This window comes from Neovison vison, chromosome 9, assembly GCF_020171115.1.
Source record: "Neovison vison isolate M4711 chromosome 9, ASM_NN_V1, whole genome shotgun sequence".
Taxonomy (NCBI): Eukaryota; Metazoa; Chordata; class Mammalia; order Carnivora; family Mustelidae; genus Neogale; species Neogale vison.
The window spans coordinates 99,074,676-99,363,033 of NC_058099.1; the positions used below are offsets into that span (position 1 = coordinate 99,074,676).

Here is a 288,358-nt window from a genome sequence, read left to right on the forward strand (position 1 = left end):
GCATGGTATGCTTCCAGTCTCAAATTTATCAGGGCTTGTTTTGTGGCCTAACAAGTGGTCTCTTCTGGAGAATGTTCTTGTGCACTTGAACATGTATTGTATTGTGTTTTTTGGAGGAAATGTTCTATGTATATGTTTTATGTCCAATCTGGCCTTTTATGTCATTCAGAGACACTGTTTTCTTGTTTTTTCCACATGGATGATCTATCCATTAGTGTTAAGTGGGGTGTTAAGTCACCTAGTATTATTGTATTACCATCAGTTTCTCTCTTTAATATTTGCTTCATATATTTAAGTGTTGCAGTCTTGGGTGCATAGATATTTACAATTGATTTATTCTCTTGTTGGTGTCATCCCTTTATCATTATATGTAATCCCCTTCTTTGTCTCTTGTTAGAGTCTTTGTTTTATTGTCTGTTTTGTTGGGGTGCCTGGGTGGCTCAGTGGGTTGAATGACTGCCTTTGGCTCGGGTCATGATCCTGGAGTCCTGGGATCGAGTCCTGCATTGGGCTCCCTGCTTGGTGGGGAGTCTCCTTCTCTCTCTGACCCCACCCCTTCTCATTCTCTCTCTCTCTCTCAAATAAATAAGTAAAATCCTTTTTAAAAAAGTGCTTTTAAAAAATAAAGTCTGTTTCGTTTAATATAAGTACTGCTATCTAGCTTTTTTTCTTTTTCTTTGTTTTTGGCATGATAAATGTTTTGTTGTTTCTGCTGTTCCTGAGCTTTCAGTCTGTATGTGTCTTAAGGTCTGAATGAGTCTTTTATAGGCAAGCATAATGATGACTTTTTTTTCTTTTATAGGCAATCATAATGATGACTTTTTTTTTCTTTCCTTCCTGTTTTTAATTCATTCCATCCTCATTTGTCTCTTGATTGAGCATTTAGATAATTTCAGTTCAAAGTAATTATTGATAGGTATGTACTTAAACTTCCATTTTGTTAACTCTTTTCTGGTTGTTCTTGTAGCTCTTCTCTGCTCCTTCTTTTGCTCTTTCCTTGTAATTGATGACTTTCTTTAGTATTATGTTTGGCTTATTCTTTCTGGGTGTCTAGGTTTTTGGTTTGTGGTTACTTTGGGGTTCATATAGAACATCTTAAGAATACAACAATCTATATTAGGTTGATGGTCACTTATGTTTGAACATACACTAAAATAACTGCATTTTTATTTTCTCCTCATTTTATGTATATGATGTCCTATTTTATGTTTTTTAATTTGTGATTTTTAAAAAAGATTTTATTTATTTATTTGAGAAAGATACAAGTAAGCAGAGAGGCAGGCAGAGAGAGAGGAAGGGATGCAGGCTCCCCGCTGAGCAGAGAGCCCAATGTGGGGCTTGATCCCAGGACCCTGGGATCATGACCTGAGCCAAAGGCAGAGGCTTTAACCCACTGAGCCACCCAGGTGCCCCAGTTTGTGATTTAAGATGTAATTGATTTCACAATTTTTGTATTTAAACCTTCACACCAGCTTTATAAGTGATGTATAAGCTTTATAAGTGATCATAATCACTTATAAATCACACCAGCTTTATAAGTGATTGCCTATTTCCTTTAATGTGTGTTTTCTTTTACTAATGAAGTTTTTCTAGTCATGATAGTCTAATTATGGCATTTTCTTTCCTACTTCAAGTCCCTTTAAAATTTCTTGTAAGGCACGTTTAATGGCAACGAATTCCTTTTACTTTTGTTTGTCTTGGAAGATTTTGATCTCTTTAATTATGAATGATAACTTCGCCAACTAATTTTTTAATGGGAAAATCTAGCATCTAATTTTTTAAAAAAACTTTCATACACATATAATATATTATTAGCCCCAGGGATACAGGTCTGTGAATCACCAGGTTTACACACTTCACAGCACTCACCATAGCACATACCCTCCCTAATATCCATAACCGCACCACCCTCTCCCAGCCACCTTCCCCCCAGCAACCCTCAGTTTGTTGTGTGAGAGTCAGAATCTCTTATGGTTTGTCTCCCTCCCAATCTCATCTTGTTTCATTTATTCTTTTCCTACCCTCCAAACCCCCCATGTTGCATCTCCACTTCCTCATATCCGGGAGATCATATGATAGTTGTCTTTCTCCGATTGACTTATTTCGCTAATCATAATACTCTCTAGTTCCATCCATGTTGTCGCAAATGGCAAGATTGCATTTCTTTTGAGGGATGCATAGTATACCATGGTATATTTATACCACATCTTCTTTATCCATTCATCTGTTGATGGACATCTAGGTTCCTTCCATAGTTTGGCAATTGTGGACATGGCTGCTATAAACATTCGGATGCACGTGCCCCTTCGGATCACTACGTTTGTATCTTTAGGGTAAATACCCAGTAGTGCAATTGCTGGGTCATAGGGTAGCTCTATTTTCAACATTTTGAGGAACCTCCATGTTGTTTTCCAGAGTGGTGGCACCAGCTTGCATTCCCACCAACAGTGTGGGTTCCCCTTTCTCCACATTCTCGCCAGCATCTGTCATTTCCTGAGTTGTTAATTTTAGCCATTCTGACTGGTGTGATGTGGTATCTCATTGTGATTTTGATTTGTATTTCCCTGCTGCCGAGTGATGTGGAGCACTTTTTCATGTGTCTGTTTGCCATCTGGATGTCTTCTTGGCAGAAATGTCTGTTCATGACCTCTGCCCATTTCTTGATTGGATTATTTGTTCTTTGGGTGTTGAGTTTGCTAAGCTCTTTATAGATTTTGGATACTAGCCCTTTATCTAATATGTAATTTGCAAATATCTTCTCCCATTCTGTCAGTTGTCTCTTGGTTTTGTTAACTGTTGCCTTTGCTGTGCAAAAGCTTTTGATCTTTACAAGTCCCAATAGTTAATTTTTGCCCATGCTTCCCTTGCCTTTAGTGATGTTCCTAGGAAGAAGTTGCTGCAGCTGAGGTCAAAGAGGTTGCTGCCTGTGTTCTCCTCAAGGATTTTGATGGATTCCTTTCTCACATTGAGGTCCGTCATCCATTTTGAGTCTATTTTCGTGTGTGGTGTAAGGAAGTGGTCCAATTTCATTTTCTGCATGTAGCTGTCCAATTTTCCTAACACCATTTGTTGAAGAGGCTGTCATTTTTTCACTGGACACTCTTTCCTGCCTGTCGAAGATTAGTTGACCATAGAGTTGAGGGTCTATTTTGGGTCTCTCTACTCTGTTCCATTGATCTATGTGTCTGTTTCTGTGCCAGTACCGTACTGTCTTGATGATGACAGCTTTGTAATAGAGCTTGAAGTCCAGAATTGTGGTGCCACCAACTTTGGCTTTCTCTTTCAATACTCCTTTTGCTATTTGAGGTCTTTTCAGGTTCCATATAAATTTTAGAATTATTTGTTCCATTTTTTTGGAAAATAAATGGATGGGATTTTGACAGGGATTGCATTACATGTGTAGATTTCTTTAGGTAGCATAGACATTTTCACAATATTTGTTCTTCCAATCCAGGAGCATGGAACATTTTTTCCATTTCTTTGTGTCTTCCTCAATTTCTTTCATGAGTACTTTATAGTTTTCTGAGTATAGATTCTTTGTCTCTTTGGCTAGGTTTATTCCTAGGTATCTTATGATTTTGGGTGCAATTGTAAATGGGACTGACTCCTTAATTTCCCTTTCTTCTGTCTTGTTGTTGGTGTAAAGAGATGCCACTGATTTCTGTGCATTGATTTTATATCCTGACACTTTACTGAGTTCCTGTAGAAGTTCTAGCAGATTTGGAGTGGAGTCTTTTGGGTTTTCCACATTTAGTACCATATCATCTGCCAAGAGTGACAGTTTGACTTCTTCTTTGCTGATTTGGATGCCTTTCATTTCTTTTTGTTGTCTGATTTCTGAGGCTAGGACTTCCAGTATTATGTTGAATAGCAGCGGTGATAATGGACATCCCTGCCGTGTTCCTGACCTTAGAGGAAAAGCTCTCAGGTTTTCTCCATTGAGAATGATATTTGCCTTGGGTTTTTCATAGATGGCTCTGATAATATTGAGGTATGTGCCCTCTATCCCTACACTTCGAAGAGTTTTGATCAGGAAGAGATGCTGTACTTTGTCAAATGCTTTTTCAGCATCTATTGAGAGTATCACATGGTTCTTGTTCTTTCTTTTATTAATGTATTGTATCACATTGATTGACTTGCGGATGTTGAACCAACCTTGCATCCCTGGAATAAATCCCACTTGGTCGTGGTGAATAATCCTTTGAATGTACTGTTGGATCCTATTGGCTAGTATTTTGGTGAGAATTTTCACATCTGTGTTCATCAAGGATATTGGTCTGTAGTTCTCTTTTTTGATGGGATCCTTGTCTGGTTTGGGGATCAAGGTGATGCTGGCCTCATAAAATGAGTTTGGAAGTTTTCCTTCCATTTCTATTTTTTGGAACAGTTTCAGGAGTATAGGAATTAATTCTTCTTTAAATGTTTGGTAGAATTCCCCTGGGAAGCCGTCTGGCCCTGGGCTTTTGTTTGTTTGGAGATTTTTGATGACAGTTTGAATCTCCTTGCTGGTTATGGGTCTGTTCAGGTTTTCTATTTCTTCCTGGTTCCGTTGTGGTAGTTTCTATGTCTCTAGGAATGCATCCACTTCTTCCCGATTGTCAACTTTGTTGGAGTAGAATTGCTCATGATATGTTCTTATAATTGTTTGTATTTCTTTGGTGTTGGTTGTGATCTCTTCTCCTTCATTCGTGATTTTATTTATTTGGGTCCTTTATCTTTTCTTCCTGATAAGACTGGCCAGGGGTTTATCAATCTTATTAATTCTTTCAAAGAACTAGCTCCTAGTTTTGTTGATTTGTTCTATTGCTTTTTTTGGTTTCTATTTCTTTGATTTTTGCTCTGACCTTTATGGTTTCTCTTCTCCTGGTGGGTTTAGGCTTTCTTTGTTGTTCTTTGTCCAGCTCCTTTAGGTATAGGGGTATGTTCTGAATTTGAGATCTTTATTGTTTCTTGAGAAAGGCTTGTATCACTATATATTTTCCTCCCAGGACTGCCTTTGCTGTGTCCCACAGATTTTGAACTATTGTGTTTTCATTATCATTTGTTTCCAGGAATTTTTTCAATTCTTCTTTAATTTCCTGTTTGACCCATTCGTGCTTTAGAAGGGTGCTGTTTAGTCTCCCTGTATTTGGGTTCTTTGCAAATTTCCTCTTGTGATTGAGTTCTAGCTTCAGAGCACTGTGGTCTGAAAATATGCAGGGAATGATCCCAATCTTTTGATACTGATTGAGACCTGATTTATGACCCAGGATGTGGTCTATTCTGTAGAATGTGCCATGTGCACTAGAGAAGAGTTGTGTATTCTGTTGCTTTGGGATGGAATGTTCTGAATATATCTGTGATGTCCATCTGGTCCAGTGTGTCATTTAAGGCCTTCATTTCCTTGTTGATCTTTTGCTTGGATGATCTGTCCATTTCAGTGAGGGGAGGGTTAAAGTTCCCTATTATTATTGTATTATTGTCGATGTGTTTCTTTGATTTTGTTATTAATTGGTTTATATCGTTGGCTGCTCCCATGTTAGGGGTATAGATATTTAAAATTGTTAGATCTTCTTGCTGGACGGACCCTTTGAGTATGATATAGTAGTGTCCTTCCTCATCTCTTATCATAGACTTTGGCTTAAAATCTAACTGATCTGGTAAAAGGATTGCCACCCCAGCTTTCTTTTGATGTCCATTAGCAGGGTAAATTGTTTTCCACCCCCTCACTTTAAATCTGGAGGTGTCTTCAGGTCTAAAATGAGTTTCTTGTAGGCAGCATATTGATGGGTTTTCTTTTTTTTATCCATTCCGATACCCAGTTTCTTTTGTTTGGAGCATTTAGCCCAGTTACCTTCGGGGTAACTATTGAGAGATATGAACTTAGTGCCATTGTATTGCCTGTTAGGTGACTGTTACTGTATATTGTCTCTGTTCCTTTTTGATCTACTACTTTTAGGGTCTCTCTTTGCTTAGAGGACCCCTTTTAATACTTCCTGTAGAGCTGGTTTGGTGTTTGCAAATTCTTTCAGTTTTTTGTTTGTCCTGGAATATTTTTATCTCTCCTTCTATTTTCAGTGAATGCCTAGCTGGATATCGTATTCTTGGCTGCACGTTTTTCTTGTTTAGTGCTCTGAATATATCATGTCAGTTCTTTCTGGCCTGCCAGGTCTCTGTGAATAAGTCCGCTGCCAATCTAATTTTTTTTAAGGATTTTATTTATTTATTTGACAGAGACAGATCACAAGTAGGCAGAGAGAGAGAGGAGGAAGCAGGCTCCCTGCTGAGCAGAGAGCCCGATGTGGGACTCGATCCCAGGACCCTGAGATCATGACCTGAGCCGAAGGCAGCGGCTTAACCCACTGAGCCACCCAGGCGCACCAATCTAATATTTTTACCACTATATGTTACAGACTTCTTTTCCTGGGCTGCTTTCAGGATTTTCTTTGTCACTAAGACTTGTAAATCTTACTATTAGGTGATGGGGTGTGGACCTATTCTCACTGATTTTGAGGGCGATTCTCTGCACCTCCTGGATTTTGATGTTTGTTCCCTTTGCCATATTAGGGAAATTCTCTCCAATAATTCTCTCCCATATACCTTTGCTCCCTTCTCTCTTTCTTCTTCTTATGGAATTCCAATTATTCTAATGTTGTTTTGTCTTATGGTGTCACTCATCTCTCAAATTCTCCCCTTGTGGTCCAGTATTTGTCTGTCTCTCTTTTGCTCAGCTTCTTTATTCTCTGTCATTTGGTCTTCTATATCACCAATTCTTTCTTCTGCCTCATTTATCCTAGCAGTAAGAGCCTCCATTTTTTTATTGCACCTCATTAATAGCTTTTTAAATTTCAAATTGGTTAGATTTTAGTTCTTTTTTTCTCTAGAAAGGGTTTTCATTTCTCCGGAGAGCGTTTCTCTAATATCTTCCATGCCTTTTTCAAGCCTGGCTAGAACCTTGAGAATCGTCATTCTGAACGCTAGATCTGACATATTACCAATGTCCATATTGATTAGGTCCCTAGCCTTCGGTACGGCCTCTTATTCTTTTTTTTGTGGTGAGTTTTTCCACCTTGTCATTTTGTCCAGATAAGAATATATGAAGGAGCAAATAAAATACGAAAAAGGTGGCAAAGACCCCAGGAAAATGTGCTTTAACCAAATCAGAAAAGACCCCAAATCGTTGGGGCAGGGGGGAGAAAGAAGTTCAGGAAAAAAGAATTTAAAAAGGAAAACAAATAAAAAATATAAAAAAGAAAATTATATATCTATATATATAGATATATAATTTTATATATCTATCTATATATATATATATATATAATGTCACATATATATATATGAGACCTTAGACTGGTGAGTAGAACAGGGTCACCCACTTAATTTCGGGAGTATTTTGGTCTCTTAGAAGAAACTACCTTCCAAAATTGTAAAGAATGAAAAACATATATAAGAGTTAGCCCAATGAAGGGATGGAATATGCGTATAAAGCTGAAAAAAAATTTTTTTAATTTCTAAAAAAGGAGTTGATACAGTAAGGTGGTTGGGAGAATAAAGGAAAAGAAAGTGGAAAGAATTTGCTTGGGCTGGAGACTAGAACAAGCCAGGAGCTAGATTTAGAGTATATTTTGGTCTATTAGAAGAAGTTGTACACCAAATTTTTTAGAAGAACCCTATGTGTATACACAAAATAGAGTTAGATACAATGAAGGATAAAATATGACTATGATAATGAAGGTTCAAAAAAGTTTTTTTTTTAATGAAAGGTTATTGTTAAGATAAACTAGTTAAAAAAATGTTAAAAGAAGAAGGGTAAAAGTTAAAAAATATTGGAAGAAGAAAAAAAAAATAGGTGCAAGACTAAAGAATCATGGGGAGAAAGCCATGAATTCCATGCTTTGCTTTCTTCTCCTTTGGAATTCCGCTGTTCTCCTTGGTAAGTGAACTTGGTCTTGGCTGGATTTCTCGTTGATCTTCTGGGGGAGGGGCCTGTTGTAGTGATTCTCAAGTATCTTTGCCCAAGGTGGAATTGCTCCGCCCTTACCAGGGGCCATGCTAAGTAATCAGCTTGGGTTAGCTTTGGGGAGCTTTTGTTCCCTGAACGCTTTCCGTAGAGGTCTGGAGGACAGGATGAAAATGGCAGCCTCCCAACTTCTGGCATCATCAGAGAAATTGCTCAATTGCTCCCGTCTCCCTGGCCTCCAGCCGCGCTCCGAGCTCACCCAGCCTGTGACCAAGCGTCTCTGTCTCTGGTTCACAGCTCTGCGTGGAGTCTCTGAACCATGCAGATCCCTGAGCTCTTCCAGGGGGTGTCTCCCTGGATCTTGTGAGGACCCCACCCCCAGAACAGTGGCCTGTGTCATGGATTATGGTTCAAGGCAACACTGAGCTGAGAGCTCACTCCTCGGCTCTGTCTCTGTAGCTGGTTTCCCCACTCTAATACCTATGAGCTCTGTGACACTTAGACACCCCCAATCCTTCTGTGACCCCATGGGACCTGGGGCCATGCTGACCCCATGTGGGCTTCACCCTGGTTTAGCCTCTGGAGCGATGTCCCTCAGTGGAGCAGACTTTTTAAAGCCCTGATTTTGTGCTCCGTTGCTCTGCTGCTTGCTGGGAGCCGGCCCCTCTCCTTGCAGCCTATCTTCCTGTCGCTTTGGATTCAGTTCTCTGCCGGTCCTACCTTCCAGAAAGTGGTCGATTTTTTCTTTCTAGAATTGTTGCTCTTCTCTTTGATCTCCTGTTGGATTTGTAGGTGTTCACAATGGTTTGATAAGCTATCTAGCTGATCTCCTGCTACCCAGTGTCGTCTCAGCCTGCTACTTCTCTGCCATCTTCTGCCAAGTATTCTTGATTATAGGCTTTTCCCTCTCAGCACTTTGAGTGTACCATGGCAGTTCCTTATGTTTCTGCTAAATACTCAGCTTATAGCCTTATTGGGTTTCTTTTACATGTAACAACTTGCTTTTCTTTTGCTGTTTTTAAAATTCTCCTTTAATTTTGCCATATTAATTAGGTGTTGTGCCAGGTATATCGTTGGGTTCGTCTTATTTGGAATTGAACCCTGTGTATCTTTTATTTATTTTTTTTAAACATTTTATTTATTTATTTGACAGAGAGAGATTACAAGTAGGCAGAGAGGCAGGCAGAGAGAGAGGAGGAAGCAGGCTCCCTGCTGAGCAGAGAGCCTGATGTGGGGCTTGATCACAGGACCCTGACATCATGACCTGAGCCGAAGGCAGCGGCTTAACCCACTGAGCCACCCAGGCGCCCAAACCCTGTGTATATTAAACCTAGATGTCTGTCTTCTTCCCTAGGTTAGGGAAATTTTCAGCTATTCTTTCTTCTAATAATTTTCTGCTTTCTCTCTTTTCATCCCTATAATGTTAATGTTTTCTCATTCAATGTTGCCCAAGAGATCCCTTAACTTCATTTTTTAAAATTCTTTTTTTTTCACTGTTATGTTTTGGGGTTTCCCTTTCCCTGTCTTCCAGATGGCTTATCTGTACTTCTGCATCCTGTAATCTGTTGATTCCCTCTGTTGTATTTTTCATTTCAGTTATTGTGTTCTTCAACTCTGATTAGTTCTTTTTTTTTAATTTAAATTCAGTTAACCAACGTAGAGTTCACCATTAATTTCAGATGTAGAGTTCAGTAATTCATCAGTTGCATATATCACCCAGTTACTTTTTCTGTCTCCCTGTTGAAGTTCTCCCTGAATTCATCCACCGTTCTGTCTGGTCTGGTGAACATCTTCATGAACTTTACTTTGAACTTTTAAGTAATAGGTAGGTTACTTATTTCCATCATTTCACTTAGCTGCTTTTCTGAGGTTTTGTCTTTTCTTTCATTTGTAGCATATTCCTCTGTCTCCTCATTTTGCTTGGCTTTCTTTGTTTGTATAAATTAGAATAGCTACTTCTCCTGAAATTGTAGGAAGTTATTTGTATAGTATTCTCCTGTGTAGACTTTATGTGGCTGGCTGGCTGGAGCAGTGGCTGGCATGTGTGTGGAGGTCTGGGGGTGCCCTTGCAGGGCAACTGAAGCCAAAGTAGTCTGGGCCTGGAGTGTTCCAGGATGCCTCACGCCTGCGTCACCTTGGCAGGATGGCTTGAACTGTAATGAGCACTGACTAGGAAATACCATTGTGTGCTCTGCTGGGGCCACCTTGTTGGGATGGCTGAGGCTTGTGTAAGTTAAGGGCCCAGGGCTAGTTGAAGCAGTAGGTCAGCTAGAAGACCCAGACCTTGCTCCCGTCCATATATCAAGGTAGAAAGGAGAATCTAAATGGTGGTGCTTGGCAGCCCTCCCATCCTGGAGAAGGTTCCAGCAGCTCTCATACCATTTAATAGAGTTCTAGGGTTGGATATTTTTTATTATTCACAATTCACAATTATTATTTATGAATTATTATTCATAATTCACAATTATTCAATTTGTGGGGGTTTTCCCCCTGTACTTCAAGGAAGACCAGTCAGCTCATGGTCCCTCAGCACCGTCCTTCCCCACTGTAGTTTTCACTTTCACAGCTGCCATTCTCTGTATGGACTTTCTGTCTTGTGTTGTGAAGAGGCCGTTCAGTAAGGCCTCAGTTTTTCCAAAGTAATTACTTTGTAGATAGATGTAGATTTGGTGTGTCCATGGAGGAAGTGAATTCAGGGTCTTCCTACATCACTATCTTGGCCCCTATCTTGCTGAGATTCTTTGAAAAAATTAAGTATTTGCAGGTGGTTCATAGATAACCTACTTCTTTCAGATTACTTACTACAGATTTGTTCCTTTGGTAGGATCATATTTCCTTGGTTTTTTAAATGTTTCTTATAGCCTCGTGTTGATGTCTGTACATTTGTAGGAGCAGTCTCTTCTTCCAGGCTTTGTGGACTGACTTTGGGAAAGATTTTCACATACAGGTGGGTATGAGGGCTCTGACTGAGTTGGGTGTGGCAGCTCTAGCTTAAGGGTGGCACAACAGTGAGCCCCCCCCCGGCTCTCAGGGGGCACAGTGGTATTGAATATGGGCAGCTTTGTTAGTTCAGTCAGCATCATCAAAGATTGAAGGTTTCCATGGGAGTAGTGAGGGCTGCTGGGATTCTGCTCTCCCTTTCCCCTGCATAAGGGGGTTGCAGTTTAAGGGATCTCTTTTGGCATCAGGATCTGTGGCATGGACCCACATTAGATAGTGACACCAGGGTCTGGGGCATGGGAATGCATGGTAGTTGTAGGGGTGGAGGGGGGATTCACAGCATTGGGTTCTGCTCCTGAGGAGCACAGTGGCCTGAACCCTGGGCAGCTGTGTTGGTTAAGGTCCGCATCAGTGAAGTCTACACTAGTCCCTGGTGGTGAATGGCAAGGGATTCTGGTGTCCTCAGTGATGAAGGCTGTTGGGGTCCTCTTGCTGTCCTTTGGCCTGTAGAGGAGGGTTTCAGATCACACTGGTCACCAAACTGCTGGGCTAGGGGATGGAGTGACACAGGTAGAGTGCTTTCTTCACTTTGCTCTGCCTACATCCATGGATTTTGTGCTCCACTGGGGTGCTTCAGCTTCTTAATTTTATTCTGGCATTTTTCCAGATCTATTTTTATTTGTGGGTAGTTGTTATATTATTGTTTTGTATGAGGATGGGGTTGTGACTGCCTCATCTGCCATCTTGATGTCACTCCTTGTTTAGTTCCTGTTATGGTTGAAAGACATAGGACTGGATAAGTACTCAACATTTTGCTTATCCATTCAGCCACTGGTAGTTTGTAGTTTACAGTGTACGAGTCTGACATCTCCTTGGTTAAATTTATTCATAAGTATTTTATTCTTCTATTTTTTATTATGTCCAGTTAGCCAACAAATAGTAGTCCATCATTAGTTTTGATGTAGTGTTCAGTGATTCATTAGTTGCGTATTAACACCAAGTGATCATCACAACACGTGCCCTCCTTAATATCCATCACCCAGTTACCCCAACCCCTCACTCCCCTCCCTTCCATAACACTCAGTGTGTTTCCTGAAGTCCCAAGTCTCTCTTGGTTTGTCTCCCTTTCTTATTTCTTCCCATTCAGTATTCCCTCTCTTCCCCTGTGGTCCTTCATGCTATTCCTTATGTTCCACATATGAGCGAAATAATATGATAATTGTCTTTCTCTGCTTGTCTTATTTCACTTAGCAAAACCCCTCCAGTTCCATCCATGTCAATGCAAATGGTAGATATGCATCCTTTCTGATGGCTTGTATCCCATTGTATTCTTTTACATGCTGTTGTAAGTGGATTTGTTAACCTAAATTTTATTTTCTGATTGGGTCACTGCTAGATTATAGAAAACAACTGATTTTTGTGCTGATCTAATATCTTGCAACTTCGCTGAAATTGTTAATTTGCTCAGATAGTGTTTTGTGACTTCTTTAGGCTTTTCTGTATATAGGATCATGTCAGCTGCAAACAGGTAACTGTACTTCTTCATTTCCAATTTGGATGTATTTTATGTCTTTTTCATGCCTAATTACTTTGGCTAGAACTCCTAGTACAAGGCTGAATAGAAGAGGCAAAAGCAAGCATTCATCCTTTCACCATTGAGTATGATGTTAGCTGTGGGGTTTTTGTACTCTTCTGCTCATTTAGGACAGTACCTTCTGTTCCTAGTTAGATTATCTTCTTCATATATATATATATATGTGTGTGTGTGTGTGTGTGTGTGTGTAGATATACATTTTCCATATATAAAAGAATGATAGATTTCATTGAATTTTTTGCATTAACTGAGATAATTATGTCTTCTTCATTTTAACAGTTTTTATTTAAAGTCATGTATATGATTAGTTTATTCCCGCATCCTCTCAATTGTTTCTTCCTTCTATTTGCCCCTTTCCTTTTCTACATGGTGATATATGACTTTCTTTTTGTGGTCTTTGTCTAGTTTTAGTCTAGTGGTAACCACCTTGTGAGGGTGAATGCCCACATGGATGGTTGTGCTATTGGCCTTCTCTCACTGTACTGTTCAATGTATATGATGTATTTCTTCTTATAAACTTGGACTACTTTGCCAATTTGCTGGCCTCTGTAGTGTTTTCATACAACCTGTACTTCATCATCCTTTCAGATGGGCATGGATCAAATGTACTTCCTGTATGGTGACTAACTTAACATAATAAAAAATGTTGTACTTCTATCTCAGCTCTATGGAAAGAGGGGAAGGCATAGTCTTCCTGCAGATATGGGAGGGTGCATTGAAATGCCTATTACAGTTCTTCTCTGATCAGAAGTCACAAAAGGATTGAATTTCATTTTGGCTACTGACATTTCAGCAATGGCCACAAAAGGGAAAAGCCATGTTTGTTATTTCCTTCATTCTATTAATGTCATATGTTATACTGATTAATTTTCATATCTTGAAACATCTTTCCATTGCTGTGATAAATCACAATACATCATGATGGATAATCCACTTAAGATGCTGCTAGATTTGGTTAACAAGTATCTTTTTTTATTAAATTGATTTATTTATTTTCAGAAAAACAGTATTCATTATTTTTTCACCACACCCATAGCTCCATGCAAGCCGTGCCCTCTATTATACCCACCACCTGGTACCCCAGCCTCCCACTCCCCCCGCCACTTCAAACCCCTCAGATTGTTTTTCAGAGTCCGTAGTCTCTCATGTTTCACCTCCCCTTCCAATTTACCCCAACTCCCTTCTCCTCTCTAACACCCCTTGACCTCCATGCTATTTGTTATGCTCCACAAATAAGTGAAACCATATGATAATTGACTCTCTCTGCTTGACTTATTTCATTCAGCATAATCTCTTCCAGTCCCGTCCATGTTGCTACAGAAGTTGGGTATTCCTCCTTTCTGTTGGAGGCATAATACTCCATCGTGTATATGGACCACATCTTCCTTATCCATTCGTCCGTTGAAGGGCATCTTGGTTCTTTCCATAGTTTGGTGCCCGTGGCCATTGCTGCTATAAACATTGGGGTACACTTTTGTTTCCTTTGCCTTTGGAGACATATCTTGAAAGAAGTTGCTGTGGCTGATATCGAAGAGATTACTGCCTATGTTCTCCTCTAGGCGTCTGATGGATTCCTGTCTCACGTTGAGGTCTTTTATCCATTTTGAGTTTATCTTTGTGTACAGTGTAAGAGAATGGTCGAGTTTCATTCTTCTACATATAGCTGTCCAGTTTTCCCAGCACCATTTATTAAAGAGACTGTCTTTATATTTGTATCTGTTTATGAGGGATAGGGAAATAATATTTGTTTCTTGTGGTATCTTTATGTGGCTTTGATGCCAGTGTAATATTGATATTATGGAATGTTCCCTCTTGTATTTTTTGGAAGAGTTTGAGGATTGGTGATAATTCTTTAAATGTTTGGTAGAATTATTAGTAAAGCCGTTTAGTTCTGAGTTTTGCTTCATTGGGTTTTGGGGGGGGTTGTTTTTGTTTTGTTTTGTTTTTTACTACAGATTGAATCCCTTTACTTGATGTAGGTCTGTTCAGATTTTTATTTCTTTGAGTCAGTCTTAGTATTCTGTTTCTAGGAAGATGTTGATTTCATCTAGATTATACAGCTTATTGGCATAAAACTGTTCATAGGATTCTCCTATGATTCTTTTTCTTTATGGAAAGATAATGTCTCCACATTCATATCTGAATTTATTAATTTGAGCCCTGTCTCTTTTGCTTGGTCCATCTAGTTAAAGAATTGCCAATTCTGTTTATCTTTTATAACATTTCGTGTTGAGCAGACCTACTAGTGATGAACTTCTTTAGTTTTTCTTTATGTGTATATGTCTTTAAAAATTCTGGTAAAAATACACATAAAACTTACCATTTTAACTGTTTTTAAAAGCACAAGTCAGGGCACCTGGGTGGCTCAGTTGGTTGAGCAACTGCCTTCGGCTCAGGTCATGATGGCGGACTTCCAGGATCGGGTCCGGCTTTGGGCTCCCAGCTCCTTAGGGAGTCTGCTTCTCCCTCTGACCTTCTCCTCTCTCATGCTCTCTCTCACTCATTCTCCCTCAAATAAATAAATAAAATCTTAAAGAAAAAAGCCAAGTCAGTGGCATTAAGTACATTCACATTGTTATGCTACTATTACCACCATCATCCACAGAACTTTTTCTTGCAAAACTGAAAATCTGTAATTATTAAACAGTAATTCCACATTTTCCCCCTCCTCAATTTTGCCTGGTTTTTGTCTCTATGAATTTATCCTATTTTTTTTAAATTTAAGATTATTTATTTATTTATTTGTCAGAGAGAGTGAGTACAGGCAGACAGAGTGGCAGGCAGAGGCAGAGGGAGAAGCAGGCTCCTCATTGAGCAAGGAGCCCAATGTGGGACTCAATCCCAGGATGCTGGGATCCCTGAATTTATCCTATTTTTTGTTTCTATGACTTTAATTACTCTATGTACTTTATATTAAGTGGAATAATAATAGTATATGTCCTTTTGCAACAGGCTTACTTTACTTCATCTAATGCCTCAAGGTTAATACATGTAGTATTTTTATTTTTGAATATTAGAATTAAATATGACACTATTTTTAAAGAATATTAATTCATTCTATGTGCATACCATATTTTATTTATCAATTCATCTATCAATGGGCATTTGGGTTCTTCTGCTTTTTGGCTGTAGCAAGTAATTTCTGCTGTGAACATGAGTGAACAAGTGATTCTTCAAGTCTCTAATTTGAGTTATTTGGGGTATACAATGGGAAGTAGAATTAAGGGATAGTGTGGAAAATCTATTTTTAATTTTTTGAGGAACCACCAAACTATTTTCCATAGTATGTTTTTAAATTATTCTTTACTTTCCTAATTGACCCATTCATTTAGTAGGATACTTTTTAACCTCCATGTAGTTGTGGCCCTTCCACAGAGAATGTGGCCTTCTAGAGAATAGAATGTTCTAGAGAATAGAATGTTCTAGAGAATAAAATCCTAGACTTCTGCTGAGGTTATGATTAGTGCTTGCTTCAGGGTTAGCCATTAGGGGTTATTGGTTAGAAGTTAGGATTTAGGGTATGTGCCTGGTATCCTGAAGTTCAGAGACCTCTCCAGAATGTTAGGCTTAGTGTTTAAGTTAGGGTTTAGTGTTAGGGATTAGAGATTATTGTTTATGGGTTATGGGTAGGGTTAGGTTTAGCTTTTATGGATTAGGATTAGTGTCAAATTCAGGTTAGGGTTAGGATATGTGTCTTATATTTTGCCGTTCAGAGACCTCTCCAGGTGTTAGGGTTAGGGTTAATTTTGGAGTTAGGGTATGTGCCTGGTATCCTATAGTACAGAAACTTCTTCAGAGAATAAAACCCCAGACTTCTGCTGGGGTGAGAATAGACATGGCAGCCACCTAGGGTAATTATATTTTAATTTTTTGAGGAATCTCCAGTGGCTTCACCGGTTTGTATTTCTTCAAAAGTACACGAGGGTTCCTTTTTTTCCATATCACTGCCAACACTTGTTTTGTCTTGTTTTGATTTTAGCCATTCTGACAGGTATGAGGTGATGTGTCATGTGTTTTTGATCTGCATTTAATGATGAGTGACGTTGAGTGTCTTTTCATGTGTCTTTTGGCCATCTGTATGTCTTTGGAGAAATGTCTATTCATGTCTTCTTCCCATTTTTAAATTGTATTTTTTGTTTCTTTGGTGTTGACCTGTATAAGTCCTTTATGTATTTTGGATATTAAGCCCCTATCAGATATGTCATTTACAGATATCTTCTTCCATTCAGTAGGTTGTCATTTACTTTTGTTGATTCTTTCCTTTACTGCATATAAGATTTTTACTTTGATGTAGTCCCAGTATTTTATTTTTGCATTTATTTCCCTTGACTCAGAGATATATATATAGAAAAAATGTTATGGCCAGTATCAGAGTAATTACAGCCTGTGCTCTTCTCTATGACTTCGTGGTTTCAGATCTATTTATTTATTTATTTATTTAAGATTTTATTTATTTATTTGACAGAGATCACAAGTAGGCAGAGAGGCAAGCAGAGAGAGAGAGAGAGAAGGAGGTAGCAGCCTCCCTGCTGAGCAGAGAGCCCAATGCGGGACTCGATCCAAGGACCCTGAGATCATGACCTGAGCTGAAGGCAGAGGTTTAACCCACTGAGCCACTCAGGGGCCCCAGAGCTCATATTTAGCTCTTTCAGTCTATTTTGAGTTTATTTTTGTGTACGGTGTAAGAAAATAGTCCAGAGTCATCTTTTGCATGTAGCCATTCAATTTTCCCAACACCATTTGCTGAAGATCTTTCCATAGTTTAAATCCAGAAATCTATTCCTGTTAACTTCTCATTCTCTTCTTTCCCCTACAGTCGGCAACCATTTATTTTTTCTATCTTTGGGATTTTTGACTACTTTGGGTATATATCATTTAAGTGAAATTTCACAGTATTTTTCTATTTTTTATGATTGGCTTATTTCATATAGCATGTCCTTAAAGTTTATCCATATTGTACTACATTACATCCTTTTTAAGGCTAAATAATGTTTTATTTTCTCTGTATATAGCACATTTTGCCTATCTGTTCATTGGTTGGTGGACCCTTGGGTTGTTTTAAATAATGTGACCAATGCTGCTATGAACACGAGTGTACAACTGTTTCTTCAGGACCCTATTTTTGAGGGGTATGTTCTCAGAAATGTAAGTGCTGGGTCCCATAGTAATTTTATTTTTAATTGATTGAGGAGCATTCATACTGTTTTCCACAGTAGCCATAGCTTTTTACCATTTTACATTCCCACAGTGCACTAAGTCCTTGCCAACACTTTTTTTTCCTTATAGTAACCATCTTGATAGGTGTGAGGTAATATCTCATTGGGTTTTGCTTAGCCTATCCCTAATGGTAAGTGATGTTGAGCATCTTTTTATGTGCTTATTGACCATTTGTATATCTTTTTTTTATACAACAACTGCCCATTGTTGAATCAGTTTTTTGTTGTTGAGTTTTAGGAACTCTCTATTCTGGATAGGGATCCATTATCAGATACATGATTTACATATGTTTTCTCCCATTCTGTATGCTGCCTTTTTACTTTGTGTATAGTGTCTCTTGATGTCAAAATTTGATTTCACTCATATGTGGAGTTTTTTTTAAGATTGTATTTATTTATTTGACAGACAGAGATCACAAGCAGGCAGAGAGGTAGGCAGAGAGAGAGAGAAGCAGGCTCCCCACTGAGCGAAGAGCCCGACACGGGGCTCGATCTCAGGACCCTGAGATCATTACCCAAGCTGAAGGCAGTGGCTTAACCCACTGAGCCACCCAGGCGCCCCTCATATGTGGAGTTTAAGAAAAAAAAAACAGATGAATATAGGGTAAGGGAGGGAAAAATAAAATAAGAAAACAGGGAGGCAAACCATAAGAGACTCTTTACTATAGGAAATAAACCGAGAGAGTTGCTGGAGGGGAGGTGGGGGAATGGGGTAACTGAGTGATAAGCATTAAGAAAGTCACTTGATGGAATGAGTGCTGGGTGTTTTATGCAACTGATAAGTCACTAAATTATCTCTGAAACTAATAATACAGCATGTTAATTAAGTTGAATTTAAATTTTTAAAAATTTTTTGAAAATTTTCATAATGTCTAATTTTCTATTTTATATTGCCTGTGCCTTTGGTGTCATATTAAGGAGGGTACATGTTGTGATGAGCCCTGGGTGTTATATGCAAGTAATGAATTTTTGAACCACTACATCAAAAACTATTGATGTACTATAAGGTGGCTAACTGAACATAATTAAAAAAAAAAAAAGAAAGAAGGAAAAAATTGTTGCCAAATCCTGTGGCATGAGCCTTTGGTCCTCTGTTTTTTCTAAGAACTTTATGTTTTAGGTCTCACATTTAAATTTAAGTTCTTGATCCATTTTAAGTTAATTTTAGTTATGTGGTGTTAGGTAAGGGTCCAGCTTCATTATTTTGCACATGCATAACCCGTCTGTTGAAAAGGCTGACTTTTCTCCATTGAAAAGTGTGGGCACTCTTGTCAAAAATCATTTGACTGTATGCAGCGGTTTACTTGTGATCTCTCTGTTCTATTCCATTGGTCCATATGTGGTTTCTTTATGCCAGTACCACATTCTATGGATTACTGTAGCTTTGTAGTAGGTTTGAAGTCAGTAAGTGTAAATTTTGTTCTTTTTCAGTATTATTTGCCTATTCAGGGTCCCTTGAGATTCCATATAAATTTTAGAGTAGGTTTTTCTATTTCTATTTCGGCAAAAATTCCATCGAAACTTTGGTAGGTATTGCATTGAATCTTTGGGTAATATTGACATTTTAGCAATATTGTCTTATAATCCATGAGGATGGGATACGTTTCCATTCATTTTTTGTCTTCCTAATTTCTTTCAGCAGTGTCTTGGAGTTTTCATTGTGTCTTTCACCTCCTTGATTAATTCCTAAGTACTTTATTCTTTTTGATGCTATTGTAAATGGAATCGGTTTTTATGTTTCCTTTTCAAATTGTTCATTTTTGTGTATAGAAATGAAACTGATTTTTGTGTGCTGACTTTATATCCTATTGCATAGCTGAATTCATTCTAACATTTCTTTTGTGGAATCTTTAAAGTTTTCTACATATATCATCTGCAAACAAAGATAATTTTGTTTTTCTTGCTTATGCTCTGGCTAGGACCTCCTATTCTCTGTTGAACAGAAATTGTGAAAATGAGGATCCTTGCCTTGTTTCTTTTCTTTTTTTTTCTTTTTTCTTTGAGGAAACAAGAGCACATGTGCGAGCATGAGCCATGGAGGGGGGCTAACATGCTCAGTATGGAGCCCAGTTTGAGGCTTGATCTCAGGATCCTGAGATCATAACCTGAGCCAAAATCAAGAGTTGAACGCTTAACTGACTGAGCCACCCCAGGCACCGCAGCCTTGTTTCTGATCTTAGAGGGAAAGTTTTCAGTCTTTCACCTTTGAGGACTGTTTGCTGTGCTCCTACATGGCTTTTATTATGTAGTATTAATTTTCTTCTATTCGTGTCTTGTAAAGTGTTTTTATCTTGAAAGAATGTTGAATTTGGTCAAATGCATTTTCTGCATCAATTCAGATTATCATGTGGGGTTTTTTTTCCTTCATTCTGTTAATGTGGTATAGTGATTTGATTTTTCTTTGTTGAGCCTTCCTTACATTCTAGGAATCCCATTTGGTCATGCTATACAATCCTTTTAATATGCTGCTAAATTCTGTTTGCTTTTATGTTGAGGATTTTTACGTAAGTGTTTATGAAGGATATTAGTCTCTAGTTTTCTTCTGCTGTCTTCGCATGGCTTTGGTATCCGAGTTGTGTTGACCTCATAGAATGAATTAGGAACTGATCTCTTCAATTAATATGGAAAAGTATGAGAAGGGTTAATACTGCATTTTAAAATGTCTGGTAAGGGCGCCTGGGTGACTCAGTGGGTTAAGCCTCTGCCTTCAGCTCAGGTCATGATCTCAGGGTCCTGGGATCAAGGCTCTCTGCTTGGCAGGGAGTGCTTCTCCTTCTCTCTCTCTCTCTTCCTGCCTCTCTGCCCACTTGTGATCTTTCTCTCTGTCAAATAAATAAGTAAAACCTTTAAAAAAAATGTCTGGTAAAATTCACCATTGAAGCCATCAGGTCCGTAAGAAACATATTATCAATATGTTTCCTTACTTTGTTTTCTTTGTTGGGCAATTTTTAATAACTTATTCAATTTCCTTACTAATTATAGTTCTATTCATATTGTTTTCTTCATGGCTTTGATGTTGATAGGTTTTGTGTTTCTAGGAATTTGTCTCTTTCATGTAGGTTAAGCAGTGTTTTGGTGTACAGTTGTTTGTTATTCTCTTATAATCCTTTTTATTTCTTTAAGATCAGTAGTATTGTCCCCACATTCATTTCTGATATCAATTTGAGTCTTCCCTTTTCCTTAGTCCATCTAGCTAAAACTGTCAATTTTGTTGATCTTTTCAAAGAACTAATTTTTCATTGACTATCTCTATTTTTCTGTTCTCTATTTCACTTATCTGGTTCCTTTATTATTTCCTTCCTTCTGCTAGTTTGGGTTTGGTTTAGTTGTTTTTTCTGGTTCATTAAGTTGTAAATTCAGGTTGTTGATTCGAGATCTTTCTTGTTTTTTAATGTGTTTATAGTTACAGATTTACCCCTTAGCACTGTTTTCATTGTGTGACACAAATTGTTATATCATCGTTTAATTCTCAATTAAGTATTATCTAATGTCTCTTATGATTTCTTCTTTTATCCACTAGTTGTTTAAAACTGTTGTTTAATTTCCACAATGTTGTGAATTTTCCATTTTTTTTTTATGTTACTGATTTCTATCTTCATCCCACCATGGTTAGAGTAGATACTTTGTATGACGTCTATTTATTTAAATCTACAGACTTCGCTTCTTTCCTAACGTAGGGCCTATCCCAGAGGAAAAATGTGCACTTGAGGAAAAATGTGTATGAATTTGTTATTGGGTGGAGTGCTCTGTATATGACAGATACAGTTGGTTTATTATGTTGTCTGTATCCTTATGTTCTATTTAATGCTTTTATACATTACTATGAGAGGGGTGTTAAAATCTCCAACTATTATTTATTTATTTATTCCTTTGAAATTTTTTAAAAATTCAGTTAGGTAAGTTATAGTGTATCATTGATTTTTTGATATAATGTTCAATGATTCATTAGTTCAGTATGACACCTAGTGCTCACCATATCACATGCCCTCTTTTTTTTCCAATTTATTTATTTTCAGGAAAACATTATTCATTATTTTTTCACCACACCCAGTGCTCCATGCAAGCCATGCCCTCTATAATACCCACCACCTGGTACCCCAACCTCCCACCCCCCGCCACTTCAAACCCCTCAGATTGTTTTTCAGAATCCATAGTCTCTCATGGTTCACCTCCCCTTCCAATTTACCCAAATTCCCTTCTCCTCTCTAATGCCCCTTGTCCTCCATGCTTATTTGTGGAGCATCACATGCCCCCTTTAATTCCCATCATCAAGTTGCCCCTTCCCCCCCCAAGACTTCCCTTTCCACAACCTTCAGTTTGCTTCTCAGAGTCAAGAATCTCTCGTGGTTTGTCTCCCTCTCTGATTTCTTCCCATTCCATTCCACCACCACCACCACCCCCGACATTGTACTTTGTACTATTCTTTATATTCCAACTATGAGTGAAACCATATTGTGTGAGGCCATAATGCTGGCCTCATAGAATGCATTTGGAAGTTTGCTTCCATTTTTATTTTTTGAAACAGCTTCAGTAGAATAGGTGTTATTTCTTCCTTAAATATTTGATAGAATTGCCCTGGGAAGCCCTTTATCCCTGGAGTCTTGTATTTTGGGGAGGTTTTTGATTACTGCTTCAGTTTCCTTCCTGGTTTTGGGTCTGCTCAGGTTTTCTTTTTCTTCCTGTTTCAGTTTTTGGTAATTTATAAGTTTCCAGGAGTGTGTCCATTTCTTCCAAATGGCCTAATTTGTTGGCATATAGTTGCTCAGATGTTCTCATCATTGTTTGTATTTCTTTGGTGTTGGTTGATGTTTCCTCTTTCATTCATGATTTTACTTATTTGGGTCTTTTTTCTGTTAGCTAAGTATTTGTTGATCTTATTAATTCTTTCAAAGATCCAGCTCCTAGTTTCATTGGTCTGTTCTACTGTTCTTGTGGTTTCTTTTTCATTGATTTCTGCTCTAATCTTATTAATTCTCTTCCCCTACTGGGTTTAGGCTTTATTTGCTCTTCTTTCTCCTCCTTTAGGTGTAAGGTTAGCTTTTGGATTTGGGATTTTTCTAATTTATTGAGAGAGGCTTGGATGGCTATGTGCTTTCCTCTTAGAACTGCCTTTGCTGTTTCCCGTAAGTTTTGAACTGATTTGTTTTCATTCTCATTAGTTTCAGTGAATTGTTTAAGGTCTTCTTTAATTTCCTGGCTGACCCATTCACTCTTTTTTTAAAAAACATTTTATTTTTTTATTTTTTAAGATTTTATTTTTTTGACAGAGAGAGACACAGCGAGAGAGGGAACACAGCAGGGAGAGTGGGAGAGGGAGAAGCAGCCCCCCCCCACCAAGCAGGGAGCCCAATGCGGGGCTCAATCCCAGGATTCTGGGATCCTGACCCGAGCAAAGGCAGACACTTAACAGACTGAGCCACCCAGGTGCCCCTGACCCATTCATTCTTTAGCAGGATACTCTTTATCCTCCAGGTGTTTGAGTTCCTTCTAAATTTCTTCTTGTGATTGAGTTCCAGTTTCAAAGCATTGTGGTCTGAAAATATGCAGGGGATAATCTTGGTCTTTAAGTATCAGTTGAGACCTGATTTGTGACCCACTACATGACCTATTCTGGAGAAAGTTCCTTGTACACTTGAGAAGAATGAGTATTCTGTTGTTTTAGGAATAGAATGTTCTATATGTCTGTGAAGTCCATCTGGTCCAATGTGTCATTCAGAGTCCTTTGTTGATCTTCTGCTTAGTGTTGAAGTCTCCTACTATTAATGCATTATTATCAATATGTTTCTTTACTTTAGTTAATTGGTTTCTATAATTGGCTGCTCCCATGTTGAGGACATAGATGTTTATAATTGTTAGATCTTTTTGTTGAATAGACCTTTAAGTATGATATAATGTCATTCTGCATCTCTTACTGTGGTCCTTGGTTTAAAATCTAATTTGTTTGATATGAGGATAACTTCCTCAGCTTCCTTTTCAGATCTGTTGGTATGGTAAGTAGTCCCCACCTTCAATCTGGAGGTGTCTTAGCTTCAAAATGATTCTCTTGTAGACAGGATATGGATGGGTCCTGCTTTTTTATCCAGTCTGATATTCTGTGTCTTTTTATTGGAGCATTCAGCCCATTTACACTTAGAATAACTATTGAAAGATAAGAATTTAGTGCCATTGTGTTATTTGTTAAGTCCCTGTTTCTGTAGATTGTCTCTATTACTTTCTGGTCTGTGTTACCCTTGGGGTCTCGACTTACAGGATCCTCCTTAATATTTTTTGCAGTGCTGGCTTGGTGGTCATATATTCTTTAAGCTTCTGTCTGTCCTGGAACCTGTTTATCTCTCCTTCCATTATGAATGACAGCCTTGCTGGATAAAGTATTCTTGGCTGCATTTTCTTTTACCTAGTATATCTTGCCACTCCTTTCTGGCCTCCCAGGTTTCTCTTGATAGGTCTGATGTTATTCTGATGTTCCTCCCTCCATACACAAGAAATATCTTACCCCTAGCTACTCTCAGGATAGCTTCCTTGCCTTTAAGATTCACAAGCTTCACCTTTGTATGTCGGGTTGTTGATCTGTTTTTATTGATTTGGGGAGGGGTCCTTTCTGCCTCTTGGATGTGAATGTGTGCTTCCGTCCCCAGATTAGGGAAGTTCTCAGCCATGATTTGCTCAAATATACCTTCTAGCCCTCTCTTTCTCTCTCTCTCCACCTGTCTTTTATCCCACTGATTCTGATACTGGTTCTTTTCAGTGAATCATTTAAATTCTCTTCTCTCTCTTCATGTGCTATGAATTGTTCTCTCTTTCCTTCAATTTCCTTCCTTTGCATCAGCCAACCTTCTAAATCACTTATTCTCTTTTCTGCCTCATTTACCCTGGCTTTTAGAGCATCCAGTTTAGACTGCATCTCATTCATAGCATTTTTAAGTTCATCCTGATTAGATCTCATTTCTGCCCTTAGTGATTCTGTATTGTCAGTCCTGGCTATTAGCTTTATAATTGCTGTCTTGAATTCTATCTCTGACATCTTGTGTATATCCATATCCATTAGTTCTGTAGCAGAGGATATCGTCTCTGGTTCTTTTTTTGTTGTGAGTTCCTCCTCCTATTCTGCCAAAGGATGGTTGAGTGAACGGACAGAGTTTAAAATATCGACCACGACCCAAACAAAATGTACCCTAGAAAAAAATCCGTAGTGGTCGGGAGCTACTACAGATAGGCAAACAAAGCCACAATGATCCAAAACAATAAAAAGAAGGGGGAGACTATAATCTCTCAGGGTAGACAAAGCAGGGTAATCTATCTGTTCCTGATTGCTTTTTGGTCTCTGTGTTAGAAGATGCTATATCTCAAAATTGCAAAGAAATCAAAACTCCTATATGTATATCAAGATAATGTTGAACAGAGTGAAAAATGGACTAGTATGGGGCATAAATCTATAAAACATAGATGGGGGGGAAAAGTTAAAAAAGCAACTTAACATAAGTTGGGAAATCTATTTTAAATGGGAACAGGGTTTTAAAAAAATGTGAAGTTTTAGGGACGCCTGGGTGGCTCAGTTGGTTGGACAACTGCCTTCGGCTCAGGTCATGATCCCAGAGTCCCGGCATCGAGTCCTGCATCAGGCTCCCAGCTCCACGGGGAGTCCGCTTCTCCCTCTGACCTTCTCCTCGCTCGTGCTCTCTCTCACTGTCTCTCTCTCAAATAAATAAATAAAATCTTTAAAAAATGTGAAGTTTTAGCTTGAAATATAAATGAATCATGATGGAACACCTGGAGCTCAATATATTATTTTCCCCTGGTGCTGGAGCTTGTCGTTCACCTGTTCCTCTAGTCTGTCTTTTGGGGAGGGAACTGCTGCTTGGCTTCTCAGGTGTCTTTGCCTGGGTGGAGTTGCCTTGCCCCTTGTCAGGGGGATGGGCTTAATGTAAGTTGGTTGTCTATTTGGCTTTAGTTCCATGGAGGCTTTCCACATCTCTTTAGAGGATCAGAGCAAATAGGGCTGTACAGTAATCTCTGGCCCAGAGCCACAAAGTCGTGGTCCTCATTCTTCAATAAACCCTCCAGGTCAAACCATCTCTACTTCTGTGTGTACCAAACTCCACAGACTCACGCTATTTGCAACTCTCCCAGGGGAGTTCTGGGGATAACTTCCTTCACCCGCCAGCATCTCTGTGGTTTTTGCCTTTGCAATTGTGAACAGCCATGGGCTAATGTATGTGCCCTCTTCCAGGGCTCCCAGCTCATGGCTGGGTACCATCCCAGTGTCCTTTTGGCAGAGACACTGCCCTGAGAGTTGTTGTCCAGTCATGGATGCAGCCTCTGTGTGTGCCAAACCCCTGAATCTTGAGGTTTATGCCCACGGCCACTCTCCCAGGGGAGTTTTGGGGACCCTTGAGCATCTTTGTGTTTTGTGTCTTTGTGACTGCTCATGCACGCACCCAGTTCCACTCTTCCCAGGGTGCAGGGCGCTACTCTAGTGTCCTTCCCAGGGTTGCTGTCACCCTGAGAGCTGTTGCCCAGTTATTGCCACAGCCATTTGGTATCTCCCCTGGATGTTAATCAGCTCCCACCTTCTAGTCCTTTTCAGGGTGCGCAGGCAGAAAGCAGTCTCCCAACTGGTCTGGCTTGGGGTTTATAGTGACCAGAGCTGGGAGTCCCTTCTGGGCTCACTGACCATAAGCAGTCTCCCCACTCCACTGCTTGGGCACTCTATCGGTTCAGGCTTCTCTGTCATTTCTGAGTCTCTTGGGATCCTGGGACCACAGTTATCCACCTAGAACTCTGCCCTACTCATCCCCTGTCCCCTTTTCTGAAAGGGATGCCTCTCACTGGAGCAGATTTCTAAGTGTCCCGATTTTCCTTCTGGTGTTATATCACTTTCTGGTGGCTGGCTTATGGAGGCTCTCTCCCCACTCCATTTATCTTCTGATATTTCCCCCGAAGATTCAAGATTCCTCATCTACCTTGCAAAAAGTAGTCGTTTTTCTTCTTGTAGAGATCCAGATAAATTGTCTTACATCTCAGGTTGAATTTATGTATGTTCAGAATGCTTTGATAGATATCCAGCTAAATTCAAGGGACCAGATGAAACGGGGTCCCCTACTCTGCTGCTGTCTTGCCCCCAAAATATTTATATTTATTTATTTTTTAATAAAGTGTGAAGATTGGGCTCATGATCCTGAGATCAAGAGCTGAGCTGAGTGAGATCAAGAGTCAGATGCTTAACCAACCGAGCCACCCAGGCACTCCTAAGTCTCCAACTATTATTGAAGAAGTAGTTCTTCAACTCTGTCAGTTTCTGCTTTATATACTCTGATGATCTGTCATTGGGTGCATAAATGTTTATAATTGTTTTGGCTTGCTGTAGTGAACTTTTTATTAACATATAAGGTCCTTTGTTGTTTCTTGTAACTTTTTTCTATTTAAACTCTTGTTTTGTCTAAGAAATAATGAGTGTTGGTGAGGATGTGGAGAAAAGAGAACACTCATGCACTCTCAGTAGGATTGTAAATTGGTGTAGTCACTGTGGAGAATAATATGGAGCTGGCACACTCCAGCTCTCTCTACCACTCAGCTGCTGGCAGGTGGCATGAGGAGAACATGAACATGTCTGTCAATCACTTCCAGGGAAGGTGTGAGGTTCCTATCTGGGAAGTGATGTGATCATTGTTTGTAAACATTAAAGTGGCAAAAGGGAAATGTTGGAAAATAATACAACAGACCCAATTATAAAAGTGATAGGCCAGTACATTCATGAGACTCAAGAAAGGTTCATTAAATTTATTAGACTTTGTGAAGAGGAATGTGTATTTCTAACTGCAGTTCATTAATTATCACTTAAAATTTTACCATTTTGTGTTTTGGGCCTATATTTTTGTTTGGGTCCCAGATACCTGATAATATAAATTCTAAGACAATAAAAAATTAATTTTCTTGTTCTGTGTTCTATATAATAATTACAGACATTCCTGGAAAATTATACAAATTGAAAACAATTTTGGACAAAGAAACTAATCAGTTTTAGTTTTTCCACTTATCTGTTAACTGGGTAATTTTAGAGAATGGAGAATTGTTAACGTTCTGTGAATACTCTCAACACAAACTGAATGCCATCTTAAGGTGAAAATCCTGTTTTATAATTGATAAACTAGAGAATCTCTCAAATATGAAAGATCTGAGGACTTCTGACAGAGCTATGCCTTGGGTGCCTTAATTATCTCAGTCACTCCAAAGATTAACAGTGCAGTGACGTCCTGCCATATCATTCATCTCTTCAAGTCCAAACCCCAGAGTGACCCAGCTGAGCATAGCCTATAGCTGGTTTCTCCAACATTCCTGTTCTTTTTCTAAACAAAATCTTTTAGAATGGTCTATATAACTGTAGGTGTGCAGAATTTTTCTCTTTTCTTCTTGCCATTTTTACTTCTTCTCTGTCCCTTACTGCTCCTCTTTCTTCTTTCTTTGGGTGTTCACGTATTAACTCCAGGTGGTCCTGAGTGGCCCTTGCTGTGAGTGTTGACTGCCCTGTCCTGGGCATCCCAGTTAGCCTCAGATGGGCTGGGGTCAGCATCCTGCACGGGAGAGCAGCATCCTGAGTTTTCAGTGGTAGGTTTGAGGAAGGAACGCAGTATGCTAGTGGGCACTGGCATTTAGGAGTGCCCAAACACATTGACTGGGAGATTTGTGATATTAAGTGTGTTGAGACACCTCCTTGGGTATCTTGGGGGATGAGAATGAAGTGCCCCTTTCCCTTGACAAAGATTCTGTTCTGGGACGATTCTACTCAGGGTTCTCTGAATTTTCCAACTGGCATTCTTCTGAGTTCTCTGCATTGTCCAGAGTCCTGCTAAGTCATTTCAGCCAGATTCCCCACCCATGGTATCTGTTCAGGTTCCTTCTCATCTTCCACCACCTCCCAGGGGGTGTCTGATCACCCTGGCCTGTGCCAGCAAAAATCCTATGATGTCCATTTAGCCCTGGTCAAGGACAGGCTAGGATCATACACATGCTTCTGATGTCCATTTTTATCAGCCCTCATGATGACTCCTGGAGCTTTGTATGATCACCTCCCTCTTATCCAAATCTGGATTTTGACCTCCATCATAGTAGGTTTGCATGACATAGGGCTTGGTCGTCAGGCTGAGGACTGGCATGTGGGATGAGTAGGAGGGCAAGGGGAGCACAGGCAAACACAGAAAGGTTTAGTGATCAGCAGACATGCAGGACTGTGCGCAGGTCAGAGAGGCACTGTGGCGTGTTGGGATACAGCACTCTTTCACTGTTGGCAGCAGAAAAGCCTGTGGATTTTAGGTCCTGCTTAATGGGCATGCACTGCAAGGGAGATACTGGGTTTGAGGACCCTGTGAGTACTACAGAAAATTGCCAGCTTAGCACAAGTGACAGCCTATCAGTGCACAGTTGTTGGAAAGGACATCTCCCCTTAGTTTGCAAAGAACCACTTCTAAGCCAGACATTTGCCCTGCAAGTACTTTCACATCTCTCTTCTAGTCCAAGACAGCCCTGCAGGAATGCACGTCTGAGGGTGGGCATGCCTCCTCCACCCGCACTGACTTGCAGTGAAGGGGTGATGCTGCTATTTCTGCCCATGTTTGTATTGAGTGCACACATATGCCCCTGTGTGCACACCCAAGAGATTGAGGGGTGGAAGAGTACAGTATATCTGGCTGGTTGTAACTGTGCCTGAAGTCACAAGGGCTTCTTTCTGTGCCTGTCTTTAGCATGACATGGTTCTAAGGACATGCACATATGTCACCACCTGTAAGTTTGGACCTTTGTTGTCCAGTATGATAACCATAGCCACGTGTAGCTATTTGAGTTAAAAATTTTTTTTTCTAGGGATGCCTGGGTGGCTCAACCGGTTGAACAGCTGCCTTCAGCTTGGGTCATGATCCCAGGGTCCTAGGATCAAGTCCTACATCAGGCTCCATGCTTGGTGGGGAGCCTGCTTCTCCCTCTACCTGCTGCTCCTGCCACTTGTACTCTTGCGTGCTCTCTCTCTCTCTAGCAAATAAAATAAAATCTTTTGAAAAATAATTTTTTTTACTTTTTTTTTTTTTTGAGGGAGAGAGAGAGCACAAGTTGGGGGGAGAGGCAGAGGGAGAAGGAGAAGCAGACTCCCCACTAAGCAGGAAGTCTGATGTGGGATTCAATCTCGGGACACTGGGATTATGACCTGAGCTGAAGAGAGATGTTTAATCAGCTGAGCCACCCAGGCATCCCTTAATTTAAATTTAAGTAAAATTAAGTTGGTGGGAATGCAAGTTGGTGAAACCACTTTGGAGAACAGTGTGGAGATTCCTCAAGAAATTAAAAATAAAGCTTCCCAATGACCCTGCAATTGCACTCCTGGGTATTTACCCCAAAGATAGAGATGTAGTGAAAAGAAGGGCCATCTGTACCCCAATGTTTATAGCAGCAGTGGCCACAGTCGCCAAACTGTGGAAAGAACCAAGATGCCCTTGGATGAATGGATAAGGAAGATGTGATCCATATACACTGTGGAGTATGATGCCTCCATCAGAAAGGACGAATACCCAACTTTTGTAGCAACATGGACGGGACTGGAAGAGATCATGCTGAGTGAAATAAGTCAAGCAGAGAGAGTCAATTATCATATGGTTTCACTTATTTGTGGAGCATAACAAATAGCATGGAGGACATAGGGAGATGGAGAGGAGAAGGGAGTTGAGGGAAATTGGAGGGGAAGATGAACCATGAGAGACTATGGACTCTGAAAAACAACCTGAGTGTTTTGAAGGGGCAGGGGGTGGGAGGTTGGGGGAACCAGGTGGTGGGTATTATGGAGGTACGCATTGCATGGAGCACTGGGTGTGGTGAAAAAAAACAATGAATTCTGTTACGCTGAAAAGAAATAAAAATAAAATTTAAAAAATTAAGTAAAATTAAACAAAACTTAAAATTCAGCTCCTTGGTCACACCAGCTGCATTTCAGAGTGTTCAATCCATATATTGTAGTGACTGCTGTATTGGATAGCACAGATCTAGAACATTACAAAAACTTCATTATTACAAAAACTTCTACAGGACAGCCCTGCTCTAGAGTGGTGTTTGTGCACCTGTGTGTTTGTATGTGTCTTAGTTCTTGAATGTATCCTTGAGTAAATCTGCATTTGTGCATGAGGGTCGGGTTTGTCCATGTGCTACTTCGTGTATATATCCAGAAATGCTTCATGAGTTCACATGGTTGTGTGTGCTCCTGGCTTTGCAGGTAGAATAGTGGCTGCAAGGAGTCACATAAGGTTAGATGTCGGTTTGGGACAGAGTTCAACTTCACTGAGCTTCAGTTTCCTTACCTGTAAGACAGCAACAGTAATCCTTTCCTGCCACTGTGTTGTAAATGATGGGAGTGCTGATCATTATCATCCTTATTTCAGCTATAGCAGAGATCTTAGAGATATATTGCAAAATACAACATAAGTGGTTACTGTGCATGACACCCCTATTATGATTGTTCCTGAGTATCTTTAGTGAAAATATGTTGTTAGTGGGTGCCTCCAGACATTGGGAGATATGCTCATTACCCTGAGCTGTAATATGCCATCTCTACCAGCTAACACTAGTCCTTCTGTCAGGGTACACACAGTCTTTACCCAGTGATAGTCCTTGAGTTATTTGAAGGCAATATCTTGTCTTGTACAAATCTTCTCTACCAAAAGTTCACTTCCACACTTCTTGCCAAACTGATCATGTCTTCTAATATGTCATGTTTTTATTATTTTTTAAGATTTTATTTATTTATTTGACAGAGAGAGAGCTCACAGGCAGACAGCAAGCAGAAAGAGACGGGGAACCTGGCTCCCCACTGAGCAGAGAGCCCGATGTGGGGCTCGATCCTAGGACACTGAGATCATGACCTGAGCCGAAGGCAGAGGCTTAACCCACTGAGCCACCCAGGCGCCCCAATTATGTCATGTTTTTAAAGATCCCTTTGCTCCTTCCTCCCAAACATACAGACCCACCAGACTCCCTTAGAGTGTGGTCTGATTAGGCTATCAAGTATTTGTACTCATTAGTAGTTAGTTGATAATACAAACAAGTTTTGCTAAATCTTTTGATTGTTTCCGAAGGCCACAGTTCAAAGTTAAAAATCAGTAAAATTCTCTTGTTAGAAAAAAATGTGTTTTCCTGTTAATTAGAAACATTCCACGTTGTTCAGGTTTTCTGCTCCTGATTAAAGAGGACTGGAACAAACATACATGTGTCTGCTCCTAATGACGTTAAAAGGAATAAAGTAATGTTATCAAAGCTTATGGAAAGTCATAGCTAAAATCTGAAAACAGAACCATGAAATCTGTTGTCTTCCCTTCCCAGAGGAAATTTTGAGTTCAGGAACAGGTGGGCCTCAAACCATTTTGGGGAGAGTTCGGAGTCCTCTTTGGAGACCAAAATTTCTAATGGTCCACTCTTCACAAGAATTTGTACTGATTCATAGAACTATGAATTAATTACTGATTCATAGACCCACAGATCCTACCTAATTCATAGAACCATGTCCCACTGATATCTCCAACTCCAGTCCAGCACCACAGAGTACATTATAGCCTTCCTCCTTTACTTTTTCTGTAGTTTCTTTCTCCAACAGAGAGAACCTGGCTGTCATTATCCACAATATATTCACTTCTTTCTTAATCCTAGAATATTCAGGTGGTGTGGGGTACACAACCCCCAATCTTTTTTATTTTAATGATTTTTGAAGACATGAAAACCAAACATATTTATAAATGTAAGGACAATTAAAAGGTATAGCCTTGGGTATACCCAAGTGTTCCTCTTTGTTCCTTCAACTATGTTCCCATTTCCCCATCATCACTCCTTGTCCATTCCCATCTGTATCATCTCCTTAGTTTTTATTTCCTGTGGAGATTTTTTGCACATGTGATAGATACATGTATATTTGCCTATTTCCTCTCCTCTTTTGTGTGAAAAGTAGATACTTCATGAGCAAGTTCTTGCCTTTAAGTCCAATCCAATACCTAGACAGATGACATAATCTCAAATATTTAGCAGAAGGCCCTTCTGTATTCACAGAAGGAATTATGAAAGGCTTCTAAAACTAATCTGAATTATGGACTCTACTTTCTATTTTTCTCTGTCTATAAACATTTGTGTCCTGTGTATGAGTGTCCAAAGGTACTTAACCATTGAACAAATGTGTTACCACAAAACAGTGGCAGGTACCCATTTACCACTCTGGTAATGTGCTAAATGTGTTGAAATGTGACAGATGTATTGAAACACTCATCTGTTTCTAAACTAAAAGTATATGGAAGCTTAGAATCTTCTGATGGGGAAATATAAGAGTTCAGGCTAAATGGATGGATCTCGGATGCCACTCAGCCCCAAGATTCTGCAGGGCTCTGTTCCCATGGTGTCATGGTTCTAATATTCCAAACTACAGGAGAATCATTTTGCTGAGACATTTACAGGAAGCCTTACTCCTGTCTTGACCTTCCCGTGCCAAAGTTTGACCATGGGTGGAATGGCCTACACAATGAAGACACGCACCTTGACAGTAGGAGATCCCATATACCTGCGGAAGACCCTTGTGAACAACCTTGGAGAAGAGCAGAGGACTAGGCTCCACATTCAAAAACTCCAGAAGGCTTTAGCTATCCGGTTCAGGGAAATTGATAAAGAAAAAGTGGCCCTGATGAAGTTTCTGGAAAAGCTTCACAAGACAACCGGCTATTTCACTCAACTGCCCTTCTGCTGACCAGTGCCACTATAGGTGAGGAATTTGTGGAAAAGGCTCAATACAAAATACATCTGCATCCCCTGCTATCTCTGTATGACCCAAGAAAACAGTATAAGAAACCACTGAGAGAAGTTGAAAAAGGAAAAAGATGATACAGATGAAGATCCAAGTAGAATGTCTATAAGGGAGTCAACAGAGAACTAAACTCTCCTGCAAAAGAGAATAAGGCCTTGTGTTTCCAGATGACCCTATACTGTTACAACTTGAAGTGGTAACATGCAGTGCATACACTATTTGCTTTAAAAGTTCCTTAAGACAAAAATAAAGCTTAGCTATTATAGAGGTTGTTCTGATATTGGTCATGGTATACATCATATATTTGCTTAACTTCTCATTAATAACAATATTTTCCTGTACTTGAAGAGCATGAATAAAAGTTGAGGCAAAACTTCGGAAAAGCATAGAATTTGAGTTTATAAAAGAACTTGTTTTGCCATGTGTTACCTGTGTGATCCTGGACTTAGAAACCCCTTTCTCTCATTCAAGATGGAGATGATAACACCTCTATTAAAAGACTGCTTTAAGGGTTAAATAAGATACTGTATATACAGGGCATATTGCAGATACCCCAACATGGTAACAGTATTGTAACTGATTATTTTAACTACTGTATAATGGAGCTTTGGTTCTATTCCTAGCTCTTTACTAACATCCTAGGTCTCTAGGCAAGTCTGTTTCCATCCCTGGGCCTTAGCTTTTGCAAGGCTATAACGTGAGAACTGGACCTGGACCATTTCCAAAGCCCCTTCCAACTGTGAGCTTGTTAACACAGTACTACTTCAGAAGGTGAATGCAGCACAGAAAAAGGATCCAGAAATCAAAATGCATACCTAGGTGACTAGGGGCTTAGACATTTTCTATTTAGTCATGACTTACTTACCAATCATGTGTTTAAAGATAGATGTTATTCAAATAGGTATATTCTTAGCAGCCTCTTGTGATGCATTTTCTGGATGACAGCAGAGCAAGTACAGCCTATTTCTTGAAAGTCTTTGGGATTAAGTTGCAGGTCTTTATTACTTCTTTAGGCTCTGCCATCCAGCAGACATGGATTCTGCCAGATACTGCTGTATTATACTAGGCAAGTTAGCTAACACTTAAAATACCCTCTGTGTGCCATAAGTTGCTTAGATTTTTCAACTGTGCAATGGGAATAATAGTACTTCACTCAGAAGACTGTTGTGATGTCTTCCTGTGATACCATGTGTATGTCTTAGCACAACATCTAACATATTTTTGAAATTCGTTATTAGAATTGCTGTGGTCATTTCTAGGAATAGGCAACAACTGGAGCTTCTGGGCTAAGAAATGGCATTATGGATTCTGTCAACACTCATAGTGTGAGTCATCATTCTTGGATCTCAGATAAGACAACTTTCTTAGCTAGATCTCAGTCACCTAAAACAGAAACATGGATACATGTATTCAAAAAAAAAAAAAGGTGAGCTCTAGAGATAGAATGTAGTGAGTTTGAGGATTTCAAGGCTGATCAAGAAAAAGACATGACCACAGACAGCAGAAGTACACAGTAAGCTTTATTTGGGTGGTGTCTGGTGGGTTGCATGAGGGGCAAAGTCCTTTACAGGAGGAGACCTACTAGAGGCAGTGGTACAGGACTACTGCCCAAAAGGGGAACAGAGCATAGGCAGTCCTAGGAGAGAGGAGATTTCATGTAGGGAGCGTAGGTGTCTAGGCAGTGTTGCTTAGCAACAAGATGGAAGGTACATTGGTTTGCTCAGGCTGCTGTAGCAAGATACCACAAACTAAATTGCTTAAAACACATTGGTTCTTTCAGTTCTGGAGGCTAGAAATCTAGAGTCAAGGTGTCAGCAGGGCAGGTTTCTCTGGAGGTCTCCTCTTGGCTTGTAGGTGGCTGCCTTCTCCCTGTATCCTCGTAGAGTTGTTCATGTGCTTGTCTGTCTCCTGATCTCCTTGTAAGGCACAGTTACATCAGATTAGGGCTCACCCTAATGACCTCAATTTTACTTCAGCTCTCTAAAGACCCTATCTCCAAATAAAATCACATTCTGAGATACTGGGGGTTAGGATGACAACATAAATTTGGGCACGTTCATATGGTCTGAAAGGCAGCAGCAGTGTAGAGTCTTTTACAACACCAATGTTTGCCTTATCTGTGGCTAGTAAATGTTGGGTGCAGTTTCACAGGGTGTGCAGAGCAGTTGGGCTTTAAGTGGGCTTATTTGGATTGTACTTAAAACACATATGTAAAAATGTGTTTTAAAAAATTGAATTTGGTACCAGTATGCTTTGAACTAGAAGTCTCAGCCTGCTATGAAGAAATAAACAGCATTGGGGCCAATATATGGGGCATCTTTGGCTCATTTACACAACAGCCCATCTGCCAGCTTCGTGTTTGTTTTATAGTTGAAACTGTGTTACTTTGTATTGCCTGAATCTGGAGCCAGTAATAAATCATTCTAAAGATCCCATATCCTACAAAGGCACAAAGCAGTATTTCAAAGCCCATTTATAGCCAGCTGGGGGAGAAGTCCAGGAGGATAGGTCAGAAAAGGAGATTTTTACTTGTTTGATCTGTCTAGTCAGTGAAGTGGTATTAGGGCCCCGTTGATGTATGTCCCTGGCTATCTGTTAAAGCTTGATGAGTATTACCAGTGCAGAAGCAGCAAGATATGTTAGCAAGTGTACAGACCCTCCCCGCCCCCTTAACCGCACTTAAGAAATCTAAGGCTTGGGGCGCCTGGGTGGCTCAGTGGGTTAAAGCCTCTGCCTTCGGCTCAGGTCGTGATCTCAGGGTCCTGGGATGGGGCTCCACATCGGGCTCCCTGCTCAGCGGGGAGCCTGCTTCCCTTCCTCTCTCTCTCTGCCTGCCTCTCTACTTGTGATCTCTGTCAAATAAATAAATAAAATCTTTAAGAAAAAAAAAAAGAAATCGAAGACTTTGCAATTACCTATTATCATGGTCCTAAAGTACACTAACATTCAGCCAAGAGTTCTAGTCCCTGGGCGGTTTAGTTTCTGTGGATAATTCCATGGACACAGCTGTTTTCTTTTCATTGTTGTGAGGTGGACTGTATACCTGCTCAGAATTGGTGATGGTAGAGTGGTTAACACCAGGGGGACTGCTGGGAGAACTTGTTTGTGGCATTGAAGAGGTTGAGCTAGCATGGTTTGTGGACACAAGTACTTGGGAAAGTCCCTTGCTGAGTAAAAACTTACTGGGATTTTGAGCCAGATACCAGTCTATGTATATGCCAGGTTGGAGGAAAGCTTGTGACAGGGAGGCCATTTGATTCTCCTTCAGGTCCACCACACTCCCTCTGCTCCCAGCATGCTCTGTTCCTGAGAAAGGTAAGTTTATGTGGCTTAATGCAATTCCAAGTGGTGTCATTGTCTGAGGGGCATGGGCGTGAACTTCACACTCCGCACCTGGGTTGACAAAGTGGGTTTTAGCCCACCATTAGCCACACATTTCTGTGACTAGCCTCACACAGATTCATTGGATGTCCGTGCTGCTGTTGAGTGTTGTTGAAGGGGAGCAGGTGCATGTTGATGAGTGAGGTTTACTGGAGACTTTGGCAAGGGGAGAATTATGCATATGTGCACCAAAATCAAGTTGTCAGAATCAAAACCAGCATGGAGTGGTCTGATTAGGTATATATCACGATGGCTAAGGCCATGTGCAGGTTTGGTTTGGTGAGCAGTTGTGTGTTCCTTCTAGCTCAGATTATTGTGCATTAGTGATTGAGCTTCCCCCAGATTGCATTCAGTGTGCTTTCGTGGGTGTGAATGAGCCTCACAGGTGCTCTTGGTTTGAAAAGTTGTTCATTTAGCTGTGTACCAAATTAGATCCTTGGCCATGGGGCACTCACACAGGGAGTCCTCACAGGTGGGCCAAGTTATTTCAAAAATAGATGTCAGTTCTATTATACATTTAGCCCATTTCTGCCTGTTTATGAGAATGTTGCTGTGTTTCACTGTAGGACCACCTGCTCCATTGTCCCTGTCTAGGGCAGGTGGTTTACAGCTTTTGTAGCTTCAAGGGTGGTACCTTGAGAGGTAGTGGTGTGATTACACCAAAAAAGCTCCTCCTGGGTTGGCTTCATTGCCAGTTTTTTCATTGTTTCTATTTTCTGTAAGGTAGAATATGTAGGGTTTTTAAAACTGAGATGTAATTGACATATAGTATCCTGAACAATATAATGATTTGATAAATGTATTATTGTAAAATGATCATGATAATAAGTTTAACATCCATCATCTCACAGGTAGAATTTTTTTTCTCTTGAGACTTTTTAAGATCTACTCCCTTGGAAATATACAATATTGTTAACTGTAGCCCCCAAGCCATACATTACATCCCCAGAACTTTATAACTAGAAGTTTGTACCTTTGTAAAAGTTTTTAGTTTTTTCTAATATTGGACAAACTAGACTTTTTTAATATTGGACAAACTAGACTAGTTTTTTTTTATATTGGACAAACTAGACTTTGAAAAAATTTTATTTTTTCAGTGTTCCAAAATTCATTACTTATACACCACTCAGTGCTCCAGGCAATATGTGCCCTCCTTAATACCCATCACCAGGCTCACCCATCCGCCCCACCCTCTCCCCTCTAAAACCCTCAGTCTGTTTCCTGAATTCCATACTCTCTCTAATGTAGTTAACATACAGTGTTATATTAGTTTCAGGTATACAGTACAGTTATTCAGCAATTCCATGTATTTAAGGAGGGCACATGATGTGATGAGAATTGGGTGTTACATGCAACTGATGAATTACTGAACTCTACATCTGAAACTTATGTTGTCCTAAGTATATGTAGGTTAGCTGAATATAAACTAAAAAGAAAATTCCATGTATTACATAGTGCTTGTCAAGGTATGTGTACTTTTAATCTCTCACTTTTTCACCCATCTCCACCACCCAGCTCCCCTCTGCCATCCATCTATTTGTTCTCTATAGCTGAGTCTGTTCCATGTTGTCACAAATAGCTGAATTTTCTTATTTCTTGTGGGTGCATAATACTCGATTATATGTGTGTATGTGTATTATTTCTCACAACTTCTTCATCCATTTACCCAACAATGGGCTCTTAGGTTGCTTCTCTATTTTGACTATTATAAATAATGCTTTAGTGAACATGGTGGTGCAGATATCTGTTTGAGGTAGTGAGTTCATTTCCTTCAGATAACCAGAAATGGGATTGCTGGATTATATGGTGGTTATATTTCTAATTTTTTGAGGAACCTCCATACTGGAGGTTGGGCTACACCCAATTTCCATTCCCACCAGGAGGATGCAAGTGTTCACTTTTGTCCACCTCCTCACCAAACTTGTTTTGTCTTCCTGGTAATAGCCATTCTGACAGTTGTAAGGTGATATCATAGTTTCTGATTTGCATTTCCCTGATGATTAATGATGTAGGGTTTCTTTTTATGTATCTATTGGCTATCTATATGTCTTCTTTAGGCACATATCTATCCAGGTCCTCTACCCATTTTTTAAATGGATTTTTTTGTTTTTGCCATTGTAGGAGTTCATTTTTTTGTTTGTTGGTTAAATTTTTAAACATTGGAGTAATATATACATAAAATTCAATATTTTAACCATTTTTAAGTGTACAGTTCAGTGACATTAAGTACGTTCCCACTGTTGTGCAACAACCATCATCATCCATCCTCAGAGCTTTTTCATCTGCTCAAAATTGAAACTCTGTACCCATTAAATAATAACTCCCCATTCCTCTATTCTCTTGGCAACCACAATTCTACTTTGTTTCTATAATTTGACTACTCCAGATACCACTTATAGGTGGAGTCATACCATATTTGTCTTTCTGTGACTGGCTTACTTCCATTAGTGTAATGTCCTCAAGATTCAAACACTCTGAAGCATGTATCAGAATTTGTTTTCTTAATAATAATATAACATCGTGTGTGTGTGTATCACATTTTGTTTCTCCATTCATCTGTTGATGGACAGTTGAGCTGCTTTCATCTTTTACCTATTGTGAATAATGCTGCCGTTCACATATCTTTTGGGTATATACTCAGAAGTGAAATTAGTGGATCCTATATTAGCTATGTTCTGTTTTTTGAGGAACCAGTGTACTGTTTTCCACAGTGACTACACTATTTTGTATTCACTTTTCACTCTATTGATAATGTTCTTTTATGCACAGAAGTTTTAATTATATGAGTTCTTTATATACCTTGTATATTAATCTCGTATCAGATATATGAATTGCACACATTTTCTCTTCTGTAGGTTGCCTTTTCATTTTGTTGATGGTTCCCTTTGCATCCATAAGCTTTTACTTTTACGTAGTTCCACTTATTCTTGCTTTGTCTTTGCTTTTGGGTCATATAAAAAAAAATTCACCAAGATGAATGTCAAGGAGCTTAAATACACCCTATGTTTTCCTCTGGAAGTTCTATGATTTCAGGTCTTACATTCATATCTTTAATCCATTTTGAGTTCATTTTCTGTATGGTATAAGTTTTGTCTGGCTTTCCCAAAACGGTTTATTGAAAAGAGTGCCCTTTGCTTATTGCGTATTCTTGCATATCATTTATCATAAATTGATAATATGTGCATGAATTTTACTTCTGGGCTTTTTTTTTCTGTTCCACTGATCCATGTGTCTATTTTTACAAGCCAGTACTATACTGTTTTAATTACTGAAGCTTTGTAAGATCATTTGAAATCAAGAAGAATGATGGTCTGTTGTTCCTTCTCAAAATTGCTCTGGGTATTTGGATTCCGTGCAGATTTTAGGACTGTTTTATTTCTGTGAAAAAGCCATTGGAATTTTCATAGAGATACCATTTAATCTGTAGATCGCTTTGGGTAGTATGAACATTTTAACACAGTTGTTCTTATCTACGAGCATGGACTTGTCTTTCGATTTATGTCTTTAGTTTCTTTTATCATTTAATTTTAAATTCCAGTGTAATTAGCATAACGTATATTACTTTCAGATTTACAGTATAGTGATTCATCAATTCCATATATCACCCAAACTTCATCATGACCAGTGCACTCCTTAATTGCCATCACCTGTTTCTGCCATCCTTCTACCAACCTCCCCTCTGGTAACCGTAATTGTTCTCCATAGTTAAAGAGCCTCTTGGTGTGTGTGGTTTTTTTTTTCTATTTTTCTTTTAATTTTTGTTTTGTTTCTTAAATTCCACATAGAGAAATCATATGGTTTGTCTTTCTCTACTTATTTCACTTACAATTATACTGTCTAGCTCTATCCATATCCTTACAAATGGCAAAATTTTATTCTTTTTTCATGGCTGAATAATATTCGTGTGCACGTGTGTGTGTGTGTGTGTGTGTGTGTACACAGTATCTTCCTCATCTATCAATGGACACTTGAGCTGCATCCATGATTCAGCTATTGTAAATAATGCTGATTATAAACATCGGGGGAGTGGTGGTACACATATCCCTTTGAGTTAGTGTTTTTGTGTTATTTGGTATATAGCCACTGGCATTATTTCTGGAATGTAGGGTAGATCTATTTTAAGTTTCTGAGGAGCCTCTATACTGTTATTCTCAGTGGCTGCACCAGTTTGCATTCCCACTCCCAGTGTAAGAGTTTTTCTCCACATCCTCACTAACACTTGTTTCGTGGGTTGTTGATTTTTCCCATTCTCAGAGGTGTGAGGTGGTATCTCATTGTAGTTTTGATTTGCATTTTTCTGGTGATGACACATGTTGAGCATCTTTTCAGGTCTGTTCACCATCTGGATGCCCTTTGGGGAAACGTCTGTCCATGTTTCTGCCATTTTTCAATTGAATTGTTTTTTGGGGTATTGAGTTGTATCAGTTCTTTATATAGTTTGCATATAAACTCTTTATTGGGTATGTCATTTGCAAACATCTTCTATTCAGTAGGTTGCTATTTAGATTTGTTATCTCCTGCACTGTATATAATGTTTATTTAATTTAAATGAAATTAACCAACATATCTTAGTTTCACATGTAGTGTTCAGTGATTCATTAGCTGTGTAGAACATCCTGTACTCAAGACATCACATTCCCTATTAATGCCCATCACCCACTTACCCCATCCACCCCACCCACCTTTCTTTGTACAACCCTCCTTTCCTTCTCAGAGTCAAGAATCTCTCATGGTTTGTCTCCTTGATTTCTTCCCATTCAGTTTTCCCTCCCTTCCCCTATTGTCCTCTACACTATTCCTTATTTCCACATTTGAATGAAACCATGTAATTGTCTCTACTTGCCTTATTTCACTTAGCATGATCTCCTCTAGTTCCATCCACGTTGATGCAAATGGTAGCATCCTTTCTGACAGCTGAGTAATATTCCATTGTATATATGGACCTCAACTTTTTTATCCATTTGTCTGTTGAAGGACATCTCTGCTGCTGCCCCTCAGAACAATTTGTTACTTAAACTGTAACCTCTGGAGGATTTTACTAGTTACCAAGCACATTTAGATATGGCCTTAAGAAATATATATACTGGCAACAGGTCTTTGGGGAGAAGGGCGATGTACGACCGTGAAGCTGGGCAGCTGGGGATGCCCGGCTCGCTCAGGGTGGAACGCCGCCCCTTCACAGAAGCCGGGCAGCCGGGAACGCTCAGTAACGCTGCCTGCTTCAGGGAAGCCAAGCACCCGGGAATGCCCGGTCAGCTCAGGGTGGAACGAAAACCAAAAACCACTTGCTTCCCTTATCCGTTATAGCTCCTTTCTCTTCCAGAAGTGCCCGTTGTTAGTTAGATGAGTCCTTTGAATGTGCTTGTTTAACTATAAGCTTTATCCTCCTCCTTGCTTGCCTGCAAGACGTGACTAACGTCACTAACGTTTGACCTTCATCGATCCTTCTGTTGGCTATTGTTTTTATCCAATGAAAGTAAGATGGTGGAGTTGCTCGGGGCAGCAGTCCTTTTCGACTGTTGTCCCCTGCTCCCAATCTCTTGCAGCTGACTTGTTTGTGCCTAATTCTCTCATCACCGACTGGAAGCAGCACATCTCGGCTCCTTCCACGGTTTGACTCTTGTGGACATTCCTGATACTAACACTGGGGTGCATGTGGCCCTTCTTTTCACTACATCTGTATCTTTGGGGTAAATACCCAGTAGTGCAACTGCTGGGTCATAGGGTAGCTCTATTTTTAGTTTTTTGAGGAACTGCCACACTGTTTTCCAAAGTGGCTGTACCATCTTGCATTTCCACCAACAGGATAGGAGGGTTCCCCTTTTTCCACAGCCTCTCAACATTTGTTGTTTTTTGCCTTGTTAATTTTTGCCATTCTAACTAGTGTAAGGTGGTAACCACTCATTGTGGTTTTGATTTGAATTTCCCTGATGGCTAATGATGATGAACATTTTTTCATGTGTCTGTCAGCCATCGGTATGTCTTCATTGGAGAAGTGTCTGCTCATGTCTTTTGCCCGTTTTTTTGTTTTTGTTTTTACTTGATTATCAGTTTTTTGGGTGTTAAGTTTGAGGAGTTCTTTATAGATCTTGGGATATCAGCCCCTTGTCTGTAGTGTCATTTGCGAATATCTTCGCCATTTTGTGGGTTGCCTCTTTTTTGGTGACTGTTTGCTTTGCTGTACAGGTTTTTATCTTGGTGAAGTCCCAGAAATTCATTTTGTTTCCCTTGCCTTTGGAGCTGTCTCTTGAAAGAAGCTGCTGTGGCCGATGTGGAAGAGGCTACTGCCTATGTTCTCCTGTAGGATTTTGATGGATTCCTGTCTCATTGAGGTCTTTCATCCATTTAGAGTTTATCTTTGTGAATGGTATAAGAGAATAGTTGAGTTTCATTCTTCCGTATACAGGAGTCCAATTCTCTGAACACCATTTATTGAAGAAACTAACATCAAGGAAACAGAAATAATTATTAGAAATAATTATCAATAACTATATGCCAATAAATTAAGCAACCTGGGAGAAATGGATGCCTTCCTGGAAATCTATAAAACCATTTATGAGAAGCCCACAGTGAAAATCATTCTTAATGGGGAAAAGCTGAAAACCTTTCCCTTAAGATCAGGAACATGACAAGGGTGCCCATTCTCACCACTCTTGTTCAACATAGTACTAGAAGTCCTTGCAACAGCAGTCAGACAACAAAAGAAATAAAAGGTATTCAAATTGACAAATAAGTCAAACTCTTTCTTCGCAGATGACACGATACTTTATGTGGAAAAACCCAAAAGACTCCACCCCAAAATTACTAGAATTCACACAGCAATTCACTAATGTGGCAGGATACAAAAATCAATGCAGAGAAATTGCTGCTTTTCTAACAATTAACTATAGAAAGAGAAATTAAGCAATTGATTCCATTTACGATACTACCAAAAACCTTAAGATACCTTGGAATAAACCTAACCAAAGAGGAGAAGGACCTATTATTCCCTAGGAACTACAGATACTTATGAAGGAAAGTGAAGAAGACACAAAAAGATGGAAAAATAAACATTGTGAAAACATCTGAGCAGACCAGGGCAAGCTATACTTTCAATGCCCTCCTGATCAAAATTCCACTGGCATTTTTCAAAGTGCTGGAACAAACTATCCTAAAATTTATATGGAATTAGAAAAGACCCCAAATTGCCAAGAAAATATTGAAAAAGAAAAACAAAGCGGGGGCATCATGTTGCCTGATTTCAAGTTATATTACAAAGCAGTGATCACCAAGACAGCATGGTATTGGCACAAAAAAGAGACACACAGATCAAAGGAACAGAATCGAGAGCCCGGATATAGATCCTCAACTCTGGTCAAATAATCTTTGACAAAGCAGGAAAATGATCCAATGAATATAGTTTCGTAATACAGCTTGAAGTCTGGAATTGTGATGCCATCAGCTTTGGTTTTCTTTTTCAATATTTCTTTGGACATTCTTCCATTTCTTTGTGTATTCCAGTTACTTTCAAGAGGGTTCTATAGTTTTCTGAGTACAAACCCTTTGCCTCTTTGGTTAGGTTTAGTCCTAGATAACTCACAATTTTGGCACAGCTGTAAATAGGATCCACTCCATAAGTTCTCTCTCTTCATTCCCATTGCTAGTGTATAGAAATGCAACTGATTTCTGTGCATTGATTTCATATCCTGCCACGTTGCTGAATTGTAGGAGTTCTAGCAACTTGGGAGTGAAGTCTTTTGGATTTTCCACATAGAAAATCATGTCCTCTGCAAAGTAAGTTTGACTTCTTCTTCACCAATTCACATACCTTTTATTTCTTTTTGCCTGCTGAAGCTAAGACTTTTATACTATGTAGAACAGTTGTGAGAATGGACATCCCTGTCATGTTCCTGACCTTAGGGGAAAAGCTCTCAGTTCCTTTTTTTTTATTTTTTAAAAGATTTTATTTATTTGAGAGAAAAAGAGTGCACAAACAGGAGGAACAGCACGCAGAGGGAGAAAGAGGAGCAGGGAGCCCAAAGTGGGCTCCATCCCAGGACCCTAGAATCATGACCTGAGCTGAAGGCAGACACTTAACTGCCTGAGCCACCCAGGGGCCCCTCTGGAAGATTTTTTTAAATGTGCATATGCTAAAGCTCAATCTTTGGACTGCCAAATTCTATGCTTTTGTCAGTTGCTTGGCATTCTGTGTCTACCACTGCAGGATCTGCAGGATAATCCCATCACCTAAAATTCCCCCAGGCTTCCCCTCTGCAATTAACCATTTCCTCTTCCCCCAGACCCTGTCAACAACCCATCTGGTTTTTTTGCCCCTACAGTTTTGCTTTTCCCAAAATGTCATGTGAATACACTCACACAACATGTAGCTGTTTTGATCTGTGTTCACTCACCCAGCAAAATGTATTTCAGATTTCTTCATGTTGATGCATGAATCAGTAGCTCAGTCCCTTTATCGCCAAACAGTATTCCACTGGGTATTCCACAGTTTATCCATTCACCTACTGAAAGACAATGTGGTTGCATCCAGTTTTTCATGATGAACAAAGATGTGGTAAACATTGGTTTTCAGCAAATAGGTTTTTGTGTACCCTATGTTTTAATTCACTGAGGTAAATTACCTAGGAGTGTGATTAATTCAGAGTCCTATGGCAAGTCTATGTTTAACTTTAGGTAGAAACCGCTAACCTGACTTCCAAAGTGGTTGCATCAGAGCACTGGGGGTTATACACAAACAATGAATCATGGAAGACTACATCAAAAACTAATGATATACTGTATGAATAACATAATAGTAATAATCTCTTAATTCTTCCCTATTGAGCATATTTGCTGTGGGCTTTTCATAGATGGCTTTTGATATTGAGGTATATTCCCTCTATCCCTACACTGTAGAAAGTTTTAATCAAGAGAGGATGCTGTACTTTGTCAATGCTTTTTCTGCATCTGTTCAGAGGATCAGATGGTTATTTATGCAGTGTATCACACGGATTGATCTGCGATTGTTGAACCACCCTCACGGCTCAGGAGTGAATCCCACCTGGTCATGGTGAAGAATCCTTTTACTGTACTGTTGCATCCTCAGTAGGATACTAGCCAGGGCTAGTGTCTAGTTGAGAATATTTGCTTCCATGTTCGTCAGAGATACTGATCTACAATTCTCCTTTTTGGTGGGGTCTTTGGTTTTCAGATCAAGGTAATGGATCCTGTGTGCATTTTGGTCCATTTGTTAGAAAACTAGATCCCAAAATTGTAAAGAAAACAAACTATATATTGTCAAAAATAAATACAATGAAAGGATAGAATGTAACTGTAAAATGAAAATTAAAAGACAAAAAAAGAAAAAGGAATATAAACAGACAAGTGAGAACAGAGCCCTATCCTGAGTGCATTTTCATCTGTTGGAAGAAACTGCTCCCAAAATTGTAAAGAAAGAAAAACATATATATACAAAAATAAAATTAAATACAGTGAAAGGATAGAATGTAATTGTGGAGATGAAAACTAAAAAAGATTTTTTTTAAAAAGTTGATAAATGGGTTGAAAAAATTAAAATTGAATGACTCAAGAATCATGGGGGAAAAACCATAAATTCTATATACTATTTTCTCCTAGTGCTAGAGTTATGCAGTTCTTTGTGATTGGAAAATTCGGTCTTGGCTGGGTGTTTCTCCTGCTCTTCTGCGGAAGAGACCTGTTACGCTGATTCTCAGGTATCTTTGCCCTGGGCTGAACTGCACCGCCTTTGACAGAGGGCCAGGCTACGTAAATTGCTCCAGATTGTTCTCTGTGGCTTTTGTTCCCTGAAGGCTCATGCTGCTTATAGGTTGACAATGAAAATGGCAACCTCCTGGGTACCTGGGTGGCTTAATCAGTTAAGCATCTACCTTTGGCTCCGGTCATGATCCTGGGGTCCCAAGATGGAGCCCCACATCAGGCTCCATGCTAAGCAGGAAGTCTGCTTCTCCCTCTGCCCCTCACCCTGATTGTGCTCTCTCTCACTCTCTCAAACAGAGACAAATCTTTTTTAAAAAATGGCAGCTTCCCAGTCTCCAGCCCCAGAGCTGAAAGCGTGGAGCCCCACTCCTCACCGTACCCTCAGAGAAAAGCAATGAATCACTCCTATCTCCCTAGTCTCTGTCTGCACTCCATGTTCACCCAGCCTGTGACTGAGTGTTTCGATGTCATGTGACCCCATTTTAAGTCTCCAAACCCTGTGAACTCCTGTAGCATACACCTGCGCCTTTTCTCCCTGGGGGAGTAAAGGTGGCGGGAGGTCTTGCAATGGTTCTGTTGCTTGCTGGGCCCCTGCTCAGAGAGCAGGGCCTGATCATGGTCTGGTTCATGGTTTATGGCAACCCTGAGCTGAAAGCCCACTCTTGGTTAAGCTGATTGCCTCCAGCTTTCGCCGCTGTGATGCCTGGGAGCTCTGCCACACTCAGGCACCCCTGTTCCTTCTGTGACCCTGAGGATCCTGAGACCACATTGTCCCACCTAGGATTCTACCCCATTTCACCACCTGAGCATCTTTCAGGCAGGGACATCCCTCAGTGGACAGACTACTGAAAGTTCTGATTTTGTGCTCCACTGCTATAATCTGGTAGTCGGCTGACAGAGGCTCCCTCCCTGCCCCCAGTTTATCTTCCCATATGTCGCCTCAGATTAATTTATATCGCCTACCTTCCAGAAAGTGGTCACTTTTCTCTTCATAGAGTTTCAGCTGTTCTTTTCTTAGATATCCAGTTGTATTCACAAGTGTTCAGAATGATCTGATAGCTATCTAGCTATGTTCCTGTTTGCAATTAATGCAAAACTAAGGTCTCCTACTCCTCTGTCATTCTGGACTATGTCCTATGTTTTGACATCTTAACATTAAATCTTCCAGTGCATGAACACAGGATTTCTTTCCATTTATTTGTGTCTTCTTTTTTCCTTTAGCAGCATTTTGTAATTCTCAGCATACAAATCCTAAACAAGATTTAAGTACTACCAAAACCAGAAAAAGAATTCACTAAAGAGAACTACAGGCCAATATTCCTGGTGAACACAGATGCAAAAAATCTCAATAAAAAAACTAGGATATAAAATGCAACAATACATTTAAAAAATCATTCACCATGATCAAGTGGGATTTATTTCTGGGTTGCAAGGGTGGTTCAATTTCACAAATCAATCAACATGACCTACCACATTAATAAAAGAAAAGAAACATATGGTCATTTCAATAGATGAAGGAATTTATCTTTAGTAGATACAGAAATGTGTTGATAACGCCAACATCCATTTATGATTAAAAACCCTCAACACAATAGGTTTAGAGGGAACATACCTCAATAATAAAGGCCACAATGTAGAACCCCCAGTATCATACTTAATCAGGAAAAACTGAAAGCTTTAACCCTATAGTCAGGAACAGGACAAAGATGTCCACTCTTGCCACTTTTATTCAACTAGTACTAGGAGTCCTAGCTACCACAGTCAAATAAGAAAAAGGAAAAAAACATGCACCCAAACTGGTAAGGAAGAAGTAAATTTTTCACTATATGCAGATGATATAATACTATACAGAAAGAACCCTAAAGAGTCCACCAAAAATCTACAAGAACTGATAAATTCAGTAAAGTTGCAAAATACAAATTCAATGTCCAGAAGTCTGCTGCACTTCTATACACTAATAATGAAGCAAGCAGAAAGAGAAATTAAGAAAATAACTCCATTTACAATTGTCATGAAATAATAAAATATCTACAAATAAACGTAAGGAAGTAAAAGACTTGTACTCTGAAAACTATGAAACACTGATAAAAGAAATTAAAGATGACAAAAAGAGATAGTAGTAAGATATTCCATGCTCGTGGATTAGAAAAACAAATTCTGTTAATATGTCTGTACTACTCAAAGCAGTCTACAAATGTAATGCAATACCTATCAAAATACCTCCAACATTTTTCAAAGAAGTAGAATAAAAAAAAAAAACCCTAAAATCTATATGGAACCACATACTTTGAATAACTAAAGTAATTTTTAAAAAGAAAACCAAAGGTGGAGGCATCACAGTTCTGGACTTCAGACTTCACAGTTCTGGATTACAAAGCCGTAATCATCAAGATAGTATGGTACTGGCACAAAAACACACACACAGATCAATGGAAGAGAAGAATCCAGAAATGGACCCTCAACTCTCTATGGCCAACTAATCTTTGTCAAAGCAGGAAAGAATATCCAGTGGAAAAAAGTCTCTTCAATAAATGGTGCTAGGAAGATTGGACACCAACATGCAGAAGAATGAAATTGGATTACTTTCTTACACCATACACAAAAATGGACGAAAGACCGAAATGTGAGATGGGAGACCTTCAGAATCCTAGAGGAGAATGCAGGCAGCAACCTCTCTGACCTCAGCCACAACAACTTCTTACTAGACATGACTTCAAAGGCAAGGGAAACAAAAGTAAAAATGAACTACTGGGACTTCAACAAGATAAAAAGCTTTTGCAAGCAAAGGAAATAGTCAACACAACTAAAAGGCAACATACAGAATGGGAGAGGATATTTGCAAATGTCTTCAGATAAAGGGCTAGAATCCATACAAAGAACTTACCAAACTCAACACCCAAACAACAAAAATCCAGTCAAGAAATGGGCAAGAAGGCATGAACAGATACTTCTCCAAAGACGACCTACAAATGGCCAACAAACAAATGAGGAAATGCTCCATATCCCTTTCCATCAGGGAGCTACCAATCAAAACCACAATGAGATACCACCGCACACCAATCAATATGGCTAAAATCAACAAATCAGGAAATAACAGATGTTGACAAGGATGTGGAGAAAGGGGAACCCTCTTAGACTACTGGTGGGAATGCAAATAGGTATACCACATTGGAGAACAGTATGGAGGGTCCTCAAAAGTTAAAAATAGAGAAACCCTGTGACCCAGCAATTTCACTACTGGGTATTTAGTTAAAGCACACAGACATAGTGATTTAAAGGGACACATGCACCCCACTGTTTATAGCAGTCCACAATAGCCAAACTGTGGAAAAGAGCCCAGATGTACATTGACAGATGAATGAATAAAGATGTGGTTGGTATACATATACAATGGAATATTATTCAGCTGTAGAAAAGAATGAAATCATGCCATCTGTAACAATGTGGATGGAACTAGAGGTTATTACACTAAGCAAAGTTAAGTCAGGAAGACAAATGTGATTTGACTCATATATGGAGCTTAAGAAACAAAACAGATGAATGTAGGGGAAGGAAAGGAAAAAGAAAACAGAAAGAAGGAAAGAAAACAGAGGGAGACAAACCATAAGACTTTAACAACAGGAAATAGAGTTGCTGGAGGAGAGGTGGGTGGGGGATGGAATAACTGGGCGATAAGCATTAAGGAGGGCACTTTATGAGCACTGGGTGTTGTATATAACTGATGAATCACTAAATTCTACCTCTGACACTACTAAGACACTTTATGTTAGTTAAAATGAATTTTAAAATTTTTTAAAGAAAAAAGAAAAGCTAGAAGTATCAATTCCAGGCTTAAAGTGATATTACAAAGCTGTACTGATCAAATAGTATGTACTGATCAAATAGTAATGGTACTAAAATAGGCACATAGGTAAATAGAACAGAATAGAAAACCCAGGTATAAACCAACAATTATATGGCAAATTAATCTTCAACCAAGCAAAAAGAATATCCAATGGGAAAAAAGTCTCTTCAATAAATGGTGTTAGGAAAACTAGGTAGCTACATGCAAAAAACTGAAACCAGGCCACTTTCTTACACTATATACAAAAGTAAATTCAAAGTGTATCAAAGACCTAAATGTGAAACATGAACCCATAAAAATCCTAGAAGAGAATACAGGCAGTAATTTCCTTGACATCAGCCATAGGAATCTCTTTCTAGATATGTCTCCTGAAGCAGGGGAAATAAAAGCAAAAATAAACTACTGGGATTACACTATTCCTGGGATGCAAGGGTGGTTCAGTATTTGCAAATCAATGAATGTGTTAGATCACATTAATAAAAGACAAAACCATACGATCCTCTCAACTGATGCAGAAAAACCACTTGACAAAATACAGTATCTTTCCTTAATTAAGTCTAAAGAGTTTTGGGATACAGGGAACATACCTCAATATCATAAAAGCCATCTGAGAGCTTTTCTCCTAAGGTCAGGAACATGACAGGGATGCCTACTCTCACCTGCTATTGTTTAACGTAGTACTAAAAGTCCTAGCCTCAGCAATCAGACAACAGAAAGAAATGAAAGGCATTCAAATTGGCAAAGAAGTGAAACTGTCACTCTTGCAGATGATGTGATAATTTATGGGAAAAACCCAAAAGACTCCACCCCAAATTGCTAGAACCCATATAGGAATTCAGCAATGTGACAGGATACAAAATCAATGCACAGAAATCAGCTGCATTTCTATACACTAACAATGTGACAAAGCTGGGGTATCACACTGATTTAAAGCTATATTACAAAGCTGTGATCACCAAGACAGCATGGCACTGGCACAAAAACAGACAGACAGACTAATGGAAGGGAAGAGCAAGCCTGGATATGGACCCTCAACTCTATGGTCAACTAACATTTGACAGAGCAGGAAAAAATACCCAATGGAAAAAAGACAGTCTCTTCAATAAATGGTGCTGGGAAAATTGGACAACTAAATACAGAAGAATGAAACTCAACCAGTCTCTTACATCATACACAAAGATAAACTCTAAATGGATGAAAGACCTCAATGAGACAGGAATCCATCAAAATCCTAGAGGAGAATATAGGCAGTAACCTCTTCGACATCAGCCACAGCAACTTCTTTCAAGAGACAGCTCCAAAGGCAAGGGAAACAAAAGCGAAAATGAACTTCTGGGACTTCATCAAGATAGAAGCCTTCTGCACAGCAAAGGAAACAGTCAACAAAAAGTCTCTTCAAGAGGCAACCCGCAGAATGGGAGAAGATATTTGCAAATGACATTATAGAAAAAGGGCTGACATCCAAGATCTACAAAGAACTCTCAAACTCAACACCCAAAAATCTGATAATCAAGTCAAAAAATGGGCAGAAGACATGAACAGTCACTTCTCCAAAGAAGACAAATGGCTAACAGACAAATTAAAAAACACTCAACATCATTAGCCATCAGGGAAATTCAAATCCAAACCACACTGAGATACCACCTTACACCAGTTAGAATGGCAAAAATTGACAAGGCAAGAAACAAAAGATGTTGGAAAGATTGTGGAGAAAGGGGAACTCTACTACCCTGTTGGTGGGAATGCAAGGTGGCACAGCCACTTTAGAAAACAGTGTGGAGGTTCCTCAAAAAACTAAAAATAGAGCTACCCTATGACCCAGCAGTTGCACTACTGGATATTTACCCCAAAGATACAGATGTAGTGAAAAGAAGGGCCACATGCACCCCAATGTTCATAGCAGGAATGTCCACAATAGCCAGACTGTGGAAGGAGCTGAGATGTCCTTCAACAGATGAATGGATAAAGAAGATGTGGTCCATATTATAATGGAATTTTTACTCAGCCATTTATACTCAGCGTGAATACCCAACATTTGCCCAACATGGATGGACTGGAGGAGATTTTGCTGAGTGAAATAAATCAAGCAGAGAAAGACAATTATCATATGGTTTCACTTATTTGTGGAACATAGGAACTAGCATGAAGGACACTGGGAGAAGGAAGGGAAAAATGAAGGGGGGGGAATCAGAGGGGGAGATGAACCATGAGAGACTATGGATTCTGGGAAACAAACTGAGGGGTTTAGAGGGGAAAGCAGTGAGGCAATGGGTTAGTCCGGTGATAGGTATTAAGGAGGGCACGTGTTGCATCGAGCACTGGGTATTATATGCAAACAATGAATCACAGAACACTGCATCAAAAACTAATGATGTACTGTGGCTAACATAATAAAAAAAATTGTAAAACAAAAAAACACAATGCTGTCATCATCATGTCAGTATGGTACTAGCACAAAAACAGAAACCAGATCAATGAGCAAAACAGAGAACCCAGAAATGGACCCTCAACTCTATAGTCAGTTAATCTTTGACAAAGCAGGAAAGAATATTCAATGGAAAAAAGTCTCTTCAACAAATGGTGTTGGGTAAATTGGACAGCCACATGCGGAAGAATGAAACTGGACCATTTCCTTACATCATACACAAAAAGACTCAAAATGGATGAAAGACCTAAATTGTGACAGGAATCCATTAAAATCCTACAGGAGGAGATGGGCAGCAACTTCTGTGACCTTGGCTACAGCAATTACTTGTTAGGTCTCCAGAGGCAAGGAATAAAAGCAAAAATGAACTATTGGGACTTCATCAAGGTAAAAAACTTTCCACAGCAAATGAAACAGCTGACAGAAGCAAAAGAGAATTGACAGAATGAAAGAAGCTATTTGCAAATGTCGTATGACACAGAACGCTAGTATCCAAAATCTATGAAGAATTTACCAAACCCAATAACGAAAGGATAAATAATCCAATCAAGAAATAGGCAGTACACATGAACAGACATTTCTCAAAGAAGACATACAGATGGCCAACAGACACATGAAAAAATGCTCAGAATCACCTGGCATTAGGGAAATACAAATCAAAAGCACAATGAGATACCACCTCACACCAGTCAGATTAGATAAAATTAACAAGTCAGGAAACAAATGTTGGGGAAGATGTGCAGAAAGGGAAACCTTCCTACACTTTTGGTGAGAATGTAAGCTGGCACAGCCAGTCTATAAAATACTTTGGAGTTCCCTCAAAAAGTTGAAAATAGCTAACCTATAGTCCAGCAATTGCACTATGAGGTATTTACCCCAGAGATACAGATGTAGTGATCCGAAGGGGCACCTACATCCCAATGTTCATAGCAGCGATGTCCACAATAGCCAAACAATGGAAAGGGCCCTGATGTCCACTGATGGATGAACTGACAAGGAAGATGTGGTATGTATGTATGTGTACATAATGGAATACCACTCAGCCATCAAAAAGTGAAATTCTGGGTGCCTGGGTGGCTCAGTCGGTTAAGCGGCTGCCTTTGGCTTAGGTCATGGTCCCAGGGTCCCAGGGTCCCAGGATCTAGCCCCGCATCAGACTCCCAGCTTAGTGGAGAGCCTGCTTCTCCCTCTCCCTCTGCTTGCTTCTCTACTTGTGCTCTCTCTGTCAAATAAATAAATAAAATATTTTTTTAAAAAAATGAAATCTTGACATCTGGAATGATGTGGCTGGAACTAGAGGGTATTATGCCAAGCGAAATAAGTTAGAAAGACAATTACATGATCTCATATGTGCAATTTAAGAAAACATAACCAGGGCGCCTGGGTGGCTCAGTGGGTTAAAGCCGCTGCCTTCGGCTCAGGTCATGATCTCAGGGTCCTGGGATCGAGTCCCGCATCGGGCTCTCTGCTCAGCGGGGAGCCTGCTTCCTCCTCTCTCTCTCTGCCTGCCTCTCTGCCTACTTGTAATCTCTCTCTGTCAAATAAATAAATAAAATCTTAAAAAAAAAAAGAAAAAGAAAACATAACCATAGGGGAAGAGAGGGAAAAAGAAAAGACAAAATTAGGGAGACAAACCATAAGAGACTTTTTTTTTTAAGACTTTATTTATTTATTTATTTGACAGAGATCACAAGTAGGCAGAGAGACAGGCAGAGAGAGAGGGAAACAGGCTCCCTGCTGAGCAGAGAGCCTGATGCGGGGCTCGATGCCAGGACCCTGAGATCATGACCTGAGCCAAAGGCAGAGGCTTAACCCACTGAGCCACCCAGGCGCCCCACCATAAGAGACTCTTTTTTTTTTTTTTTTTTTTTAAGATTTTATTTATTTATTTGACAGAGAGAGATGACAGGCAGGCAGAGAGAGAGGAGGAAGCAGGCTCCCTGCTGAGCAGAGAGCCCAATGCGGGACTCGATCCCAGGACCCTGAGATCATGACCTGAGCCGAAGGCAGCGGCTTAGCCCACTGAGCCACCCAGGCACCGCCAAGAGACTCTTAATCATAGGAAAAAACTGGGTGTTTTTGGAGGGAAGGGATTGGGGTAACTGCAGATGGACATTAAGGAGGGCACGTGATGTAAGCAGCACCAGGTATTATATAAGACAAATCACTGACCTCTACCTCTGAGACTAATAATATATTGTTAATTTAAATTTTTAAAAATTACATTATGTATTATATACAGTAACAAATTATGTATTATGTACAATTAAAAAATTACATTATGTATGTATTTTGTATAATGAAGAAAAGTTCCTATAAAGAAAAGCCAACAACCAAATGGCTTTTGGCTTGTGAGTTCTGCCAGACATCTAAAGAATAGCACCAATTATTCACAAATTCTTGAAGCGGTTAAGACACTTCCCAACTGATTCTAATGAGGCCAGCATTATCTTAATACTAAAACCACACAAAGGAGTTTGGTCCAAGATGACAATAGAGGAAGATCCTGAACTCCCCACCTTCACAGAATACACTAAAATACACATGTTCATAGAACGGTTCCTCCTGAAGAACTAAGGGCTCACAGCAGCTTCTACACAACTGAAGACAAAACAACCAAAGCGAACTCTAAGAGCTGGAGATCTAGGAGCGAAGGGAGCACCTACCCTGATGCTGAGGACTATGGGGGGAGAAACAGTACTGAGAGACTGGAGACAAATCCGTCTGTCCTCGGACACAAAAAAAGAAAGCTGCGGTTTAAAAGAGCAACTGGCATAGAAAAGGGACGACACTTGAACTTTGCCAAATGGCAGAGGGGCTGCAGAAGTTCTCTCTGGGTTGGAGGTACGGGAGAGAGACGTGGTTTACACGCCCCCCTCAACCTTAAAAGCCAGCCCACAGCAGGTCTGGATGCCACAGCCGGCTTGCCACCTCCGTGAGCCCCACGTCCACAAGTACAGACCAGACCGAGCTATGCTATGGCACAAGGGAGAAAGAGCAGCGAGCATAGACGGCAGCCGCAGTGCTCCAGAGCCGCTGCAACACTCCCCAGGGGCGAGGGGCCGAGAGGCCGAGAGGCATGGTCAGAACTCCCTTCCACCCTAGAACAACAGACCAGAGCACAGTATGGGTGCCCTCAGCAGCCTGCTGCCTCCAGCAGTACAACACTCCTAGCCCACACCAACCACAACTGCCCCACCAGTGGCCACAAAATGGTGCCCACTAGGAAGCCTCGGGCTTGCACCCAGTTGGGCTTCAGCTGTCTTCCAGGTCACCCTCATGGTGAGAGTGCCAAGATAATCTGGCTTGCAAGCATTTCAGCATTTCAGGCAGGCTGTCCTGCCTGCCAGGGGTATTTCGTACAGAAAGCCCACAGACTGCATCGGCTCACACCCACTTCAGCTGTCCTACTACAGTACCCCCCGTGCGGCGCACCCCCGGACCTCCTGGCCTGTGTCCCACCCCCGCTCCAGCTGCCCCTCTCGCACGCTCTGTGCAGACAGTCCTGAAACATCCATTCAGCCACTTCAGCTTTATCCTGCCAAGGTGTCCTCTGTGCATGAGCCCCAGGTCTCCCCTGTTTGGATCCACTTCCATTGCAGCGACTCTACAAGTGGAGCCTCTGCAGAGAGAGCTCACAGACCTCTTGGCCCTCACCCTATCTCAGCTCTGGCCACCCCACCAGGGCACACCATGCACAGTGCCTTGGGACACCCAAGCGTGCACCCTTTTCAGCTCCAGCTATCCTGCTTGGGCGCCCTGAGAGCATGGCCTGCTGGGACGCCCTGCATTCGCTTCAGCTTTTGCTGCCTGTCAGGGTGCCTGCCGCACAGACAGAGCCACAGGATCCCCCGGCTTACACTCAATTCACCTTTACCTGTCTTGCAGGGTACCCTCTGCGTGGACCTCCTGCCTTGCACACCACCTCAGCTCCAGCTCTACCAGGGCACCCACAGCATGGACAACCCTGAGACTGATGTGCACTTGCTTCCGTTTCACTGGTCTTTCCAGGGTGCCCTCACTGCTTAGAACCTTCGGACCCCTCAGTCTCCACCCACTTAAGCTTTAGCTCATTTGCCAGGGCACCTGCTGCATGGAACTCTAAAGCCCTGAGATCTGACCGATACCATTTTTCACCTTACCAGGCCTTGGTAGGGTGAAGAGCCCTGGGACCCCTCACCTAACACCCATTTCAGCTTCAGTTATCCTGCCAAAGTGCTCTCTGTGTGCAGAGCTTCAAGACCCCTGAGCAGGCAGCCCCTCTGGACCTAGCTATCTCACAAGGGCACCTGCTGCATGGAGGGCCCAGGGACCTCACTGACTGGCATCCGTTTTAGCTAAAGCTGATAGCAGGACAGTGTTTCAACTATGGAGGCCCCCAGCCAATGCCAGCCACAGCTTCAGCTAGCAGAAGTCACACACATTCTACCTAGGGGACAGCCAGACACTGGATTACCATTCAGATTTGCAGGGGAGATAAACAGGTTCCCAAACAAAACATAATGGAGTTTATCACCACTGAGCCAGCCTTGTAAGAAATGCTACCGGAGTCCTGAGATGGCGGCAGATTAGGGGGACCCTAGCCTCTCCTAGCCCACAAGCCCCGCTAGATAACCAGCCAATCAGACTAAATACCCCAGAAAATGACTGGAAGACTGAAAGAACAAAATGCCAACTGAAGTTAGAGAAAAGTCCACATCAACGAAGGTGGGAAGTTTGGAAACGCTGTTTAGGGGAGAAAGGGATCACAGGGAGGGTGGGAGGGAGGCAGCTGTGATTGGGGAGGAGGAGCACATGGTAGAATGAATAAGAACATCTTCCCCAAAGCCAGTGGCTTGGAATATGAGAAGGCTGAGCTTTGTCTGTTTTTGCAACCAGTGGGACTCAGAGCCTGGAGCTTTAAAGGTCAGCAGGTTTGGCTGGGGTAGAGCCCAGGATGGGGGGCTGGGGAGCACTGCACTGCTCCTGGAGAGAAGGCAAGCAAACAACCTGGAGACAGACAGCATGGACACAGAGATCTGAAAAACACTGTGGGCACACGGGGGACAGATTATTTGCTTTTCCTGAGAGTGCCTTCCTGAGAGGCAGCACTCACGGAGTCACCTCTGTGATAGCAAAGGAGTTGGCTAACACCATTTCCCTCTGCCACACCTTAGCATAAACACGGAGCCACCTGCAGAAAGCGGCACAGCACCAACAGCAGCTGCCTACCTTGATTACACCAAGTTCCATCCCTTGTGCCCTGGTGTGACTGCCCTTCTAAGTCAAGCTTGCCTCCGTCCCAGCACAGCAGGCACCCCCACCCAGGAGACCAGTGCAGGCCTCTGCCAATACCATGTCTCTAAAACCTAGTGGTTTTTTTTTTTTTTTTTTTTTTTTAAGATTTTATTGATTTGACAGATCACAAGTAGGCAGAGAGGCAGAGAGAGAGGGGGAAGCAGGCTCCCCACCAAGCAGAGAGCCTGATGGGGGGTTCCATCCCAGGACCCTGAGACCATGACCTGAGCCGAAGGCAGAGGCCCCAACCCACTGAGCCACCCAGGCGGTCCCACTAAAGCCTAGTGTTTTAAAGGTCAGCAGGTGGCTAGGATAGAGCCCAGAGGGCACTGCATTGCTCTAGGAGAGAACGTGAGCAAACATTCTGGGAGAAGACAGCACAGAAACAGCTATTTGAAGAACACTTGGGGCATACAGGGATGAGACTATTTGCTCTTTTTAGAGGTGTCTTCTGAGAAGGATCGTTCGTGGAGCTACCGCTTTGGGAACAAAGGAGCTGGCTAGCACCATTTCTCACACACACACACACACACGCGCGCCCCTCGGCATAAACACAGAGCCGCCCTTGGAAGCAGTGCAGCACTTACAGTGGCTGCCCAGCTTGCTTACACCAAGCCCCACCCGCCCTGTTCTCCAGGGGGACTGCCCTTTTCAGTCACGCTTACCTCAGTCCCGGTGTGGTAGGCCCTTCCCACAAACACCAGCACAAACCCCTGCCCACACATTTTCCAACGAAAGAGTTCTGCAGGGGTCAGTTCTGATGGAGGTGGTGTGAGGTCTCATTTCCACAAGCACACCAGAGCACACCTAGTTAAAACTTGACACATTTAGGCATGGAACAAACACTGCCCACAGCAGGCAAGGACAGCCTCTGCCCAAAGGATAAAGCAGCAAAATCACAACAGCAGAGTGAGCATTCAGCACATAAATTCCTAGAAAGAGGAAGAAATAGAAAACTTGAACACACTGATAACCAGCAAAGAAATTGAATCACTAATCAAAAAACTCTCAAAATCCAAAAACCAAGGGCCACATGGCTTCATATGTGAATTCTACCAGACCTAAAGATCAGTTAATAACTATTCTTCTCAAACTCCAAAAAAAAAAAAAGGAAGGAAGACTTCCAAATTCATTCCATGGAGCCAGGATTACCCTGATACCAAAACCAGATAAAGACTCCGCTAAAAAAGAAATCTACAGGCCAATATCCCTCTTGAATATGGATGTGAAAATTCTCAATAAAATACTAAGAAAGTGAATCCACAATACACTTTAAAAAATCATTCATCATTATCAAACAGGATTTATTCCTGGATTGTAAGGGCAGGTTAGTATTTGCAAATCAATCAGCGTGATACACAATAAAAGAAAGGATCAAGAACCACATGAGCCTCTCAATAGATACAGAAAAAGCATCTGACGAAGTACATCCACTCCTGATTAAAAAAAAGAAAAAACACTCAACAAAGCAGGTTTAGAGGGAACATACATACCTCAACATAATGAAGGCCACCTATGAAGAAGCCACAGTTATTATCATCCTCAATGGGGAACAACTGAGAGCCTTTCCTCTTTGGCCAGAAACAAGAAAGGGATGAACATTCTCAGCACTGTTGTTTAATATAGCACCGGAAGGGGCGCCTGGTGGCTCAGTGGGTGAAGCCTCTGCCTTCGGCTCAGGTCATGGTCTCAGGGTCCTGGGATCGAGCCCTGCATCAGGCTCTCTGCTCAGCAGGGAGCCTGCTTCCCCCCCTTTCTCTGCCTGCCTCTCTGCTTACTTGTGATCTCGCTCTGTCAAATAGATCTTTAAAAAAAAAAAAAAAATAAGAAGTACTGGAAGTCCAAACCGCATCCATCAGACAAGAAGAATAAAAGGCATCTAAATCGAAAAGAAGTAAAACTTAACTATTTGTAGATGAAATGATACTCTATATAGAAATCTGAATGACTCCACTAAAAAACTGTTAAGATAATAAATTCAGTAAGGTCACAGGATACAAAATCAACGTACAGAAATCTGTTGCATCTCTGTACACCAATAATGAAACAGCATAAAAAATTAAGGAATCAGTCCCATTTACAACCTCACCAAAAAATCATAAGATACCTATGAATAAAACCGAACTAAAGAGGTTAAAGTCCTGGGGCGCCTGGGTGGCTCAGTGGGTTAAGCCGCTGCCTTTGGCTCGGGTCATGATCTCAGGGTCCTGGGATCGAGTCCCGCATCGGGCTCTCTGCTCAGCAGGGAGCCTGCTTCCCTCTCTCTCTCTGCCTGCCTCTCTGTCTACTTGTGATTTCTCTCTGTCAAATAAATAAATAAAATCTTAAAAAAAAAAAGAGGTTAAAGTCCTATACTCTGAAAACTATAAAACACTAATGAAAGGAATTGAAGATGACACAAAGAAATGCAAAGGCATTCAATACTCATGGAATGGGAGAACAGATATTCTTAAAATGTCTATACTACCCAAAGCAATCTAAATATTTAAGGCAATCACTATCAAAATACCCCCAGGATTTTTCACAGAGCTAGAACAACTATAAAACTGTATGGAACCACAAAAGACCCCAAATGGCCAAACCAACCTTGAAAAAGAAAAGCAAAGCTGGATGTGTCACAAGTTATATTACAAAGCTGTAGTAAAACAGTATGGCAATGGCACAAAAACAGACACATAGATCAGTGGAACAGAACAGAAAACCCAGAAATGAACCCACAAGTATATGGTCAATTAACCTTTAACAAAGCAGGAAGAATATCCAATGGAAAAAAAGACAGTCTCTTCCACAAATGATGTTGGGAAAGCTGGACAGCAACATGCAAAAGAATGAAGCTGGGCCACTTTCTCATATTACACACACAAATAAATTCAAAATGGATGAAAGATCTAAATGTAAGCCCTGAAGCCATAAAAATCCCAGAAGGGAGCACAGCCAGTAATGTCTCTGACATTGATGGTAGCAACATTTTTCTAGATAGGTCTCCTGAGGCAAGGGAGACAAAAGCTTCTACAAGGGAGCTAAAAGGGATACAAGGGAGATAAAAAGCTTCTACTCAGTCAGGGGAACAACAGAACTAAAAGGCAACCTACGAAAATGGGAGAAGCTATTTGCCAGTGATATATCTGGTAACAGTAGTATCCAAAATATATAAAGAACTCAATACCCAAAGAACAAATAGTCCCAACATCCAAAGAACAAATAATTCAGCCAAGGAATGGGCAGAAGATACGAATAGGCATTTTTCCATAGAAGACCTACAGATGACCAACAAATCCATGAAAAGGTGCTCAGCATCACTCATCATCCCTGAAATACAGATCAAAACTACAAATGATGCAATTTTAAATGGCATCAATTCCTTGATTTCCCTTTGTTCTGCCTCATTGTTAGTCTACAGAAATGCAACTGATTTCTGTCCATCGACTTTGTATCCTGAAACTTTGCTTAATTTCTGTATCAGTTCTACCAACTTCGGAGTGGAGTCCTTTGGGTTTTCCATATAAAGTATCATGTCATCTGCAAAAAGAGTGAAAGTTTGACTTCCTGTTTGCAGGTGTTTGTCTTTTTTTGTTGTTGTTTGTTTGATTTGTGAGGCTAGGACTTCTAGTACTATGCTGAACAACAGTTGTGAGAGTGGACATACCTGCCATGTTCCTAACCTTAGGGGAAGAGCTCTCAGTTTTTTCCTGTTGAGGATGATATTCACTGTGGGATTTTTGTATATGGCTTTTATGATATTGAGGTATATTCCTTCTATCCCTACAGGTGGAGAGTTTTTAATCAAGAAAGGATGTTGTATTTTGTCAAGTGCTTTTTCTCCATCAGTTGAGAGGATCATTTGCTTCTTGTCTTTTATTAATGTGAGAGATCACCTTACACCAGTTAGAATGAGTAAAATCGACAACACAAAGAAACAGCAGGTGTTGGCGAGGATGCCGTGAAAGGGGAGCACTCTTGCACTATTGGTGGGAATGCATGCTGGTGTAGCTGCACTGGAATACAGTATGGAGCAAAAAGTTAAAAACAGAACTACCCTATGATCCAGCAATCACACTACTAGGTATTTACCCAAAGAATGCAAAAATACTAATTCAAAGAGATACATGCACCCCAGTGTTTACAGCAGCATTATTAACAATAGCCAAATTCTGGAAAGAGTCCAAATGTCCATCAACTGATGAATGGATAAAGATGTGTTGTGTATGTATAGACACACACACACACAAATTATGGAAACAGCCTGTGTTCACTGGTAAGTGGATAAAGAATGTGTGCTGTTGTGTACACACACACACACTGAAATAGTAGTCATAAAAAAGAAGGAAATCTTGCCAGTTGCAGTGACATGATAGGAACTAGAGAGTATTATGCTGAGTGAAATAAAATCAGAGAAAGGCAAATACCATATGATTTCATCTATATGTGGAATTTAATACGTAAAACAGATGGACAAAGAGGGGAACAAGACAAAAGGGAAAGCAAACCAAGAAACAGACTTTTAACTATAGAGATCAAATTGAGGGTTACTGTAGGGGAGGTTGGTGTGGGGATGGGTTAAATAAGTGATGGGAACTAAGAAGTGCTTATTCTATATGTTGGCTAACCGAACATAATTTTTAAAATATAGGGAAAAAACTGTACTTCTTGTGATGAGCACTGGGTGTTGTATAGAAGTGCTGAATCAATATAGTGCACACCTGAAACTACATCACACTGTATATTAACTATAACTTAAATAAAACTTTAAAAAATAAAATATACCTTAAATGTAAATAGTTGTTATATTCAACTAATGAACTGCTGAACACTACATCAAAAACTAATGATGTAATATATGCTGGCTAACTGACCATAATAAAAGTAAAAATGCCTGAGTCCTCCAATCAAAGCACATACAGTGGTTTAATGGATTTAAAAAAAAAAAAAAAAAGAACCCATTTACATGCACCCCAAAAGCAACTCACCTCAGACCTAAAGAAACATAGAGACTGAAAGTGAAGGGATGGAATTTACCATGCAAATGGAAGTGGGAAAAAAGCTGGGTAGCAGTGCTTATATCAGATAAAACAGACTTTAAAAGGAAGACTTACCAAGAGACAAAAAACAGTATCACATAACAATAAAGAGGTCCATGCAACAAGAGAATATAATAAGTATCTACACACCCAACACAGGAACATCTGAATATATAAAGCAGATATTAATGGACATAAAGAGAGAAACTGATGGTAATAAAATAATGATAGGGGACTTTAATAGTCCACTTCCCTCAATGGATAGATCATCCAGACAGAAAATTAATAAGGAAACATCTTCCAATGACACACTAGACCAGATAGACATTACAGATATATACAGATAATTCCATCCCCAAACAGTAGAATACACATTTCTTTCAAGTGCACATGGAACATTCTCCAGAACAGATCACATTTTAGGCCACAAAACAAGCCTCAATAAATTTAAGAAGAGTGAAATCATACCATGTACCTTTTCTGACCACGATGTATGAAACAAAAAAATCAATCACACGAGGAAAAAAAAAAACAAAATGGAAAAAAGGTAAAAACATGTGGAGGCTAAACAATATGACACTAAACAACATGGTTCAATGAAGCAATCAAAGAATAAATTTTAAAATATATGAAGACAGGGGCGCCTGGGTGGCTCAGTGGGTTAAAGCCTCTGCCTTCGGCTCGGGTCATGGTCTCGTGATCCTGGGATGGAGCCCCGCAGTCTCTGCCTGCCTCTCTCCCTACTTGTGATCTCTGTCAAATTAAAATAAATAAATAAATAAATAAAATATATGAAGACAAATGAAAATGAAAGCACAATGGGCCAAAAGCTTTGGGATGCAGTGAAAGCCATTCTAAAGAAAAATAGTGATACAGGCTTCTTTCAAAATAAAAAAAAAAAAGCTCAGAAAATCTAATCTTAAAGGAAGTAGAAAAAGAAAAATAAAGCCCAAGGTGAGTAGAAGGAAGGAAATAATAAAGACCAAAGGAGAAATAAATGACATAGAGACTTAAGGAAAAAAAAAAAAAATCAATGTAACCAAGAGCTGACGCTTTGAGAACATAAACAAAACTGGTAAACCATTAGCCAGATTCATCAAGAAAAAAAGAGAAATGACCCCAATAAATAAAATCTAAAACAAGAGAGAAGTAACAACTGATGCCACAGAAACATATAGAAGTATAACAGAATAATACAAAAAACTATATGTGAGAATAATACAAAAACCTATATGCCAACAACTTAGAATACCTAAAAGAAATGGATAAATTCTAGGAATATATAATCTTCCAAAACTGAATTAGGAAGAAATAGAAAATTTTTACAGACTGACTACTACTAGTGAAATTGAATCAATAATCATAAGATCTCCAAAACATAAAAGTATAGGGCCAGATGAATTCACAGGTGCATTCTACCAAACATTTATGTTAGAGTTAATACTTATCCTCAAACTCTTCCAAAATATAGAAGAGGAAGAAAATCTTCCAAATACATTCTAGGAGGCTAGCATTACCCTGATTCCAAAACCATAAATAACACACACACACACAAAAACTACATCCTTTATCCAAGACAACATCCTTTATGAACATACATGTAAACATCCTCAATGAAATAGCACCAAGCCACATTCAAGAATACCTAAAAGGATATTTCATCATGATCAATTGGGATGTATTCCAGGGATGCAAGGATGGTTCAATATTTGCAAATCAATCAATGTGAAACACCACATCAACAAAACAAAGGAGAAAAATATCATCTCAATAAATGCAGAAAAACATTTCACAAAGTTCAACATCCATTCATGATAAAAACTTCAACATGACTCAACATAGTAAAGCCTTATATGAAAAACCAACAGCTAACACCATACTCAGTGGTCAAAAACAGAGGTTTTCTTCGAAAATCAGGAACAAGATAAGGATGTTCACTCTTGCCACTTGAAAAAAAAAACACAAAAACTTTTTTTTTTTTTAAGATTTTATTTATTTGACAGAGACAATCCGAAACAGAGACAGTGAGAAAGGGAACACAAGCAGTGGGAGAGGGAGAAGCGGGCTTCCCACTGAGCAGGGAGATTGATGCAGGGCTTGAATCCAGGACCCTGGGATCATGACCTGAGCTGAAGGCAGCTGCTTAATGACTGAGCCACCCAGGCGCCCCTACTCTTGCCACTTTTATTCAACACAGTGCTGGAAGTCCTTACTCAGCAATCAGATAAAGAAGATGTTAAACTGCCATCATTTGCAGGCGACATGATGTTACACAGAGAAAATCCTAAAGCTTCCACTAAAAAAGCTTCTAGAATAAATACAGTAAAGCTACAGGATACAAAGTTAATATCCAGAAATCAATAGCATTTTTTGTCCACTAATAATGCAGAAAGAAAAATTAAGAAAATTTCATTTATATTTGCAACAAAAATAATAAAATACTTAGAAATAAATTTAAGCAAAGAATTAAAAGACCTAGACTCTGAACAATACAAAGCATTGATGAAAGAAATTGGTGATGACACAAAGAGATGGAAAGATATTCCATATTCATAGATTGGAAGAATAATATTGTTAAATGTCCATACTACCCAAAGCAATCTGCAAATTCAGTGCAATCCCTATCAAACTACCAATAGTATATTTCTTCAGAACTAGAAGAGAATCCTAAAATTCGTATGGAAGCACAAAAGACCCAGAATAGCCAAAGCAATCTTAAGAAGAACAAAGCTAGAGATATCATAAACCCAAGTTTCAAGAGATACTACAAAACTGTAGTAATCAAAACTATATGGTACTGGCACAGAAACAGACACATAGATCAATGGAACAGAGCAGAGAGCCCAGATGTGGACCCTCAACTCTATGGTCAAATAATCTTTGACAAAGCAGGAAAAATGTCTCTTCAATAAATGGTGCTGGGAAAATAGGACAACTATATATAGAAGAATGAAACTCAACCAGTCTCTTACACCATACACAAAGATACAAACAAAGATTCACAACTCTAAATGGATGAAAGACCTCAATGAGACAGGAATCCATCAAAATCCTATAGAACATAGGCAGTAACCCTTCGACACTGGCCACAGCAACTTTTTTCAAGTCCCTTCTCCAAAAACAAGGGAAACAACAAAAGCTGAAATGAACCTTTGGGACTTCGTCAAGATAAAAAGCTTCTGGACAGCAAAGGAAACCATCAACAGAACAAAGAGGCAACCCACAGAATGGGAGAAGGTATCTGCAAATGACACTATGGACAAAGGGCTGGTATCCAAATCTATAAAGAACTTCTCAAATTCAACAGCCATAAAACAAAAAATGGGCAGAAGACATGAACAGACACTTCTCCAAAGAAGACATACAAATGGCCAACAGACACATGAAAAAATATTCAACATCATTAGCCATCAGGGAAATACAAATCAAAACCACACTAAGATACCACCTTATACTGGTCAGAATGGCAAAAATTAACACGGCAGGAAAAAAACAAATTTTGGAGAGGTTGTAGAGAAAGGGGAACCCTCCTACCCTGTTGGTGGGAATACAAAGTGGTACAGCCATTTTGGAAAGCAGTGTAAAGGTGTCTAAAAAAGTTAAAAAATAGAGCTACCCTACGATGCAGCAATGGCACTACTGGGTATTTACCCTAAAGATACAGATATAGTGAAAAGAAGGAGTACATGCACCCCAATGTTCAAAGTAGCAATGTCCACAATAGCCAGACTGTGGAACGAGCTGAGATCTCCTTCCACTGATGAAAGGATAAAGAAGATGTGGTCCATATACACAATGGAATATTACTCAGCCATCAGAAAGGATGAATACCCAACTTTTGCATCAACATGGATGGAACTGGAGGAGAAGATACTAAGTGAAATAAGTCAAGAAGAGAAAGTCAATTATATGGTTTCACTTCTTTGTGGAACATAAGGAACAGCATGGAGGTCATTAGGAGAAGGAAGGGAAAAATGAAGGGGGTGGAAATCACAGGGGAAGATGAACCGCGAGAGACTATGGATTCTGGAAAACAAACTGAGGGTTGTCATTTATTTGTAAAATAATGTTATGGTGGTCAGAGAACATACTTTGAATATTAATTATTTAACATTCACTGAGACTTGATTTACTTCCCAGTATATCCCTTTTTTCTTTTTAAGTGTTCTCTGTGTTCCTACAAAGGAAGTATCTTCTGTAGTTGTAGATGTGGTGCCCATACGGGGAAGAAACTTGGTGCACCTTCTTAGATTCTCGGGTACTCCTGTTTTATTTCTCTTTGTCAGTGACCCACCTGAATTAATTGCCCTTCTAGCACTTGGATGAAATTCAGTACCATTTCAGTTTACCAAAAAAAAAAGTAAATAATAGTCATTCTCCAACTTCAGAGAAAATCTGAAAGTCAAAGAACCTTATCTTCTGTCAGCACAGGATGGAAAGAAACAAAGTCTGCATGTTCAGCCTCAGCAGGCCTTAGTGAAAATCGGGCCCAGTTGCAGGATGAATAACACTCTAATATTTGGGATTGAGATACTTGGCGGACAATCTGAGAATCAGGACGTACACACCCATTTCCCTGAACCCTTTCTGATGGCAGAAACATCCCCTTCCATATTAGCCTCACCTGAGGTGGATGCCTTGAATGATGATGTTTGTCCTCCTCAGGACCTCACTTTCATTGCCTCTAGGTTGGTATCGAGAATCAGGTACCAGCAGAGCCTGGAGAGAGAAATACAAACCCTGCTTTGGGCAAAAAGTACCTATAAAACAAAGGAATTACAGGACCTGCCTAATAATAGGGCCTGGGGAGTGTGTGTAAAAGTGGATCCTGGTGTTCAAAGAGGGAAGGTAGAATTTAAGACCTGACGAGATTTACCTGGGGCACTCACCTTTGATTCACAAACTTTACTTGAGTAAAAATATCTGAAGCCATCCCAGTGGACTAAGGATGGGCAGAGTCAGAGTGGCAATCAAGATGGTATGACCTGAAGGGATCTGAGGCAGTGACTGTTACATCACAACTCCCTAGGAAACTAACTTATTTATATAAAGAGAAAAAAAAAAATGTAGTTGCCTTCCACCTTGGTAGAAAATTGGGACCCCCCCCACCCAGTTTGCAGCTCTAAATTTATATACTCCAGAGCACACTCAGTGAAAAGAAGGTCAGTGCCCCTTCAGTGACATTCCTGAAACTCCATCACACATGTATACAGTGAATATTCCTTCAGTTGTTCCTCAAAGGAACCTGTGGCCATCTGCCAGGGTGGGCATGCACTGGGAAGGTAAGAGGTGTGTCGAGATGTTTCTTCTCAGGTGAAGGACAAGCTTCTGTACTTCAAGTATCTCTCCACTTGAACAAAAACAATGAAAATAACACTTTGTGGGTCTCTCAAATTTGAATTAGGATGCAACAAGTACCAAAGCTGGGAATATTCCTCTGACTCACATACTGCGTAACACCAGAAGCTGCCAGATTCTCAGGGGCCCAGAAACAAAGCCAGAGCAGACCCTAGCTGTGGCACAAGATACCCTCCTTCTTGATCCTAGAACTCAGCAGGTCAGAAGGTGCTAGCAAGATCTAGGACTGGTAAGGATGTTGTCTGGAATCTGGAAAGCTCCAACAGGGAAGACAGAACAGAGAGGTAAGATTCTGGAGTTAAATAATGTGCCTTCTAGGGATGAGAACGAGTCATGTGAAGAGTAGCTCCTGTGCCCTGGTAGTGACAGATCACCAACAGCAGGACATAAAGTGAGAATGGATCAGTTTCCCATCCTAAGCTAGATGTGATATGATCCGCCCATCATAGAATTCAGTGTGCACAGCAGTGATCTCTTGTGCAATGGTAATGGCCCTTTTGGGACTGGACCATAGGGCCCAAGTGAATCACGGAACAGGTAACCCAGATTCCTACCCGTGCTGCCTCTCCTGACAGTTCCCATGCTTCTTGGGGGGCTGCTACCAATAACCAGCATGAGGAAAGGACTCAGAGTGAATCACAACCAGGTTGGCTTGTCGTGTGGGTGTGGGCGGAAATGGCCTGTGGGGCCTCTGCTGCCTCATTACAGCGCCACTTGGGATGTCCCTGAAAGACGCTGTGAAAGGAAGTCCTTCAAACGAACCACGCTGAGAGTGGCTCAGTCATTCATTCATAAGGAAGAAAATGACTGGAGGTACAGAGACACATGGACTTTTGACAGTGGCAGATGGATGACCCAGAAGGGTCCAACTGGAGGTCCAAGAAAGGTGGAGGAGGGCAAACAGCATGAGGTTTTTGTGTCTTACCTGAAAGCCCACCAGAGACCATGTACTATAGGGAAGGCTCTCAGTGATATAGCAACAGGATGACCATCCTCTGGCTGCCAGGCAGACTCTTCTCACACATCCGGCCCTTGTGCAGAGGCCTGGGAACAGTGTCCGGGATGACAGCTAAGCATAGGCTCAATAGCAAGGATTCCTGTACCAAGACTCATGTTACCACCATAGCTGAAGGCTTGTCCAGTGGACAGCAGACTGATGCTATCAACTCGGCACCATTAATCATGGGGCAGTATTTTGTCCTTACGGCCCCTGCCTATGGTTCTGCCAGCACCATCCCCAAAGACTCACAGAATGCCTTACCTGTGATATCCCACAGCACTGCCTCTGAACGAAGGACTCCTTTTCCACCAGAGGAGGTGTGACCATAAGCTCATGACTATGGAATGCACTGGTCTTGTCCCATCCCACCATCCAGGATTAACTGACCTGATATGATGGTGACATGGCCTACCAACGGTTACTAAGGTGCTGGCCAGAGGGTCAACACTTAATGTGGCCTGGATACCATCATCCAATCCAGGATGTGGCACACATTCTGAACTGATTACCAGTGATGAACAGTGCCACTACTGCTACGGTATAGGAGTCTGAGGACCAACAGGTGTCGGAGTGGCCCCAATTACGACAGCCAGCAACCCTGCATATTTTGTTGTTTCTCATTCATGCAACCTGGCACTCTCAGGGATTGTAGGTAAGTCCCAGCTCCGGGAGACGGGAGTGGAGACAGTTCTTTCAGCGTCACAGCAAGAATACCTTTAAGAGGAATCTGTGATTACCACCTGACTCTCTAATGTTCTTGGCCGAACAGGCAAAGAAAGGATTGGTTCTGATGATTGGGATAGTAACTGACAAACATCAGGGACGAAGGTTGCTAGTAGATGATCGAGGACAGTAGGGTGTGTCTAAAAACCTACATGAAGGAACTGGGTATCTCTTAGCAGTGATTTAGCGGCAATGGCTTTCAATGAGCAAGGGAAACCACCACGACCATCGCCTTGGGGATGAAGGTCTGGGTCATCCCACTAAACAACCCAGAGAGCCCAAAGTGCTACTTGAAGGGAATCCAACAGAGGGGCTCTTGCCACAGGCATCCAGAACAGGTCGTCAGCTTTGGGACTCTGGTCACACCTGCAGAGTAAGGATGCCTTTGTTCTCAGCAGGAGGTGGCTCAGGGATGGTAGGTCCCACCATGTAGTCTGAGGGCTGTACACGATGGGAGGAGGTGATGCAAAGGCTGGACTGAGCTGGGACACAAAACTTACACACCTCCAGTACCCTCAACCGTCCCTCTCTCCTGCAGTTGGCACCCCATCTGCACCAGGCTGCCCCGCCCCTGGAGCTGATGCAAGGCATTTGAGCTCTCTGCCAGCCACCTGGGTGCTGGATGGTGCATACTGGAGGGGCATGGGAGCGAGCACACAGCGAGCAAGGGCCTCAAAGAGCTACACCCTCAGAGCAAAGGGTGCAGGAAGTAAGAGAAGGCAGCTTAGTGCTGACCAGAACAGGGGATGGGTGGGGGCCTGGTAGGGAGCTGAGGCAGTGCTACCCGGAACCTGCACCACTGGACCACCTACCTTGGATTGGCCAAAGATGTTCAAATGCGAACAGGACTGAGGCAGCCTCCATCACCAGGTCCCGTGTGCTCCGTCCTGTGTCCATGCGTCCCCAAACACGGAGCAGCATCCAGCTTCCTACTGTTTACATTTTTTTGGCCGCCTAATAATGCAAAGCGATAGGTCATTATTGTTTTATTCAGCTGTAATTACTTATGATTTTGAGCATTTTCCCCTATACTTTAGGGTTTGGTTTCTTCTGTAAATTATGTTTCCTCTTAGTTCAATTTGGGGTTTGCTATCAATGGCATGGTTAATTTTGGTTATGTTGTCACTTGTACAGAAAATTTAAATTTTGATATAAGACTATTTCACTAAGGGATTTGCTTTTGTATTATTTAATCCTGCTCTAAAAAGCCTTTTCTAATTTTCCTATAATTACAAAATATAACTTTTTATGTATAAATTATAACTCCTCCCCTGTAATTTAAAAATATGCTGTTTAGGGGCTCCTGGGTGGCTCAGTTCATTGAGTGACTGCCTTCGGCTCAGGTCACGATCCCAGAGTCCTGGGACTGAGTCCCATGTCGGGCTCCTGCTCAGCGGGGAGCCTGCTTCTCCCTCTCCTCCCTGCTACAGCCCTCTCTCTCTCTCTAATAAATAGATAAGATCTCAAAAAAAAAAATTTTTTTTAATGCTGTTTAGATCCTTTACACACAAAAACAGTTTGTGCATGGTACAAGAGGAAATCTGATTTTACTCCATTTGCATAGCCAGATCACTTACTGAAGCATCATTTCTGACTTACGGGACTTCCACTGTATACCCAACCTCCAAACATACCTGTGCCTCAATCATCCACTGTCTCTTCACACACGGATGCCACTTGTCTCAGGGACAGAGTTTAATTCTGTCTTCATAATTCACAGAACAGGTCTATCCCTTCCTTTGCCCTTTTTTTCCTGCAAGACTGTCTTGGCTACTCTTGTCCTCTTATAGCTCCATATACATCTGATCATCTCTTTACACTCTATTTTAAAAACAGTAACAATTATATTGGTATTGCTTCCAATATATGGTCTCTTTAAAGTAGTAATTCTTCTGTTCACAAACACAGGTTATCTCTATTCTTTATTCCTTTAGAAAAGCTGTTTTTTCTTTAGAAAAGTTTTTTTCTTTTTAAATCCCAAGATATTACAGTTTTTGGTGTTATTGTGAATGGGATAATTTTCCTATATTTTCTAATTTTTGTTACACTGATTTCAGTATACAAAAAACCTATTCACCAATCATGATTTGCTAATTCTAATGATTTTCTTAGGTTTCTAAAGGAGATAGTACTATTTAGAAATTACAGCACACATACCCATTTCTAATTTTTTTTTTTTTAGAATTTAAAGAAGTATTTCATTTATTAGTACATCAAGGGCAATACTTAATTATAGTGATCTATGCTGTTTATACTGTTTCTAACATCAGTAAAAACTTTTCTGATTACCTATCATTAGGCATGTTTACACTCTTTCACACTCCCTTTATCTAGTTAAGAAAATTATTTTCTAAGATATTTCATAATTCCTGCTTAGATTTTCTTTTTAACTCATCAGTTGTTTAAAAGTGAGTTTTAATGGTGTGTATGTGTGTGTTTGGTACGACTATTCAAAAGGAATTTTTGTATTTAGCAATTAATATTTTGGAATTTGTTAAGACTTAGCTTGTGGCCAGGTACTAGGGAAAGTTCTTCATGTTTTCTGTTTCTGCTTAGTACAGAGTATCTTGGATGCACCTGGAGTAACAGAGGCTCAGAGGAAGGCTGTCTGCCTCCTGGCAGGAATCAGAGGGGCCACTGAGGCCCTTGTGCTCCCCCGGCAGCAGCGGTCCTCGCCATATGAAGGGAAGGAAGCCTCAGAACTTGGATTTACAGGACACGAGAGCATTGCACACTTCGGTGTTTTCCCCAGGCTGTGGTATCACACCTCAAAGACCTTGCTTTCCTGTGAAGAGCCTGTGGGCCAGACTTCACACACAGCATCTGCAAAAGCTTCCTACGCTCCCACTAGGACTCCCTCCAGAAGCTTCCTACATCACACCCAAAGCAGGAGCCCACAGAGGTGTCCCTGGGCAGGGCCACCAGAGCCGGACACACCACCATCCTAATGCTGCAGCCAGCACGTGCCAGGCTCTGGCCAGTGGCCTTCTGTGAGGACTGGCCCCGCTGCTTTCCCAGTCACCACATGTCCATGCCGCTCAGGTGGCCTTTACACTCACCAGTGCCTTAGCTGAGCTCCCCTCTTCTGCCAACACTCCAGCCTCTTACCAGGTGCCTTCACCAAGAACTCCTGTTTCTCAACTTACCTGAACTTTCTTCATCTTCTGAATGAAACAGCTATTTCCTTTCTTGCCGTGTCACGTGTTTATTTTAGCTAATTTCTTGTCTCCTCTCCCTTTCCTCCATGGCTTTATGCAGGACGCAGGAGGTCCGCTGACTACCAGACATGCCTGTAATCGGATGAACAGAGTCCGGACTTCGAGAGGACAAGGACCCCGGGTTTCCAAATATCTGTTATGTAAGATACTCACACCAGGGGGAGGCCGGGCAAAAGGTATATCCAGATACCTTACGGCACTGCCTTTCCAACTTTTCTGTAAACCTAAAATGATCCGAAAATAAGCCTTATCTTAGATTTTAAAGGTGGGGGGAGGCCACAGATTTTTCCTTTTGAGGAAATGACTATATGTGGGCTTGTCTGTACGGGGCTCAGGAGCTACGGGGTTGCGGTTCTGCACAGCTGGAGCAGCAGGCTGTAGTCGAGAGGTTTTAACCCTCATTGGCTCTCAAGAAGTTTTCCTATTTTTGAAGACTTTTTCACAGTGCAAGTCAACTGGCAGCCACTCCATCGAAGCTGAAGAGGTCCCTCTCTCCCGTCCCGGCCCAGGTGGCGCGGGCATGTGGTGAAGCCAGAAACACGCGCATCCTGGTGTTCGGAGCATCGGAGCAGCCGGGACGTGTTCAGACAGCGTCAGTACCTTGCACGCAGCGGCAGCAGTACAGGGGCAGCCGGCAAGACGACGGCAGGCGAGGCCTTGCTTGCTGCCTGCTGCCCTGCTTCCTGCGGGTCCGCATCTGTTTCTCCAGCCTTCCCTCTGACCTAGGGCACAGCTCTATTTCCCGCCAGGAAACTCCTTCCTTGGTGTTAACCAGCCTTCTCTCCTGTTGCTTGCCGTTGGGAACTCAATGGATATGCCCCCCACGGCAGCCGGGGCTTCCCTGCGGACCACCTCTGGGGGTGCCACGCGCACAGAATACAAAATGGTGTCCCTGCAGTTCTGCCGTGTGGCGCCACACAGCTATTTATTAATGTGTGTCTAAAGCACGTGGCAGAATAGGGGAAAAAAACATCTCCTCGCTTTATTACATATCTGAACAACAAAACAATGAGGATACAAGCCCAGCACCTTGAACGTGGGCCTCCTTGCATCCATTCTTCTCTCCCACTACTGGTCTGAATAAGCCTGGGCAGGTGGCAGTTCAACCAGACAACAGGCCAGTAACCAGTGAGTCTGTTACTGGTCAGGCTCCCAGCTGGAGAAATAGAAACGTCATATATTCTTCATAGGCCTGTTGTGAGAATTAAAGAAAAAAAAAAAAAAGTCACATAGCACAGTGCCTGGCCCATAAGAGGCCTATGAGAATTGCTCCTTCCTTTTCCAGTGTTGATAAAATAATCAGTTTGTATGCAGACAAGCTTTTCACCAGAGTGAGATTATCTTCAGTTGACACAATCATCTGAGCCACGCTGGATGTTGAAACAGTATGACCTCAGAATGCTCGTCCCGATGTTTCTGGCTTCCACACCTACGATGCTCACACTGTCGCTTTCCACATGGGTGAATCCACTGCGAAAGGAAGGGACGGGCTGTGTGTTAACTTGCGGAAGACACGGATTTAGGGAAGTAAGTCTTTACACAAAGACGGAACACAACCTCTGGACCTTCTCCAACCTAGCACACCCCATCCGTGTTGAGATCTGTGCTCATTCTTGACCATTAGCAAATACGCTCACATTCTGGAGTGGGAGTATCAGCTTTGTGCCCTCCTGATGGTAGCTGCCCGAATTATGATTTCAGGAAGTCTAGAAACTTCCAGTAGACAACATATACCTCATTCAAGCTTGAGAGGGTAGTCATTTCCTCAGAACCGAGAATCAGGCCATCAATTCCCAACCAGTTTCAGTGAAAGACATCAACATAGGAGCCATCACTTTCCACGATGCTATCTTTGCCTAAAAAGGCAGACAGTGCTGCTCTGGGGCTGACAGCGAGCGAGCCGTGTGGAGACAACCATGCCAGCCAAACCACACAAAGGACTTGAGTTTCCTGTAAAAGCTGGTTTTGGCTACAGACTGCTTCTAAATATTGCCACTTTTTGGTTTTTGTGAACTACCTTTTAGCTTAGAATAAATACCACACTAAAAACAACAAAAATAAAGCTGCTAAGAACATTCATGTACAAGTCCTTGTTTGGATATAACATATCTCCTGGGTAGATGCGTGGGGCTATGTGGCTGGGTGTTGGTAAATGGACATCTAACACACCCATTTTCCCTGTTTTCTTTAGAGAATTATTTATGTATTATGTATTCACAGATAACATTTTAGGAAACTGAAAAGCTCTCAGAAAGTACTGTTTATGTCTTTTTTTTTTTTTTAAGTACTGTTTATGTCTTGCAGCATTCAGAAAGGGGCTGGGAAAAGCTTATGGGGAACAGCATGAAGCAGGATTGCTGGGCTCGTTGTTGCCCAATGAGGCTCCCAAAAGAAACTGCCACACAGCTAAGGATTTCTGTAGGAATCTGTTCTGAATCAGAAAAGGGGCGTAATTAAAAATCATGATCCATTCTAGGGTCCTAAGTAAAACACACTTCTGAAAAGGTATTTCTAGGTGTGCTATTTATTTATCACATTGAGGATGGGGTCAGTTCAGTGAAGGACATTTTCCATTCTATGTCCATGTAATTCACTGTGTAAAAACGCATGCGTGGAAGATTCTCCCAGTGCTACGTGCTCAGTACAATGGTCCTATTGTGTAGTGCACGCGGTGCAGTTAAAAGATGTTAAAAAGGAGGGGCGCCTGGGTGGCTCAGTGGGTTAAAGCCTCTGCCTTCGGCTCGGGTCTTGATCCCAGGGTCCTGGGATCGAGCCTCACATCGGGCTCTCTGCTCTTTCTCTCTGCCTACTTGTAATCTCTGTCAAATAAATAAATAAAATCTTAAAAAAAAAAAAAAAGACACGTAAAAAGGAAGTTTCTAAAAGCGCCACTTGCCTGCTAAGTTGAGAACGGTGTTATTTCAGTGAAAGGATGCTCTAACCACTCAGTAAGGGTGTAGAGAATTCTTTAAGGACACACGTAGAAAAGAGTGGGGCCACGTATATCTGGAGGCCAGAATGGGAGCACGAGCCCCTCAAGGGCAACCTCCCCACCTGGTCGCTCTCCAGCGACCATGAGTACAAGAGTCAGCGCTATGTCCCTCAGCGGGGAGAGGCTTCCCGCCGCCGGAGGAGGAGCCATCACGACGGCCCACACGTCTAAGTGGGACCTCGCCCACCGAAGGGGCTTGTCACCAATGCCAGCCTCTGGTCACAGGCAGACTCAGCATGATGAGGCCATGATGCCCCCACACCTGAAGGGCAGGCGCATGAAGGGCCATTAACTAGCAAAAATACAGCAACGCAGGTGTGAACGTCAAAGGAACCGAAGGAGGAATCCTGGGTCAAGCAGCAAGTGATGGAAGCCTTCTCAGAATGAGAGCGGCAGGCTGTCCTCTATGCTTTGCTTAGCAAGTCAGTAGAGCGTTACAGCTCACCGATCATCGGAAGATTTAAGTTCGATCTCTACTTCTTATCAGAAAGTTGAGCTGGTTTACTAAAAGGAATGAAGTTTTTCTATATTAATTAGGAGTTTTAATAATTATCTTCAAATAACAACTCATTGAAAACTCAGAAATGAGGTAGGTTTGTGACAGAAATCTAGTTTTTTCAGTATTCAGTGTTTTTTCATTTTCCATTTGCGACAGTACAAGGCCTGCCATGACAAGCTGAGATCACCCCAGACCTCATACCAAGTCAACGAGGCGGTCGGCCACCTCACTGTGAGCAGCCCAGGGCAGCTCTGTCCGCCCTGTTTGTAGAACTCCATCTGGCAAGAAGAAACAAATGATTCCAAAATACTAATGACAGAACTCAAAGCAAAACTGCACTGTCTGGGACTTTTCCCATCCCACCCCCACTGACTCCACCCCACCTGTGTTTGGTAAGTGGTTTTGGAACCGTGTGGCTTAGGGCATGAGATTAGGGCTGCAGGTCCAGGCCGGGCCCGCCTGGGTGTCGCTGTGCGTCCCTGCAGGGCTGTGGGCGCAACAGCCGCATCTCCGCGCCTCGGTCTGATCTGGGGGAGCGGGCGGCACGACCGCGGGGGCCGGCTTTGTTCACTAGAGATGACGTAGATGACGCTCGGCATCTGTTTTTAAGCGGAGGAGGAAATGGCATCTGAGCAGCGACGTCTCTCAGGCCCCCAGATAAGGAAAATGGGCGGAGACCCAAGTCCCAGTCACACCCTTTCCAGCTGCTGCTGGCGGCCCGGCGAGGCCGCTTCACAGCTGAAGGGAAGGGAACTGGGAGCCGTTACCTGGCCCACCTGTGCGAGCCCCCGAGCAGGTGATAGCAGCTCTTCAGGACAGGAAGCGGATTCTCCTTGCTCCACACGTAGACTCGCAGGGAGAGGTCGAAGGAAGCAGTGAGGACTCGACTCTCGTCCTTGAAATGAGAGGCCAAGTGAGGCAGAGCCGTGGGCCCTGGAGTTGGGGCCACAGTGTAGGCGGGCGGACCCACACTCACCACCCACAGGGCCGTGATGGGCTTCTGGTGGTCCCGGAAGGCTGCCAGCTGCAGGCCCTGGACGGTGAAGAGCACCAGCTCCAAGCCCGACACCAGCAGGATCACCTGAGAGTCGCGGGCCTTCATGAGGTGAGGAGGCGTCATGGTGTCCGGCAGGAGGAAACTTGCAATCTGTTGTACTTTTTGAAATGAAAACACACGGACTGTCATCCCTCAGTAGCAGCTGGGGGTGTGGAGTACATGCGCCTCACCTAAGATGCCGTGGGATGCTGACAAGAGCAACACCTTTGTGGCGGCACATGCAGTTACGCCCTGAAGCCGCCCAGTCATCCACTCTCCAGGATGGAGGACGGTGCCCTACTTAAGGGGACTGTAAAGATTCGAGGCAAAATGCATGTGGAAGTGACAATATCTGACACAAGTACCTCCCAGGGGATGCCCCCCCTGCCCTTCCCCAGCTATACCAGGGTGATGTGAGAAGAGCCCCATGAGAACTGTGACATTTATAACATCTGCCAAAAGCTATTACTGATGATACTCTTTTATACTGAATAGCATTTTTTTTTTTAATGAATTGGATCATTTCCTATGGTTTACCAGCAGGGGAAAAAAAATTACCTCTTTTGAAGAATTCATGCTCATATCAAACAAGGGATCCGAGTACACATCCTGTTTCCCTTTTTTCCTCAGCTACTAAGAAGCTCAGAGTCAAGTTTACGGTCAAAAGATGACATGAAAACAAATTAATGTAATACAAAAGAAAAAATGCTAGGGGCCACAAGGCAGGCCAGTGGCCCTGAAGTGGAGTTTGGGAGACAGGGAAGGCAGAAAAAGAGATGACTGAGATCTTGTTTTCCTGCTGGCTCCGAGCTCCCTGGGGAAGCTACAATTGTGGCACACTCAGTTGTGCACACTCAACACCAAAAGACTGTGTTTGCCACAGTTGTGACAAGACAGTGAGGAGAGGCAAGACTGTAAGTGGCCAGTGGTTAGTGTCTGGATCCCAGGGCCACCCAGAGGGCCCGGCACGCGCTCAACCACTCAGCCAGTACATGCACAAACAAGACATTTGTTGGGCCTCGGTATTCACTGAGAGGGAAGAAAAGTGCCCCAAAGGAAACCACATTGCAAAGGGCATGGTCCTGGCTCAGGGACCCTTACCGACAACGTCCACTCCCTCCTGGGACTGTTTGGCCTCCAGTTCATAGGTGGTGATGGCCAGCTGCCCGCTGTCATGGTTTCTGTGCATCACCATCAGCCTGGCCGTCTCGTCAGGGGCCCAGCAGGCTCTGGAAATCCGCCAGATGGGCAGAGTGGTAGAGACGGGAGGCTCCTCTTCCACCGGAGCGAGCAGGGAGCGAGTGCAGAACACCTGAGGAAACACCACCACATGGTCCATGCCACGGATAAGCACCCAGGAGGGCCGCAGACCCACGACCGGTGACATCACTTTGTCTTTACAGGGTCACCCATGTCCCTTGTGTGCCTTGCTCTCCAGACTGCTCAGTCAGGCCCCGCTGCAAACAGCCTGCACACCAGTACCGGTCAGGACAGCTGTGTCAGTACTGTGACAGGACAACTGAATCAATGGCTCTGTGGTGTTTTTTTAAGGGCTCTTGGAGTTCTGAGCAGTGTACGTCACTGGTGTGCTTTTGTCTCCAATGTCTTGCTCTGGATTCCTGTCCTCCCCACTCGAAGTCTGCTCCTGATGACTCCTCTGTCCCCGGACCATCCTGTCTGCAGGTGCTGCTGGCAGCCTTGGTCCATTGCTGGAAGTCACCTTCCCAGACACATCCACAAACGTGGGCACAGAACCCACCACCTTATATGCACAAAGCCAGGACCCCAGAGGAGAGGGCGCAGCTCCCCCACTGACCTTTGGGCCCAGGTCTGAGTCCTGGGTCGAAGCGAACACCCACTGGCAGTCAGGAGAGCAGAGGAGGCTGGTGGGGCTGCCTGGAAACACCCCAGTCCTGGAGAGCAGCCGCAGGTGGGGCACAGTCAGCGCATACAGCATGCCCTCAGCCGAGGCCACCTGCACAGCAAAGGCCGTGGTCAGCACCCAGCCTCCCCCAAGGGCAGGGGGCCAGCGCCTGACAATGCTGCGGTGATGGCACTTGCGCACCAGAAACAGACATGCTCCGATAGTGCAGAAGTCTTCGGAGCAAACCCTCTACTCGCTCCTCCCGGCAGCCAGGGCCCGACCTCAGGGGCTCCTTCCACCAGCTACGCTGAAGTAGCCACAAACTGCCTTTTGTCTACAGCGTCTAACGCTCCTTGGAAATATTTCCAAGGAGCCATTTCCCACCCCTTTTTACTTCCTCTCGCTCTTAGGGAAGTTCAAGTTGTTCGCAAGTCTCACTGCTGCGCACTAAGTGCTCCCACACGGACGATCCAGACCACCGTTCCAGTACTTCCTCCCAGAGACCCCGGAGCTGGCCCGGTCAGGTCAAAGAGGGTCACGCTGAGAACTTAACAGGGAAAAAACAAGTTTTTCAAAAAAGCACCAATCTTACTTGCCACGTATATAAAATACCTGTATATACCAACCATGTACAAAAATACCCATATCTGGGGCGCCTGGGTGGCTCAGTGGGTTAAGCCGCTGCCTTCGGCTCAGGTCATGATCTCAGGGTCCTGGGATCGAGTCCCGCATCGGGCTCTCTGCTCAGCAGGGGGCCTGCTTCCCTCTCTCTCTCTCTCTCTCTGCCTGCCTCTCCACCTACTTGTGATTTCTCTCTGTCAAATAAATAAATAAATAAATAAAATCTTTAAAAAAAAAAAAATACCCATATCTGACTACTTGTAATGCCAGTCTTTGCAAATGAAAAATCTTCATCCTGTCACTTTCTTGATTACGGGTCAGTCATTGCATATTACTGGCCATTTGTGCTGTTTTCTGTGAACTGATTACTCATATCTTTTTTTTTCAACTAGATTCTATGCTTCATATCATCTGCTATCAGTGCTTTTGTTAAAGAGTTGGGGCCCCTGGGTGGCTCAGTGGGTTAAAGCCTCTGCCTTCGGCTCAAGTCATGATCTCAGGGTCCTGGGATCGAGCCCTGCGTTTGGGTGGAGGGTCTCTGCTCAGCGAGGAGCCTGCTTCCCCCTCTCTCTCTCCCTGCCTCTCTGCCTGCTTGTGATTTCTGTCGAACAGATGAGTAGAAGAAGAAGAAAATTCAGTGTTTTCTTATAATTTTCGTGTATTTTGTACCACCCAGGCGCCCCCAATTTTCATATATCTTAACGTTAAAATATTCTGTTTAAGATGTTTTGGATTTTTAGGTAAATCAAGCCTATGTAATTTTCCTTGATTCAAAAACTGCTTATATATTCCTGAGAGAATTTTATACGTCTTTTGCATTAGTTTTTAATTAAATATATTTCTACAACAGAGTGATATGGGATTAACCTGTTTCCTTCCTGTCCATATGTTCCATTTCTCAAATAGCTTGTCCTTCACCTACTATTTTAAAAGGACATGTTTATGGTTTGTTCCCAGGTTCTGGCACCAAAAGAAAAAAACATTTTAAAAATAAAAGGACATCTTTACACAGGCACTTATACAGGGAACACTCTCTGGACTTTCTATTCTATTCAATTTCCAATGCTCAGAAAATGGCAGGCAACATTCAAACAAAGTCTTTAGGGAAAAGTGAAAGAAAGAAGAGAGAAAGAAAACATTTTAGCTGATAAACCATTCCCCAAAGAATAACCAACAATCAAAGACTGGTAGCTACACCCCAACATGAATCAAATATCATAAAATAAGCACGTGCAGACATAAAGGAATGCCCCAAATCAGAAATTCAACACTCAAACAGAAATGGACAAAAAGCCAAGATGTGAAATAAGAGCTAAATTAATTCAGGAAAGATATTGAAGAAAAAGTTACCTTAAGAAAGACAAGCAATATGCTTAAGAGAGTATATTCTACTGGGCCAATAAGGACACAAAAAAGAAGGAAAACAAGTAGGAGAACAAAGATGGAGTCAAGAGCTAATAACACAAATCCGAGAACAGGTGTCCAAGAGGACGGACAAAGATCTAGTAAAAGTACAACTGAAGCTCCTGCAGAGAAAAAGCAATTAACAGACTAATACTTAGAACTCACATGCAATGAAACTCCCTCCCTCTCTCTCTGCTCCTCCCCCAGCTTGTGCTCTAACAATAATATTAATAATGACTATATCTGGCTCTTTATAGCCCAATAACGGAGACTACACCTTTCTGGCAAGCACATACAAATGTTCACAAAAATTGAATATACAGTCACAGAGAAACCTCAGTAAATTCTGTATCATAAAGTAATAAAACATTCTCTGATCACAATGAAACAAAACTGGAAATCAATAGAAATATTAAATAAAACAGACATGACACTAGCTAATATAATCACGAAAAAAGTGGGAGAAAGCACATATACACAAAAAGAAATGACAAGACAATAGAGAAGATGTGGTATTTATATACAATGGATGGTTACTCGGCCATTGAAAAGAATGAAATCTTGCCATTTGCAAGGCTAGGGATGGAACTAGAGAGTATTACGCTGAGCAAAGGAAGTCAGCCAGAGAAAGACAAATGCCCTATGATTTCACCTGTATGTGGAATTTAAGAAACAAAACAGATGAACATAGGGGAAGGGAAAGAAAAATAAAGTAAGATAAAAACAGAGAGGGAGACAAATCATAAGAGACTCTGAACTCTAGGAAACAAACTGTGGGTTGCTGGAGGGGAGGCGGATGGAGGGTAACTGGGCATGAAGGACGACACTTAGTGTAATGAGCACTGGTGTTCTATGCAGCCAACGAATCACTAAATTCTACCTCTGAAATGAATACATTATATATGTTAACTGAATTTAAATAAAAGATCTTAAAAAATGACAGCAGAAACAAATGTTCAGAGAAAATTTAAAGAAAAACCTCAAAAGAGTATTTCAGACAACTGTATGCATAGAAAATTGAAAGCCTAGGTACAGTGGGTAGTTTCCTAGAACAACACAATATTAAAATTGATTCTAGCAACAAAGAAAAGCTTGAGCTGACCAATTTCCACAGAAAACACTGAGAAAAATGTTTTCAAAACTTCCCCCACAAAAAAAAGCACCCAGCACCTAATAACATCAAAAATAAATTCTACCAAACTGGAAAACCAGATAATCCCAAATTGTTCCAGGGCATTAAAAAAGCAGAAAAATGTTCACATTCCTTGAATGAAGTACAGCATTTATATGTAAACCTGATAAAGGAAGATCAAAAAAACTACAGACCTGGGGGGACAAGACGGCAGGGTACTAGGAAGAGGCGTCTTTTCAGCTGGTACCCCAAAGTGAGCTGATTACCTACCAAAGAACTCCGATCACCCATGAAATCAGCCTGAGATCAGAATTATACACGTCTGGATCTCTACAGGGGCAGAAGACGCCAGTGAGCAGGTAAAGCGGAATGGGAACGGCGGACTGATATCGGAAGATAAACAAAAGGGGGAGGGAGCCACCAGAGGCGACCGGTGGGAAAGTAATACCCCGATACGAGAGCGCCCTGCGTCTGGGGACCAGCAGTAACTCGGAGACTGGTTGAAAGCACTCCAAAAGAGCAAAGGATCGCGGGGGCAAATTGTGGGAATCGGGGCGGCTAGGGACAGGGGCTTAAGTCCCCGGTCCCAGACGGCCTCCCCGGCGCGGAGGCAGAGAAGAGTGCGGCGGAGAAACCGGCTCCTGGTCCCTAAGCCGCCAGCGCGCCCCAGAGCGCGGGGTTCCGGCTCCTGTGAGGGGATGGGAGCCGGTCTGCAGAACGCGCGCTCGCCCGACCACAAAGCCTGAGATGCGCGCGCACGTCGCTCCAGCTCTCCTGGGTTTCTAAGGCCCGGGGGCGCTTCTTGACCCGCACCATTGTTTCAAAGTCTAAGCCGAGCGCGCGCGAAACTCTTCCCCGGACAGAGGCGCGCAAAAGCCCAGCCTGCGGCTTACGGACCCGCGCCCCGTTCTCAGTGCCCCAGACGCGTGCCGGACCCACAGCCGCCTCTGAAAAGAGGTGCGCGCAAGCCGGGCGCTCCCAGCCCGGGCCGGCGGCAAAATCTCAGTGTGCGATCGCTGCTGGGAACCTCTCTGGTGGCCGGGAGCTCCCAGACAGCCGCCACTGCCTTGGCTTTGGGGACAAGCAAAAGATCCTGCGCCCCCAGGGTCTGCAACTTGGAACCTGCACTGCCAGCGTCCAAGGGGGAATTTATTCAGCTTCTGCACCCAGACTGAGGCTTCTGAGACGGAGATCAGGATGCGGTTTGATTTCTTTTAATACTACAAAAACCATCAAAGGCGGTCAAGGTGAGAGGGAAAAAAGTGAACAAGCAAAAAAAACCCGCCAGAGAACAAAAGCCTGAAAAAAACCAGTTTCCCCAGAGCCCACCCCCTTGAGGGGGACGGGGGGACTCAACTCAGGAAACATCATTGACTGACAACCCACGTGGCAGGCCCCTCCCCCAGAAAACCAACCAAGAAAGAAAAAAAAAAAGGACTACAAGAAAACCACCACTACTTCATAGGAAAACTTGTATTATTCACTCGTTTCCACTATTCCGGTATATATATATATATATATATATATATATATATATATTTTACACATAGGTAATTTTTTTAACCTATTTACCACCACAGCGAGCTGCACAGTACATCAAATTCCATAATACCTTTCTAACCTGAACTTTTTGATACATACACCTATGTTTTTCTTTTGCATTTTTATTTTTTGAATTCCTTTTTTTTAAATTTTAGTTTAGTTTAGTCTAGTATATTCCTTTTTATTTTTATCCTCTAATATTCATATAGAGTTAACTTCAAAGTAATCCCCTTTCCCCAATCAATACTACCCCTATAGGTAAAACAATTTTTAATCCCCTTATCTTAGGAAAGTTGAGTCCTTTAACAAAGATATCAAGATACATCCAGGAAGAATCAAAAGAACCTTCCTCGCCCACACTGAGAATTTATAAGAACTCTCCCATCTTCTTCCACCAGTGTTTCTGTGTTTTTTGAGTTTGTCCTGATAGCATATAAATTTTGCACTTGTGGTTCTTTTTGACGAGGTTCTTTCTTTATTTGCATATATATATATTTTTTCCTTTTCTTCTTTCTCTTGCCATATAATTGTATCAGTCTTTCTATCTCTTTTTGTTTGTCTACTTCATAAATCTTACCTTGGGGCCCATCTGGGCTGAACCTTCTCTTTCATCTTCCCTTTCTTTCCTGTCTCTCTCTCTCTATCTTTTTTTCTTCTTCTTTTTCTTCTTTTCCTTTTTCTTTTCTTTTGTCTCTCATTTGGGTGGGGAATCCTGATTGCTCAGAAGTGTTCCAGGGTGCACCTTGACTGCACCAGAGTGGATACATCCAGCTACATCTGTTCAGTCTTCTCCCACCAAAATGACTAGGAGGAGGAATGCCCAACAGAAGAAAAATACAGAGGATGGACCTTCTGCAACAGAGCTAACGGCTATCAACATAGACAATATGTCGGAAAGAGAATTCAGGCTAACAATTATCCAGGCAATAGCTAGGTTGGAGAAAGCCATGGATGACCAAACAGAATTGATTAGGGCCGAACTGAAAGCGACCAGACAGGATGTTCACAATGTTAGGGCGGAGCTTAAAGCCACCAGGGAGGAGGTCCACAATGCTCTCAATGAGTTCCAATCCAATCTAAACTCTCTCAAAGCTAGGGTAGCTGAGACAGAAGATAGAATTAGTGATCTGGAAGACAAACAGATAGAGAGAAAGGATCAGGAGGAAGCCTGGAACAAACAGCTTAGATCCCACGAAAGCAGAATCAGGGAAATAAATGATGCCATGAAGCGTTCCAACGTCAGAATTATTGGAATTCCTGAAGGGGAGGAGAAAGAAAGAAGTCTAGAAGATGTCGTGGAACAAGTCCTTCATGAAAATTTTCCGAATCTCGCGAATGAAACCAGCGTTCATGTACTAGAGGCTGAACGGTCTCCACCCCAGATTATACACTCCAAAAAAAACATCACGACACCTGATAGTCAAATTGAGAAATTATAATTGTAGGTATAATCTCTTGAAAGCTGCCAGGGCAAAGAGGCTCCTTACTTACAGAGGGAAGCCCATCAGAATAACGTCAGACCTGTCCACAGAGACCTGGCAAGCCAGAAGAGGCTGGCAAGATATATTCAGGGCACTAAATGAGAAGAACATGCAGCCAAGAATACTTTATCCAGCAAGACTGACATTCAAAATGGATGGAGAGATAAAGAGTTTCCAAGACCAGCAAGGCTTAAAAGACTATGCAACCACCAAGCCGATACTGCAGGAAATATTAAGGGGGGGGTTCTATAAAAGAGGAAAAATCCCAAGAATAGCATTGAACAGAAATATAGAGACAGTCTACAGAAAGAAAGACTTCAAAGGTAACTCGGTGTCAATAAAAACGTATCTATCAATAATCACTCTCAATGTGAATGGCCCAAATGCACCCATAAAACGGCACAGGGTTGCAGATTGGATAAAACGACAGGACCCATCCATATGCTGTCTACAAGAGACCCATTTTGAACCTAAAGATACACGCAGACTGAAAGTGAAGGGGTGGAGAAGCATCTTTCATGCCAATGGGACTCAAAAGAAGGCTGGGGTAGCGATTCTCATATCAGATAAATTAGACTTCATACTAAAGACTGTAGTCAGAGATACAGAAGGACACTACATAATCCTTAAAGGGACTATCCACCAAGATGATCTAACAATTGTAAATATCTATGCTCCCAATATGGGAGCAGCCAATTACTTAAGAAAACTGTTAATCAAGATAAAGAATCATACTGATATGAATACACTAATCGTAGGAGATCTTAACACGCCTCTTTCAGAATTAGACAGATCATCGAAGCAGAAAATCAATAAAGAAACAAGAGCACTGAATGACACGTTGGACCAGATGGACCTCATAGATATATACAGAACATTCCACCCTAAAACAGCAGAATACTCATTCTTCTCAAGTGCACACGGAACCTTCTCCAGAATAGACCACATACTGGGTCACAAATCAGGACTCAACCGATACCAAAAGACTGAGATTATTCCCTGCATATTCTCAGATCACAATGCTTTGAAACTGGAGCTCAATCACAAGGAAAAGTTCTGAAGGAACTCAAACACCTGGAAGCTAAAGACCACCTTGCTTAAGAATGCTTGGATCAACCAGGAGATCAAAGAAGAACTGAAACAATTCATGGAAACCAATGAGAATGAAGACACTTTGGTCCAAAACCTATGGGATACAGCAAAAGCGGTCCTAAGGGGAAAATATATAGCCATCCAAGCCTTGCTCAAAAAAATTGAAAAATCCAGGAGCTGTCTCTACACCTTAAAGAACTGGAGGATCAACAACAAATCAAACCAACTCCACACATAAGAAGGGAAATCATCAAGATTAGAGCTGAGATCAATGAGGGAGAAACCAGAGATACAGTAGAACGTATCAATGAAACTAGAAGCTGGTTTTTTGAAAGAATCAATAAGATCGATAAGCCACTGGCTACACTAATCCGAAAGAAAAGAAAGCCCAAATTCATAAAATTATGAATGAAAAGGGAGAGATCACAACTAACGCCAAGGAAGTAGAAACAATCATCAGAAGTTATTACGAACAGTTATATGCCAATAAGCTTAGCAACCTAGATGAAATGGATGCATTCCTGGAAAAATATAAACTATCAAAATTGAACCAGGAAGAAATCGACAACCTGAATAGACCGATATCTAATAATGAGATTGAATCAGTGATCAAAAACCTCCCAAAAAACAAGAGCCCAGGACCTGACGGATTCCCTGGGGAATTCTACCAAACCTTCCAAGAAGAAATAACACCTATTCTCCTGAAGCTGTTTCAAAAAATTGAAGCAGAAGGAAAACTTCCAGACTCTTTCTACGAAGCCAGCATTACCCTGATCCCCGAACCAGGCAAGGACCCTACCAAAAAGGAGAATTTCAGACCAATGTCACTGATGAATATGGATGCTAAGATTCTCAACAAGATCCTAGCCAACAGGATCCAACAGCACATTAAAAAGATTATCCACCGGGCGCCTGGGTGGCTCAGTGGGTTAAGCTGCTGCCTTCGGCTCAGGTCATGATCTCGGGGTCCTGGGATCGAGTCCCGCATCGGGCTCTCTGCTCAGCGGGGAGCCTGCTTCCTCCACCTTCTCTCTCTACCTGTCTCTCTGCCTACTTGTGATCTGTCTCTGTCAAATAAATAAATTTAAAAAAAAAAAAAAAAAGATTATCCACCATGATCAGGTGGGATTCATCCCTGGGCTACAAGGATGGTTCAACATTCGCAAATCAATCAATGTGATACAACAAATTAATATGAGAAGAGAGAAGAACCACATGGTCCTCTCAATTGATGCAGAAAAAGCATTTGACAAAATCCAACATCCGTTCCTGATTAAAACGCTTCAAAGTATAGGGATAGAGGGAACATTCCTGAACCTCATCAAATCTATCTATGAAAGACCCACAGCAAATATCATCCTCAATGGGAAAAAGCTTGCAGCCTTCCCGTTGAGATCAGGAACAAGACAAGGATGCCCACTTGTTCAACATAGTATTAGAAGTCCTAGCAACAGCAATCAGACAACAGAGAGAAATAAAAGGTATCCAAATTGGTAATGAAGAAGTCAAACTCTCTCTCTTCGCAGATGACATGATTCTTTATATGGAAAACCCAAAAGACTCCACCCCCAAACTACTAGAACTCATACAGCAATTCAGCAACGTGGCAGGATACAAAGTCAATGTGCAGAAATCAGTGGCTTTCTTATACACTAACAATGAAAATACAGAAAGGGAAATTAGAGAATCGATTCCATTTACTATAGCACCAAGAACCATAAGATACCTGGGAATAAACCTAACTAAAGAGGTAAAGGATCTGTACTTGAGGAACTACAGAACACTCATGAAAGAAATTGAAGAAGACACAAAAAGATGGAAGACCATTCCATGCTCTTGGATAGGAAGAATAAACATTGTTAAAATGTCTATACTGCCTAGAGCAATCTATACTTTTAATGCCATTCCGATCAAAATTCCACCGGCATTCTTCAAAGAGCTGGAGCAAATAATCCTAAAATTTGTATGGAATCAGAAGAGACCCCGAATCGCTAAGAAAATGTTGAAAAACAAAAATAAAGCTGGCGGCATCACCTTACCTGATTTCAAGCTTTATTACAAAGCTATGATCACCAAGACAGCATGGTACTGGCATAAAAACAGACACATAGACCAGCGGAACAGAGTAGAGAGCCCTGATACGGACCCTCAACTCTATGGTCAATTAATCTTCAACAAAACAGGAAAAAATATACAGTGGAAAAAAGACAGTCTCTTCAATAAATGGTGCTGGGAAAACTGGACAGCTATATGTAGAAGAATGAAACTCGACCATTCTCTCACACCGTACACAAAGATCAACTCGAAATGGATAAAAGACCCCAACGTGAGACAGGAATCCATCAGAATCTTAGAGGAGAACATAGGCAGTAATCTCTTTGATATCAGCCACAGCAACTTCTTTCAAGATACGTCTCCAAAGGCAAAGGAAACAAAAGCAAAAATAAACTTCTGGGACTTCATCAAAATCAAAAGCTTCTGCACAGCAAAGGAAACAGTCAAAAAAACAAAGAGGCAACCCACGGAATGGGAGAAGATATTTGCAAATGACAGTACAGACAAAAGGTTGATATCCAGGATCTATAATGAACTCCTCAAACTCAACCCACACGAAACAGGCAAACACATCAAAAAATGGGCAGAAGATATGAACAGACACTTCTCCAATCAAGACATACAAATGGCTATCAGACACATGAAAAAATACTCATCATCATTAGCCCTCAGGGAGATTCAAATTAAAACCACATTGAGATATCACCTTACACCAGTTAGAATGGCCAAAATTAACAAAACAGGAAACAACATGTGTTGGAGAGGATGTGGAGAAAGGGGAACCCTCTTACACTGTTGGTGGGAATGCAAGTTGGTGCAGCCTCTTTGGAGAACAGTGTGGAGATTCCTCAAGAAATTAAAAATAGAGCTTCCCTACGACCTTGCAATTGCACTCCTGGGTATTTACCCCAAAGACACAGATGTCGTGAAAAGAAGGGCCATCTGTACCCCAATGTTTATAGCAGAAATGGCCTCATTCGCCAAACTATGGAAAGAACCAAGATGCCCTTCAACGGATGAATGGATAAGGAAGATGTGGTCCATATACACTATGGAGTATTGTGCCTCCATCAGAAAGGAGGAATACCCAACTTTTGTAGCAACATGGACGGGACTGGAAGAGATTATGCTGAGTGAAATAAGTCAAGCAGAGAGAGTCAATTATCATATGGTTTCACTTATTTGTGGAGCATAACAAATAGCATGGAGGACAAGGGGCGTTAGAGAGGAGTAGGGAATTGGGGTAAATTGGAAGGGGAGGTGAACCATGAGAGACTATGGACTCTGAAAAACAGTCTGAGGGGTTTAGAGTGGCGGGGGGGGGTGGGAGGTTGGGGTACCAGGTGGTGGGTATTATAGAGGGCACGGCTTGCATGGAGCACTGGGTGTGGTGAAAAAATAATGAATACTGTTTTTCTGAAAATAAATAAATTGGAAAAAAAAAAAAAAAACTACTGACCAATCTCCCATTGACAGAGCCAAATCCTGGTAAAACGTCAGCATTTAGAATGCATCAGCACATTAAAAAGAAATGTATAGATAATTTGTATTTTAAAAATCCAATAAATCACCATAACAAACCAAAGGACAAAAATTCTGTAATTATATCTGCATACTGAAAAGGCCTTGCACAAAATTCTACATCTTAGCATGATTTTCAAAAATACTCAAATGGCCATTGATGACTCTTGCATGAACATCATTCCAGACGGCAGCAGCCCAGCCCCACGGTGAAGTTGCAAGTCCTCCCACCCAGATAGCTACGAGGAGAAATGGCCACCAATGCCCACCACTAATTAATTAATATTGTGCTGAAGTACTGGCCGAGAAGCCAGAGAAAAAGCAACTGGATGTCTAAGGCTTGAGAAACTAAGTATCTCGACCTATAGATAAAGTGTTTACCTACGAAAATTGAGAGAATCAAATATAGGCAGACAGAATTCAGTTAAGATGACAGAGTATAAAACCACCACAGCTTTCATTAAACACACACCACCCAGTTAGAAAACAAGGGAATAAAAAATACTTTCCCATATAAATGCAATAGCAACTAATGATAAAATGCTTTGGAATATGGTTAACAAGAAATGTGCAAAATTTATCTGAGGAAAAATGTAAGTCACTTCTGAAGGACATAAAAAGCAAACCTGAACCAATGGAAATACATCATTTATTGCTGGACAGACTGACTCGCATCATAAAGATGTCCGTTTTCGCCATGTTAGTATTTCTCTATGCACTCAATGTCAATGAAAATACCATTTCCGGGGCACCTGGGTGGCTCAGTGGGCTAAAGCCTCTGCCTTTGGCTCGGGTCATGATCCCAGGGTTCTGGGATCAAGCCCCGCATCGGGCTCTCTGCTCAGCGGGGAGCCTGCTTCCTCCTCTCTCTCTCTCTCTGCCTGCCTGTCTACTCATGATATGTCTGTCAAATAAATAAATAAAAACCTTTAAAAGAAAGAAAATATGGGGCGCCTGGGTGGCTCAGTGGGTTAAAGCCTCTGCCTTTGGCTCAGGTCATGATCTCAGGGTCCTGGGATTGAGCCCCACATCTGGCTCTCTGCTCAGCAGGGAGCCTGCTTCCTCCCTTCTCTCTCTCTCTGCCTGCCTCTATGCCTACTTGTGATCTCTGTCAAATAAATAAATAAAATCATAAAATAAATAAAGTTCATATGGAAAAATAAACAGGAAAGTAGCTAAGGAAACTTGAAAAAATAAGAGTAAGGGAAGCCAGACTACTAGATACCACAACCATAAACCGGTTCTAGAACATCTCCATCATCTCCAAAATTCCTGTGTCCCTTAACAGTCCCCTCCATCCCTAAGGACCCGTGGGCTGCTCACAGGGCAGACTGATTCTGTCGGGACCAGAATCTCCCCGCAACAGACTCCTACGATACAAACAGACTCTGCTGTGTCTGCTTTTGCTCTGCACATTTCCGAGGTTCAGGCACCCCGATGCGCTGATACACAGCCTTGCTCCTCTTCCGCGCTGAGCAGCGGCCGCTGTGAACCCGCTATAAACCCACCTGTGACAGGCACTCGGGCTGTATCCCATTTGGCTATTACCAAAGCTCCTACAAGCATTTGTGTACCAGTCTTTTTGTGTGAAAATTTTCATATCTCATTAGTAAACAGCTAAAAGAGAACTATTAGATAATAGGTAAGCGTTTTTTTAATATTTAAAGTAACTGCCAAACAATTCTCTGAAGTATCATGTCACATCTTTGTAAACATGTGTTTAATTTCAGCTCTTCAGATCAATCTGGTGCCCTATCGCACTGCGCTTCTAAACTGCATTTCACGGATGGCCGCTGGTGTGCGGCTTCTCTGTGTGCCAACGGCTGCCCGTTCATGTTCTTCTGTGAAGCGTTCCAATCTTCCGCCTAATCCAAAGGCTGGGCTCGCCTACTGAGTGATAATATATATCCTTGACAAAGTCCTGAAGCAAGGTTACATTATTACAAATATTTTCTTCCAGCCCAAGGTTTGCTTTTTCTTTTGCTAAACAATGCTTTCAAAGTGCAAAATTTCTGGGGGTGCCTGGGTGGCTCAGTGGGTTAAAGCCTCTGCCTTCGGCTCAGGTCATGATCCCAGGATCCTGGTCATGATCTCAGGTCATGATCTCAGGGTCCTGGTCATGATCTCAGGTCATGATCTCAGGGTCCTGGGATCGAGCCCATCGGGCTCTCTGCTCAGCAGGGAGCCTACTTCCCCTCTCTCTCTGCCTGCCTCTCTGCCTACTTGTGATCTCTGTCAAATAAATAAATAAAATCTTTTTTTAAAAAAGTGCAAAATTTCTGAATTTGATGATATCCAACAGATCTATTTCTTACTTGTACAGTTCCTATTTTTTGTATCCTAAGAAACCTTTATCTACCTACGAAAATTTTCTACCCAAAAAAACCCGACAAAAAACAACACCTATTAAAATTAGTAAGTGGGTGGCTCAGTGGGTTAAAGCCTCTGCCTTCGGCTCAGGTCATGATCCCAGGATCCTGGGATCGAGCCCTACATCAAGCTCTCTACTCTGTGGGGAGCCTGCTTCCTCCTCTCTCTCTCTGCCTGCCTCTCTGCCTACTTGTGATATCAAATAAATAAATAAAATATTTTAAAAAATAAATAAATTAGTGAATTCAGCAAGGCTGCTAGACAGGAGGTAAATATACAAAATTCAAAATGTATTCTTATGTATATTTATACAGAAGTAACTTCCATGTGTGCTATGTACAGTAGATATTGCAACTTCCTTATAAATATAGAACTACACATTTATGTATTACTTACATATGCCTATATATGCTACAGACTAGCAATGAAAAATCAGAAATTAAATTTTAAAACAATGATATTTAAAATAATATAATATACAATGAATAATTTTAACAAAATCTATGCAAGCCCTGTTCACTTAAAAACTACAAAACTCTGTTGAAAGACCAAAGTGAGGGCCCATCTCAACGGTGACATATATGCCATGTTTGTGGCTTAGGAGACCACACAGATGTCAGTGGTCCCCAATCAACCTATAGATTCAAGGTCATCAAAACCCCAGCAGATAGTTTTAAAGACACTGACAGGCGTGTGGTGAGGAGCACCGGGCGTCACAGGCAGCTAACGAAGTGCTGGACCCCGCATCAGAAACCAGGGACGTGCTCTATGTGGGCTCACTGACCTAATAAAAAAAATTTTTTTTTAATTGACAAGCTGACTTGAAAATTTTTACAGAAATCATCTATTTTTGAAATAAGAAAATGCTGGAGGTCTTGACTTACAAGTCTACAGCCGACGAGAGCCTGTGTCTGTCCTTCCAGCAGCCCTGGACCCCCTCGATGCTGGTATTCAGACAAAGGTGTGATGCAGTTCAGTGAAGAAAGGACGGCCTTTCCTACAAATTCTGGAAGCCCGTTTGTAAATAAAAATGAACCTTGATCCTGACCTTGCACACACCGGTAAATTAACTTGAAATCATCTACATAATCCGTGCGTCAGAGAAGTCAGGGCAGCCGGGGCCCAGCGGAGCTGCTGGCCGCCCGGGCCCCTGTGGCTGCGGGGGAAACCGAGGCTTCCCCGGGGGCGGGTGCCGGGGCGCTCCCCGTTCCCAGGCCCACACAACACGGCAGTCAGCGGGGGGTTCACGTGAGTCTCTGACCGGTGTGTCCAGCCTGAGAACACTCGCCGCCCTCCACGCCGTCAGTCGGTCCACCCGCGTCCCCTCCCTGCGGCTGCGCAACCAACTCCTCACACCGCCTGTACGGGTGACCGTTTCTTGAAATTCCACAAATTTTGTCCTATATATGTTGAGGCCAATTTTAGCCTCCTGGGAGGCTAATCTAATCATTTTTGCAAAGCTCCTTCTAATATCCAGTGACGAGTTTTATCTTGGAGTCCTGTGCTCTAACGCCACCCGCTCATCGGCCTGCTTTTCCTTAGCCTCTGCAGTGCGTCATTTTCCCTCTTTTTCATTCCAAACTTTCCTAAGTGGTTCTGAGTTTTTCTCTTTCGTTTTTTTTAAGATTTTATTTGTAAGTAGTCTCTGCACCCAATGTGGGGCTCGAACCTACAACCCCGAGACTAAGAGCTGCACACTCTACCCGCTGAGCCAGCCTGTGGTTTGCCCACACTACCTGAGCCAGCCAGGGGCCCCAAGTATTCTGTCTCAGGGTCTAACACTAACTTCTTACTGCTGCAGTAACAAATCGAGTGGCTTAAACAACCAGACATTTATTCTCTCACAATTTGAGAGGCTAGAACCAAAATCAGGTGCCAGCAGGGCCCTCCCAATCTGAAGGCTCGAGAGCTTTTCTTGACTTGTCTGCCCCCGTGTGCACACGGCCTTCTCTGTGTATCTGTATTCTCTCTCCTCTCCTTACAAGGGCACTACCCCTTGGACAGAAGACCCAGCCTAAACCCAGGATGATTGTACCCGAGATCCTTAACCGGATACCATTTCCAAGTAAGGTCACGTTCTGGGGCTCTGGGTAGACGTGAAGGGGATATCGGATTCCGTCCCCCGCTGGTGCCCGGACAAAGTCCGCCATCTCCAAAGTTGAGCCCAATCTTGGTAGAGGCTGATCTTGCTCCATCCCCTTACAGGGCAACCCCAAGAAGACGAGCGCTTCTGGCCAAAGCCTGCCATCTCAGGTCACCTAACACCCCATCAGCATCTGGGCCCTTGTGCTGAGGTTGGTGCTCAGAAGCCCTGAGCCCCCCACTTCCCAGGTAGGCGTGAGGCCTCAGGACGGGAAGGAGCGCCTCACAGCTTCTGCCCCGCCCCCGAAGCCTCCCTGCTGAGAGCAAACTGGCATCTCCAGAGTCCAGGCAGGTTTGGGCCAGGCTGGGCCTTCCCTCTGCAGGAGGAAGGAGCTTCCCGTTGTCCACAGGCCCTTGCCACGTGCAAGGACCCTGGAAAAGGGCACCCTCCGAGTGAACGAGAAAGGGAGTTCCCACCACACATGACAGAGCCCACTGCCGTGCCCCCTCCGCCAACTGGAATATCCCTGAGAAAGGGCGCACCCCACAGTCAGCACAGACAGCCGCAGCTCAGGCAGTCACCTTGGCCCTGGCAGCCCCTGCTAACCACCCATCGTGGACGCACATGCACGCTCTCCGGCCGTCGCCATGACTGCCACCACGTGGCCAAAACAAAGCTATTCATCCCCAATTCACCCTCCTGGTGACGACCTCAGAAGTCTTGCCTCCCGGACACCCCCCCCAAGACGTCAGCGGCAATCATACATGTCTCTGCACATATCAGACACCCCCAAAGCCTCTGGAGACCCAGAAATACCTACAGTGATCAGGCACTCACTTTGCTTCTCGAACACACAATGCTGAGCTCCCAAACGAGCCACACAGGAGAACCTCCCCTCGGGCATCAGCCTTAGCATGCGCCCCCAGAGCACCATGCGAACGGCCGGCTTATGCAAGTCCGGGTTCAAGGATATAAAACGTGCACATTTCAGCCATCAGCCCGAAGACAGAATTACAGAAAAGTCACCAGAAGGGAAACTTACTGGAGTCTGACTGTCTTTGATGTTTGGTGACAGGTGGCTTTTCGTCCTGCCCATCCCGCCTCTGTTCCACATATGGGCAAGCGGGGAAAAGCCACCCATGGAGAACTCAAACCACAGAAGCCGGGCCCACGCAGGAGCCCTGCCTGCACCCCACCCCGACCACAGAGGAGCAGGCCGCTCGCTCCCCGTTCCGGCCTCCGGCCACTCAGACCTGCATCCCGGGAGCCTCTGTCCCCAAAAGCCTGGCTCTGTGACAGATGGCCTCTGCAGACCCTCTGGGAGACCATGGAGCTCCATCACTGTTGATAATCCAGCCAAACTGGGGTCCCCGTTGATCCCGCCCCTTCTGCTCTTAGGACTTGGAGGCCCGATGGTCCTTCGCTTCTCCTCTGGGCCGCAGGGAGGCCCCCGCATGCAGCCTTGCCGGGCAGAGGTCACTGCCCACTGGTACTCGAAGGCTTCCAGGCAACTCGAGGATCCTGGGCCGTTCAGCTCCTCCTAACCTGCTCCTCACGCAAACGCTAGTGCCGTGTTCCTTCGCCGCCTGCAGTGGAGAAGCCACAGGACGCGGTTCCGGCGGTCGCGCAGCCGGTACCGCTCGTCCCTCCTGCTCCGGGTCGCACGCGCGCTCTCGCCGGGGCTGTGGCGGCTTCTCTGGCTGCCTGAGATGCCTCTGCTCCCCTCCACTCCTCGGGCCTGGCACGGCTTCTTGCAAGCAGTTATTTCAAGATCCTATTCGGCGATGCCCGCGCTCCACGGCCGCCAGCAGGGGTCGGACCCGCAGGGAGTGCACGTGCCCCGGCGGCTCCCGGATGGGCTTCCTCGCTCGTCGGGGGACCTCGGAGCCCTGTGACGGCCCCGCCGGCAGACTTCGTTTCTTTTCTCCCACTTGGGGCTTCCGGATTCCACGGATCACGTGCGTAGTCTGTGTGCGAGAACTACCTCCACGACCCCGTCGGATGCCGCCTGGGACCGTCCACTCCCTCCGCTGCTCCTGACACCACTAGAACTTTCCATGCATCCTTCACGGTCTTGCTACTCAAGCGTCTTGCGCAAACCGGCCGGACCACTACTTCCAAGACGCTTTTAAAACGTCAGACCCGGGACGCCTGGGTGGCTCAGTGGGTTAAAGCCTCTGCCTTCGGCTCAGGTCATGATCTCAGGGTCCTGGGATCAAGCCCTGCATCGGGCTCTCTGCTCAGCGGGGAGCCTGCTTCCTCCTCTCTCTCTCTGTCTACTTGAGATCTCTGCCTATCAAATAAATAAATAAAATCTTTAAAATAAATAAATAAATAAAACGTCAGACCCCAGAGGGCGCCTGGGTGGCTCAGTCGGTTTAGGGGCTGACTGGGTTTCGGCTCAGGTCGTGATCTCAGGGTCCTGGGATCGAGCCCCGCATCGGGCTCTCTGCTCAGTGGGGAGCCTGCTTCCCTCTCTCTGTGCCTGTTGCTCTGCCTGTGATCTCTATGAAATAAATAAATAAAATCTTCAAAAAATAAAAATAAACAAAGAACATCCCCAGTGGTTCTCATGCATTACAGCCTGAGAAGGACTGGTCTACATCTCCTACCCTTTTTCCATTTACCTCACTCAGTACCTGCATTTCATTCCAAGTAACCTCTTAACTTCTTCACGGATGCAGAAAACAACTGATACGGAAAAGCGCACGAAACCAAACACAACTCGATGCAACATTACAAAGCAAATATTCACGCTGCCACCCAAGTTAAGAAATGGGACGCTGCCTGAGGCCCACAAGCTCCTGTCTGCCCCCGATCCCGGGGTGATTCCACTGTCCGTCCTGCTGTGAAACCCAGCCACGGAGTACAAACACCTCCGTACTCAGTGTTTCTATTCTGGAATCTCTACTTGGTTCCTCTCTGAATCTGTGATGTCAGCGTTCAGGGCTTTGAGCTCTCCTGAGATCCACCTCCCCAAACACAGCAAGCACAGGGTGCTGGCAGGGGAGGACCCCCGCGTCTGTGGCTCACCCGCCGCTCAAGCTCATACACTCTCATCTCTCATGTAACTAGTCAGCGCCAAATACGTCCTGAAAACCGCATTTCAAAACAGAAATAACAGGCGGCCTCAGGTGACGTCATCCTCCCCAGGAAGGAGTCTCACTCACTCCTCCTGGGCAGCCAGGGCGCCGGGCCAAGCTCCGCCCCACCTGCAGGAACCCGAGGCTCCGCCCTCATGGCCCCGTTCCCCGGGTCCCTGGGCCATCAGAGCGCTCCGGCCTCTCAGCTGCTGTAGGGTAACCATCTCTGGGGCCAGGCCTCCCCATTACCGGCGGCTCCGCTCTGACTGCCACCAGATCTCCTGAACCCCGGTCTAGACGCTTGTTCTGGCTCCTCTGACATCACCCGGCGGATGTCCGCATCCTGCCCTGACCGGCTGTCCTGGCGGACAAGTGACCGGGAGCCCCACGGCCCACCACTCCCATAGGGAACCCCGGCAGGCTCTTCGTCTACACAACAGACTCTCGGGTGGGTCTGGGGATCCCAGTTACCCTCACTCTGAAATCTTCTTCGACAGATACCAAACGCTTTATGCGAAATCTCGGTCGTCAAATGTTACTTATTTTGTGCTAAGCTTAGTTCTTCCAGCCAGTTCTGCCCACATCTGAAGCTGCTCCCGGACATCTGCTCCTCTTGAGCCCCGGGACGGGACGCCAGCCTGCCCGGCCTTCCCAGGGCCTCCTTCCCCAGAGGTGGGGACAGCGCCTCCAGCTCAGAGCCACTGCCTGCTTTCCTGGTTTCTCCCGGCCAAACCCTCCCAGAGCCCAGGAGTCGCTTCTAAATGGACATTCTGGTAACACAGGCTTCTGGCGTCCTGGGGAAGTGCTCACGCTCGTCAAACATGCCTAAGTTTCTCCGGAGGTGGGCCTTAGCTGCGCCTTGAAACAAGGGAAGGAAGGTAAGAAGGCAGACGAAAGGAGGACCGCAGAGAAGAGAGCCCGCCTGCGGGGCCGGGAGAGCAGGGCGCGCAGAGCCCACAGCAGCCCACGACCGGGTCTCGGCGACGGCTTGTGCGAGGCAGAGACGGGGCTGGGGAGACAGGCTGCTGCGGGCAGCTTAGCTGGACGAGACCACGGGGGACCAAGCAGCAGAACGATGGCTTGTTCTGCCGTATCGCGCGCCCAGCTCCAGGAGCCGCCCGCCACAGCGGTCAGGGCCCCAGACTGCCCATGACCCTGGGAGACAGCGAGGACCTGCGGAGGCTCCCTACACCCAGAGACTCACCAGCAGGAAGGGGCCCTCCGGACGGTCACAGGCCTGCAAGGCGGACGAGTGCGCAGGCAGGGAGAAGGAAGCCGACTCCTGGCCGTTCTCCGCCTTCCACACCTTGATCAGGCCCAGTTTGTCCACGGTGACAACCAGCTGCAGCCGGGGGAAGGTCACCAAATTCACCAGAGCGGCAGGCTGCACAGGGCTTGACCAGATCTCTGCGCCCTGGGCAACGACAACAGGGAAAAAATAACGTATACGGGGGCCATTCATTTCACAAACGCAGGATCCTCGCCTGGGGCACCCGGGGACGCACAGGCGGAGAGCACGGTCCCCACGCCCGCAGGAGCCACGGCGCGGTGCGAGCCCGACACGGACGTGGTGCTTCGGGGCACAGCAGTGGCTGAACTGGGGGTGTATGGAAATCCCTGAGTGCCGAGTGGCACCACCAGGACGGGGGATGGGGGCCGGCGCGCACACAGTGGTCACCCCCAGCTCTGCTAAGCCAGGCCGGGCGGGCAGCTGGGGCCCGGCCACTCGGCTGACCCAGAGGACTTGCACGCGGACCGTCTCCCCCGGCCCCCGGCAGCCCCGCTCTACGGATTAGCTGACTCCGGCTCGCGGTGAGAACGGGTCACACAGCAAATCTGTGTCGTTAGCGTAAAATACTCCTCTTCCTGCGAGGTGCCCCGGCCAAGGCCCGAGGCGGGCGAGGCCATGGTCCTTCCCAGGACTGTAAGAACCGGAACGCATGGGAGAGAGCCAGTGCCCGGGCCCAGGGCACCTGAAGGCAGGACACCAGGGAACCATCTGCGACGCTCTGTTCCGGGCCTCCCACAGCTGCCCCCTGGGCTTCCACCCCCATTCTGGGTCATTATGATGCTTTTTCTATCACATGTTCATTTTACCATGATCTTTATCTCTTTTCTCCAACTACAACACTCGGGACTCCTCTATGAGTTCCTTTCTCAGCGGATTTCTGTTGCTCGAGCAGCCACGTGACATGGGGACAGCCAGGAGCCTCAGGGAGCGCAGCCCCTTCACCGGCGTGCGTGAAAGCGGCGTGAGACTCCCTCCCGGAGTCAGGGTGGAAGCAGGGGTCAGGGGTCAGGGGTCAGAGCGCAGAAACGCGCGGACCAGCGACTGCCGGGCAGTGCGCCTGCCGCAGGGCCGAAGGGGGCCGCGGCGGCGCCAGGACTCCGACGCCAGAAACAGACCAACTCGCGCCCTGGACTCCTCCGGGGACAGCGGATGAGCAGCGGCACAGAAAGCCAGACCAGACACCAACGTGACCAGTCAAAGGTATGGTCTTATGGACATGCTGTGTGCGAACTAAGGCCACTTCTGAAAAGGAGGATTTACTGGGGCGCTGAGCGGTGCAGCGGGTTGTGTCTGCTCCTGGTTTCAGTGCCGGTGGGATTCACGGGCCGTGGGATCGAGCCCCACGACAGACCCCACGCTCAACGGGGAGTCTGCCTGAGACCCCCTCACTCTGCTCCTCTGCGCTCTCTGAAATGAAGACGTAAATCTTTAAAAAGAAAGAAACACTAACTGTAGGAAAAGCCGCACGTCGGTTTGCTCCCAGCTCGGCGTGAGAAGCGCTTTCACGACTGCGCGACCGCTGACCCTACGGCTACTCGTGCGGGGACAGGACGGTGGCTCAGCGGAGCCGTGCGAGGAGGACGGGGCTGGTTCGCTCCAGGTTTGCGCGCGAGGGGCGCGGGGCGCGGGGGCTGTACGACCAGGCGGGACATACGCCGACGGTCCGGGCTCGGAGAGAGGCTCGTGCTGGCCAGACAGGGGACGCCGCAGCAGAGCTCGGCCAAACCCGGCCCAGGGCTCGTGCGAGTGTCTTCGTTAGAGAAGAAAAAGAGGACAGTGCGCCTCCTACGTCCGCGGGCACGGCCAGCTCTGCCACCAGGCCGGCCGCTCTCCCGGCCGCCGTCTGCTCCTGCGCCGGCCCGCGGACCTGGGGCTGCGGCGGGACCACGGGGCTCCGGACCGACAACACCTGACGAGCCTGTACCCGACGCGCCCCCCGTTCTGGTGGAGACCGGAGCATCCGGGCAACGCCAGGGCCTCCCGCCCGCCGGGCCTTCTTCTGCCAAGCCCTCCCCAGACCCCGGGTGACCGGGCGACCAGATGTCCGCCGCCCGGGCAGGTGCTTCCGCGAGGCCGCAGGAAGGCGGGCAGCCTCCTGCCCCAGCAACCACAGCGCCTTCCCGCGAAATGACCTCAGACACTGCCTCGGAGAAGGAAAAGCAAAGGCCGAGAAGGGAAAACTATCAGCACGAACTGAGAACTGGGCCACGGAGTGGAGAGGAATGACGCGAACGATTTTGTATCCTTTAAACAAAAGCAAGCACGGGGCTAAGAGCAGGCACCTGGGAACGGAAGAAGTTTCTGCAAAGCAGGCAGCCAACACACTCTCTCTGTCTCCCAGACTCTGAAGTGACCCGTGGGCGGAGCAGGGCCCCAAGGCTGGCTCGGGGGTGCAAGGACGCAGCCCCGGCAGCCGGCTTCCCTCGCAACCAGCAGGGCAGGCCCAGGTCTCCGTCGGCGTGCTGAGAGCCAGGGTGCCCAAAGGGACCGGGGAAATCTGGGGGAATCCCCCGGCCCGCTGTCTGGGCACGAACTGGGCACTCACAGACGTGGCCGACGGCGACACGAGCAGGCCTCCCACCGCACGCAGCAAGGACCCCGCGGTGCCTGGCCGGTCCAGCGCTTTCAAAAACAGGAGGTAAAATCTGTAGCTTTCCGGGAAAACGTCCTGTATAGGAAGCTGGGTTCCATGCATGCAGAAGCCTTGGATTTACGGGGAACCACATGGTTCAAGACTCGGAGACACTTCCCTCCATCTCAGATGATCGTCTAGAAAATCGGATGATAACGCACGCTCTGCTCTGCTGCTCAGAGAATCCGTGAGAAAAAGGACCGAAAAGCTTTTATGGTGACAACCCAGTGTGACACGCCAGACTCGGCACTTAATGGTACACAGGGGTTAACTACAAGGGGCAACTGTTGGAGCCAAATGGCCAGGCCTGGACACTGGCTCCACCGTGGATACGGGGGGACCGGGCCCAGGGGCAGCCACCTCACCCCTGCCGCTCGTGCCCTCCTCCCGAGGCAGGTCACACAGAGTCGAGGGCAGGCCAGGCTCCTTCTGCAATCAGACCAGAGTTCCAAGGGCAGCCAACACTTCTCATCTGTACCACAGGGATCCCGCCATCTAGAGGCTGCCCACGGGGGTTGACCGGCTAGTGAAGGGGAAGGACCTCACTAAGATCCCGTGAGCTGCGCCCTGCCCCCCCACCCAGCTCACCTCCTGCACATCCCAGGCACGCACAGTGCTGTCCGAGGACACGGTGCACACCACCGACTTCTCCTGCCCATCAAACCGGCACCCGCTGTCTGAGACGTAGGCCAGCTCGTCTATGCCTCCTAGAGAGAACGCACACACGTATGTCTGGGGTGCGGACTGGGGAAGGACAGGCAGGACACTCCGTCTCCCTCCCTCTCTCACACACGGCGCTCCTTCAGGGACAGCAGTGGCCACAGGCCTCTCACCCAGGACCGCCCCTCTCGCCAGCCACCCAGCCCCAACTGCCTCCTCTCCCGCTTTCTGTTTCTCTCTGAAACAAATGTAATGATCCCTTCTTCACGGGGGCACTTTGAGCACCAAGTGACTAAGCCAAATCCCGAACCCAGCAGGGCAAGTGCTCATCAAGTAGCCCCTTCCCTCTCTGGCTGAACACCACATCCCAGCGCGCTCGACCCAGGCAGGTGAGCAGAGGAAAGCTCACAGCCATACCTTCGTGCCCAGCAATGGCTTTGCAGATGAAGTCCTTCTCCGGCCGCCCACATTCCATCCGGAACTCCAGCTCGGCGCGGCACAGATAGTACTGTTTCCACGTCTGCGTGCCCAAGGTCATCTGGGAGGCTTTGCATGAGGACCAGCGCCTCAGACACAGCTGCCTGGAAAACAGACCCACGATCCCAGGCAAGACAGGCCAGGCGCTAGAAGGAGGTACGACGATGCCCGCGGGACCAGCTCCGGTTCCCGGCTTCACCACCTAGTGGCTCGTACCATGCCCTCTGCCCACGGAGGCCTCAGCTGCCTCCACTGCGGAACGGGGATGGCGACAGAGGACACCGAACACGTGCTCGCCGCCGCCCCGCGGCAGTGCCTCTCGGGGATTCGGCCAGTTTCCTCCACACCTCCATGAAGCACGTCCTCTGACAACCCCTTGTACGTAGCAGGGGCTTTAACCGATCGAAGGCCAAGGGCATGCAGCTTTGGTCATGTAACTATAATTCAAGGGGGGGTGCCTGGGGGTGCTCTGTGGGTTAAGCCCCTGCCTTCATTTTCTTTTTTAATATTTTATTTATTTATTTGTCAGAGAGAGTGAGCACAGGCAGACAGAGTAGCAGGCAGAGGCAGAGGGAGAAGCAGGCTCCTTACTGAGCAGGGAGCCCGATGTGGGACTCAATCCCAGGATGCTGGGATCATGACCTGAGCTGAAGGCAGCCGTTTAACCAACTAAGCCCCCAGGCGTCCCTAAGCCCTTGCCTTTGACTCAGGTCATGATCTCAGGGTCCTGGGATCGAGCCCCACATCGGGCTCCTTGCTCAGCAGGGAGCCTGCTTCTCCCTCTGCCTGCCACTCACTCTTCCCGCTTGTGCTCACTCTCTGACAAGTAAATAAAGTCTTTTTTAAAAAGTATTTAAAAAAAAAAAAAAAAAGTATTTCAGGGCACCTGGGTGGCTCTGTGGGTTAAAGCCTCCGCCTTCGGCTCAGGTCATGATCCCAGGGTCCTGGGATCGAGCCCCGCATCGGGCTCTCTGCTCAGCGGGGAGCCTGCTTCCTCCTCTCTCTCTGCCTGCCTCTCTGCCTACTTGTGATCTCTGTCAAATAAATAAATAAAATCCTTAAAAATAAATAAATAAATAAAAGTATTTCTTGAAGTCTCCAACTCTTACTGCTGAACTGTCCATTTCTCCCCTTAGCTCCGGCAGCCCTTCACGCATGCTGCTGCTCTGATCAGGCCGTGTGCACCTGTAATCTGCAGATCTTCTTCGGGGATGGACTGACCATTGAAACAGCCTTCTTCGTCTCTACAATGCTTCCTGTCTTACAGTCTGTCTGATATCAGCATGGCTATTACAACTTTCCTTTGGTTACTGTCTGTATGTACATCTGTTTGCATTCTTTAACTTTCAACATATCTAAGTCTTTGAACCTAAAAATTTGTCTCTCATAGACAGCGTAAAGTCGGAAACTGTTTATCCCCTCTGACATCCTCTGCCTTTTTACTGGAGTGGACACTTCATACGTTTCACATAATTTGTGGCAAGGCATGATTTACATGTCATCTTGCTACTTCTAAGTTTTCTGCATTTTCCCCTCTAGTCTTATGTTTCCACCTTCTTTCGTGTTGAATATTTTCTAATGCACTATTTTATTTCCCTTGTCATTTCTTCTACCTTATTTTTTGAGTTCTTCAGGTTGTCATGCAGGGTAATCTGGTTCTGCTTACCACCAACTTAATTTCCACAGTCCTCGGACACCCTGCTCCATGTAGCACCATCTCCTGCCCTCCAACTGCGCCGCTACGTCTACAAATTACATTTTATACGCGATATATGCCTCAACAGAGATCCCCACAATTATTGTTTTATACGGCTGTCATTTAAACCACAAAGAAAGTCAGACTTAAAAATAAGCACATTTATACTGCCTCTTACAGACACCTACAGACTTACTTCACTAGTGTTCTTTTCTCTAATGTGGAGTCAACTTACTGCCCAATGTCCTTTCCTTTCAACCTGAAAGACTCCCTTCAAGATTTCTCGTCGGGCAAGTGGATAGCAACAAACCCTCTCAGCTTTCGCTCATCTTAAACGGTCTTCACTTTCTCCTTTATTTTTCTAGACATTCAACTTTAAGTAACGATCTTTTCCTTCAACACGTTCAGTGTCATCCCGCTACCTTCTGGGTCCCGTGTTGTCATGAGACGCCAATGGTTAAATCTCACAGGTCGCACAGGAGTGGCTTCGCACTTGCTGCTTCCAAGATTCTCCATCTTCAGCTTTCAAGTTTGATTACAATGTGTCTTTTTAAATATCTTATTTTTTTAAAGTAATCTCCACCCCCAATGTGGGGCTTCACTGAAGTCCTGATTCTCAGATCAAGAGCTGCGAGCTCTACCCACCGAGCCAGCCGGGTTCGCCTACAACGTGTCCCGACGCAGACAGACTCCGGGAGACTGCCCGCTGCCTGCCGCACCAGGACGACACTGGTGATGTGCAACTCTTTGAGTTTATCCCACGGGCAGGTCACTGAGCTTTTGCACGTGTAAATTAACATCCTTAATCAAATTTGGGAAGTTTCCAGACCTTACTTCTTTAAATATTTTATTCCTTCCCCCTTTTCCCTCTCATTCAGGGACTCCTGTTGCGCAGCGACGGCGTGCCTGATGGTGTCCCACGGGTCTCGTAGGCAGTTGGGTTTTCTTCCTTCTTCATATTCATTCTATTCTTCACACCGGATAATATCCATCGACCCATCTTTACTTTTTGGGGTTTTTTTTTTTAAAGATTTTTAAACATTTATTTGACACAGAGATCATAAGCAGGCAGAGAGGCAGGGAGAGACAGAGGAGGAAGCAGACTCCCCGCTGAGCAGAGAGCTGGATTTGGGGCTCGATCCCAGGACCCTGAGATCATGACCCGAGCCGAAGGCAGAGGCTTAACCCACTGAGCCACCCAGGCGCCCCTCGACCGATCTTTAAATTCACTGATTCCATCTTCTGTGGTTAAACCCTGAGTGTGTAGAGTATCACCGTCTGCTCTACAATTTCTACGCAGTTATTTTCAGAATGACTCTTTACAGATATTCTCTACTGGACGAGACTCTGTCCTACTTCCTTTTAGTTCTTTGCACATGGTCGCTTCTAGTTGTTTGAACATAATGGAAATAGCTGATTTAAATTCTTTCTCAAAGTTTCTGTTGTTTACTTTATTTCCTGCATATAAACTACACTTTTCTTATTTCTTGGCATGACTCATAACTTCTGTTGAAAACTAAACATTTTAAATAATGTCGAATTCTAGAAATCTGACCCCCCCCACCCAGGCCTGCTGTTTCAGCTATGTGCTGTTATTGTTTATTTAGTGACATTTATGAACAAATTCTGAAAAGCCTGCATTTTTTGGTCACACATGGCCACAGAAGTCTCTGCTTAAATTAGAGCTCACCAGTGACTGGCCACGAATTTCCAAAATGCCTGAACTACGAAGTCTGCTGCTCATCCTCAAAGGGCCCCTGTGCGTGTTGGGGTGCGCATTCAGCACTCAGTACAGCAGCCGAGATCTGTACCCAAGCCTTCACCTCCTACTCGCGTAGAACCTCCGGGTCAGCCAAACAAGTGAGTTTAGAGCCTTCCTAGGTCTCCCCGGAAACTGTGCACACCCCCCGTTCCATGTGGCTGGGCTTTTCGATTCCCAGGCAAGTGTCAGAGCTTTTCAAAGCCCGGGCCCCTAAAGACATCACATTCTCAGCTTCTTCTTTTAAGCTTTTCGGTTAGCCTATTTGCTCGACTGCTGTCCATCATCTCTGACAGTCACAAAGTTAATCAGGTGTCAGTTACTGTTTTGACAAAGGTCCCAAAGGAGAGGCTCTCACAGTGAGTGAACTCCAAGTCAGACCAAATAAGAACAGTAGGCCCCTGGGGTCTTCCGAGAAATACCAGCAGGTCAAATAACGACAATCCTCTGGCAAGGAGAATCCAATCCCATTCTTTCCCCTCCAGTGACTGCCAGGCTCCTGGTTTCACTGGGATCGTGAGCTGATGACATTCAAGACTAACGCAGAACTGGAGACATTTATGGGAACAGGGCAAGAAAACTTGCTGTTCTAAGATTCAAATATTTTTTCTTGAGTGAACACTTCCTTGACTACCACATGTCTCTTGCTAATTTCCGGAGTTGTGAAAAAGTCGATTTCGACAAGTTGTGTCTTTACTCACTGCTTTCAGAGGAGAACATTTTCAAATCCACCGTGTTCCAGAGCCTGCATTCTGCGCTTCCAGGCGACTGCTGGCCATCCTAGGACAGCAGCTTTGTCACCCGGCTTTTGAGAGTCAGGACGTTAGCTCACAGCACTGGAGAGAACTGTGGACTCTGCGTCGAGTCTGTGGGCACCACAGCGAGGGAGACGTGGCTCTCCCCAAGGGCACTCTCGGCCGGTGGTTAGGAGGAGAAGCAAAATGACGTTCACGGGAGAAGCGCGTCATTTCAGAAGGCACAACCTGTGACACGGGACCTGAGCACAGAGCGTGGACTCTGGTGGGGAGACGGCCGGGAGGCTGCTCGGGCAGAGGCTTCTGGCGCTGCACAGGGCGGCTCGGCCCGGCGCTCCTCCCTCCCCGAGGACACAGACGAGCTCAGGCGGGAAACGCGTGGCTCACGGCCTCGGCGAGGACCACACGCAGTCGTCAGAGCTTCGCCGTCCACGGAGCACCTCCCGTCAGGCCCCCGCACACGCCGAGCAAGAGCAGCGCCCGCGCCGGCTGAAGGCTCTCCCGCGCGTCCCGGCGCGGGGCCTGCACGGAGCGCGCGAGGGCTCGGGGCTCAGGGCGAGACCTCCGAGTCCTGGGATCAAGCCCCGAGTCGGGCTCCCGGCTCCACAGGGGGTCTGCCGCTGCTTCTGTCCCTCCCCCTCCTGTTCCCTCAACCTCGCTCTCTCCAATAATAAATAGAATTTTTTTAAAAATTCAACTTAAAAAAAAAAAAAGTAGCACGCTGGCAGCCTGTGCGCCCCACGGACCCCGACTGCTCTGCTCGGCTGGCGCGGGGCCAGCCCACGCGGACCGGCTGCCACACCAAGAAGTCCTAAGTTTTCACACAAAATTCAGGAAAAGGCAAGTGGTTTGGCTATGCTGAACCCGAATTCCCACCTGCCAGAATCTGTCCGGAGCTGCATAAACCCGTGCCCTTCAGCTAAAAACGAGCTCTCGGCTTCGCCCCCTCTTCTACCTTCTGGAAGTTCAGACCGAGTGTCAGTGAGCTCCCAGCACCGCTCCTTATATTGTTGGTTTTGAGTTGAAATAAGAAGGGAAATTTCTTGTACCCTATCTTAATCTAAAATGTGTGAAAATGAAAGTTAGACCAAGAAGATAATATGGCTTCAGAAAAAGTCAAGTCACGTTTCTTTGTGGAAGTAAAGTCTATTTCCACGTATTTAAGGCCATTACACACCATTACACAAATCTTAAATAGAACCCATGACCAATACTTAGAAGAAATGAAAAGAACAAATGATTTGAAAAAACAAAGGCAGACTGGGGCGCCTGGGCGGCTCCGTCAGTCAAGCAGCTAACTCCTCAGCTCAGCTCAGGTCTTGACCTCAGGATCATGAGCTCAAGCCCCGTACCGTGGAGCCTACTTTTAAAAAAAAAAAAAGGGGCGCCTGGGTGGCTCAGGTTAACTGGCTGCCTTCGGCTCAGGTCAGGATCCCGGGGTCCTGGGACTGAGTCCTGCATCATGCTCCCTGCTCAGCAGGGAGCCTGCTTCTCCCTCTGCCTCCCCCCTCCCTGGTTGTGTGCTCACTATGTCTGTCTGTCTGACAAATGAATAAAATCTTTAAAACTAACAAACAAAACAGAAAAAACAAAAAAATTAAAAAAAAAAAAAAAAAACAGGATGCCTGGGTGATTCAGTCGGTTCAGCGACTGCCTCCAGCTCAGGTCACGATCCCAGGGTCCTGGGATCAAACCCCACATGGGACTCCTTTTGCTCAGTAGGGAGCCTGCTTCTCCTTCTCCCTCTGCCTGCCGTTCGCCCTGCTTGTACTTTTTCTCTGAGTCGAATAAATAAATAAATAAAATCTTTAAAACAAACGAAGGAAGACCATCAAAAAGGGTAAAGTATGAATATGAATTAAGTATGTGATATGCCCCTGAATTTCGACGTTATCAAGTGCAAAAATACTGTGATACCAAAAGCTTTTCACAGATAGCAATTAGAAACTATCTGTTGTACACAACAGAAATTATGTACCTTAAACAAAAGCAAATACTTGCAACTTTACTTCTAACCAAAAGTTAACGTTCAGCAAGTTGAAGGCAGAATTTAAAAGGTCATGAGGCATTTAAAAAAAGGAACTAGCAGCACTCTCAATTAAAATTACAGAGTACGCATTATAGAAACGTATGAACGGGGCGCCTGGGTGGCTCAGAGGGCTAAAGCCTCTGCCTTCGGCTCAGGTCATGATCTCAGGGTCCTGGGATCGAGCCCCGCATCAGGCTCTCTGCTCAGCGGGGAGCCTGCTTCCCCCTCTCTCTCTGCCTGCCTCTCTGCCTGCTTGTGATCTCTGTCAAATAAATAAATAAAATCTTTAAAAAAAAAATAAACAAATGACCAGTCAACTACATTCATTTGCTGTGTTCCTAAGCACTTCTAAAGCACCTGGAGAAACTCTGGGGCCTAAAAGCCCTGAGAGACACAGCATCAGAAATGACACATGCATGTGACCACAGAGGTCGGTGCTCCCGAGATGCTGCTGTCCCCACTCCAGAAACATAAACCCACTGTTTTTACGAGAACACGGTTCAAGGCTACAATGCTGAGGAGCGACTGACTGCTAACACGGTCTAGCAGCCAACGGTACGAAACAGTAACCAATGGAAACCCACCGGACCGGGTCGCAGAAGCCAAACCACCTACTGGAGGAACGAGAGGCACAAGGCAACACAGGACGTACGTGAGGTCAGTGATAAGCCACAGAAGGTATGTTCCGAACTGCTGAAAGAAAGCCACTCCTGTCCCTCAAACAGAAACTCTGCCCGCTGCGCCGCGAAGATGAGCGCCAGGGCTGGGGCCGGCCGGCGCCCCCCGACGACCCCGTGGGAGCCCCGCTCTGCCGGGCCTTCCGCAGATTCTCGCACCAGCCCATCATCAGTCCACTTGTCTTCTGTGACACAACGTCACTGAGAAGCCTATCTGGCAAAGACCGAATTCTGTCCACGCATACAGACAAGCCCATGTCCAGAACCGGAAGTTCTATCTAGAGTACACGCCCCCAGGCCGTAAATACAGAAAGCCAGTAAAAGTTCTCTTCCAAACTAACTAAAGGGATCAGTAGAATTTTCCTGGCTAGTATCATTAACAATAGTGAGTGAGCGAAAACCAACAGATACTATAGGGCACTGAACACTAAATACAGCTAGTCTGGCCTTCCAGAACTCTCAAATATCTCAATGCACAGCCATCCTGGAAACAAAACCCATCAAGCAAACATTCCCTCCCCGTTTGTCAGTCCCTTCACGTGTGAACAGCTGTGGCAGCTAAAACCTAAGACAGCTGACAGTCAAGGCTACAATCGGTCTCGTATCCAGCAAGAGACAGACTATCTGACACTCCTTGCTTGGGACAAAAGAAGTCAGGTTCCAAAGGAAAATGAACAAGAAAGAAAAACGTAATAAATGATTAAAATATTTTTTATTTTCAAATTTAATTTTTTTAAGAATATTTTATTGGAGAGAGACAGTGAGCGCGCACACACACACGAGCGAGCGTGAGCAGAAGGAATGGCAGAGGCAGAGGGAGAAGCAGAATTCCCACTGAGCAGGGAGCCCGAACCCCTTCTGGGACTCCGGGATCGTGGTGTGAGCCAAAGACAGGCATTTAACTGACTGAGCTACCCAGGCGCCCCGATTTTATTTTTTTAATTCTAGTATCGTATGTGCTTATACAGCTCGGTGTTGTTGCTGCTGTCACACCACGCATGAGTTCAAATTCAAGCAGTTTGTGGACGGTCTTGTCAGCCAGCTGTGCACATCTGCTGTATCTTTCTGCCCGAGTTTTGTACGCCTGCCGTATATCGCTCGCTCATTCGATTAATAAAGCTCTTGTATTTCAATACACTATTTAAAAAAGGAGTATTACAGCCTAACGGGAGGGGGAGGGAAGGAGTTTCCTGCCGATAGGTGCTGCGGATTGTCCTTTCTTGTGAACTCATCAAAACAAGAAATAGTGCTCAAAACCCTTACCCGGTGCCCCCCTCACGTTTGTGGGACACTCTCCTGACCAAATCTGGATTTCCTTCACTCACCTCCACAGTTCCTTGGTCCTTGAAACTTCATTCCAGACCTAGAACAAGAAAGCACAGCAGAGAACGTCCATCAACGGCAGCCGGCAGCCAGCCGGCCCGACACCGCGAGGGGCAGGGCGCTCAACAGGCTCGGTGCCCGCAGGCACAGGGACGCGCCCTGCCGAGACATACTTGGGAGAGCCCGATAAGAACAACCTGATGAGTGAAAAAGGAGAGAATGTCCAACTCAACGGAGCCAAAGGGCTCCGAAGGGACTACTGATCAAGCCCCCGATGGGAATGAAGCACTCCAGGGAGAGGTAAGCCTACTCCAGCCAAGATTCTGATGTAAGATAAAAAGAAGGAGTATTCTGCCATACTTGGAGCATAGGGTTCTGGGGAAAGGAGCTAGAGATTTGATTACACCCAAATCGCAAAGTCCTACTGGCAAAAACTGTGAGAAGCCACTCGGGAACTCTGGAGGAATGCAGGGTGACACTGATTTAGGACCAGGGGCTTCCGCCAAAATGGCTGCTGCACTGGCCTAGAGGATGTCCCAGAGATGTCAAAATGGTGGAACCGATTTTGGGGGAGTGGGGGTGGGGCACACTGTCAGCCCTGCTCCAGAAACTGCCCCCTGCAGAAGCATCTGGGAGAGGCTCAGCGTCAGGCCTGGGAGGGGACCAGAGTGCCCTGCCAGCCCTCCCTCAGGCCCACAGCTACGTCCTGGGACTCCCCGGCCTCTCCAGCCCCGGCCAGCCTGGATTCTGAAACCCACACAGCTTGGGCAGGAACCACTCTGGGGTTGTCTGTGGTCCGGCTCCACTGAAGACCGCGTCCCAGAAACCGGCTTTCTGATCCATGGTAGAGGGAACCACCTTCCTCCGAGGCCAGGTCCCCACCTCCACAGCCCTTGGTCATCTGCTAGATCAAAGTTCCTCGGTATTCTTGGCAGAAACGTAAAATTTATATTTTGCAAAAATCAAGCCAAGTCAGGCAAGAAGAATTACACATTTTCCTTTTCTTTAGCTCCCAGTTCAAACCCCCAACTGAGACCTTATTTCCCAAACACAGAAATATAATGTGTAATATGACTGGAAAAATACTACCCACCGCCTAGGACACCTCTCTTAGATCCTGGCCTTCATGATGACACCGTGCGGCAAAGATTACTGACGTCATCTTACCTAAGGAGTACACTATGTCCCAGAGAAGCTGGTGCTATCCAACGGTTTAAGTCACCCTCCTTCCAAACTCTGCACCTAAACTACCCCTAGACTGCTGCTGGGAAAACAGCCAGGGATCCAATTCAAGCCCTGAATGGGGACTACCTGCGTGACACTGTTTCCTTACTGGTAACAAAGGGATGAAAATCAAGCATAACTGCAATTCTCTGCTATTCCCAAATAAACAAATTCTTGCTGGTAAAATAACTGGCAGTTTCATTTCCAAGGCTAACAAACTCATTTACTCAGCACGTATTCACACAGGGAACACTAAATGCCGAGAAACTCACTGGGTGCTGGAGACAAGACGCAAAACACAGACATCCTGCTCGCCGTCATGAATCCGGGTAATGGAAAAGCAGGCGTTATAAACACGCTCTGCACTCAGCTGTGTGGGTTCTGGGAAGAGCTCCGCGCAGGGGCGCAGGGGCGCAGGGGCGCGGGGGCGCAGGGGCGCGGGGGCGCAGGGGCGCGGGGGCGCAAGGGCGCAGGGGCGCAAGGGCGCAAGGGCGCAAGGGCGCAGGGACGCGGCCGCGCAGGTGGATGCACTTAACAGGCCCGGGCAAGCACGGCCAAGCTCCAGGTGTGCAAGCGTCCGGAGCGCAGAGGACGTGCCACTCACAGGAAAACCTTGGCTTCCCAGGCAGGCCCCAGGAGGGAAATTCCAGAATATTCCAGAAGAGTTGGGAGGCGCAAGGAAAGCGGCGCCCAAGCCCATCTCAGCGGTGAAACCCGACAGCAGGGCGCCCGCTGCAGGCGAGTTCCGAGCAGAGTTCCGGGCGCTGCCAAGGGCAGGCGCTTGCAGAGCTGCTCCCCCAAAAGCCGCTCAGCTTACGCCCCGGGGGTCGCGAGCGCCCTCCGCCGACCATGGCACCAGGGCCGCCGACGCCGCCTCCTAAATGGGGAACCAAGCCCGAGCACGGCCAGCCGCGAACACTCGGCACCATAAAGCCAGCCCTGCCTCCGCCCCGGACGGAGCGCGCTACCTTGTCCACCTGCGCGGCGCAGAGCAGGTCCCGGGCCTCCAGGAAGGAGAAAACGTGCAGCAGCTCGTGGAGCCCCAGCCGCGGCTCCATCTCGCCCCGCCGACCCGGCCCCTTGCACCCGCCGCGGCGCCTCCAGGCCAAACCCACCGCACCTCACCGCGCTTGCGCAGAGCTGACCCGACCCCGCCCATCCCGCCGCGCTCCCGCTTCACTCGGCCCGTCTCGTCCCTCCCACCGCGCTTCCGCCCCGCAGGCCAAACCCCGCCCGCCCCACCGCGCCACGGCGCCAGCCAGCCAAACCCCGCCTATCCCGCCGCGATTTCGCCACGAAGGCCAAATCCCGCCCATCCCACAGGCCAAACCCTCTCAGCCCGCGACACTTCCGGCCAAACCCAAACACACCGCACCGCGCTCGCGTCACTCTCGGCAAAACCCCACCCGGCCCACGGTGCTTCCGGTCGTCTTGCCCCACCCATCCCGCCGCACTTCCGCCCCGCAGGTGGAGCCCCGCCCCCTACACTTCCGCCCCGCAGACCCCGCCCCCGCAGACTCCGCCCGCAGTGCTCCAGCGGGTCTGAGTCATCCTGTGGCGGCCAGACAGCGCTCCTCCTAGTGCGGTAGCCGTCTCGCCCCGCTTCTCCCCAACCTTCCGCTTACCTCTGCCGCCGCCTTGACCCTCGCCCTAACCTTCACCCGGGCACTGACGCTCACGACAGGGGCCGTGAGGCGAGGACCTCCCCAGCCCCGGCCGTTGCCCTCACCCGGGCCAGTAAATGCCCTGTCCCGCACTGCGTCTCCACTTGTACCCGCTCAGCCCGGCCTCCGACAAGGTCCTCTCCTTCACCTCGGCCGCCCCTGCTCCTGACACCCTTACTTGACCACGACCCTCCCCTTCAACCTCGCCCTGCTTCTAACCCTCAACTCTGCTATCATCCGCCATCTCCCCTACCCCAAACCCCTACCTTCACCTGATCCTGGCCCCGGAACCCTCACAGTGAACTTCACCTGGCCGTGATCCCCAGCCTCACTCTGACCTTGACATTCAAGGTCAGGGTCAGTGGTGGAGCTGTGGGTACAAGCTCAAATTCATATGGAGCTTAGAGCTCCCAGAAGGTCTCGAGAGGGCAGCTTAGAGTTCCAGAAGATGTGGCTGGAGAAACAGGCACACGTGCCTCAAACATCAGACCTCTCCCTGAAAGCCACAACTGAGTCGACCTTGTCTGGCATTGGCCTAGGAGCTTGGAGGACAATGAGCCGTCCTCAGTGTTCACAGAAGTTCATCCACATGAAGAACAAAATGGTATTTTACGAATAAAAGACCGCTAAGTCTCTCCACTCTGTTTTTAATTCTTCCTGAACTAAGACTGCATTGTCCCAACTGTTGAGTGCTACGGCATTAGGTCTAACAGAGTGAGTTTCTGCTGCCTTCTCTTAACCCTTTTATTTCCGTACACATTGTAGAAATGGCTTATCAAATCTTATTAAACAACAAACAAGGGCTGATTGGGCTTGTATTTGGATTTACTAAATTAAGACACGAGTTCCAGGAATGCCTATCTCCTCACTTGCTCTGTATCTGAGTAAGGAGGGGACACGTCTGGTCCTGGCTCACCCTTATCCTGAGGGTAGAGATGTTGGTACAGGCTTAAACCTGATCAGTCCCCAACCTAAGCCATCCCTGGGCTTGCCTTCTGCCACTCAGCCTCCAAATGGAAGCTCCACTGTACAAAGCCCCCAGGACCAGAGTAGCCGTGAATGGATCCACTTTCCTCATGACCATAGAGAAGCAAGGGCCAGGACCTGATGCCACCTCAGCCACTACCTTCAAGAGGAATGGAAGGGGGCAGACACCAGGCAGAACTACCTGGGCTTTTCCTAATAAATCTCAAAACTGAACTAGCTTTTAATGCCTCTGAAAACAAAACCAAAACAGACCTGGCCTTCTGCCTGTGTTCCACTGTGAGGACATCATTACACTCTGTGCTCCCCTGAACTGGGACCGTCCCTGACTGGGAGGCCAGGGCCTGAAGGACCGGCACCATGACAGGCCCAGCCCCAAAGCCCACAAAGTCAGCAGCACACAGATGGGAAGCTGACAGCGCAGGATGCTAGTCTCCCCTGCTGAGGCTAGATGTGCTCATCGCCTGGCTGGGAGCGGGAGCAGGCGTGGAGTGGACCAAGGGAGGCTGAGTAGAGACCATGGGAGGTCGAGTCAGGCTAAGCAGAAGAACAAGGCTGGGGGCTCTGGGGAGCAGGACAGCAGGGCTGGCCCAGCGTTCAGCCTTCTGGGATGAAGGGCCGGATCAGCTCCGGGTTCAACAGTGACTCTTCGAGAGGCCGGTCCACGTGGAAGTCATGGACGTGGGGGGGCCCTGGGTGGGCCTTGGGAGCAGGTCCCCCTGGGCGCTGGGGAATCGGCAGCTCTGAAGGGTGGGCAGGCAGGGGAGCCGTGAAGAAGTACTGGTGCAGGAGGGCCTGGGGGCAGCAACAAGGGACAGCAGAAGGAAATCAGTCACCTCACCACCCCAGCCTCGGTGCACTTCCCCGGGAGGGGGGGCATCTGCGCACTCCCCCCCCCCCAAGGCTCGCTCCCACAGCATCTGAATGCTCATCGTCTGAGCGCTGTTCCAGAGGCTGGCAGAACCAAGAACCTGCCCTCAAGAAGTCTTTCGCGAGTCAGGGGTGCCGTGGCCGATAAGATAAAGGAGGAAGATACAGCGTGCAGCACATGACTAGAGCTGTGGCAGAGACAGCAAGTGGTGAGGGACGCTGGAGAGGCTGCAGGCCTGCAGAGCGCGGCTCGACCAGAGAGCAGAGAGGTGCGCGGGTGAGGCCCGAGGACACGGAGTGCACCTGCCGCCCAGGGGGGAATAAGCAAAGGGGCAGGAGCTGGCAGGGCCAGAGGTGATGGCCCCAAGTGTGTGACACCCTTGGGCCCCTCGGACCTGGGCTTCTGCTTGTGGGGGAGGCAGTGTGCAGGGGCTCAGACTGCGGGAAGTGGTCAGATGATCTCCGCCCACTTTAGACATCCTGATGTTATGAGAACACACAGAGCTAGTGCTGAGAGCAGCCGTGGGGCTGGGGACACGGGGACACCCAGGACAGAGGCCCTGGCACTACTGGCCAGCAGCCCATGGCCCTCCCCATCCTTCCCTGCCACACAGCCCACCCTTCTGGGTACCCCCTGCCAGACTCTGCTCATCATTTCTCCCCTGCTTAAACCTGCACTCCCCAAAGTCAGTCCCAACTCCCCACCCCCAGGGCCCAGGATGATACCGGGCGTGTGCAGGTGCGGAGTATCTGTTGAAGGGATGAGGGTGCCAGTCACCGATGACCCAGATACTCGCTTCTGCAAGGAGGGCATGGGGCCTTTGACTTGCCCGTGACCCCCCGGGCTCTGGTTCCAGCCTGTCACAGGTCCTGAGGGGCCTCAGCCTTGGGCTTGCAGGGCCCGAGCGAGGAGGATCAGGGACAGCGGGTCACCGTACCTGGGAGGCTGCGATGCGCTGGCGCGGGGGGTAGAGGAGGAACTGCCCCAGCAGGTCCAAGGCTTGAGGAGACGCGTCAGGCAGCACCTCCTGCAGGGGCACAGGCGCCTGCTCCTTGAAGGAGATCTTGTTGTAGTCGGGCAGCTCCATGATCTCCTAGAACCATCGTCATTAGTTCTTGCCCACTATGGCCCCCCGCTCACTCTCCCCCGCAGCTCCCGCTGTCACTCCTGAATTCCCACATCCGCTCCCTGACTCAGGCACCTGCACCATACCCAGCTCGATGAGAAGTGCAACTGTGCTGGGAGGGAAGGGGCAGGCCCTGGCCTCAGGCACCCAGCAGGGCAGAAAGGGAGAAGCCCCCAAGGGAGGCCAGGACAGTGGTCTGGGAGGTCAAGGAGGCATGGGGCCACGAGGAGAAGGTGCAGGAAAGGGCAGCCCTGGCCACTGGGGGGAAGGGAGGACCGCTACCCCTACCCCCTCCCCACCGGGAACCCCTGCAAACCGGCCAGACTTGAGGACTGGGGGTGCCCAAGATTCGAAGCACACAGCAAAGCTGTTCGATGTCGTTCTCCCCAGGAAATAGAGGGGAACCGTTCAGCAATTCCCCCAGGATGCAGCCCACAGCCCTGTGGATACAGACCCAAATTGCTCAGAGATCTCACACCAGGACCCAGATCGCCCCCCGCCAGCTCCGTCGCCTCACACCAAGGACACAGATCTTCCCACACAGCACCCACACCCGCACACTGGAGCCAAGGCACCATGAAACAGCACAGATGCTTCAGATCTAGGAGTACAAATTCATGCACAAAGACCACAAGCCTAGAACACAGAACGCATCCTCCTACCGAAGAGCTCACTGGCCTCAACCCTAGAAAACACAGCAACACCCTCAACGGTTCTGAGACTTCTCAGAGCCTCATTTCTGGAACACGCAGCTGCCACCTCACACTCCCCACCTTCTGGGCCACACGTCCAAAACTGCCCCCACATCGCAAGCTCTTAGGCATGTACAGACCATCCTGGCCCAAATAAAGGCTCAGAGAGATCTGGGCCTCTGGAGAGCTCACCTCCCGGGGTATACGCAACCCCCTGCCCAGTAATGCGGACGATCCCTACGTCTTTGACCCCAGACCACGTCCAGCACTCCAGCCCGCAAGCTTCCCACTCTGAACACACCGAACCCCCACCCAGCTCAAAATGTCAGAGAGGAAAACTGACCCCAAACTCCTCAGAGATCCTCCAACCAGGGAAGACACCCCCAAATGGCTCAGCAACCCCAGGAGAAAAAAACCAGATTCCCCCACGCCCAGCCCACAGGAGCCTCACCATAGGTCAACGCCCTGGTCATACTGGCGGGCACCGTACAGGAGCTCAGGCGCTCGGTACCACCTGTGGGGGGTGGGGAGAACAGGCAGTCACAACCAGGTCGCCGGTCTGCCAGAAGGCTGCCGGACAGGTCACCCCAGCCTCACATCAGCCCCACAAGCAATATCTGAACTGAAGGTCCAGAAGCATCTCATCCCTAGTGAGAAGCTGGGGCCCACCCACTGCCAAGCCCTGCCTGGGAACTGGCCTTCCCTACCTGGTGGCCACCTGGTGTGTGTAGAGGCGGCCGCCCTCTGGGGAAAAGACCCGGGCCAGACCAAAGTCCGCTATCTTGAGCTGGCCTGACGCACTGATGAGCAGGTTGGCTGGTTTCAGGTCCTGAGTGCACCAAAGGAGGCATGAGTTCCTCCCAATGCCCCAGAGGCCCTTGGGAGGAGAGCTCGGCAGGCTAAGCACATGGGTCAGCCCGGCTCCCCTTCCTCCGGGCCCCTTACTCTTTGGTGTGGCCATACAACAGGTCCCATCCGGCCACACCTTCTTCAAGGGCTGGCCCTGCAGGTCCCGCAGCAGCCCGAGCCGAGACTGACCCGATGCACGATGTTGTTGGCGTGGCAGAATGCGACACCCTTGAGCAGCATCTGCAGGTAGCTCTTGACCTGCGCGGGGACCAGTGGCCTCTGCGCGTGGCGCACCACCTCAGCCAGATCCGACAGCATGAACTCGAAGGCCAGCACAAAGCCCGCGCCATGCGGGAACACAGCCTTCAGCTGCACCACCTGCGGGGTGGGCGTGCTGTCAGCCCTGGAGCCACAGCGCTCAGACCCTCCCTGGATGCCCAGCGCCTGCCCTGACGGAGGACAATGCAGGCAGAGGGGATGCAGGATCTGAGCTCAGAAGGGGAGCTCAGGGTTCCCTACTTGCTGCCTGCTCTGCAGAGAAGGCAGGTCCCCATCTACCGCTGCACTCCCACTCAAAGAAAGGTCTATGGAAATGTCACCTAGGGCAGGGTCTGGTCATCCACCCAGACCAGGAACTAGAAAATCACCAGGGGGAGGGGGGGAGGGGTCTCTCTCTCTCTCTCTCTCTCTCTCACACACACACACACACACACACACACACACAACACACAACACAGCACAGGTCTCCTCTGGTTTCCTGTAGGGCCGTGAAGTCCCAGCATCAGGAGACAAGTCACACATACTTCCTGAGGGCCCACGGGGGTCACAAGGACCAGGCAGCTCAGCAGTGAGCAGTAGCAAGTCCTGACAACCTTAAGCAGCTCACATCAGAGACAGACACAGCTGACAGGGGCAAGCAAACCCCCGGGGAGTGTCCGGGTTCTGAAGAGGACAGACAGAATCAAACCGGAGGGGTCAGCAACGCAGGGACGTGGGAAGGAGCTGAGGGCAGAGGGACAGCAAGCACAAAGGCCGGAGGTGGGAACAGGGAGGAGGCTGGAGGGATGCGGGCATGTAGGATCCTCTAGGGGAAGGACATTTGCGCAGTTCTGTGCTGTGGCCTGGACGGTGTAGGAAGACGCACTTCAGAAGGGTGTGGAAGGAATGAAGAGAGGGGCTGGAGTTGTCCGCGTCGGGAAAAGCCGGTGCACTCTTCCAGCAGGCAAGTGCGGGCCGTCTACACTGACAGGGGGACAGGAGCACAGTGAGGAAGCAACTGCGCTGGCCCTGGTGAGAGCTGCAGGTGGCCAGGGCTTAATCTGGAGGGTTTTACAGTAGAATCTTCTGGGCTGCTGACCAGGTTGAGGGCCTCTGTCACCAGCCTTCTTACCGGCTCCCCCCCAACACACACGTGGGCTGTCTGCATGACCTTGGACTGTCCTCAAAAAATGTGAATAACCTTATTGCTGGTTTTCAGACTCTGAAGGCAGCACAGTCATTTCACAGATCACACACACACATTCAGGTAATACACAGAATTATAAAGAGAGAAAAAAAAAGAAAAATCCTATCACCTACAATCAACCTTAGAGTACATTCTATCAGACAGATATGGCTTGTACTCCACCCCGTTCTGGAGGGAAGTCGGGTCCAGCCTGATATACATTCACGTGTATATAGATACACGCATTTTCATACAACACTGAACAACATATTTTTAGATGTGCTTTATAAACGGTTTTACAACATGCTTTTGTTACATATCCAATATACCACGGATATCTCCAGAGGACAACAGACTGTCACTCCCCAGGGTTGCGAGAAAGCAGTGAAGATCATGAGGCTGGGGGTATAGGTGTCGCTCCCCATGCACTCACTGCACATCCAGCCCCATCACAGCAGAACCGAGCCACGTGGGCCCCGCTGTCTCTGAGCATCTCCCCTACTGCACTTAAGTTATCAGAAGGCCATGCCCAGCACAGGGTACAGCCTAGGGACAGCTCCCAGGTTACAACATCTGGACTCCTCAATCAGACCGCACCCAAAGCCTCCACGGACCAGCTGCCTGCCCACAGCTGGTGGAGGAGCCTCCTCCCCTGGCCTGAGAACAGGGAGATCCTGAACTTCGCCTTGCAGAGCAGCGGATAACCCAGAATGACAATGGACCTAACACAGTTCACCCCGCCTGTGGAACAGAACAGAAGCTCAATAGAAACAGATATTATTATCATTACAAATCGTCAAATGTTTCATGAAAAGAAACCAGTTAATAAATAAACGCATAAGGAGTACAGGAAGAAATAAGGGCGTGAATAGGAGGGAATGCGTGCGGAATGACGTAAGCGGGGCCGAGGTGCACAAGACCGGGAGTAAGGGAGGGGTGCGGGAGGAGCCCAGGGAGGCTCCGGAAAGGGGCCCTCGGAACGCAGCCCCACTCACGTGCTGATTGTCCTCGATCTCCTGCAGAGCCTTGATCTCCCGCAGGGCCTGGTTGGGGATGCCATCCTCCAGCCGCCGCAGGGCCACCTTCTTGAGCGCCACGATCTCTCCGGTCTGCGGGACAGAGCGCAGACACTGCCACCCGTCCCGCGCTGGGGAAGGGCGTGCGCCGACCGGGCAGGCGCCATCTGCGGGGACGCAGAGGCCCGAGGCCCCCGTGGAAGTGGGAAGCGCCCCCACCCCGTTCTGGAGGGAAGTCGGGTCCAGCCCGGGACCCAGCTGCTGCAGAGCTGCGCGAACAGCTCCGCGTGCTCCCTGGGGCCCTCGCGGATGACTGCGGTGGCTCGCGGGTGGGCGGGCAGCTGACCGCAACCTGACGGCCCCCACTGAAGGGGGCCTAAGTGGTGGGCGCACACCACGAAGCGGGGCGGGGAGGCGGGCGCAGCGGTGCAGACGTGGGCACGGGAAACACGGGGGGTGTCTCTCGGCCAGGAACGGCTGGAAGGAGAAGGCGGGCCCGCGCGCCGCCCCGCGGCTCTGCTCACCTCCACGTGCTTGGCCTTGAAGACGATGCCGTGCGCGCCCTCCCCGATGCGGCCCAGGATGCAGTACTGGTCCATGCCGGCGCCCCGCACGCCCCGCCCCGCCCCGCCCCGCCGGCCCGACGCCGCTGCCTAGCAACGGGCTGTCTCCCAGCTCCGGCCCGGGCGGCCGGCAGCAGCTGGGCACGGCGTCCGGGCCTCGTCTACGCCTTCTCCGGGCCCCCGCGGTCAGGCCGCCGCCTACTACATTCGGAGAAAACCATAGTGCCCAGGACGCTCCGGCACCGGGGCCCCGGAACAATGGCGCCCGGTGCCCCCTGCCCGCGACTCCCAGATGTCACGTGACCAGCGACGCTGGGGCACGCAGCGGGGGGTGGGGCCGCACAGCCTGGGGGTGGGGCTTCGCGTTCAGGGGGGCGGGGAGGGGCGGAGCTGCGCGGTGCGACAGGCGGGCCTCGCCCATGAGGGGACGGGGCTGTGTGACTGAGGCGGGGCCTCCCGGCGACGGGGCGGGGCCTCATGGAGAGGCGGGGCCAGCTCCGTCCCAGCGGGCCAGGATGCCCAGTCGCGCCAGTTTCCGGGACACTCTGGAGCCTAGAATGTTGGAAATCTGGTTCAGGGCCAGGTTGTGGAGGGAAAGTCAGTGAGGCCTCCCTTCTGGAAGGTCAGCTGCAACACGTAGACACATCTTTTAAAAAGTTCAAACTCTGAGGGCACAGCTTGCATGGAGCACTGGGTGTGGTAAAAAAAAATGAATACTGTTTTTCTGAAAATAAATAAATTGGGAAAAAAAAAAAAAAAAGTTCAAACTCTGACCAGAAAGTCCATGCCTAAGGCTTCTCATGACGAAATATTTGGAGGAATTCGCATGACTGAATCTGAAGAAGTGCATACCATCAAAGGACACTGACAGAAAATACAAGTTGCTCTTAACCCCCTGAAAAGATGCTCAATCTCACACACAAGATAAATGCAAAATAACCTACAATTTTCCACCTATCAAGTGACTAATGATCCCAGATCTAAGTCCGTTAGCCAGGCTATGGGAAAACAGGAGCTTTGGAACTTGGCAATGCTGATAAGTTACAGATGCATATCCCTGGACTCAGGGAGTCCACTTCCAGAAATTCCCCAGCAGATACACTACACACACGTGGGATGACCTGTGCAAAGTTACTCACTGCAGCACTGTGGGAAGAGCAAAAAATAGTAAACATCACAGATGTCCACAGTAAGAGATTGCCTAAATGATGACACACCCATCTAGTGGAATATGTGGTCTTAAAAATGAACAAGGATGCTTTTTAATGTGCAGCAATAAGAAGACTTCTAAGATACATTGTATAAAAAGACAAGATGCAGAACAGAGCATACAATGTGCCCCTAGCTGTGTAAAGAAAAGAAAAAAAAAAGTCTAATGTCTGTTCATCCATTACAAGATAACTGCAAAGATACACAAGATTTCAGAACTGTGGTTAACTGGTGGAGGACTGGAAGAACTGGGTACAGGGTAGGAGGTAAAGGTTTCTCTGGGCCTTTTTGTATTCATTGTGTTTTGAACCTTATCATTTATTAATTTTTCAAAAAGGTAAATATTTTCTAGCTCAGATGTTCCACCTTTGTTTTAAAAATTGCAGAAGAATGCCTTGATGTCCATACAAGAATGTTCACCCTGTCTAATGATAGCAAAGGCCAGAAAGTAACCCAAATATCCCACGGAAGAATGGGTGCATAAATTACGGGAGTGCCTTAGCATGGAATATTTTGTAGCTATTACAAATGGTGAGGAAAAGGATGTGGCTTGGGAAAAGGATGGTCTTCAAAAAATAGTCCTGGATAATTTGAAAGGTCATATGAAGAAAAAAACGTATATTGACCCAAACCTTACACCATACACAAAAACTGATCCCAGATGAACTGCAAAAACTAAATATGGAAGGTAAACAATGAGGTTTTAGAAGAAAACAGAGTATCTTAATGACTTTGCGTTAAGTAAGATTTTTCTTAAAGAGGTTATAGAAAGTACTAAAAGGGAAAGTGTAAGTACTAACATGAAAAATTGGACTTTATCAATAGTGAGAACCTCTGTCTTTCAAGAGATACCACTAGAGAGTGAAAAGGAAAGCTACAGAAAGGGAGAAAATACCAAAATACATATATATGACTAAGGGCTCCTATCTAGAACTTATAAAGAACTCATAAAAAAATTGAGAAGCAGACAACCTTACCAGAAAAATGGGCAAAACCTAGAGTAGGCCCTTCACAAAAGGCAATACACAAATAGCCAATAAATGTTTGACAAGTTCTGTGCTAACTTCACTAGCCATCAGGAAATTTCAAATTAAAACCATAATTGTACTGGGCGCCTGGGTGGCTCAGCTGGTTGAACGTCCGACTCTTAATTTCAGCTCAGGTCATGATCTCAGGGTCGTGGGATTGAGCCCAGCATTAGGCTCCAGGCTCAGCAGGGAGTCAGCTTGTCTCTCCCTCCCCCAACTCACGCTCTCTTCTCTAAATAAACAAATAAATAAATCGTTTAAAAGCTCATAATTTTGCTTTAACCACCCAAAATCACTTAAATGAAAAAGAGAGACAATACGAAATGCTGGCAAAGATGTAGCGCAGCCAGAATACTCACACACTGCTGATGTGAGTGCAAGTTCATAAAACCACTTTGAACACTGTTTGATACTAGCTTGTCATACTCATATGGCGATTTTACATATTTACAGATAAATAGATAGACACACACACACATATACATAATCTAGTAATTCCATCCCTTAAATGTGGCAGAAGTGAATATATGTATGTTCCTGAGGGAGACGCAGATTCATAGCAGCACTCATTAATACACTAAACCCAGAAACAACCTAAATGTCTACAGTAGCGTGGACAAGTAAACTGAAATACTCACCCAATGGAGAACCACACAGTAATGAGCATGAACAAAGCATCGCTGCTGGCAACAACACGGATGATCCAGAAACAATGCTGAGTGAAGAAGCTAGACACAAAAGCATGTAAAATGGTGCACCCGCTGTGGAAAACAGCATGGTGGTTCCTCAGAAAGTTAAAAATAGAACTTCCATATGATCCAGCAAATCTACTTTGGGGTATATAACCAAAACAAGTGAAAGCAGTATCTTGAAGAGATATTTGTACACCTGTTTTTATACCAGCATTATTTACAACAGCCCAGAGGAGGAAGCAACCCAGCTGTCCATCAACAGATGAAGAGGATTTTTAAATGTGGCATATATATGCAATAGACAAGTATTTATTCTTTAAAAGGGAGGAAATTCCGACAGATGTTACAGCATGAATGGACCTTGAGGACATTATGCTAAGTGAATTAATCCAGTCACAAGACAAATACCGTAGGATTCCAGTTATATGAGTTATTTAGAATTGTCAAATTCATAGAAATAGGAAGCAGACTGGTCAGTGCTAGTGACTGGAAGGGAGTGGGATGTGGGAAATAGGGAGTTATTGTTTCGTGGGTATAGCATTTCGATTTTGCCAAATGGAAAGTTCTGGATATTGGTTGCCCAACAATATAAATACACTTAACCCTACTGAACTATACACTTAAAAATGGTTCAAAACACAAAAGAAATTATTCAGATGGTAAACTATGTATTTCTTTTTTCTCCACAATGACTTTTTTTTAATTAAAAATCTAAAAAGACTGGAGTGGCTCAATCAGTTACGTATCTACCTTCAGCTCAGGTCATGGTTCCTGGGTTCTGGGATCCAGCCCCACATTGCACTCCCTGCTCAGCAGTGAGTTGGCTCCTGAGTCTCCCTCTGCCTCCCCCCTCATGCTCTCTCTCTCCCTCTCAACTAAATAAAATGTATTTGAAAAACATTAGGATAAAAATAACAAGAAAGCTTCGCAAACTGGGGGAGGGGGAGATAATGCACAGATTTTAGAAGCTGAGTGAACCCCAAACAGAATAAACTCAAAGAGATCCATTCCCAGAACCATCATAATCAAATTTCTGGACACTAAAGGGAAAAGAACATTTGAAAACATCCACAGAGAGACGATACATTGTCCACCAAGAGTATGTCTCTGGTGACCGTGATTTCTCACCAGAAGCCACAGAGGCCAGAGAAGTGGCACCACGTTTTGCAGGTGCTAAGAGAAGAATTCCATATCCAGTGAGAAAATCCATCAAAAATGAAAGGGAAATGAAGACGTTCTCAAAGGAAAGAAAACAGGTTTTGTTGTTAGCAGACCTCACCTAGAGGAATTGCTAAAGGAAGTCCTTGAGACAGAAGGGAAATGATAACAGAAGAAAGCAGGGAATGTCGGGAGTGAAAAAGAGGAGCCGAATGGGTTAATATTTGGTGAATATAATAGATTCTTCTTCTCCACCTGGGTTTTAAAAATTGTTTGATATTTGAAAGCAAAATTATATCATTGTTTGAAGTCATTCTCAAAGTTGTCACAGACAATACTGAAAATGAAAAGAAAAAAAATGCTTAAAAAAAAAAAAAGTTCACAGAAGCTAACCAAAGAGCTCCCAACAGCCAGTGCTGTAACTGTTCAACTGACAAAATAAATAATGTAGTATTGTATTATCACCCCAAGTAGAAGTAAATGTCCATGGATCCATGGTAATATAAATGATTGAATAAATAAACAGATGGAGGATAATGGAAAGTATCTTATGCAGAAGAAATAATTTATATAGATACTCTCATCTCAGAGGTGCAGCGTGACTCCCCAATCCTTTGTGCACATGGTACATTGTGTCTTCCTGGCAAAGAGGTCAGTACGGAAAGTGACTAAAAGAACTATGCAGGGGAGACACTTGACAGAGATCATCTCAGCCAGGAGATCAAGGTTGACATCACTAGTGATAAGTTGTGATGGTACCTTATCACTGATAGGTGGAGAGAATAGAACTTTACCTCTGTGGTCTCCACCCCTTCCCATTAGCAGTCATTCCCCCTTTATCTCTTCTCCCAACCCTGGACAACCACTAATCCACTTTCTATCTCTATGAATTCACCTAGTTTGGACATTTCATATAATCATATATGTGACATTTTGTGTCTGATTTTCTTCACTTAGCATGTTTTCAAGGTTCATCCATGTTGTAACGTATCAGTATCTCATTCCTTTTTTATGAATAAATCATATCCATCATATGGGCATACCTCATTTTGTTTATTCATTCCTCAGGTGATGGACATTTTGATTGGTTCCATTTTTTGGTTCTGTTAGCGCTGCTATGAACATTTGTGTACAAGTTTTTGTGTGAAATTATGTTTTTGGTTCTCTTAGGTATATATGTAGGGGTGGAACTGCATGGACATATGGTAACAATGTTTAACTCTTTGAGTCACTGCCACACTGTTGTCCAAAGTGGCGCACCTGTTTACATTCCCACCAGAGGTGTATGAGAGTTCCCATTTCCCCACATCCTTGCCAATACGTTGACCATCTTTTTTAATTTCAGTCACCCTGATACAGTGAGCATACAGTGGTTTGATTTGCATTTCCCTAATAACTAATACTGTTGAGCATATTTTTATGCACTTGTAGGCCATTTGTATATCTTCAAGCCCTTTCCCCATTGTCTATTGGGATATTTGTCTTCATATTGTTGACCTGAAAGAGTTCTTTATGTGTTCTGGGTGCTACATTTTTATCAAATATGTGATTTGCAGATATTTTCTCCTATTCTGGGAGTTTTTTTCACTTTCTTGACAGTGTTCTTTGAAGCACAAATTTCATTTCAAATTTCAAGCATAAATGAAAAAAGATATGATGCTTTTGCTATAGGCATCATATCTAAAAAACCATTGACTAATCCAAGACCACAAAGACTTGTATTTTCTTCTAAGAGTTTCATAGGGTTAGCTCTTACATTTAGGTCTTTGACCCATTTCGAGTTCATCTTTTTTTTTTTAAGATTTTATTTATTTATTTGACAGGCAGAGATCACAAGAAGGCAGAGAGGCAGGCAGAGAGAGAGGAGAAAGCAGCTCCCCGCTGAGCAGAGAGCCTGATGCAGGGCTCGATCCCAGGACCGTGGGATCATGACCTGAGCTGAAGGCAGAGGCCTTAACCCACTGAGCCACCCAGGTGCCCCTCGAGTTCATCTTTTGATGTGGTTTGAGACAGAGGTCCAACTTCATTATTTTGAATATGGATATACAGTTGTCTTAGCGTATCTATTGAAAGGACTATTTCTCTCTTTTTGCGTTGTCTTGGAACACTTGTCAAAAATCAGCTGACCGTAATATATGGGCTTTTCTTCTGGACTACCAATTGTATTCCACTAGTTTGTCTATCCTTATGCCAGTATCACCCAGGTTTTTTTAAGATTTTATTTATTTATTTGAGAGAGAGACAGTGAGAGAGAGCATGAGTGAGGAGAAGGTCAGAGAGAGAAGCAGACTCCCCGTGGAGCTGGGAGCCCAATGCGGGACTCGATCCCGGCACTCCGGGATCATGACTTGAGCTGAAGGCAGTCGTCCAACCAACTGAGCCACCCAGGCATCCCCAGTATCACCCAGTCTTGATTACTGTAGCTTTGCAGTAAAATTTGAAACCAGGAAATGTGAATCTTTTAATTTTATCCCTATTTTTCAGTATTGTTTTGGCTATTCTGGGTCCCTTGCATTTTCATATGAATTTTAGGATCATCTTGTTAATTTCTACAAAAAAAGTGAACTAGGGGCGCCTGGGTGGCTCAGTGGGTTGAGCCTCTGCCTTCGGCTTAGGTCATGGTCTCAGGGTCCTGGTATCGAGCCCCGCATTGGGCTCTCTGCTCAGCAGGGAGCCTGCTTCCTCTTCTCTCTCTGCTTGCTTCTCTGCCTACTTGTGATCTCTGTCTGTCAAATAAATACATAAAATCTTTAACAAAAAAAAAGTGAACTAGATTTTGTAAGGACCGTAATGTATATGTACATAATCTGGGGAGTTTTGCCATCTTAAAGATATTGTCTTCTACTCCATGAAGATAGGCTGCCTTTCTATTTATTTAGATCTTCTTTAATTCTTTCAATGATGTTTTGTGTAGTTTTCAGTGCAACATCGCTGAACGCTTTTATTAGCTTTTATCATTTTCATGTGGATTCCTTGGTGTTTTTTGCATACAAAATCATGTCCTCCATAAATGGAGATAGTTTACATCTGTCTTTTAATCTAGATGCCTTCTATTTCTTCTTGTTGTCTAATAGCCCTGGCTAGAACCTCCAGTAAAATGCTAAGTAGAAGTGGAGAAACCAGACATGGTTGTCCTGTTCCCGATATTACGGAGAAAACTTTCAGTCTTCCACCATTAAGCATGATATCACTTGTGGGATTTTTCACAGATGCCTCTACTAGGTTGAAGAAGTTCCCTTCTATTCTTATTTTGTTGGATATTTTTATCCTGTAAGGGTTTTGGATTTGTTAAATGTGGTTTTTCTTTTCTGTGTCTATGGAGTAGCATGTGGAATTTGTCCTTTATTAATATGGTATATTACACTGCTTGATTTTCTTATTTTGAACCCACTTGGCATTCCTTGGATAAATCTCACTTAGTCATTATGCATAAGCTCTTTTGAGAAAAGCATCCTTTATTTTTCAGAGCAGTCTTATAGTCATGATAAAATTGAGGAGAAAATAACAAAGTTCCCATATACTCCCTTTCCTCACAAACACACAGCTTCCTCCACCAACAACATCCTGCTCCAGAGTGGTACATTTATTAGAATCAATGAACCAACACTAATACATCATTATTATTCAAAGTCTACGGTCTACATTAAGAACTACTTTGGTGTTGTACGTTCTATGGATTTTGACAAATGCTTAATAGCATGTACCCACCATTCCACTATTATATAGAATAGTTTCATTGCCCTAGAAATCCTCTGTGCTTATCCTATTCAAACCCTTTCCCCTAATTCCTGACAACCACTAAATTTTTTACTGTCTCCATAGTTTGGGGTATTCCAGGGTGGCATTGCACAGTATGTAGCCTTCTTTAGATTGGTTCTTTCACTTAGCATTACACATTTCAGGTTCCTTTATGTCCTTTCATGGCTTGATAGCTTATTTTTCTTTTTTTATTTTGAAAAAAAATGTTTAAGATTTTTTTTATTTATTTGACGGACAGAGATCACAAGTAGGCAGAGAGGCAGGCAGAGAGAGAAGAGGAAGCAGGCTCCCCACCGAGCAGAGAGCCCAGTGAGGGGCTCAATGATCTGAGATCCACAATGCGGGGATCATGACCTGAGCCGAAGGCAGAGGCTTTAACCCAATGAGCCAACCAGGCGCCCCAATTTTGAAATTATTTTAATATACAAAACATTGGAACAACAACAAAAAAGAAATGAAAGAAAAACAGAAAACATACAGGCAAATTTTTACTCCAGGAGCTTCTCAAATCCTCACTGTTCACCAACGCCCAAGATGAAAAATTTTTCTGAAAAGGTATTCAGGGTCCCTGGGTGGCGCAGCTGGTTGAGCGAATGAATGACTTGGTTTGGGCTTAGGCCCTGATCTTAGGATCCTGAGCTCAAGCCCCACTTTGGGCTCTGAGCTCAGTGAAGAATCAGCTTGAGTTTCTCTCTCTCCCTCTGCCCTTCCCTGCACTTGCTCTCTCTGTTGCTCTCTCTCTCTCTAAAATGAGTAAATACATCTTTTTTTTTTTTAAGGTTTTATGTATTTATTTGACAGAGAGAGATCACAAGTAGGCAGAGAGGCAGGCAGAGAGAGAGAGGGAAGCAGGCTCCCTGCTGAGCAGAGAGCCCAATGCGGGACTCGATCCCAGGACCCTGAGATCATGACCTGAGCCCAAGGCAGCGGCCCAACCCACTGAGCCACCCAGGCGCCCCAGTAAATACATCTTTTAAAAAAATTAAGGTATTCAGTCACCAACAATGATGTTATTAATAGCAATATGGATCAATTTCACAAAAAGGCCAATAAATCCCATTATAGCAAAACCTATTGCTGTTGCCATGGCAATCTTCTGGAATTTTTAGTGCATCTTTTAACCGGACAAATTGAGTCCTTCTCAAACTGCCGACTTGGCTCAATGAACTGCATCACCTAATCCATGATGCTGCCTACTAATACCTCAGATGCCCAGGACATGTAGCACAAAAGTGGACTAGCTCATTTCTTTTTAGCACTTAGTAATATTCCATTGTTTGGATGTACTAAAGTTTATTTATCCAATCACCTACTAAAGGGTATCTTGGTTCTTCCAAGTTCTGGCAGTTACGGAATAAAGCTGCTATAAACATCCACCTGCTGGTGCTGTGTAGACACAAGCTTCCCACCCCTTTGAGTAGATACCAAAACAGGAGCACAGTTGCTGAATTGAACATTAAGAGGGTATTTAGTTTTGCAAGAAACTTCAAAACTTTCTTCCAAAGTGACTCCACCATTTCTGCCTCCTTGAAAGCAATAAATGAGCTTTTTTCCTTGCTCTACATCATCACCAACATTTGATACTGTCGGTGTTTTTGATTTTCACCATTCTAATAGATGTGCGGTGGTACCTTGTTGTGACTTTAATTTGGGGTTCTTAATGACATATGACACGAAGCATCTTTTCATATGTTTATTTACCATTTGTATATCTTATTTATCGAATTATTTGTTCTGATCATTTTCCCATTTTAGGTAACAGTCCTTTATCATATATGTCTTTTGCAAATATTTTCTCCTAATATGGAGAGGCCTGTCTTCTCATTTGTCTGGTATTAGCTTCGTTATGCTAGGTTTTTTTTTTTTTTGGTAAGTTTTAAAAATCCACATTCATAAACGATATCGGTTTGAAGTTTTCTTGTGATATCTTTATTTAGTTTTGGTATCAGGGTAATACTGGCCTCATAGAACATGCTGGAAAGTGTTCCCCCCTCTTCTACCTTTTGAAAGAGTTTGTAAGGATTAATGTTACTTCTTTAAGCATTTGGAAGAATGAACCAGTGAAACTCTCTGTTCCTAGGTTTTCTTTGTGGAAGCTTTATGATTATTAATTACTTGCTATACGTCTGTTCAAAATTTGTTTCTTATTGAGTCAGTTTTAAGAATCCATGTCTTCTCATGAATTTGTCCATTTAATCTGGGTTATCTAATTTCATTGTATACAATACTCCTCCCCTCCCCCACAAGAAATGAAAATAAAAACACAATGGTCCAAAATCTTTGGGATGCAGCAAAACCTGTTCTAAGAGGGAAGTTTATAGCAATACAAGCCTACCCCAAGAAGCAAGAAAAGTCTCAAATAAACCACCTACCTTACCTAAAGGAGCTAGAAAAAGAACAACAAAACCCAAAACCAGCAGAAGGAAGGAAATAATAAAGATTAGAGCAGATATAAAAACATATATATAGACATCTCTCTCTCTCTCTCTCTCTCTCTCTCTCTATATATATATATACACATATATATGTATACATATATATAAAACAAGGAGTTGGTTCATTTAAAAAATGAGCAAAATTGATAAACCTTTAGCCAACTCATAAAAGAGAGTGAGAGAGAACTGGAAGTAAAAAATGAAGAAGAAAAAATAACAACCAACACCACAGTAATACAGACAATTGTACGAGAATATTGTGAAAAGTTACATGCCAACAAATCGGACAACCTAGAGAAATAGATAAATTCCTACAAAGATATATAACCTATCAAAACTGAAGCAGGAAGAAACAGAAAGTTTAAACAGACTAATTACCAGCAATTTAATTTAAAAACTTCAATAATCAGTAATTTTAAAACTTCCAATACACCAAAGTCCAGGACCAGAGGCTTCACCAGTGAGTTCTACCAAATTTTATTTTTTTTTAAAGATTTTATTTATTTATTTGAGAGGAAGGGACAGAGAGAGAGAATGAGAGGAGAGAGGTCAGTAGGAGAAGGAGAAGCAGACACCCAGCTAAGCAGGGAGCCAGACGTGGGGCTCAATCCTGGGCCTCTAGGATCATGACCTGAGCTACAGGCAGTCACTTAACCAACTGAGCCATCCAGGCTCTTGAATTCTACCAAATATTTAAAGAAGAGTTAATCCCCATTCTTCTCAAATTATTCCCAAAAATAGAAGAGGAAGGAAGGCTTCCAAATTCATTCTATGATGCCAGCATTGCCCTGATACTGTAAACAAATACAGACAGCACTAAAAAAACCCCAGAATACTGATCAATACCTCTGATGAACATAGATGCAAAAATCCTCAACAAAATATTAGCAAACAGGATTCAACAATATATTTAAAAGATCATTCACCAAGATCAAGAGGTGGTTCAATATTTGCAAGTCAATCAGCAGATGAATGAATGAAGAACAGAACAGAGTATCATTCATCCATAAAAAAGAATGGAATCTTGCCAATTGCAACAACATAGATGAATCTAGAGGGTATAATCACAAGTGAAATAAACCAGAGAAAGACAATTACCATATGATTTCACTCATGTGGAATTTAAGAAGCAAAACAAATTAAGGGTAAAAAGGACAAACAAAAAATCTGACTTCTAACTACAGAAAACAAACTGTCATCAGAGGGGAGGTCTGTGGGGATGGGTGAACCAAGTGATGGGGATTAAGAGTCCACTTACCTTTTTTTTTCCTTTAAGATTTTTTTTTAAGATTTTATTTATTTATTTGACAGAGAGAGATCACAAGTAGGCAGAGAGGCAGGTAGAGAGAGAGGAGGAAGCAGGCTCCCTGCTGAGCAGAGAGGCCGATGTGGGACTCCATCCCAGGACCCTGAGATCATGACCTGAGCCAAAGGCAGAGGCTTAACCCACTGAGCCACCCAGGCGCCCCAAGATTTTATTTTTTTATTTGAGAGAGAAAAAGAACATGAGCGGGGCTGGGGGAGGGGCAGAGGCAGAGGGAGAAGCAGAATCCCTGATGAGCAGGGAACCTGACATGGGGGCTGATCCCAGGACCCCGAGATCATGACCTATGCCAAAGGCAGATGCTTAACCCACTGAGCCACCCAGGGGTCCCAAGAGTACACTTACTTAATGAGCACTGAGAAATGTTTAGAATTGTTGGTTCTGTATATCGTACACCTGAAACTAATATAACACTGTATGTTAATTATACTGGAATTTAAAAAATAAATACACAAATAAAGCAGCAGATGAAATTCCTATGTGAAAAATGTTCTCCCTTGTCAACGTGATTTTCTTCTTCTGCCAATGGTGCAAGTGCCTGTGTGAAAGCGCCCCCTTCAGGGCCTCCCAAGCCCATTCTCAGTGAGGCTTATTTTCTTTATGTTCATTCAAAAGGCATACTGTGGGGTGACATCCTCTAGTTTCCTTCAGCCTTAATGGAATTTCTACTTTATTTTTATTTTCCTTCTCAAAATTGCCTGGAAAATCAGTAACAACCCTACAAGTGGGTCTTACTTTACAAATGTAGGGGATGGGACGGGACTAGAGATAAGTGAGCAAACCGTGGACGCCTGGTTCCCAGACTCCCGCTGAAGAGAACAGTGAGAACAGTGAAGAGAACAGAGAAGCAGTGGTATTCCCGAGAGAGGCCTGCCCCAAATGGTGTGCAAGACTCTGGGCCACAGCCATCCAGGGTACCCGGCAGGGTCTGGGGACCCCTACTGTAGGGCTAGGAACCCCTTAGAACCTGAACAAAACCCCACAGGGCCAGGAAAACATGGGGTGATGGTTTCTCAAAAAATTAAAAACTGGGGGCACCTGGGTGGCTCAGTGAATTAAGGCCTCTGCCTTCGGCTCAGGTCATGATCTCAGGGTCCTGGGATCGAGCCCCGCATCGGGCTCTCTGCTCAGTGGGGAGCCTGCTTCCCTCTCTCTCTCTGCCTGCCTCTCTGCCTACTTGTGATCTCTGTCTGTCAAATAAATAAATAAAATCTTAAAAAAAAAACAAACAACTTTATAAAGGGCTTCAGCAGTGACTATGGGGTCCCTATGACCCTGGGAAAACTTAGGACCCTCTGCAAGCTAGAATGGCCTAGTTTTGATGTTGGATGGCCCTCAGAAGGAACCTTAGATTTGCCTACCGTCTGACGTGTTTATCACATGGTCATGGGAAACCCAGGGCACCCAGATCAATTTCCATAAATTGACTCCTGGTTAGAAATAGCTAGAACCCTTCCTCCATGGGTATGGGTCTGCATTAATAGTAGGGGACAGTGCAGGATCCTCGTCGCTCAACCAAACAGAAGTACTCGGAATAAAGCCATACATCGGAGGGACCCAGAGAAAGAGCTCCCACCACTGCATGTTCCTCCGCCCCCCCAACTGCTCCTGAAGTGGGACCTGGCACCCCGCCACCCTCAGTCTCCCCGCCGCCTCCGGTTCCATCCCCGCCTCCCCCATTCCAGTGCCAACTGCAGCCTCTCCGACACCTCTGATTCTGCCAAGGGCCGCAGTCTCCCTGCTCCCTCCAATTCCCCAACCATCAGTGGTCTCACTACCAGCCTCTGTACTGCCCCCAACTACTCGTAATGGGGATACCTCCCCAGAACCCAAACCCCGAAACACCACGCACTGTCTCTGAACGTGGGAGATCCCAGCTTACAAAATGCCCCTCTATGAGACTTCAGGTCCGGATAGATTGGTGCAGATGGCACCCCCCAACCAGGTGGGCCCATGATCTGTTATCAGCCTTTCACCACTACCGGCCTCCTAAACTGCAGACGTCATACTCCCGCTTATTCAGGAAACCGCCGGCAAAGACTGACCTCATGGAAGCCATCTTCCAAACCCACCGACCAACGTGGGAAGATCGTCAATGCTGGGGTCCGTTATCAAACGAACGAGACTGAGACAAAGTGAAAGTTATGCAAAGCCTTATTCTATACCAAGTATTAGAAGTCAGACTGACCGGCCAAGGGAACGAGACTGAGACAAAGTGAAAGTTATGTAGAGCTTTATTCCATGCCAAGCATTAGAAGTCAGACTGACCAGCCAGGGCTGCCTCTGAAGAGAGCGACCCCCTCCCGATCTCACAGGCTGGTTTTATAGGGCGTCACCGCAGACCCAAGGTAGGTGGCTTCTATTGTTAAGGCGTTTAGTTCCGGAATCGATACCCGGAACCATACCAGGAACTACGGGGGTGTTTATTCCCAGAATGAAGTCCGTGGATGTAAACAACAATATGGCTACCTGGGCAATATGGAGTCGCTCTGGCTAAGCAGGCCCTAATAGTTAAATAGGTTTTAATATTAAATTGGCCCTAACGGTCAACAGCTCCTTCGCACCTTGTCCAACACCGAGGAGAGAAGAATCCTTCAGGAGGCGCGTAAGTGGCTTGAGGAGGCGGCTCCAGCAGGTGTTCGGAGTACCGAGAGCTGGGCTCAGGGGTCTGCACAAGACTATCGGCCAGACTAGGACTTCAATATGGAAGAAGGCTATAATGCCAGCAGGTGCGACCAGGAAGTCATCCTGCAAGGTCTCTGACAAGGTGCAAGAAACCTACTAGCACGTCAAACACAGCTGACGTGACTCAAAAGACGGGGAAGAAACTCCTGGTAATACTAGGAGCGGCTTTGCGAGGCTTTCCGCATACACACTCCATTTGATCCAGAAGCACCCGAAAACCAATGGATGGTAAATGCAGCCTTCATGACACAGTCATTTCCTGATATCTGTCGCAAGCTCCAAAAACTTGAGGGTTTGCTGGGATGAACATCACCCAGCTACTAGGAATAGCCAGTGAGGACTATCGAAAGCAAGAGACTGTAGCAAAATGCAAGGCTGAAAAGAACAAAAGGTCACCCTGTTGACTGCAGCCCTTCAACAAAACTCCAACTATGAGGACCCCCAGAACGGTTAAGAGGACAGTCTCAACAATGCAGAACCCTCAGAAAGGACCAATGCACGAACTGCAAGGAAATGGGGCACTGGAAGAATGAATGCCCAAATCGAGGGCCAAAACCATTCAAATCCTCCACCCGACATGAAACCCAGGCAAACCGGGATCCAGACTTTACTGGACGAGCCAACACAGACTCGGACTGACGGGGACTGGGTTCATTAACGTTAGGACCCCGGGAGCCCATGGTTGATGCAAATGTGGGGGGCCAAAAGATCACTTTCATGGTGGACACCAGGGCAGAACACTCAGTAGTAACTACACCAGTGGCACCTCCTACAGGACGAACCGTAACCATCATGGGTGCCACAGGGGATCGAGCCATAGGCCAACCCTTTGCCTATCCTGAACTTGTTAACTAGGCGGACATATTGTGTCCCATGAATTTCTATATGTTCCAGACTGCCCTTTACTGGGAAGTCTGGGACTTCCCTTACTGGGAAGAGATTTGCTTTCAAAATTAGGAGCACCAATCTCCTTCAAATATTCTGGACAGGCCACCATGAGTATAAACCCCTTCCAGACCCCAACTCATCTTGTCCCTCAACACACCCCGGGACAAAGAATGGAGACTGTTCAAACAAGAACACCCTCAGAAAAACCCTGAGGACTACCGGACTGCAGTCCCCAACATATGGGCGGAAGATAACCCTCCCGGACTTGCCATCTGGCAAGCTCCACTCATCACAGAACTAAAGGCTGGAACACAGCCACAACAGCAGAGGCAGTATCCGATCTCACGGGAAGCCCAGACAGGCCCACAGGCCCACCCACAGTGACTAGAAGAAGCAGGCATTCAAGTCAAATGCCCGTCTCCCTGGAACACTGCACCGCGCCCAGTCAAAAAGTGCGACAGTGACTACCGACCCATCCATAAACTTGCCATAAACTGGATTGCTCAGACTCTACACCTGGTGGTCCCAAACCCCTATCCCCTCTTAAGCCAGATCCTGCCAGACGCTGCCTGGTTTACCGGCCTCCATCCAAAGTTCGCCTTTTTCTGTTTTGGCCTAGCCCGGGTGAGTCAACCTCTCTTTGCCTTTGAATGGACTGAGGTCAGCTTGGGACACCAGATGCAACTCACCTGGACCAGACTTCTGCAGGGGTTTAAAACTCACCAACAATATTTAGTGAATCCCTGGTCTCTGACTTGGCTGACTTCCCCAGGGAGCAAACCGGGTGCATGGCACTCCAGTATGTTGACGACCTCCTCGTCGCCAGCCCAACTAAGGAACCCTACCACCGAGCAACACTCAACCTCCTACATCACTTATCAAAAAGAGGATATCGAGCATCCTGGGAAAAGGCTCAGTTATGTAGGCAAGAGGTCAAATACTTAGGACTCATGATAACTCCAGGAAGATGGGCCCTCAGCATCAAACGGAAGGCGGTGATAACTAACCTCCCACAGCCCACCGCCAAACGAGCTTTGCATGAGTTCCTGGGAGCTGCAGGATTCTGTAGAATCTGGATAGCAGGGTTCCCAGTCATGGCCAGATGCCTGTGTGATTCCCTAACCGGATCAGATAATCAGCCTCTACAATGGGAAGACAAACAAGAGAAAGCTTTCAAGGAACTCAAGGGCTTACTTGGAAGGGCCCAGCCCTAGGCCTACCTGATACCAGGAAACCCTGCTGCCTGTATGTTCATGAAAAAAACAAAATTGCCTTAGGACTTCTAACCCAACCAGTAGGCCCTTGGGAAAATCCCACTGCATATCTGTCAAAGAAATTAGACCCTGTTGCCTGCGGATGGCCCCCTTCCCTATGAGCCTTGACAGCCACCACACTTCTCATCAAGGAGGCTGACAAGTTCACTCTAGGACAACAGCTCATAGTAAAAGGTTCCCCACTCAGTGATCACTCTTCTGAACAGTCAGGGTCAGAAATGGATATCAAACACCAGGCTCACTCAATATCAAGGGCTACTTCTAGAAAATCCTTGCATAAACCTACAGACTATGCAGGCCCTCAACCCGGCCACATACCTCCCAACGGTGGAAGGGGAACCAGAACACAACTGTCTGGAAATCCATAACTGAAGTCTATACCACCAGCCGGACCTCCAGGACTCCCCTCTGACGAATGCTGACCTTACCCTATGCACTGATGGTAGCAGCTTCCTAAGCAATGGCCTAAGAAAAGCGGGTTATGCTGTTACCATGGCTACAGAAGTCCTAGAAGCCAAAGCACTCCCTGCGGGATTGTCAGCTCAGAGAGCTGAACTCTGGGCCCTCATTCGGGTGCTCATAGTGTCTAAGGACAAAAAGGTCAACCTATATACCGACTCAGGATACGCCTTTACCACTCTACGTATACATGGGGCAATCTACAAAGAAAGAGGAACCCTCACATCCGAGGGAAAAACCATCAAGAACAAAAATGAAATCCTCCAGTTGTCAGAAGCAGTATGGGCGCCCTGGAGCTTAGCTGTCGTCCACTGTCGGGGACACCAAAAAGGAGATGCCGAGCCGGCTACGGGGAACCGCTTAGCTGACCAGGCAGCCAGGGAAGCTGCCCAAGACAGACAACCTGCCATTACAGCACCCGTTACCCCCTCCTTACGAAATCCCACTTATACAGCAGCTGAAGATGACTGGGCCAAAACCGAGGGAACCATTCACCATCTCCAAGGGAGGTGGATCCTCCCAGATGGGCACTTACGCATTCTAGCAAACCTGGCCCCTATGCCGTCACTGAACAACATTCAACTTCACACTGGTGAAAAACAGGGCTTAAAAAACTGCTGGCAAAACACTTCTACATCGCCAGACTCGCAACCTTATGCAAGTCGGTCACAGATCGGTGCGCCACTTGTGCTGAACACAATCCAAAAACTGGATCTTCCCCACCCCCCAGAGTACAGCGCACAGGGACAGCTCCCTTCGAAGACCTGGAAGTGGACTTCACAAAGATGACCCCTTACCGGGGTAAAAAATATCTGCTAGTTCTGGCCTGTACCTTCTCAGGATGGATAGAGGCATATCCAACTCAGACTGAGAAGGCCAGAGAAGTCACCAGAGTACTCCTCTGGGAGGTCGTGCCTCAGTACAGGATCCCACTTACCATACACAGTGACAATGGCTCTTATCTCTGAAGTTCTACCAGAGTTAACTTCAGCCCTCAACATCTCCTGGACACTCCACACAGCCTACCGGCCTCAGAGCTCAGGGCAGGTAGAGCGTATGAACCGCACCCTCAAGGAAACCCTGTCCAAATTACATGCCAAGACCTCCTTAAGGTGGACAGATCTACTTCCCTTAGCAGTGCTCCGCTCCTACTGTACCCCTCAGGAAAATGGATTCTCCCATTTGACATACTCTATGGCAGGTCACCCCCACTGTTGTCTTCTTTCTAGGCAACCTTAACGTCTTAGGAGACACACACCTCCAGGACCCAATGTTATCCCTAGGAAAGATCCTCGCAGAATTACACGCCCACATATTAGAGAGGGCCCCTATATCCCTGGGAACCCCTGCCCATTCCCTCTGCCCTGGAGATGAGGTCTGAGTGAAAGACTGGAAACATGAGCCCCTTCGCCCAAGCTGGACGGTCCCACATACAGTAATTCTCATAACTCCCACTGCCCTCAGGTCACCAACATCACACCACAGATCCACCATTCGCGAGTGAAAAAGGCAAACCCGGACCAAGCTACCTGGACCCCACATCCGTCACCATCAAACCCTCTGAAGATCCCTCTAAAGAACGGCCCCTAAACTCAAAGATAACTCCTCTCCTTTCTCAACCCAGCTGGAGCCTCACGTTACGGCTACTAATTTCCCTCTGCCTCTTCCCACCAGGGACCCCCAGGGACCCCCACTAACCCAACAACATACGACTGGAGATTAACCCAGACTTTGGGAGGCCAGGACAAAGTCTTTCACAACCAGACCACTGCAAGTGTCGCACCTTCCGGATATCCCTATGCCAGCTCCTGGCTCCGTTCAAGGAACAAGTGCTTGAAGAGAGGCTAGGTAAAGAACAGGGACACCAGATGTACCTTTGCCCAGACCAGAGGTTGGAGGAATACAGGGAAACCTTCTGTGCCCAATGGGGGTGCGAGACCATGGCCCCATGGGTGACTTCGAGTCTCCCCAGTTTACATGTCCCAGGCTAACCAGACACTCACAATTACCCCACAGAACTGCGAAGGCTCCTACTGGGACCGGCCGCGACGTGGGGGACGCCGTTTGTATGTTTCCGGGAGGGACCCCGGAACGACATTCACTCTCCACCGGGAGACACTCCCTCCGCGGCCCAGCTTCTCTTCTATAAACCCCACCCCCCCAGGGCCAGCCATTCAAAACTGTACCCGCCGGCTCTTAAACACCTCCTACCACCTTTGGCTCAACTCGACTCATTCCCCCACTGGTTCCGCGCACTGGGTCTGTCTCCCCTTGAATCGATCAGCTTTCTCGGTATCCCCGTCCCTCCTAACTGGCTGTTGCCCAATAATACAAGCCCTATGAGCTCTGGTCCTGCACAAAACTCAGTCCCGCTGCTTCCAGCTAACGATCTAACCTGCTTTCCTCCCCCTGGCTGCACCAAGGCCCCCGACCCAGGCTGCCAGAACTTCACGGCTCCTCTACCTGACTGCACCCGCCCCTGCCGGCATCTTCCTCCCCTGCAAAAACAACCCTCTCTTTAGGTGCGGCGATGAAAGTAACGCCCCTTCTGGTTGCATACTTGTGTTTTTGTCCCCCTCCGCCTCACTATACTCAGACCTCCAGTTCCGGTCCCGGGTCTCTCCTCAGCACCGAAGCCGACGGCACAGTAGTCTTACCGTTCCTCCTGGGGGCCGGAATCTTCACTGGTGTAGCTACTGGCACATCGGGCCTCCGGACTACCCTTAACTTTTACTTCAAGCTTTCACAGGAACTCAACAATGACATGGAACATATCGCAGCTTCACTAACGTCCCTCCGGACACAGCTCTCCGGTCCGGCAGCAAAAGCCCTCCAGAGTCCTCAAGCCCTAGATCTCCTCACTGCTGAGAAGGGAGGAACTTGTCTCTTCCTACAGGAAGGATGTCCACTACGTCAACCAGTCCGGGATCGTCTCTTCCAAGGTTCTTGGACTCCGGAAACGCATCCAGCATCGTCAAGGAAATCTCGTATCTTGGGATTCACATAACCCACAATCGTGGACATCATGGCTATTACCCCTAGCAGGGCCTTTACTGTCCCTACTTCTCCTAGTTACCCTCGGTCCTTGTCTCCTCAATAGCCTCGTCCGTTTCATCACAAATACCGTCTCTCAACACACAACAGCCCGTATCCTCACCCTCCGAGGATACAGTCCCTTAAATCTAGATAATGATGATCTCTAGGGTACCTCTGCTGATCAAGAGGGACATGAGGTGGATAGAGACCCCCAGGCCTCAGCCCCTCCCTGTCGGCTGCTCTCCATTGCTCCTGCCCAGACGGAAGAAAAGACCAAATGACCGTCCTGCTTGGTTAAGAAAAGAAAACAAGTTCCTGGGATGACTTAGCACTCTCCCGAAACGCTTCCCTACAGATCAGACTCCAGCATAAAGGGGGCCGGTCGTCCCTGAGAAACCGCGAGGAACGTCCCGTTACCATCCTCTGTCCCCCATAACCACAAACACTCGCCCCAACCCTGCTGGATGCTCAGTCTTTGGGGAACGATCGCACTGAGCCCGCCGGCGAAAATAAAGCCGTGTTCTCCCAACTTCCGTGTGCCGCTTGAGTTTCCTCGGTCGCTTCAGATTTTTCCACAACACACCAAGCACCAGAGGCGTTTCTTGGGTCTCCCCCGCGTGACCCGCCCGCACCTCACGGGGTAGGGCCCTTGCTGCCGAGCTCACCACTCCCAGAACTCGGCTTCTGCTGTTGCACACGGAACACCTGCCACCCGCTCCCTCCTGCTCTACCGTTGCCTCCACCTCTGCCTCCTGCTCTACCTCCTGGCTACCCACTGCCCCTTACGGTCATGCCTCACACGCAGACCTTTTTGTGGACGTGTCAGGCCAGGAGCAAGTCCACCAGACCTTGCCCACCCACGGGCCATCCGCTGACATGGCCCCTGTATGGCAACATGGTGACCTTTACTGTCCCAGCCACCTTGGCTCCCTCGGCTTCCACCGCAGCCTTCCCACGTACTTCCCAAAAGGACCCATCCTGTTGGAACTGGTCACCTCCACTGGCCCAGCAGGGATGTGATGCTAACAGCTTAGCCCCAAATCAATCATTAAAAAACCACACGGCGACTCCAGCTGCTCTCATCAACAGCGTGCGGACGCGGCACCAGGCTCCGGGGCTGACGCGGAGCAGGAGCGCCGCTCGCCAAGCCCGCCGTGACAGGGGTCCCCAGCACCAGGTTCCTGGGGGTGTAGGGGTGGAGCCTGCTCCCTACAGGACGCCTTTCCCTTCCCGCCGAACAACTCGGGACAGTCCAGGTCGACCTCCAGAAGAGGCCTCAAGGTATCAATCAGGTCACGCAACACATAACTGAAACAGCCAACAACCGCCATGCCGGGCACCCGGGGGAGCAGTGAGAACAGGACTGCAAACGGCCCCTGAACCTATCTTGTCCCAAGCCTTGTCACCATGGCCTTGGTTAACTGTGTGTCTGGTGGCTTCAGAAATATTTCCTTTAACAGATTCGCCCCTCAAACAATTGCTACAGCTGACGGCCGGGCGACCCACCTCGACATCTGTGCTCTGGGTAAGAGCTCTTCCAGGCAGTGTCAAAAGGCCATACGGAGGGGCGCCGGGGTGGCGCAGTCCGTTAAGCACCCAACTCTTGGGTTCGCTAGGGTCCTGATCTCAGAGTCGGCTGCATCTGCACTCAGCAGGGAGTCCGCTTAAGTTTCTCTCTCCCTCGCCCTCCGCCCCTCCCCTGCACACCCAGGTGTGCTCCCTCGCTCCAGGTCTCTAAGGGGGAAAAGAAGGCAACATTGAGAGTTGGCAGTTGCTTGCCTAAGAGGGAACTGGGAGCCACGAGAGCTTCACCCAGGACTTTGTAAGGATGCTTTAGGGTTTGGTTGCTACACGGCCACACTCTGCTCTGAAAGTTGTCATTCTCTGTCTGCTGAAGCTCCGCGCGGACGTCCTTCCTCTCTGACAGGTTCCCGCGCCTCCTTCCTGACCGCGGCTGCTGGGTCGGTGAGACCCCTTCTGGCCTTGGGATGCCCGCCTGTGCCGGGGCATCTTCCCCGGAGGCCCGGCCATCCCGGGTGTGGTGCTCCCGCTGGGCGGAGGCGGCGCCCCGTCCCCTCACCACTCGCGGCTGGAGTCTGGTCCGCACTCACACGTCCCTGGAAGGACGTGCCCTGGACTCCAAAATGCTGGACAGGAACGTACCTGTTCGCGCAAAGAGGCAGGATGAGCTGACACAGAGGGAGCCCGGACATCTGACGTCCGTCCACAGGGCCGCTGTGTGCGGGGAAGTGACACAGGATGAGGAACCAGCTGCCGCCGGACCACTGAGCACACTTCGGTTTTTGCAAGTAAGATGTTACGTGTAGAAACGCAAGGAAACTGCGGCAAAACGATGTGAGCAGTTACCCCGGGCCTGCCATTGGAGGCGCGGGCATTAGGGGCGCTGGGTGCAGGGAAGGAGATGTTTTACTCTAATTTTATACCGTTTTTAAAACTGCGTGGGATTATCGTTGGCTTTGATTTTTTTGGTTCGGTGTATTTTTCTAGTGGAACCACGGACACGAACTTAAGATGTGGAGGAAAGGCTTGGGCCCCTGTGTGCTGTGTGTGTCCTTAGCCAGGCCCTGATTTTCAAGGGGTGTCCCCACCTGGTGGAGCCTGCCGACCCGTGCAGACCATGACCAGAGCCTCCACCACCACCCCCGCCCCCGTCCCTGTGTCCAGGGCAGTGTCGGGCACAGTCCTCTACCCAGAGTCTCAGATTCAGGTTCCGATGTTGGCTCCCGCCACCGGTGGGAGTCATCCCTTTGGGGAAGTAATTTCCCATCCCCGCCCCCCCACCAGCCCCCAGCCTTCACCCCCCAGCCCCAGGGTAAGTTATGGTAATTTTCTGGCTCCCATTAGAACCTCTTAGGTAAAGAAACTTGGAGAAAAGGCACAACAAAGTTGGGACTCCTGCGACCCTTCTGCCTGAAGCCATGAAACCGTTGGGTGGTGGTTCTGATGGGTCTGGGCCAGTCTATTTGCATTTCAAAGGCTTTGGGAGGCTATCTATTGTAGTCCCTGATGCAGACACGCAGGCTCCCTGGCTCCGAAAGCTAAGTGTCTCACCAAGGCCCTCCTCTGTTCTTAGGCAAGGCCATTGGCTGGGCAAGGACTGGGTGACAGCCAACCCCCATCCCACTAACGGAACGGTCCACAATCACCAAAGTGCATCTCCCTCTGGGAACCTGTGCACCTGGGCAGAAGGAGTTCTGGGTCCTCTGTCTCTCCTGGAGAGGTCAGGAGGGGGCAGAGGCCAAGACTGTCAACCATTTCCAAAGTGACTGGGGAAAAAGAGGAGGACATAAACATTTGTCTATGATTGTAGGAGTCTTGGCGTCCCTCTGGGTGTCGCCATGGAAACGTAGAAAGCCCCTGTCCTGGGGCCCGGCTGGCTCCCCAGCTCTGCTGCCCAGTGGTCGAGTCTGCCGGCAGCCTCAGGGCCCACTCTTCGGGACTCCCAGCTGGAGCAAATGCGAAGAGGAGACACTGATCTAAATAATACATTTTATTTTACCCATATATCACGAATGTTATCCTTTCGACCATGTAATGACTATAAACATCACTGAGCTACTTTACTTGTGTTTTTTGTGTTGAGTGTTCAAAAGGCAGCGTGTGCGGGCCCTCGTGTCACTGCCCAGCTCAGACCTGCCGCGTGCGGGCGCCCAACAGCACGCGTGGTCCACAAGTGCCCTCATGGCCTGTGTCAGCGGAGGAAACAGACCGCAGGTCATGTCCAGGACCACTGGAATCCAGGGCTCTGTCTGCTGAGGGGCCTGGGCCTGACCTCTGCTCTGGAAGAAACAGAGAGGAGAGCGGAGGTGAGGTCCACCTAACACACAAGCCGGGCTGGCCAGGGCTCCGCCCCAGCAGAGGTCCACGAGAGTCCCGGAACTCTGGGCTCATTCCTCTGCGGGACGGACCTCAGTCTCTGGATCCATTCTTTCCTAGAACAACGCCTGAGTTTTTCCCCTCCGGAAAAACCTCCCCCACTTCCCACATCCACCCCTCTGAGTTTCCCCTGCTCCCTCGCACACCTGCCTGGGTCGTGCATCCCAGTCCTCCTGTGCCTCTGTTCCCTGCGTCTCTCTGCTCGTCCCTGCAAGGGCAGCGTGGGTCTCCGCAAACCTCAGAGCTCTTCAGTGGGACTGTGGAAGGCAAGAAAAGAAGGGAGAGCTTTCAAGGGTGGAAGGGTTGACCATGGCCATTGGGGGTCGTGTGGGGTGCTGTGGGGCCTTGTGTGGTCCTTATAGGGCTGTGTTGTCAGGGGGATCCTTGTGGGGTGGTGGTTATTTTGGGGTGGCATGGGGCAGCGTGAAGCTGGGGTGAGGGGACTGAGCTAGCCTGTAGCTGGTGTGTCTGTCCCCTGGGTGGGGGGGACTTTAGTACACATCTGGTGACTCCTTCAGTCCCAGGCAGGTTCTCTGATACTGAACATGCCCAAGCAGAGACTCTGTGTACGTCTTTCAAGAATATACAGCTTTGCGGACCATTTCTAACCACAACTGGTGCCTTTTAGGAGTGGAAGGATTCTGGATTTGTGACCTGCTTCCCCCTTACCGCAGGGGAGCAGACCGGCAGACAGGCCGCAGAGCGGGAACCCGTTTCCTGGGACTGTCCAGGGCGATTATCAGGGCAGTTCTCGTGGCCTTCCCTGTGGTTCTCGGCAGCTCCCAAGGACGGTCCCACTCTGCCTCTCAGCCCCTCCGTCTTCTCAAGGCTGCTCCTTTGGATATTTAAATCGTTCCGTTCAGCATAGACTTTTGTGAAAGCAATTTCTTTCTTTTTCTTTGTTTTTCTGAGAGGACCTCGTGAGGATTTCACTTGCAGATCAATCCAGCCAGAAACAAAACAAAGCAAAACTCCACCGAGTTCGAAAGGAGCACCTGATGCTCATTAAAATGTGGTTGTGACTAAGGACCCGCCCCGATAATCGATAATCGGGAAGTGAGATAAGCCAGCCGCAGAGGGAGATAAGGCAGCAGACGTGCGCGTTTGCACTGGGGCCTCTGCTCCTCGATGCCTTTCCTGGAACCTGCTGCTGGGGGCCCTTCTCAGCCCGCTGTCCTACTCACAGAGGTTACACACTCCTGAAAACACTGGGACTTCATCTGTCCACCCAGATTCCAGAAGAGGGGGCTCAGATATTCGCCATAAACCTTGACTCCCCACAATCTGTGTGCCAGGTGGGCATAGTGGAGCTGCTTAATGGAAAGCTTATGCTGCGGTCACAGTTTGCCCGTTATAATTCAGAGGGTACGCAGGAGCAAGCAGCGTGGAGGGCTGCACAGGGACTGAGGAAGGGCTGAGACGCCCAGCCCGCGTCGCCGGCAGCACAGCACACACGGGCAGGAGGCGTGCACTGGGGTGCAGGGGAGATGCTCCTGTCCACTCTTTTCACTGAATTCACTGGTGACTGAGCCCCGCAGAACGGCATTCTTGGGTGACGTGCGTGGTCGGCGGAGTCTACACCTAGCAGCCTGTCTCGGGCCACAAGGTAGGTGCGGTCACCGGGTGGGCAGCCCTGCAGGGCCCAGGAGCCACCGAGGAGCGCCCGCGCTGGAGGAAGCACCCTGTCCCGGGAAGATGGTGTTAAGGGAGGTGGGCCCTGCAAAGTGCTAAAAAGGGGCTTAACTGGGTGGGTCCCTCCGCCTTTGTATAAGACTCTCGGTGGGGGAGAGGGAGGCAGTTCCCCCCCAGGTCCGTTTTGGGTGGTGTTGGTGGCGGCTTGGTCATGTCTTCGGACCGTGAGTCCTTGCAGGGGTGGGGGGCTCTGGAGGGTTGGGGGCAGAGGTGGGGAGCGGGGCAGGCAGATCTCCGCCGCGTGGTGTGAGGGTTGGCGTTCATGGTGACATCTGGTACTGAGACCCAGGAAAGGGGGGACAAACACCCCAAAGCAGCCCCTGGAAGGCCCCCTGAGGAGCTCAGGTGGTAGGAGGAGGAAGGTGGGACAGTGCTCGTTGGTTCAGAAGTGCGGGTGACTCGGCCTTGGCAGGTGCTTGGTGCTGCGGGACTTGTCAGGGCCTGTATTTTGCCGGTGCATTTTGTTTTGGTTTCAGTCTCCTGTCAGTGGTGAGCCCAGCTCTGACAGACTCAGGGTGGTGGGGGAGGAGAGAGTAAAATTGAGGGCTGGGGGCCTCCCCCCCGGGTCACAGAGGAAAATGCGACTGTACAGAAATTCCCTGATGCCCAGATTTCTCACATGAAATACTTTTCGGTTTTCGGCATCTCCTCTCGTTTGTATATCGTGGGTACAAGCAGAGGTAGGGGCCCCGGGTGTGCTTATCCGGTAGCTGATGGGAACGTGAGCTGTCCCCACAGTTCACGGAGCAGCTGCGGGGAACTGTTCGGGACGGCCGTCTGTGGCAGGATGAGCCTCTGGAGCCCCGGGTGTGGGAGCTGAAGGGGCTCACGGCGGCTTCTGCCAAGGGCCCCGGGTCAGAGGCAGCATCTATGGAGAGACTGAGAAAAATTTAGAGGGACAGTCCTGTGCCTTGGAAGCACCTGCCTTGTCCTTGGGAGGATGCGGGCTACTCGCTGACCTGGACACGTGTGGGGTCGGACTAACGCCACCTCTTCCCCTGTGTATCTGCCCCAGAGCCCCAAGGAGGTCGGAGACGCCGAAGGACCAAGTTCAGCAAAAGCCAGTACAAGGTGCTCATCGAGGCCTTCGAGAGGGACTCGTACCCTGATATTATCGCCAGAGAAGAATTGGCCAGACGAACCCAGATTCCAGAGCCCAGAATCCAGGTGACTGTAGACCCGGGCTTCCTGATGGGTGGGCAAGGTGGGGCAAGAGTCAGTTTTAACTCGGACTTAACCACCCGCTTTGCGTTAATCCTCTCAATGCCGTTAATCATCTCCGTTCGTGGGGCTGGGCAAATACAGATCCTGGTTTGGGAACAGGTGACAGTTCTGGCCGGGCTGTATTTGCCAAATATTTACCATGTTCTCGATTTGGACAGAATTTCAAATACTCACTGATTCTTTTAAAAATAGCTGTAACAAGCTCATTACATGTTAACTGAACCTGCTCACCAGGACGAGCACACGCGTTCTCACCGCCGGAAACCGCCTCGGAGAGGGTGAGAGAGAAGGGGCAGAGCGCAGGGGTGCGGTTGCGCTCCGGAATGTGGCAGAGGCAGATTGCATCTGGATTTTAACTTCACAGGGATCCCAAAAGGGCGTCAGGGATCCTGGGGGTCCGGGGCCATTGAATCCTCTGGGACTCAGCGTTCGGGGCACTGGGTCCCACCTCCAGGAAGTCTGCCGTGATGAGCGCGGGCGCGGCCGGGATTTGAGAGAGGAGCCCTGACATGGAAGGTGGTTTGGGAAGCACCCGCTCGGGTGATTCTGCTGTGCAGCCAGCATTGAAATGTCTGTCCTGGACTGACGCTTTTCAGTCCGAGACCATCAGGGTCTCTGGGAATGGCCCCCGGTGTGCAGAAGCTTTTAAACCCCTGCCCACCGCCGTCACCCCCGGGGGGGGGGGGGGTCTCTTGTCCGCAGAGTCTGGATTCAAGCTGGTCCTGGGAGTTCGGAAATCTCCCTGGGCAGTTCTCGGGCGCAGCTGAGTCGGAGTCACCCCACCGGGCTCCCGGGGGCCCCCTTGAGAGGTGCTTGATCACAGTGGAGGCACGAATCAAGAGGCTGCTGTCTGGGAAAGAACATCCCTTGAGGGTTTGCTGAAGAAAATGAGCCCAGAGGGGAGAAGGTTACCGGAAACACCCTGGTGGGCTCCTCTGAGATAAATCCAGCTGGTGAGGGCCCTGGGGCTTAACTGTTTTTAGAAACGTAACCAAAACCAAATTTTTCTAAATGAATTCCCCTACCTGTCCTAGAAGGCCCCCTGCTGTTGCAAACCCTACAAAGAGAACCAGGACACAGAAAAGCTTGGTGAAAGGCCTATGCCAGTGATGTTGATTCAGAGAGGCCTCTCAGTGGTTTGACGTAGCGGCCTTTTGTCAGCCGCCTGGAACCCCACTCGGAGGGGGAGGCAGCACTGCCTTCAGGCCTCCATCCCATTGCCAAGGGCTTGCCAGGCACGGTCTCCTTGAAGCCCAGACAGCCCTACGTGCCAGGTGGGACCTGATGACCTTTCACGGATGGGAGAATTGGCCACAGACACTTCAGTACTTGCGGTGGGATGGGTGGGTTCTGGGTTTGAGCCCAGGGAGCCCCTAGAGCCAGGAAGAAACCCTGACGTTGGTTGGGCCTGCCTCCCTGGCTGCCAGTGTGAGTCCTTGGGGACGGAGTTGGGGGCTGCAGGTCCGACTAGGGTCTGCAGACAGGGTTGGGGAGGAAGGCTCACTGGGCTCAACGGGCAGCACCAGCACCTGGGCCGACCTTGGGGCCAGGGTGTGTGCGGGGAAGGGTGCAGGGTTGGAGTTCTGGGAATGGCCCACCTTTATCTCGCAGTTTCCAGATCTTTGTTTCTTCCCTGCTCAGAGAAAATGCTGGGAGGTGTTTGCCTGTCTGTGTCCCATTGTTCTGTGGGATCTTCAGGCCTTGCTTGGTGGCGGGACCTATAAAGAGGTCACTGTTCTGCTCTGGAGGAGTGAAGGGAGGCCTGGTTGAGCGCCACTTGGGAGCCCCGTGGGGACGGGGTGCCCCTGCAGGCACTGAAACGACCTCTCAAGCTACAGAGTGGAGGGCGGGGGGGGGAGGGCATGTGGGTCTGGTGATTCTGCTCCTTGCTCCGAAATGGGGAAAGAAGAGGAAGGGCAAAGGCGAAGGAGTCCCGGCCAGCGCTGGGCTGTGCCGAGGACTCGCCGCTCGGGTGGCCCGTAAAGGAGCGGACACTGAACCTGGGCGGAAAGGGCTTTACTCAGGGGTCCGTCTCACTTCCTGTATGGTGGAAAGGAGGCCACCCAGATAAGGTGGCTGGAGGACGCGGCAAGGTGCAGCCCTGTCACTGGGTTCAGGGAAGCCTGGAAGGCAGGCGGGCACTGCGGGTTTGGGGGGCCTCCGAGGGAGGCTGCAGGCACCGGGACGCCAGGGCAGTTGGCCCGAGGCGGCATCTCGTGTACCAGTCCGGGGAGCAGATGTGGCATCTGGTCCTGAGTTTGAGAGCAGGTGATGGGGGTCCCGACTGTTGGAGCCGCAGAGGCTGTGGGTCAGGGGTCTGTGGCCCTAGGTGCTCTGGCCCCATCTGTCTGCAGGTTCAGCCCTCACTGTTTCCCAGTACATTTAAAAAACATCTCACTATTTTTAATACTTACTTAATGAACAATGAATGTATGTGTGAAAAAGAGGGCAAAGGTCCTCAGAGCTTTAAAAAATTCTGTCTGAAGGTACTGGTTACCATCGCTTTGGGGGGAGAACATTTAGAACCTGCTTTCTCGGCGACGTTCAAGTATATGAGAATTAGTAGCCACAGTCACCGAGCTCTACCTGAGACCGTGTGAATCTTGAGCCTGGAAGTGTGTGCCCTCTGCCCAGCACCCCGCATGCCCCTACCCAGGGGACGCCTACCTGGCGGGTGACCCAATAACAGAGGGTCAGTTGCACTTGGCAGGGAGAGAAGGTGCGGAAGCCCCAGAGCACCAGTGTGGCTCGCTGGACTGGGCCGGGCCCTGGGCCCTCCGTCCAGCCTGTCACTGGAGGCTCTGGTCTTGGCCCCAGATGCAGAAGTTGAGCGGTTTGAGAAGGAAGGTGTAGTAAAGCCAGCACCGGCGGGCTCAGGAGGGCTTCCCGCAAGGCCTGTGTCTCCATCTCTCATGGACAGTGGTTAACTGGGGAGCAGGGTCTCTATGACTTGGAAAGGGGATTTTGTGGGGAGCAGGTTTTCGTGCCTTTTTCTCCGTCACTGGAATGGGGTCTCTGGCCTTGATCGGGTGCCAGTCTGGTTTGATCTGGCTTCCTGTGGCCGCCAGGATAGGTCCCAACTTGCCCCTGCTAGAGGGCCACAGCTCCCCCTCTCCTGGGCTCCGGTGCCTGCCCACACAGGGGAGCGTGGGGTTGTGCCCTGGCAGCTTCCGTGCTGTGCCGTGCCCGCGGGTGTGTCCCCGTGCGTGTGCACACCCACAAACAGGTCGGGACCAGGTGGGGGCTTCAGGGAGATTTGCTGGAAGGTAGCTGGACCGTGCTGGGGATGGTCTGGATCAACTGAGCCAGGGAGTTGGCTTTTACTCTAAACTCGAAGTTTCACTTGATAATTACCCTCAGCTACTTGGTGATGATTTCCCAGACTGAGCTCATTTTAAAGTGCCTCTTCTTTCGCTCCCCTTCTCGTGCCATCCTTGTCCTCCAGGTCTGGTTTCAGAACCGGAGAGCCCGAATCCCGAAGATCAGCCAGAGGAGGCCAGGTGTGGAGGCGGACGCCCAACTCCCAGGGCCCGTTCAGCGCAGCAGCTGCGCCCCAGACTGCCCGTGTCAGCAAAACCTTGTGGGGGCCCCGAGCGATGCTGGACACTTCTCTGGGGAGTCCGGGGCTGTTGCTGCTGCTCCAGCCCTTCCCTCGGGGCATGCTGATGTCCTGAACGAGAATGTGGCCTTGCCTGACCTGGAGACTCCAGTCAGTGCGCTGGGCGAGCCTTCCAGAAATTTCCATTACTCTCCCTTGACCTTCAGCCCTGAAGCTCTGTGTTCACTTCGGGCTCCCCTACAGCCCCTTTTCCAACAGGAAGCTGGCTTCAGCGGCGCTCAGCAGGGGGACCCAGGACAGCTCCTGTCCTACAGGGACTGCACCCTACAGGGGTGGGAGCAGCCTCCTCCCTCGGAACAGCAGCCATGGTGGGGCTGGCAGCCTTCTCCCACACTGGAGCCCGAGATGGCGCCCCAGCAGCCGCTACCCCAGCATTTGGGGGCCTGGGAGCAGGCACCGCCGTCCCCTCCACCCTGGGAGCAGTGGCCGCAGCCCTCACCCATGGAGGAGCTTGCTGGCATTTGGAGCGGTTTTCCCACCTCCTTCAGAGACAGGATGCTGGCGAAGGGCCCCGGGGCACCCCAGCCCTCATCCCCACAGCTGTGGGGCAGCCCCTGAAGATGCTCCCTGGGCAAGATGTTGAAATGACTTAACTCTCTGGCGGATAGAGTAAATCAGCAATGATCCTCTGTACACTTAAGGCAGAATTAGAAAAGTGCAACAATTTGTGTCCTTACCCCAGAGAGGTGCCCCAGACTAGCACTCTGGCAGCTGGGGTCTGTCATAAGGTGCAGAGAACCCCCAGGGAATCCTTATGTGGGAGAAAAAGGGATTTTTAAACCCTGTCCGTCCTGCCTCCTATTAATTGGTAAACGTGGAGCACTTACAATGTCCTGTAAACACTGGAAGGGCCTTGGGGTCGCGTGGGTCTGACAATAAAGGATGAGGACTCAATCTGGCTGTGTCTGTGCACCGGGAACAGATCGCCCCTCTTCTCCATGTGCTCCGTGCTGCTCCTCTGCATGGCCATCACGGGGCTCCTCTCCCCATGGCCAGCCGTGGGTGGCTTCTGCAAGCTGTGGTGGGAAAGGGATGGGGGTGAGTAGAGAAGCCGGGAGGGTGGGTGACGTTGACCGCGTCTCCAGTGCACAGCATAGCCCGGGACCTCCCAACACTCACCTGTACCAAGAAGAGGGGGTGGGGGGGTGGGGAGCGAGCCAGAGCGTGTGCTCAGCAGTGGCCATGGTCCCTCATGATTGGAGAAATGAAGGCCCCTCTTGGTCACAAGGAACCAAACTGAGGTTACAGAGAAGTAAACAATGAGCTTCACTCCCTTTTCAGGCAAGGGCCAAGGGCTGGTGGGCGATGGGCGCAGGAGACCTGTCGCCCCGTGGTCCTGGGGAATGCAGGAGCCGAGCACCCGCTGATGGTCACACACGTCACTTGGCAGCTGCCTGGCCATTCTGGGAAATGAGAGGGAGGGAAGGGCACGTTGGCAAAACTGCAGGACTTCTGTGAGCGGTGCGTTGGCCTCTTGGTCCCCAGGTCCCCCTGCTTGTCCCCCTGTCGGACCGTCCATCTCGACTGAAGCCCACTCAGGTGCGTGGATCGGCACGTACCCTCGTGGCCTATGGTCCCTGTGACCCCCCAGCCCCCATTCTCCCGTCCCAAGTGACAGTCCCCGCTGAAGGGGTGTGCAGGCCAGGTGCCGGCTGCGAGGTGGTCTCTGTCAGGAACCTGCCCCGTGTGTCTGTTCTGTTTGGATTTCCCAGGCCGGGGCTAGAAGCGGTAGGAGCAGAGCTGTGTGGCAGGGGACATGGGGGCTGTCCTGTTCAGATGCCATATGGGGAGGGCCTGGCCGACCGCTGACGTAAGAGCGTTCTGACTCCCTTCCTTCATCGCAACACCTTGAACACGGGAGTCCACATTGGACCGGATCAACAAACAGTGGCCTTCGCCACGTGCCGGGCTGTGGTGGGGACCAGAGAGAAGACCCTGCTGTCCGTGTATGAAACGCCCGGGGTGATGCCGGGCCCGGGACTCGCCTGCGCTGAGACGCTCAGTGGGCCGTGTTCTTTCTCTGAAGTGAGCTGCCGGCATCTCCGAGCTGCCTGTTGCTGCCAGAGGATCAAAGGAGAGCATTCTTTGTCTTAGCAAGAAATTTGTCTTCACGGGAGCAAGGCCCTTACGGGACTGGTACGTGGTAGGAAGTGGTCTGGGATATACAACAGGGATCCAGGCTCGTGGAGGCCCCACGTCTTCTCAGATGACAACTCCTGGGTCAGCAGCCGGCCTCCCTGTCCCCAGCTGCCCGTCCCCGTCCCCCAGGCAGCTGGCCAGGGGGAGTCTGAGGAGCAGGGGAAGAGCCGCAGTGGGAGCGGGGTTCAGGTCTGCCCCAACTCTCCTAGCTATGGGGTCTGGACAGTATTTCTTCTCTTAGAACCTAGTTTCCTTAATTACAGGGCGGCACTGGAGTGCTCATTTGGGCTAAGACAGTGGTTCCAAGCATAAACAAACATAAGAGAAAAGAGGGGGCTCTGCAATTAGCTGGGGACAGAGAGTTACTGCAGACAAAACTCTCTATAGGACAAAGTGGGGGCAAATAAGCATTTATAATAGCAGAGAAACTAACAGGTTCAGATAATGATGAATAGCACCTCCCAGGGACGCCTGGGGGCTCAGTTGGTAAAGCCTCTGCACTCCGCTCTGGTCGTGGGATGGAGTCGCCTGTGGGCTCCTTGCTCAGCAGGGAGTCTGCTGCTCCCTCTCCCTGCCCACCCCCCGGGGCTCCTGCGTGTGCATTCCTTGCTCTTGCTCTCTCTGAAAAAGAAATCTTAAAAAAAAAAAAGTATACCCCGAGATGAAATTACAATGAAATGGGCAATAAACATATTTTTAAAATCATTTCAAAATTTAAAAAGCAAGGCAACTTAAAATAATGCCAAGCCATTTTTTGCCTATTATATTGGATTAAAAATGAAAACAGGTATCACACGGTACAATATTTAAGGATATGCATAAAAGCTTCGTTTATAAGAGTAAAAATTGGGAGAAATTTGCCAAGCTTAAGGAACATAGAATGGTTAATTATACGGATCTTCTAGAACATGAACTATTATGCACCCATTTCAAACAATGTCTTAAATGAATATTTAACGACACATAGTCTTATTTCCAACATCTGGGCGAGAGCCATTCAGCTAATAAATCCTCTACCTTACAGGAAATATTCTGAGCAGATAATTAGCCAGACTCAACCTCTCTCCTTGTCCTTTTTTTAAATCTCTCCAGGTAATTATAAATGCCTTAAAGGCATACCAGCACCATTCAGATGAATCACTTGAAACTTCTGAAATGCTCCTGGTCCTGGTCCGGGTCCGGGTCAGGCCCAGGCTCGGGGTGGCTGGGCAGGAGTGGGGACCCAGGAGTGGAACCTGTCCATCTGAGCTCCGGGTTCCGGGGCAGAGAGGAGCAAAGATGTTTGCTGAGAAATTCTTTCCTTGGGTTCAGTGGATTGAACATCGAGACCAAGGGATCCTTACCCATTCAGGCGCCCAAACACGTGTCAGTCCCCGGAACGCATCTGACTTCGAGGAGGTCTCCCTTACCTCTGCAGCCTCTCAGCAGCGAGCACTCCCCGGCAGGCCGCTTCCTGGAAGGTGGGTGTGAGGGGCATGAGAAGCAGAAGCAGGGGTGCTGGAGGGCCGGTGCTCATCTCCCCACACGGTCTGGTTCCGAGAGGAGAGACTGGGAGGAGGGCAGAAGGTGACCCGTGGCCCCCCACACTCGCTGCGGTGCCTGCGGGTGTTCTGGGGAGTGTGGATGGTGGCTGACGGGGGCCAGCCCAGCCCCACCTCTGTCTGAAGCCTGGGCTTGCATCTTGGCTGTGGAGGCCAAGAAGAACAAGGCTGTACCCACCTCGAGTCTAGCCCTGACGTAAGTACAGCCATCTTGACAAAGCAAAAGCACCGCCCTCCACCCGCTCCCCTCCCCTCGGTAGTATATGGGAACAAATAGTTAACTTGTAAAAATCACAGTCCTGCAAGACAGGAGTCTCCCTCGGTTTACAAACGTCCCAGTGCTAAATCTCACTAACAAGGATGCTTGATAGGAGGAATGTGACATTCCAGGAAACTCCCGACTGTCTTCATGTTAGTGCCTCACTAGAGGGAAAAACGGCCTTGGCTTGATGATAACCAGGCCTCCAATATCCTGACGGTCTTCTTTACCCCGATAGCCCTTCTGAACACCCCCTTTGTCCTCACCCACTGCCGAGTCCACCCCTACTCTGCCTTTAAAAACTCCGACTGTAAGCTGGTTCAGGGTCCAAGTCCCTACTCCGCTGAGTCGGGTACACTTGGGCCCAAGCTTAAGCTTGTCAAATAAACCCTCGTGTGATTACATCAGTGTTGGCTCCTGGGTAGTCTCTCAGACGCGAAAACTCAGGCACAACATTGGCCTTGGGTCTGGCAACCGCCCTGCCCGCCTCGCAGAGGACAGACAGCATGTGGGGAAGCGCTGGGACCGGCCCTCTAGGGAGAGGCTGTGGCTTTCCATGGGGCTGGGAGCACCAGTGCCGTACTGCCTGCGTGTAGCCATCAGCGAATGGACAGGCGCAGGGGACAGCACTTATCCCTATGACAGGAGCACTTTCCATCTTCACGCTGTTTTCCAGAGGCTGATCCCAGGTTCCTCCGTCTGCTAAGCCCAGAGCACAAGCACGCGCTCCGCATGACGGTTCCCCCAGTCCCACCCACACCTCAGCTGCTGGGGCATCTCCCCCCTGCCCGTATATGTTCCCATATACTACCGAGGGGAGGGGAGCGGGTGGAGGGCGGTGCAAGGTCCAGCTTTTGCTTTGTCAAGATGAGGATTTCCAGAGAATGGAAGGCAAGCACCCCGGGCAGGTGTTTGGGCACACCTCGCTTGCCCCATCTTAGAAGGACTTTGGAGTTTGCGTATCACCGAGAGAAATATTATTGCTACTGTCAGGTCAGCAACCCCAAGAACGTCTTCCCAGGACTGCGCTACATCTCCCATGTTCTTCTCAACACTTAGCTCCGGGGCTCTCTGGAAATCCTCATATTTGACACTGGGATTACGGAAATTAACCTCTGATTTCCTTGACTTTTTTTTTTTTTTAAGATTTTATTTGTTTATTTGACAGAGAGATCACAAGTAGGCAGAGAGGCAGGCAGAGACAGAGGAGGAAGCAGGCTCCCCGCTGAGCAGAGAGCCCAATTCGGGGCTTGATCCCAGACCCCGAGATCATGACCTGAGCCGAAGGCAGAGGCTGTAACCCACTGAGCCACCCAGGCGCCCCTCAACTTTTTCTCTGTTCTCCTTTTCTGTGTACCATTATTTTCCTTTGTGAGATTTTTTTTTTAGACTTTTTGGGAGCCCCTCCAGATACATTTTGTTTCCTTTATAATCCATTTCTGCTATTATTTTTATTAATTTTCTGCTTTCTCCTTTTTGAGCCAATACACTCCTTTGTTGGCTGTTGGAGTGCACGGAGCACTCCCAGTTCCCAGCGCGGAGCTGTAGTGGACAAGGGGATCCAGTGTTCGACTTTTCCAGTTTCCATTACGATTTCTTCCTTAGTCCACCAGTTACGTAGAATCACTGACTGATTAGTTTCTAAGCCTGTAGTCATTGTTTTCGTAATACTATCTCTTTCATTACTGTTTTATGTTTTAATTAAGTTATGGTCAGAAAATGTAGCCTAGGTGGGTACCAGTTCTGTGAAATTTGTTGAAACTAGCTTTACGGTCTAGGGTATGGACAATGTTTGCATGTTTTCCCTTAAACGTTTGCGAAATGATGTGCATTTCCTAACTGAAGGGTGCGGTGTTCTGCCTGCTTCTCCAGAGGGATCAGACCTGCTGATCAGATATTTCCCAGTTGCCGTGACTTAAATGGCAAATCACTGAGAAACATCTTACCACGACTATAGAATTTTTAGTTTCTCCTGGGATTTCTATGGGTTTCTGCTTTATATTTTTTGAGATTTTATGTACTATTGGACACATACCTTCTAAAATTGTTATATTCTCCTGGTAGTTGGGACCTTTACCCGCTACCAGTATTTTCGGTCTCAGAACCGATGCGTGGCCGAAGGGCGTGGCAGGGCCGGCTCTGGCCGCTGTGCCTGCCCAGCCTCCACTTTTCCTTCTCTGTGTGCTGCAGCCATTTCTCCAGACAACACACAGCTCCACCATCTTCAGGTCGCCTGGGGACATACTAGATTTATTTCTGCTGTTGCATTTAGTGCTTCCTAGTGACTCTGATGTTCCCTCTCCTTCCCTTTTTCTGCCTTCCTTTGTATGGTCCGACTTTTCCTCAACGTTCCATCTTCCCACCCCATGAGTTTGGAAGTGATATACGCAGGAAGTCCTTACTTTTCACAAACCTTAAAGCCTGATTAGGACGACAGAGGTTTTCTGCAGGCTCTACTTTGTTCCGGTATGGAAACGATCAGCTCTTCTGCTCCGCTTCTCAGACTCTTCACAGGAAGGGAATGTTCATCTGTTAAAACTTTTGCCTTTAAAGGGACATAAAACCTCCAAAGAAAAACTGCAGTGTGTTCAAACCCAGGTTGGATACTCAGGGCCCCTGATCTCGGGACCAGGACTAGATTTGGATCCAGGGAGACCTCAAGGCATCCTGAACATGCCTAAACCTAAAACTGAACCCCAATGACGGGGTTTTCTTGGACTAGCTGACTGCTGTTGAGACTGGATCCCAAACTTTCTCCTACAGCTCAACCTCTGTTGCTTTACTGAAAATCTTTCCCATCATTTGGAAAGATCAGGATGTGTGCTTTCAACCAGACTCCAACAACCACAGGGCACTCTTGTATTGGGGTATTACTTTCCAATTGGTCGCTTCTGGTGGCTCCCTCCCCCTTTTGTTTATCTTTTGATATTAGTCTGATGTTCCCACTCCGCTTTACCTGTCCACTGGCGTCTTCTGCCCCCGTAGAGATCCAGACATGTATAATTCTGATCTTGGGCTGATTTCATGGGTGATCAGAGTTCTTTGGTAGGTAATCAGCACACTTTAGGGGACAGGTTGAAACAGCGCCTCCTACTTCTCCACCATCTTGTCCTGGAAAAGATCAGAATGACAGAGCTTTTGCGACTTCAAGGAAAAGCCTAATAAGGCCCCTGCCTTTGGACATCTTAACCATCAACTTCCCTTTTTCCTCTTTGTCTGTGAGAAGGAAGGAATGCCCCTGGAGCGCTCACCCCACTGGGGACCCTCATCGCCCTGTAGGGCATTACAGCCAACAACCGGACCCTGACTATGGCTCGGGTGTAACCCCCCTCGCCTCACAGCCATTCCTGCCACTGCCCTCTTAGTCAAGGAAGGGTTCCTTCTAACCATCCTCGTATTTTGGCCAAAGGAAAATCGTAAACATTTATATAGATGGCTGATACATCTTCTAGTAGCTCGTGACTTTGGAATATTATGGAAACAGCAAAATTTATCTCCGATGAAGATAAAACAAAAACTGGCTCCCACGTTCAAAATTTATTACATGCCACACTTTTGCAGCTGCCCAGGCCATTACCAAGTTTCCTGGCTATTCCAGATGTGTCTCCCTGGAGGCCAAAGGAAACCACCTCACTGACATTTCTGCCCCAAATGCTGCTCTCAAAGAGGCCAATAGCCAGACCTCTGTCAAGTCCAAAGGGAAGTTTTCCCAAATGATAATTTGGAAAAATTGAACAGAGACCTCAAACATTGGCCCCAGAAAAGGAAAAACAGTATTGGGAATCTAATAATTGTTGGTTTGATTAAAAGGGAGAACTCTGGTTTGGGCCAAATAACAATCTGCCCACCAGAAGTTCCAAAATTCCCAGTACTTACCACTGTACATGCTTTAAAGCACTGGTCTCCTGACACCGTAACAGCATTCACGAACCAGCACTGGGGAGGGGAGAGCTAATAGGGCCACAGAAAGTGCCTACTTTGCTTGTCCCACCCGTTCCGAGCCCAGTTCGGGGAAAACTGCTCTGCTCCCAGACTCTGGACCACCTGCTGGGCCACTCCAGTTTGGCAAGTGGATCCCCTACAGCCTCCCTATCTCAGGGACAGACAGACATTTCAGTCGTGGTCTGTATGTTTGGTCACCGGACCGAAACGTTCCCTTGTAGACAGGCCACTGCTTCTCGTGTGGCTAAGATTCCATGAGAAGAAGAATCCTTACCTGAGGACCCCTCCCCAACTCCCCCGTGATCGGGACACTTGCCCTGTGTCCGCCGTCCTCGGTGCCCGGAGCTGGCCGCACTCACTGATGCTGTCACGGAGTCTCCGCTGGGAACATGTGTGAGACCCTCCGCACACCGTGGCCGAAAGCACTGCCGTGGGTCCTTCTAAGTCTCAGATCCACGGTCTTTGGAACTCCCGGACTCACCCTCCCAGAGAGTTCCGGGACATCCAGCCCGCATGGCCTCCTCTGAGCCACAGCTGATAAAGGCGGATCCACTTCACTGCCCTCAAGGCCAAGCTGCTTATCTTTTTAAAAAACCACGGTCTGGCAGAGCGACCTTTCCACGCTGTGCTCCCAGGGGACATGACCTGCATCACACCTTGCAACCTGGAGATTCCGTCTGTTGGAAAAGATGCTTCCAGAAGGACTCTCTTCAACCTCGCTGGAAAGTGCCGCCAAACTCCAGGGAATAGGCTGTCGGGTTCACGTGAGACCCGCAGGGAAAGCAGCAAACCCCGACTGCCCCGCACGCCATCTGGTGAGCCCCAAGTGCAGCTTTCCCAGAACTGAAGCAGGGGACACCTGACCACACGGCTTTCCCATGATGTCCTTGCTCTTTGCACTTTTCTCCCCCCATTTATGTTGGTCTCTCTGTCTTTCATGTTACAGCCTTCTTTCAAATACTTGCTGATCCTCAATCATTCATTCAAGTGTAAGACTGAGGCAGTAAGTGTGACCCGAAGCTTGGGTAGGAGCTGGTGAGTGTGGGCGTCTGCTTCGGATGCAGATGAGTGTGCTCTGCCTCTTCTGCTGGTCACTTTCCTGGAAGGAGCCTTCCGTGTCTCTGAGCTTCCAGGCAAGTGTCAGTAGCGATATGGGAGGAACATGGGGAGGCGCAGCCACGTGTGCAGTGGGAGGACAGCCGCCTGGGGCAGGGAAGGGTCTGTTCTCCGTCTAGAGCTGCAGGGAGCAAACTGCCACCCTACAATGTGTCTCTTTGGGATGTGGGTGTTCTGGGCTGCTTATCTTTAAGAAACAGAAGGCTCAGGAAGAACCCTGGCCTCCCCTCTAAGTGTGTAGAGAAGGTAGGTAGAGAACCTGCCCCAGGAGACAGCTGTGGCCGTCAGTCAACACAGCAGAAAAGGAACTTGCTGTGCTGGACAGGGGGGCACCCCACGAGGTCTGCTTGCTGAAGTTCCTCCGTGTCCCATGGTGTCTAAGTTGTTTATCAGACATTTACTCCTTTCATCTTCCTGTGAATTGTCTTCCTTCTCCTTGAAGGACCGAACACCAGTTGTTGCTAGATCCCTTTATATGGGAAAAAAACACATAAATGGGAAATAGGAAATCACCTAACAGAGAGGCTTTCACTTGAAGATCTAATTTGAATTAATTCACATTCAAAGAGAAAGAAAATTGTTAAGATTCTCTTGCTTTCAAGTGCCTGGTTGGCTCAATGGGTTAAGCCTCTGCCTTTGGCTCAGGTCATGATCTCAGGGTCCTGGGATCGAGCCCCACATCGGGCTCTCTGCTCAGCAGGCAGCCTGCTTCCTCCTCTCTCTCTGCCTACTTGTGATCTCTCTCTCTCTCTCTCTCTCCAATAAATAAATAAATAAATCTTAGGGAAAAAAGGAAAAGATTCTCTTGCTTTCCTACACTCGGTCTGGCACCTGCTAGCTCATGACGGAAACACATACGTGTCAGTTGAACAAATTGTGCATCTTTTCTCCATTTCCCAAGAGGAATGCACATGACCTGTGAGATACTATGAAAACAGAGCTGCAGGGCAGGAGGACACGCACTACAGGATCTCTTAACGCATGGCTACCACCCAAATCCTGGACGGAGCCAACGCCACTGGGCGCTTCTCACGCAGCATCCTTCAAGGACATCCAGTGTTCCCCAACCTGGTGTGCCCCTCTTCATAGCTGGCTGTCTAGACCATGTCCTTCTGGAAAGGGATTCTGAGTGAGATTTGCCTGCAGGTGGTTCTCAGGAAGTTCTCAAAGGAGCCACATGCGGGAGGGAAGCAGGACCGAGTGGAAAAGGCAAGTTACTACAGAGGCTTCATCTGATCCCACAGGGACGTCTGAGGCTGGTGTGGTGCCCCAGAACCACCCCTTTGCACCCTGCATCGACAGTCGTCAGAGTCAGGCTGCCTCCAGGGAAGGGACAGACGTTGGCGGAGGGCAGTGCCTGCGAGGGCTCTGCTCTGATCTGAGCCATTAGCAGGCAGCACACCTGGCAGCTGGGGAGAAGCCAGTCCTGGCAGTGGGGGGTGGCGGGAGCTGGCCATGCACCTGATGGGCCGTCCTTCAGAGACCTGCAAACCCCCGACCCCCACATGGCTGCTGCTGCTGTGTCCATAGCTCATGGTCACATTTACAATCTCATAACCTTTACCTACCTACCTACTGTGCAATTAAACCTAAATGCCGGGGCTTTCTCCATCGGCTCTTCCACCTGGGATCATGTGTCAACATCAGTGGAAGCCTCACCGCCCCACAAGGACGCGCCACAATCACAGCCCGTCTGGAGAGCGAACTGCAAGCTCCTCCGCGCTTTCCCATCCAAGTACTAACCAGGCCCGACCCTGCTTAGCTTCCGAGATCGGACGAGATCGGGCGCGTTCAGGGTGGTATGGCCGTAGACTCCTCTGTGCTTTCCACCGGCAGTGGTACCATCGCTCTGTGACCTGAAGGAGGGGTCCTTCTCTCTTGCCCGAGTTCTGACTTGACCTGGGTGCACTCTTGGAACTGAGAGGTCTGAACGGAGAGACAGACTTGCAGAGACCACCTGTTTGCTGCCGGCGCCCCCCTCCATGCCCGCACACAACAGTGTTGCACAGATACTGTGGCCTACTGGATGTGAGGGTAGAATAATGAACTCTTTTTTTTTTTTAAAGATTTTATTTATTTATTTGGCAGAGAGAGATCACAGTAGGCAGAGAGGCAGGCAGAGAGAGAGGAGGAAGCAGGCTCCCCGCTGAGCAGAGAGCCCGATGCGGGACTCGATCCCAGGACCCCGAGATCATGACCTGAGCCGAAGGCAGCGGCTTCACCCACTGAGCCACCAGGCGCCCTAGAATAATGAACTCTTATTTAAAGCCGCTATTTCATTTGCTGAGATTTGTTCACGAGTGTACTGCTGTGGCAGTAGGTGGCAAAGGACCACGGACGTAAGGGATGTCTGGACGCCTGCGGTCTGGGTGAGAGCAGGGCTGGCTTGAGACCTCCCTCCTGGGCCTACGGATGGCTGCCGCCTCCCGGTGTCCCTCTGTGTGTCTGTGTCCTCATCTCTTCTTATGAGGACACAGTCACGCTGGATTAGGGTCCTCTTGCGACCTCATGTCTGCCCACACCAGTGTGGCCCCCATTCCATTTCTCAGCAGAGGCCCCAGGCTCCCAAGATCTGCTTTCAGACCTGTGTTCCGAATGTGCTTTTCCCTTAAAAAGACCAGCAAGCTTTCCCTTATGGGTAGTTTGGATGTTGTGACTCTATATGCATTCATTGTACCTGGAGTCAGTTTCTGTCCCATGTTTAGTACATCAAGAGTCGTCAGAATCACCCAGACGCTGCATCAGAACTGATCACTGGCTCCACCCCCAGAGTGTCTGACCCCAGGAGTCTCGTGGGGCCTGAGGTTTTGTGTTTCTGATGAGTCTCCCAACTCCCCCCACCCCCCCGCTGGCGGGGAGCGGGGTACTCACTCACCCATTCCAGACAGGGCCCACCAGGTGGCGCAGTGGGAGTGCCCCGGACAGGGGCCCTGCTGGTGCTGGTGGGGTGTGTGTGTGTGTGTGTGAGGCACCTGGGCACTAGGGACCCTCCCTACAGCCTGTGGATCTCCTCACCCCTTGGGAGGATTTCTGCCCTGAACTGCTGTGACCCAGCTTTAGCTGTGGCATTTCAGATCTCAAAAGTAGTAAAATTCTAAATGACACAGACGGGTAAAGAATAAAACAGGAAGGAACCATAAGTCTTTCTCAGTACAGGACTTTTTCACACCTGTGCAATCAGCAGATGCAAAATAGAGCTGAGAAGAACAAAGGGTCTTCCTTCAGCTTTGACTTTGTTTGTTCTTACATTTTGTTTGTCGGAGTCAATAGGATCCACTTACTTGTGAAATTAATTTCCTAACCATCTGCTACCCTTGAACCTAACTCCTGCCGCAGTGTTAACTCTTCCTGTTTAAACTGTGCCTGTCACCGACGGCGAGATAATCTTTAGGGTTTATAGGACTCAGATGTTAACCAGAGGAAGGGGTTATTAGTACTGGGGGCGAAGGGAAGCTGATTAAATATGCAACTAATTACGTGTACGTTAGAAATCATGTCATGAATTGTCATTTCGAGTGGTGCGGGTCAGGGTGATGACTGGGAGCACAGGTCATGAATAAATAAATGTTTGTGTAGAAAAAATAATCTCACTTTATTAACAGATGTGTTTCTCAGCGTAGTAAATACGATGTTTAAGTGTAGGGGGATTACAAGACCTAAGTGCTCAGAAAGTTTGAGCTCAAGCTGGTTGTGTGCAAACCCTGTGGCTTTGTGTCCAAGCATCTGAAATGTTCAGGGCAAGCTATATAATTACACTGTGAATCAGGTCTATGATTTCTAGTGTTTTCCGAGGGATGTGAGAAGGCAATTATCAAGAATGCACCTTTGTGGAGGGAAAAAACCCAAACTGTATTAGAGGGAATAAAAGACATGCAAGGAATGTCAAGTTATTTTAGCACAAGCAGATTTCTGAACACTTGATTAACAGAGGGTATCTGCCAGAAATCTTTTCTCTTTTTCTATATGTTTCCTTAAACTTTAGATTAGCAAAGAATATTGCCTTTTATCAAGGCAAAGATTTGTATGTGGTGATGGGGAAGAAAAATAGTAAGGAAGCAGGTCATCTTTACAGATGATCCTCGGCACATTTAGAGCCTGAAGCAGCAGCAGGAGGTGAGTTAGTCTGCCTGCTAAGTGCCCCAGGGCCTGGGCCTCAGCTCTGATGTGTGCGGTTCTGTGGGCTGTTTGGGGAGCACAGAGGGATTGAGGGCTAAGACGGTAAAATCTGCTGGGAGGGGCATGTGAGATCCTTAATCACAGGTTAATTCAAAGTGAATTTTAAATGGAATCCTACATTTTAATCATCACATCTGGGGTGTATGTGCTGCCCATACTTCTTGTAAAGGATCATCCGGGGGCCCTGCGGTGCGTCAGTCAGCTTAGGTGGTCACAGCAAACACAAGGGCTGGAAGTCTGAGATCAGCCTGTCAGCCCGGTTGGGTCTTTCTGAGGCCTCTATTCTGGCAGGTAGACACTGTCTTCCCCTGTGTCCTCCCACGGTCGTCCCTCTGGAAGTGTCTGTGTCCTCTTCTTTGTTTATAAGGACATGAGTCACATTGGATGAGGGGACACCCTAATGACCTCATTTCACTTTCAGATGTAAGGTCCTCTGTCCATATACAGCTCCATTCTGAGGCCCCAGGTGTTAGAAGGTGACCACGTGAACTTGGGAGGGCAGAGTGTGACGGCAGCCACAGCAGTTGCACACACACGGCTTCCGGACCCAAGGAACCTGCGGAAGCCTTTGTCAGGAATGAGTCTGTGGCTCGGCAACTGCACCAGCAGCATCTGGCACCGAGGGGGACAGAGTCCACCCGTGACAAAGTACGCGTGTGGGTGCGTTGGCTAACGAGGGTAATGGGAGTGCGGTGGTAGGCGTTCTACTTCCAGTGAACGAGACGTTGATCAAGTTAACACGCTTAGCAAGAACTGAGTCCCGTGTTGATAGGGCACTAATGCTTCTCGTTGAAAAGCAGATTGTGCTTCCCAAGCATGGGAGCAGCTGGCTGGTAGGCAGCGGACCCTGCTGGGCAGCGGGAGAATGCTCTCGCACTCAGCACACGCAGAACCGTGTCTAAGTGGCTACAACGCCATCAAGTCCCCTACCTGCCTCGTGCTTCCCAACTGAGCCTTTCAGACAGAGCGGGTGTGGACCGGCCTGGGCCCACGTGAGAAAACGAGCCTCGATCCTCAGCTCACAGGAGCACATGGCGCTTCTGCTGGACCACAGAGGGCTGCACGCGCCCCGGGGAGGCAGGAGACGAGGTGGCAGAGGGTGCACCGCTGACGTCCCCAGAGCATCCCTCCCGTGACCAGGCCGCCGGAGATGCAGAACCGTCCTCACCCCGGGAAGGCCTGGGGGGACCGCGATTCTCAAAGTGCAGCCTGGGCGGGCAGCATCAGCTTCACCAGGGAATGGGCTGGAAATGCAGGTTCTTGGGCCCTGCCCAGATCTAGCAAACCCAGGAACCAGCGTTTGAACAGGCTCGCTAGGTAAGGTTGCCACATAGAGCAGATACAATACAGGACACACTGTTTAATTTGAATTGTAGAGAAACAGTGGATCATATTTTAGTATAAGCATGCTCCAGTTTTTTGCATGAGACATACTAGAATAGGATTCACTATTCGTCTGAAACTCACACCTGACTGGTGTTCTGCCTTTTACCTGGCAGCTCTCACTCCACACGATTCTGGCACATGTCAAAGTCTGGGAGCCACTGGTAGAGATCTGTCTAGGTCAGAAGCCCTGTTCTGGCTCTTTCCGTGATGAACCCCAACCTTTTTTCATTAGATTCCCTTCACCTTTATCTCTCTCTGCTCCTCTTATAACCAGTGACTCTGTTCTGCACACTTGCTTTTATGCATCTGGGTGCTAGCGTACCCGAACCAGGCAGACACCCAGAATGTGGCCGTAATTTGTGTCTGTCACAAGGCATTTGAAATGTAGATACTACTGGGGAGAAGGGCGGTGCTCTGAGCAGCAGTGCCAAGAGGAACTGCTGGCAGCTCCTCCTCATCTCTGCCCTTATGCTCCCTGACACTGCGTCAGAATTTGTTCTGACGGGGCGCCTGGGTGGCTCAGTGGGTTAAGGCCTCTGCCTTCAGCTCGGGTCATGATCTCAGGGTCCTGGGATCGAGCCCCGCATTGGGCTCTCTGCTCAGCAGGGAGCCTGCTTCCTCCTCTCTCTCTGCCTGCCTCTCTGCCTACTTGTGATCTTTGTCCGTCAAATAAATAAATATTTAAAAAAAAATTTGTTCTGACATTTGCATTGTTATCTGAAAGCATCACCGTTTTCTCCCACTGGGCCGACTCTAGAGCAGCCTTCCTCAGGCCCCCAGGTTCTCCAAAGACAGCGGGAATGTTGGGCACATAACCCTCTCCCAGATCATCTTGTCAAAATGAAATAACACACGTATGGATTATGGGAACGGCTACAAGCATTATACACTCACCACCTCTACGTCGACGCGACACTCATCATTACGGAGGGACGAAGCCCTTGGATGAGCCGACACGAACCTTGGACTGTGCACGTGGGCCGACACCCAGGGCTGCACTGGTCCTTCCTGGCCTCCGTGTGTCGGAAGGTCCGGGAACGGGGCCACCATGTGTATTTGTGGAGTTCTGAAAGGCAGAGACATCCCAGTTACTGGCCGCGAAAGCTTGTTTCCAGGATGGGTAGTGGTTCAGACAGATGCCATTTGTCGCCCCGTGTCCCTGTCCCTGTTCCTTTCTCATCCGTCTTCTCCCTCTTTTTTTTTTTTTTTTGCATCAGTGGCTCCTTACTTCTGTCAGGGATTATTTTAAAATGTCCCGATGAAAGCTGCATGGGCTGCTATGTATTTGTTTATGGCCTGTGGCTCACTGGAAAGGAGCCAGATCGCGCACACTCTGACCAGCACACAGCACCCCCCCAAGTTCATCAGTGCATTCGTAGGACCCTCAAAAGCCTCGTCCTCCTTGTGCATCAGGTTCATGCCTCCACATGTACACACCGAATAGGTCATAGCCATTAAACGCAAAGAAAACGAACGCCATTCTTAAAAATTGTTGTGGAACGAGCTCTAGCTTTGATTTTGGGTTGGATACTGAGCTGTTTAGAGCTACTGAGGGTTGAAAGGCCAATCCTTTCCTATGAAGGGCACAGCAGGTGCTGTACCCTATTGTTCATGATGCACAGTAACTACCAACCAGGACTGGTTGAATTAGTGACCCAGGGTGTGTGTCAGCTGAGAGCCTACGGGGGTCATATAATATTTGGCAAATGTGTTAGAGAAACGGAGGTAAATGGCTCTGCTCTTGCTGGCGACGCATCCGATCACAGACAGAAAATTGTGGCGCCCGGTGATGATGAAGTTAACACTGGGTTTTCTTTTCCTTGAGCAGAATCTGGCCAAGGATTCAGTACAATAAGAAAACGGAGTTTTTTTTTTTTTTTTTTAAAGATTTTATTTATTTATTTGAGAGAGAGAGAGTGTGAGAGAGAGCATGAGCGAGGAGAAGGTCAGAGAGCGAAGCAGACTCCCCATGGAGCTGGGAGCCTGATGTGGGACTCGATCCTGGGACTCCAGGATCACGCCCTGAGCCGAAGGCAGTCGTCCAACCAACTGCGCCACCCAGGCGTCCCAGAAAACGGAGTTTTATGCTTACGAAGAAGCATACTGCAGTCAAGATAGATTGTTCACGTTTTTACCAGGTTTGAACTGGGACAGTGACGTGTGGTCTGGACAGTTCAGGCTGGGGCTGCGTGTGTGGCCTTAACAGTAATGTGGTTTGGGGCTGGGGGGCTCAGGCAGTGAAGCGTCAGCCTTCGGCTCAGGTCATGGTCCCAGGGTTAAGGGATCGAGCCCCATGTCAGGCTCCTTGCTCAGCAGGGAGCCTGCTTCTCCCTCTGCTCCCCGTGCTTGCTCTCCCTCACCCTCTTTCTCTCGCTCTTAAATAAATAAATAAAATATTCAAATAAAACAAAACAGCGACTGGAATTGTATTCGTGAAAGACCATTCCAGGAGCGGCTGGGGTTTCAGCCCTGGTGCCAAACGGGGAGATGCTGCCCTCATGACACGGGCACTCCACGCTGCTCGCTCCGGGACGAGACATCGCTCGGGTTTATGAAGACCGCTTCTGACAAGGCCAGCGCGACCACCATGTGCTGATTTCCGCCCTGGGATTCAGCACTTAGACAAATACGTGGACAGTCCCGATGTGGTTCCAGATACGGGGCAGTGGGCCGGCCCGAGCAAGGCCCAAGTGCAGGTGCTGCTGGAGGCGGGAGAGCAGGCAGCGAGTAAAGGTGACAAACAGGACAGAAAGCAGGGAAGGCCTTGATAGGGCTTGATACCAGGGAGTGACTCCACTGGTTTACGAGGGTTTTGGGTCATAATTATTAAGGACCGATCAGAGGAGCTTTGGTGACTCATGAGATAGCCCCTAATCCCAGCTACCATGATCCCCTGCTCAAGTTCCCCAAAAGAGAAATGTGGGAATTAACTTCCAAATATTATGCTCTAAAATCATATGATGCCACCGTGGATGTGGTTAAAAGGCACAGTGCCCCCATCACCCACCATCAGTTTGGCTGCTGCTCTGTGCCTGCACTGGGGGCTGAGCTGTGCACGCCCCCCCCCCGGGACCCCGCCTCACAGAGCCCTCCCTGCTCCTACCCAGAGCTCAGGCCTCGAGCCAGTCCAGGGTTCGTGCATGCCGAGACCCAGGCAGCAAAATTGCCCAAGAAGGACACCGGTGAAGTCCTCTGTGTGGGCTGCTGTCTTCAGATGACGTGACAATGGAAAGCCGTATTGGGCTTCTCCAGAGAAAGAACCAACACTGTGTGTGCGTGTCTGGACACAAAACGAGAGAGGGAGGAAAGCAGGGAGAGCCTGAGCGGGAGAGATTTATTTGAGGAAGTGGCTCACACGACTGGGGAGGCTGGTCTAAAATCTGCAGCGTGGGCGGGGGGCTGGAGACCCAGGGAAGACATCGTGTTGCCGTCCTGAGTCCGAAGGCTGTCTGGAGGCGGATCGCCCTCTTCCTCGGGGGAACTGTAGTCTGAAGACCTAAATGGACTGACATTACGGGGGTCATCCACTTTAACGTCTGCTAATTTGAACGTTAATCTCATTTACCAAATACCTTCACAGAAATCCCGGAATAATGCCCGACCAAATATGGTGGCCTGCGGCCCCGCCAAGTCCACACAAGAAATTGACCAGCACACCCAGAGAGTGCGGGATGAAGCGTGTCCGTGGCAGCGCCCTCGGAGAGGGGTTGGGAGGGGAGGAGGCCCGCACAGGGCTGTGTGCCCCGCAGCACTTGAGGAGAGAGGCATGAGGGAAGCCAGGAACATCAGGCCAGGAACATCGGGCCGGCAGGCACCCGCAGAACGAGGTCGGCAGCATGAGGTCGTTCTGACCACAGGTGGGAAGCTGCTGAAGGAAGAACAGGAGGTGTGGAGGGCCGGGGCTACCCCGTAGGGCTTCCAGGTTCACGCTGTGTGCACCTTGCTGAATAGAGAGGGCCCGGAGCTAGCCTCCTGGGAGGCAGAGTGCTGTCAGACGCCTAGGAGCTTCCTTACCCTTCCACCCCCAAAGGATGTGTTAGCCATGGCCGGTTCCCTAACCAGCACTTCCGGACATGTTTGTGTTACACGAACAGCCCTGTTTTCTTCCATCCTAGGTGGCACTGCATCGCCTCATTCTGCGTCACAATGTGGAGACCCCAACAAAGGCAAGTTTCCGACCAGAACACAACTGGCGCACGCTTTTAGCGTCCTGGAGGTCGGCCCCTCCTTCCTACGATGACTGATGCAAACCTTTCCAGGAACTTCGACGGTGTTTTCTTTGGTCGCAGCCTGTAAGTGGTCACCACTCGGCGCTTGCAGCAGCGCGAGACGGCTGACGTCCGGCTACCACAAAAGGCACACAGCTTAGCAATGGAGCCCAAAGCCAAAGGTTTACGGAGAGTCCCCTCAAGGATTCTAAAGTGGTCCTTTCAGGGCCCTTGAGAGAGAAGCCTCCGGAAGCGGGGCGAGCGTGAGCGAGGGGCGCGCCGGCCGGCGTGTGCACGTGCGCAGTCTCTCGGCTTCTCTCACCGGGAATCGGCGGCTCCCAGAGGCTGCTGTTTGTAGCTCCTTTGACAAAACCATCTCAAGGCGGCTGGATTAGAAAAAGTACTTGAGGAACAAAGCACGCAGTTCAGCGAGTGGATGAGGGCGGCCCGGGGCTCTCCCGCAGGCTCCCAGAGCTTCCCTGAGGGGCAGGGGCCTCTCCCTGGGGGGTTGCCAAGGGGCCGAGGCCACTTGCTGGGGACCGAGAGGACCAGACACTGGCAAGACTGGCCTCTTCTCTGCTACCAGAGGGGCCCACCCAACGGCCTGACAGGCTGCTCCGAAACAGCAAAAACAAGAGGACCCCAACCTGTCAATTGCCCACAGTTCTGGGGGCGTTCCTGGGCCCCTCCCCCACGCCTCCTCGCTGTGGCTGGAGCCCCAGGCGAGGCCTTCCCTTGTCTTCTGAATCCTGATGACGGGGAGAGAAGGATGAGGCCTCACATGTCCAGCTCAGGCCCCATCACACCCGTGCCTTCTCCGGGTTCCATGAAAGGCTGAGGGCTGTGCTCAGGGCTGTGCTCAAAATTCAGGAGAGGTTAGGGGTTTACCACTCTACAAGCAGGCATTTGCTAGCAGAAGCTAGCTGTGTAAATGGGAAATTGGGGTACCTTTTAGAATTTTCCTGTTTTAGGACATAGGAAGAAAGATAAACGAGCAGGATGAGTCGGAGAAGTGGGCCCACATCCTGTGCGTAATGTCCTCTCACCCTGGACCTGATGGAAACAAACACGTGCATCTCCTTAGAAATTTACTTTGTATAGAAATTTGATTTTGGGGAGCAACTGAGTCCAGGTGCCTCAGCACGCAGCTGCACCTGTTTCTGGGTCTGAGGACAGACATGGGGGGACGAGGAAGCCAGGACTCAGGGCCCTGACGCACGGGGCTGCCGAGCGTGTCGCCGCACACCCACTGTGTGTGGGGCCTGCGCTGCCCACCTTCTCAGTCTGGGTCTGAGTGTGTGCGGGCTGGCGAGGAGCAGACACAGCCCCGAGGAGCCCCTGTGAGCAGAGGCGTGGGCACTGCCAGAGCCAAAACAGTCCCGGACAAGGAGAAACAGGAAGGACAGACTCTGCAGGCCTACTGCGGTGGGAAAGAGAGGCCAGAACCCAGTCTGGACTCCGCTCCTCCGAGACAAAGGATGGGGTTCTTCAAGTGCTGGCTCACGGCGGCCCAAGACTGCCTGTGTTCGAGCTAACTTTGCCCAAAGGAAAAGCGGACTTCTCCCATCTTGGTGACAGCCAGGAGCTGTGGAAGCTGAGTGCCCACTCTCACAGACTGGGAGATGGCATGCTACCTTCCACGGCACTTTATTCAGAGAGTTGGCTCCCAGGTCCGCAAGAAGAACATTCCTGTGATGTGACACTGGCAAGAGGCTTTAAAAAAGATCTATATACGTCTCACAGGGGCAGAGAAAGAATTTACAATGATCAATTATCTAGAGAAAATGCTAGTGTTAGTCTGGGTTGTCCAGAGAAACAGAACCAGGAGAATTTATTTACAGAAAGAGATTTATTGGGGCGCCTGGGCAGCTCAGTGGGTTAAGCCTCTGTCTTCGGCTCAGGTCATGATCTCAGGGTCCTGGGATCAAGACTGGCATTGGGCTCTGCTCAGAAGGGAGCCTGCTTCCCCCTCTCTCTCTGCCTGCCTCTCTGCCTACTTGTGATCTCTGTCTGTCAAATAAATAAATAAATAAAATCTTTAAAAAAAAAAAAAACAAAAAGAGATTTATTAGAGGAGCTGACTCACCCAGTTACAGAAGCTGAGCGGTACCAAGATTGCACTCGGCAAGCTGGAGGCCAGGACAGCCCCAGTAAAGGTGGGGGCCCTGGATCGTGCTGCTCTCTGCCTGCACCTGCCTCGACCTCCCTGCGGGGCCTCTTGAGGCAGTACCCCCTCCACGTTCTGTGAGTAACGAACTTCTCTGTTTCGGCTTCCCAGTGGTCTGTCGTGGAACCACTCACTGTCCAGCACCCGGGGCTGCAGGTGCGGGGAACTGAGCGTGACCTCTGTCCCGGGCATGGGTGCATCGTCTTCCCTATGTCCTCACGCGGTCCTCCCTCGATGCATACCCATGTTCGGATCGCCTCTGCTCATAGGGACACCTGTTGTCCTGGATTAGGGCCCAGCCTGAGACTTCATTTTAACTCAGCCACCTCTGTAAAGACGCCATCTCCAAGCATGTCACATGCTGAGGTCCTAGAATCGAGGCTTCAACATAAGGACTTTGAGAAGCAAAACTCAACCCCTTGTTCCCAGTCCTCGAGGGCATCAGGAACGCGATGTGTTGGGACTTCCCATCACCTCATGTGGTTCTCATGGTCAGACAATGTAGGGGGTATTCATATCTTAAAGGAACTTCTAAGAAATGGGCAGAAGATGTGGAGAGACACTTTTCCAAAGAACACACTTCGATGGCCAACAGACACATGAAAAGGTGCTCAACATCACTCATCCTCAGGGAGATACAAATCAAAGTCACCATGAGATACCACCTCAGATGATCAGAATGGCAAGCTGGTGCCGCCACTCTGGAAAACAGTACAGAGGTTCCTCAAAAAGTTAAAAATAGAGCTGCTCTGTGATCCAGCCACTGCGCTACTGGGTGTTTATCCAAAGGATTCAAACATAGTGATTCAAAGGGGGCATGTGCACCCCCATGTTTATAGCAGCGATGTCCAATAGCGAATTATGGAAAGAGCCCAGATGTCCATCGACAGATGAATGGATAAAGAAGATGTGTCACACCGTGCACGGACACAAACACCGGACTATTACGCAGTCATCAAAAAGAATTAAATCTTGCCATTTGCAACAACATGGTTGGAACTGGAGGATGTTACGCTAAGTGAAATGAGTCAGTCAGAGAAAGACAATCATCACAGGGTCTCACTCAGATGTGGAATTTAGGAAACAAAACAGATGAACATAGGGGAAGAGAAGAAAAAACAAAGATTAAAAAAGAGAAAAAAAGCAAACCATAAGAGACTCTTAACAACGGAGAAGAAACTGAGAGTTGATGAGCTACCAGTTCTCTTCAGAAAAATGTCTCTTTTGGGGCGCCTGGGGGGCTCAGTGGGTTAAAGCCTCTGCCTTCGGCTCAGGTCATGGTCCCAGGGGCCTGAGATCAAGCTCCGTATCCCGCTCTCCGCTCACCAGGGAGCCTGCTTCCCCCTCCCACTCTGCCTGTCTCTCTACCTACTTGTGATCTCTATCAAATAAATAAATAAAATCTTTTAAAAAAATAAGAAAGAAAAATGTCTCTTTCTACTTTGGGCAGCCAGTTGTTTCCTGAGATTTGCAAAATAGAATCCTGACTTCTGCTTTCTGTGGCCACAACAACACATGTTTTTCTGTCTTCAGAGTGATATTTGGAAATGAATTTCTCTTATGAAGGAAATTTATTCAACATAGAGAAACTCCTGAAATTGACTATTCCATTTTCTATTAAGAAATTCCAGAAAATTAAATTTGACGATTTTATTTAAAAATTGCATACATATTATAATCCCATGTTTGTAATTTTTTTTCCCATTCTTCTGTCTACAATTAGGCATGCATTGAAAGTTATTCTCTGGGTGCTGCCTTGTGTTGCTTTGAGCTGACTGGAGTCAGGATTGTATGTACATTCATGGTTTTTTTTTCTGTATCACTTTTTTAAAAAATAAGAATTATTTACTGTATGAAAATAATGTTTTAAAAAGCATATTCTCAAAAAAAAATGTGACAACATGGAAGAAAGTGGATTACAAAGCTGCATATCATGACACTGTGCTATTGTCCCTAGTGATTTTTGAGAATTGAGATTATAGGTGATTTTTTCATAGCTTTTTTTTGATACGCTAAGTATTTAAAATGAATGTGGATTACTCCTCTGTATCAGGGTTCTCTAGAGAAACAGGGTTGACAGGACATACAGAGATTTATTATGAGGAGTTGACTCACGTGACTGGAGTCCGGGAAGTCCCTGACCTGCCGTGGGCATGCTGGAGACCTGGGAGCTGGTGGTATGGATTCTGTCTGCGTCGGCTCCTGAAGGCAGCAGAAGGCTGTGCCCCAGCTCAGCAACAGTCGGGCAGAGGGATGTCTCCCTTCTTGGCTTTGTGCTCTACTCAGGCACAAATGGATGAAGCCGTCTCCCTTACTCAGTCTGTTGATTTAAATGTTTATCTCGTGCAGAAAACACCCAGAATCATAGTTAACCAAGTATCCAGACACCCTAGTGGAGATGACACATAAACTTAACCATCACACTCCTTACAATGAAAATAAATGATCAAGGCCACTGAGGGAAGAAACAAAGGGTGATCGTTCAAAAGGAGCAGTCGGGAAAATCCAGGGGCTGCTTATTGGCACAGTTCTACACGGGGAGCAAGCCTGTGGAACCCCAGCATGAGAAGCTGATGTTGGGACCTTCTCCAGGGCATTGGTAAACACTCTGGATGACCTCACTCCTTCGTGCTGCACGGAGGGTATCTGGTATGAGGGGTGCGAACTTTGGGCCCAGGAGCTGCTGCTTCCATTACCATAGCTCTGCTCGGGGAGGGTCCTGTGAACCTGGTACTGTGCCATAGCTCATTCCTCCTCCTCACCCCTGCAAGGAGGGGTGTTATTCCTCTTTACAGACAGGGAAGGTGAAGGGCAGAGAGGCCATGTAACCCATCCAACACTATGCAGCAGGCAAAGGAGAGGAGAGATTTGAACCCAAGAGGAAAATATGGATGGACTCTGGGGTAGCTGAGTGCTTGCTTCTGGGTCTGGAGCTCCATTCCTCTGTTTCTTTTAGATTCTGGGCAAGAGGCAGCAGAATTTTTTTTTAATTGGTCATATTTATTGCCCCTCCACACACATATACAACACAATGCATTTATATATACTCAAATGCACTTGAAATATTAGTTCCCAGCTAATTAACATAAAGTTGATTTAAAAAGACCCAGAAAGGGGCACCTGGGTGGCTCAGTGTGTTGAGGCCTCTGCCTTCGGCTCAGGTCATGGTCCCAGTGTCCTGGGATGGAGCCCCATGTCTGGCTCTCTGCTCGGCAGGGAGCCTGCTTCCTCCTCTCTCTCTGCCTGCCTCTCTGCCTGCTTGTGATTTCTGTCTGTCAAATAAATAAATAAAATCTTTTAAAAAAAAAAAAAAAGGCCCAAAAATTTGAGCTTAAGGTGTGACCAAGGGAGGAATGAATTACACTACCTGGGGCCACTGTGCTACAGAAGGACTGTCTCTGCTCCAGAAGAGATCTCCAGGGCATCTGGTCTTCCAGAGAGCTGAATCTTTGGCACGATTCACATTTTTGCACATTTCCTAGAAACAAACCATCTATTAGATTTCGTAACACCACCGCTTTCTTTCCTACAGGAACGCTTGGAGATTCCCCATACGCAGAATGAAATTAAAACAATCTATCCTATCTCACCAGATGTTTTACCATCATGTCTGGTCTCAGTAATATTTCGAGGACAACAGACATTCGGGCTGAGTGGGATGCATTTTAAACAGTGCGGCAACATGGGTTCTCGTTCGCCCTGAGACTAGATATTTGTTAGTCAGACGGAAGGTTTTCAGATTTCTAGACAAATGGAAAATTTGATATTTTTTTCTTGAGCACATCCTCACTCCTGGCCTTCTTCTTGCTGCTGGCACACTGAGAAGGTTGTAAGCAATTCTGTATGTGTAGCTGGCCGTACGCCCTGGGGCTTTCGCGGCCCTCCTATGATAACTCACTTCCTGGAAAGAGCCCTCTGTCTTCCTGCTAGAAAACCTTGCTTGTGACAAGTTGTTTATGACAGTTTCAAATTTTGGTGCTGAGAATGAACGTTTTGAGATTCAAGTCTTTTTTCTTCTAAACAGTTACCTCGGCTGGGACTTCAAAGTCCATCTTGAAACTACAAGCTAAGAGACAGAGCCGCTTCTCTGTAGGCCGGACTCTGTTCCTCCGGGACAGGAAACGAGGATGGAACAAATGGAAACAAATACAAACCGGCCAATGTCACATGGGACAGTCACTTTGGCCGAAAGCAATAAGGTCAAAATTTGTTCTGATGGGGAGCCTGGGTGGCTCAGTGGGTTAAAGCCTCTGCCTTCGGCTCAGGTCATGATCCCAGGCTCCTGGGATGGAGCCCTGCGTCAGGCTCTCTGCTCAGCAAGGAGCCTGCTTCCTCCTCTCTCTCTCTGCTGGCCTCTCTGCCTACTTGTGATCTCTCTCTCTGTGTCAAATAAATAAAATCTTTAAAAATAAAAAGGAAAGAAAGAATGTTTCATGTCACTGATCACTATAAATATATGAGGGGATTCTTTGGAATTTTTCACTGAGGTTAGTTTTCTTTTTTTTTTTAAAAGATTTTATTTATTTATTTGACAGTCAGAGATCACAAGTAGGCAGAGAGGCAGGCAGAGAGGAAGAAGCAGGCTCCCCGCAGAGCAGAGAGCCGGATGTGGGGCTCGATCCCAGGACCCTGAGATCATGACCTGAGCCGAAGGCAGCGGCTTAACCCACTGAGCCACCCAGGCGCCCCTGAGGTTAGTTTTCTTTTTGATGTTACGAATCTCTTAAAACATCAAACACACACATGGACACACGTGGGCAGTAAGAACATGATACATCATTTTCAACATCTTTTCTGCCACAAAAATACCAAGCATGACTTAATCTAGGCATGTGTGGGAAATTTCCTAAAGGCAGGAATTTAACCATTACTGTTTGAGTTTCCATGTTAATTATTTCCAAAACTCCAAATTATAAATAAGTAATATACTTAATGAGTTTTTCCATCTTTAAACCTTAATTTGTTTTGTGATGATTTTCCACTAGGAAAAATGAAGGTTTGGCTGAGTTGTATTCTCCTCTCTTTCCTCTAGATTGCTGTGGATACATTATTGTAGCCAGCTCTCCTGTGGGTTCACGATTTAGCTTTAAATGGTATGCTTGAATGTGAATTTCTTGCTGAGTGACTTTAGATGGGAGTAACTGTTGAGACAGGTGGGTTTCCAAACCCTGCCCGTCCCTCTGTCTTTTTCCCCACCTTATGCATCCCACATTCTCCCAGCTAGATACGCATTTATTTTTTCAGTGATTTTTTTTTTCATTTTTAACAGTTGGTATGGTTTACATAACTGTAACACTCCCCCGCTGTCAGACCACAACTCATTGATGTTTATAAGTCTAGTGCTGGGTGAGCTTCCCCAGCTCAGTTTCAGGACATTCCCAACACCCAGCGAGCTCTTACTCTATATCGTCAAAGTTAATGTCACTGAGTCTGGTTCCCCGGCCATATATGAATTTCCTGGTTTCATCTGAAGTCGGGTCGATACACGGCACATAGACATGATTATGACAGCGTGGGAATAGGCCCACTCAGGACTACTCACGTAATTCACTCAACAATAAATCATTACTGAGTCTCCCTGGGCCAGGTGCTGTTTTAAACGCCAGCGATGAGATGGTGAGTACAGTGCACCTGGAGCCGTTCTTCACGGAGCGGGAAGTCTTGTGAAGCTACTGACATAGCATTCTGACCCAAATCCATGCACATCCATTAGCTTCTGCCAGCGGATGGTGGCTTCAAACCACAACCACCTGTTCATTGCACATCTGGTTACTGAGTCATCTGGGCTGGCCATCCAGTTGGGGCCAGCTTGGTTGGTCCCTAGATCTATGGTCAGTTAGAGGGTAGTGTGGAAGTCAGCTGATGCAGATGGCCTCACGTCACACAGGGTCCCCTCCACTCTATTCTGTTGGTCAAAGAGTCAGAAGCCTGCCCAGATAGAAAGTGGGGGACACAGACCATACCACTGAATGGGAGGGCCCGCATGTACCAAGCCTACCTGACCTGAAGCAGACATGCTGGGAGGAAGCCCAAGCCTCACAGAAAGCCATGTACAGGAGCTCAGGCCTGGATGAGCTTCGCTGGATGAGTGAGGAAAGAAGCCCCTGGTCTTCTTTTGGTCCTCTTAGCTGGGGTTCCAGACTCTGTGGAGCAGATAAGCCATGCTCTTGGGGCTCTGTCTAAATTCCTGACTGCAGAATCCAAAGGGCATAATAAAGTAGATGTTGTTTTATAATACTAATTTTTGCAGCAATCCATAACTGGGGCAAGGAGAAGGATGACACAGGTATTGGGGTACCTCACAGAGAAGATGGTGTATGTTTGCGATGCTGTCTCTTTCCATTAAAATTGTTTCCGTGGACCATCAAGAATGAATGTGAGAAACCAGGAGCTCTTCTGTGTTTTGCATTTGCATGGCACAAGACTAGAGCATTATCCAAAGCTGTGAACGGAGTACCTCCACCCAGCTGGAGATGAGTAGAAATGATGGCCTTGGAGCAACTGTGGGTGGGACAACCCCAGAGCGGTGGGGGCTGGAGGCCACTGGGCCTAGTCTGCCTTGGGAAGGATGTTCATACAGGTTTCTAGATCAGAAAGCTCTGAGCTCAGGACAAAGAAAAGAGTACTTTATGAAAAACTATAGAAAATGATTTTTTTTCTGGAATATTTACCCTTCATTTGTCCTTCCAAATGAGTAAAGAAGAATTCTAAGGACTATTCATTGGATTAATTTTGTTCTTTGGAAATTCAGTGATGAGTTTCTAGGGCAATGAAAGGTACATGCCTAAAAGGGCTTTACTCCCGTTAAAAAGTGCAATTAGAGGATTACCCAGGATGCTCTGTCCTGTGCTTTCCCTGTGGCTTTCATTACGGCTATTCCTCCCTCAGCAGGCTCCATGATTATACAAATGTCTTCGCCTTTCAAGTGTTCCGTTATTCATTTGTTACTCACAGGAGCCCTTACGGCCTGTTCAGCGGTGGAGCCAGCTTGCTCAGTGCATTTATTTTTGACCTGGGTTTTCTGTGTTTCTGGGAAAGATGAAGAGGAAGACGGCATTTAAGCAGTGGCTCTCCTTGCTTGCAGACTGGGGTCTTACTCTTTATCGCCCACATGTATGAGCCCATGGACTGTGCAATCCTTGATTCCCTGGTTGCACTTGCTTGCAAATTGTAAGTACTGTCACCGAAGCAATCTTGCCTACTTGAAATATCTCATTTACCGTCCCTGCTTTGTGGGCCATGGTCTCCTGTCCTCCGAATCTCACTGCCCCTGGCACCATTCACTTCTGTTTACCCATTCTGTCATACGCAGCTTAGCAAAACCATCTCCGCATCCCCATTTCCAATCACAAATGTTGCTTTGATAGAACTAAAAAAGCTTATACAGAACTTTTGGCTGTGTGCCTTCAGAGATATGGATAAGGGAAAATGATTCAGTGACATGAAATGGATAAAAATGATAGATTCTTTTGACAAACAGCAGCTAATAACCACTTTCAAATGGCGAATTAATCATTTGGGCCTTTTAGTTGCCATTTAGTCGAGTTCAGAAATTCAAATGCCTGTGAGGGTAAGGGGACAGTATACTTGTGTGTGGGGCGGGCTGGGGTGTATAAGATACCTACAGTTATACTACATCTTACTAAATTAAACTTTCATCTAGAGAAAACTTCACATTGACATATGGTTATAGGAAAGAATACAGAGACATCATAAGCACCCAACACCCAACTTCCCCAGAGGGTAATGTCTTCCAAAACTACAAGATGATGTCACAACCAGACACTGACACAGTCAAGACACAGAACTTCCATCACCACAAGACCCCCTCAGGTGACCTCTGTCCCCCCATGCCATCCCTAACCTGGGTAACCAGGTAACCAGGCATTCCTCTTCACTAGTCTGGTCTCCATCTCCAGAATTTTAACATTTCAAGAATGACATATAAATGGAATCATGTGGTATTGTTAAAAAGAGAAAAACAGGGGTGCTTGGCTGTCGCAAGTCAGTAAAGCAGATGATTCTTGATTCCAGGGTCATGAGTTCGAGCCCCAGAGAGACTGCACATAGAGATTACTTTAAAAAAGAGAAAGAGGGACGCCTGGGTGACTCAGTTGGTTAAGCGGCTGCCTTCGGCTCAGGTCATGATCCCAGCGTCCTGGGATCGAGTCCCACGTCAGGCTCCTTGCTCAGCAGGGAGCCTGCTTCTCCCTCTGCCTCTGCCTGCCTCGCTGTCTGCCTGTGCTCACTCTCTCTGACAAATAAATAAATAAAATCTTTAAAAAAAAAGAAAAGAAAAGAAAAAGAGGCTGGGGGCGCCTGGGTGGCTCAGTTTACACACGTAAACCCGAGCCTTCTGCTCGGGTCGTGATCTCAGGGTCCTGGGATCGAGTCCCGAGTCGGGCTCTCTGCTCAGCAGGGAGCCTGCTTCCCTTCCTCTCTCTCTGCCTGCCTCTCTGCCTGCTTGTAATCTCTCTGTCGAATAAATAAATAAAATATTTATAAATAAATAAATAAGAGAAAGAGAAAACAGCCAAAATGGAGTCATTTGAGATAAGTTCATGTCAGCATACCAAGAGTTAATATCTAACCTAATTACGGTTTCAGCCTCTCCCAGGACTGTAATCTTAACCAGTCAGTCTGGGATTACCTGGTCAGCACTAGGGAGGCCATCTGCCTGACGGACCTTTGGCCTTCCCCCAAAAGGTGGTGGCCTGGCCTAAAACAACCCACTCTTTGCTGGTAACATCTTTGTCCTGGCCCCTCTGCCTGTAAAAGTCTTCTGTTTTGTACCATGTGTTAAATAGGTCTCCTTCCTATCTGCTAGATAGGATGCTACCCAATTCACAGATCACTGAATGAAGCCAGTAACATCCTGAAAATTCACTCAAGTGATAGGGCGCCTGGGCAGCTCAGCAGGTGGGGCCTCTGCCTTCAGCTCAGGTCATGATCTCAGGATTCTGGAATCAAGACCCACCTCGGGCTCTCTGCTCAGCAGGGAGCCTGCTTCCTCTTCTCTCTCTGCCTGCTTCTCTGCCTACTTGTGATCTCTCTGTCAAATAAATAAATAAAATCTTTTTTAAAAAAGGATTTAAAAATATTTACTCAAGTGAATTGCTTTTTAACAGTAATCTTCTGGAATTGAATTTTTTACTTTTTAGAACGCCCTTGTAATCTGTTGCATAAATAAATAGTTATTTTGCTTGCTGAGTAGAATTCCATGGTGTGGAGATAGCAGAGTCTATGTGACCATTCACCCACAGCAGGACATCTGGGGTGTTTATAGTTTTTGGCTACTACAAATAAAGCTGTGCTGAACATTTGCATATAGGTTTTTGTGTGAACATTAGCTTCCATTACTGAGGGATAAATGTCCAAGTTTTTCTTTCTTGGTCATACAGTGATTGTGTGTTTAGTTCTGTAAAAACTGCCATACTGTTTTCCAGAGTGACTACGCAAACTCACATTCCCTCCAGTATGCAGGAGTGATTCGGTTTCTCTGCATCTTTGTCAGCATTTGATATTGTCAGTATTTTGTATTTCAGCCGTTCTGTTAGGTCTGTAGTGATACCCCACATGGTTTTAATTTGCACTTGCCTCACGGCTAATGGTGTTAGGCATCTTCTCCTGGGCTTATCTGCGGTCTGGTTCTCATCCTCAGGACATGTCTGCTCTATGTTCTAATTACACCATATTTTAAAACACAGGACAGAGGAGTGGAGCAGGTCCTGGCTGGCAGAGAGCCTGCTACAGGGATGATCATCTCACGGAGACTAAAAGCCATGGCTCCTGTTTAAGGATTTCACAGTGTCCCAGTGCACTCACTTTAATAATCACAGACAGACACCCTGAAAGAAAAGTAGGGTTTTTTGCCCACAGCAGGTGGACTCTGAAACCTAAGTTCAGGATCCCTTGTAGCCAACAAACAGAAGAAACATCTGCCCTGACCAAGGTGACCCCATGTCCTCCCTGCTGTAAATGGACACGGAGGCAGCTGGGAGCCGGAGGCGGTGCAGAGGGATGTGTGGGGGAGGGCAGCAACGCTTAGAACCCCAGGTTCCTTCCCTTCCTCCGTGGTACTGAAACTTCCACTTCCCTTCACAGAGGCTGCTCAAGCAAGAGTTTCTTGCTTTGGGCCCCAAATCTGCATTCTTAGTGAGTATGCGGGTCATTCTTAATCTGGTCCTAAGTTTGGGAAACAACTGCTTCTATTGTTCCTCTGTCACAGGTTGGATTCCCAGTGAGCTGTGTGAGCTGGCCTCCAGCAAGGGTGTGGCTTGGAGCCCTTTAGCTCCTGCGGGGGTCCTCTGTGTCTGGAGTTAGAGGCCGCCAGCCCCAAGTCCGCCCCCACTGTCTCTGAGCATGTCCCATTGAACTACTGACAGAACAGGGATGTGTGTTCTTAGTTGTCCTTGGCCAGTTTGTTTCACGTAATCTCACTTTCTGCTTCCTACTTCCTTACCAGTTTACACACGTTTTGTGAGCACAAATTCTTTGGGGGAAGGGATGTAACAGGCTTTGTTAACACTAGAAATTACGAGGTACCTAAGAAAGCAATTCTAAAATAATTCATGTGAGATGTTCCCAAATATCCTAATCAGGAATCCTTCTGCCCCATGCATTAGGAAAAGATTCTCAAGAGAAAGATGAACAGTTTCCTGAAGTCCCGTCTGGCCAAAAGTACCTATAAAAGCTGCCTCACCTAGATGAACGCTACACTGTTGTCCACTTCAAGCAGCTTTAATCACGTCCGCTCAGCAAAAATCTCACTAAAATTGCTGATCTCAATTACATGTCAAAATAATATTTTGGTATATTAAGTGAAATACAATATGGTATTAAAATTAAGCTCCCCTGTTTCTTTTTAATTTAATAATGTAGTAACCAGAAAATCTAGAAATGCGAATGTGATTTGTTCCCCTCCCCTGGATGCAGGGCGGCCCTTCCTCACACAGCTTTTTGCCAGAGGTCACCTCTGCCTGACCTGTGGCTCCTCCCACCCGGCGGGATTTCTGTTCACACTCTGGTCTTACCCGACTTCATGTTTGTCATTTTTCGTCTATTCTCCTTAAGGGAAAATGCGGGGAAGGCAGGGACTGAGGGTAGGGTGTGCTTCCTGTGACCGAACAACTCTATCACAGAAAACGGAGTCCAACTGCTGACCCAATGCTATATTTTGTAAACAGAGATTCGTTTTGAAATGCACATTTTTTTCTTCCTTTTTTCAACTCTCAGACAGTTTCATAGGCCCTTGAAGGCCTGTAGCGCTGACCCAGGCCCTTGAGGCTAACGATACATTTCTATTTTAATGATCTTCTCGCTGCTTGGGTTCTTTGTGCCTTATGGATGTAAGCAACCTGACCCATGGTCAAGGATGGAAATCAGGTCTCTATTTTAAAACTATATTTTTAAACCCGAAAGGTGGCAGTGGGTGAGAATCTGGGGGCTTCTCTGCACCTCGGTGCAGGGTGCGCCAGGAGGAATGCTCCCAGCCCAGTGATGCCGATAGTCTCTTAAACTCTGTGCATTCAAGTGTTACCATGTCACATTGATTCTTTGGTTTGTCGGATGTAGCAAACATTCTAAAAAGCAAAAAAACCAACCACTCAAAAAAAAAAAATCCAAGAAACAATCTGAACAGCAGAGTAATAGGAATGTGAGTCAGTAATTCCAACTCAGCCCTCTGGACGGGGCACACCAGGCTCATGGCGGGGGCAGGGGGCGGGTTATATCCGGTCTGTGGCGCATGTCCCTGCCACGATTATTAGCATCTCATGTCCTCCTCGTGTCTTGAGGACGCCCGTTATAATGTCCACATCCTCCACTAGCTGCTGTCACTCTGGACCTCGCCCCATTCCCAAGAAAACACTGCTTAGCCATCAGCCAAGGGACAATCCCAACAGTGTCAATGTTGTGCGAATTGAAACCTGTCCATTCTAAAAGACTTTGTCCCAGTTTTATTAAGGTACAACTGGCGTACAGCACAGCGACTTGACTTAAAATATTGTGAAATGCTCCCCACTGTCAGTTTGGTGGGCACCCATCATTTCAAACAGATTCCCAGGAGATCTCTTCCCTTCGGAGCTGCTCCCTGTACCAACCTCCCCGTGCACCATGTGGCTGTGGTGGCTCCGGTCCACGTGCATCTCACACCCTAGCTCCTGTCTTCTCACTGGAAGCTTGTACCTTTTGACCACTTTTCCTCCAATCCCTTCTTCCCCCACCGTCCCTGCATCTGGGAACCACAAATCTGATCTCTTTTTCTACGACATTGGCTGTTTTTTTTCTTTCTTTCTTTCTTTTTCTTCAAATTCCACATACAAATGAGATCATGCAGTATTTGTTTCTTACTGACTGGCTTATTTCACTTGGCCTCATGCCCTCCAGGTCCATCCATGTTGTTGCAAATGACAGGATTTCCTTCTTTATGCCTGAGTAATATTCCACGTACATGTATGCCATGCCTTCTTTATCCATTCCTCTACAGATGGGCAAGGATGCTGCTTCCACAGCCTCGCTGCTGTAAATAATGCTGTGATGAACACAGGGGTGCAGGTGTCTCTTCCACAGAGCATTTTCCAAAACTTTCCACTTTAATTGGGGTTTTGACCCTCCTGTGCAGTGTTGTGTTTTCACGCACATGGTGGATATGAGCCCAACCTCCAAATCCCAGAGCTTGTCTAAGAACCTCCAGTCTTTAAGACTGTGAAATTCAAATCCATCTTGGGAAGGTGCCCTACATCTAATTTCACAACTGTCCATTTCATGTGGTCCTGATTTTTCCCTCTTTTCCAAATATCTTTGATAAATTTATACATATCTTCATAGCCGGCCATCTACAATATTATGGTAACAGGCAAGGGGAGACCTAAGGAAGAAATGAATAATTTGTTCTGTCACAGGCCAGCACACCTTCCATGGAGGGCCAGATGGTAAACATGTGTGGTTTGCAAGCCTCTGTCCCAGCTCCTCAGTCTGCTACGGGAACAGGAAAGCAGCCACAGACCATCTGTAAATGGGAGAGCGTGGCTGTGTTCCAATAAAACTTTATTTTGGACATGTGTTACAGACACAATTTGAATTTCCTATAACTTTCACATGTCACTAAATAGTGGTCTTCTTTTCTCCACCCCCCCAACCATTTAAAAATGTGAAAACTATTCTTGGCTCGAAGGCTGCCCAAAAGGGGACTGTGGGCCTCATCTGCTACCTCCTGCTATAAATTGTCAATGATTATGGTTAATAATTATCACAAATAGTTTTGGTGCTGTTAACAGTTACCAAGCAATTGCAGTGACTAAATGACTTTTTTTTAAAAAAATATTTTATTTATTTATTTGACAGAGAGAGAGATCACAAGTAGGCAGAGAGAGAGAGAGGGAAGTAGGCTCCCCGCTGAGCAGAGAGCCCAAAGTGGGGTTCGATCCCAGGACCCTGAGATCATGACCTGAGCTGAAGGCAGAGGCTTTAACCCACTGAGCCACCCAGACACCCCCTAAATGACTTTTAAAAGGGCTTCTAGGGTGCCTGGGTGGCTCAGTGGGTTAAGCCGCTGCCTTCAGCTCAGGTCATGATCTCAGGGTCCTGGGATCGAGTCCCGCATCGGGCTTTCTGCTCAGCAGGGAGCCTGCTTCCTCCTCTCTCTCTCTGCCTGCCTCTCTGCCTACTTGTGATCTCTCTCTGTCAAATAAATAAATAAAATCTTTTTTTTAAAAAAATAAATAAATAAAAGGGCTTCTAGGCACCTGGGTGGCTTAGTCAGTTGGGTCTTGGGCTCTTGGAGTCTCGGAGAGCCAGGTGGGGGGAGATCCAGGAGTACACCAGCATCCACCAAAGCAGTTATTTTAATTTATTATCACTTTGGCGGGGGGCGGGGGGCAGAGGGAGAGAGAGAATCATAAGCAGACTCTATCCAAGTCCAGGCCCCACATGGGGCTCAATCTCATGAGCCTGAGACCGTGACCTGAGCCATCCAGGCGCCTCACCATCAGAGACGTTATTAAACCGCTTATTTTCTCCTCTTCTTCAATCTGGATCCTAAGAAGAAGAAAGGGAAAGTGGGCAGTCCGCCAAGACCAGGAGGTCCCTGTGGGGCTCCAGTGTCTTGCTGGTGAGGACTCGAGAAGCGTTTGTCGTCACCACCACATTTGCATGACCCCCGACCCCCTGCCGGAGGGCATCTTCTGAACTGCACCCGATGCTTACCCTGATTCACCCGAACAGGGCCTCTCGCACATTCTAGAAATGGCAGCCTTACTCATGGTCCGGCTGAGTCCAGACTAAGCGGCCACGACTTCAGCAGTGTGTTGCCACCTCTCTCCGCCGTGCTCTGGGAGACCCGAGTGCACGTGTTTCCCTGGGCAAGATGCTTCCGACGGAACATCGGACGCCCCGAAGCAGTGTCTGCCAGGAGCCCGCGGGCACTCCCAGAGCGCGCTGCCGTCACCTCACTGAAAGTGGGTCTCGGCGACTACTTAATTACTTCCTAAATGCCTTTTGGGGTTTTCTGGTTCTCAGAGGAGGGGTTTTTTTGAAGGAAAAAGTTTTAAATTTCGGCTTTCTTGAAGAACAGCTGACAAAGGTGTAAGCTATTTAACGCGTACATCATGGCGGTCTGATCTACGTGTGGGGACAGGATCCGCTCCATCTAGTTAAACACATGTATCGCCTCACATCTTTTTTTTTTTTTTTGAGCATATTTAAGTACTACTGTAGTAAATCTCAAGGGCACAATACAGTATTAGCAACTAAAGTCACTACATTTTACCTTAGATTCTCAAATCTTATTCTTTTTTTTTTTTTTTAAAGATTTTATTTATTTATTTGACAGGCAGAGATCACAAGTAGGCAAAGAGGCAGGCAGAGAGAGAGGAAGGGAAGCAGGATCCCTGCTGAGCAGAGAGCCCGATGCGGGGCTCGATCCCAGGACCCTGAGATCATGACCTGAGTTGAAGGCAGAGGCTTTAACCCAGTGAGCCACCCAGGCGCCCCTCAAACCTTATTCATCCTATAGCTGAAGTATCTACCCTTTTAACAAACTCTCCCTCTGCTCCCAGCCCCCAGACAACCCCATTCTACTCTCTGTTTCTGCAAGTTTGAGCTTTTTTTTTAAGACTCCATGCATAAGTGACACCAGGCAGAATTTATCTTTCGGTCTGACGTATTTCATAATGCCGTTCGAGTCCGCCCTGTCGTTGCAAGCAGCAGGATTTCCTTCTTTCTCATGGTTCAGTAACATTCCCTTATACACGTGTACCACACCTTTGTCTCTTCACCCACCGGTGGATACTGTACTTCTGTCCTGACTACCGTGAATAATCCTGCAGTGAACATGGGGGCGCAGACCTCTCTTTGGGACACTGTTTCATTTCCTATGGGTGGTTATATTTTTAGTTTTTTTTTGAGGAACCTCCATACTGTTCTCCACAGCGTCCACGCCAGCTTGCATCCCCTCCAGCCGTGCATGAGGGTTTCTCCACATCTTGCCAACACTTATTTCTTGTCTTTTCATTAATGGCCACGCTGACAGGTGTGAGGTGGTATCTCACTGGGATTTGATCTGCATTTCCCTGATGATGAGTGATGCTGAGCATCTTTTCATGCACCTGCTGACCCTCTATATGTCTTACTGGGAAAAATGTTTATTCAGGCCCTCTGCTCATTTTTTAATTGGATTTTCTTCTACTGAGTTGTATGAGTTCTTCATGTAATTTGTATATAAACTCCTTAGATGACTTGCAAATATTTTCTCCCATTCCACAGGTTAATGTGTCATTTTACCGATGGTTTCCGTTGCTGTGCAGGAGCTCTGTAGTTTGCTACAGTACCACTTTTTATTCATTCATTCATTCATTCATTATTTTTCATTATTTTTAGAGAAGGAGGAGGAGGGGCAGAGGGAGAGGGAAAAAGAGAATCTGAAGCAGATGCCCCACCCAAGCACAGAGCCTGGCGAGGGGCTTAATCTCACGACCCTGAGCTAAAATTAAGAGTTGAACCACTTAACCCACTAGGCACCCTACTATAGTCCCATTTTTAAAAAATTTTTGCTTTGCTTTTGGTGTCATGAAGGGAAAAAAATCTTAATTAAGAATGAAACAGATTTGGTTCAGAAAGTGAATTGCTATTAACATTTGTCTTCTCTCTCTATGTCAATAGCAAAAATATATTGGTCATTAAACACATTAATGTGCTGAATAAATCCTATAAAACAACATAATTTAATCAATGCCTCTAATGTCTTTTTTAATGGTCATCATTTATACTCCTTTGCACATAAGGAATAACTTTAATCCTGAATTCTTGAAATATTCAAGTCACTTACTCAGTGAAAGAATATTTTATGAGAAGCTCTACCTTTCTTATTTTTTCCTAATGCTTAGCTGAAATGGTGCCAGTAAACAATGTATTTTCTCTAAATGTGCATGCCCCATTGAAAACTTACTGGAGAACTTTTTAGAACCTGGCACCCGTTAGCCCAGACAGCATGGATCCAAACTTGTTGTGTCCCATGTCCCAGGACCCCCATCCCCTCTCTTGCTGCCACGCGTCCTCGGCAGTCTGAGGCTGGCACCTGGGCTGGGCTTGCCTCTAGGGGAAATTCCTACAGCGACTTTGTCAAACAAAAAAATAATAGTGAGTCAAAGGCTCTACCTTTGAAGCTAGAGGACTCATGGAGGAGTGGGAGCAGAACCCTGGGGCAGGGGGTGCTCCAGGTTCACCCTGAGGCTCTGGCATTGTTCTGAGGACAAGATCACCTTCATTTCTCCAAAGCAGGTGACCATCTGCCTGCCTCCAGAAGCCGACTGGTGAGTGGATGGATCTGGAAGGGCCTGGGCACACACACAGAGCTCAGGACCATCCTGTAAAGTCATCGTTTTTCAGCCCAGGCAGCTCCTGCCATGCTGGAGGCTTGGAGCTACTGATTTTTCTGGAGAAGCCAGAATCTAGACATTTTTAATGTCAACATTCTCAAATTTTACATGTTAAAACTATTTATATCTTCTTTGAAACCACAATGTGTCCCCCCCAAAAAAAGGTATGAGGCTGGGTTTGGGCCCCAGGCTTCAGTGTTCAACACCGCAGGCGTTGTGGCTGATGTGACACAGAAGGGAGGAGGCCCTGCCTGGGGGGCACCGCACGCCCCCTGTATATCAGCAGGACTCAGGCAGGCATCCAACCCTGACGCACTGGGAACCCGTGACACGGAGAGGACTCGAGCCATGCTGCCAGCCAGAGACCTCACAGGATAGCTTGCTGTCTGTGATTTTAGGCAAACACACGTGATTCATGCAGTGGAGTGATTCATCCAACACCCGTGCCATTAAAAAGTGAAGGGCAGAAGGTCCTGCGGTGGCGCTCGGAGACTCTGCAGCCAGGACGGGCAGCTCCAGCCAGGGCACCATACGCTTGCTTGCTGGGTCCCCTGCATCTACCACCGGTTTCTTGTGCTCCCACAGGCACGGAAGGCTCCTGTCGTGTGTTTCCATGGGGACAGAAGGAAGCCAGCAAGCATGTGGATGGCGTTCTGATGATACGTGCACAAAGAGGGAAGCATTCTCGTCATCTTTCCCCATGTGCCGTGCTGATGAGGACCTTCACAAATGGGAAGCCTCAGAAACGGGGGCCCTGCTTCCCAAACAGGATCCAGGGAGCGGAGAGGGCCTGCCCAGCAGCCACACTTCCCAAAACGGGGCTTGCTGGCTGCCAAGGTGCAGGAAAGTCAGAAGGTAGAAACCAGACTAACGGAGGAAACTGAGGCTCACCTCCTTGCACCCAGCAAAATTTACACTTTCTCAGCATTTCTATGAACTGGAAACCTCCTAATTATTCTAAGGATAACCATGACAACGATGGCACCAACAGCTGGAGTGGGCCATGGCTGTCCATGTCCTTTATCCCCCACAGAAACATGCTTACTCATCAAGCACACAATGTGATCTTACTTTCTGTCTGGAGCCGCTGCCGCACGTCCCCCGCACAGAAGCTCTGATTGCGTCGTCTGCACGGTGCAGAATCGGTGGAAGGTTTCCCCGGGTGAGAGTCATAGCTGGCCTGGCAGGAAATGAGCACATTCATACTTAATTGCCACATAAGTGCCTTCAGCTCTTTTACTCCAGAACTACAGAGCAAAAATCTTTGGATAGGACTAACCCTTCTCACGTCTTGCTGTGAAGACTTGTGTTACATGCCTCAGGGAGCCTCCCTTTATAAAGGGCACCTGCCACAGGCTAATGTATGGGCCTGGCTCTGGGGACTTATCCCATCAGCTGGGGCATCCCCTGGAAGGGCCACAAGGAGGCTGAAAACTCACCTTCACGTCACCAAGCAAACTGGTAGCAGCAGGATCCCTGAGTCCTGTTAGGGAAATCCATTTTAAAAGTCCAGTGAGTTTAAATAGCCAAGACATTAAAAATAATTAAAAATTCATATTTTCTTCATCTCTTTACAATATTTCAGGGGCTACAACTATTGATTTCCTGCTCAAGCCTGGGATTACACTGCTGTGCACCATCGGCTGACATGTGCATTATGCAAATGGCATTTCTGTTGCTGGAGCAGGTGTCAAAAGCGGGGCACATGGATTGTACCAGACTGTTTGAACAGATACTTTTAAACAGGGCTGCAACAGAACTCAAACTGACTTCAAAGCCAAGAGCAAATCAACGTTTAATATGATCCAGATAGCTCTCAGATACAGGCTTTCAAGGACTGTGGGCCTCATACTACAGCGGCGAAAGAAGATAAATTATACTTTTTATCGGAAAACTTGAATGTCAGTTAATAGAACCAAAGAAAGATCAACAGATGTAATGAGTGTGGACGATTTCAATACTGGTTCCAAAGATAATGGCCTGCTTTCTTCTGATTCTGTAGCTCTTCAAAATAGATCCTCGGGGAAGAAAGTTTCTCATTACAGTATTTTCTTACTTAATTTGGCTTTTTTTAAAAAAAAAAAGATTTTATTTATTTATTTGACAGAGATCGCAAGTAGGCAGAGAGAGAGAGAGGAGAAAGCAGGCTCCCCGCTGAGCAGAGAGCCTGATGCAGGGCTCGATCCCAGGACCGTGGGTTCATGACCTGATCCGAAGGCAGAGGCTTTAACCCACTGAGCCACCCAGGTGCCCCTTTGGCTTATTTCTGATGAAAAAAAAAAAAAAGAACAATTTTTTCTCTAGATTTTAATTTGAACACTTTGGTGGGTTTTCTTACTGAAATCATTGAAACCAATCTTTAACGTCTTCAAAGACTGGAAAGCTTCTGTATCACCTTTCCATCGACAGACTCCAAAACATGTGAATTTGGATTTGGTTTTTCCAATGTCAGAACAGTGACTTCTTGGTTTTCTTTCGTTTTTTAAGCTAGGAATATTGTGAAAAATTATACTCTCTTGGAGGCATATGGATCTGTAGAAGCTACATTGTTATCCCGCCTCAGTTTCTAGCGGATGCAAGGGTAGGCATGCCCGGGCTCTGGCCACCACTCGCCTGCCTGGAAGAGCAGGTGCTCCTCTGTCACCCAGCATCTGGGCCCCCCTCCGTCCTCAGCTGCTGTGTAATGCAGATTGTCACCTAAGCAGTGCTCAGCAGTCACCCGCATTGTCATTTACAGAACACCGGGAAGATACTTCAGGAAAATATAACTGATTTCCCCCAAAAACGTTCATATTAAATAACAGTAGTTTTTAAAGTATATAGACTCCCGTTATGCGAATAATGGCATTTTCCTAGCTTTTATTCCATAATGAAGAGGGAAGCTGGTTTTCTCAGGCTGAGGAATGCTGTGGGGACGGTCTAAGGAACGTCTGATGGTCTGAGTGTAACAATGACGCAGAGAAACACGGAATCCTGAGAGATGTGTGCTTAGACTGAGGTCGACGGAACTTTTAGGATGACCGTCCCAAATACCCAACAGCACCAGCTTTTCACTGAGACTTTATTTTTCAGTTTAGTCGTTTGGTGGTGGTGGTTGTGATTTTGTGGCGTGAGGAGCAAACACGTTTGCGGACAGGGTGTGCGGTGGCCTCGGTGCTGCAGACGCGGCTGTGCAGACGCCTGGCACCCTTCAGAGCGGCTGCGGCCCAGGACCGCGGGAGCTTGTCCGCACACACACTGCGGCTGCCGATGCGGTTGCTCCCGCACCAGGGACTCGGTTTACCTGTTCTTAACGCTCGTCCCCGCGCTCGCTTTTGCGGAGCACGTCTGAACATCTCCGAGGACTCTCATTAAAAAAACCAGACAGGGGCGCCTGGGTGGCTCAGTGGGTTAAGCCGCTGCCTTCGGCTCAGGTCATGATCTCAGGGTCCTGGGATCGAGTCCCGCATCGGGCTCTCTGCTCAGCAGGGAGCCTGCTTCCTCCTCTCTCTGCCTGCTTGTGATCTCTCTCTGTCAAATAAATAAATAAAATCTTAAAAAAAAAAATAAAAAACCAGACAGACAGACACCAAGTGTCAAGTGTAATTTACATAAACAAAACGCATCCCTTTCCGCGCGCGGAGACCACGGCATCCCGAGACGCGTGTGCGGCCTGTGGCCCACCCGGCTCCGCGCCGGCGGCTCCTCTCCCACCGCGTTCCGAGGTCTCGCCGCTGTGCGCCCGCGGCTCGTCGCGCTTATTGCCGAGTCACTGTTCCATCGTATGAACGACCAGCCTCGGTCTTCCCATTTTCCTGCTGGTGGACAGTCGGTTGCTTGCTGAGTCCGTGCTCTCCCGTGCGCAGTGTGCAAACGCCGGTGTGCGGGCATGTGAGGGGTTAGGGTTACAGAACCACGCGCGCTCAGAAGCCGCGACAGCCAGGGCCAGGGCTCCCGGGGAAGATGCTCCACCGGCATTTCCATCAGCAGTCACAACGCAAGGGTGGCCTGCAGCAACGCCCCTACTGACGCGAACCTACACGCATAGCTGGTGCAGGAAAGCAGGCACTTTTTTTTTTAAGATTTTATTTATTTGACAGAGAGACACAGTGAGAGAGGGAACACAAGCGGAGGGGCAGAGGGAGAAGCAGGCTCCTTGCTGAGCAGGGAGCCCGAGGACGGGCTTGATCCCAGGGCCCCGGGGTCATGAACTGAGCGGAAGTCAGACGCTGAATGACTGAGCCACACAGGCGCCCCGAAAACTAGATACTATTATAACAAAATCTCAAAGGTGTATAGCTTATCAATTTATTTGGTCATTTTCTCTGAAGAATTAAAAATTTGTTTCCACATAGGCTTTTAAAAATACATAGATGATTTATATTAAAACATATACTGAATAATGTAGACAAGTTTGAAAACATAAACTCAAACCAAGCAAAAGGAAAATGCAAATATTCCAACAGTAAAGGCCAATAAAATTACTGGGACTGAGCTTAAAAATTGTGTTCTGGTAAGAATCCACACTAGAAGCATTAGAAGCCAGGCTGTTCTTACTAAGTGACAAAAAACATGTAATTTCCCTCAGTAGAGATGAAATCGTTGCCATAATTAAATTCTAAAATTTATATGAAAAAAAGAAAATTTAAGTGAAGAGACAAGTCAGTTGAACAAATACATTTTTAAAAAGTTGAACCAGCCAGCTGAGAAACTGGTTGGCACTGTTGTGTGAATGAGCTTACCTTGGTGTCTATTTGTCTGATGGGGACACAGACTCAAGGCTCAGAGGCTTGGAACTCGGGGGACTGGGGGGCACTCAGGTGACTGTACACTGGGGCATACGCAGGACCAGTAAAATGTGGGCTATAATTTCCCAGTGAAAACCTTGTTCTTACACGACCGAGAAAGAAACTGGATTTAAGATGGCAAAGGTCAAAAGTGAGAGTGTATTGTAAGGTCAAAAACTGCACGGATTTTTAATTCTTACATTTCTTTGTGAATTTTAACTTGAACTCTGTTTGCTTTCTTTCTTTTTTTTTTAAGATTTTATTTATTTATTTGACAGAGAGAGAGATCACAAGTAGGCAGAGAGGCAGGCAGAGAGAGAGAGAGAGGAGGAAGCAGGCTCCCCGCTGAGCAGAGAGCCCGATGCGGGACTCGATCCCAGGACCCTGGGATCATGACCTGAGCTGAAGGCAGAGGCTTTAACCCACTGAGCTGTCCAGGTGCCCCGAACTCTGTTTGCTTTCTTGGGGACCATCAGGTTTTACGGGTGCACGGTGACAAATGTGCTGAGGTGGCCGGAGGTTTGGCCCTGGTTCTCTTCCCATCCACAGGCCAAGAGCTTGGAACAGTGGCACATGCTCACTTCACCGTTTTCCCCAGTTTACAAGAAATGCTTCCTTCAGTTAAGAATATAGAAAAAATTATGGGGCGCCTGGGTGGCTCAGTGGGTTAAGCCTCTGCCTTCGGCTCAGGTCATGATCTCAGGGTCCTGGGATCGAGTCCCGCATCGGGCTCTCTGCTCGGCAGGGAGCCTGCTTCCCTCTCTCTCTCTCTCTCTCTCTCTGCCTGCCTCTCCATCTACTTGTAATTTCTGTCAAATTAATAAATCTTAAAAAAAATATAGAAAAAATTAGAATTTTAACTTTTTTTCTGAAGATTTTATTTATTTACTTGACAGAGATCACAAGTAGGGAGACAGGCAGGCAGATAGAGAGAGAGGGAAGCAGGCTCTCCGCTGAGCAGAGAGCCCGACAAGGGGCTCGATCCCAGGACCCCGAGACAATGGCCTGAGCTGAAGGCAGAGGCTTAACCCACTGAAGCCACCCGGGCAACCCGAGAATTTAACTTTTTATTTTTTATTATTATTATTATTTGCTTCAGACCAGTGGAAACATCACTGAAAATGTCTTCCATCTGTGGGCTCAAAGGTTTTTATTGATTTCTAGTTCTTTCCCTCCAGAGGCTCCTGAGGAACACCACATGGGTTGGGTCACTTCACAGGTAACATCCCGTATCTGCTAAGCAATCAACCCACACTGCAGAGTGGAATTTAGTTTGTCGTGGTAGAATCGGGCCACAAGACCCTGGATAGAAAAGATACAAACTGAATGAGGAAACTTTGTTTCATCTCATATAATTGCCGATTTTAAAAATTATGTTTAGTGGGGCACCTGGGTGGCCCAGTGGGTTAAAGCCTCTGCCTCCAGCTCAGGTCATGATCCCAGAATCCTGGGATCGAGCTCTGCAATGGGCTCTCTGCTCTGCAGGGAGCCTGCTTCCCCCCTCTCTCTGCCTGCCTCTCTGCCTTCTTGTAATCTCTGTCTGTCAAATAAATAAATAAGTAATTTTTAAAAATGTTTAGTAATTTATCAACAAATACGACAGATGCCCTCAAATTTTATCTATCTTAAGTACTATTTTTATTAAAATGAATCCCTTAGAAATCTCCTGGTCACAAGTGACAGAAGCCTCAATCCACTGAGCCGGGGCCCATTCAGGGGAGGTGGCCTCCCTGAGCACAGGCTCCCCAGCCTCCTCCCTGGGAGCTGGCCTTTGCTTCCTCTGCTGGAATGCAACTCTGCTGGGGTCCCAGGGAGACAAGGACATCTTCTCAGGGCTCCTGCTGGAGGGGGCAAGGGAGCCCTGCTGGTCCTGACAACCCCACTGGTGATCACCTGGCAAAGTGCCCTGGGGGGCTAGTGTGGCCAGGGCCTGCGGCTTCCACAGGCCTGGGGGCCCTGTCAGCAATTCCTCCCTACCCTTGTGGTTACTTTGTCATGGCTGACCTCTTGCTTCCATTTTCTTTTTCTTCTTTTTTATTATTTACAGAATCAAATTTATTATTTTTTATATATACACACATATGTGTGTGTGTGTGTATATATATATATATTTTTAAATTTTTTTTAAAGAACACTTAACATGAGATCTACCCTCTTAACAGACTTTCAAGGGCAGGGCACAGTGCTGGTGGCCGTAGGCAATAGGTGTCCAGCAAGAAGGAGAGAACGCAGTGGCTGGAGGCGGCAGCAGAGGGCGCTGTAATGAAGGCTGTGTGAACCCAGAACTGCTCTAAAAAACTAAGTTTATTGGTTAAAACAAAACCAAAAACAAACCGGAAAGGGGGAGCGCTAAATTTTGGACACAACTGAGAGTCTGTAGGAACTTCTAGTTCGGTAAGAAGCAAGTGCTTCTTGCTGTTGGACTGGCCCCCACCACCTGTCTGCCTCCGAGCCTGGACCAGCAAGGAGTCCTGGTGGAAGGCGGTACCAGTGACCAGGGAGGCGGAGGGGCCCGTTCCATACTCGCGGAGACAGGCGTGCTCACAGCATCACCGGCCTTCTGGCTTGGCTGTTCTGTCGGAGAGATCCAGTGTGTGTGAGGGTCACAGAGGTCTTCTGGGCACTCTGCAAAGCCTTCGGGGCAGTGGCATGGACCGTGGGTGCAGGCAGTGGCCAGGGCAGGCATTCTGACAGCTTAATGCCTCGGAGTTCTTCGTGAGCAAGGTATTTACACCATGATTTGGTTTTCACCACTGGCCTCTCTTGCGGATAAAGGGTATCTGGGACGAGACTCTTCTGTTTTGTAAAAGTACTGTTTTAGAGTGTCTCAGAGCGACTTTGTGTGTGTGTGTTAACAACGGAGAACGATGGGGTGTGTGATTAGTCAGGGTCTTCCAGAGAAACAGGACTAACAGGGTGTGTGTGTGTGTGTGTGTGTGTGTGTGTGAAGTCATTACAAGGACGCGGCTCATGGGTTATGGAGTCTGACCAGTCCAAACCCGCACTGGGGCTTGGCAGAACGGAGAGCCAGGAGAGCGGGGGAGCCGCTGACATGGAGGCCATCTGCCCGAAAATTCCCTCTTACTCAGCGGAGACTGGTCTTTCTGTTCCGTTCAGGTCTTCAACGGTTAGGTGAGGCCCACCCACATCTGGGAGCTTTGTCTATTGATTTAAATGCTCTTCTCACCCTTCCCTCCTTCATTCATTCTCTGTTCCCTCCTTCCTTCCTTCTTTCTTTTTGTCTCCACACAACTCTTTAGTGCTTTTATATCATAGTCATTTCTCTACACGTTGAACCCTAAATTTTATTCAATTTAAACCCATGCATAACAGAAAATAGGTTAGTACCTAGATATTTGTTCTTAACAAATAATTGGAGGCAGTGAAGGCATATAATTAACTTGACTCCTTCACCCATTAAGTGGTACTGGAAAAAAGTCAGTTTCTCTTACCACCAACGTGGAGGCTGTTTTAATATTTATAATTATAATGTTTATAATGTTTATAATTATAAACCACTTGATTTTGGTTCATTTATTGATCAAAGTAAAACAAACATTTTTAATATCTCTGATGTAGTTTTTAATCTACATAATTGCATGATACTTCTCAAATACTGAACTGTCTCAATCCATCTAATTGAGGTATATTTTGGAACTTTCCATATAAAGTGTCATACTTGAATTTCATTTATGATTATGAATATAGTGTTTACATAATCTAGAGGATAAGGACTGGGTTATAAGTCCATGCTCATAGAAGTACAAATATCCAAAGTCATTTTTAGAAAATATTCTTCATGGAAACAAAATAATAAAGCCCCAAACAAAATACACATGTGCGTACACACACACACGTGCGTACACACACACATCTGCTGCGTCTCTTCTCTGTCTTCGGGAGCTGGCGGAGGCAGGACAGGAGATGCACCTTCAGGAGCCTCCAGCATGTAGACAGACAACCCAACTCCACCAAGCATTAGCAGGCAGGTATGGGGACTGTGGGGAGCTGCAAGGCACATGCTGCTCCCAAAAATCCTTACCAGTTGTATCATTCCTTCTGCAATGGGAAAAGACCCCGGCATGAACAGTACAGGACACACAACGTGCATAAAACTGAATGACTTCAGGAGTTGGGAGGGAATTAGGACGAGTGGAAAAGATTTTAAAGGCAAACGCTATCACTATTACACCAAACTGCAAGGCCACTTTACTTTAAGAGGCATATGACGGTCTCAGAAGATTCAGACATTACATAGTCTCGTCAACAAGGAGTAGCCGATGAATTAAAAACATATCTGCCTTAAGTTCTTTGCTGCAAGGAAAAGCTGGGGTATATCTATTGTCTTCAGCAATGCTGGGAGAAACCAAGCTCTGCAAATCCGCGTCTCTAGCTTTTACTCTAATCAAAGGTCAGCATCTTCTTCCGTCTCCCTGACCCTCTCCCCAGAGCACCTGCCAGCAGATTTAGTGTCTGTCATTCTGGTTTCCATTTAATTTATTTCCAGAAAAGTCCAGACACGATTGTATCTGCAAAATGGGGAGGAGAGGAGAAAGCATCATATGTCTTATATTATTCACAGAAACTAGACAGGTTTTATTTCAGGCCATAAGTCATTTGAGACTCTCAGACTCTGAGTCAAGGAGAACTCTGACCTTAATCCATTTGGTCTGGTTTTAAGAGGAGGAGCATCTTGTGCTTACTTTGAAGGTGTTTTTAACTTCAGCCTTGGTCAAATGTGACATTTTGATTTGGAGAAAAACTCATTTTAGAAGGCAGAATATCTTTTTATCTGGAGCAGAGAATATGAAGAATATGACATCCCTGGTGGTGGCTCCCCATTTGACCGCTTACCAAACATCCATTACTAAAGCTAGTGACTTGCCACACTTCTGCATCTTCACCTGTCCAATCAGTGTCTCAGCATCCCGCTTTGGTTTCCTTAGCCTGCTTACACTTCCACAAGTAGTCTTTTCATTACTCTACTGATTTTCAACCTTCTCTGGCCATTGGAACTGACCGTAAAGCCTGGTCCCATCCTCAAGCAGGGGGAGAATGAAAGCTCCCACATGACTCTAATGGACAGCCATGGTCGAGAGCTGCTGTGTTCAATCTCCGGAATGAAACCATCCGATGTAAATTCTATTTTCTGCTGGGATCCTGGATACAGATATTAATTCCTTACATTAATTCCCACTGAACAGTCACTGAGTGCATACCATTAACAGACTCTGTGGTAGGCTGTAGGGAGATATAAATTCAAAGAAATTCCCTGCTTTTAAGAATTTTAATTCATGTGTAGAAGACACATTTAGAACTTAGACTCAAACAGCATAAACCTTGCCAAAAAAGATTCACTTTGTTAGCTATAATCGTATCTGTTGTTATAGGCTGCTCTGAAAATATACTGTTGACAATAAGACAAGAAAAGGAAATAAAAGGCACACAGATCGGGAAGGAAGGAATAAAAATGTCTCTGTTCATAGATGACATGATTGTCTATGTAAAAGGTCCAAAGAATTGACAAAAACTACAAACTTCTAGAACAGAGGGGTGATGAAACAAGGCTGCAAAGTTGTAGGATACAAGGATGATACATGTAAGAGTCGACAGGTCTCCTATCTAACAACAGTGACCAACAGAAACTTGAACTTTTTAACCATTTTTTTTAAATAAAAGAAAATGGCAATTATGTGAGTGATGGATAGATTATTTAGCTTGACTGTGGTGATTATTTCATAATATAAACATGTCAAACATCAGGTTGTATACCTTAAATGTATACAATTTTTATCTATTATTAACCTCAATAAAGCTGGGGGAGGTATCACACCACCATTAACATTAGCATCAAAAAAGAGAGATATTTAGATTTAAGTATAACAAAGTTTGCACAAGATCTATGTGAGAAAACTACAAATCTCTGGTGAAAAAGTCAAAGGAGATCTAGGCGCACCTGCGTGGCTCAGACATAGAGCGTCTGCCTTCGGCTCAGGTCACGATCCCAGGGTCCTGGGAGCCAGCCCTGTATCAGGCTCCCTGCTTGGCAGGAAGCCTGCTTCTCCCTCTCCCACTCCCCTGCTTGTGTTCCCTCTCTCGCTGTGTCTCTGTCTGTCAAATAAAGAGACTGTGGACTCTGAGGAACAAACTGAGGGTTTTGGAGGGAAGGAGGGAAGGAGGTTGGGTGAGCCTGGTGCTGGGTATTACAGAGGGCGCGTAGTGCATGGAGCACTGGCTGTGGTGCATAAACAATGAAATTTTTTTTTAAAGATTTTATTTATTTATTTGACAGACAGAGATCACAAGGCAGGCAGAGGCAGGGGAGGCAGGCAGAGGCGGGGGGAGGGGAGCAGGCTCCCTGCTAAGCAGAGAGCCTGATGCGGGGGGCTCGATCCCAGGACCCTGGGATCATGACCCAAGCTGAAGGCAGAGGTTTTAACCCACTGAGCCACCCATGCGCCCCATAAACAATGAATCTTGGAACACTGAAAAAAGAAAACAAAACAAAACAAAAAATAAAACCTTAAAAAAATAAAAAAAACAAAAACAAAAACAAAAGAAAAGGACATCTAAATATATGGAAAGAGACTCCATATTCATGGATAGGAAAATTCAGTATTGATGTCAGTTCTCCCCAACTTAAATCTACAGATTCAAGGCATTCTCAATAAAAATTCCAGCAAGTTACTTTATAGTCACCTATAAGCTGATTGTAAAGTTTATATAAAGAAGCAAAAAGACCCAAAATAGCCAAAACAATATTAAAAAAGAAAAACAAAGTTAGAGGGCTGACTTCACTCCAACTTCAAGTCTTACTGTAAAGCAGTGGTAATCAAGACAGTGTGGTGTCTGTGACAGAACACGCACATGGATCAATGGAACAGAACAGAGACCCTAGAAGCAGACCCACACAGACATAACCCGCTGACCCCGGACAAGGGAGCAAAGGCAATTCAGTAGAGAAAAGGGAAGAACAGTCTTTTCAACAGATGGCACCGGGACAGGCGGCATCCGCGTGCAGCACAGTAAATCTAGACACAAGTCTTACCCTCCTCACAAAAACTGACTCAAAATGGCTTGTAAACCTAAATGTAAAACACAGAACTCTAACACTTGGAACACAAACCGTGGGAGAAAATCTAGGGGACCATGAATTTGGTGATAAGTTTTAAGATATCAAAAGCATGATTCATGAAGGAAAAAACTGGTAAGAGAGACTCCATTAAGAAAAAGAGAGGGGAAAAAAAAAAAAAAGAAAAAGAAAAAGGAAAAGAGAGGGACCCCTGGGTGGCTAAGTTGGTTAAGCATCTGCCTTTTTCTTGGGTCATGATCCCAAGGGCCTGAGACTGAGCCCCACTTTGGGCTCTCAGCTCAGCAGGGAGCCTGCTTCTCCCTCTCCCTCTGCTCATTTCCCCTTAGTGCTCTCTCTTTCTCTGTCAAAGAGATAAATAAATAAAATCTTTTTTAACAAAAGGAAAACCTTCTGATCTGTGAAAGACCCCGTGAAGAGGACACAGAGGAGCCTCACCCGCACATCACTAAGTGAAAGAAGCCGCTCTTCACAAGCAACCAGCAGCAGGACCCCAGGTGTCCGACAGTCTGGAAGAGGCAGACTCTGGCGACAGTGAAAGGATCAGTGGGTGCTGGGGGTGTGGGGTGGTGAGGAGTACGGAGAACACAGAGGATTTTTAGAGCAGTGACACCATTCTGTCATACATAATGGTGACATCGTGCATTTCACAAAACCCAAGGAACTGCACCATACAAAGAGTAAACTCTAAGGTAAACTATAGGCTTCTGCTAATGACAACAATCAGTATCAGCTCATCAGCTGAAACAAATGGACCGTACTAGTGCAAGACACTAGCTGCAGGGAAGCTGAGGGCAGGGATAAAGGGAATATATAAGAACTCTCTGTACTCTGTCAATTTTTTCAGTAAACCTAAAACTGCCCTAAAGAATAATATTAATTTAAGTGTGTGTGTGTGTGTGTGTGTGCACGCGTGCACACGCTACAGAAATATCCAGGCTCCGGGGCGCCTGGGTGGCTCAGTGGGTTAAGCCACTGTCTTTGGCTCAGGTCATGATCTCAGGGTCCTGGGATCGAGTCCCACATCGGGCTCTCTGCTCAGCGGGGAGCCTGCTTCCCTTCCTCTCTCTCTCTGCCTGCCTCTCTGCCTACTTGTGATCTCTCTCTGTCAAACAAATAAAAAAAAAATATCCAGATTCCACTTAATAAAATTAATTCTCATGAGCATCTAGAATTTTGAAAAAAAATATTAATAACATCTAATCGATTAGAAATAGTAAGATATCCAAATGAAGGCAGGGAGGGGTAGGCATTAGTGGTCATTGTGTCTCTGGAGGAGGAAGCCACTGCATGCTACAGTGGACCCAACACTCACAGGCAAAGTCCTACTACGTTGAGACATATCTTAGCTCTCCCACTGATGACACGTGACCAGGCCTAAGGCATCGGTGGAAATGTTGCCCTGAATTTCACTGGACAGGCTGTCTTACAGGACTGAAGCTGCATAAAAAGAAGGTAAAATCATTTGGGGGGAATCTCATGAAAGTCCCTCCAAACTTTAGCTTAACTGCAAACAAGGATAAGAGAATTGAATCTTTGATATTTTGAGCACAGTAGAAAAGGAATGGAATTTTATATTTCTCAGCTGATCCCTTAAAGGCAGCAGCAGAAAACTCCTTCGGAAAGAGGTTAAATAGGAGGTGCCTTAGCTGTGCGGCCCTGCACGAGCCAGCAGTCACAAGTCAGGACAGTTCTGCTCTGCCGCTGTAGCAGAAAGCAGCCACACCTCCGGCCACACGTCAAGGACAGAGCAAGAGCTAGACAGTCGTTGTTCAGCGGGAAAGAGACAATGGTCTGGAATTACCCTTAAACAGAGAGGTCCCAGACGTTTCGTGTCTGTGGTCTGACACGTAAATTTAGCTCAAACCCTTTCTTTAGATATAAATGGAAGTCTATCAGTTGTGGTTTGTTAAAAGATCACAGGAAGGTGGTGCCTTAGAAAATTTTTGTTGAATCCGTGCAGCTAAAATGAAGCAGAAACCCACAGTTACTTGGGTGAAGATGATGTGAACACCTCCCCTCCTTCAGCGACCCAGAGGGACAGTCTCCTGCGTGGGACAGATGTGCTGGTAATTGCTGAACTCCCCTCCCACACTCCTTTTGCCTTTGACTTACTGTTTTTAACCTCAAAGTCTCCCCCTCTGAGGGGAAAATACGGCATCAGGAGATTAAAACTGAAGAGATAAGTGCCTGGGATTTGAGACCTGCTCTCAGAAGAGAAACGGGCTCATTCCAACTCACCCAGGAAGCGCTGGGCAAGGACACACATTTCAGCATCTCCTTCCACACCTGCTCTTGTGCCCTGTATGTGAGGAAAGCTGTGCCCGACAAGACAGAGCTCTTCTGCCACCCCCTGCCTCCTCCCAAGGGAGAAGGAATGAGATGGAGCAAGGCTAGAAAATACACGGGGGAAAACACTGGCTCCATGCCAGAACGGAGAAACTAACACAGAGGGGAAGAAACTCCGAAAAGAGGCTGAGATACAAAGACACCCACCACATGATCTTGGAGCCAAATATGGAAATAAAGTGATGCGGCAAGAACATTATGGCGACATTAACACATAATGAGAAAATTATGGAAAAGATAGTCCTCCCCTTGGAATACGGGGCCAAGAAAAACCAAGGTGAAACTGAGGATTGTATATGCATCTGGGGGGACAAGTGAGTCCCAACAGGTGGTTGTTGGTCCTGTAGTTAATTGCTGTCCATGAAGATGACTGTTTTCTCCTTTAAAATTTTAAGTTCTGCCTTGTAACCACCATATGGTCCCCTGTCATTTGCATAGTTATCTGTCAGTTAAGCACTGACTTATGTATTATACTCCAAAAAATATTTGCAGAATGAAGAAAGAACTGGTACTAGTAAAAATAGTCATTAGAATCTTATTTCTGAAAGTGACTGCTGAGTGTCCTGGAGCACCACCTTATGTTCCTGAAACCCCGAAACTCACAAAATACAGATTTGCCACAGAGCAGACCCACTCTTATTTTTCAGCCTCACGTCAGGAGGACGCTCCGTGCTTATTCAAACACACCTCCTTTTATTGCTTTGCCTTACTGTGCTTTACAGAGCGTGTGCTTTTTACTAATGGAGACTTTGTGGCAAGCCTGCATCGAGCAAGTCTGCTGGCACCACTTTTTCCAACAGCATCTGCTCACTTCATGTCCCTGTGTCACATTTTGGTAATTCTCACAACATTTCCAAGTTTATTATTGTTATGTTTGTTACGATGGCCTGTGACCAGTGATCTTTGATGTCATCACTGGAATTGTTTTGGAGGCATCACAAAGTAGGCACACGTAAGACAGCAAACCTACTCAGTAAATGTTGTGTGTGATCTGACTGCAGATGTGGGGGAACAGCAGGAGAAGCGGGATCAGAAGTGTTGCCTGAAGATGGGACTGAACTGCTAGAATCCCGTGATCAACCTTGAACAGACGAGGAGTAGCTTCTTACGGATGAGCAAAGAAAGTGGTTTCTTGAGATGGAATCTACACCCGGTGAAGATGCCGTGAAGACTGCTGAACTGACAGCAGAGTAAGGAAAGGGTTAAGGTATGGTAGGGGGGGCGGTGTCCCTGGCTGGGCTCTGAAACTATTCCTGGGAGGCAAAAGCCTAAGTCAAAGTGAGCAAAAGATAAGGGAACAAACCGGGCTACCCTGCCCTGGGTGTTAGGGAGTGTTTTTCTTTGGTGGCTACATAGTAATGACAGAAAATGACAAAGAAGTGAGCCCCTGAGGGGGTTATCAACAGTCCTCGCTCAGACCAAGATGGCACCAGAATCTCAAGACTGCAAGCTTCCTGGTCAAGTTGTCAGGAAAAGACTGGCCCCGAAACCCCTCGGGGCACCCGTTCGGGACCCCTCTCACTCTAAGAGCTTTCTCTTTCCTTTCTGCTCCTAGTCGCTTAATAAACTTGCACTTCACTCCGCCCCGTGTCCAGAGATTCATTCTCTGACCACGTGAGTCAAGCACCTTCAACTCTGCAACAAAGGATTCAGAGTATCACGCGAAAGTAGCCGTAACGCAGCAGCAGAACAGGAGAGGACGGACCGCAGCTTTGAGAGAATTTCTGCCGTGAAAGAAGTTCTACAGCATCACGGGCTACGGAGAAACTGCTCCTGGAAGAAGAGTCCGTCCGTGCCGCAAACTCCAGGGTTGTCTTACTTTCGGAAACGCCACAGCTGCCGCCACCCCGAGGGTGGTGCAGCCATAAACAGCAGACGAGACCCTCCACCAGCAAAAAGATTATGGCTCCCGAAAGCTCAGAGGATGGTAAGCATTTTTCAGAAACAGAGTATTTTCTGATTGCAGTATGAACATTGTTTTTAGACACACCGGCTGCACGCTCCATAGGCCGCAGTACCCTGTGAACGTCACTCTCACGTGCGCCGGGAAACCAGAGTGCTCTTCCACTCACTTCGCTGCAGTACTCGCTGGACTGCTGTGATCTGGAACCAGACCCACAGTATCTCCAAGGTATGCCTGTAATTTTTCCTAATTTTGTACACACTGAAAAAAAGCTTAGCGTCATTATCAGCACTTATGTGATCTCCTTGCCGTCAGGAGCCCTGCGCACTGGTTCCTACCGGCGGATGCTTGCTCTCTGCCCAGCTCCTCACCACGGCCCCCGGGAGGAGTGTGAGGCCCGGCTCCAGGGGAACCGTGGCTGCGTGCTCGCCATTCTGTTGTCACAGCCCTACACACAGACTTGTTTGTGTTTTATTTTCTTCCTTGGAAAGGTAGTTTGTGAGAAGAGAATCAGGGTCTTCCTTGATAAGACCCACAGCGAGGTGACCCAAAGCTATGCCTATCCCCATGGCATGGTTTTATTTATTATTTTTTTTAAAGATTTTATTTATTTATTTGACAGAGAGAAATCACAAGTAGACGGAGAGGCAGGCAGAGAGAGAGAGAGAGAGGAGGAAGCAGGCTCCCTGCTGAGCAGAGAGCCCGATGTGGGACTCGATCCCAGGACCCTGAGATCATGACCTGAGCCGAAGGCAGCGGCTTAACCCACTGAGCCACTCAGGCGCCCGCCTGACATGGTTTTATACCCGAGGCAATGCTAGCCCAGTCTGCCCACAGTCTCCTTCTGTGTCGCATTTCTTTGCATAAAGGAGCTTTCTCTATTTTCCTTTGAGGAAGCGTAAGGAAGAGGGGAGAACAGGAGCAGAGGGGAAGAAATCACACGATGTTGCATCTTGCTCACGCTGGGCATGAGAGCGGGTCCTTCCCAGGACAGGGCTTGTTTTGAGTTGTGCGTGTGTGAGCCTCCTCCATGGGCTAGAATGCGACCATGGCACTTCTGGAAAAGGGAATAACCCCCTGACCATATTATATAGAAAATAATTTTTAGAACTTGCAGGAAGGTTCTACGTCACCTGGCAAGAGTGAGAAATACAAGGACAGAAATGGGCATCGGGCAGATAGCGAGGATGAAGGGACACTGGAAGCCGTCATTTCTGAAAAGTGACGGTCAGAGAAAGAAACAGAAGCCAGGCCCGGCTTGGAGAAGTGTCTCCCTCAGAACACTCCCCTAAATAAGGGGAAAGCGGTGGGAACAAATCCTGAGCATCCTCTTAAGTGCCCCCCTCTCCATCAGGTGCTGTCAAGAATGGGGGCGAGTGGGGGAAGAATGAAAGATGGGGGAGGGAGGAGAAGCCCCTCATTCTGGCTGCAGGGGGAGGGCGGGAAGGGGAACGTGGCGCCTCTAGGCTCAATGTGTGTGTTTCTTCAAGCTGGGAAGAAAGTAGAGAAAAGGCAAAAATCCCATGATTTCTCATGAATAAATAGACACTTAATGGAAAGGAGGAGAAAAAAACCCAAAAACTATCCGCTCCCTGGAAGAAGGCGAGATGGGGGAGAAGAGACACGCCCTGGGAGGGATGAGGTTCAGCCCCAGCCCTGGAGGGAGTGAGCCCCAGGAGCCAAGGCAGGTGGAAGTGAGGGCTCCCCAAGCAGGTGGAGGGCGCCAGCCCTCCCAAGCCTGGCATTCAGTGTAGCCCGAGGGGTTTCAGCCCAGCCAGCTGCCCCAGTTTCACGGGGCCACAGCCCAGGAAGGCAAGGACACAGAGGTGGCCATCCCCCCTGGTGGGAGAACACTGGGCCCCATTTCAGAGATTAGGGCTGCCGTAGGAAAGCAAGACTTCAAGATGGCAAAGTTGGGGCTTCTCAGTCCTTTCTTTTTCTCTTAACCTTTAGGAAAATAGTGGGGAAATCAGGAACAGAAAGTGCAAATCCCTTAAGACATATAACATAGAACTCTAACGCCAAACCTCGACAGAGGCAGGGGGAGCTCAGACACCATGAGAACACCCCCAGGCAGGCCCCACACGTAGCTGGGCGAGCAGGAAAACGGGTCAGAACAAGCAGGCGCTCCCCACAGTTATGTCACCAGCAAGGCTTGTTAAGTTTCAGAGTATTTGATGAGAAAACCTTGGAGGAAACAGACTGACGTAAGTTCTTTGAAAATGCCAGTGCTGTGATGGCTACTGCGTGTGAGAGCAGAAATGAAGAAAAGCGGTTGCCATGGGAGCACAAGCAGCAGAGACAAGCCGCGGGGCCTGGGCTCACACGCAGATCAATGACAGTCTTCTCTTCCGTGTCTGCAGGAAGATCTCTCAGGTCAGTGGCTTTCAACCTGTTTTTTCTGGACCACCAGTAAGAAACACATTTCTACCACACGTACACAGGCAGATATGTTTGTATTCCTGCACAGACCTTCACTTAAAAACACATCCTCTTACTACACATGATGCATTCTAATGTCTTCCATAGAGTTCTGTTCTAGTTGTTTTTGAAATGCAGCTATGGTGATAAGACGATCCCCAATAATCTCCACCCCTGGCGTCCACACCTTTGTATAATGCCCTCCCCTGACTGAGGGCAGGACCTGCACTTCAACATCACTGACTACTAGAAACAAACCGAAAGCACAATGAGATGCCACCTTACGCCCATTAAGAGGGCTACCATTAACAAACCATAAAGTACCCAGTACTGGTGAGGGTACGGGGAGATCAAGACCCTTTGCCCTGTTAACGGGAACGGAGAGAGTGCAGCTGCTGTGGAAACGCGTACGTGGTTCCCCAAAGCATTAAAACGGCATCTCTATATGATCCAACAATTCCATTTTTGGATATATACCCCCCAAATTAGAAACAGATACTTGAAGGGGTATCTGTATACCCAAGTGTTTAGCAGCCAAAAAGGTGGAAGCAGCCGCAGGATCGGCGAGAGGAGGGTGGATAGACACAATGACTGACACACAGGGCGCTCTACTTGGCCCTGAAAAGGGATGGAATTCGGACACATACTACAAAATGGATGAAACTCAGGAACATTCTGCTAAGTGAAATAAGACCAGTCACAAAAAGTTAAATACTAAATGACTTCACCTAGATGACGTACTCCGAACAGTCAGAAAGTAGAAGGTCAAGTACTCTTCATCGGGACAGAAAGTAGAAGGATGACTGGGAGCCTGGGGAGGGTACAGAGTTACCGTTTAGTGGGGACAGAGTTTCAACTTCGTAAGATGAAGAGTTCTGAAGATGGGGGACACGACACTGAATGTACTTACCACCGCCTGAAAAATGGTGGAGGTGGTTCCTTTCTGGGTTTGCTATTCTGTTGATCTGTAGGTCTATTTTTGTGCCAGGATCATACTGTTTAGATCACTACAACTTTATAGTCAATTATCTTTATCAAAATAGAAAAGAATATGCCATGGGAAAAAGACAGTCTCTTCAACAAATGGTGTTGGGAAAACTGGACAGCTATGTGCAGAAGAATGAAACCGGACCACTTTCTTACATCATATACAAAAAAATTGAAAATGGATTAAAGACTTACATGTGACACAGGAAACCATCAAAGTCCTAGAGGAGAACACAGGCAAGTAACCTGTTTGTCACCGGCTGTAGCAACTTCTTGCTAGACACGTCTCCTGAGGCAAAGGAAACAAAAGCAAAAATGAACTAGTGGGACTTCATCAAGATAAAAAGCTCTACGCTGTGGAGGAAACAATCAACAAAACTAAAAGGCAACCTACGGAATGGGAGAATCTATTTGCAAATGACGTATCTGATAAAGGGCTAGTATCCAAAATCTATAAACAACTGATACAACTCAACACTCCAAAACAAATAATCCAGTTATAGAATGGGCAGAAAACATGAACAGACGTTTCTCTAAAGAAGACATCCAGATGGCCAACAGACACATGAAAAGATGCTCAATGTCACTCCTCATCAGGGAAATGCAAACCAAAACTACAACGAGCTACTATCTCACACCTGTCAGAATGGCTAAAATTAGCAACATAAGAAACAACAGATAGATGTTGGAGAGGATGTGGAGGAAGGGGAACCCTCTTACACTGCTGGTAGGAATGCAAACTGGTGCAGCCACTGTGGGAAACAGTATGGAAGTTCCACAAAAAATTAAAAATAGAATTCCCATATGATCCAGTAATTGCACCACTTGGTATTTAACAGAAGAATATAAAAATACTAATTCAAAGGGATAGACGTACCCTGATGTTTACAGCATCATTTTAAAAAATATTTTATTTATTTATTTGACAGACAGAGATCACAAGTAGGCAGAGAGGCAGGCAGAGAGAGAGAAGGGGAAGCAAGCTCCCCACTGAGCAGAAAGCCCGATGTGGGTCTTGATCCCAGGACCCTAAGATCATGACCTGAGCTGAAGGCAGAGACTTAATCCTCTGAGCCACCCAGGCACCACTATTTGTAGCATCATTATCCACAATAGCCAAATTATGGAAAGAGCCCAGATGTCCATTGACAGATGAATGGATAAAGAAGATGTGGTTATATATGTATGTATACCACATCTTCTTTATCCATTCATTTATATTATATATAATAGATACACAATATATATTATATATATATAATACACACATACACACACACACACACATATACATATACATACAAGGTAGTATTACTCAGCCATAAAAAAGAATGAGATTGGGGTGCCTGGGTGGCTCAGTGGGTTAAGCTGCTGCCTTTGGCTCAGGTCATGATCCCAGGGTCCTGGGATCGAGTCCCACATTGGGCTCCTTGCTCAGCAGGGAGCCTGCTTCTCTCTCTGCCTCTGCCTGCCGCTCTGCCTGCTTGTGCTCACTTGTGCTCTCTCCCTCTCTGACAAATAAATAAATAAATAAAATCTTTAAAAAAAAAAAAAAGAATGAGATCTTGCCATTCACAATGACATAGATGGAACTGGAGAGTATTATGCTAAGCGAAGTAAATCAGACAAAGACAAATACCATATGATTTCATTCATATGTGGAATTTAAGAAACAGAACAAAAGAGCAAAAGGGAAAAGAGAGCAAGAGCGAGAGAAACCAAAAAACAGACTCTTAACTACACAGAACACACTGATGGTCACTGGCGGGGAGGGAGGTGGGGAGGGGGCATGGGTGAACTGGATGGTAGAGATCCAGCAGTGCCCTTGTGATGAGCACTGGGTGGTATATGAAGCAACCACTACACTGTATACCTGGGGTTAATATTACACTGTATGTTAACTAACTGGAATTTAAAACTTGAAATATATATATACATTAAAAATTGTTGAGATGGTAAAATTTATGTTTTATATATTTAATGATCATTTAAAATAATTTTTAAAAACTCAGATGGAATCACAAAGCAAAACCCAATTTATATGTCACATAAAAGAGATGGGTCCAAAATAAAGTAACTTAAATACTATAGTAAAAGATGGACACAGACATGCCAAACCAATGAAAAGAAAGAGAAAGCAGAGATTACAAAGTCACCATCAGAGGAGGTGGCATTTAGGGCAGAGTATTCAGTGTGACGAAGGAAGGCCAGTCATAGACAACAAAAGGTACAGTCCAACATACCAAGTAGCCCAGCTCAGAAAATGTTATTCAAATGCTCCAAGGAATACAAGACACTGACAGAAACATTCTGGAATTAGGAGACTTTCATTCACTCCTATTGGTTCATGGTAAATCAGATAGGGAAAAATAATAATTATATCTAAAAGAGCCTGAAGGATATAAAAAATAAGGTAGACCTAATTGATTCATGTAAACTCTATTCACTGTTAACAAAGAATATATCTTTTTAAGTGCTTGTAACATAGTCAAGCACATTAACAATAATTTGGCTAGTCCATCAGTTAGAAACCTTTACTCACAATTTATAACTCTTATTCATAAATGAGAAAATTGTACTATTGACAGTTCTTAATTAAAATAAATACAAGGGCACCTGGCTGGCTCAGTTGGCGTAGCATGTGTCTCTTGGTCTCAAGGTTGTGAGTTTGAGCCCTATGTTGAGTGTAGAGATTGCTTAAATAAATAAACTTTTAAAAAAATTTATGGGATGCCTGGGTGGCTCAGTGGGTTAAGCCACTGCCTTCAGCTCAGGTCAGGATCCCGGGTTCCTGGGATCAAATCCCACATCGGGCTCCTTGCTCCTTGTTAAAGCCTGCTTCTCTCTCTGCCTCTGCCTGCCGCTCTGCCTGCTTGTGTGTGCTCTCTCTCTCTCTCTCTCTGACAAATAAATAAATAAATAAATAAAATCTTAAAAAAAAAAATTTAAAGTGGGGCTCTTGAGTGGCTCAGTCAGAAAAGCGGCTGCCTCTGGCTCAGGTCCTGCTCCGGCTGCCAGCTAGCAGGTAGTCTGTGTCTCCCTCTGAACCTCCCCCGCCCCCCACGCCCCGCTCCACCAACTCAAGCTCTACTCTTTCTCAAAGGAATACAATCTTTAAAAAAAAATTTTTTTTAAGTAAATACAGAAGTTTTGTGTTTTTTTCTTATTTCTTGTTTCTTTCTTGTGAGTTCCGGAGAACACATCTTTTGCATCCTTCTGTGAACAGTTCTGCATTGAACACAAAGACTGCCTCAGGGTAAAGACAAATGCTACACGTGACTTTATCTGATCTCAGGTCAGAACAATTATAATTAATTATAAAAATTAGGGAAAAAACCCTGTTACCCAAATCATTTTCTAAAATCTCTTAATACATTTGAGTCAAAGAAAAAATTTGATAGCTGAGAGCAATAGCACCAATACTAAAGCTAAAACATCACTTAGAAAGATTCATAGTCAAGTATTATTTTTGATAAGCAAAAAAGAAGAAAAATAGTTTAAGCATTCAACTCTAGATATTAGAAAAAGAACAATATTTTCAAACTAAAGAAACTAGGGGGTGCCTGGCTGGCTTTGGTGGAATGTGTGACTCCATCTCAGGGCTGTGAATTCAAGCCCTACATTGGGTATAGAGATTACTGAAAAATAAAGTCCTTTTTTTTTAAAAAAAATATTTTATTTATTTATTTGTCAGAGAGAGAGAGAGAGAGAGAGAGAGCGCCCAAGCAGGGGGAGCAGCAGGCAGAGGGAGAAGCAGGCTCCCCACCGAGCAAGAAGCCCGATGTGGGACTCCATCCCAGGGCCCTGGGATCATGACCTGAGTCAAAGGCAGATGCTTAACCGACTGAGCCACCCAGATGCCCAAAATAAAGTCTTTTTAAAAAATCAAAACAAAAAACCTAGAGAAACTAGAAGGAATAAATCAACACATACAGAAAAGAGAAAAATGGTAAAACTAATAAATCAGCTAAGATATATAAAAGAATACTAAGTAAGTAAAATCGATTATTTCTAAAAATGAAAAGCCCCATCTTTCCCTTTTGCTGTAGGGAAAAAACCTCTGTTCTGGGTCCTGGGCATTTGTCCTCCGAGGACCTCCTGATTCTCACACAGAACACTTAACTTCTTTCACCGCCAGTGACCAGATGTGGTGGGTGTCCTGCAGCTCAACTCAGTTCTGTCACCGTCTACCTGGAGGCAGCATCAGATCCCGCAGGCTAAGGGCTCAGTCCCACCAGGCACCCCTCCCCCACTTCCAAGGTCAGAGCAGGTCCTGGGTGTCACCTGAGCATCAGACCAACAGGATATAATTCAGAGGTTCCAACGACCGTCTCCTTGAGTTCCATTCATTTGCTAAAAGAGATCACAGAACTCAGGGAAACACCTCCGCCCGCTGGGTTTTTAAGGCTATGATATCGAATACACACGAACAGCCAGATGAAGAGAGCACAGGGCTCGGGGTCTGGGAGGGCCCCAAGCACGGGCGCCTGTGTCATGCTCGCCAGCCCGGAAGCTCTCTGAATTCCGTTCCATTGGGACCTTATGGAGGCTTCCTGACACAGGCATGATGGATCATAACCTCATTTTCAGCCCTTTTCCCTTCTCAAGAGAACGGAGGGCAGGGTGGAAAATCCCAAGCCTCTGATCATGGTGACCAACCCAGGAGACACCCAGGAGCCCACCCAAAGTCGTCTCATTAGAACCAAAGATCCTCCTACCACCCAGGAAACTGCAAGCATTTCAGGCACCCTGCCTCAGGAAACCTGGGTCAAAGACCAAACATTAGAAGAGAAGATGCTGGGGCACCTGGGTGGCTCAGTGGGTTAAAGCCGCTGCCTTCGGCTCAGGGCACGATTCCAGGGTCCTGGGATCGAGCCCCGCATCGGACTCTCTGCTCAGCAGGGAGGCTGCTTCCCTCTCTCTCTCTGCCTGCCTCTCTGCCTACTTGTGATCTCTGTCAAATAAATAGATAAAAATCTTAAAAAAAAAAAAATCTATGAACTATTCGAACATCAATAGATAATGAGAGAGAGCATGGTTTCAAATGGCTCTTCCATGGAGAGGAAAAGACACAGACAGTACCCAAGTGTGGTCTACAGACCTAAGAACAAATAAACCAAAGGTACGTAAGTGGTTCCCCAAGCATGGGGGATGGGAAGGTAACATTAATAATGTTTATGCGTAGTCAACATACTGCAGACACCAAAACCTGTGGTGGGTGGCACTTATCACAGGTGATCTCAAATTCAATTACTAAAGCAGAAATCCAAAGTAAAACACTAGTAAATGGAATCAAGCAGCACTTGATATCTTGATCAGCTGTTTTCATAACTGGAACCCACTGATGACTCAATATTGGAAAACCTACTAACAAAATTAATTGAATGCATGGATAAAATTGAAAAAACCTGATCATCTCATAGATGTTGGAATGAGATTTGATAAAATTTCAAAGTCTATTTCTTAAAACCCCATAATAAAATATGGAAAGAAGAACTGACCTAATCCAATCCATAGTCCAATACCATAGTCAATGGAGAAATACTGACAGCTTGTTAATAAGGTAGAAAGAAAACAAGGATGTTCACCATATTTCAGCATTGTTCTGGAGTATTCGAAGATGAAAGAATTTTCAGGATGGAGGATGAGAGATACAGATTTTTTTTTAAAGATTTTTTTTTTAAATTTATTTGAGGGAGAATGAGTGAGAGAGAACATGAGAGAGGAGAAGGTCAGAGGGAGAAGCAGACTCCCCAAGGAGCTGGGAGCCTGATGCGGGACTCAATCCTGGAAGTCCAGGATCATGACCTGAGCCAAAGGCAGCTGCTCAACCAACTGAACCACCCAGGCGCCCGAGAGATACAGATTTTTAAGATAGCAGTTAAATGAGAATCTTATTGCCCCAAATTTGAATTATAAATAGAAACGTGATTTATATTTTTTAAGAAGTAAGAACAACTAAACTTATCTCCTAGATCTGTCCACTGATAAATGTGGAAGCAGAGACCAACCCAGAAGTGTGCAGATTCCCTAGCCCCCAGGGTGTGTCACGATCACTATTTCTCACTTCGATGAACCAGGGTTCCTTGCAGAGGGTAAGGGCCTGGTCAAGGGCAGGATAACCTGAAACATCTTGTCACACCAAATAGCAAAGAAGTGACGGCATGTCAGAAAGACTCAGAAGCTAACCTGAGGAAGCCCTCACTGGCCAAGAAGGAGGCGATCTGGTCATCAATAACACAGTGGGCTGAAGCATGCCAAATCCATTTAAGCACATTGGTTCATAAAAATACTATTACTAAACACACCCAATACCACCCCGCCCCCCAAAAAGAGAGAAGAAATACTGGAAGATGCTGAAGGGGAAAAAAAATATCAGGCTTTCAAGCTTTTATCTCACCTTTTCTTTAAAAACTGTAGTAGATGAGAAGCTGATATTCCAGCTAATAAATGAAGATATAGGCTGACAGAATACCACTGTCAGCAGAATTGCAGAATACTGCAATCCCTAATGAATTAAAGGATCTAAGCAGTGGGCATTGGTGGCTGCTGACACTGTAAAAAGAGAGATCACCAGAGATAACGAGCCTTCCAGTGGAGAAGCACAGCCCCTGTGAGACATGCCTGCCCAAAAGAGCCAGAATACGATTAAGTCCCTAGATCCTACTACTCATCCACAGGAAATAGAGTAGAGGAAGGTGTTGAACATGATCAAGTGAACTACAGACTGATTCCACTTGCAAATATTCATGTAAAAGTCATAGTATTAGTTAACAAAGTTCTTCGGTACATTATAAAGTCATAAACCACAGCCAAGTCAAGGATCAACTCATTCATTCAAGGATGGTTCAGTATCAGGAAACCTACCAGTATAAATAATCATTTTAAAAGTCAAAGAAAAACTATATGATCATTTCAAAATTCATTTTTTTAAAGATTTTTATTTATTCATTTGACAGACAGGGATCACAAGTAGGCAGAGGGAGAGAGAAAGGGAAGCAGACTCCCCACTGAGCAGAGAGCCCGATGTGGGGTTCGATCCCAGGACCCTGGGTTCATGACCAAAGGCAGAGGCTTAACCCACTGAGCCACCCAGGCGCCCCTCAAAATTCATTCTTGGGCGCCTGGGTGGCTCAGTGGGTTAAAGCCTCTGCTTTCGGCTCAGGTCATGGTCCCAGGGTCCTGGGATCGAGCCCCGCATCGGGCTCTCTGCTCAGCGGGGAGCCTGCTTCCTCCTCTCTCTCTGCCTGCCTCTCTGCCTACTTGTGATCTCTGTCTGTCAAATAAATAAATAAAATATTTTAAAAAAATTCATTCTTGATTGACGTCATAAATGCAATAGGAATGAAAGAATATATTAAGTACTCAATAAGATAAATGTGTGAATATATAGCACTTAGTGGTGAAATATAACATTAGAATCAGACACATGTGGTATGCACTATCTCCATTATGCAATATTATTATTAAATTTTTATTAATAATTATTAGACAAAAGAAAGAAATAAAATGTAATTATAGGAAAGAAGGAAAAATATCATTATTTATAGATAATAGGATTAGATGTCTGGAAAACCTAAAAGAATACACATTTTATTATAAGGAAAAAGCAAGATGGTTCAATCTGGTCATCATAGGGGTTAACTGTGTGCCAGGCACTAGAGTATTTCTTATATAGGAACTTGTTTCATTCTCATAAGAATTCTATGAAGTAGATACTGGAATAAATCCCAGCTTTACAGAAGAGGAAACTGCAGCACGGAGAAGTTAATAATTTGCCCACAGCTACTAAGTGATGGAGCTAAAACACAGAATTGCTGGTATCCGTATTTGCCAACAATACCCACTTCTGAAAATGTCCCATCGATTATAAAAACCTAATTAGAAATACCTAGAAATGTGCTTATCAAGAAATAAAGATCAGGGCGCCTGGGTGGCTCAGTGGGTTAAGGCCTCTGCCTTCGGCTCAGGTCATGATCCCAGGGTCCTGGGATCGAGCCCCAAGTCTGGCTCTCTGCTCCTCAGGGAGCCTGCTTCCTCCTCTCACTCTCTGCCTGCCTCTCTGCCTACTTGTGATCTCTGTCTGTCAAATAAATAAATAAAATCTTAAAAAAAAGGAAATAAAAATCTATATGACTAAAACTTTAAAAGGAGGAAAGATGATGAAAAGCAAAGCAGCTGAAATTTTGGGGACCTCTACCCTAACTGGTTGTCTAGCCCATTGGTCTCCGAAGTCATGTGTGAACACCAGACCTCCCCATCGGGATGACTGTTCATGTGCATCTCTGTCATGGTAAGACAATGGGCATGTCTGAAAAATAAACAGAGACTCCATAAAGAGAGCATTGCTCCTGCTCCACTCACTCACTTTTAGGTTACCATAGCACATTCAAGTTTGCCCACATCCAAGTAGTAAATATATGGGTTCTAGTATTAAATGGGGAGCCTACTTTACTGTGATGATATGGAGAATAACCAGGAAAGTCTAAGGTCATTTATGGTAATTTTCAAATGACCTCATAATATTTTTTTTTAAGAATTTATTTATTTGAGAGAGAGAGAGAGACCAAGACAGAGAATATGAGTGGGGGCAGGGGCAGAGGGAAAGAATCCCCCAGCAGTGAACAGAGCCCAAGTGAGGGGTTGGCTAGATCCCAGGACCCTGAGCTCATGACCTGAGCTGAAACCAAGAGGTGGGTGCTCAATCAACTAAGCTACCCAGGCACTGCCCCCCTTTTAAAAAATTATTTATCTTAGAGAGAAGAAATCATAATAAAAAATATTTAAATGAGGTTTTTAGCTTGGACATTACAACAAAAGTTGAAAATGTTGCTAAATTTTTCAATGCCTAGAAGTGTCCCTGAGCAGTCTGTCACCTACAAGATACCTTCCAAAATGATCAGGCATCATCTACTCCTTCCTGGTAAATTTCAGGACTTAACACTAGGATAAAGATAATCTCCTTTTCCAAAGAAAGATGTTGGGATGAGAGCACTTTTTGCTGCCATAATTGTGTTGTTGTGAGAATCGTACAGCACACTTAAAAATTGAGGAATGGAGTGTTTTTTTAACTTGTTTTGAAATCTTCCAAAAGAAGAACCCACTTGATAAAAATAGAAAAAGTAAAATATCTGATTAATATGCAGATATTAATCTGCATTTTCCTGACCTCCATCAGGAAAGATAAAACTGACTCCCTTAAAATCTCTCCAGAATGAGTGGAAATGCCTGAATTACTGGAAGTACAACCCAAAGAGGGCAGCCATGGCCCCATATCCTCCTCCTGGAATCATGCATATTTCAGAGAATCCTTCTCACCAATGACAGAGATGAAAACCAAGCGTCAAAATAAATGTAATCTAGAGCCAGACCTCACATGTCTGCATCAAAAGCTGCAAACCAAATTTAAAAAATAATGATGCACATACAATCACACTGCTCTATTATTTTTCTGGTAAAAGTAAAATAATTTTGTATCATTAAATAAGATGAAAATATTTTAAAACAGTGCTTATTTCATTTTCCATTTATCTTTTTCACTTCTCTTTTTGCATATATAATATATAAACATGTATTAATGTTGTTCTAAACACTTTAAAGATAAATATATATAAACCTACAATTAAAAGAAATAAATATATCAGGGCACATTCTGGTCCCTTGTTTTAAGTGCCTAAGGTACATGTTAAAACATGGAGACTCCTATATAGACTTTCTAAAACTGTAATTTTTTGATCATTGAATAACCTCCTTTTTGGGCTACTTAGTTTAAGGACCTATTTAGCCAGAGCGACTCCATCTTGGTTAAAAGCCATTTTGTTGTTCATGCAGTAAAACTTAAACTGACCCTGCCCACCTCCCCCCAGAGGAACTTACTTAGAAGCAAGTCTGGGGAACCAGTAAAATATGGTCAGCCAGTTCCTAATAACACAGCCCAGAGTACAAGGCCAGGTCGGCCAGTTCTTGATAACAGAGCCCAGAATACAAGGACGCGTCGGGCCAGGTGGAGACATCCAGTCAGTAAGAAACACACATACTTTCCCCTAACCACCAAAGAATGTAAACCCCACCGTTTGGCCGCCAACCTTGAGCACCAATTCTGACCTAGTGTGACCTAACGTGACTACAGTCTCATTGGCCACCTATGTGTGGCCAGACTTTTGCTCTATAAAAGGTAGTCTGTAAGATGGGGAGGGGTCGCCCTCTTCGGAGGCAGCCCTGACCGGTCAGTCAGTCCATTCTTGAGCCTGTAAGCTGGGGGTGGTTTCTCTCCTCGGAGACGGCCCTGGCCGGTCAGTCTGACTTCTAATGCTTAGCACAGAATAAAGCTTTGCATAGCTTTCACCTTGTCTCAGTCTCGTTCCCCTGGCCGGTCAGTCTGACTTCTAATACTTGTCATAAATAAAGCTTTAAATAACTTTCACTGTCTCAGTCTCGTTTCGTTTAATAACGGACCTAACACTTAGCAGACATGTGACTGATGTCACAAAGCCTGCCCTGGTGAGACCTTAAGAAGTGCTGTTGGTTCTGTTGAGAAAAGCAAAGTGAGGTCTTAAACACACAACACAGGCTCTGTGAGAGATCTGCATTTAATTACTGGAAAAAAGATCTAACTGATCTAGTATTAGTTTTTCCAATTAAGATTCCTTTAAATTCACATTTAATTATTTTAAAAAATCAATGTAATAGTTTTTTTAACTGATTACCAATACGGAAAATAACTGGGTTCGAATGTGACTCCATCTGACATTACTGTTATTTTTTTTTAAATTTTGTTTATTTATTTGACAGAGATCACAAGTAGGCAGAGAGGCAGGCAGAGGGGGAGGGAGAAGCAGCCCCTCCCCAGCAGAGAGCCCAATGCTGGCTCAATCCCAGGACCCTGAGATCATGACCTGAGCTGAAGGCAGAAGCTCGACCCACCGAGCCACCCAGGCGCCCCTACTGTTGTTATTTTAGAAAGAGAGAGCACACAAGTGGGCAGGGCGGGGGTGGGCAGAGGCAGAGGGAGAGAATCCCAAGCGGACTCCCTGCTGAGCACAGAGCGCAGGCCGCAGTGGCTGAGAGACAAAGCAGGTCTGTCTCCGTGGAGCTGAGGCGCCACCCCGGCCGCTGGCTTGAGGTCCCTGGCACCGGATGACACTTCTACCACCATTTTCAGTTGTTATTTTTTATTTTTTGTGCTATGTTCCTCTCAGAGTTTAAACAGTTGTGCAGAACTTTTGGCTTAAAAAAAGTGGTAAAATATCCTAAGATGCTTCCGGAAGGCAGTAGAAGTCATAAAAATGGAATTGTACATGAGACACAGAGGTCCTTGTCAATGGATAAGGAACAAAAGATCTATTGCCTCCATCTCCCTAAAAACAGCGAGCAGGGAAGACTCTCGGAATGCAGATAGAAGCCAAAAGGAAAACGTGGTCAGGGAGCACAGGTGCCCTGAATCACGCTAACCTGGGGACAGAAATGCGCAAGACCGCAGGGAAGACGACACTAAAGGGAATCCAGACGGTGACAGCTGTGATTTACCATTTTTTCGTTTCAGCGAATGAAGCAAGCGCTTCGCAAGACAGTCGCGTCTTAAAGTTCAAAAGTGGACATCCCTCGGCCTTGGAGCACGGCGGCTGCGGATGCTACGCGCCCCGGGGGCGCACGCGAGGAAGCGCGGCGCTAGCCACGCTCGCAGCGGTGCCGGGCGGGAGGGTCTGCGGGACGGCCGCGGGGACGGAGACGGGACTGCCCGGAGAAGTGTGCGGCGTCCGAGGCAGCACGACCGCGTGATGAAGCGAGGCTGACGAGCTGGGCCCCGGGGCTGCGGCTGAGGAACGCGGTGGGAAACGCCCCGAGCAGGGATCCCGGGACGCCCAGAGGCCCCGCTCCGCGCGCAGACTGGCGGCGTCCGCGGGGGTGTCCCGGAGGCAGCGCGCGACACCGGACCGCAGTGCGCGGGAGGTCTGCGGAGGGAGAGGCCTGCGGCCCGCGGAAGCCGTGCACACGGGCCAGAGGGCCCAGGGACAGCGACGGCCGCAGCCAGCAGCGGCCCCGGGGCGTGGCCTGGGGCGTCGGGTGGAGGCGGGAGATCCTGGGGTTCCGGACGGAGCCGGAGGGCTGCGGAGAACACACGTGCTGCGCACGGAGCGGCACCACGGCTGGCCCCGCAGGGACACAAGACACGGCCGGGACACGGGCCGTGAAAACGGCGTGCGGAGCTCCAGTGCCCTCCGTGGACGGAAGAGCGCGGAAGCCAGATTCACACGGGGCTGGGCCGGGACTCGAGCTGGGGTCCCCGGGGCGGGCGCACGGGGGCAGCGGCGGAGGAGCGCGTGGGCGTGCCAGCCGGGGACACAGGGACGGGGGCACGTGGAACGGGGACAGCTGCGCGGGCGAGCGCCCTAGGACTGGGGGCGGTGAGTGGCATTACCTCATCCTGCGGCGCGTGACGTCAGAGCCGCGGACGGCGTCTGTGGGCGCACGAGGCTCGCTGTGGAGCATCAGGAGGGCCAAGCAGGGTCGGGGAGGAGAGACCATAAGGGGTCCGGGAGGACAGAATGTGTGAGGCGTGGAGGGGAGAGCGTGAGGGTCGTGGAAGAGGGTCTCTGCCACGCAGGAGCCACGCAGGAGAGGCCGAGCCTCGGCGGAGCGGGAGGGGCTCAAGGCGGCCGCCGTGTGTCCCCAGAGCGCATGCGTGGACAGAACGTGCCGGGCTGCAGGGCACGTACGGCACGTGGGGCACGTAGAGCCGCGTGCCGACAGCGGGGAGCCGGGGCAGGAGGAGGTGGGGCTTCTGTGGGCGGCTGCGGTGCGGAGGCGCGAGGGTGGGTCGGGATTCAGGGGCGGACCCGCAACGTACAGGCTGGCGCAGGGACGTGCGCTCGGCCTGCTCGCAGGGCGGGACACGTGGGGGGCCCCAGAGGCAGCGAGGGCAGCGGGAGCAGCAGGGGCAGGAGTGGCCGCTGGAATGAGCACGGGCTCGGGCTCTGTTAGCGCTCCTTGTCCGAGAAGGTGATGCGCCTCCCAGTCCGCACCGGCGCCCCTCGGAGTAGGGAATGATCGGATTCCTTTGTATTTGGAAGTCTGCAGGGTCCTCTGGGAAGCCACCAGGGCCCCTGGACACTTGGAGAGCCAGGGTAGCCAGCTGTGTGGTGACTGGGAGCTCAGGTGTCGGGACCGCACCTGTCACAGCAGCCACTGCGCTGTGACCCCCGGGACCCCACGGATCCCCGTGGGGTTGGTGAAAGCCAGAAGTGTCCCGAATGTGTGGGTCTGAGGGCACAGGGTCAGACAAAGCTGAGAGGTCGCTAGCGCTATTATCACACTCGGTCCCTGGGGTTATTTTATAACTTGTACAGATAAAGAGCCCGGAGCCAGTGGAGGGCGGCCAGCGGGCTGCCCCGCAGAGCCAGCTCAGCCGTCATCCGCTCCCCTACAGCTCCCCAGGACCATGTCCCATCTCAGACGCCTCAGTCACACTCTCATCCTGGGTATGGCGCAGTGAAGACCGCTCTGCCCCTCTCCCCTTGATCACGTCTGTGAGCCAGGAGAACGGGAGGGACGGCAGCAGCAGGACCAGAGAGTCACGAACACTACTGCCTGCGGCTGAGAGTCTTGGCCACCCCAATGGCCACAGCTGAGTACGGAGCAGGTGGTCACACACTAGCAGTGTGTGCAAGTGAGTGAGGAAAGGGGTGAGGTGTAGGCGGGGAGAAATAGGAGGCCACTGACTCCCCCGACTCGGCTGGCGCAGAGGGCTGCTGGACCAGGCTCTGGGAAATCCCAGATGTGGGGAAATGTTGAGGTGAGGCGTGCAAAACCAGAGACAAGGGAACAAACAGGCCACCTGGTCCTGGAGCTACACTGTCATCAAAGAAAATGACCAGACCCCAAAGAGTAAGCCAGTAAAGGTGTTATCAACAGTCTGTGCCCAAATGCAGATGGCACCGGAATCTCAAGGCCACCAGCTTCCTGGTCAGGTTTTCATAAAGACTGCCAGTGACAGCCCTCAAGGGCCACCCCGCTCATTCTAGAGAGCCTCTCCTTTCTGTTCTCACCTTCACTTAATAAACTTTCACTTCATTTCACCCTTTCATGTCAGCGAGATTCATCCCTCAGCTCCGTGAGACAAGAACCTGCGACCCCGTAACAGAATGACACCCAAGGGTGCACCTCAGCAGAGCTCAGGTTGCTTGCAAATGGAAGGAATGGAAGGTCTGGGACCTTGAAGGCTTGAGTAAGGTGCAGACAGGAAAGCAGGAAAGTCCATGTGAAAAGTTGTCAGGATCCTCAGACCTGCCTTTGTGCCAGAGGGAAGCCATGCGACTTCCCTTTGCTGGTAGGTTACTTCTCAAAAGACTAAAATCATTTCCCAAGCCAGGCTTGGCCTGGAGACTTGCTTTAACCGGTCGAATGTGGAAGAGAGACGTGGTGCCAAGTCTGGGCTCAGGGCCTGAGGTTTCCTTTAGTGTCTACTCACTCACCCTCTGGGAACCCCACTGGGCTGCGCCCTGGATGAGAGAGACAGAGGGTGCCCCCCCCACTACAGCCCGCCAGCTATCCCAACGCACAAGCTCCAACGACAGAGTCACGAATTAGCTGGACAAATTGCCCAGAAGAGCCTGTCCTAGATTGCCGACCCACAGGATCTTAGGCTAAATTAATAGCCGTGTTTCTTTTTCTTTTCTTTTTTTTAAGATTTTTATTTATTTATTTGATAGACAGAGATCACAAGTAGGCAGAGAGGCAGGCAGAGGCGGAGGGAAGCAGACTCCCCGCTGAGCAGAGAGCCTGACGCGGGGCTCGATCCCAGGACCCTGAGATCATGACCCGAGCCGAAGGCAGAGGCTTAAACCACTGAGCCACCCAGGCGCCCCTAATAGCCATGTTTCTTTAAAACCACTGTTTTGTGGTGGTGGTTTTTCTTTTCTTTCTTCTTCTGTTTTTAATGCGGCAAAAGTTGCCAGGGTCACCTCCGTGTGAAACTAGAAATTGAACAAGGAGGTCTCCCAATGCAGGGTTATCAGGTGGAGTAGTGGGTAGGGGTGAGACTGGACCCAGTGAGAGGGGATTAATGAGAGGGGCACACCTCTGCCTGTTTCCCAGCCATGACACGAATGGAAAGCCCCTGCATCTGGGTGCTTATCTGCCAGGAAGGAGAACAGAACAGTCTCTGCAGGAACCCGGGGAGCCCAGAGACCCTGAGCAGGGACATGAAGTGGGAGAACCACGTCAGTCTGCTCCCAGTGAGATAGCTCATTACCAGACCTTAGTGCATCTTCCACTTATAGCAGGAAAAGTCACGGACAGTAGAAAATCCAGATTTCTGCCCTGTCACATACCACCGCCCCATCACCATGCATAAAAGTCAAGCAGCTTTTAGGCGCATTACTCCCAAATATTACAGAGCATCCAAATGTGGAGGAGGAAATATTCTTCCTCTACCTTCTTATACTCAGTGGTTGAGGCTTATAAATCAAATGGGTAAAAGATTAACAGGAGGAAAAAAAAACCCAAAAGTTTATTTATACATGCAACATGCATATACATGGGAGAACTCGGTGGTGAGTTTGGGGCTAAGGTACCATCCTAACAGAGGGCAATAAATTGTGGAGAAGTGACAAGACAAAAGAAAAAGAGTGTGGGCTTCAAGGGGTGGTAATTGTGGATGGGGAAGTATCTGGAGAAATCAACGGAAAATGAAGGACGTTTCAGTAAGCTTTGCTTGTACAGGCCCGACTTGGTGCCGACTTCTGTCTCCAGTGATAATGGTGATTTGTCGTGATAATGGTCTCTTCCAGCACCAGAGAGGAGTGAGGAGTGGGGAAGATCTTACAAAGGAAAATGTAGACCCTGCATTTAGGCAGAAAGGAGGATAGAGAGCTTTTCCTGAATCTGCTGTTTCTCAATTGCTTTCCACTCAAAATAATTCTTATGCCAAGGTGACCTATTTTGGGATGGTCTATTCTGATCCCCTTCACAAAGATAACCAGAAATCTGAAAACAGCTATAACATGAAAAGCAACAAATACATGAAGGAAAAAAGAAGACAAAATAAATGTCAGCAATGTGGACAGTAAGAATCAACTTCAAAAGACCATGTAATTAATATGTTCAGGGATATAAGAGAAAAGAGTGAATCTACAAACCAAGGACCAGATGCTGTGAAAAAAAAAAAAATCAAATGCTAGGTAGAAAGCTAGGAAATTAAAGAATCATAGTGAACATTAAAATTTCAATAGAAGCATCGGAAAATAATGTTAACGCACTCTTCGAGAAGGTAAAACAAAAACGGATGGATGCTTGGGAAGAGAAGCAAACAAGGGAATCAGTCTGAGTGAGATTGACCGGTGGGCGCTTGAGAACAGGGAGCAGGGAAGGCAGCTGGGGTCTCAGCACAGCATCTTACACGCGGCTTTCCCCGGCAGGGAAGGATTGGGCTTTTCAAAACGAGAGGGCCACCAAGTCCCACCAAAATGAATGAAAAAATGCACACACCATTAACATGAGTGGTAACACAGATCCCAAAACATTCTGAGGGAGGGGGTGTACTTTACAAAAGAGGGGATGAGATGTTAGCAGATTTCTCAATTTAAAATAGAAGAAAAACTGAGGTATGCCCTCAAATTCTGAAGAAAAATGATATTCAACCCAGATTTCATACTGAGTCAAATTAGGAAACAAGTATGAGAGTAAAAGAAGGCTATTTCTAGAGATGTGAGGGCTTAAAAATTCATCACCCAGGCACCATTTTCTAGGAAAACTGCTAGAGGAGGTCGTTTGTACAAGTGAGAGAGGGAGCCAAGAAAGAGAATGACGTGGGGACGTGGGATTCAAAACCAGGGACCCCACCCAGGGGGAGGAGAGCAGCCCCCAGATGGTGCTAATGCGAGGCCCCAGGACCACAGCTGGCGGCAGCTGCACATTCCAGGAAGTTGGAGCTTCCGGGGGGAGAGAGGAAACAGTGGAGCCCATGTGTAATCTGGTAACTGAGCAGAGTAACCGCCCGGAAGAGGCTGCCCCGAAGGTAAGATAGAGATACAGATGAAGAAAAGCTAGAAAATGTAAAGGCCGTGGCAATCATTAACTACAACCAAAAATGTATGTAATAAAGAGACTGAATGCACAGTCCATAACTTGACTCAGGGAGAAGGGTATTTATATGGCTACAATTCAGGAAGCACCAAAAAGATGTCTGTCCTCCTGGGAGATGGGGGTGGAGAGCAGGGCACAGCTGGAGACCTGAGTGCTTGTCTCTCGTAGCAGAAGGTCGGTAGACAGGGGAGACTGATGAGTAAAGACCCGGTGGACCCACTCTACAGTCTGCCAGTACTGAGAGTCTGAAGAACCGCCTGACAAAAACTCCTGAAGATAGAGCAGACACAGACGGACGACACACGAGGGCCCAAATATTCCACCCAAATATAGACGGAGGACCCCACCACCACCACCCAGTAAGGTCTGATGCGCAGGGACTGTGGGAATTCAGCGAGCAGCAAACTGCCCGAAGGGTCACCCAAGAAAACAGAACACTTGGGCAGCACGGAGACTACTCAGAACAAACTCAGTGTTTCCCCTTGTTTCTCTGTAAGACCAAAACAAGAAACAAACACATGCATACAAATAAGCAAACATACAAAGTTTGGGGTCATTTTCTCCAAACTAACTGAAGCTGCGGCTCGTCATCCCGTCGCAGGGGGCTCCCACGGGGAACCCTCTGTGACAGCTGTGATACCGGCATCGGTGGCGGGGTGAGGCCGTGCGCCAGACTGGGGTTCTCAGTTCTCTACTCCCTCCCTCTGCGGTGCAACCTCGCCGTGCCCCGAGCCAAACCATGCTTTGCCAGGGGACTTGCTTCGGCGAATGGAATGAACAGCAGCAGAGGCAACGCACGCAGAGGTTTCAACGTTCTCGTGCGATCTGGTTATGCTCCAGTAGTCTCCCAGGACAAAAACACGCCCAGAGAGCGACTGAACCAAGGGAAGTTGAGAGAACTGAAGCCAACTGAGGTCAAGGCCAACCGGCCCTGAAGCTGGAAGAAGAGCCAACCTATAGAATCACAGAATCATAGTCAAGAAAAAAAAAAAAAAAAACTTGGGGGGAAAAATGAAAAAAAAAAATACTTGGAGCGCCTGGGTGGCTCAGTCATTGAGCATCTGCCTTCGGCTTGGGTCTTGACCTCAGGGTCCTGGTATCGAGCCCCGCTTCCCACTGTGTTCCCTATTCAGCCCGCTTCTCCCTCTTCCCTGGCTTGGTTCCCTCTCTCACTCTCTCTCTCTGTCAAATAAATAAATAAAATCTTTAAACAAATACTTGCATCTGTAAACCACTATGATTCAGGATGATTTTTACACAGCATTGTAGTGAGAAGCACTGACTGGTACATATGGAGAATGTGCAGATTTTGGAGTCCTAGACATCTGGGATCTGTTCCTGTGTCTACCACTTATCACTTGTGTAAGGCTTGGAGACAATCTTACTCCTCTTAGGTCTCATTTGTTTTTTAAAACTGAGATATAATGGGGCGCCTGGGTGGCTCAGTGGGTTAAAGCCTCTGCCTTCCGCTCAGGTCCTGAGATCAAGCTTCGCATCAGGCTCTCTGCTCAGCAGGGAGCCTGCTTCCCCTCTCCCCCTCTGCCTGCTTCTCTGCCTACTTGTGATCTATCTCTCTCTATCAAATAAATAAATAAAATCTTTAAAATGAAATAAAAATAAAATTGAGATATAAGCCCCAGATCATACTACTCACCCTTTTAAAGGATGCAGTTCAGCGGTTTCAGTGTGATGAGAGAGTTGTTCGGCCATCATCACAATATAATTCAGAATGTTTTCATCAGCCCGGAAAGAAACCCCATACCCACAGGCACTTACTCCTCATACACGCACACCCTGACCCCTGGAATCCACTATTGGTTTTTTTGTCTTTATGATTTGCCCTTTTTGGACATTCTATGTAAACAGAATCATACAGTGTATACCTTTCGTGTCTGGTTTCTTAACTTAGCATAATGTTTTCAGGATTCAACCATTTAGTATCATGTACCAGTATTTCACTGCTTTTTAAGAATCAACGATATTCCACCATATGGTTATATCACATTTTGTTTATCTGTTCATCACTTCTGGAACAGTTGAATTGTTACCACTTTTATGACTACTATGAGTAATCCTGTTTTCAACATTTCTGTATAAGTTGTTGTGCGGACATATATTTTCAATTCTCTTTGGTCTTTACCTAAGAGAGGACTTGCTGGGTAGAGTTTGACTATGTCTTTCTTCAGCACAGTATTCACTATTCTGGGTGTTTTCCTTTACGTCTGATTGACTTTTACATGTTGGACCAACCATACATCCCTGGGATAAATCCCATTTGATCATGGCAGAGAATCTGTTTTAAATATTCCTAGGTTCCAGGAATGTTCCTATGTTGCTGGTATTTCACTGAGGCTGTCTGCACATGTCTTCATAAGGGACATCGGGATACAGTTATCTTTTCTTGTGATGTCCTCTCTAGCTTTGGGACCAAAGTACTACTGGGTCATAGAATGAACTGGGAAGTGTTCCCACAACCTGCCATGTTTTGAAGAGCTTATGAAGGAGTAGTACTGAAGTACTGAAGTAGTACTTTAGACCTTTGATAGAATTCACTGAAGAAGCCCTCAGGGCTGGGCTTTTACATTTTTGTAGGAAAGTTTTGACTATTAATTGAATCTCTTTACTTGTTGTGGGTCTATTCAAATTTTCTGTTTCTTCTTGGGTTTTGGTAGTTGGTGCTTTTCTAGGAATTTGTCCATCTCATCCAGGTTATCCAGTTTATTACTGTGTTAGTTTGCTATTGTTGCCAAGACAAATTACCACTAATTCATGACTTTAAACAGAAGTATATTAAATATATCATCTTATAGTTTTATAGGTCAGACAGAACTCCTTGGGCTAAAATTAAGGTGTTGGCACGGCTGTTCCTTTTAGGGAGCTCTGCGAAGCATCTAGCTTCCTTTCCTAGCTTCCAGAGGTCTTCTGTATTTCTTGAGTCAAATTCCCCTTCCTTCATCTTCAAAGCCATAAAAAGGTCAGGTCCTTCTCATTGGGTCTTATGTGGTCCTTTGACCATAGCCTGGAAAAATTTTTCCACCTTTAAAGACATATATGATTAGGTTTGCTCACCCGCATCATCCAGAGTAATTTCTCCACTTCCAGGTCCTTACCCTCAATCACATGTGAAGATTCGATTTTGCCGTAGATGGTCACATATTCACAGGTTGTGAGGATTGAGGATAGACATCTCTGGGGAGAGAGGGGGCCACTGTTCTTGCCGTAACGGGCATACGGTATTCATACAAGTCCTTTATAATCTTTTTTATTTTTGCACTATCAGTAGTAATGTCCTCTCATTCTTTCCTGATTTAAGTAAGTTAAATCTATTCTGTTTTTCTTTGTAAGTCATTATCTACTTTGTCAAACTTTTTAAAGAACCAGTTTCAGTTTTCTTGATTTTCTCTATCGTTTTTCTACTCCCATTTCATTTCTTTCTGCTTCTAGTGTTCATCATTTCTTTTTTTTTTAAAAAAAATATTTTTTTAAATTTATTTGACAGACAGAGATCACAAGTAGGCAGAGGCAGGCAGAGAGAGAGGAGGAAGCAGGCTCCCCTGCTGAGCAGAGAGCTCGATGCAGGGCTTGATCCCAGGACCCTCGGATCATGACCTGAGCCGAAGGCAGAGTTTAACGCACTGAGCCACCCAGGCGCCCCTCATCATTTCTTTTCTTGTGCTTGACTTGGGTTTTAGTTCGTTATTCTTTTGCTGGTTTCTGAAGGTGAGCGGCTTGCAGCATTTTGAATATATCATCCTCTGTCTGATCTCCGTGGCTTTGTGTGAGAAATCGGTTCATCTTCTTGAGGACAGCTTGGACATGATTAATTGCATCTCTTGATGTTCTGAAGGTTCTCTTTGTCTCCTGACAGTTTCATTATGATGTTTCTAAATGTGCATCTCTGAGTTTATCTTCTGTGAAATTTTTTAATTTCTTAAATATATTGATCAATATGTTTTCCACCCAGTTCAGGAAGCTTTGGCCATTTTTCTTCAACTATTCCTTCTCCCGCTTTCCTTCCCTCCTCCTCTTCTTCTGGGACCACCATTATGTAGACGTTGGTATGGCTGATGGTGTCCCACAGGCTTGTGGTTTCTCAGGCTCTTCGTTTATTTCTTTTTCTATTTCTCACACTAAATAATCTCAATTGAACTGTTTTTAAGATCACGGATTCTTCCAGCCGCTCAAATCAAGTACTGGGCTGTTGTGGCCAGTTTTCATTTCACTTGTTATACTCTTCGGCTTTGGAAATTTTATTTGTTTTTTTTCTCAGCATTTTATATTCTCTATTTGGTGACACACTATACTCAATCTGTTACTCTTCAGACACGGTTTCCTTTAGTCCTTGAATATATTTATAATAGCTGATGTAAAGTTTACATCTGCACTTTTGTAGGGATAGTTTTTATTGGCTATCTAACCTGAGTTAGATACACCCAGCAGAATGTTATTCAGCCACCAAAAAGAAAGAAATCTTGTTATTTGTGACACTACGGAGGGACCTTGAGGGCACCACGCTAAGGGAGCTACATCAGACAGAGAAAGACAAGCACCGTATGTGCTCACTCACGTGTGGAACCTAAAACATCAGCAACGACAAAACAAAAAACCAGATCTGTAGACACAGAGAAACGGGTGCGGGTAGGAAGGGGGAGATGTCTAATGTACAAACTTCACAGATAAATCCTGCACGAATAGTGTACAGCATGTTTATATTTGAAAGTTGCCAAGAGAGTAGATCTTAAAAGTTCTCATAAAAATTACTAATAAAAGTAAACTAGTGGAGAATCTTCTTGGGTTAGTATATGCCTTCAGAGACCACATGTTTCCCACTGAAATTGAGAACAGGAGAGCTCCTGGGGCCACGGCTGGGGACAAAGGCTCTCCGAGAGTCCCATGGATCCCAGAGGTCTCTAGGGTTACAGTACCCCGTGCGGATGGACTGCAGGACATCCTGCTCCCCGTATGTGGATACTCCCAGCCCCATCTCCCCTCCCCCAAATGTCCTGCATCTCCAGGAAAGGAGAGGAAGTGAGAGCACGCAAGGCAAACTCAGGCCTTCCTAGGCTTCATCGGTCATGCTGTGCAGGCCTCGTCCTGGCACGGAAGTGACTTCGTGTTGATGACCGTCCCCAGAACCGTAAGCGTCCGCAGCCAGGCCCTGAAGCACAGGCTGGTGGTGGCGCGGGCACCCAACAGGATCAGCCCAAGGAAACCCCACAAACCGCAGGCACACGCTGCACGTTCCGCCTCTTGCAACAGGTCCTTGCTTCCCCCGGGAACCCTGGAATTTACTCTAAGTCTTTGCAAAGGGGGTCACCCAGCGGTGAGGGCTCCCGAAGCGCACAAATCTCTCCAAGATGCCATTTGTCCGGCTGGACGTCAGCCGTGAGAAACACACCTCAGTCACACAGCCAGAGGCAAGGAGCCAGTCCTGAGCTACGAGCTGCGGATGGGGCGAGGGCCGCAGGCGGCAGAGGGGAAAGACTGTGTCAGCTGCTGGCCTTCCCGCTGCCTCTGCCGCCTGCGTCTGGCGTCTGGCCGAGTCTGCCCGAGGGAGAGGCTGGCCCTCTGGCGTCGCCTTGGGCACACTCAGACACTCTCTCCCCTCTCCCTTTCTTTGCTTCTCTTCTTTCTTCCTAGCTTTCTCTTTGGCTGAGAGGGTCAGATTCAATGGTGTGCTCTTTCTTCAAACTTTCCAAACACACACAAAGGTTACAGCAAGCATGCAACAAATCCGCAAGGCTCTATCACCAGCCTTGGGCGTGATCTTGAGCCAGTTTTGTTAGTCTCTGTTTCCCACTCCTGTTCCCGCTGCCACCCATGTTTTCCTGGAGCGTTTCAAAGCAAATCCCAGAATTTCAGTCTTAAATGGGGCATTTTTGTCTCTCTAAAAAATAAGCATTTTTAAAAACTCTATCCAAAATACGTTGTCATACTTCTCTAAGTTAACAACAATCCCTCAACATCACCTAGTATGTAGTTTGTTTCAAAATTTCTCAAAAAATACCTCTCTTACGGTTGTTTTGTTCAGACAGGCTCCACTCAAGGTCGCCACGGCACATTTGGCTGACAAGTCTCTGAACCTCTTTCAACGTGTGACATTTATGTCCCCGTGCCAGATGTCTGGCTGGCTCCACACCCCACAGTCTAGATCTTGCCGAATTGCATCCGCCCAGTTGTCAAACATTCAGAAATAACAGAAGTAAAACCAGTGAAATCACCAAAGTAGCAATTAGTACAAGTTTATTGTGCACACACCCAAAACCGGGAGCACCAGACCAAGCAAGGCATGAGGCTAAGGGGAGCGCGGTCGTAAAGCATCTCATATGCCAAGAAGGCAGCGACTCTGCATTCCCGCCAGGGACTTATAATGCTAGAATGTTCTTGAATAAAGGGGATTGGTCAGTCATTACCTCATATCAGTTTGGGGGACAACTTAAGTTCCACTTACGATTTTCAGGGGCACCAGCAAGAAGTGACCCAGGCAACTGAGCCTCACTTGTTCTGCTAGATAAGCTAAATTGAGTTTGGCTTGTATGACTAAACCGGTTCTATCTGCTCAGGAAAACTTCACGTCTGGTTGCCATTTGTGTTTGATTTTTAAAGTGTAACGAACACATTCCTTCAATCCCCAAGTTTCTATAAACTGGTGTTTGGGTCCAGAGGCTTGTTAGACTTGGGTTTGAATTTTTCAGCATGAATATTCAGAAGCGGTGCTGGCAGTGCCTCCCACACCCCTAATGTCTGGTCACTCCAGTCCCGTGGGTCTGATAGTGATGGAGGCAGGGTGAGGTGTGGTCCGCCTGACCCACCCACCAGAATTCCCGGGCAGTCTCTTAGCTTTGACATTGATTTACTGCCCACACTCATGTCTTCATTACTGGCTGCAAATGGGGGTTTTCTGTTTTGACTGTTTGTTCTGCATCGATGAGCTAGAACTCCTCTGTGTAACTGTTTACTAAACTGAAATAGAGTTTGTAGAGGCAAGTGTATTTGAAAGTTGTGTATGTGAAATATACATGATGCCTTCTCTCTAGAAATTTTCAGAGTAATTGGGAACGTACAAGGAGACCCGTAAGACATTCTTCCGTTTTACTGTCATTCCACACACAGGGCTTCATGCACCTGCTTTGTTCCAAATGCAGCTGTTTGTTGTCAGCTGTGCATCAGGCCTCTGCCTTCCCCGTGCGGCTCCTTCCCCGTAGGGCTCCTCTGTGACTCCTAGACGCAGCCCCTTGGTCTTGGCAATGTCCTTATTTTCGGCCACGACACCAATGTCCCAGGATCATCTGGTGCTGCCCCAGGGCAGCCATTCCTCCAAGAGCCCCGGTTCCCTTCGGTAAGAAGTTGCTTTTGCAGACAGTAGTCGGGACTGGAGGTGGGGAGTGCTGTGTGCGCTCATCAGGACCGCTTTGTCCTTGATTCTAGGTTCCTTCTCTGTGTGTGGTTTTTTCTAAAAGATCATGTTGTGAGCTTATACTCATTTTTACAAAACAAATGTAGAACTGTAGTATTTTTACTTAAGTTGGATTATAAAGCTGTCCTCCTTTCCTTCAGGTTGAAATCTTGATTCCTATGGAATTTTATGTAAGCATTTATCCGATCTCCCTGTCTTTTCCTCCTTGGATGGTTCGGATAACAGCATCAGTCTTAGTATTAAAAGTAAGAACCTATGACGAAGGAAAAGTTTGCCCCTGCAGTGCAAGAAGAGGTATCAGCAAGAGTTTCAACCATGGGGACAAAATCAAGAGGAAGTAGTTTACAGAGAGTTTGCCTGCTGTGAGGCAGCTCTGAGATGGGAGGTCTGAAACATGCTGTCCGAGGGATGTTGTCAAGGAGGACACTCCACAGTCGATGGCCGCAGGCGACAGGGTGGTAGAAGGAAGGGATGGACGGACCTTTTGGCGGCTGTAACCTTCAAGGAGTTTTACCCACGGTTTGTTCAAGCCTCCGGATTCTAGCGACTTCTTATAGGTCCATGGTGCCTTCCTGTGGGCTTGGACCAAGGGGCGGCATGCAGAAGTGGAGGTGACTGGTGGTGGAGCTTTTCCAATTTCCTGTGCTTTTTTTCTGGGCTTCTAAAACTCAATGGTACTTATCTGAGAGATCATCATCCTAAGAAGCATGGCAAAAAGTCAGGCCATCTGTCCTCTTGCTTCTTAGAATCTCTCTGGAAAATGCTGTGTATTTCCCTTCCTGCTCACTGATGTTTGATCTTATGGGGATTCTGTTTCACTGTGTGCCTGGGTCTCATGTAGGAGGATGGGGACTTCATGACCCCAAACCCAGTCACCTTTAGATTGAACAACCCTCAAGTTGTTTCACAGTTAAGTTGCAAAGGATATATTTTCCTAAGTGTATTACTTCATAATGCAATGGTGAGAACCTAATTTTAAGCACCGCCTACTCCTCTGACAAGATATTAATTCAGTATTTTATTTTTTTAAAAAGGTATTACCTACTTATTTTTGAAAGTGAGAAAGCCCATGCATGAGAAGGGGGAGGGGAAGAGGGAGAGGGAACAGCAGGCTCCCCACTGAGTAGGGAGCCTGACACAGGGCTCGATCCCATGACCCCAGGATCATGACCTGAGCCCAAGGGAGATGCTTAACTGACTGAGCCACCCAGGCATCCCAGGATGTACATTTTCAAAAAAAGGATATCTTAAGCAAACATGGGGCTGAAATCTATGAGTTCGTTTCTCCCCCATTTTTTCTACACCCTTAAAAAATTCCCCTTTGTATGGACATTGGGGAGGGTATGTGCTATGGTGAGTGCTGTGAAGTGTGTAAGCCTGACAATTCCCAGACCTGTACCCTTGGGGCAAATAATACATTATATGTTAATAAAAAAAAAATTCCCCTTTGGAGGTTGAAGCAAGAGAAGGGGTAGAGCCCAGCATCACACAGAAACAGCAGCTGAGGCTGGGAGAGTCATATACTCGGGCTCAGTGTTGGCCCAGTGGCACTGCTCGGCACCAGGGTCACGGGTGGAGCGGGCTGTGCCTGAGCACGGCTGACTCGTCATGCACAAGAGCCCAGAGCCAGGGCATTAACCCACGGTCTGGTCGGGAGCCACAGACCCCTAGGTCCAGGTGAAACTGCTTCTCAGGGAGACAACCATGACTCAGGGCAGGGCACCCAAGAAATAAAAGTCCCACAGGAAATAAACTCACACACAAGAATTAAGAAACATATCAGAAAGTTCAGCATGATGAAACAGTCAGATGACCCGGGTCTGCTGCATACGGTTCACGGGCTGCATGGCATTCCCATCAACCACGGTCAGGATGTGAAAACCTACAGAGGAATCTAGAGCCACCTGAAAAAGATATTAAATCATCGCAGTGATAGTAGAGAACACAGCATCCATGGACAAGAACATTCAAAATAAATGGGGCGCCTGGGTGGCTCAGTGGGTTAAGTCTCTGCCTTCGGCTCAGGTCATGATCTCAGGGTCCTGGGACTGAGTCCCGCATTGGGCTCTCTGCTCGGTAGGGAGCCTGCTCCCCCTGCCCCCCGCTTGCCTCTCTGCCTGCTTGTAATCTCTCTCTCTCTCTCTCTGTCAAATAAATAAATAAATAAAATCTTAAAAAAAAAAAAAAAAAGAACATTCAAAATAAAAACACGGGCAAAAGAGTTGGGGCACCTGGGTGGCTGAGTCAGTTGGGCAGCTGCCTTTGACTTGGGTCATGATCCCAGGGTCCTGGGGTCGGGCCCTGCATAGGGCTCCTTGCTCAGTGGGGAGCCTGCTTCTCCCTCTGTCTGCTGCTCCCCCATTTGTGCTCTCTCTGTAAAATGAATAAATAAAATCTTAAAAAACAAACAAATAAAACCCCCCAAAAAACACAGGCAAAAGAGTGGAGGAGTATGGAAAAAACTCAGTCATCTTAATAACTAAAGGTCTCTGAATATGGAATAAATAGAGAATATATCCAGCAATAGAGAGATTTAGTATTAGGAAAACAAAACAAAAAACTGAGAAAATCTCCCAAAACAGAGCAGAGATGAAGAGAAAAAAATCAGGGGAAAAAAAAAAAAAAAGATCTGAGATATATATTTAAAGAAATGTCTGAAGGAAAGAATAAAGTTGTATTAGGGCTCTCCAGAGAAACAGAACTAGTGGAACATGGAGGGATGGCTGGATGGATAGACAGACTAGACAGGCAGATCGATGCGGACATAAAGGAAATTTATCATGGGAGTTGGTCCACACAATGATGGAGCCAGGAAGTCCCATGCCTGTCTTCTGTGCTGTAAAACCAGGAGAACAGAGCTGCGAGTCGGGGTCTGAAGGCCTGAGACCCAGGGGAGCTGATGGTGTAAATCCCAGTGTGGGGGCAGGAGACGACGGGGTCCCAGCTCAAGCAGTGAGGCAGAGAAAACAGGCAAATTCCTTCTTCTCCACCTCTTCTCCTCTTCAAGCCTTCAACAGTTTGGATGAGGCCCACCCTGGGGAGAGCAACCCCTTCCCAGAGTCCCCTGATTCGAATGTTCCTCCCGCTGCCCACTGCATCCCCACAGACACACCCAGAAACACACCAGGTGTCAGCCAGGCTCCCCAACCCCACCCGTCACGCTGATACATGGGATCAACATCACGAAAGTGAATGCTAAAGAGGATATAATGGAAGAAATGAAAGCTGGGATTTTCCAAGACCGAAGGTCAAGAGTCCACAGATTTAAAAATGACACCTAAGGCTAGATAAGTAATGACAGCAATAGTAAGTTCCCAACCAGATCCATCACACTCAAACTCCAAACTCCAGCAACAGAATACAGAGAAGAATCTTCGAAAGTACCTGGCGGGGAGAAAAACCACAACGAAAAGAAAGCAGATCCTTTGTCGCCTAGGGAAGAGAGAAGGGAAAATGCAAAGCAGCCCACAGAGAGGAAGGCTGAACGGCGTAGCCGCTCCTACCGGCGTGCCTTAGGAAGATAAACAGTTAGCATCAACCCCAGTCCTGGGAAATTACCCAGGAGAGATGAAAACGTGTGTTCACACAAAATCTTTTACACACACCATCACAGGAGCCCTTTTTATTACCATCAAGAACCGGAAACAACCCAAACGTCCTTCAACAGGTGAACAGATAAACCAGAAAGGACCCACAAGACAGAATGTAACTCAGCATTAGGTAAGAATGAACTTCAATCCATGTAAAGACACCAGGGAACTCTGAGGGTCTTGCTGGATGAAAGAGCCCATGTCACGAGGTCGCACACCGGACAAGTCTCTCGTTCATGTACAGGACACAAAATCACAGAACGAGATTCTGTGTCCTGATTGCGCTGGTGTTTACCTGTAACAGAACTACACACCCTGAAGAAGTCAAAAGGAAACTTAAAACTTAAGAAATTAAAAAACCTGATGTATCCTGTGGCTGACGTGAACAGTATCTTCCTAAATGCTGATGGCCAACGGATCCCCAAGTGTCTGGGGAAAAGAAAATTGTGTTTTCTTACAGATTCCACCACTGTAGGACATGCTGTAGACAAATGTTTCTCACGTCCTCCAAAGCTCTCCGACAGATACGGCAATCACAGGTGACGTTTTTTAAAGTCACTATCACATGATAGCAAAGGAATGTCCTTCTCGGCATCCGCCTGAGACCATCCTCACGGAGCACTCGACTTAGTGAAAGGGAAGCATGCTTAGGCGCACCGAAAGCTGTGGAAGTGTCTTTAAACACAGAAACCAAGGATCTGAAAGATGAACTCCGGGCCTGAACCACGGGCGGACGCGGAGCAGACCTGCGCGCCTGGGGAGCGGCCGTACCCGCTCAGCCCGAGGCGCTGCCGTGGCGGCCGACGTGGGCAAAGCCGCAGCAAACCCTGAACGAACTGCGGTGTTTACAGGACAATGTGTCTGTCTGTCTGTTCTCGCCCGAGCTGAAGGCACTTCTCACCCACCGTCTCCGCGGCAGGGTGGGGCCCAGGGCCTTTCTCCCCTGGCTTCACACCTTTCCCCAGAAGGGGCTGGTCTGGAGCCAAAGCTCCCAGCCAGCCACTGAGGGCTTAATCTCCACCCTGTCTGGGATCAGTACGTCTATGGCACAAAATCTCCTAACTGCCGCGTCTGTCTGGTTTAGAAAATGAGTCTGTTCCTTTCCGAGAGCCTGTTTGTTCCTGCCCATTGCATGCCGTGCCCTGGCATCAACTCAGCTCCTTGGGGACCGGCTGTGCCCCCCCGGGAAGGGCCCCGATGGAGCAGAGACATTCCGAGTCCAAGGATTAGCCATGGCCCTCTGCCCTCACTCTATCTGCTAAGAGACACTCACAGAACCTGGGAGGAGGAAGCTACTTCAGGAGAAATTGTCTCTGTAGGCCGACCACCTTGTTCCATGTCGCGTATCGCCAGGGTGGGTGGGCTGAAGACGGCTGATATGTGCCAAGGAAAGAGGGTGGCCGGTCCATCCTAGCCAGCCTGCTCCTCAGAGGGACTGGAAGCCTGTTTCCTCATCGCATGGGTAAGAAGCTCAGGTCTGAGGAGGGGAGATGATTTGCAAGTCAAGGAGCTGCCACAGCTCAGCACAGCACAGGACTGGCCGTGGTGACCCCAGGCCCGAGGGCTGCACAGGCTCGCTCCGGGAGCAGCAGCCCTCGCCTCGCTCTCGGGGCCTCCCCTGGCTTGCTCTGGGTCCTGCCCAGAGTTGAAATCATGTGGGCTTATTCCCAGTACACACACACACACATATATACATATACATACACACATACACACACACACACACACACGAACACACACAGCAGCATACTGAAGCTCACAGCAGGAAGCCAGAGCTGGCAATAGCAGGGAAGGGGGAGCAGGGGTGGGGCACAGTGATGAAACAGGGCCCCCTCTGAGCCAGACACAGTCGTGAACCCAAATACTCTCCCAATGGACACGGACACGCTCTGACTGATAGCAGCCAGCTGAGGCAGAGACCACTTTGCCTAGTAGCTCCTGGGACAGAGCCGAGAACAAAGTCTGCTTCCCAGGGTCACAAATCGGGTCTCAACTAGTATCAAAAGTCTGAGATTATTCCCTGCACAGTCTCAGACCACAATGCTTTGAAACTGGAACTCAATCATAAGAAAAAAATCTGGAAGAAATTCAAACACTTGGAAGCTAAAACCATCCTTCTGAAGAATGTTTGGGTCAACCAGGAAATCAAAGAAGAACTTTCTGAACAATTTCAAGAACAATTCATGGAAACCAATGAGAACAAAAACATATTGGTCCAAAACCTATGGCATACTACAAAGGCAATCCTACGGGGGAAATACATAGCCTTCCAAGCCTCACCCCCAAAAATGGAAAAATCCTGAATTCACCAACTAACATCACACCTTAAAGAACCGGAGAAAAAAGCAACAAATTAAGCCAAAGCTATGCAGGAGAAGAGAAATAGAATCAATGAATTAGAAACCAAAAATATAGTAGAGCAGATCAATGAAACTAGAAGCTGGTTCTTTGAAAGAATTAGTATGATCGATAAATCACTGGCCACACTTACCCAAAAGAATACAGAAAGGACCAAAATTAATAAAATTATGAATGAAAGGAAAGAGGTCATGACTAATACCAAGAAAATAGAAACACTCATCAGAAATTATCAACAGGGGGCGCCTGGGTGGCTCAGTGGGTTAAGCTGCTGCCTTCGGCTCAGGTCATGATCTGATCCCAGGTCCTGGGATCAAGTCCCGCATAGGGCTCTCTGCTCAGCAGGGAGCCTGCTTCCTCCTCTCTCTCTCTCTCTCTCTGCCTGCCTCTCTGCCTATTTGTGATCTCTCTCTGTCAAATAAATAATAAAATCTTAAAAAAAAAAAGTAATTATCAACAGTTGTATGCCAATGAGTTAAGCAACCTGGAAAAAATGGGTGCCTTCCTGGAAACCTATAAACTACCAAGACTGAAACAGGAAGAAACTGACAACCTGAATAGACCAATACCCAGTAATGAGACCGAAGCAGTGATCTAAAACCTCCCAAAAAAGGAGCGTCTAGGGCCCGATGGAGTCCCTGGGGAATTGTACCAAACAGTCAGAGAGGAAATAATACCTCTTCTCCTGAAGATGTTTCCAAAAACAGAGACAGAAGGAAAGCTTCCAGACTCTTTCTATGAGGCCAGCGTTTCTTTGATCCCCAAACCAGGCAAAGACCCCATCAAAAAGGAGAATTTCAGACCAATATCCCTGATGAATATGGATGCCAAGATTCTCAACAAGATCCTAGCTAGCAGGATCCAACAGTACATGAAAAGGATTATCCATAATGACCAGGTGGGTTTTATCCCTGGGATGCAAGGGTGGTTCAACATTCGCAAATCAATGTGATGGAACACATGAATAAGAGGAGAGAAAAGAACCATATGGTCCTCTCAACTGATGCGGAAAAAGCATTTGACAAAATACAGCATCCGTTCCTGATTAAAACTCTTCAGAGTGTAGGGATAGAGGTAACATTCCTCAATTTCATAAAAACCGTCTATGAGAAGCCCACAGTGAATATCATTCTCAATGGGGGAAAACTGGGAGCCTTTCCCGTAAGATCAAGAACACGACAAGGAGGCCCGCTCTCGCCACTGTTGTTCAACATAGTCCTAGAAGTCCTAGCGACAGCAGTCAGACAACAAAAAGAAATAAAATGTATTCAAATTGGCAAAGAAGTCAAACTCTCTCTCTTTGCAGATGACATGGTAATTTATGTGGAAAAGCCAAAAGACTCCACCCCGAAACTACTAGAACTCATACATCAATTCAGTAATGTGGCAGGATACAAAATCAATGCACAGAAATCAGTTGCTTTCTTAAACACTAACACCGTAACTGTAGAAAGAAAAATTAGGGAATTGATTCTATTTACAATAGCACCAAAAACCATAAGATATCTTGGAATAAACCTAACCAAACAGGTGAAGAATCTATACTCTAGAAACTTCTGAACACTCATGAAAGAAACTGAAGAAGACAAAAAGATGGAAAAACATTCCATGCTCATGGACCAGAAGAATAAATATTGTTAAAATGTCTATACTTTTAATATCTATATTTTCAAAGCCATTCTGATCAAAATACCAATGGCATTTTCCAAAATGCTGGGACAAACAATCCTAAAATTTGTATGGAACCAGAAAAGACCCCAAATCACCAAGGAAATGTTGAAAAAGAAAAACAAAGCTGGGGGCATCACATTGCCTGATTTCAAGCTATATCACAAAACTGTGATCAGGGCACCTGGGTGGCTCAGTGGGTTAAGCCTCTGCCTTTGGCTCAGGTCCTGATTTCAGGGTCCTGGGATAGAGCCCCGCATCAGGCTCTCTGCTCAACAGGGAGCCTGCCTCCCCCTCTCTCTCTGCCTGCCTCTCTGCCTACTTGTGATCTCTCTGTCAAATAAATAAATAAAATCTTAAAAAAAAAAAAAACAACAAGCTGTGATCACCAAGACAGCATGGTATTGGCACAAAAACAGACACATAGACCAATGGAACAGAATAGAGAGCCCAGATACGGACCCTCAACTCTATGGTCAAATAATCTTTGACAAAGCAGGAAAAAATATCCAGCAGAAAAAAGACAGTGTCTTCAATAAATGGTGCTGAGAAAATTGGACAGCTATGTGTAGAAGAATTAAACTCAACCATTCACTTACCACACACAAAGATAAACTCTAAATGGATGAAAGACCTCAATGTGAGACAGGAATCCACCAAAATCCTTGAGGAGAACATAGGCAGTAATCTCTTTGACATCGGCCACACCAACTTCTTTCAAGACATGTCTCCAAAGGCAAGGGAGAAAAAAGCGAAAATGAACTTTTGGACTTCATCAAGATCAAAAGCTTCTGCACAGCAAAGGAAACAGTCAACAAAACAAAGAGGCAACCCACAGGATGGGAGAAGATATTCACAAATAACACTACAGATAAAGGGCTGATACCAAGATCTATAAAGAACTTCTCAGACTCAACACCCAAAAAACAAATAATCAAGTAAAAAAATGGGCAGAAGATATGAACAGATAGTTTGCCAAAGAAGACATACAAATGGCCAACAGACACATGAAAAAAAAGTTTATCATCATTAGTCATCAGAGAGATTCAAATCAAAACCACATTGAGATACCACCTTACACCAGTTAGAATGGCAACAACTGACAAGGTAAGAATAAATGTTGGAGAGGATGTAGAGAAAGGGGAACCCTCTTACACTGTTAGTGGGAATGCAAGGTAGTACAGCCACTTTGGAAAACAGTGTGGAGGTTCCTCAAAAAGTTAAAACTAGAGCCACCCTATGACCCAGCAATCACACTACTGCATATTTACCCCAAAGATACAGATGTAGTGAAAAGAAGGGCAATATGCACCCCAATGTTCATAGCAGCAATGGCCACAATAGCCAAACTGTGGAAAGAACCAAGATGCCCTTCAACAGACAAATGGATGTGGTCCATATACACAATGGAATATCATCACTCAGTCATCAGAAAGGATGAGTACCCAACTTTTGCCTCAACATGGATGGAGATTACGCTGAGTGAAGTAGGTCAAGCAGAGAGAGTCAATTATCATATGGTTTCACTTATTTGTGGAACATAAGGAATAACATGGAGGACATTTGGAGAAGGAAGGGAAAAGTGAAGGGAGGGAATTCGAGGGTGAGACGAACCATGAGAAACTATGGACTCCAGGAAACAAACTGAGGGTTTTAGAGGGGAGAGGGGTAGGGGGATGGGTTGGCCCAGTGATGGGTACTAAGGAGGGCACCTATTGCATGGAGCACTGGGTGTTATATGTAAACAATGGATCATGAAATAATAATAATAATAATAATAATAAGATAGTCTGCTTCCTCCAAGTTGTTCTCTTCTGAGGCTGTTTCCCCGATGCTCTGCCTGGGACGTTGTCCGAGCACGGACCATGCCGACAGATGGAAGGCAGCAGCTCTGTGAGGTGCTGGAAGTGGGCTCTGTGTGTGGACAGAGAGCACCCAGAGGGGTTGGCGTGAGGTGGGACTCAGGCAGCCGTCCACAGAGGCCTGTCAGGCACAGTCCCTGGTCCCCCCTCCACCCCACATGGTGACAGCCACAGTCTGTTAATGAGGATTTCAGCCAGAAAGGAGTGCACTACAGCCTGCAACCCACGCGACCACAGGGTGTCTGACAAAACCTGTGCTCTTGTAACCAGGGTGCCCAGGAAAGTTCACAATTTCATTAATCACGACCCATGGAAACAACCAGTTTGGTTTCTCTTTTGCCTTTTCTGTGTTTGTAGTGAGTAGATGCGAGATGAGATCCCGGGACCACACTGCACTGAAATGGGCCACTGGATCCATAAGGGAGAGAATGTCCACATGGTACGTGGCCCGCAGCCTGGGAGCACACAGACTGTGCTACTGTCGCCCCTTACAGGCACAGGACCCCTGTCGGCCGAGCTGGGAAGAGGGGAACCACGGGAGCATGTGGGACACGCCACAGAAGCCCGGGGAACTAGGAGCAGAAACGTCGTGGGAGCCAGGGCAGGAACCACGTGCTTCTGGACCAGGTGGACCCCAACCCTCTTCCTCTGTTTGCACTAGTCCCCTGGGCGCAGAGTCCCAGGGGTGGGTCAGACTGGTCCCTGTCATGGCACATGCCTACCGCTCATCATTCTGCTGCAAGGACCCAGTGGCTTCTCACGTGGGAGAGCACAGCATTGAGATGTGCAGTCACACCAGGACATACCCTGAGGAGGAGAGGAATTCCCCAAATGGAAGCCCGGATCCAGGACACTGAGAAGGATGAAGGCAATCCAGACAAACCAAACCAGACTAGCCCTGTCCATGATGCCGTCAGTACGGCAGTCGACAGAGCTGCCAGACCGTCCGGCGACATCTGTACCACCAACCTCAGGCCCGCCGCCCTCAGACCATCCCTCGGAGGATGCCTACACCAACCTGGGGCTCTCTGGCCTCAGACCGTCCTTCAGAGGATGTCTAGACTAACCTAGTGCTTTCCGCCCTCAGACCATCCTCGGAGGATGTCTACACCAACCTCGGGCCCTCTGCCCTCAGACCATCCCTGAGAGGATGTCTAGACTAAACTGGGGCTCTCCACTCTCAAGCCTGTGACTCCACTCGCTTACACTGTGTGGTGTCAGAGCTGCAGAAGGTCTTAGGGATTTCTAGTCCCAGCTCCGCGTGGGTCCCCAGTCAGGAAGGGGTGGCCAGACCGCGGGGACCCTGAGGCAGTAGGAGCAAGAGAGGCATGAGGAACAAACCCTCTGATTCAGGCACTGGAAGAGCCACTGGGACTGCGGCCTGGAGACCAGAAGGGAATGGGGGCTCCTCAGAAGGGAAGCTCCTGGTCCAGAAAGGATGGGGTTCAGGGAAGACAGGGTGACAGTGAACAGGGAAATGCGGGCTAGTTCTGGAGAAAGCCTGAGGGGGCGGCTGTAAGCGCAGGGGTGTGCAGACCAGGGGCTGTGCTCCAGGGCACAGGTGCTAACTGGGGGCGCCCGCGGGGGACTCGTGGGCTGGAGAGCGGTCACGGGGCCGATTCTGGCAGACAGTCCTACACAGAAAACATTATCCCGCAGTCCTCACAGAGCTTCCGCTGCTTGTCTGCTTCCTCCTTATCGCTCTCAACGTTTAACATGCCTCCTTTCTCCTGCGGGTTTTGCAGATTAAGACCTAAATTAAAGCTGTAGCCAAGGAACACTGGGCCACTTAGCACTTAACTGGACAGATTCCAAGTTTAGTAAGTGTGCGAAGTGTTAGAAGGAAAGACCAGAATGGAGAATAAAGGAGAAAAACAATCAGAGGGAAGAATAAATATTTTGAAGGAAATGGGGGACTTCCGCGTATTGTGAAGCGAAAATATCAGCAATAATTGGAGTAAAGTACAGTATTCTTTAAAAAGTCTTAAAAAAAAAAAGGCTTTATTTTGTGGAGATTTAGGATTAGACTCACAGCAGAAAGTAGAGGTCTCCCCCGCACCCCAGTCCGCTCCCACCCCCACCCCCACCATCGCCAGCAGATGGTGCCGTTTGTCACACTGGACAGACCCGCACGGACGCATCACGTCACCCAGGTCCAGGGCGCGCGTCAGGGTCACGCACGGTGGCGTACGCTCCGTGTGTCTGGACAAGCGCGTCATGACGCGTATCCACCATTCCAGTGTCATAGTAGTTTCACTCCCCCAAATCCTCTGTGCTCACCCCTGGAGAGGACCCCTGTCCTCTCCCCCGCCCAGTCTCTGATCTCTCTACTGTCGCCACAGTTTTGCCTTTTCCAGCGTGTCTTATAGCTAAAGCCATACAGTACACGTCCTTTTCAGACTCTTTCACTTAGTGACATGCACTAAAGTGTCCTCATGTCTTCTCCCAGCTCGAGAGCTCATTTCTTCAGAGTGCTGAGTGACAGTCCCCTGTCTGGAGGCACCACGGTTCATTTCTCCTTCCTGCTGAGGAGGACTCGGTCACGTCCAAACCTTGGCAATTATGACCAAAGCTGCTATTTAGACTCATATGCAGGCTTCTGTGTGGATATAAATTTTCAGCTCTGTTGACTAACTAGCAAGGAGCACGCCGGATCCTATGGTAAGCGGATGCTTAGTTTTGTAAGAAACAGACTCTCCTCCACCGCGGCCGCACCGGCCTGCGTTCCCACCATCAACGCCTGCGAGTTCCTGGGGCTCCACGTGCTGTCCCGGGTTCGGTGCGGTCAGTGTTCCGCATCTGCCCATTCTGACAGGTGTGAAGAGCTGGCCTATTTTTAGCAATAGGATCACAACATTGCAAGTGTGGGCACGACAGTAATCATTTTAACCTCTAAGGCATCTTTACGATTAAATATCCAGAAATACTAGTTGAGTGGAAGGACGTCATTATGAAAGCAAGAGTGACTTGTGCAGATTTGAGAGAGAATCACCCACCGTACAGCCATCGGCACTCTTACCACACGGAAATGAAACATTACCAAAAAAGATGTTATCTTTTTTTAAAAACTCAAAATGCAATTTTAAGTATCTTCTTGGTGCCAACTTTCCTTTGATGCATGCATCACCACACCCCATAAAGTGAGAGGTAAAAAAAAACAAAATCAGATATAAACTGATAAGAACAGATGCTGTATCTGACCTTAGCCAAAAGGCCAAGAAGTGACAGCTCATACAATTTAGAGTAAGGCTTGGGGCGCCTGGGTGGCTCAGTGGGTTAAAGCCTCTGCCTTCGGCTCAGGTCATGATCTCAGGGTCCTGGGATCGAGCCCCACATCGGGCTCTCTGCTCAGCGGGGAGCCTGCTTCCTCCTCTCTCTCTGCCTGCCTCTCTGCCTACTTGTGATCTCTGTCTGTCAAATAAATAAATAAAATCTTTTAAAAAAAACAATTTAGAGTAAGGCTTTTCAGTGATGTTAGGGAGTTAGAAATATAGGAAAACAGGATATTGTGATAAACTCACCAGAGATTCCTTTGATTCAGTCAGGAGAAAGCACCAGTGATTCCAGGACCAACAGAAGAAGTCTTCACTGATCCATTTATGAGGACAAGATGGGGTTCAATTTGGAAAAGAGGCTCTGGCGGGAAGCCCTGGCAACCCTCTGGGCCCCAGTTTCTTCCTCTGGAACAAAAAAGAGGTGACTAAAGTTGATACGATAGTCATTAACTTCGCTTTCTTGTTAGATACATATTTAATAACTTATTATCTAAAACCAGGTATGACATTATTAAAGTACTTGAGACAAAGAGAAACGGTCAGTCATGCCTCAAGGCATGTCATGTCCACTAAAGGACACAGTAGGGCTGGCCGTGGGGAAGGAGGATGCAGTAGCCCTGAGGTCACTCCCATACTGTGTGGCCAGAGGAGAGAAACTAGAGGTCCCTCAAGACACCCCATCGGGCTCCTGGTGTGATCGCTCCAGGCTTCGGGCTTGCTTCTTAGCCTAGAGTCCCTGCCATTTGGAAAGTCCCTAAAACATAAATATCCTGGTATTTTGACATGGTTATTTCAGAGATAGTCTGGATGCTAACAATTTTTTTTTAAACATAATCAGAACTCTGTCTTAGTACTGCCAATCACTTTGGAAAAGTTGTGGCAAATTTGGTACTTTTCTTACAAAATCATGCAAGCTTTGTGAAAACCTTCCTTCCATCATGATCTGCTTAGAGGGTACTGGGAGAACACTTCAATACAAGCAATGTTAAAAAAAAATTAAATGAATCATATTACTGTCCTCCATAACCCCAACCCCCATTAACAATAATTGGAATTGTTCTGAAATGTTTCTACTCCTACATGATGATGAAATTTTGAAGAAGTAATTTTATGGCACTTAAACGTGATCAATAAATTCTGGTCAATATCCTTGAAGGCGAGTTTGCCCAATATGGTGGCCATGTCATGGGGCACCAAATGTCACTGGATCAGTGGGGGCTGCATCCACCTCATTTTTGTGACAACAACTGATTCCTCAGTAAAGTAAATCAAGGCAAAATCACTTGCCAACGACACATAGAGGGGTTTTTTTGTTTATGTTTTTATCTAATAGTTTTCTGATCCTGAAGCTTCAATTTCTGAAGATATGAATTTTATCTATTAAGAACACCCATAAATTTTAGATCTAGCTTAAGGTAAAAGTTCTTACATTACAGCATGTAACTGAGTCTAATCTATTTCATTACTTTTTTCACTTAAGGGAAAAGCCAGAGGATTTATGAGATCTACCTAAGAGATTAACCAGATACCCCCTCTTCAGTCTCTGATGTGTACAAGAGAGATCTGTAACTCCCATCTGGTTACAATAAGAATAAAAATTTAAAACCTGAGGTTTTACCATTACTTTAAAGAATCAAATTTTTTGAAATAAGAAAACTGAAAGCCAATTTAGGGAGGACGTCTAATGTCTCCTGGAGCAAATGTGGGTTTCTTTCAGTTTGGGAATAATAATAAACTGTGGTATCTGAAAGACAAAATGCTTTCTTCTTTCAGAGAGAACATGACCGTGACCACGACGGAGTGCCTCTCAGCTCAGGCCTGCCGTCCTGCCCTGGCACCTGGAAGTTATATCTCACACAGCCACCACTGGTTTTCTTTAAGCTTCAATTCTGAAACAGGCTTGGAAGTCTACATATGAACACAATACATTCTGCTTGCTTAAGAGAAATTCCCATGATCACAGGATAATGTTTCTGGATGAGGCTGTGCCCTTGGCCAGCTTCCCATTTCATAGACTTCCTTATGCTGAGATGCTTAGTCCAGTCTCATTAACTACTTTTTCATCCTGGAGTACAAGTGACCAAAACTAGTTTAAATTATTACCTCTCTCAAGGAGGTTCACAAATTGACGAGGGGGAAATCATTTGTTCTTTAAAAGTATTTGAGAACCCATCATAAATATTAGACTGGGCCAGTTTTTAGAATCTGTATACTGCAGAACACAAGTTCTGTGAGATGATATGCAAAATATTAGAAGAAAATTAAAATTTTTTTGCATGGTTAAACAATGAGACGGATTACAAGGAGATTGGTCAAACAAAGAGAGACAGGGTTACAAGGAGAGTAAAAGACTTTTTATCTTAGAACCTCTCAGAGTCCTCCTTCACCCGCCAACTTCTCAGACTCCTCCTCCACCTGTCCTCCAACCCGACCTCCTCAGTCTCAGCCATCAGGTATGCAGAGTGGGAATGTCACTGTTCAACTAAAGACCAGAAGATGAAAATCTAATGGCCAAAGATCACCAACACTATCACAGTTTCCCACATCCATGTGGTAGCAGTCCTGTAATAAAAATCGTAACAATGGAGGGTAAAAATAATGAATTAAAAAGAAAATGACATAGGTCTTCAGACTGAAACAGTTATACCCTTAGCCACCTCGTGATGAGATTTCCAAATACCAAGACTCAAGGGTGGTGTGCAGAGCACTCCTTAGTCAGGAGACACTGCACAAAGGCTTTAAGGAAAAGAGAGAGCACACTGGGAGGACATTTGGGAACAGAGCACTCCAGGCATGGGGCACTCCAGGCGTGGGACCAGCTGTGGTATAGCCCCATGTGGGACACCACTTGGCACACTTGAGGAAGTATGAAAATTGTCCAAGTATAATGAAGTAATGTTTCAAATCAGTGCAGAGAGAATGAACAATCCAATAAGTGGTTTTGGAACAAACAAATATCTCTTTGGAAAATATATATAATCTTATATTCCTAGGGCACACCACACACACACACACACAAATATAAATTCTGGATAAATTAGCAAACTAAATGTAGTGACTCTCAGTTAAAGATAGTAAATCAAGCACCTCCATTTACACTTGTCCTTTCCAGCAACCTCAGTAAAAACATGCGAAGGGATTTTTGAAGACACAAAACTACAAAGAGAAGAAAAAAGACACAACAACACATTTGCAGATGCTAGAAAGCAGTGTTGAGTAGAAACTGACTTAGCAGAACATGGAAAGCCAAATCATAAGAGAGCAGTGGGGAAGTCCAAGAGAAAAGACAGTGCAAAATCCCCAAAGGCTCAGAAATTGGGAAGATCCTGGCCCTGGGAAGGAAAGGAAAGTGGGCTAAGAATTAGAAGATGGTTTAAAATCTGCTTAAGAAGCAGGGGACGCTCAACCTATCCATTGTTCCTCATAGGGGGGACTCCTCCTCACCCTGTCTAATGGAAAGCTGGAGATTTGCTCTATGGAGAGGCCAAGCAAAACATGTCCACATAGGGGGACCCCCAACTGGCTGACTTGGGACTCTTGCTCTTCTTCCCCAATGTGGCCCCAGGACTCAGTCTCCAGGAACAAGTCTGGAAGTGTGTCTTTGGTGAATCTGAACCAAGCCAAGAGAAAGGGTCTCAATACATTAGAAACAGGGACTTTTCCACCCCAGACAGCTCATCCCCCATCTTAGCACAGTGAAACCCACTGGATTCACACATCAGCAGACAGCTAAGAGTCACAAACACTGAAACAAGCCCACCAGGTGACTGACAGGGATGGGAGCAGACAGGAAGGGGCACCTGGAAGGTGCAGAGGTTACACACGGGAAGAAAACTAAAAAGTCATTAATATCCTCAGAGGGCGAGAGGAAATATTATACTTTAGGGGAAAGCACTAGCCAAAGAATAGCTGGAGAACCATAAATTTAAAATAGGATATCAGAAAAATCACACTGGATAGATGTATTTGACAATGCTAACATTAAGGACGTGTGTTCACGAAAGCACAACATCACAGGAGCAAAAGGCAAGCCACAAAATAGCAGAAAATATTTTAAATCTTATCCCCAATGAATTACTTGTATCCAGAACATATAGAGAACATCTATAAATAAGAAAAAAAATTTAAAAAAACAATAAAAATTTGGGCAAAGGTCTGGACAGTCACTTTATAAAAGAGAATATTCAAATGGGTACAAAAAGGAATGCAAGTCCAGGAAGAAACCACTTAAGACCACCATGATATACTACCTATCAGAGCAGCTACAGTGAGAAACAAACATACTCACATCCCAAGTATTGGTGGGAATGTAAAGCAATCAGAATGCTCACACACTGCTACAGGAGTGTCAGTTGCTAAAACTGCTTTGGAAAACCAATTGGCAACATCTACTAATGTTGAATATACTCAATAATTCTACTCCTAGGCATATACCCAACTGAAATACACACATATATTTACCAAAAGACACCAGCCAAGAATGATCACATTCACCTATCAACAGCAGAATGGACAAATAAACTGTGATATATTCATACAATATAATATCATACAGAAATGAGAATGTACACAAGATAAAAGAATTTCATAAACATAATGTTGAGTGAAAAAAGCCAGAAACAAAGAAATATAATTCTGTGTGATTCCATGTGTATGAAGTTTAAAACCAGGTAAAGATAATTCATAATGTTAGAAAAAGGGACAGTTGTTTCCCAAAGGAAGGGTAGTGCCTGAGGAAGGCACAGTGATGACATCTGGTAAGGTTCTCTTCTAGACCTGAGTGTTGGCTACATGAGTATTTTCACTTTGTGAAAATTCACACAGCTGAGCACTTTTGATCTGTGCCTATAGTAACTTTACTATAAAGTTACTTTATAAAAACATCCTAGAAAGGTGGAAGATGAAGATATGGCACACTCTCAGGAAGTACAAAACAATTGATTGAAAATGGGGAGAAAGATAAAAAACAAAAAGAACCTACGGGACCAACTTCAGAAGGGCCAATTTCAAATAAAATTCACTGACTCAGTGAATTGAGAAATGGTGGTGGGAGTAAGAATTAAATATTTTAAGAAAATAATCTTATAACTGAAGATTTGAGTTGCCAAATTGAAAAGATACACCCAAGTTTGGGTCACATTAAATGATAATAATCCCCCATCAAAGCACATCATTACTGATTTCTAGAACCCTGGGAACAAAAGATGATTTTATAAGTTTCCATAGAGAAAAAGTGGGTCAAATACAAAGAATGGGAGTCAGACTCCCATTTGAAATTCTCAACAGCAACAATGGAAGCTAAAAGACAATGGAGGAATGTCTTCGATATTCAGATGTTCAGGTATTCAGATTCAATGCCATTTTACTTTTTTTTTTTTTAAAAGACTTTATTTATTTATTTGACAGAGAGAGAGATCACAAGTAGGCAAAGAGGCAGGCATAGAGAGTGGAGGAAGCAGGCTCCCCGCTGAGCAGAGAGCCCGATGCGGGGCTTGATCCCAGGACCCTGAGACTATGACCCGAGCTGAAAGCAGAGGCTTTAACCCACTGAGCCACCCAGGCGCCCTGCCATCTTACTTTTTTATACCCAGGTGAAGTATCAAATATGGAGATGGTTAAAGACATCTTTAGATGTAAGGGGCTCAAAAATTTTACTTCTCATTCCCTGTCTCAGGAAGCTGAGAGGATGTTCTTGGTCAAAATGGGGAAATAAAACTAGAAAGAATGTGATCTAACATTGTGGAAACAGTAGGTTCCTAGTAAGAGAGCGCTGAACAGAACCCCAGGATGATACAGAGAGAAGACGCAGGATACCAGCTGGAAGCACATATCTGCAGAATACCCAGCCCAACAAGAGATCAGAGCTCAGGACATACATTCAGGAGGATGATATTGTGCTGATGTATTTGAACACACCAAGAGCAGCTCTTCACAAATGGAGGAGAACTTGGAACTAATACGTGGTAAATAGATTTTTTAAAATAAACAATCAGACACTGTTGGTAATTCAGAAAAAAACCACAAGGTTGTTATGGTTTGCAGGGTAGTGGTCGAGAGTGCAGAATATAGATCCAGAATGTTTGGGGTTCAAATTCTTCCATATAAAGGCTAACTTACCTTTAGCAAGTCACTTGGCATCCCTGCGTAAAGTCAGGGTGGTTATAACAGTCTTGGAAGAGATTTGTGAAAACATCCTCAGATGCCCAGCCCAGAGAAGGCACTGCGTGAGTGGTAAGGACCACCATTGCTACCACCAGCACCACCGTCATCATCGTGGTAAAACTGGTAGCTCAGTTGGGAAGGATGTGACGGGAATAGAAGCACTGAATGCTGAGATTTTTTAAATCTATTCAACCAGATTGAAAGAAAGAGAGGACAGATATGTGGTGGGGTCAGTGAAGGGGAAGAAGAAAACCATCATCTCCCACTTGGGGAGGTCTTAGATACTTCTTAAAACTAAAAAATAAAGAAGCAGCAACATACATGTGTTTGAGCTATGGAGGTGGGTATCAAAAGAATTAGTTAAGAGAGTTGCCAGAGTTGCTCTGTGAGAGCACAAAATGGGGGAACTACTATTCTTCATGACAATCTTTGTAAAGTATGTGCAGATACACTTTCACTTAAAAAAAAAAAACAACTAAGTTTTTCTTTGAAAAAGAAGTCTCCAGGACAGATGTTTCACTGGAGAATTCTACCCAATGTTTAAAGAATCAGTACCAAAAATGCACAATCTCTTCCAGAAAACACAAGAGAGCATTTTCCCATTTCATTTTATGAGAACAGTCTTACACTGACCCTAAAACCAAAATAGTACAAAAAAGGGAAACTACACAGCAATATCCCCCCTGAACAGAGATGCAAAAATCCCCTGACTCTATTAGCAAATAGGATTCAGCAATATGTAAAAAGAATTATACACCATAACTGAACAGGGTTTATGCCAGGGATGCAAATTAGTTCAATATTCGAAAGTCAGTCAATGTAATCCACCATACCAACAGGCTAAAGAAAAAAGCTCACATGATCATATCAATGCAAAAAAGCATTTGAAAACCTCAGTATCAATTCATGATTTAAAAAAAAAAAAAACTTCCTCCAGAAAATAAGGAACGGGGAGGAAATTCCTCAACTTGAACCTGCCTGCAAAAAGCCCAGAGCTAGCATCCATGAAGATGGATGGTAAAGATGGGATGTCTTCCCCTATGACTGGGCCCGGGACCAGGGTGCCCACAATCAACACTCGTATTCCACACAGCCCCGGAAGTTGTACCCAGAACACAAGGCAGGAAAGGAAATGAAAGGCAAATGGAATGGAGACTTGTATTTGCAGTTTTATCCTCCAAAGCAGCCATGAACACTGAGTTTGCAAACGCTGCTCCATTTCTCTGGGGGAAATGCAGTGTCGGATTCCTGTGAGCCTCCACTCACGATATTTTCATCTAACAAATGTTTAATGAACTTAAAAAAAATTTTTTTTATTTTTATTTATTTATTTGACAGAGAGAGATCACAAGTAGACAGAGAGGCAGGCGGAGAGAAGGGAGAACCAGGCCCCCCGCCGAGCAGAAGAGCCCGATGCGGGGCTCGATCCCAGGACCCTGAGATCATGACCTGAGCTGAAGGCAGAGGCTTAACCCCCTGAGCCACCCAGGCGTCCCTGTTTAATGAACTTTTTAATAAAAGAACGCTTTTCTTAACATTTAGCGTGTGTTTAAACGTCTTCCCTAGCATCCCGATATGCACAACCTGTCCACCTGCGAGTTTAGCATTTTTATTTTTAACATTTTTATCACTTTTTAAAATGTGTGAGCCAGCTCTGCTGAGAAGAGTTTAACGTCTTCCGGACCCGGGGTTATGTGACTGTCAGCTGCTTTGGCTTTCTTCACAGCCACACTATCCACCTCGCGTTACTGGTGGTCACCTCACGAACCCACAAATTTCGCTGCTTTTCTACCTCTTACAGAGTTTCTTCACGCAGTAGAGGGGCTGCGTTAGCACCTTCCAGAGCAGCCTCGCGAGCAGTGTGGGGATCTCCTGCTCCCGTTCCAGGATACCCTGTATTGCTGACTCCCTAACACGGAACTCGCGGCCAGCAGCACGTCACCGCCTCCTTGTGTGAGAAACACAGGACGCTATGTCCACACTACGCCCGAGACCATCTTAAACAGCAAAACCACCAACGAAAAGCACAGAAATGTGGACAGGGTGGCACCGCAGGGAACGTGAAAGACACATTTGTTTACAAGAAGGCAGAGCATTGCTTTGTTCAACATCAGCTGGGAGCGTGGGCATTCAGCAACTGAATTTTCACCACTCAGGGCATGCCTGCCAATGACCACGAAAGCACTGTGTGCACTGTTTTGGGGTTACAAGTAAATTTGAGTAGGTGAATCCCAAGTACGAATTCATGAATAATGATGATCAACTGTATTTGCAAAACGTGGTAGTGACAAAGGACTGCTATCTAGAATACACAAAGAACTCTCAAAGTCAACAGTAAGAATATAAAGGATCTAATTAGAAAATGGGCAAAAGATGTGAAGACAAATCTCACTGGAGAGGATGTGTGGGTGACAAATGAGGCACATGAAAAGATGTTCAGCATCACTAGCCACCAGGGAAATTAAAACCACAGACAGCTATCACTAGACAGCGACAGACACCTGCCGGAACAGCTAACGTAAAAAATACTGCCAGGACCTCAGGCTGGAGAGGATGAGGACAGACCGTCGCGCGCAGCTGGGAGAAGGCACGCTGACCCTGCCCTCCGCACACACACTGTGGCGCTCTCTGAAAGACTCCGCGCTCAGCCACCCTGCCACCCGGCAGCTGCGTTCCTGAGCACGTATCACAGAAAAATGAAAATTTATGTCTGCAAAAACCTGCACATGACTGTCACGCTAACTTCCCTTGCGATAGCCTGAATGACAAAATAGGAATGTCCCTCGGAAGGGGAGCCGTTCAGCCCGCTACGGCTCATGCAGACCCGGCAACGTGGCTCAGCCACACGGGGAATCCGCTATCGTGCGCCCCGCTGCTTGGAGGGATCCCAGGGATCCTATGCTGACTGGAAAAGCCAATCTCAAAATGTCACATACATATGATCCCGCTACGGAACATTCCCAAACAGCATTATCTTAGAGCTGCTGAACACATTCGTGGTACAGACGAGGGACAGAGGGTTGGGGCAGCACGAGAGGCCACGTGGGGGGGTGTCTCTGTGGGGGTGATGCAGCTGGTGTCTTGCTGGTGGGGCCACAGGATCCTGCATGTGCTGAGGTGACCCAGAACCACACGCGTGCATTCCACCAACGCCAGCTTCCTCATTTTCACAGTGTACCATAGATTTACCAAATGTCACCACCGGGGGAAACCAGTGTAAAGTGTGCCCAAGCCTCTCTGTGTGATTTTTGCAATATCCTGTGAATCTATACTTATTTCAAGATATAATGTATCTAAAACTTTTGGGAGGCATGTCAAAGAATCTGCACACATGTTTGGAAGCCTTAAAACCACCACAAGCGCCACAGACGCCAAACCCATTTGGTGACGACTGCATAGTGTCAGGGGCACCAGAGGGCCTTGAGAGAGGGGTGGGAAGAGCGTGGGGCTGGGATGGTGACATGGTGAGTCTGAGGGGCGCAGAGAGCGCCGTGCACAGCCTGGGGAAGGGCCCACAGCCACCGCGCCCACCTCACGCAGGGCTCTGAGCAACCAACTGATCTGGAACAGCTGTGGGTTCATCTGAGCATGGCTTTGGGGGTCAGGCTCAGGGGCAGGACTCAGCAGCACAATCCTCCCTCCAGCTGGACGGGCCACGCGGTGGAGTCCAGCTGCGGGACAGGCTGGCCGAGAGGAAGCGGACAGGCCCCCTTCACACACCCATGGAAAGGCAGGGATCAGCAGGATCCTCGTCCCAGGTCCCATACGGCCTCCCCAGCAGCACAGGGCAGCCTTCACAGGTCAGCTCAGGGCTTTCTCTGATTACACAGCTAATATGTGCCCATTCAGCATTTTCAGTTTTTTAAAGCATAAGAAAAACACCCAAATCCCACCAAACTGAAATCACCACATAAGCATGTTGGTTTCCAGCCTTGCATGTAGATCTCTGTATGACTCGAGCAAAAACGGGATCATATTCTAGTCGCTGTCCGTCATCCTCACACATCCTTTAACTGCCCTTTCTTGAGGTTCCCATCCTCACCCCACTCCTCACATGTAAACCCAGTTCTCTCTCCATATACGTATAATTGTATGCTAAAATATTAAACTTTTTATGTAAACATTCTTAAGTGTTCCTATTTTTTAAAAAATTTTCCAGAAAGGATTAACATTTTGGCATACTTTCCTGTATCTTGCTTTTCTCACTGGTAGTTCTGAAATACCTCAACACCGCATGGTGTAGACCTCACACATTCCTTCCGAAGACTGAGTAGTATTCCACGGAATGGGGTTCCCACAATTTCTGCAAGCACTGCCCAACTGATGGGCAATGTGTCTTCAGGGGTTTCACCATGCGGTGTTTGTAGAACAAGGCTGCAGTAAATACTCTTATGTTTACGTACATGTCGGGTTTTTCTACTGCCTGGATCCTAAAGTGTAGGCTGACTCTATTTTTAATTTTCATGCATATTGCCAGATTATTCACCAAAGGGCGACAGCAACGTGGAGCTCCACCACCGATGAACGAAGGTGCTTTTCTACACATTTCTACCAGCAGCAGAAATGATCCTGTTTGGTAATTTTTGTAATTCTGCATATGCTAATTTTAGCATATCCTTGACAATTATTTGCTTCTCTTTAGCAGCTATTTATGTCTTTGACCATCTTTTTAGTTTTCTTTTTCTTATTATTGCTCAAGGGTTGTCTATAGATTACAGCATTAGGAATTTATCCTTCCTATGCAGTACAAATCTATTTCCAATCTAACAGTGGTCTTTCGACTTATTGGGTATCTTTGGTTATTTACATGTGTATATTGTGTGTGTGTTTATATACTGGTGTATGTTGTATAACTATATCAAGTATATATTGTACATATAAAACATATTTCATATGTAAATATTTTTAAATATGTATTTTACACACTTAGAATTTGTTTATGAAGTTGGGGCACCCGGCTGGCTCAGTCGGTGGAGTGAGTGGCTCTTGATCCCCGGGGTCGCGAGTTCTAACCCCACTCTGGGCACAGAGCTTCCTTAAAGGGATTGTTCTGTGAAGTCAGCGATGTCTCTGCAGAGTTTCCGGTTTTACTGGGGGTTGAAAAAGGTTTCTGACGCTCAGACTTAGCGTACTCTAGAGGTCATACCGTCCTGTGTGTACCTTACCTTTCTCCACCTGTCCTTCGCGGCGGGACGGCCTTTTCCAAACGACACCAGCTCCTGCTCGAGCCGCGAGGCCCCTGGGGACAGGCCGGCGTCCGCCTCCTGCCCCCCCGCGGGCGCCCCGCTCTGCCCAGTGTCCTCGCAGCAGCCAGCGGAGCTCTTGCCGCGGGCGCCCGCCTTCTCCCGGGCACAGGTGGCGGCCTCGCTCCCGCGCGGGCCGGTCCGCGAGGCCACGTGGCTGGTCCAGACAGGGACATCGCACACAAGTCGCGGCCCCGCCCTTGGAAAGACAGCCAGAGGCGCCTGGGGCCACAGGGCCGCTCCCCTGCCGTCCGCCGCTGACCTCCGACGACGAGGAGGAACAGTTCTTCCCTCCTGGCGGCTGCATTTCGGCGTCTCTGCGGCTGCCGCCTCGGCCCCCTGACCAGCATGGAGCGCCCACGGCCAGAAAACCCCACCAGACGCCACGACAGGCGGCGAGTGCGGCCGCTCCTCGCCCACGCCTGTCCGCACTCCGGGGGCCGCGTTCCCCAGCGCTTCCCACTCAAAGCGTGGCCCCTGGAGCCGGACGCCCGCGCGCTAGCTCAGGCCTCCTCGGAGCCGCTGACCGGAAGCCGCCCCTAGAAGCCCCGGACCGGAAGCCGCCACCCGGAAGCCCCGGACCGGAAGCCGCGACCGGAAGGCCCCGGGCGACGGGCAGCGCGGAGTACAGAGCCCGGCGCGCCAGGCCGCCCTCCGCCCGCCTCGTTCTTCCGCTGCTAAGCCGGACTCCCCTCCCTTGATCTCCAGCAGTTAAACAGTAGCCACTGGCCTCCAGCAATGAAGTGTCGGACTCATCTGCCCTGACCCAGCTCCCCGCTCAATTCCCAAATCCCAGACGAGGACCCTCGGGGTCCCCTCTCCACAGGTCCCCTGTGCACAGACGCGGAGCTGGCGGGCGCGTGGGAGGAGGGACACAGCTGCTGCGGGTGCCTGCCGGGTGTGCACCTGGCTCCCTGCGCTCACTGCCCGCGCCCTCGGCCCTGCGGACTTGCGGTTCTGCGGGGCAAGCCCCGTGCAGGCCCTGGACTTGCATTAACCTGGAGCTGCCCGCTCCTCTTCCAGCACTGCCACTGGTCTACTCTCCCGCTTCCAGGAATACATGGGAATTTCCAGATCTACCATTAGTGTCCCCCCATACTCTTCACTCTTAGTGGATTTTTTTCTGTAAAACTATTTTCATGCATTGCTATTGCCCCGCACCATTTCGGTAACAAGGCCTCCATGGGCTGAGCGGTGTTGGAGACGGTGGTTCCCAAACAGCCCACAGGCTGTGTCGCCTGCAGAGAACAGAGGCCTGGGAAGGAACCAGCCTCTCAGGGACTTGATCCAGGCGTGCAGCTCCCCGAACTGGACTTCTGATCCACAGCCCCGGGACACCGGCATGCATGCTCTTCGCGTGCTCTTCACAGCGTGGGAAGCGCAGGGCAAGGCCCCGGCCCTCACCCAGCTGGTCCTCAGACGGGCACCTGCCTTCCCGCTGGGAGCCATGCAGGAGGCCAGCAAAGCCCCAGCGAACCAGAGCTTGTCTTTGCTGGTACTGGAGCTACGAAGCTTTGACCTCAATGGGACTCGAAAACACTTGTTGCTAACAGAGCCAAGCACAGCGTCTGTAGATGGATGCGGTTCGTTATTTAAACCGTGCTCTGCATCAGCAGCTTTGCTGGGAGTCTTCTCTCCAGGGGATTTTGCTGGAAAGTGTTTCTCAGATTCCCATTCACCCAGCTATTGAGGCCCACAAGAGGATGTCGGACTCTGCTGGTGTTTTATTTTTAAGTCACTCTACTTGGAAATGAAACACTTTAAATGCATCTACATCACCCCTGGCCTCGTGACACATCATCAGTGCCAGGGAGCCAGCGGGACAAGCTGCGGGAAGAACGGGAACCCCAGGGACTGTGACAGACACAGGGAGGGAGGGAGGTGGCCCTGAGGTGGGGCCCCTGAGGGCGCAAGCACCCGGCCCTGTGGGCCCTCAGGGTGGGGCTCGGGGGCCGAGTAGTCGGAGGCAGCAGGACTCCTGCGGCATGAAGAGGGAGGAGGGAACCGCCTCAGCTTAGTGCAAGTTCTGGGGGCCAGAGCATAGCCCCATGAAAGGCAGTGAAGCTGGGGTTCTGTGCACAGTGCCCGAGCCAACACATGCTCTATCAAGAGATGCTCCCCTCTGGTTCCCATGCTGCTAAGCTGAGGTCGGTGGATTGAAAGATACACCCACCAGAAATGAGCTCCTGCCAGCTGTTGGCGTATGGGAGCAGCTCTGCCCCTGATGTGCTCATGGGGCTTTGGAGAACCATCGTCTCGTGTACTCAGCCTCTGGCCACGTTGGTAAAAGATATACCCGGCCCTGGCCACAGCGGCTGGTTCAGGGAGTTTGTGGCCCGAACTTTTTCAGTGTGGCAACAGAGAGAAAGGTCTTTGCCTCAGCAATCAGAGTTAGGATGAGAGGACCCGGGATGTACTTGTAGCCCGTCCCCACCACTGTCACAGCCAGGAAGTGAGACCAGGAAGAGCCGAGCAAAGACGGGAGAGAACTCCTCTGCTCTGGGCCTGTTGCCCTGAGCCCCAGTCTTCCTGGACGTACCAGCTGTGTGAGCAAGTGAATGCCCTTGTTTGTTCCAGCTGCTCAGAGCTGGGGTTTACCCACTAGCATGGCTTATAACTCACGCAAGGCTGGGTCTCTGCAGTGGGCTGGGGCTTGGGACCACCCCTAACCCCAGGGAAGAGAAGGCAGGGGAGCTGGGAAGTCAGCAGCCCTCCCTGGAGCCCAGTTGCCCAGACCCTTCAGTGCTGCGGGATTGGACTGCACATTTGCTCAGGCTTCATCCACAGGGCTGGGCAGAACACCCTGGAATACCATCCACAGGGGTGGGCATTGGGCCTGGAGGCCTTTGCAGGTAGGGGCTGAGACTCAGAGGCTTCATTCCACTGCCCACAGGACTTAGCCAGGACCAAACTCCCATGGAATCTGTCAGACTTCCCCAGTTGTTCATCTTTGGGAAGGAGGTAGGCAGTGCTGTCTTGGGCATGGTGATATCCCCTGGGGAACTGTACTAGATATTTCTCTGTCTTTCTCCACGTGTTAGGGGTCATCTCCAATCTCCTTGTGCTTTGGCCCAGTTAGCATAGGAGTCTCCAATTGCTGCATAACAAATCAAAAGATTTACAAAGATCGACATAAGTATGGGCCTTATGCCTCCTCCACAAACATCCACAGGATGTCTGACTGGGGGCCAGGGGGCCAGGAACAGTGTGGCAACAATAGTGTGCCTCCTGCTGCCGAGGGCCACCACCTGTATGTAAGACCCTCCTCCCAGAACCAGCACACTCTGGGTTGTGTGCAAGATGGGCTTGGTGAGGACACCGCCTGGGACAGCCGGCCAAGACACAGAAGGCAATGGTGACAAGATCAGCTTTGGATGGGAGATATCATGGAACATCCATTCTGTTTCGTACAGTTTTCAATGTTTCCTTGAGCTTCATAGTAAGTGAATATCACCTTTATCTTCAGAAAAGACACTAAGGATCTTTTCCTACCTGACCTCCAAAAACTGAGTGTTACCATTCTCTTTAAGCTTTGTCAACCAAGAATGAGACACACAGAGAGGGAGAGACACGCAGAGAGAGGAGAGACAGAGACACACACACACAGAGAGAAACATGGAAACACAGAGAGAAACAGAGAGAGAGACAGAGAGAGACAAAGAAAGGCAGAGAGAGAGAGACATACACGGAGGGAGAGAGAGGCAAACGGAGAGAGGGAGACAGAAAGAGACCAACAGAGACAGAGAGGCAGGAACAGCAGTAGAGAGAGACAGAGAGAGAATCCGTGTCTTGGATGCCTGTTGAGGCTGGTAGTTTCTGTAGACAGTCATTGGCTTCTTGGTCTTCCTTCCTGGCTTCAGTATTCCCGGCTGGTACCGCCTCTCCCTTGGACAGGGAGCTAACGTATATTCAGGTGTTTAATCCTTTACCCGTCACTTACGTTGCAAATGCATCTCTGTCTTGACCCTCTGCTCCCTACAATACTGTTCGGTACGCATCTCTGCGAGGACGAACCTGGGGGTCCTTCCGTCTGTGGTTCTCGCTTGCACCGTCAGGCACCTTGGGGTCTCCTGCACGCTGAGCATGTGGACGCTGGCTTCCCGCTGAGCTCAGAGCTTTACATGTGTTGCCGCTCCTTCAGTATGTAGACCACCTCAGGTTTGTTTAGATGCAGGACGTGAGAGAAGGATCTAACTTTTTTCCCCTGGGGCTCGGCTGATTGTGACAGTCGCAGTTGGGGGACTCCTTTACCATTAACGGGAAAGTCACTGTGGCTGTTCAGGAAAAGTTAATAGAGTCATTTATGTATTTCTGTGTGATTCTGGACTTCCCTATTTGTTCCACTTATTTTCTGGCCCAAACAGTAGCATCAAACTAATTTATTAACATTTTTACCGTATATGTGAAAAATTTGCTAGGAAGCATCATCCTTATTGTTTTTCTTTTTTAGGATTTTTAAGCTCTTGTTCTATATTCTTTCTGAATGAGCTTTAGAACTTTTTGTCAACTTACCTGAAATATACTTTGATTTGAAATTTTTTTTAATTTCCAAATGTACAAATCAATAATTAGGCTTCACATCCAAGAAGAGGGCATGAATTTCCATTTCAGTGAAAATACAGTGGCTAAGAACACAAACTTTCCAGCTACTTGACCCGGGTTCAAATCCCAACTCAGGAAGGAGTTTCTTGTGTGAACTTGGGTGGGTTGTTAGACCTCTCTGGGCCTCAGCTTTTGTATACGTGAACATGGATAGTAGGACGAGTAGCCATTTCGCAGGATGGTTATGCAAATTGAGTAGAATAATGCCTGGTACACTCTTAATGGATGCTGATGTCTGTTATTTGTTACTTTCCTCACTAGTATTTTGCAGTCTGCCCCCTGTTCGTTCTACATAAGATTGTTGGGAGTAAGTTCACATGTAGAAAATACAGCGTGTCCGAGGTAAACACTCGGTTATACTGTCTTTTTAGCATCAAATGGCAGAGCCACTGCTTTCTATGCCCAGCCATCGCCTTTTAGGACGATTCCACCTTCAGAACTGTGGGAAACAAATCAAGGGGAAACACCCCTTTGGGACAACGGTCCACATTTCCTGTATACTCAAAATCTCCCTTATGTCCTTTCATGGAATTCAAGCCAGAGATCAAGTCGCTCTGAAAATATATGGTCCTACTGGGTAAAGGGAAGGGGGGAAGGGCTGTAGCTCTTTTGTTCTGTTTTAAATTTCATTCCCAGGCTAAGTTTTATGAGTTTCAGCTGGAATGAGTTTTCCCATCATGGACGAATCCGTGAGCATGAACGTTGTAACAGACATGCTCTGGACGCCTCTGGCTGCAAGTCTTCTCGCTACAGGAGAACTACGGCTGTGCTTGGCCAAGGTCAGCAAACCACAGACCCGGATGAGGTATGCTTCGGGTGGATGCGGGATGCCGCAGTCAGCATCGGTGCCCAGGCTCTGACGGTCAGCCCCAATCCCAGGGAGCCGACTCCTCCACCCCCATGTCCCAGACACTCCCTGCTCCGTGCCTGCTTCCCACTCATCCGAGGTCTGGCTTCTAAGGATGTGCTGGAATAGAGTTCCATGAGCACTAGCAGCTGCCACACACACCTGGACTGCCAGGAGATTGGAAGGAAGTGATTTTCCCTCTCATTCATGTCAAACCAAAAAAAGACCAGAAATTCACCAGGTGTGAAACCTTGAAGCTGATTTCTAGTTGTAGGTCTGTCTCCTGAATCACCTAATTTTCACTCTCTGGAAAGGGTCATGATAATCATTTCATGGTAGTTTGGATACTTTGTAAGTGTCAGTCATAATGCAAAGCCCTGTAACTTTTCATACAGACTGTGTTAGTTGGTCTCGGCTACGTGACACATGACTCCAAGACCCACAGTCTCTGGGGTGAGAACCCAGGGGTGAATGGCCTGGGTGTTCCCAGCTCAGATGTCAGCCAGGGCCATGGTCTCATCCAAAGGCCTGCGTGGGGCCAGAGGATTCCGGTCTACACCACTGTCACCAGACATCAGCCCCCCACCGACCCTTGGCTTGAGGCCTCTGTTCCTCCCCATGGAGGCCACCCTGCCGAGCTGCACATGAAGTGATCGCTGGCTTCCCCAGCGCAAGCAATGGGGGGTGGGGGGTGTGCGAAGCAGGCGGCACCTGTCAGAAGTCAGTTTCTCCTCTGACTTAATCACTTAAGGGATGGGCCATTGCTCATACCCTATATCAATGGTCCCATGGACCCATCTGACCACATGTTGGAGGGGACTCCACAAGGGCGTGGTAATAGGAGATGGGTTTATTGGGGTCATTGTAGAAGCCGGTGACCACAGCACCATGGAGATGCTCAGCTAAGCAGGGGTCGGTACAGGACACGGGCTGCTGATAAAGGCAATGAGAATTCTCTCCCCTTTGTAAATCAGACATCAGTCATAGTGCACCCCCCCATTAGATGACCTCCACTCTGCAGAGGCTGGCAAAGACCACACACCATTAACTATCACACAGGACTGGTGAAGCCAAGATAAAGTAATCTGGGAATTCCAGAGGAAAAAGTATTAATACTTTTGTATTTCTTGTGTGTTTGTCGACACCTGCCATGTGGCCAGCAGTGTGCTGGGGCACAGAGAAAACACAGGGTGTGGCGGGGGGATCCAAATGCAGAGGAACCAGGGGCCGCAGTGCTGGGACGTGGGCAGCATCAGACCCATGTGGACAGTAATGAAGTTGTGTCCGGGAGAGGCGGTCCTCTCCGAGCGTTAGCTCTGCAGAGGGAGGCATCCCTGGAGGGAGCACTGCAGGATGAGGGAGAGGATGCCAGCTGGCAAGGGACAAGCAAGCTATACGGGGAGAACCTTCCAGAAGGTGCTGCAGGTATAGTAATAGGAAATCATTAAACACCCTAGCATGTTCTAAGACTTGTGAGTGCTTCACAGTTGTTGGATTTATGGAATATAGGGTATTCCATAAACCCAAGGCAGCAGAAGTTACCGTAGGGCTCATGCACGTGTGAAGGAATATGGAGGCTTTTCTGTCGACGGTAGGCCTCATTTGGGGGCCAGGGGGCCTCTGAGGATCTGAACAAAACTATGGCCACCTTACTCAATGCGGTACTCACAAACACAGTTGTGCCTACAGTTTCAGAGGGCCCGGGGTCCCAGGAGCAAGGATGGGGGCCGCGACTGGGAGCCGCACAGACCCACGGCTGGAAGGCACGCTGGAGGCAGGGCTTCGAGCTCACTTTCACCACGCTCCCGGCGAAAGGGAAGGCGGGTCTCTGGGAGCGAGCAGAGCAGGAACCACATACTCACACGTGCGGAGCCCAAGCCCAGCGTGCATCCAGCACCGACGTGTCCTTGCTTCTAACACATCACAAGCATCATCAGCTTCATAAGGGCTTTTTGGGAGAAAGATATCATCCACATGGAATGCACATTGTTTTGTCATCTCGTATTTTTCAGCTCATTGGGGTGGTGGAAACCAACTCTGAACCTGAACAGAATGAAAACGGGTTCTCATCCTAGGAACCGGGACATCCCATAGAATGAATGGGAAGGCTTGAAGTCCAGGCATGGGACGGGCAGGGGCCCAGGGGTCCTCGGGGTGCAGAGTCATTGTACGCATGGCTGGAGTCGCTCGTCCTCAGGAGGGAGCACTGGGGGGGCCTACTTATGTGGAATCCCCAGCTGTGTGGGGGGCGGCCCACCCAAACCTCACGGAGCCAGAGCAGAGCCCCGAAGCAAGGGGCAGCACTGAGGCAGAAAAGATAAAAAAGTTTAAAACAGGGAAGGATGATCCTGGTCAAAAACAACAGACTGGCACCAGACGCACAAAACTCAAGACACTTCAATTCTCTTTCTCATTATCAGACCTTCAGGTGCTCACGGAAGCTAACAGAGCACCTACTATGTGCCAGGCCCTCTCCAGGCCTTGCGGTCCTGGCAGTCCGACTCACCCATCTTCAGGGTGACCTCCCTGGCAAGGGCCTGGCTGCTGTCCACATTGGCAGCCTGGCTGGGGTCACGTGACCCCAGTCTCCATCTAGGTGCGGGGGCCCTTGACCTCTTTGCTACCACCAGACCTGACAGCGTATTTTGAAGCTGCAAGAATAAAGCAGCTTCCGCGACGTTCCTGTTTCCTAGAGTCCAAGCCCTGTTATCTCTCTATCAGAGCTGCTGCTGCTGGTGGTCACCTACAGGTTCCCGCACGGGGCATCTCCGAGCTGGGTGACACCCGGGTGAGGCAGAAGGGATGTGCCTCTGCCCTCTGCCTTCAGCTGCACCAGCCTGAGGGCCGCACAGTCCCAGGCAGGCGGAAGTGCCCCAAATGCCTTCTTTCAATGTTACACTGAGACGACTCCAGTAAAATCAGAGACACCCAAATGGGGCTTCGTCGTCTACTGGTGTCACCACCAATGCAACGGCAGAGCTTTTGCTGGTGCGGTGACATTGCATTTCCCCTGCTGGCTGGTTTCCGGTCAGAAATAACCGTGTCTCTCCGAACAAGCGGTGGGGCACCTCGCCAGCAACCAGCCAGATGCAGGCCGCAGGGGACCCGCTGACCGAAGCCTTCAGGAATCCATCACTTCAGGCTCCACCCGTGGGGCCCAAGTCAGGGCGGCAAGCTCCCGAGTTTCCAGGTTTACACAGCTGCAGATGAAAGACCCCCTTCCTCCTTGGTAAGGTTTGTTTTAGCAACCTATTGTCCCCATAGCCTGATGGCAACACATTGTCTGTGGTCACCCGGTCTGTCAAAAGGAGAGACAAATGAGAAACGAAATGTACCGGGACTTTCCAGAGTGCTGTCCCAAGGAACCGCCAGAACGCCCTGACCCCAACGCCCAATCATGCCTGAATCAAATTGATCAATTAGACTCCTGTAACCATGCATATCTGCCTCTGTAGGATCGCTTCCCGCCACCGCTTCCCGCCAGAACAAACCGTTACAGTGCCTGACAATGCTTGATTTAGGTTAACCAATCAGATCCCTGTAACCAAGCATCTGCTTCTGTAAACTCGCTTCCCGCCACCCCAACCTTGCCCTATACAATCTGCTCCCCAACTTAGCCCGGCACGCTCGGCCCACAAAGGCTGATGCGTCCGCAGGCGCCTGTGTGACCAATAAACCTCTTGCAATTTGCATCCAGTGGAGGCGTGCTGTTTGATTCTTGGGTGCGGCTCCAGGGTCTTTCACAGACACCGTAGGGAGTGCGCGAGTGTGAGGCTGGGACCCCTCCCAGGCCCCCTGCGATGCCGCGCGCACCCCACGCAGAGCAGCACGCCCACCAGGCCCTCCCACGGGTCCACGGGGCGCCTAGCCAGTGTCTACATCCCACGGCCCCTCCCCAGGAAGCCCTGGAGCACAGACCCGGACATGGAGGGGTGGGGTGTGAACAGCACAGCCCAGGGAACAGCCAGTGGGGTGACACCGCGTGTTCTCGGGGAAAATGTGGAGTTCCCGATGGCTAGGGTCAGCTGCAGGGCAGTCTGGGGCCAGCAGGGAGACTGGTATGCGGGAACATTCCTCGGCGGGCTCCCATGGCGGCTGTGCAGCGCTGGAGGAGATCCACAAATATTTGTCCGGTTACATAGCTCAGGCATGTGAAAATCAGACCCAAGAAACTCTCCCTTTATTCTCTTTCCAGAAACGCTCCTGAACTCCGACCCCTGGCCCTCCCAGCGTCTCCCCGGATTTCCCATCTGTTCTCCATTACTCCATGGCACTGCTTTTGCAGACTTTGCTGGAAATGGGAGTCCCGCCTTGAGCCAGCACTCAGGGTGTCCGGCCCATCTTCAGGCTGGGTCGTGGGGCGCCTCCTGCCGCAGAGTCCTCCGGGTCTATGCAGCCCTCGCCAGCCCCCGCCCCGGCCTCAGGGCCTCTGCTACTCCCTGGGAAGACCGTGATTCCCACCGCTCCGAAATTCTGGATTACACACACGTCTGTGTGCGTCAGGCCCCGCGCGGTGCCCTGGTGCTTGTCACACGGTTCCCGCCAGCTGTCTCCTGCCGCCCGTGTTCACGAGACTGGGGGCTCCAGAGGAAAGCAGACAAGTGGGGTCTGGACCTGCTAGGTGGGGAGAGGCCAGCAGGACCCAGGAGGCACCTGTGTGCAGGTGGACGGCGGGGTGCTCCCGTGTAGGGGGAGGCAAGGCCGATTGTGGCACCTGCAGGAACGCGGTCTCTTCTGCATGGGCCGGAGGCTCTGCCCTGAGCTCCGTGGGTGGAATTCCGCTGCCCAGGGCAGAGCACAGGCAAGGTTACGTGTGTGTTTTCACGGACTTGTCACTGTCGTTTGGACATCCTTGCGCTGTGAGCGTAGGTGACACGCCCCACATTGTCGGGCCCCTGCATGCTTCGTCCACGACAGCAAACACCCCGAAACACTGTCCCAGCTCGTCTCGATCTAACGTGACCGCACCCATTAGGCGGCCGCTGGGGCTGGTGGCCACGGCATCGTCTGCGTTCCTGCATCGCGCATTCATTCTTCATCCTCCGACCCTGATTTTCAATCACAGGATTTTCTTTGTGATCCTAAGTGCTTTGTTTTAAACATTATTGTGAGAAGGGTGGGTTTCCTCAGGATTCTCCCTGGTGTCCCCTGCAGGGGCGGGCTTCACAGCACCCTTGGTGCGTCTCACTCCCCCACCTCAGGAGTGCTCCCTGCCCCTCCCAAACAAGCCACCTGTCCTCAAGTTCTTGTCCCCAAGTTCAATTCTGAGCAAACGCAGACTTAGTGTGGATGCCGCAGAGGTGCCAAGGGTCCCCAAGCCCAAAGTCCCTCCTTCCTGGTCCTAGCCTAAAATCTCCGTTTCTCCGGCCGGAGTGGGGAGGACATCAGCTCAGAGTGTCCAGGCTCTCCAGAAAAACATTTACGATTTCTGTCACCATGTCAGGGATAATGTCAGGAAAAGATGCATCCCCCACAAGTGTTGAATTACTCACGACCCCAGGGAACCAAGTTCTGTCAGGACAGTGGGTGCCACATTTGCACGTCTTTACGGGGAGCTGCCACGTGACCCAACGCCGGAAACACCCCAAGAACAGAGACAGGGAGGGCGTGCAGGTCACGCAGGCGGGCTGAGAGAAGGCCAAGGCACATGGCAGTGGGTTTGGGGTCATTCACGGAAATGAATGATAATGAATACACCGTGTAGTGAGCTCGCGGCCACCGGGCTCAGGTGTGCAAGGGAAGGCACCTGCCCAGGCCACCTGGGCCCAGCCCCTCTGGAGTCCCGGCCCACGTGTCCCTGCCCACGTGGGGCAAACATGCCACCCTGGGGACAAAGCTAATGCTGTTAATTTGAAGTTTCCTCTTTTCATTTTGTTTCTATCCCATTCACGTATTTTGCAGGGCTTCCTAAGAACTGTGAGCACATGTGTCCCCAAGACTGGTCTGTATTTGCTCCAGTTACTGTCCCTGGTGAAGAAGTACTTGACACAGGGACTCAGAACCACTGTCCTCTTTTGTTCCTGATTCTGTGGGCAGGGGGTCAGGGAAGGCCCCCAGGCACCGCTGCCACATGGGCGCTTGAGCCCTGGTGGGTAGCAGAGCATTCACAGGGCCGATGGCTGATGGGAACGGCCCCAGTTGCCTTCTCACAGCGGGCTCTGTGAGATCGGGCTATCCCGAGCCCTGGGGCACTGTGGCCTGTGTCATATTGGGTGGCCCATGTCGCTCACACTCTACAGGCCTGCTGGGTGCAGGGGAGGGGCACGGATCCCGCCGCTGGGTAGGACGAGTGTCACAGAACGTGGAAGGCGTGGCCGAAGAGCCACTGTACTGAGTACGGCAGTAAACACAGCTGGAGTCAGCGTGGAAACTCTTGAAGGCGATCCTGGCACAGCCTGGATGTGACAGCGGGGCCTGGAGGCAGCCGATGGGATTCCTGCCATGTTCCCAAGGCCTGGATCTGCTACAGCACAACCGAGCTGAGGGCCGGAGCTGACCAGTTCCCGAAAAGGCTTCCGTGGATCCTCTCACACGTCCAAGTGTGGATGGAGCAGAAAGCAGCTGTGTTACAAAAAACTGAGCGGGAACCGTTGACGGAAACCACACCCCTCCACAGTTACAGAAAACGCCACGGCTTGTTCAATACTGTCACGGGGTTTGCCTCGTCTGATGACATTTCATACATGACTAAATGCACCACCAAAAACAGAAGCCAGGCATTAAGATGGGCGTGGAGAGCTCTGGACACAAAGCCAGTACATAAGAGGAAGAGAGGGAGGAAAATTAATCAGAAAAAGGAACGAAGGGAGGAAGGAAGGAAGGAAGGAAGGAAGGAAGACAACAAAAGCAAGCAAGCTAGCTCACCAACTATCAAACAAGAATACAAAGGGAACATCCCGGGCTTAGAAGCCAGAGGTCATGCAGAGGACAGGGTATCCAGGGGATGGTGTCCGCCTGTAAAGGTCAGGTGCTGAATACGTGGTTTGTGACCACGCCTGCCACCACACAGTCCCAAGGTCCCAGAGGTAGAAGGGGGGGCAGAATTTGGTTCTTCATTTAAAGGAATAAGTCAGGGACACCTGAATGGCTTAGTCAGTTAAGTGGCTGCCTTCGGCTCAGGTCATGATCCCAGGATCCTGGGATCGAGTCCCACATCGGGCTCCTTGTCCAGCAGGGAGCCTGCTTCTCTCTCTGCCTCTGCCTGACACTCTGCCTGCTTTTGCGCGCTCTCCCTGACAAATAAATAAATAAAATCTTTTTAAAAATAATAAAAGAAAGAAGTCATGTGCGGAGCATGGCTCTGAGCATGGGGAGCCCACAAACAGGCGAAGACCGCAGCTCTGGGGGACCGCCCTCCACAGGAAAGACAGACGAGAGCCAGGTCAAGGGAGGTCAGGGGTCAGACCAGGGAGGGTCTGAGGAAGCAGGATAAGGAGCCACTTCATTTCGGAGACTGGAGGTAAGGACCGCTGCGCACAGCCACCGCCAGGCCCCGGGTGCGGGGGGGCAAGGTGCACAGAGCACAGCTCACAGCTGTCGGGGGGGCCTCCAATGGGGCGGGCGGGGCTCTGGAGAAGAGACAGGAAGGAGATGACCTCAGTGTCTGCGGCCGCAGCCCTGCAAAGACGGAGCCAACACCTGCGGAGTCTGCTGGAGCAGGCGGGGGTGCCGGTGAGGCCCCTGGTGTGCAGACATGTGGGCCAGTTTCTCGGCCAGTTAAGTCTGGGGCGTGTGTTGGACATCTGACAGAGGTCTCGGGGACCCTCACCATGCCACCAGGCTGCGGAGATGCGCCCAGCTGGACAGTGTGGATGGTCGCCAGGAGGTGGTCTGGGACAAGCTCACTGGGGCAGAAGGGACCCCCAGGAAGGGGACCCTGAGTCCCAAAGGGCCCAGCATGGACGGACGGGGAGGTGACAAGCCAAGGGGGCCAAGCAGGAGGGTTTCTGGGGCTGTGGGGAGAAAGTGCTGGAGGGAGAGGAGGAGGCACCTGTCCAGTGTGAGACGGTCAAGAGGGGCCGGCGGCTTGGGCAGCTCCGAGGAGCCCATCCGCATGGGTACAGGGGCGGAGCCTGGCATAGCGAGTTCGGGAGAGAACGGCACATGGAATTGCTTTGTGGCCCTTTCGAAACAAGGAGAAGGGGTTGAGGAGAGCCTCTGGGGGGGAGAGATGCCGTGGGCGGATCTCAGGAGGGAGGGGCCATGAGGGCCCCGGGGTCCCAGGAGACCAACAGGAGGGACGGCAGGCTGCATCCCATCTGAGTCTGGGTGGGGGTGGGGTGTGGAGAGTGTGAATTCTGAAATCCCAGCACTCTGGTCGGAGCGGCGGTAGAGAGAAGCCCTGGGGGTCTGCAGCAAGGAGGCAGCCCTGGCTGGAGGACCAGAGGCTGCAGGTGTCGATGAGGACAGCGGGGAGCACGCACTCAGATGCCCTGATACCCTGAGTGTGAAGCGCGATGTTCATCCTGCGGATGCAGAGAAATGACCCGACATGTAGGCACTGTCTTGTTGCCTGCACTGTGACTAGAACAGCCCAGAAACTTCCGTATGGACAGTTGGCCTAAGGGTCGCCTTAGATCCCTCATGCCAAATTTGTTGGTAAGGTCCTGGTTTTATGCTATGAAATGTGCTGGGCCACTGGCTCCCGTAGGCACCTGCTGAGCTGAATGGGGCGGGCGGACAGGAGTCAGGGATGAGGCAGGCTTGAGGAATGAAGGCTGGTCTGCTTCCAGAAAAGGGAGAAAAGATTTTACAACAAAATGTGTGAGACGGTCTTGAAGGATCGATGTTTGTTCTTGGGTGTTATATTTGGGGCTCAGTCAACAAAGCATCTCTTGACAAACTATTCTCCTCAAGCAGGTAGGCACAACTCTGGAGGAATTGCATAGTCGATGAGTGGACAGGACATTGTGTGATCATTTCAACAACAGAGATAGGCTGACAGTGTTGGGGAACACAGCAGCGGCCAGGAAAGGGAAGACAGAGACCCCCTAAGTCCTTGGGAAAACCTAGGAAGGTGTATGGGTCAGCTCGTGCTACATAACAAAACCACACAGGCTGGGGCTTCACCAACTGAAATTCTCCCTCACAGTTCCAGAGTCTTGAAGCCCTTGATCCAGGCGTGGCCAGGACTGGTTTCCTCTGAGGCCTTGGTCTTTGGCGTGCCCGGCCATCTCCTCACCATGTCCTCGTGGGGTCATCCCTCTGGGCATGTCTGTGTCCTGGTCTCCTCTTCTTATAGGACACCAAGCAGACTGGAGCAGACCCTACTCTAGTGACCCTGGTTCCCCTGGATCACTTCATTAAACCTGCCTCCAAACACAGTAATGTCTCAAGGTCCTCAAGACTCCAACATATGAGTCTTGGGGGGACACAACTCAGCCCATCAGAGGGTACCCAGAGAAGGTGGCACAAAAGGGAAATAGCAGCAATGTCACTTGCATGAACCCCAAATGAGAGAGGACCCCAAGTCCATGACGGATCCCCAGCTTTGCAGAGTGAAGAACACACTTGTAAATGAGTGAAGTGGAGGGGCGCCTCCTGACCTCCTCTCCCCGCAGGGAGAACAGGGAGCGGCAGCCCCACATCCCCAGCACCAAACAGTGACTCTTTTTTTTTTTTTTTTTTAGATTTTATCTATTTATTTGACAGAGAGAGGGAGAGAGAGACCGTGAGAAAGGGAACACAAGCATGGGGAGCGGGAGAGGGAGAAGCAGGCTTCCCACTGAGCAGGGAGCCCAATGCGGGGCTCGACCTCGGGACCCTGGGATCATGACCTGTGCCAAAGGCAGACACTTAAGGACTGAGCCACCCAGGTGCCCCCAGACAGTGACTCTTGTACGAGCTTCCATGCCCCAGGCCCCTTGTTTCCATGTGTGTGTAATTTGTCACTGTGTACCCGTTACAGAGCCTCATAATGAGAAGTCACAGTTAGATTGTGTTTGCCTCAAGTGTCCATATCACACAATGGAGGCACTCAAAGGGGCCTCTGCACATCTCAGGTCACCAAAGTGTGCCCCTAATTTACCAGAATCACCTTCTATCCTCTCTTCATGGGCCACACAGACAGCCCAGATGGGAAAATAAGCTTTCGGCTATATTCTGAAGCAAGCTTGCTTGCTATCTTCCCAAAGGCTACTGCATTACTCCACCCATTTGAAACTCACTCTTTGGTGGGGATTCTGGGAAACATTTGCTTAATTAGTGCTGATTCTGCATTTCCAGCCAAAACTGAGCTCTCCACTTTGAGCCGTCTCGCTGAAAGCTAAGCTGGCCGCACTGAGCCCTTGGCCGGAGTCTGCATCCTCTCCCGGGGAAGATGATGGGCTGAGGCCATTGCACACGCGCTGGCGGCCCAGTGGGCACTGCCTTCCAGAAACGGAGACCAGACGCGTGCCTCGCAAGAAAACATTCTGGAGGCCGGTTTTTGGTTTTGGGTTTTTTAAAAGATTTTATTTATTTGACAGAAAGAGAGATCACAAGGAGGCAGAGAGGGAGAGAGAGAGAGAGAGAGGAGGAAGCAGGCTCCCTGCCTAGCAGAGAGCCCGATGCGGGACTCGATCCCAGGACCCTGAGATCATGACCTGAGCTGAAGGCAGAGGCTTAACCCACTGAGCCACCCAGGCATCCCTGGAGGCTGGTTTTAATCAACAACATTAAATGAATCACACAAATCATGCATTTTTTTAAGAACTGGTACATTCCAACGGCAGCCTATCTGGATTTGTTTTAAAACTGAAAATAAAAGTTTTGCTCCAGAAACGACAATACCCGAAAACACCAGCAAATCCAGTGTCTGTGATGGTGACCACAAGAAGGAGAGAAGCAAATTAAACCCTTGACGTTTGTCTCTGTCAAAATTGTATTAAAAAGAGAAACATCTCCACGACTCCCTGTCGGACCCCAGGACGGGCTCAGGCCTGGTGCCACTCCCCCCACCCCCCGACCCCAGGAGGCTGGACAGCGCTCGTGCGGCCTGGGGACTGCGGAGTGCCCGTGTCAGAGGGGACTTTGCCATCGTCCCGCGGCTGCAGAGCTGGAGCGAGTGTCCAGGAACCTGGGGTCCCCCCTTTTCAGACGGTGTGGAGCTGGAGCCTCTACACTGTGGTCCCTGAGATGTTAGGATGCCCAAATGCAGACCCTCCCTGGTGCGTTGCTCTGTGTTTTAACGGATTCCATTCCTTAGAGCAGCGTTAGGTTCCCAGCACATCAAGGGGAAGTACGGAGACTTCCCGTAGACGCCCCCGGCTTCCGCAGAGCCCCCTACCATCAGCATCCCACCTGACGGCGCAGCTGCTGCGGCAGACGATCCCGCACTCACACGCCGTCCGCCGGAACCCACGGTCTGTGTTAGGGTCCCTCTTCTCTCTACGTTCTGTGCACTTTGACAAGTAGGCAAAGACAAGCATCCATGGGGCTGGCCTAGTCGGGGGAGCATCTGACTCTGGATCTCAAAGTCGAGAGTTCCAGCCCCGCCTTGGGTGTAGAGACGACTTAAGAAAATAATAATAGTAAAACACGCACCCACCGTGACAGCCTCGTCCAGGTAGCTGCACTGCCCCAACCACGCTCTGCGCGGCTCCCACCCACCCCTTTGCTGATGTCGGCGTCTTCCGGAAAGCCATGCGGCTGGAACACGGAGTACAAAGCCTTCCCACACTGGCTTCTTTCACTTAGGAATAGAGGCACTGCTTTTTGGAGCTTTTCCATCTCCTGGTTAACAAGCAGGGCCCCTTATTCAAAATTATTAAGAATTTCAATAAGGCCACAGCAGGACACTCAGTGAGTGGGGGGCCTGGGGAAGCCTGTAGGCCTCGGCCCATGGCATTAGCCCTGGTGTATATATCAGGGGCAGGGGTATAAAGCGTGTCCTCAATGAGTGAGGGGATCGTTGGTCTTTATTCGGATCCCGAAGCTGGAGCATGTGAACAGAAGACCTTACTATTGCTTGCCCAATGTTTCCACAGGGGCGGGCATCAGATGCTGTCTCCAGCTGCACGGCTCGGAGGGCAGGAGGGCCCAAGCCAGGGCTGGCTGCTTCCCTTCCCGGCCCATCCAGTGACTCCGCCATCCGCAACGGGCTCATCTGGATGCCGTCCACGCGGCAGTGCTGGGCTCTGCGGCAGAGGCCCCTCGATGCCCATTAACCGACAATGGGTGGCTCTTCCTGGTAGAAACCAGACGGGCACCCCATTTGAGGACAACATCCTGAATTACCGACTGATGACTGAGCAGGTTTCATGTGTTTCCCGGCAGCAGGATATCAATTTAGAGACAGTGCAGATGAGTGGGGGTGGGGAGGGAGGGCTGGTCGGCCGGTTTCCCGCCCGCGCCATGGCAGGGTTCCAGAAGATGGGAGATGGAGGGCTGGGGAGAGGCAGATGCCCCGGCCAGGTATCTGTCGCCCCCTCTGAGACAGCCTGTTTATCCCGCTGCCCACATCATTGCGTAACAAAGTGCTGAGCCTCACGCCCTCACTCCCTTGCTTTCTCCGAAATACTGTTCCTTCAGAGTCCGGGCCGCAGGGCACCGAGGCCCCACCTCCGCAGCGCCGGCCGGAACTGGCGGTTCCATGGGGCGGGTGAGGGCCGCAGAGAGGACGAGGACACGAGACAAAAAGTCCTCGGGTGGCTCTGCCTGTCACCAGGATACATGGTGGCCAGGTGCGTCAGGCAGCTCCAGGGCACGGGCGGCTTCAACATCGGGGAATTTATCACCTCCCAGGCCTGCAGGCGGGAAGTCCGAGGTCCGGCGCGTGGGAAGGGCTGGCTTCCCCGGAGGCCTCTTTCCTAGGCCTGTAGATGGCTGGCTTCCCTGTGTGTCCTCACGTGGCCGCCCCTCTGTCCTTGTCTATGTCCGGACGCCCTCTGCCTATAGGGACCCAGTCCTGCTGGATCAGGCCCAACTCTGACAGCCTCACTTTAACTGAACCACCTCAGTAAAGACCTTTCTCTGAACACAGTCTCATCCTGAAGTCCTGATGAAATGTGTCCTTTATTCTGCGTTGTCTTCCTGTCCCATTTATATTTCCAAGTAGAATTAAATGATTTATTTATTTATTTTATTTTTTTTTTTTTTTTAAAGATTTTATTAGGCAGAGAGGCAGGCAGAGAGAGAGAGAGGAGGAAGCAGGCTCCCCGCTGAGCAGAGAGCCCGATGCGGGACTCGATCCCAGGATCCTGAGATCATGACCTGAGCCGATGGCAGCGGCTTAACCCACTGAGCCACCCAGGCGCCCCAGAATTAAATGATTTAAACTTTCTCTCTTTTCTCCATCCCTCTCATATGTCCATAAATGGGCTCAGTGGTTGCAGGTGTCTGGGTGGCTCAGTGGGTTAAGTGTCTGTCTGTGACTCAGGTCATGATCCCACGTCCTGGGATCAAGCCCCAGTCAGGCTCCCTGCTCAGCGGGGAGCCTGCTTCTCTCTCTCCCCCTGCTGTTCCCTCTATTTTTGCTCTCTCTCTCTCTCTCTCTGTCACATAAATCAACAAAAACTTAAAAAAAAAAAAAAAACGGGCTGGACGGTCAAACCACTTCAATTCTTCTCTTTATCTGTTTTACTGTTTAGCAGTTTGGTAGACTGACCTGCGGTTAGCAGAGCCGCAGTCCTCCCCCCGGGCTCAATCCTGGCTCCCTTGTCCCAGAGGAGGACCTTGGGCTCCCAGCGTAACTCCTCTGAGCGTCACCTGTGAAGTGACACGGACAAAGGTAGTCATCTCCTAGCATCCCTGTGAAAATTCAGCGAAACGATACGTAAAAATGCCGACCTCAGAAAAGCACTCAGTGATTATTACGAGCTATTTTTACACCCAGTGTCACATTACAAACGGTACATATCAGATTGCTTTGCAAAGTGGTTATCCAAAAGCAACACATGTTTTTATGAAGTTAACCACATTCACATTCAACATGGCCTATTTTTCTTTGCAAACAATAAACTAATTGAAACAATGTGGAATAGTATCTTTATGTACTTTTAAATTTTATTTATCTTTCTTTACATTCTTTTACATTTATCTTATTTTATTTTCAAGGGAAGTTGAGATTTTTTCCCATATTTTCTGGGAAATGTTACTAATTTTCGTTCTATTTTTGTCCATTTTTTCCCCGGTTTATTCCTTCTGTCACCATGAAAGGAAGTATTTAAAAACATTTGTTCTCTCTAAAGCAGTATCTAAGCCCTGGGAGAAGTCGCCCCTTTATGAAATAGAATAAACTCTCCCATGACCGGGAAATGGCTCCTGTGGGGAAGGACACCAGAAATTAGGGGTTGGCAGCTCTAAGGAGAACATGGGAGGCCAGGAGGTGCCCTTCGGAATTAGGAACTGTTGGGGTCAAGGGTGGTGGAGGCCTTTGTTGGGGGGACCACGGAGGCTGGACCGCCTCCCCGGGGCTGCGTGGGCTCACTCCCCCGTGGCCCCCTCACTGTGCCATCTCTTGGTCAAACTGTCCTGACCAGAGAGGCATTGTACCATGGGCATGCCTCTCTTAAAAACCCCGAGAATAAAATCGGAACGATGGGTAGAGGAACGCGTCACCAGCCCCTCACCAGACAGGCGTGGGCCTGACGGGGCCACCTCTCAGCGGCGGTTTGCAGCAGCTCAGATGAGGGCTGAGTCGACCTGATGAAGTATGTGCCACGTGAGGAGGGTCTTCCTTTTGTGTCACTTCTGACCCCAGTCCTGTCTGCTATGGTGGCTTACTCTTGTACTGTCGCGTGGGTTTGATCTACGCGCCTCGGAGGCAGAGGTCAGCGGGTCTGTGGAAGGCGCCTCTGGGGCGCCCCAGGCATTGCCACCCTCGGTGTAACTCCCTCCGCCGCGCGGGGCCAGGGGAACAGACAGGCGGGGTGATGGTGTCACCCACCCCAGGTTCCAAAGAGGCTCGGGCTTCCCTCGTGGGCACCCTCCTCCGCTCTCCCTCCTCTGCAGGAAGCCCACGGCGTGGCAGAGAGACGTGCCCTTCAGAGAGGCCAACCCCGAGCTGTCTGCCCGCCGGAACCGAGGCTGATGCCGCACGACGGAGGGGGAAGCCCACCCTCCCTGGAGCCTCGAGCCCTGAGAGGACCCCAGCCCCGCCAGCACCGGCCGGGGGTCTCGCCTAGGACCCCACCGGCCACCCCGGACTCCCAACCTGCCGAGACCCTCGGATAACAAATGTGTTGAGCCACCAAACTTGGGGTTAGTTTGTGATAGAGCAATAAACGTGATCATGGCCTTAACTAAAATTGATCTATAGTTTTGGAGTTGGGGGGAACTAGAGGATTTAACTTTTGGTACATACAGAATTCATCACTAATGAGTTAGGGAGGTTTTTGTTTTATTTTTCTTTTTTAAGATTTTGTGTATTTGACAGAGATCACAAGTAGGCAGAGAAGCAGCCTGAGAGAGAGGGAGGAAGCAGCCTCCCCACTGAGCGAAGAGCCCAGTGTGGGGCTCGATCCGAGGACGCTGGGATCATGACCTGAACCGAAGGCAGAGGCTTTAACCCACTGAGCCACCCAGGTGCCCCTAGGGAGGTTTTTAAAATATCTTTCTATGTTAAAATGATTTATTCCTTCAAACTTTCAAATTTGCACTTGCAAAATCATTCAGGAATGGAAGCTTTTGTTTTTAAAAGAACCCTATTAACTCTTTCAATTTTAGATTGCTTTTGGTATATTCAGACATTTCTTCCTGAGTCAGTTTTTTTTTCTGGTAAATTATTGATTTTATTAAGAGCTTTCAAATTTATTAGCGTGGATGTACACATCCTGTTCTGTTCTTAATCTGGGTCTATAGCACCATTTGCATCTCTAATGTAATGATTCCAGTTCTCTTCATCTGTTGCTGCACACACGCTGGTTTGTGCTGGGCCCAAATCTTCTCTCCTCATTACTACCCGGTTTTCTTGTGTTCACAAGGGTGCCTTCTTGTCGACAGCATGTTTTAAAGTAGTTTGCCGGATCCTTCTTGGTTACTATTATTGCTCGTAATAAAGTACTCGGAGGCGGTTACTATTGCTTCTCAGGTTAGGGTTTCTTCATCAGCTTACTTCCTCTTCGACACCTGCTTCTACCGAGTGTTTCATAAATTCCTGAATCTTCAGCGAGCACGCACACCTGTGTGTATGCATCTGTGTGTGGGTAGTTCATTTCCAGCTTTATGTGCACTGTGATGGACGGCGACCGTGGCCCCAGTCTTCCCAGGGTCCCCGTTACACTTCGTGGGGAAGTAAAACTCGCCTGGACTTCTGGGCACTGCTGCAGAGCCCCGCTTCCTGGACTGCTCACACACCGCGAAGATCACAGCTCTGGCCTCCGTCTGGTGATTTCCTTGATCCGGAAGGATAATAACTACTTCCCTTGTCTCCCCCCAAAAGCCAAATATTACAGCTCAACCTAGGTCCCTACATGAAACCCCCCAAAGGGCAAAAAGAGGAGTAGCTACCTCCCCAGGCAGGGACATTTCTAGGAAGAGTGAGCCTAAGCCTTGAGGGAACTCCAAGTCTTAAAACTGAGACACACACATTACACACACACATGCACATGCACACACATGCGCCATATACATACACACATCACACCACACACACAACCCCCACATATATCACCATCACACACATGCACACACATGCATGCACAACTCGCATGCGTGTACACACACCACAAACACCCCCTGCATGCACATACATACACACACGCCCATGCACATACCACACACACGCACACTCCACACAGACACATCACACACACATGCACACGTCACACATATGCATATGAACTCACATCCCAGACGTGCACACAGCACAGCACACACACACACACACACCCACACAGACATACACACTCCCCCATGGCTCTCTGACTCCTGAAGATCTTATTTACACACCAAAGTGTTGAATGAAAGAGTCCGGCCTGTTGTGTTTCCAAGGAGACCCTCTCAGAGGGGGCGGGAATAGGTGCCTTGATCCCTTTCTAAGAAGAGAAAGCAAATCATTGTTCCTCGTCCCTCCTGCGCAGAGTGTCCTGCTGCTGAAGTTAGAGAAACTTGCCTCACATATGCTGATACGCCCATGAGCTCCCGGTGAGGGGCCTGTCTCTGGTCTAGAGAATCTTGTATGCAGTGTGTCAGGCTTCCATTCCTCATAACAGGAGGCTTAAGGTGTCAGAAATGTTTTGTTTTTTGTTTCTGGAGGCCAAGAATGTGAGATCAGGGCGTTGTTGGGGTCTGGCAGCCCCGCAGCCCCCCGTCTGGCAGCCACTCCGCAGGCGGAGTGACGGCACGAGCTGCTGCTTCTTCACGGGCAGGCTCCCTGCTGCGTGTGTCCACGGGCAAACTCCCCTTTGCTCCCCAGGACACCGGCCACTGACGCAGGCCACCTCATTCCGGCCTGATACGTCTGCAAAGACCCAGTCTCCAGAGAACGAGACAGCTGCAGTTTCCAGGGGGACCTGATTTTGGCAGTGATTATTCATCCCTGGCTAAAATTAATAAAGATGTGCATTAAAAGCCCAACACGCCTGTCATCTGGGCATAATTATGAGTAGCTCCCCCTCTGGGCTGAAAAATGGTAAAGTCACCTGAAGGACAGACATTCCTAATGGTCATCCATACCCAGCCCCAGCCCCCCGGCTCTCCTGAAGGTGGGTGTGGCCGTAGCCCAGTTGTAGTCAGTGCATGTGAGAAGCGACCCTCCTCCACGGCCTCACTGTGCTATCAGACCAAACCTGCATGAACTGAAATAATATATGGAGGCCAAGCAGACCATATCCCAAGACTGCAAGGATATTATCTGTGAAGGTAATAAACCAGCAGATGAAAAGAGGGGAAATGACCACCTTAACTGATAATGAAAAAACGAAATTCAACACATATCTGAAATTTGGGACGGGGGAAGACTCTTAATAAACTTAGATTAGAAAAACCTTTGACTTGATACAAAAGTATCTGGCAGACATCTCTGAACGCTTAAACAGAAATACCAGAATTCTCATTAAACTCTGGGACACGAGGACGGTCGCTGTCATTGTCACTGCTTCACAGGATATTCGAGGTCCTCCCAGGAGAAGAAGAGAAATGACATCCATGTCGTCAACAAAGAGCAAGAAAGCCACCCGTTTACCGCCTGTGATCATCCAGCTAGAAAATCACAGGGACCCCACAGGGACCCCACAAAAAACCTTTACAGGCAGTAACACGACTCAGCAGGACGATCAAAATAACATGTACAGGGGCGCCTGGGTGGCTCAGTGGGTTGGGCCTCTGCCTTCAGCTAGGGTCGTGGTCTCGGGGTTCTGGGATTGAGCCCCATGTCGGGCTCTCTGCTCAGCAGGGAGCCTGCTTCCCCCTCCTCTCTCTGCCTGCCTCTCTGCCTGCTTCTGATCTCTCTCTCTCCCTCTCTGAGTAATCTCTCTCTCTGACAAATAAATAAATAAAATCTTTAAAATAATAATAATAATAACATGTACATATAAAATTAGTATCTTTATATACACTTTTTAATGTCTTGGGAGTAAAAGGGATCCATCCACAATGACACAAGTTACAAAATCCTAGGAGCCTCATAAAAAATATGCAAGATTCACATGAAAAATTACGGTTTACTCAAAATACAATAGGCCTTGAAGGGAAGGAAAAAACCTTCCCCTACTTCTCATAGTCCTCCAGCTAGACTAAGAATCAAATTGACATGAAGGAGATTAGCAGGAGAAATAGCCCAGTTTTGTTATGTGCACACGGAGGCCCAGTAATGAAATTGAAGCTTGCAGAAATGACCGTGACAGGACGTTTTTATACTTTTTATGCAAAGAGATAATAACTCTGTGAGGAATTGACAGAACAAAGAACACTTAACTTTAGGAGCTTCAAGTAGTAGGGATTCTAAACAGCATTTGGGTTGGGATAGTAAATTAGTAAAAATAACAGGATTATTTATATAAGCTTCTGGGCTCCAGATGTTCCCCATCTGGTGACAAGGATGTCTCCTTCCCTCCTGGTGCAGGGAAGGCACCTTTCACATGGGAGATTTATCTCCTAATTTCAGGGAAGGGTCTGTGTCTTCTCACACAGACTGTCTCTTAATAATTTTTATTGAAAATAATCAATACGCCAAATTGCTGTATTTTGGGGCTGCCTGCCCTTGGCTCCTACAGCCTATATAAATGAGTAAATGGCCCAAACAGTAAGACTCAGGGTCATAGAAACAGAAAACCCCACAAATGTAGATTCATCTTGTTTAAAATGATAATTAAAACGATAAGTTATGTGTGGTCACCTGTGGGTGAGGTTGTTTAGTGAGAAACCTTGAGAGAAAGAATCAGCTCATCTGGGATTTGACTTAAAGGCCAACGTTTAAGATACTTAGCTAGTAACTAAGATAAAGAAGAGTAGGAACGTCTTCATCCTGTGGCCCTGAAAAATTGACAAATAATTGTAGAGCAAAGAAATAAGATTCTTCATTTTAAACTTACACACAATCACATTTCTTCTTAAATGTTTAATAAGTAAGAGTAGAATGCCCCTGTAATATTCAATTTATGACTAAATAGGTTGCTAACCTATGAACTCAAGGATGATCTATAAACTATATTTACTGGAATGTTAGGATGTTTGTTACATACAAATATAAATTATATTTATACGCTGAAATCTTGAAAGAACATTCGTTGTAAAATATTGAATTTGTTCCCCTACGTTATCATGACCTACCTACTGACTTACAACTCTACCAACATACAAACACTATAAATTATATGGAGAATTAGGGAAAGTACATCTAGATCTTTCTTCCTGGTGATTTGTGGTTCACGAATAATTTCAAATCTCTGTAACTTAATTTATAAATTTAATACAACCTCGTGAGAATATTTTATGAAACTGGACAAGACAATTCCAAATTAATTAGGAAAAGAAAATATAAGGAAGTAGGCAAGAAAGTTTCCCAAGAAGAAACAAAGGAGAACATGTTCCTGCCAGATATAAAAGCACGAATAACCGTATGTATATATATTTTACATGATACATTACACACATCCTAGCAACTGAAATGTTGGCACCGAGCTGACGCATGAAGCCATGGAACAAAATAGAGATTCCTGGAACAGCTACAGTGGAAAGTCAGATCTTATCTCACATTGTACAAGAAACAGGAAAAAATACTTTGAATTGTGCCTAGAAGCAGAATTTACAAAACTGGGGTACAGAAGACCTTCTGAAGAGAGACACGAAGCACGAACCGGATAGGACCATGTCACTGCGGCTGCATCAAAATGTAAGACTCTGGCCAACAAAAGACGGTAAACCGAGAAAGAGGACGAGAGCCCACGTGCCTGTGTCCACAGAGGGTTTACGTTCAGACTGTGTATTTACATCAACTCCTCTAAGTCGATTTTAAACAACAGACAAACCACCCAGTGTGATTAGACCAGGTTTACAGACGGTTGAAAAAATGGCCTGTAGACATACACAGAAAAAGGTTTTCATCTACACTAAGAATCCCTGGAATTATTTAAAACATCTAAGATGCAGGTTGTTCTCTCTCTCGGAGGGACTTCCTCTGTTGGATAACACATCAAAGAAACGAGGGTGAGCAGGGACAGACTCCAGGATCGCTTGGAGGCACGTCTGCTGCTAGTTTTGACCGGTGGACCCGAAGAGGACTCATTCCCACTGCATATCCTCCCCGATTTCTGGAAGAGGCGTCCCCGTCCTTCTGCCACATGAAACCCCCAGGGCCTTGCCTTAGGCTGGGATCACGTCCTGATTGTCGGGCCTAAAATTTCAGGTGATGGCCTTGACATCTTTGAGCCTCACAGGTCTCAGCGTGAGCTCCTCTGCTCTCCCTAGAGAGGCCCCTAAACCAGCAGGAAAGCCTCCTTGCCTTCCGGCTGCTCCTCCATCCTGTGGGGTCCCGCTCCCTGGCGCACTGATCTGCAGATTCAAGACGATTCCTATCAGAATCACTGCTGACTTCTTCATAGAAACTAACAAACTGATGCTAAAATTTGCATGGAGAGGCACCTGAGTGGTGAAGACAAATAAACTTCTGAGTCTTAGTTTTGGCTCAGGTCACGATCTCAAGGTCATGAGCTCAATCACTGCACTGCTCTCTGCCCTGGGTTCGGAGTCTGCTTGAGACTCTCCCTCTGCCCCATCACCCGGCTCTCTCCCTCTCTCAAATAAATAAATAAAACTCTAAAAAAAAACCCAAAAACTTGCAAGGAAACTCAAGGGGCCCAAAATAACCAAAACCATCTTGGAAAAGCAGGGCAGCATCGAGGACTTGTGCTTCACCATCTCAGACTTACTACAGACCCAGAGTGATCAGCACAGTGTCAGGCTTGAACAAGGAAAGACAGAGATCAATATTCTATTGATAGAACAGAATTGGGAAACCAGAAATAAATCCTTGTGATTACAGTCAATAGAATTTCATACAGGTGCCAAGATAATTCAGCAGGGAAAGAAATGGTGCTGGGAAACCGGACAGCCACGTGCAAAGAATGAATTCAGACCCTCATCCAACACACTATACAAAAATCAACTCAAAACAGATCAAAGAGGGTGCCTGGGTGGCGCAGTGGGTTAAAGCCTCTGCCTTCGGCTCAGGTCATGATCCCAGGGTCCTGGGATGGAGCCCCCCATTGGGCTTTCTGCTCAGTGGAGAGCCTGCTTCCTCGCACTTTGCCCACCCCCTGCCTGCCTCTCTGCCTACTTGTCATCTCTGTCTGTCAAATAAATAAATAAAAATCTTTAAAAAAAAAAACAAAACAGATTAAAGAAAAAATCGTTAGCCCTAAACTGTAAAACTCACAGAATGAAACACAAAGGATCAGTCTTTATGCTCCTGGATCAAGCGGCAGTTTCTTAGATGTGAAAGCACAAGCAAAAAGAAAATAGAGGGGCGCCTGGGTGGCTCAGTGAGTTAAGCTTCTGCCTTCAGCTCAGGTCATGGTCTCAGGGTCTTGGGATCGAGCCCCACATCGGGCTCTCTGCTCCGCGGGGAGCCTGCTTCCCCCTCTCTCTCTGCCTGCCTCTGCCTACTTGTGATCTCTCTCTCTCTGTGTCAAATAAATAAATAAAATCTTAAAAAAAAAAAAAGAAAGAAAGAAAATAGACAAGTGGGACGTTACCAACATGAAAAATGCTTGAGCTTCCAAGGACGCCAACAAGGAAGTGAAAGCACAAGTCAGGGGAAGAGGGAAAATGTGCCCATTATACCTCTGGGGAAGGTCTTGTATGTAGAGTCGAAAAAGAATTCCCAGAAATCAATAATTAAAAAGAACCTAGTAGACATTTCTCCAAAGAAGATATAAAAATGGCCAATAAGCAGAGAAACGCTCAGGCCTCGCCAGTGGAAGGGCGAGGGCAAGACGGTGCAGTGGCTTCGATCCACCAAGACCAAACGTGCAGCTCACGCAACCCAGTCACGCGGCTCCCGGCTGTGAACGTGGAGAGGGGAAGGCTCGTGTCCACACAAGCACCCGCACACGCAGGCTCAGAGGGCAGGCGATACTCACCACCCCCGAAAGGGGGGAATAAACCGCATACCCGTCAGCTGACGCAGGGATGGGTAAAATACGGTATGTGGCGTGGAAAATTATTTGGCGATAAAAAGGAACAAGCCGTGATAAATTCTACAGCATGAGCGATCTGGAAAACACTGTGGTGAATGAAAGAAGCCAGTCGTGAGAGAGAGGGGTCGGGGGGGGCGGAGGGCAGGGGGCGGGGGGTGTGGAGCAAGCGACATAGTACAGCTGAGTGTGTACAAATGTCACGACTTGTGTAAGTATGCACGTGTGTGTGCAAGGTGTGCATGGCTGTGCTCGGAACAGCCCCTGAACACCAGGGAGCACTGAGACCACCTCAAGGGCTCCGTGAGCTTGAAACTAGGTCCACAGTAACACCAAGATACCCTTCGCTTTTGTGCGGAGTTCCTGTTTGCAGCCATGGTGGGAAAGCCATGGAGGGTGACCCCACCAGTGCCTCCGTGGGGGTCAGGATACAGACCCGCTACGGAGCTGCTACCCTCCCTCCGTGATTCCAGGTCCCTTGACTCTTTTTTTTAAGATGTGAGAGAAAGAGAGAGAGAGAGAGAGACAGCCAGAGAGGGAGCAGAAGCAGGGGGAGTGGGAGAGGGAGAAACAGGCTCCCCTCTGGGCGGGAAGCCAACCCGGAGCTCCATCCCAGGACCCTGGGATCACGACCTGAGGGAAAGGCAGACATTTAACTGACTGAGCCATCCAGGCACCCCCCAGGTCCCTTGACTCTTGACGAATGAGTAGGGAATCCCTCCCCCAGACGACTGGGCTCGTGCACCCTCTTCATTCTCCCCCCCCCCAGTCCAGAGATGAATGAACACATCCCCACTGTCTGCATGGGAAGGAAAGCGTTGTTTCCGCTCCTCCTTAGGTTTCGGAACTGGGGTCCTGTAGATCAGGCTGAACAAAGGGAAGCCAACAGTTCACGACTCACAGTTCACACTCAGAGGGGCGCTGCCACCTGCGGCTCAGGACGCGGGTCAGCAGAAGGGGGCCTGCGGAGGACCACCAGGACCAGGGCAGAGGAGCAGCGACCGCAGGGGAGTGTGCACAGGGCACTGGTGGACCCGGCGTGCATGTTCCCCGTCCTGGGCCGGCTCACCACGGTCACCGCCTGCAGGCTTTCCCGCCAGGGCATCCCCGGCAGTCATTCCTCAGAAGCGGGTGCGGCCGGGCAGAAGACAGGAGCTCAGGGCAGGCGTCCTTCCGCACCTGTCCGTTCTCATGTGGCTCCAGCTCAGAACAATCCTCTGACAAGCGGCACACGTGGGTGACATGTTCCCGTCCCCCAGACTCCCATGATGACGCTGGATTGTCCCTGACAGTGTCCCAAACCTTGAAGCCGTCTCCCTGAGACATTCCCCCCTCCGTGTGGTCATGTCCTTCCGTCTGCTGTCACCTCTGCCAGGATGCTGTCAACTCCCCCTGGGAACCCCGCGTTGTGACTGATGCCGCCTCTCACCATGTCCCTTCTGCCGCCTCTAGGGCCTCCACCTCCCTTTTGACTCACCCTCAACACTGATGTTTCCAGCATCCTCGGGGGAAAAGTCCCTCCACTCGGATGACCTTCCCAGTCCTCAAGGGACAGAAGCTGAGGCCTGAGGAGGCAGCAGGTAAATCCTTCCAGCCTGCAGCCTGTGTGAGAGCGCACTTGCCCAGACCCACCTGGGCTCCTGGCTGTGCTCCTGTGGCCTCCCCACCAGCCCGGTGCACATTTCCTCTGCGAAGCTTCTGATGTCTGACCAGCCCAAGGCAGCTGCTACTGACAGAGTCTGGGGGACACAGGTGATGTCACCAGACTCCTTCCCGTCCTGCTTCTGCAGGTGGCCCATCTACGTGGCCCGAAGCCATGGAAATGGTGCCCACCCGTGGCCCTGCCATCAGCAAGAGCCACACCCCACCCACCCTCGTCTGTGCACATACCCAAGCGTGTTCTCCCTGACGGAACAAACTCCAGCATGTGGTTTTCACACGTAGCATGGTTGGGTCCCTAAAAGTGTCCTACATAAAGTGGAGGCCGGGAAGGAGGCAGGAGAGACCCACAGCTGAGAGCGGACGTCACGAACA

At 47.1% G+C, this 288,358-nt stretch overlaps 3 protein-coding genes, 4 long non-coding RNA genes and 3 pseudogenes across 12 annotated transcripts; 2 read left to right on the forward strand and 8 right to left on the reverse strand.

The window, feature by feature from the left end:
* Positions 1-12,782: 12,782 nt before the first annotated feature.
* Positions 12,783-13,246, reverse strand: LOC122916988 (annotated as a pseudogene).
* A 29,953-nt stretch (positions 13,247-43,199) lies between these two features.
* LOC122917791 lies at positions 43,200-71,530 on the reverse strand. Its single transcript, XR_006386469.1, has 4 exons — positions 71,050-71,530; positions 67,781-67,875; positions 45,269-45,379; positions 43,200-43,319 (listed from the first exon to the last, which is right to left on the reverse strand). It is a non-coding gene; the product is annotated as an uncharacterized LOC122917791 (long non-coding RNA).
* A 2,832-nt stretch (positions 71,531-74,362) lies between these two features.
* Positions 74,363-113,858, reverse strand: LOC122917789 (F-box/WD repeat-containing protein 12-like). Of its 4 annotated transcripts, none has more exons than XM_044266074.1 (10): positions 113,722-113,858; positions 111,532-111,569; positions 103,231-103,394; positions 102,742-102,860; positions 99,435-99,644; positions 79,799-79,957; positions 79,084-79,294; positions 77,923-78,101; positions 77,714-77,841; positions 74,363-74,925 (listed from the first exon to the last, which is right to left on the reverse strand). In XM_044266074.1, exons 1-10 carry the CDS (start codon positions 113,809-113,811, stop codon positions 74,799-74,801), a joined length of 1,425 nt encoding a protein of 474 aa, XP_044122009.1. In that variant the 5' UTR covers positions 113,812-113,858; the 3' UTR covers positions 74,363-74,798. The 4 variants fall into 4 exon arrangements, with proteins under 4 accessions (XP_044122009.1, XP_044122008.1, XP_044122011.1 ...); XM_044266073.1 differs by lacking the exons at positions 74,363-74,925; positions 113,722-113,858 and adding exons at positions 76,252-77,545; positions 113,358-113,633; XM_044266076.1 differs by lacking the exons at positions 74,363-74,925; positions 113,722-113,858 and adding exons at positions 76,252-77,545; positions 113,026-113,159.
* A 1,289-nt stretch (positions 113,859-115,147) lies between these two features.
* CDK20 (cyclin dependent kinase 20) lies at positions 115,148-122,248 on the reverse strand. 2 transcript variants are annotated; one of them, XM_044266077.1, is made up of 8 exons: positions 121,924-122,248; positions 121,379-121,492; positions 119,129-119,317; positions 118,798-118,919; positions 118,542-118,604; positions 117,715-117,838; positions 117,210-117,365; positions 115,148-116,196 (listed from the first exon to the last, which is right to left on the reverse strand). In XM_044266077.1, exons 1-8 carry the CDS (start codon positions 121,996-121,998, stop codon positions 115,999-116,001), a joined length of 1,041 nt encoding a protein of 346 aa, XP_044122012.1. In that variant the 5' UTR covers positions 121,999-122,248; the 3' UTR covers positions 115,148-115,998. The 2 variants fall into 2 exon arrangements, with proteins under 2 accessions (XP_044122012.1, XP_044122013.1); XM_044266078.1 differs by lacking the exon at positions 117,715-117,838 and having other exon boundaries at positions 115,946-116,196.
* An 8,551-nt stretch (positions 122,249-130,799) lies between these two features.
* Positions 130,800-130,993, reverse strand: LOC122916798 (annotated as a pseudogene).
* Positions 130,994-145,434: 14,441 nt separating this feature from the next.
* On the reverse strand, positions 145,435-153,351 carry LOC122917795. Its single transcript, XR_006386470.1, has 3 exons — positions 153,169-153,351; positions 145,953-146,063; positions 145,435-145,709 (listed from the first exon to the last, which is right to left on the reverse strand). It is a non-coding gene; the product is annotated as an uncharacterized LOC122917795 (long non-coding RNA).
* Positions 147,610-153,169, forward strand: LOC122917794 (double homeobox protein 4-like protein 4). The gene is made up of 3 exons (XM_044266080.1): positions 147,610-147,662; positions 148,514-148,665; positions 152,168-153,169. Exons 1-3 carry the CDS (start codon positions 147,650-147,652, stop codon positions 152,897-152,899), a joined length of 897 nt encoding a protein of 298 aa, XP_044122015.1. The 5' UTR covers positions 147,610-147,649; the 3' UTR covers positions 152,900-153,169.
* A 21,823-nt stretch (positions 153,352-175,174) lies between the features above and the next one.
* LOC122916989 lies at positions 175,175-191,633 on the reverse strand. 2 transcript variants are annotated; one of them, XR_006386343.1, is made up of 4 exons: positions 191,589-191,633; positions 191,221-191,329; positions 176,643-176,753; positions 175,175-175,664 (listed from the first exon to the last, which is right to left on the reverse strand). It is a non-coding gene; the product is annotated as an uncharacterized LOC122916989 (long non-coding RNA). The 2 variants fall into 2 exon arrangements; XR_006386342.1 differs by lacking the exon at positions 175,175-175,664 and having other exon boundaries at positions 176,574-176,753.
* A 14,539-nt stretch (positions 191,634-206,172) lies between these two features.
* LOC122917796 lies at positions 206,173-221,285 on the forward strand. Its single transcript, XR_006386471.1, has 3 exons — positions 206,173-206,485; positions 208,487-208,633; positions 221,208-221,285. It is a non-coding gene; the product is annotated as an uncharacterized LOC122917796 (long non-coding RNA).
* Positions 221,286-246,698: 25,413 nt separating this feature from the next.
* Positions 246,699-246,868, reverse strand: LOC122917936 (annotated as a pseudogene).
* Between the last annotated feature and the right edge of the window lie 41,490 nt (positions 246,869-288,358).

Excerpts from the sequence above, each read along its gene's own strand:
- LOC122917789 (XM_044266073.1), bottom strand. The coding sequence starts at position 113,453 with ATGGGCTTGGGCGCCGCTTTCCTTGCGCCTCCCAACTCTTCTGGAATA. Across the intron at positions 102,861-103,230 it reads AGCCATTGCTGGGCACGAAG|GAGGCATAGACGAGCTGGCC; the intron begins GTATGGCTGTGA and ends CGTTCTCTCTAG. Across the intron at positions 79,958-99,434 it reads CGGAGGGCCCCTTCCTGCTG|GTGGCCTCGGCTGAGGGCAT; the intron begins GTGAGTCTCTGG and ends TTTGCTGTGCAG.
- CDK20 (XM_044266077.1), bottom strand. The coding sequence starts at position 121,998 with ATGGACCAGTACTGCATCCTGGGCCGCATCGGGGAGGGCGCGCACGGC. Across the intron at positions 118,605-118,797 it reads ACACACCAGGTGGCCACCAG|GTGGTACCGAGCGCCTGAGC; the intron begins GTAGGGAAGGCC and ends CACCCCCCACAG. Across the intron at positions 117,366-117,714 it reads CCAGTCCTCAAGTCTGGCCG|GAGATCATGGAGCTGCCCGA; the intron begins GTTTGCAGGGGT and ends CGATGGTTCTAG.
- LOC122917794 (XM_044266080.1), top strand. Across the intron at positions 148,666-152,167 it reads TTCCAGAGCCCAGAATCCAG|GTCTGGTTTCAGAACCGGAG; the intron begins GTGACTGTAGAC and ends CTTGTCCTCCAG.